This window comes from Emys orbicularis, chromosome 1, assembly GCF_028017835.1.
Source record: "Emys orbicularis isolate rEmyOrb1 chromosome 1, rEmyOrb1.hap1, whole genome shotgun sequence".
Classification (NCBI taxonomy): domain Eukaryota; kingdom Metazoa; phylum Chordata; order Testudines; family Emydidae; genus Emys; species Emys orbicularis.
In genome coordinates, this window is record NC_088683.1 from 38,997,334 (window position 1) to 39,221,746 (window position 224,413).

Sequence of the window (224,413 nt, forward strand, 5' to 3'; positions counted from 1 at the left end):
GGACAGGTCACGGTTTCCGTGAATTTTTCTTTTTTGTCCGTGACCTGTCCCTGACTTATCTTAGCCTTACCTATACACACAGCCCAGAAATCAGTTCCACAGCTTCAGCAGCAGCACCCTCAAATAAACAGAACTGTATTTCGAACACTTTCAGTCTAAGACTGCCATCTTGTGGACTCTAATTGCGGAAGGAATTGTGAAGATCCAGGCGCAATTCCTATGGTGAGTGCTTCAGAAAGAGTTTGTACTGCGTGTTTATTTTCCTTTGTGAGATTAAGAAAAAAAGACTAATGAATCTATAAGAGCAGTGTAAGGATGTCAGATACTCCTGAAACATTAGAGAAATCATTACAATTTAAAAAAAAATTAATAAAAGCTGTAATAAATATTTTATAGCTGCTATACTTCACAATTACAAGGAGCATTTTTATGTGCAAGAATGTGCAATTTAATTTAATTTAATGGTTTATAAATTCACGCATAAAAATTAAATTTAATATATTAGGGAGAGTGGCTTGGTAAAGAAATCTGTTCTCCCAATAGACATCAACCAGTAAAGCTACTTCAGTATGAGTAAGTAGTTCAGCTATCCAATCACAAGGGTGAATGTGATTAGCTTGAAGGTGTTAGTGACTATAAAATAATGTATTCACTCAGTATCTGAATCTAAAATATATTAATATCTTTATGTCTATGTTAAAAATACTTTACAATCTGGGCATATTTTAAAAGGCATTCAGTATGCAATGGAAATGCAGTTGTATAGGAAAAACACATCTAATCTGAATCAACCAGCATGTATCCAATATGTTAGTGCTGTGCATCATCTGATGCAGATTAAATTTAATTATATCCTTGCCACAACTTTTCTAAGTACCTGTTTTGTAAGCAGACTGTCTTCTTGTAGCCTGATTGCTGGGCTTGGAAATCTTCTCAGACAATCCAAGACTCACAACAGAAGGGCTCATCTGGAGAATGCAGGTTCATTATGCAGAACTATGAGCCATTCTTTCTGCTCTCTCATCCACTATCAAGAACACTATTTCATCCACAAGATAAAAGCTAAGACCATTGTTTCATGATTTCCAAACCGCTGCAGCATGTGCAGCTCCTTCTTTTTACCACTAATACTTACCTTATAGCTGATGAAAGTACCCCTTGATCAATATTGACAATATATTGGGGAGAGGGATTAAAGGGAAGGTGACATACTGAGATATTTTTAAGGTCTTCCATGAGCGCTTAAACAATTAGCACTGTATTTCAGAGCAGCAAGTGAAAAACAATAGTAAAAAGTTGAAAAGCTAACTAGATTTCTACCTAGTGGTGCTCAAAGATTTGTATCGGCCAGATATACAAATCATTTTAAACAATGAGGTTCGTTTTATTTAATGGAAACTTGCCTTCAGTAATTTACAGCATACTGCAGCCATTGGATACCTTTGCTTATATTTATACTATTAACCAGCAAACTGTAACCGAGCTCTGCTGGAATTTTTCCATCAAGTGTTATTAAATTATCACCTAAACTCTTCCAAGTGAACTTGATCTGCATTTTATTTACTCTGTTAGTTCACTGAATGCATAATACATTGAAGAGATGTCTAAGTTAACAGCCATGTTTTCTAGTTGCAGTGGTAAGAGGCTGAAGAGCAAGCTAGTGTGAACACTCAGCACTTGGGGTCTACAACTAAGATTAAATTTTCAGACATGACCACCAAATTCAAGTGCATCCAACTTGAGACACCTGGTTATCTGATTTTCAGAGGCACTGAACATCCATAAGTTCAAATGAAATGCATGAAAACTGCAAGTGCTCAGCACCTCTGAAAAAGAATCAGGAATAAGATGTCTCAAGTTGGGCACCAAAGATCAGTGACCACTTGAATATCACCATATGCCCTGGAGTTCTCAGTAGTGTGACAATATGGAAGTGTCAGTCTCTAAAACAAAAGGATGCTGGGAAGCTGGGACAAGTAGCATTAAAACTGTGATTATTATTGATGTATTTACTTTCTCTCTCCCAGACAGATCATGAGCAAAAGCCACATCAATAGAGAATCCTTCAGCCCTTCTCATTTGTTAAAAGCAAAAAACCACCATTAGAAAATTCAAAGATGTTTAAGGCCAGAAAGGCCCATTATGATCATCTAGTCTGACCTCCTGTATAACATACAGCCCATAGAATCTCACCCAATGATTCCTGCATCAAGCCTTTAACTTCTGCCAGAGCTAGAACCTGGCTTCCAGAAAGATATCCAATCTTAATTTAAAGACTTAACATAACAAAAAGGAGCCTGGTTTTGGGCTCACTGGGCAAGCCCAGCACGCCCTGCCTTACTATCATCTCTGGGTGGGCTCAAACCAACAGCCTTTTAGTAAAAGCTGGACATACTGACCAATTATGCCACAGAGATGCCTTATGATGGCTTATAAGATGCTTTGTCTCTTATTCCAAAGAGAAAGGTTGATGGTGTTTTCACAATTATTTTTCAGGAAATTACCTCTCTTTACAGTTTTTGTCTGATATGTTGTTTTCTGGTTCACAACCAATACTTAGGGACACTAGAATCGCTATAGCGGCTCAGCGGTACCGATGTAGCTGCGCCGCTGTAGTACTGCTAGTGCAGATAATCTATGCCAACTGTGACAAAGGGCCAGAAAAGGTTAAGCAACTTGCAGGCTAATTGACCCAGATTCAACCTTTAGAGACATATTAGTAGATAATGTTTGTGGGTTTTGTGTGTTTACATATATATTATTAGACGTTGACAATGTAACCAGTCAGTTCCTGTCTATTGCTGTGTTCTGTTAATTCAGAGATCAAAAGGAGATGTTAATATTTAAATGAACTGTGAATGTAGTGATATCACTGTCTCCACTTCTCTTTGAAGTATATAGTAAATTACCTGTAAATGGCGGGAGATAGGAAATTGCCTTATGTTAATCCGTGTAGCTAATTACCGGTGATGTTTAGGAAATAAGAGGTTACTTCAAAGACACTATTCTTCACCCAAGGAACACCTGCTGTCAAGAGGATGACAATAGCCTGCCAGGGGTCTATAAAAACTCTCGGGCCCTGATCCTTTCATCTCAGATCTGCTTAAGCTTCATCAGGGGAAATTTGAGTCACAAGACTGAGGTCTCCATCCCATCTGGATATTGGACTGCAACCTATGGACTAATTCTGAAAGAACTTTTTGCAGCTCTAAAGCTCACCATCGCTACTATGAAACTGACCTAAGAACTCTACTCATATCTATATGTATATGATCTTTTAACCAATACTCTCTCTCTTTTCTTTTTTAATAAATCTTAGTTTAGTTAATAAGAATCGGCTGTAAAAGTGTATATTGGGTAAGATCTGAAATATTCATTAACCTCATGGGTAATGTGTTCAATCCGTATTCAGTTCATGTAATTTGCTGTGACATTTTTCATGTTATCATAATTCCATTAGATCATAATTCTGAAGATAACATAAAATGTTATCAGAAGGAAAAGATATCATTGTATCTATAGAGCGTATATGAACACGGGTATTTCAGTGGGTTTGTGTCTTCAATTTTAAAGCTCTGGTTGATACCAAGACATGGAATCTAATTTTTTTTAAGGCAGTACTAATGGCAAAGATATGAGTATTTAACAGCTCCAGTGCCACTGATGCTGAGACAAAATGTTTCTTCCAAGGTGGAACATTAAGTTAAGCTAGTGAATTGGAGACAGTTATATGTGCAATCCTATAGTCTACTAAATTAAAAACGCTGTCATGAAGAAGTAAAATGGACTTCTGTAATGCGTTTAATAATGTGTAACCCAAACTTCCCAATTAACTTGCAGAGCACTTGTATTTTCCGTACTACCAACCCAAGAGTATGTTATTTGATTGTTGAGCAATAAAAAGAGTGTCATGACTATTTGTGGCTATTATAGTTGATTAAATTTAAGCACATTTTCAGATAGTCCAACTGCATGCTGCAGACAGAGGGTGAAAGCCTGATCCCATTGTCTTCAATGGAGCCAGGGTATCACCCATAGAATGTCTGCCCTCATTTCAGCAGTGCACCCCAATCTAGTTCCCACTAAAATCTTTGGAAAGATTCCCTTTGCTTTCAATGGGAGTTGGATCAACCCTTATTGCATAGGAGGACAGAAAGTACATAGTGGGTCAGACCAGTGTTTCATCTAGTTCAGTATCAATCAGATGCTCCAGAAAGAAAGAGTCAAAAAATAAAGTCAATTATAAGGGCAGCACGTGTCCGCAGTTGCAGCTTCCCAGTGCTAGCACTCTTTATTTCATGCAACTTGATACTTTTTTGGAGCAAATTAGACCCTCAGTGATCCCTGTGAGAAATTTCAGCATAGCATGTCAATGAGTACTTGGGGATTTTTATAGCCACAAATTAATCCCCTGCTGGTCCATGTATTCACTAAAGCCATGTACTGGAATTCATTTTGAAATTTCCTTGGAAAAAAGCACCCCCCAAAAAAAAAGACAAGTACATTGCCCAGAAATCTGCTTTTCTAAAAGGATTAACTTGGTCAGTTTTAAATTATTTCATTTTTCCTTTAATATCCACCAGGATATTAAAACATGTTAATACAAAAGCCAACAATTTAAAACTCCACTACAAAATTTTAACTTTCAGGACCTTTAAAAAGTGCCTGAAAACACTTTTTATATATTAATATACCAGAAGTTTTAAAAAACCCACAAAAAAATTGTATCTAAGTTCTGTATCTGTGAAAGCAGAAATTAATGATGGAAACCCTGATACAGTCTTAAGAAAGGTCACAAAAACCTCAAGTCCAATTCCTACTTCACTACTACCACTTACAATGATATGTGTCCTAATTTTTCTAATGTTGACAAGGGTTAGGGCCTCTCTCGGTTGCTGAAGAGCACTGTCTGAAGACAGAGGAGGATATAGTGGTGTGTGCCACCTTTCAGCATGTATCCTGGGATTGAGGACCCCGCTATATAAAGTAACTGACACAAGGCTGGGTGATTTCAGCTACAATGGAAACGTCATTGGTGTTTCCCTAAATTTACATCAGAGTCAGTGAAATTACTATCCACTCCACCGACCCTGCTCCTGAAGGAAGAGGACAGTTGCAGCATTTAGAATGTCAGCAGTTGCTGAGCTGATTTTCATGACATGACAATACAGGCGAGTCTCATCTTACACGGGGGTTCCATTCCGCAGTTAGCGCGTAAAGCGAAAACCACGTATAGTCAAAATTACATTGAGTTGAATGGCGGGCAAAATCGCCCACACTACAGGCACAGTATTAAAATTGTTATTTTTTCCCTTTTTTTGGGTTTATTTTTTGCCGACCGCGTAAAGCTGAAACCGTGCATGTTAAATGCGCATAAGATGCGACAGACCTGTAAAGACACTGCTGCTTATCACCAGTGCAACTTCACCATTGCCAGATGTTTCTATAATACAACTATTAATTATTCTATGGCAAAGTGTCTCAGTCCAGTTCATAATGGACAGACGTCCACATCACAAAAGTTACCAAAACTGTAGCATCCTGCAGGTGCACTCAACTGATAGACCAAGTATTGTTTCCTATAGAGACTGCTAGCTCAACAGTAGTCCCAAACCTCTCCAGAACAGGACAGAGGCACAGTGCAATGAAGATATGCTGCACCTGTCTGGATAACCAAAGGAGTTCTATCTCTGATAGTATGTACCCAGTTACTTCATAAAGACTAAATGGCTCACCTTAAACTGCGGGATGGTGGGTTTGCTTAGACCCAGAGAGTCCACGATTCCAATTTAAATGCATATACATATTTTGGACAAACATGTTCACAGATCTCTGTGATGAGCTGACCACCTGCCTGGAGTTCAGATGAAATTCCTCCATGTATTGTTTTTGGCCAGGAGGCTGAGTTAAGCACCTGTCTCAACATATGCCTCTATGGACACTTGGGACCAGATCAGTATGACCTTGCTGTTCTTTTAGATTTATTTTAACAGGCAGTTTGCTGTACCGAAAACAATACAAAACAAAAATATCCATGTGGCATTATCCATCAAAGAAAGTGATTACAGAATAAAGAACTGGCCTTCAAGGAAAAAACATAACAGGTCAGTGGTCTTTCAATTTCATCCCAATTTAGTCAATATTTTTGAGTTTCTGTTAAAATAATATTTAATGATACGTGTGTGTGTGTGTGTGCTCATGTACATACATAATGATGAGACAGTTACGGGGGCAGTAGCAGGCTTTACTTGGGGTCCAGCAAGACCAGTGGTCAGGGTGCAGCCAAACAGCATCTCTAAGTCTTGGGACGACTCTTCTGGGCTGTTTGCAGTGCCCGGCGGCCAAGTGGCAGTTCTTTGGGATCTCTCCAGCAGCCAGGGGAGGAGGGAAAGGTGGGAGAGACCTGGGCCCTCCCTCTCCACTGGGTCCCAGCAGAGAGAGGTGAGGGGTGGCTCTACCTTCTGACTACCACTCCAGATCAGCTGCCTGGGCCACTTCCTACCATCCCTGTTTTCCCCTTCAGTTTGGGGCATGGCCCCAGCCTTCTCCTTGCATAGTCTCAGAACCTTAGAGCCTCCGCTGGGGGGGATGGGGACTTCCCAGCTCATTCAGAGTCCAGCTGTTCCCCCTAGTATGGGAAAACGAGGGGGGGTCATAAAAGGATTAGTATAGGGTTTTAGTGCCAAATTAAATCAAGGCTAAAGTTTGTATTTAACAGACCTGGAATTTTGCAAGCTGTTGTCATAAAATTTCAAGATCAAAAAGAAGAAATCATTTGGTTGTGTGAAATTTTTGAAATCTTAAAGTCTAAATCTCATGAAAATAGACATTGCCTGATATTTTGGCTGGATCTAAACCAGATTTGGAAAAGATACCTGTGCCAATCAGGGTCAAGGAGAGAAAAGGGAGTTTGAATCCCAAAGAATAAGCAGCTGAATCAAATGATTGTATACAATGTGATTGTGCTGTAAAACATGTTGTGTACGGTATTTTATGAAAGCTTGTAATGTTCTTAACTTAATAATCATACTGAGATACATATACAGGCTATTGTTATGAATGTATGTGTATGGGGAACCGAGTTCATAAAACTTCAGTTCCACCTCACAGCAGGACAGTGAGCTATCAAACAAGGAGAGACATCTCCCAAGCCAGTTGTATACATGAAATCAGCTTCAAGTACCCATCCATGGTCCAGTCCAGCAAGAGACAATGGTGGACCACTAAAGTTAATGGAACGACACTAAGACAAGAAGGATTTCCCCCACTCTGAATAACCATGAGCCATATGCCAGAAGGTCAAAAGCCTTTTAAAAAGGAAGCTTGAATCTGAGGTTTTCATCTAGAACTTCTCAAACCGGGGGGAGGCTGCCTGTGAATGCTAGAACCCTATGGCTAAGAGGTATGGTGGGAAACTGTTCAAAGGCAACAGGTAATTTGTATTAGAAAAGGGATTTTATCTAATATAGAAAATAAAGCCTGAGGTTGGGTCTTTATGTTTATTTTCATCTAACTTGCACATGTTTTCTTCCCTTACTATTTGATCTCCGAATCTGTGATTCTTTGGTTAAATAAAACTTTTGTTTATTTTTACCTCAAGCAGGTATCTGTTGTGCAAACTGTGTGATGAGTGTGAGCCAAAGTGAACTGATAACTGGAGGGCTAGTTTCACACCTTTGAGGGTGACAAACCAGAGGGGAAAAGTTAGAGTGTCTGGTAGCTATGGACTCAGGAAGGATGGATTTGGGGAGACTCAGGCCTGGTCTACATTAAAAAGTTAGGCTGACCCAGCTACATCACTTAAGCAGTGCAGTTAAGCCAACCTAACCCACAGTGTAGACAGCACTAGGTTGACAGAACAATTCTTCTGTCCACCTCCCCGAGAGGTGGTAACTAGGTCAATTATCTACGCTGACAGGAGAACCCCTCCTGTTGGTGTAGGTAGTGTCTACATTTGAAGTGTTAGAGCTGCAGCATTTCAAGTGTAGACAAGCCCTCAGAACTGAAAGGGCTGTTGGTGCAAGGAGTAACTAGGCTGATGGAAGCAAAGATGAGACCTTGTGTTTGTGGGCAGGCTACCAGTGTCGACTCACCAAAGATTACAAGGCAGGCAGTGACAGAACCCCTAACCGGTCTGGGAGATCCCTAAAACATCACAATGCCCCTTCCAGTTTTCAATCAGATCAAGGATTAAAACCATAATTTCAAGACAGGATCTAAAGAGTCACATCATGACCTCCCATCGCAATCCACCCCTACCCCACACACATGCATACCTTCCCTGTTCAAAAGGGTTTTGATTAGAATGTGGATTATGGTCAACCTGTACTAATGATGAAATCATAGCTATCTATCAGATACATTACACAATGTCATAAGAAAACAAAGGTAGCTCTGAAGTTCGAACTGCCCCATTTATTTCAATGGATGCTAACTCATTTCAATGGGTGCCAATGATACTTGAACTGTTAACATTAACTATTTCACGGCTCAAAAGTATGCAGGAAAGGAGAGAAGGATCATATTATGAATATCCAGGGCCAGTGCAACCCATTAGGCGACCTAGGCGGTTGCCTAGGGCACTAACATTTGGGGGGCGGCGACCGGATCTTCGGCCGCCCCGGTCGGCGGCGGCATTTCGGGGGCGGGACCTTCCGCCGCCTCTGTCGGGGGCGGCATTTCGGGGGCGGGACCTTTCGCCGCCTCTGTCGGGGGCGGGACCTTCCACCACCTAGGGCAGCAAAAAAGCTGGCAGTGCTCCTGTGAATATCACCATCAGCATTTCTCAAAGTAGAGGCGGTGCAAAGGACTAGCGGAGAGGGGTTGAGCGTGCAGAAGAAGATGTACAAATTAATATGTGTAGGCCTTTAATACGTAGCATTGTTGCAGAAGCAGCACTACTGGCTTATTTTCCTGAAACAGGTTCAAGCTTTAAAAGTTTAGGAAATGTTGGGTAAGAAATTTTAAACTTGGTTACTCACTTAAGAATTATGATACAATTAGAGCTGTGAGAAATGTCTCATGCATGAAATAACACAATTTCACTGGGCTGGTTTCACTTTGAGAGTTTTATTTTTTGTAAATACAAAGGAAAAACACCCCTTCCCCAAAAACCATAAAATAACTCCACATTCAGGAAATTTTACCTGCTTCCTGTAACTGACATGAAATGTGTGTCATGAGTATAAGGGGAAGCTGAACGTGCTCTTGTGTATTTTCATGAGCTGCTGGAAATCTTACCAAAAAATGAAAAACACAAACCAAAAAAACCCCAACCAAACCAACAAACATTGCCAGAGTGGCTCAGCAATCTAGGAAACCTTAAAAAACAAAGATCGAAACATTTATTCCCAAGAGGAAAAACCACTGACATTCTTTTCCCTTTCGGGAGTTCAGCCAGAGTAGTAAACAGTATTGCCAAGTCTTGTGAATTTATCACAAGTCTCGCAATATTTGGGAGATTTTTAAAGAAAAATCCTGCGATTACATGAGAATCTCATTTTTCATTTTAAAAAAAGTTTCTAGCCCTTGTGGGTGTGGAGAAAAGATTGGAAACATGTCTCTGAAATGCTCAAAAATCAGAAGATAAATAAAAAGAACCCAAGATGAATTATTTCTTTTAAGTCTCATTTTTAGCCAAGTTCATGATCTTTGGTTCAGGCAATAGTGACTGTGTAACTCACACACCTCCTGGGTGTGGTGTTATGTCCCCTCTAGTGGCACAGGGGAGGGAGGGAGACAGACAGACAGACAGACACACACACACACACACACACACACACACACACACACACACACACTCTCTCTCTCTCTCTCACTGACTGACTGACTAAAAGTTGGCTTTTAGCTCCTGTGGTAGAGGCTCATGCACTAAGGTCCAGAAGTCCCAGGTTGGATCCCACCCACCAACAACCAGTAGTTATTTCCTTTCTCCTCATTTCCCTAGGGGAACTATATCTGGAAAATGCAGGTATAAAGATGCTATATGAATACACAGAATACATCTATCAGGCAGATCTGGAAATGTTCTTATTTTTTGACAGAAAGTGAAACCTACACTGAGGAGCTCATCCAGAGCAGAGCCAGCTTTACAACATGTCAAGCACGACTGTAAATACCAAGATAATGGGTCATGAGTTGCCTTCTCCTCTGTAGCTAGAATTAAGGAGTGGGAGAAGGAAGGAATTCAGCTGTGAGAGTTCCCTCCCCTTCCAATCCTGCTGTCAGAGGGAGAGGATGAGACTGTGAATTGATGATGCTGCACAAACTACCGGTACCTCTCCCAAAATATTTGCTTAGTGTAGTTCAGGGATCAGCAACCTTTGGCACGCGGCCCGCCAGGGTAAGCACACTGGCAGGCCAGGCAAGCACCCTGGCAGGCCGGGCCGGTTTGTTTACCTACCGCGTCCGCAGGTTCAGCCGATCACAGCTCCCACTGGCCGTGGTTCATCGCTCCAGGCCAATGGGGGCAGCAGGAAGCGGCAGCCAGCACATCCCTCAGCCCGCGCCGCTTCCAGCAGCCCCCATTGGCCTGGGACGACGAACCGCGGCCAGTGGGAGCCGCGATCGGCCAAACCTGCGGACACGGCAGGTAAACAAACCGGCCCGGCCTGCCAGGGTGCTTACCCTGGCAAGCTGCGCACCAAAGGTTGCCAATGCCTGGTGTAGTTGCTTTGAAAGTCTACCCTGCTCCAGCATCTGAACTGGCCACATTAAAGTATCACCGAGGTCACTGGAGTAAATTTGTTTGACCTTTAGTAAAAGACCTTTCCCTTTACTAGGCAACCAGTTGGGATGTTATTCAGAACAGGTGTTGCTGCATTTGCTGACTTAATTACTCAGAGGTAGGTCTATGTACGTAAAAATCTACAAATCTTTTAACTACATTAAGCATTTTAATTATATAGGGATTCATATTTTCTTCTGTAAGTCTTACCTCTAATGGGTCGAAATCCTGTAATCAGATCCAGACAGGGGTCTGGCCACGTAGATCGTATTGCAGGACCAAGGCTATGGTCATCACTCAGACTAGCAATGGTAAGAACTCGCAAAGACAGCAAGATGAGGTGTATACAGAAGGGTGACGGGGATGGATCACTTGATGATTACCTGTTCTGTTCATTCCCTCTGGAGCACCTGGAATTGGCCACTGTTGGAAGACAGGATACTGGGCTAGATGGGCCTTTGGTCTGACCCAGTATGGCCGTTCTTATGTTCAGAACTCCTCTACTACAGGATAAAAATGAGCAACGTTTGGTTATTTTTCAGCTGTAGGGCTATGCAAAATGTTCTGAAATACTCAGCCTGAGCAGTGTGATGCTAATTCACAGTGTGTTGTCCAGTTCCAGCCTGGTGCAGCAGTAGCTCTGCGAGCTCATTCAAAAGATCTCGTAAAAGGAATAGGAGACTCTCCAAATCATTACTTAAGATTTACATACACTTTGAGGCCCATTCAAAACCGCTAGAGAGTGGTCTAAAGGGCTCTTATTACGAATGAGAATCATGCCTGGGTCTTATAACACAACATTCCTTATTATTAATAAACAAATATTTTCTCCAGATATTAATCCCCGCTTCTTTCCAGACGTCCCTGAGCTGTTGTAAACCTCTAGTCCTAGCTCACATATCAGTAGTAAATGTAATTTAAATGCAAAAAATGATCTAGCACAGGATTAGGTTTTGTATAAATTCATAAGATGTCTGAAATTAATGTTTGTTCTGCACTCTTTGAAGTGGGAATCATTTGTGCAATACCTACTTCTGTAGCCTTGAGATGCCAATCAGATATTCAGATACACAAGAGAAGCTGTCCATATATGAGTCATTTAAGATGAAAGTCACTGTTCAGCCTTTGAGGCTTGACATCACTTTAAAACCTTCATTAACAATTAAAGAACAGCTTTCTCCAAATATCTGCTTTAGTATCAGGCCTTCATAATAATGTTGTATTGGTCACACTGCAAGCCAAAATGGGGTCTGAGCCAAAACCTATTGAAGTCAATGGAAAGTCTCATGTTGACTTCAATGGACTTTGAAAAAGTCCCTATTCTACGTATTTTATCTGTTGTATAAGGGGTGTTGTGGGAGCAGGTAGAGAAGAGGTGGTGGTGGTGGAATCAAGAATGGTAATGAGAGGGCAGTTAGATCAGCAATTATGGCTAAAGGAGGAAGACTGTCATTCTGGGAGTGGTCTCCTAAAAGCAGCTTGAGAATGATGAAAAAGCTACCAAGCAAAGACCACCAACTATGCTGATTCTGCAACAAAAATGGTGCATGAGCAGTCCACCATCACTGTAACCAGCAGCTGTGGGTGCTCAGCACCTCTGAACAGTTAGGGTACTTGTATATAGGCACCTCGTTATGGCTGAGGGAGGACAATTAACTTTAGGAACCCAGCCTGGAAAGTTTTGGCTCTTACGCTCTAGGAACCATATTTGGTAATTCCAGAAATAAGAGATTTCAGTTATTGACTTTAAAGAAAAATGTGCCTTTTTGTTCTTTTCGCCAGTAAATAGATATGAATGCTGAAAACACATTCTGTTTAGCACATGAGGCTAATGTAAAACAGAATGGGGAATTACTGATTTTTGCTAATGCATCTCTTGTATGAGGACTATTGTTTGAGCAGTGGCGGATTAGCCACTGGGCCCCTGCCCAGGGGCCCTGGCCAACTGGGCCCCCCAGCTTCTGCCACCCAGCGGGCAGGACAGGGGAAGCCCCCACACCTCCCAACCCCATCCCCGGCAGAAGTCACGGGATGGGGGAAGCCCCCCCAGCTCACACCCCCCAACCCCACCCCCATTCCCAGCAGAAGCTGCAGGACGGGGGAACCCCTGCAGAACACCCCCATCCCTGGGGAAGAGGTAGAGAGGGGTGGGGCTGTGGGCAGGGCCTCAGGTGGAAGGGGCAGAACAGGGGCCTGGGCCTCAGGCTGAAGGGGTAGGGAGAGGCCCCCCGCTTGCTCTGGCCCAGGGCCCCACAAAACCTTAATGCACCTCTGTGTTTGAGTGTGATTTTTCTTCAAATAACTTTTATACTCTTCTTTTCTGGAATTTTGCTTGATCTAATTCTGCCATTTTCCCTCCTTGCAGTTAGAACAGAACAAATATACTATGATGACATGCTGTTTTGTGAAACTAGACATTAATATTAATTGTATACATTTTAGGACAAGCTCCACCATATTTCTGATGCATGTTGCTCTCTTAGCTAAATTCAGTAGAATTTAGCTAATAATTCTTTACAAAATAACCTAACTTCTCTGTTACATGTCTCAATCGCGATATTATAAGACAGTATTGGTACTGCGGTAGCGCTTAGGAGCCCTAGTCATGGATCAGGGTCCCACTGTGCTTGGCTTACTATACAAATACAAGAGACACAGGTCGTCCCTGCCCCAAAAAGTTTACCATCTAGGTAAACTGAATATCTGAGTAGTAATATGGTACTACAAGTTCTGAACCTTGTTGTAATACATAGATACCTAGTACTGGTGGTTTGGAGGCAAACTGCCAACACGGTTATGTCTCCAACCCTAGCCCTTTAAAATTCCTTCTATCCTGAAGGAACTGAGCGTTCCAGTTTTACAAGAACTCTGCATTATTCAGGTCAATGAAATTCACCTACAGAATAGGAGAGATCCCCTGTAGTATAAGAAGAATTTTAAAGGATTCGGAGTATAGTCAATATGTTCAGGGCATATTTCCAAAGTGTCATTACAGTGAACAAAATGATTGGAGGCTTAGTGTCAAAGAGTGTATATACCCCATGCTGACCCAGCAAGAATGCAGGTACTGCTAGCAGACCAGTGCTGATTGGCAGCCTCATAGCAGCTGGGAGAATAAAAGAGGTGGGAAACAGAAGGGTGGGACTGCCAGAGGAGCAAGCAGGCAGGAGAACGGAACTTTTGCCTCCAAGCTGCTGAAAAACTGCTCAGAGACAGTACCCTGAGCACCTGGCCCAACAGGCTGAAAAGCCTACAGAACCCAGGGGCGGTAGGAAGGAGCTCAGGGCACTGATGGAATAGTTGAGTCCTGATTCTGCCTGGCTGGCTTAAGGGCCCTGAGCTGGAACCCAGAGGAGTGGGCTGGGCCTGGGTTCCCCTAACAACTCCCTGAGAGACTGAAGAACTGAGGGGGTTCCAGACTCACTGGGTACCAGGAACTGACTGACAGCCCTGCCAAAGTGCACTCAGGTGCAATGGTCCACATGGCCAGAGGGGGTGCTCTTGCATCAACCCACCAACCCACACTGGGGGAAAGGATGAGGCAGCCTCCAGATTGGTTTGGGAAGGTGTTCAACATATAACCCCTAGGATACTGGCAGCCAATGCAGAGATGAGAAGCACCATGGTACAGGGATGCCTCCTTGAGCCTTTCATAAACATTCAAGCCTGAGCTCAACTGTTGGAGAGTTGGCTAAGGACACTCAGACAGCTTTTGAGTAAAACAAAAGGACTTTCTACCATGTACGATGTTTCATCTTGCTTAACAAATATCCCTGTAATTCATTAAACTGCAACACACACATCACAGTGCTTAGTCTAGCTTATGTTCCATCAAACATTTATTTATCCTGAATAAGAATTTGATTGCTGGGGGCACAATTGCTGCTGGATCCGCCAGAGAGAAGAAATCGGACTTCAGAGGAAGCCAAGTGAACGGTGAAGGCTACAATCTGAGTCCTTGATCATAGGAAAGAGATTGTGTAATCCCCCCAAAAGGTGCTTCAAAAGAAGCTGGCTGAGTCAGTGTAGCCAGGGAGACAGCCTAAAGATTGGAGAGGTGCGAGAAGTGGTTACAACAAAATATTTTTAAAAGTGCACTGACATTTTTTTTTAAATTGTAATATTAGGCATCAATAAAAATCCATATGGCCCAGCAAATTTTGTTCTAATAATCCTACAGAATCAGAAATCAACCTATAGTTCATCACTTTAACTAGCATGAATGCAATACTCTTGGATTATTTCTGTACCTGCGCTGAGTAGTTCCCTCAAATTTCCTTCTTTCAGAACTATAAAGCCAAATTCCTGTTCTCACACTATAGTAACCCCTTTACTCTTGATTTACACCTGGGGCCTCTCACACCGAAATGGGTCATCTTATCTCAGAAGTTATGACTGCAGAGTCCTGTAACAGAGCAGTGTGTCATTTTTACCTTTCTCCTCTAATAATGGTTCTTTTTACCAATACCTTCTATTTATTAATAGTTATTTATATATACTAAGGCCCCAATCATGCATCAAACAGCACTGTACAAAATCGTAAAGAGACAGCCTCTTCTGTAAAGAGTTTACAATTTACATATCAGAAAACAGGAGGATATGACAAGGATACAGGGGAGCACAAGGAAATAATGAGACCTTACTGGTCAGCATGATGAGCAGAGGTCACAACATACCATAATTAGTTACCATTATTAATATTAACATGTGACATTTGGCAGAGAGCAAAATCTTAACATCTAATGCCCAGACATTAATCTATTTCCATACTTCCCTCGTACCAATTTACTTATTCCGCATTATACATCATAGGAGCATCTATCCCACACTCTCGGGGCCCAGTCCAATATTTCACACAGCACCGTAATCAACTATTACACTGCACTGCTCAAATCCATACGCTGTGCTTATTGATTTCATATAGCAGTATTTTTGTGAGGCAAAGGGGGCACGTGCAAAAGGGAAATTCAAAGCTTTTCTAAAATCTACATACATTTTTGAGTGCTGCTTTATCTTTACCCACCAGGTCACTAATGTGTTCTGTGAACTGCATCAGATTAATCAGATAGGCTCTTCCGCTCATCAAGTCATGCTAACTGGCCTTTCTGCAAGTGTACATTATCTAATGCTAGAGAATCTTATCCCTTATGAATGTTTCCATTATCTGTTCTATAGCACAGGTAAGGCTTACAAGTCTGTGGGCTCCTGGATCTTCCCATGATCTCTAACTAGCCACCTATCATAATTCATCCTTGCAAAGTTATCAACATTCTCTGCCAAAAGCCTATTGGCCTTGATTCTGTCTGTAAAACTTCAATCATAAGCAGCAAGTCAGCACTCGCTCCAAAGGAGACCTCAAACAATTTCTCTTTCCTGGACTATATGAATTAAACTGCCTTAGGCTGAAAAAGGTGATTATATGAAAGTCAAAGGCAACTGGTTACAATTTGAAACATACACCACACTTTTGATACCTAAATTAAAATCCAAAAGGAGTTCTTTACCAAAGTAAGTACAAAATTACTTTGTTCTGCTCCCTTAAAAACAGCAACGCATTATTTTTCCAGGATGTTTTTCCAAATTAAGAAAAACAGTAAAAGAACTAAAAAAGAGCCACCGTGGCTTAACAACCATGTAAAAGAAGCAGTGAGAGATAAAAAGACTTTCTTTAAAAAGTGGAAGTCAAATCCTAGTGAGGCAAATAGAAAGTAGCACAAACACTGCCAACTTAAGTGCAAGAGTGTAATAAGAAAAGCCAAAGAGGAGTTTGAAGAACGGCTAGCCAAAAACTCCAAAGGTAATAACAAAATGTTTTTTAAGTACATCAGAAGCAGGAAGCCTGCTAAACAACCAGTGGGGCCCCTTGACGATGAAAATACAAAAGGAGCGCTTCAAGATGATAAAGTCATTGCGGAGAAACTAAATGGATTCTTTGCTTCAGTCTTCACGGCTGAGGATGTTAGGGAGATTCCCAAACCTGACCTGGCTTTTGTAGGTGACAAATCTGAGGAACTGTCACAGATTGAAGTATCACTAGAGGAGGTTTTGGAATTAATTGATAAACTCAACATTAACAAGTCACCGGGACCAGATGGCATTCACCCAAGAGTTCTGAAAGAACTCAAATGTGAAGTTGCGGAACTATTAACTAAGGTTTGTAACCTGTCCTTTAAATCGGCTTCGGTACCCAATGACTGGAAGTTAGCTAATGTAACGCCAATATTTAAAAAGGGCTCTAGGGGTGATCCCGGCAATTACAGACCGGTAAGTCTAACGTCGGTACCGGGCAAATTAGTTGAAACAATAGTAAAGAACAAAATTGTCAGACACATAGAAAAACAAACTCTTGAGCAATAGTCAACATGGTTTCTGTAAAGGGAAATCGTGTCTTACTAATCTATTAGAGTTCTTTGAAGGGGTCAACAAACATGTGGACAAGGGGGATCCGGTGGACATAGTGTACTTAGATTTCCAGAAAGCCTTTGACAAGGTCCCTCACCAAAGGCTCTTATGTAAATTAAGCTGTCATGGGATAAAAGGGAAGGTCCTTTCATGGATTGAGAACTGGTTAAAGGACAGGGAACAAAGGGTAGGAATTAATGGTAAATTCTCAGAATGGAGAGGGGTAACTAGTGGTGTTCCCCAAGGGTCAGTCCTAGGACCAATCCTATTCAATTTATTCATAAATGATCTGGAGAAAGGGGTAAACAGTGAGGTGGCAAAGTTTGCAGATGATACTAAACTACTCAAGATAGTTAAGACCAAAGCAGATTGTGAAGAACTTCAAAAAGATCTCACAAAACTAAGTGATTGGGCAGCAAAATGGCACATGAAATGTAATGTGGATAAATGTAAAGTAATGCACATTGGAAAAAATAACCCCAACTATACATACAACATGATGGGGGCTAATTTAGCTACAACGAGTCAGGAAAAAGATCTTGGCGTCATCGTGGATAGTTCTCTAAAGATGTCCACGCAGTGTGCAGAGGCGGTCAAAAAAGCAAACAGGATGTTAGGAATCATTAAAAAGGGGATAGAGAATAAGACTGAGAATATATTATTGCCCTTATATAAATCCATGGTACGCCCACATCTCGAATACTGTGTACAGATGTGGTCTCCTCACCTCAAAAAAGATATTCTAGCACTAGAAAAGGTTCAGAAAAGAGCAACTAAAATGATTAAGGGTTTAGAGAGGGTCCCATATGAGGAAAGATTAAAGAGGCTAGGACTCTTCAGTTTGGAAAAGAGAAGACTAAGGGGGGACATGATAGAGGTATATAAAATCATGAGTGATGTTGAGAAAGTGGATAAGGAAAAGTTATTTACTTATTCCCATAATACAAGAACTAGGGGTCACCAAAAGAAATTAATAGGCAGCAGGTTTAAAACAAATAAAAGGAAGTTCTTCTTCACGCAGCGCACAGTCAACTTGTGGAACTCCTTACCTGAGGAGGTTGTGAAGGCTAGGACTATAACAATGTTTAAAAGGGGACTGGATAAATTCATGGTGGCTAAGTCCATAAATGGCTATTAGCCAGGATGGGTAAGAATGGTGTCCCTAGCCTCTGTTCGTCAGAGGATGGAGATGGATGGCAGGAGAGAGATCACTTGATCATTGCCTGTTAGGTTCACTCCCTCTGGGGCACCTGGCATTGGCCACTGTCGGTAGACAGATACTGGGCTAGATGGACCTTTGGTCTGACCCAGTACGGCCTTTCTTATGTTCTTATGTTCTTATGATACAGACATGTTTATTGAATGTAATAAATATTGTAAATTACTTTTACACTAATTATGTATATTTGAAGAATTTAAATTCTTCACATTGTAACACTGTTTTCAACTCAATTACACAGTGTCAGTTTTGTACTTACTTCAAACATTTCTCTCATTTTGAAAAAAAATGAAGCAAGAATTCCAACTAAACGGCCATTTTTAAACCTATTGTTCCAACTGAATTTTTATGCAGCTGTAATCTACTTAGAATATAGGTCTATTTCAGCTATGAGTTACAACCCACTGATTTCAGTGAGGTTGCATGGAGGAACAGATCAGAAGTTGGCCTAATGTCTTCTTCACATGCACCCTAATTTTCTTTGATCTCACATTCTATAATGATAAATGTTTGTTTAGATGGCAATACTCAGCCCTGTCCACACTTCTCTCCAATCTATCACTTCCTCCTCTTTCCCCTTCTCTCAAAATGTAGAAAGAGGCGGGGCATTTAGATGGAGGAAGGGGGGAAGAAAACTCAGGAAACCTGAAAAAGCTGAACTGAGGAAAGAGACAAAGCAAAACATGGAGAATTGTGGAAGAGGAAGAAATTAAAACTTGGGAGACGGGGCCAGATCCTCTGTGTAGCTAGTTCTATGCCTTTCCCTGCTAGTCCAATGGTATTAGAGGATTATTGGGAGTGGCAAGGGGGCAGCTGAAAGAGGGGGAACAAGTCCAGACCAGATCTAACGTAGGTCAGGAGATGAATTTATCTTCAGGAGTGGGGCAAGGGTAAAAGTGGCATAAAACTAGAGCAAACTTATGGTTGCTCTAATTTATATTAGCTGTTAGTCTACTAGCAGCTGAAATACAACCAGAGATCATTGGAGCACTGTGCATGGTGGTCATCCTCCTCCTTCACATTGCTCCTCCCATTTCCAGCATTCTCCCCATGCTGGGGAGACTTAAATAGGAGCTGCTAGCACCTTTTGGGGGGTGAAGGGGAGGAATCAACCAGATGCATACATTTAGACTTCCCCTTGTGACAACTATTCATGAATGTTGTTTCTATTTTATCCTAAAACCTAGCTTTGGTGTAATTCTGTATTTGAAAGATACATATATTATTTTATTACATTGGAGGAGAATCAGTTCTTAACTGGGGCTTTACCTGAGCAATAAAATTAGTTATAATTGTGAAAAGACATTTAAGCCATTTATAACTCTCCTATATAAAGGGCTCTAGCAGGGCACTTTGAAGTAAGTGTAGTGCAATTATTTTGAATAGGCCAGTGATTAGAGGCAGCTGAGTGAGAGGGGTTGAGTCACCCATTCCTGCTATGTGTGGGGGCCAGGCTTTAAAACGCATACAGGTTCCCAGTGGCTGGTGAGACACATGGCTGGTCAGAGGAAGACAGCTGGGAGACTGTGTTAGCCAGCTGAAGAAGGTAGGGAGGTAGGGAAAGAAACTACAAGGAAGAAACTGCAGTGGGAGTAAAATGGCACTTCACCAGCACTGCTGCTAGCTATTCCTCTTCCTGCATCTGTGGGGGGCTCAGCCAGACAGGCATCCTGACCCTGGAAGTTTCTACCCAGGTCCTGATCTTGACTTGGTGGGAATACTGCCTGCATGTCCCTGCCAATAAAAGTCAGGCAGGAGAAACCATCTGGTTTGAGAGGTGTCAGTTGATGAAGTCCCTCAGGAAGCAGGTAAGAGAGCTGCAGCAGCGGCTGGAGCCCCGTGCCCTTTAAATCGCCGCTGGAGCCCCAGGGTAGCAGCGGCACCCGGGAGCCCCGGGGCTCAGGCAGCAATTTAAAGGGCCCGGGGCTCTGCTGCAGTAGTAGTGGCGGGAGTCCCAGGCCCTTCAAATCGCCACCAGAGCCCCACTGCCGGAGTCCTGGGGTAGCAGCGGTGGCTGGGGCTCCCGCCGCCGCCATCACAGTGGAGCCCCTGGCCCTTTAAATCTCGATTTAAAGGGCCTGGGGATTTAAAGGCCAAGCCTGTTCTGGTTGAGGCCCCTCCCCCTGCTCAGGACTCCGGCGTACCGGTAAGTCCTTTAAGTTACTTTCACCCCTGCCACTACCCCATGCTGCTCAGACACATGGGCACTAATGAATCTGCCATGTATGGCCCGGAGCAAATCAGTAGTAACTACAGGGCTCTGGGAGCAAGGGGGAAGGAGTCAGGAGCACAGGTAGTGTTCTTGTCCATCATCTTGGTTGAGGGGAAGGGTCCAGGCAGAGACACGCACACCCTGGAGATGAAAGCATGGCTGCACAGATTGTGTCAATGGGAGGGCTTTGGCTTCCTCAGCCACGGGATGCTGTTCCAGGAAGGACAACTACTGGGAAAAGATGGGGTTTATCTGACCTAGAATAGGAAGAGCATCTTCATGCACCAACTCACCAACCTACTGAGAAGGGATTTAAACCAAGTTCAAAGGGGGCAAGTGACAAAAGTGTCAAGGTAGGTATAAAAAAGAGGACAGGATGTTGGGGGTCAGGAATGGAAAATTACAATAGGGACATAGTAGCAACAAGAGGGAAATTAGTGGAGAATCTACTAATCTACTAAATCTGCTCTACATCTTAGATATCTATATACAAGTGCAAGAGGTATGGGGGATAAACAAGGAGAATCAGAAGTATTAGTACATAAGCTAAATCATTACTTAGGCATCACAGAGACTTGGTGGGATAAATCTCATGACTGGAATATTGGTATGGATGGGTACAGCTTCAGGAAGGACAGGCAGGGGGGGAAAAGAGAGGAGGTGTTGAGACTGCATCAGAAATATATACAGATACAGAGATCTGAGATACAGAAGGAGGTGAGAGGCAGACCAGTTGAAAAACTCTAGAAGATGATAAAGGGGAAAAAAATAGGGTCAATTTCATGTTAAGTGTCTACTATAGGCCACCAAATCAGGAAGAGGAGTGGCATGAGGCATTTATAGAACAAAAAGATATATCCAAAACCACAAGACCTGGCAGTAACAAGGAACTTCAACTACCCAGACATCTGTTGGAAAAGTAATATGGCGAAACACAAAATATCCAGTAAGTTCCTGGAATGTCTTGGGGACAATTTGGTTCAAAAAGTGGAAGAAATAACCAGGAGCAGCCATATTAAACTTGATTCTGACTAACAGGGAGGACTTAGTTGCAAATCTGAAAGTTAAAGGCAATTTGGGTGAGTGATTGTGAAATGAGAGATTTCATGGTTCTAAGGAAAGGAAGGAGTGAGAGCAGCAAAGTAAGGGCAATGAACTTTGAAAACACAGACTTTAACAAACTCAGAGAACTGGCAGGTAAGGCTCTACTGGAGGAAAATCTAAGGGGAAAGGAACAATAGCACAAGCATGTAAGGACAAAATCAGAAAAGCTAAGGCACAAAGTGGGTTACACCTAGCAAGGGACATAAAAGACAGAGCAAGAGAAAGATGAAGGAAAGTTAGGTCCTCTACCTAGCATGGAAGGAGAGCTCATAACTAATGACACCAAAAAAACTGAGGTATTTAATGTCTATTTTGCTTAAATCTTCACTAAAAGGGTAAATTGTGACCAGATACTTAACAATTAATATAAACAACCAGGGGGAAGGAACACAAGGCAAAATAGGGAAAGAACAGGTTTAAAAATGTTTAGAGAAGTCAGATTATTCAAGTTGGCAAGGCCTGATGAATTCACCCTACAGTACTTAAGGAACTAGCTGAAGCAATCTTGGAAATGAGAGCAATTACCTTTGATAACTCATGGAGGACATGTGAAGTCCCAGAGGAGTGGAGAAGGGCAAACATAGGACCTATCTTTGAAAAGGGGAACAAAGAGGATTTATATTTAATGTTTTTATTAATTATTTGAATAATGAAGTAGAGAGTATGCTTATAAAAGATCCAGATGACCTCAAGCTCGGAGAGGTTGCAAGTACTTTGGAAGACAGGATTAGAATTCAAAATGACCTTGACAATTGGTCTGAAATCAACAAGTAAAGGCAAGTGCAAAGTACTTCACTTAGGAATCAAAAATCAAGTGCACAACTACAAAATGGGGAATAATCAGATAGGCAGAAGTACTGCTGAAAAGGATCTGGGTTTTCTTCTTCTGGTGTATGGCTTCTGATGGCACAAACCACGAATGAGATCTTGGGTAAGCGATGTAGCCACTATCACAGCAACAGCGTCTGGTGATATCAAACACATCCCTCTACCATCAAAGATGTTAAACAGGGCATTTCTTGAGTTCCACAATGGGGAGCCAAGGAAGCCCCAATGGTAAAGATGTGCTTTACAACAGTGACTACAACATATTCTATTGGGTTATAATGGATCATAAATTGAATGAGACAAAAATGGGATGCAATGGCAAAAAAAAGGCAAATGTCATTCTGTGGTGTATTAGCAAGAGTGTAGTATGTAAGACATGGGCAGTAATTATCCTGCTTGACTGGACATTGGTGAGGCCTCAGTTGGAGCATTGTGTCCAGTTCTGGGTGCCACACTTTAGTAGGGTGACCAGACAGCAAGTGTGAAAAATCGGGACAGGGGGTGGGGGAGTAATAGGAGCCTATATAATAAAAAGACCCAAAAATCGGGACATCTGGCCACCCTACACTTTAGGAAAGATGTGGAGAATCTTGCAAAGAATTTAGAGGAGAGCAACAAAAATTATATAGTTTAGAAAACCTGGCCTATGAGGAAAGGTTAAGAAAAAACTGGACATGTTTAGTTTTGAGAAAAGAAGACTGAAGGGGACCTGATAATAGTCTTCAAAATACATCAGAGGTTGTTATAAAGAGGACCATGATCAATTGTTCTCCATGTCCACCAAAGATAGGAGAAGTAGTAATGGGCTTAACCTGCAGCAATGTTGATTTAAGTTAGATATGAGCAAAAACTTTCTAACTATATGGGTAATTAAGCTCTGGAACAGGCTTCCAAGGGAGGTTGTGGAAGCCCCATTATTGGAGGTTTTTAAGAACAGATTGGAAAAAACACCTGTCCGGGATAATCTAGGTTTAGTTGGTCCTGCCTCAGCGCGGGGGGCTGGACTAGCTAACCTCTTGTGGTCCCTTCAAGCCCTACATTGCTCTTATTCTAGATTTCCACAACAAGCTGATGTTAATGAGGAAAGTTTCCACAAGAAAACTTAGTCTATCGAAATTCTCCATAGGATTTTGTATGTTTGTACTAAATGAGCAGCTCATCCATCAGAATGAAGTGCTCAAATCCCTTAAAGACCATTGTGCTAATTTAATGCTATCATTTGATTAATGCTCAGTGCTTCTACTTTTCAAAAACCCAGGGAAAGATAAAAAAACATTTTTTTCTTCTTTTACTATTTTAAACACACACTTAGGGAGCTAAATTTAATAGCATATCATTTTTTACAGCCTGCTTAGGACTCTCCAGTATAAAATGAATTTACACATTTTTTTTTATATATATATAAAATCAAGTAGGGGATAAAGAAATATAAAATATCATTCCTCTCCTTACCCACTCAACAGTAGTCTACTTTAACAACAACAGTAAAACCCCATCACTTTAATCACCATAAGGGCTGAATTTTAAGACCTTGAACTGTTGGCAGTAATTGTGTCTTTTGGTAGTGCCCCCAATGTGCTAGATCTCTGCAAAAATCACAAAGGAAGGAATGTGCAATGTAGTTTTTGTCTCCCTTTTGGGATATCTGAATTGAGTTGTGTTCGGGGAATAGCCAGAAAGACCCATCCATGCAGTATAAATGCCCACATTAGGTTAGGTTAGCATCGGTCTTTCAAGGGTTGTTGGGTTTGTGTTTTTTTTTAATACTGTGTTTCACAGCTGCAGTACAGGAAAAAAGATTAGATTAGAATCTGGTTTATGTGCAGATAAGAAGCTAAGATAATTAAGCACTGAGTATATCAGTACTTACAGGAAAGCGGTTTTTGTGATTAGGGCACAGCACTGGGACTCTGTAGATAAGTTCAAATCCTAATTCTGCCACAGACTTACTGTGTCACCTTGGGCATGTACTTCGTCTCTGCTTCAGTTCCTTATCTGTAAAAGAGATAATGATACTTCCTTTCTCCCACCCTTTTCTGGTCCTGTTTGTTTAGACTGCAAACTCTTCCAGTCAGGGGCTCTCTCTGAACGTGCATGTACAGGGTCAACTGGGGCCTTTAGGTGCTTTGGCAAATATTTTATTTGCCATTGTTAATGCCATACTGATTTAAAATGAGCAAAACCTGAGCTCTATGAGCTAAGTGCCATCTGTCTCCCATTCCTCTGGTCACTCTCCAGTCAATAGCAAGAGCAATCCAAACTCCATTATTGGTTACAATTAGAATTGATCAAAAACAGAGGAGGAAATCAAGGAAAAACTGAAGTATTTTCATTCTGCAGCTTTCAATAAGGAACAATTTTTCTTATACAAAAAATTTGCTCTCAACATTTCATTTTTTGTTGTTTTTGCTTCTGCTTTTTCCATCCCTTTTTTTTTTTTTGTCTTTACCCCCTTTCTTTTTTTTCCCATTGAAAAGGGGGTGAGGGGAAAACCCACACACACTGGGAAAAAAATCCAAATTTTCCATTTCCATTTCCCAATTTCATCAAAGAAAACAAATGAACATTTTTGAAACAATTTTTTCTCTGTGAATTTTAAATTTTTCTAAGAAAAAACACTTCCCAACAAAAACTTTTTCCATTCAAATTTTTGACCCATTCTAGTTACAATGCACACAACTGAAAGGGAGTCAGGCAATAAAGATTTAGATGGAGGAAGAGAGGAATAAGGTTAATTGCCAAAGCCCCAGGCCAATTCATTGTGTATTAGAATAGATCAAAGTGATTGTTAAACGTATAAGAGTGTCTTTGGTGTTTAAACTTCATGAAAACTAATGGGATGTTACTTGCATTGTTTTCACTTATCTGTATCCTGTTATAATGCAATAACAAACTTACATTATATATACACCCTTGTCACTATAACCCATCAGATGAGAAAGAAGCCTTGTAGAATGCAAATGAAGAATTCTAACAGAAAAGAGCTAATTTCAAAGCAAGTGGTCATTGTGTGTGATGATCGGAGGTCAAAGACTCAAAATGCATTCCTCACTCTGCCATCAAAGGAAAAGCCCAAGTGGGTAATGACCCTGTCAGACTGTTTTCTGTGAGACAAAGCTATAAGTATGGATTCAGGGAAAGATCCTTCATTTCTTGACTATTTGAACTCTTACAGGGAAGTGTACCAGATGCAAAGCAGAGATCCCCAGAGACAATCTGGGTATCCTGAAAAGACTTTTGGGAAACTGCCAGTTTATTACATCACTGCCACTATTTGGAATTACAAACTGACTCACCTTTGCATATATTTTACCTGCTTTAACCTCTCAATAACTCTCACTTCCTTTCCTTAGCTAATAAACCTTTAGTTTGTTTACTATAGAATTGGCCACCACTGTTGTCTTTGGTATAAGATCTAGAGCACCAACTGATCTGGGGTAAGTGACTGGGACTGGGAGCAACCTGATGTGGTGTGATTTTTTGTTTAAGTGACCTTTTATCACAAAAATGTAGTTTGTCTGGGTGGCAAAATAGACTGGAGAATTTGAGGGGACTGTCTGTGACTCCATGGTAACACTGGTATAGCAATGCAGGAGTTCTCATTTGTCTCTGGCTTGATGAAATCTAGAACATAAATACCACCAGTTTGGGTTGTCTGTCCTGTTTTCTGACAGTCTGCTCTCAAGTAGGCACTCAGTTGTGAGCCCACCAGACAGCATGACACCTGATGTAGTTGTGACAGAATTCACATGCCACAGGTCAATTGGGTTTATAGATCATAAGCCAATGCTATTAAAAGCTTAAATTTGATATTGAGAGTTTTAAGGGTTAAAGATCCGCCACAACGAGTGAACCACAGTCATATGTGGGTCTTGGGACAAGAGACCCTGAGCATTTGTGCTTGCAAAGGGGGTTATCCTTTAAGAGGAAAACCAGGAACTGAGAGCTTTGTTCATAAGCCACGACCAAGTGTCCAAGAACCCTGCAGCCCTGGATACTGCAAGGGAAGTGGGCCGACTGCAATACTCAAAAGCTGAGAAAGAATGCAAGCATGAAATAAGGATGGCGGAGCCCCAGAGCAAGGAGAAGAAAGAAACTGAGGAAAGAGCCTACCAATAAGATGCAAAGCCAATGCTGAAATTGAGAAGGAAGCCCACAAAGATGCATGGAGAAGCTAGCAGCTGAGGGGAGAACTTATGCACAAAGTCCTGGAGCAGCAAAAAGAGCAGCCTCAGACTGAATTCATCCCCTCTCAACTGCAGGGAGTAGAAGAAAGCCTGCCCAATTTATCAAGAGACTGACTGCATTGAGGAGCTCCTATCTACCTTTGAGAGTCTGTGTGGAATCTGTAAGATTCCAAAAGCTAAATGAATGCCCATCATCTTAACCAGATTGACTGGGAAAGCCAGACAAGTGTTTAATGATATGGAGGTGGGTGATGCCATGGTGTATAAGAAATTTGAAGAAAACGTATTGAAGAGGTTTAAGATCATCCCTGCGTCCTATCGATTGAAGTATAGAAATCTTAAAATGTTTGACAATGTCACACACGTGTAATTATATGAAAAATAGGTAGTTGGGGCAGGGGCTGAAGGTAGCTATGACAAGCTATTTGATTTGGTGGCACAAAAGCAATTATTGTGGACAGTCACTGATGGGGTAAAAGCAGCTATCTGTGACAAAAAAAAATCTTCCACAGTTTTGGAGGCAGCAGAAATTGTTGATGAATATATTGAGTCAAGGACTTGTGAGGAGCAAAAACCCCAGGGGAAGGGTAATCCTTCTGCTCCCCAGGTTCAGCGTGACAGCAGGGAAAACTGAGAAGCTGACAGAAAAAATGAAGCAGCAAAGGAAAAGGAAGAAAGGGAGCCTCAGGAGCTGTGACACCCTTGGCTGAGAGGGAGCAGCAAAGCTGCTGTGCAGAGACCAAGTAGATCTCAGGGCATCTTCTGATTTAGGGAACTAAACACTTTTCCGGTTGCGGGTGGACAAGACTCCAGCCCTTAAATGAACAATGAGAAGTAAACTGAATCTCTTCTTACACCCTCCCATCACCTTTGATGCTAAGGAAAGAAAATGACACATAGCAACTGCTTGGAAGGAGTGTTGTCCCTATCTGTATTCCACACATGGATATGCATGCGTGCCATGCGCCAAAGTCCGGAAATTCTCACAAGCAGTGTCCATTGGCCTGCACATGTGCAGTAGGTCTCATGCTCCTGACTGAGGAAATAAGAGCCAGTGCAAGTCAACAACTCTCCAGTTCCTTTTTGCACTGCAAATCTAATAGGAGCCAAAGCTCAGGTGATGGAGGGCAGGCAGTGGAATACAGATTGGGACCACACATCTCAAAGAACTTCCAGTTATAGGGAAGTAATCTCCATTTCTTCTGAGAACCTTCTTCTGAGAACCTTCATTTCTTCTGGTCCCTACATGTATTCCACACATGGTTGATTGACAAGCAGTGCTTAGAGTAGAGGTGGGTGTGAGGAAGCCGGCCAACAAAGATGACTGCAGTACTGCAGCTCCCACTGCTGCATCTGCCACAGAGGCGTGAACTAATGCATAGTGTGTAGTGAACTCCAGGTGGCTGCTTTGCAAGTGTCTTATATCAGGACCTCCTGCAGGGATACCATAGAGGCATGTTGTGCTCTCATGGAGTAAGCTGAGACACTCCCAGGTGCAGGGATGTGTGCTAACCTGCAGCACTCTAGGATGCATCCTAAAACCCACTTGAGATCCTTCAGGAGGATATAACTTGCCCATGTGATCTTTCTGCTATGGCAATAAAAAGTCTTGGTGACTTTGACTGGATTGGTTCTCTGCAGGTAGAACACCAGGGCATGCTGGACATCGAGTGAGTGAAGTCTCTTCTCTTTGGGAGAAGCATGGGGCTTTGGAAAAAGAGACTGGTAAGTGGATCGTTTGATGGATGTGGAATTCCATAAACAACTTTGGGGAGAAATTTTGGATACAAGCAAAGGGAAACCTTCTCCTTGAGGAAAAACTGTATAAGGAAGGTCTGCTATGATGGCTCCTAGCTCACTGACCCTTCTGCAAAATGATAGCCACCAGCAATGCAGCCTTCATGGACAGGTGGGACAGGTAGCATGTCGCTAAGGGTTCGAATGATGGTCTGGTGAGGGTTGACAGGACAAGATTAAGATCCCATTGAGGTGTGGGTTTGATCAGTGGTGGGAAGGACATTAGGCCCTTCATAAACCATACTGTAGCTGGATGTTTGAAAATAGGTCTGTCTACCGGAGGAAGAAAGGCTCTAGTCACTGTAAGGTGGATCTTCAATGAACTAATGGAGACACCTGAGGCATTCAGGAACAGGAGATAATCTAAGATGTTCAGAATACATACAGTAAATGGAGAATGTTGATTGTGGTGTGCCCTCATTTGGCCAGATATCAGGTTCTAGTCAAATCTTTACTACTTGGGGAGTAATAATAGTGTGAACAGGAGCAGAGCAGGAACATTCTATTTCCAACACCCATCCAAACACCAGGCTGCTGGGTGGAGAGTGTCCGAATTGGGCTGTCTGATTAAGGAGGTTCAGGAAGGTGCAGATCTTGGCTGGGGGTTGGGCAGACATTCTCAGGAGTGCCGTGAACCAAAACTGTCTGGGCCAGTTGGGTGCTAGGAGAATGACATTGGTTTTGTTGCAACTTACCCAGCTTCCACAGGTCATAAGAAACGAAGTTGGAGGAAAGGCATATCTGAGGTCGTTTGTCCAGGACAACAGAAGGGCATTACCCTGGGATCTATGGCTCTTCTGGAGCAATACTGGGGAAATTTTCTGTTTGGGATACAAAGAGGTCCCATTAAGGTGTACCACATTGTGGGAATATTTTGCTGAAGATGGAGTCATGGCTCTCCCACTCGTGGTCCGCTGAGAAGTACCTACTTAGGTAGTCTGCTAAGGAGTTCTTATGCACCAGTTCCAGAACCTAACTGCTTCCAGGCATAGGGCTCCACCCTGTGTGTTTATGTAAACCACGGTGGTGATATTGTTTGACATCAGTTAGATATGGAGTGAGCATATGAGTGGCAGAAAGGCCTTGCATGCAAAGCAGACTGCTCTCAGTTAAGATGCTGATGTGCAGTCTGACCTTCCATGAGGTCCGGGTACCCTGAGCAGTGTGGTTTTTCAGGTGGGAACCCCACCCTAAGAGGGATGAAACCACCACAATGGTAACATTGGGGGTGGAAGTATGGAAGGGAACGCCCAACCTCACCTTTTCTGAATTTGACCACCAGGAAAGGGAGAAGATGACTCTGGTGGGGACAGTCACTCTTGGGTTAAAGTGGTCCTAGTCCAGTAAGTAGACCAAATGGAGCCATCACAGATGAAGCCTGGGGAACAGTGTCACGTATGTGCACATGGCATGTGGCCTAAAACAAAAGGCACATCCACACGATAGTTTGTGGGTAATTCGTGCATTCAGGTTGTTCATTATCCAAAATCTGTCTGTGGAAGGAAAGATCTCCCAGAAACAGAGTCCAACGTTGCTCCAATAAAGTTTATCATCCTTGTGGTTGATAAGACAGCATTTTCTCTGGTTATGCAAACACCTAGGGTTGCAACAAGCTGTCTGAGAAACTGTTGGCAACCCGACCTCCTGGTGGGAGCAGCCTACCAAGAGCCAGTCATCCAGGTACTGGAAATCTGTATAGCCCTGGAACCTCATCTGGGCTGCCACCCTAGAGCAGGCTTTTGTGAACACTCTGGTCGCTAGTCCAAAGGGAAGAACTCAAAATTGGAAATGTTCCTGGCCCATCACAAAATGCAGGAATCTCCTGTGGGAGGCGGTAATGTCGATATGGAAGTACGAGTCCTTCATGTCAAGAGTAGTGAACCACACCTCTTCCTGAGGGAAAGGGATTGATGCAAACATAATCATCTGAAATTTCAGCTTTCGAATAAAGATGTTGAATTGTCGAAGATCCAGAATGGGTCTCCACCCTCCATCCTTTTAGGGGATAGGAAATATGGAGAGAATAACCATCCCCTATGATGCTGAGGCAGGACACATTCTATTGCCCCCTAGTGTAGGAGGAATTCCTCTTCCTATTGAAGAATCACCTTGTGATAGTGGTCCTGGAAGGGGCTTTGGGAACTCTATGGGAAAGAGAGGAACTCTATGGAGTATCTCAGATGGATAATCACCAGGGCCCAGCTATCTGTCAGTTGTGTGCAAATAGCATAAGCTGGCCCCCAAAAATGACAGGGGAAGAGGTGGATGGCATCAGTGGTAGTAGGCAGGTCTCAACCAGTGGTTTAAAAGTAGTCCTTAGCAGATGTCTTGGAATGAGTAGAGGCCAGTGCAGTACAGGGAGCAGAGAATTGAGGCCTCTGAACCATCTGACATTTTTGTAGAAGCTCAGCTGGGCACTGGTAATAAAATGCATGAGGATGGAGTGTCCATGGTCTATACAATTGTTGGACTCATCTGAATCGGAAAACTGCTCCTCTGGAAGTGGCAGAGTTGTCGTCAGTACTGACACACTTCTGCCAGAGGATTGGAGGTGAGATGGCTCCTGGGACACCAAAGTAGTAGCCTCTTCCAGTGTAGAAATATCCCTTAGAAGGGCTGAGCCAAAGAGGAGAGGCTGTGGATAAAGGAGAAATATATCCTCTGGTGTTGTGCAAGTCTCTGTATGTCCTAGTGTCTGGATGGTCTCAACTGACAAGTCCAATGGAACCAGTGACTTAGAAGCAGAGCAGTCCTTGGACGGGTGAGGCGGTACCGACAATGGGTCCAGACCTGTGCTCATAGACAGAGCCAGCAGATGTTGTTCCTTACACTTCAGTCCAGGGGTGACCAATGAATACTGGTGAATCTTTCTTTCTACATGCTTTACCCTCCAACCTGGGGGTTTTCAGCGAAGCCTGTTCCTTAGGCTCCTCATGAGAAGGCTTGCCTGACCTTGATGGGCTCGAAGAAGGTTCACATCTCTTAAAGACAGTCCTCAACTTCTACCCATGAAAGTGCTCTCTACTTTCCTGGGAAGCCTTGAGTGAAGAGACCTTGGGCTTAGGCACTGTTGTCTCCACTCCTAAGCATGTGTATGAAGTGGCACTGCTCGTCAGGTGAGGCTGATATACAAGGGGTTCTCCCAGGCCAAGATTGGAGAGGGTTCTCCATTAGGTATTTCCTCAGGTGAAGCTCACGAACTTCTTGAGTTCTATGTGGGAATGAATGGCAAATACCATTCTTCACAGAGATATGCGTCTCACCCAGACAGTAGAGGCAGCAGTGATGTTCATTGCTCATGGAGAAGAAGAAAAAGAACCATCAGAGCAAAAGGAACAAGTGATGATCAAAGGAAACTAAACTCATGGAATTAGATGGATTCATGACCATGAAAAGACTTGGGGCCTGATCCAAGGCCCATTGAAGTTAATGAGTCTTTCAACTGATTTTATTGAGCTTTGGTTCAGGGTCTTAAAGAGGAGGGTCCAATGGAATTCTTTCAGGATGAGGGTGAATTGATTATATTTGCTTGAGAGGACTAAAATCCATCAAGTCACTAGTCTATGCAAAGTTTGTGCACTCTGCTAAGAATAAAGCTAGGCTACTCATGCTCAACTTTGAGATTTTTGTCATGATTTTCTGATGCCAAGTTTCTTTAGTTGGTAACTATGCACATATGGCTAACATTAAAGAGAAAGTAAAATACACCAGTTAGTATGAGCTTCAGGCTGTCCCCAGAACTAATTTTAGAAAGACAGGTAATAAAACAGACTCATGTAATTCATTAACTACGCATAGCTCTCAGACTGATTGAATTCATCACTGTCAGCTTTAGTAACCTTGCCAGCAAAAGATAGTGTCACACAAACTAAGATTAATGAAAATACTCCAATACGTTAAACACAACACAAGGCCAGTGCTTTGAAAGACAGAATATTTTATTGCTGAGGTGTTAAAATGGTAAGAGTTTATTTTACTAAAAATAAACTTCTATGAAGCTGGCAAGATTTGATAGACACTTTGAACAATTGCAGTAATAAGAAATCAGCATGACTAGCATTTTTGACATACAGGGTTCTAAAGGAAGCATGTGACTGTGTGCTGCTGCTCTTGTCTCTGACCTTATTTATTTTCATTGTGTGTTTAAACCAAGAACCGTCTGTCCTCATTTTCTATGCAGACCCTGAATCCTTGCCTAGAAATTAGGTCTTTGTTTTACCGAGGAACGTCCTAAGTTTCTACTGTCCAGTTATCAAATTCAGGTTTATTTGGCTGGTTTTTATTTTGATTAATTCAGACTGACTGCACATAAATAATCTCAGATGGATGAAGTGATTTTGTGATGTTCCTAACTCCTAACAATTCTTACTTATTGTTCATTTTGTATTGAATTTCCCTCCCCCTATTTCTTAAGGTTTGTTTCTAGATTTCCTGCTAACCAAAATGAGTGGAATTAAGGTCTGGTTTCTCCATATTGGTTAGAATATCATTAATAGATTAGAGGGGGTGTTGTTGATGATATATATGCATCCTAGATGTAAATAAGGCTTGAAGAATATGTTGACTAGGCTATATTTCCCAAATGAAGACCATATTAAATGGACATATTCCTAGGGTAAAAGGAGAAAAAACAGGGGAAAGTTGTTCATCTGCCTCTGGAACCATTTATTTTAATTAGCACTGTGCTTGATTTAGGAAAATAAGTTAACTATAGCGCAGAATTGAAATACATTACATGACAGGGTTATTCAGAAAATTACAAACCCATCATAGTCATTGCTCAACCGGAAACGTCACATTGAGCTAGATATTTTGCCCAGGTAAATTCCATGAGCCCAGCTGCCTATAACCCTATTGCTTCAATGATCGAATGTCAAATCAGTTGTCAAAAGCTTTCACTTTCTTTGCCAGTGTGTTTATTTTGCTTCCCATATCTTTTTAAGGACAATGTTGCCACACACAGCAATTTGTGAAAGACAGATAGATTCAACTATACATGATCGTTTCTCTTTGCTTGCATTCTCAAATGTATCTATATAGGCAAGCCACCGTTCCAACGCAGGAGAAATGGCTGAGGAAGAGGAAATTCTGCTTATGTGGTCAAGAGCTAGAACTACCATATACCCCCTCAGGCACAAGGCTGTAAAGGGAAGAAAAACGAGAGGTGGCCACTTGGGCCAGTTTCTTACTATTTGTATTCATTTTACCATCTCATTAGTTTTAAGGCTTCTCAGGGGGCTATAAGTGGGTATAGTGAAGGACTAAAAGTTGAAAAAGGAGGAGAAATTTTTGGAGTTAATCTAAGTTGGAGCAGCCATTTTTTTTAGAAGAATGTCATTTATTTTTCTATTTCATCCCTGTATTTCAAATTGAACAAGAGAAGCAGTGTTATAAAAATGAAGCATAAGATGCGACACAAAAAACCACGTCATCCCCTCTCTCTCTCTCTCTCTCTCTCTGTGGCCTAGCAGATAAGCACCAGATGAGACACAGGAGACCTGGATGCTATTCCCAGCTCTGTCACTAGCCTGCTGAATGAACCTGGCAAGTCAGGTCACCTGTGCCTCAGTTTCCCTATCTGTAAAATGGGGGAGATGATACCTCATTTGTAAAAACACTGAGATCTACTGATAAAAGGCACTAGAGAAGAGCTAGGTACTATAATTATATACACAATATGGTGGTGATAACTGAGGTAAATTGCAGAGCCATGTGATAAATGACTTAATTATGCAACTTTGACCTCCTCATCTACTCTCTTCCCTCTAACATGTCTGGCAGAATTTATTCTATTACTTCAAAGACATTGAGCCACTTCACACCCTTGCCAATTTGCTTTTAAAATAAACTGCTGGAGTAATGTTTACTCCCTTCCTTGAACAATGACCCTGGCCAAGGGCCAAGATAGGAGATTGTCCAGTACTTAAGTTGCTAATAGATTTTCTATCCATAAAAATACATCAGCTTTAAAGGCAGGTGTCAAGGCTGAATCCCCACTCTGGCACTTCAGAGTACAGAAGGTGGGGGCCCACAAGGATTTTAAAAATTAAAACTTGATACTTCAGGCTTGTATTACACTCCCAAGGTTACAGCTTTTCTCTGACCCTGGCTTGGTAAATGCTGCCACCACCCAAATGCAAAAAAACCCTTGAACCCAGGAAGGAGCACTTGGGAATTCCTCCCTGTAGGGTACCCTCAAGCCCTTTCACCCCCTTTCAGGGAAGAGTTGAGAAAGAAAACAAAGGAATTAGCGGTTGCCACCAGCTAATTAAACAACATGTGCACAAACCTCTTAGGGACACAAAAATCCAATCCTGTTCTTAAAAAAGGTAAAAATTGATTAAAAACAAAAAAAAAAGGAATACATTTGGAACTTAGGCTTTTTGCTATATCTTAAAACAAACAATTACAAAAATTAAGCCTCAAGATAGCTCTCTTGAGGTTCAGCTTAAAGGTTACAAGCAAACCAAAAGCATCTGGGGTTAGCACAGAGGAGTCCATTAGCCATAAGAAATAAACAGAAATAACCCTAATCACGTCTTTCTAAACATTTCTGATCTACTTACACATTTGGAGTTTCAGATAAGTAAGGTTGATAAAAATGATTCGATGTTTTTTCATACCTGGTTTTAAAGCTGCTTTCAGCATTGCTGCTCTGTCTCCCCGCTCTTTCCCAGAGAAGCGCAACACACAGACGAAGGGAAGTTTTTTCCCCATTTTAAAAAGTTCTAGCCCTCCCATTGGCTCTTTTGGTCAGGTGCCCACTCCTTTTCCTTTACCTGGGGAATTTTGTTAACCCTTTACAGGTAAATCAAGCAGAGAACAGCCACCAAGAGGGACTTTATAGCTAACTGGCTGGCTGGGTGTCCATAAAAGGGAGCTACCACCCGTCCCTACACGCACAATTCATTTATCACAGCAGGTATCTCAGAATCCCACAGTTAGAGATGGGAGCATTATTCCAGCAGCAAGTGGAGATTCCCAGCTAACTGATATGCCCCATAATTCACTTCTAGCCCTGAATCATCCAGAAATATCAGACTTTAATTGTAACTTTAAGACACAAAAGAGTTATTTTATATCATTTTAAGAAGGTTTTTTGGCTCTGAGCTTTGTACAGTTGTGTTAAAAAAGGCACCTGGCTTTAAAGGAAGAGGTTAAAAAAAGGCCCAGTTTAAAAAACAAACAAGCAAACCTAAAACATGATTAAAATATAGTTTCTTTCTGTATGATATGACAAACAGAATACATAATGATGTTGTATAACAGTTTTATTGACATTTCTTTGGGCTGACTCATGGCTTTGCCATTTATGAGTAATTTGTAGGGCCCTAACAAATTCACAGTCCATTTTGGTCAATTTCATGGTCATAGGATTTTAAAAATCATAAATTTCATGATTTCAGCTATTTAAGTCTGAAACTTCATGGTGTTGTAATTGTAGGGATGCTGACCCAAAAAGAAGTTGTGGGAGGGTCGCAAGGTTATTGTAATGGGGGGGGGCATTACCTCTACCCTTACTTCTGTACTGTTGCTGACAGCAGTGCTGCTTTCAGAGCTGGGTAGCTGGAGAGCGGCGGCTGCTGGCCAGCAGCCCATCTCTGAAGGCAAAGCTGCTGCCAGCAGCAGTGCAGAAGTAAGGGTGGCGTGGTATGGTATTGCCACCCTTAAGTCTGCGCTGCTGCCTGCAGAGCTGGGCCCTCAGTCAGCAGCTGCCATTCTCTGGCCACCCAGCTCTGAAGGCAGCTTTGCAGAAGTAAGGGTGGCATGGTATGGTACTGCCAGCCTTACTTCTGCACTGCTGCTGGCGGGGCTCTGCCTTCAGTGCTGGGTGCCTGGCCAATAGCTGCTGCTCTTCAGCCACCCAGTTCTGAAGGCGGCGCAGAAGTAAAGGTGGCAATACCACATTCCCCCCTAAAATAATTTTGTGACACACACACACACACACACCCCGCAACTCCCTTTTTGGTCAGGACTCCCAAATTTAAGAAACACTGGTCTCCCCCATGCAATCTGTATAGTATAGGGTAAAAGCACACAAAAGACCAGATTTCACAGGGAGAGACCAGATTTCATGGTCCGTGACGCCTTTTTCATTGCTGTGAATTTGGCAAGGCCCTAGTAATTTGGTTGTCCCACATTACTGGAATTAAAAGCTGGTGGTAAGGTCTCAGCCACATTTTACTGACTCCTCAGCACATCTTACAAGAATATTTAAGGTTATGAAACATTTTAGAAAACCAGGGAGCATAGTTAAGGTTTAGTATCTCTCTATTATGTCCTCTCATTTGTCTCCTCTCCAAACTGAGGTGAACCAGTCTTTTCAATCCCTCCCTGTACAGAAGTTCCTCTGTGCTTCTAATTTTTGTCACCCATCTCTGAACCCCTTCTATTCTTGCTATATCTTTTTTTCCTTTGAGACACAATGGAGCAGATCACAACGCAGTATTCCATGTGAGGGCAATTGATTTATACATGGGCATTTCAGCATTTTCTAGGCCATTATTTATCCATCATACCATTTTTTTTAAAAACCACTTCTGCACTTGGAGCAGCAGCTTTCATTGATCTGTCCACATTGATGCCCAGGTCTCTCTGCTGAGTGATGACATTTAGTTTAGACTCAAACAATTTGTCTGACTAGTTCAAAATATTTCACTCACCTTGCACTGTCAGCATTGAATTTCACAGAAAGAAAAGGGGCAAACCCCCAAGAGTGCTAACTCTCCAACAACACGGGCACCAAGAACTCTGCTTTAGAGTGTTTTTAAACTGAATACCAAAAAAAGTGACCAAAAGGGGAGGAGGAGAAGAGGAGAGGCAAATCTCAAGGACACTGAGCTGTGCTCTGAGCTTGCTGCATTTTTGGGGATCTGAAAGGCAGCTAGTACTCATGCCCCAGAACCCAGAGCAAAATCAGAGGGTGAGTGGTCTCAATTGTTAGGTAAAAGATTTCAGTATTCACCTCCACAAGAGCAGGATTTTATATGGGTAATTTGCAAAGCAGAAGGTCTAGTGACAGCTTTGGTCTTATGTCATAGGTATCACTAAGTGTCTCAGGTATTTCTAAGGTTTCTGTCATCTTGGTATGTATGCACTGAATCCTAATCATCAAAATTTCTTCAATTAATTACAAAAACTTAATTATATTCAGTAGCTAGGAGTAATGTAACAAAGCTATGTACTGAAGACAGCATAAAAAAATATAAATCACACATGCAAAAGGAGCCAGGAATAGAATCCTAATTCTTCAGCTCCAAAAACACTGGCCTCGGACACAAGAGCTAAGTGAGATGTCCTATAGCTGCCAGTAGTAGTAGAATCTTTATCTCAGCGATCCAGCTACTAAAGGGTGACATCGCTCACTAAAATACAAAAAGCTAGTACATTATAGTGCATTATTCCATATTTTATCGTCTGAGGCCTAACATAGTAGATTCCAAAGTAACAGAGATTCTTGGGATCAGACTTTCACAAATGCTTTTGCAAAAGCAAAATGTGCATGTGTTTTTAGCATGAAATTAGTATAACTGTGTGGACAAATGGCTAATTATACATCTCATTGTCTGTTTGTATATGCATATACTACATCACAGTAACTGCATGCCAATTTCTCATAGCCCAGTGAACGTATGCATGTACTCTCCCCGATGCATTAGGAAAATATCCATGATGGACTGATTGTCCTTTCATACACTTGCTCAAAAAGGATCAAGATAAAGACTTCTCGTTGAAACTGGTTGCAAACAGGTCTATGACAGGTTGACCCCAAATGCAGAAAATCTATTGCATCACTGGGTCCTTTAACCACCATTAATACATCTGAGAAGTGTCCCTACTTAACCGATCCAACAATACATCGCTGTCTCCTGCTAAAAGTTATGCATACCAATCCCATAGACAAATTGCCTCTGTGCACAATGAGCTGAATGAGCACCTCCCTGTCTGTTGATATAATACATAGCTATTTTATTGTCTGTAGCTACCTGAACTACTCTCCACTTTATGTGAGGAAGAAATTACCTGCGAGCCAGGCAAACAAACTGCCCTCAATATTTATATGCAATTTATTTTCTTGGAAAACCCAGACACCCCACAACTGTCAGAGTCCAGATGAGCTCCCCATATGTTGTTTGATGCATCAGAGGTTATTGTGACTGATGGTGTGGGATGATTGATCAAAATCGGTTTCACAACATTGGACCACTGTCTCCACCATATCAAGGCATCATGTACTATGGCATGCAGACCAACTTGTGTAGATGGTCCAAATTTGGCCAGTAATCTTGAGCCAAACAACATTGCATCTGCCTCATTCTGAGATGTGCATAAGGAGTGGCATAAATTGTCAGTGCCCTGAGGACCATAAGCCCTAAAAACAAGACCGCCATCTGGATTACATGATGCTGAAGATCTGATATCGAGGCCCATCTTTAGAAATCTCTCCTCTGGGAGAAAAGCCACTCCTACTACCAAATCCTGAGTCAGACAAAGGTTTGATTTTTTTACATTTTTTACATTTTTTTTTACATTTTTTACATTTTTTACATTTTTACAGCAAAGAGGCCAAATGGGAGGACATTTTCAATACAAAGTCCCTGTCCTATCACAAAACAAAAGGTATTTCTGATGATTCAGTCAGAAGGAAATATGCATCCTTGAAATCAAGAGTTGCAAACCAATCCATGTTTGAGAATGAGGGAATGATGGATGCTAGAGTTAGCATTCCAAAATTTCTACATGAATTTGTTCAACTTTCTTAAATCCAAAATAGAAGAGAAACCAGACTCTTTTTTCTGCATTATGAAACATCTTGAATAAAACTCTTGTCTCCATAGATCTTTTGGAACTTCCTTTATAGCTTCCATCAGAGCGCAGAAATTGCTTTTCAACAGAAGAACAACTTTGAGAGACGAGAGGGTAGGGAGAATTGAAAGGAGATGTTGTTTTGAACTGTATTGCACACCTATTTTTCTATTATCTCTAGAATCCATTGATCTGATATCATAAGCCTCCAATTGCTGACAAAATGGACTAGCCTGTCTCCAAATAAAACAAAGGGTAGGAATTATGCCAACTGGTCTCTAACTTACAGTCCTTATGTCAAATCTGAGGTCTTGTATTCACTAATGACAAGGAAACAGTAGATAATTTTGATTTTGGCCTGGATCTAATTGTCTTCATCTTCTGTTGAGACTCACAAAAAGTAGGCTGCTGGTGTTGTTGCTGATGCCTTGAGGCTGAAAAATATGAGGAGGATGGTGGATAAATTTGTGTCAAATGACAAAAAAGCAAGAGTAGATGGTCTGTTTTACATACTAAGGTATAACTGAAGTGAGTGGGCAGTAAGTCTGGTCTCAGACAAATTTTTGGAAAAGTCTCATTACTAAGACTACCATCACCCTTGAAAGGGAGATCCTCAGACTTAAGCCTAGTATCACTGGCCAATGAAGATTATCTCAATGACACATGTCTTCTTACAGCAGTGGTCCCCAAACTTTTTTGTCCATGCCCCTCCTTACAAGGTCCACACCCACCCCACCCTTGGGAGCCATGGTCTGGAGCCAGGGCCAGGAGCTGGGCTGTGGTTGGAACTAGGGGCCAGGCCACAATCGGGAGGGGGGCCAGCACTACAACTGGGGTCTTGGTCAGGAGCGGACCCACAGTCAGGGATGGGAGTCAGGGCTGGGAGCAGGCCCGCAGTCGGGGCCAGGGGCTGTGGCCAGGAGCGGAGCTGTGGCTGTGGTTGGAGCCATGGTCCGGGATGGATCTGCAGCTGGGGCCATGGTCAGGGCCAGGAGCTGCAGGCAGATCCAGGCTGAGGGTCGGGGGAGCAAAGAGTCCATTGTAACTGGATCCGGTTACCAGCAGGAACTTCACTAATTCATTCATTATGTGGATTTTCAAAGAATGTTGTACACAAAGCCCAATGAAACCAGGGAGTTTGGGACTGCCAGTCTTTCCAATAGCTAGTGTTGGGAAACATACCCATAGGGTGAGCAGGTATGAAATGACCACAAGACTGTTACACCTAGGGCAGGTTTTCCACAAACCTAGAAGGCTCAGATCATCTGATCTTATCCTGAACCTCTTCCAATTCTGAATCCAACCTTGGATCCACAATAGAGCTAACCAGAGAAACCATGGCACCAGAAGATGGAGAGAGAAAAAAGTAAGAAAAATCTGCCTGAATCACATGGGAGCCTTAGGAAGAAGAGGTTGTCATGGGATTAAAGGGAAGGTCCTTTCATGGATTGAGAACTGGTTAAAAGACCGGGAACAAAGGGTAGGAATTAATGGTAAATTCTCAGAATGGAGAGGGGTAACTAGTGGTGTTCCCCAAGGGTCAGTCCTCGGACCAATGCTATTCAACAGGAGAAAGGGGTAAACAGTGAGGTGGCAAAGTTTGCAGATGATACTAAACTGCTCAAGGTAGTTAAGACCAAAGCAGACTGTGATGAACTTCAAAAAGATCTCACAAAACTAAGTGATTGAGCAACAAAATGGCAAATGAAATTTAATGTGGATAAATGTAAAGTAATGCACATTGGAAAAAATAACCCCAATTATACATACAATATGATGGGGGCTAATTTAGCTACAACAAGTCAGGAAAAAGATCTTGGAGTCATCGTGGATAGTTCTCTGAAGATGTCCGCGCAGTGTGCAGAGGCGGTCAAAAAAGCAAACAGGATGTTAGGGATCATTAAAAAGGGGATAGAGAATAAGACTGAGAATATATTATTGCCCTTATATAAATCGATGGTATGCCCACATCTCGAATACTGCGTACAGATGTGGTCTCCTCATCTAAAAAAAGATATACTGGCACTAGAAAAGGTTCAGAAAAGGGCAACTAAAATGATTAGGGGTTTGGAACGGGTCCCATATGAGGAGAGATTAAAGAGGCTAGGACTCTTCAGCTTGGAAAAGAGGAGACTAAGGGGGGATAAGAGGAGACTAAGGGGGGATATGATAGAGGTATATAAAATCATGAGTGATGTGGAGAAAGTGGATAAGGAAAAGTTTACTTATTCCCATAATACAAGAACCAGATGAAATTAATAGGCAGGAGGTTTAAAACAAATACAAGGAAGTTCTTCTTCACGCAGCGCACAGTCAACTTGTGGAATTCCTTACCTGAGGAGGTTGTGAAGGCTAGGACTATAACAGCGTTTAAAAGAGAACTGGATAAATTCATGGTGGTTAAATCCATTAATGGCTATTAGCCAGGATGGGTAAGGAATGGTGTCCCTAGCCTCTGTTTGTCAGAGGATGGAGATGGATGGTAGGAGAGAGATCACTTGATCATTGCCTGTTGGTCCACTCCCTCTGGGGCACCTGGCATTGGCCACTGTCGGTAGACAGGATACTGGGCTAGATGGACCTTTGGTCTGACCCGGTACGGCCGTTCTTATGTTCTTATGTCAGCCCCGAAATCTCCCCTCCCCTCTAGACTCTCCTCTCCCATTTCAGAGAGACACACTCCAGGGGGCCTTCCCAAATTACCCACCCACATAGTCTGGCCTGGTCCCCAGTGGCTGCTGGAGAATTTTCTCAGCAGCATGTTGCCCGGGACGGCAGTAGTGCAGAGGCATTACACACGCAGTGGGGGAGGAGGAGGTATCCACCACTGCTGCCAGGTGTAGTTGTGTCTGGGTGCTGGAGCGGGAGTTTCCGATAGCAACAAAGGACCACTTTACAAACTGGGGCCAGATGCAGGATGTCCTGCACAATGAGGGACACTTGAGAGGCATGAGCACTAAGATCCATCTTAGCCGTTCACTTTCCTCTCACAGTAATTGGATGGAACTGAAGCAGTAGAAAGCACAGCTTCCCTTCTTGATAGCCTTTCCCCCAGGATGAACCCTGAGAGGAGGGACAGAATGGGGTATGCGAGTGCTACAACAGGCACTTCTTAAAGAAGATTCCACCATTAGGCTACTTGCATCAGCATTTGCCCCATAGGTGGAAATCTGCAAGGCCACTCAAAGAATAAACCATGGAAACAAAGTTTTTGAGAATGAGCCCTTCCCCAATGCACATTAGCCACCCAAGTTAGATCGGAGAGTCTGTGCAATGAGGATGAGGTGGATGTCCTGGATGTATTGTTTTCCGATGTGTTCTCTGAGGTGTTAAATATATATTTCTTCTTTTCCTCAAATACTACAACCAACATTTTATGCGAAATCTGCTTCCAAGAGGCCACTCCTGTAAACCAGATATATTGTCAGCATTGTTCTAGTCTATGAAGAACAATAGAACTCAAATATTTCACTACCTATTGAGAGAAAGCAGAAAAAATGAGAAGTATAAAAAAAATAGATTTTTTATAGTAGCTGAATTTCACGTCTCCTCAGAGGAAAATAAAAGAAACTGTTAAATGTTTCTTTTAAGAGACTTAGCATTATAAATTAGGCCTACTTAATGGTTTTCCTGGTGGGGATGAAGGGAGAAAGAGTTCCACCTGATTTAAGAGTTTGGAGAGAACATAAGGTTATGCATACAGTTCTTCTCCCATCCTGAGAGTGTGCCACGATCTTTCTTCTGTGTCATTGAAATCCCCTTTCAAAGAGTGACATTTTCTTCAAAACTTAGGTTGTTCTTTAATGTAACTGATAACACATTCAAGTCCCATATTTGTCACCAAGGTACACCTGCTGACATGGTATCAGGCACTTTCAGAAGAAATGCCATCTGTAGAACGGCACACATAAGAATTCAGCTAATTAGATTGTCTCAGTCAAAACTATTTGATGAAACTGATCTGGGAAATTGATCTTCATGCTTCATTCATATCCTAACTGTGCCCTGTATGTTATCTCCATAAGCATTGTCTGAAGAAAGTGCGGCAAACTAACTGTTTAATTTCACTTTCATAGTAAAATATGTACATTAAGAACGATGCAGTTTCACAATTATCAACAGAGAAGTTATTGAAAAGGCATGAAATTTAGATTGCTAATTAAACTCATGTACTTGTCTAGAGTTTCACTCTTTTTCTGTTTAAATCCTCTTATTAGATTCATTTTCCTTTGGGCACAAATAGCTATTTTCCTGTCTCTCATTCAGGGAAAAAGCAAGTTTAATCAGAAACAAAGTAAAGAGAGGAGGCATGCTTTTCTATTGAGAAAAGTCTCAATTTTAAATGGTTACCCTTTATTTATTTATTTTTAAGAGGGACCCAGTTAAAACAATCTTTTAAAACACACTATTTTTTTTATCGCCTTTTTAGGTGATGAATAATTATTTTTCACTAATGGAGAGAGGCAGCTCTAGTTTCAACTGGGTTTCTATTCAACTTCCAGACCTTGCACTTACTTTTTGGCTCTCATGCCCCATGAAAGAGGCATCACTGAAGATGTTTGTATGATGACCCAACATCAGTGTGTCAGGCTGCCACCTCTCTTCAGACAAACTTCTTCCATGATGACCACATACTCTACTCCAGTATTACATTGGAAGAGACAGAAGATAGATCCAAAGAGGTGTTGGGGGACAGGGAAAATATTGTGGAGAAATGGGAAACTGATTTTTTTTTTTTTAAGGAAGAATGTGTGACTCAGTCCCCCCCACACATACACCCCCCCCCCCACACACACGCATGGTATGTCTACACTACACACTCCTCAGTGGCAATAGAGCATATACACTACACGCCATCCCACTTCACCCCCAGCATGGGTATAAATAGTAGCATAGACGGTGAGGCACAGCTTCGGCAATTAGCGTAAGGACATGCCTGAACTCTGTGGATATGTACTCAGGTATGTACTCTACTCACCCAAGCAGCGCCTCCCATCCCCGCACCCCCCATTTACTCTGCTATTTTTAGGAGTGTAGCGTCCCACTCTTCTGGACTCTTTCCTGTCACAGGGAAAGGCGCCAGCAGCAGGAAAAGGAGCCAGAAGCTCCCCCAACCAGAGCCTTTCATTCACACATGTAGCTACACACTACCGAAAAGACACAACCAGCTTTTCACTGAGGCATTAGACATACCCTACACACTGCCACCAGTGGTGTAATGGAATATTAAACTGTACTATACTGTCCAGCCAGTGTAGCTATAGCCCTGTTGGACTCAGGATATTAGAGAGAAACTGGTCCCCTTGTCTCTCCAATACCTTATCTGAGCATTCAGCAGATATATATGGCAGTGCATTAAAGCATCTCATGGAAGACATCTCTAGTCTTCCTCTCTCTCTCTTTCTCTAAAGAAAGATCTGTAGCCAGTCCATATTTGGTACAAGAATCTGACCTACTAATAAAAGCCCTATCACCTACTGTGCACAAGAAGTACATGACAGTGTAAATGGAGCCATGTTCATTGAGTATTCAGAGACTTTCATATCAGTAAGAGTTGTATGGGTCTTTCTGGCCCATTGGTCAGTTTCCTGTAGAATCTGGAATCCCTGGGGGTGTAATTAACATAAAATCCTAATGCCAGTTATGCAGATTGTGGGGAGTTACATCGAGTCTGCCTGGGATGTACCAGCAGAGACGCACACGGAAAACCCCAAAACCGCAAGCTTTCAGGTATTCACTGACAGAGACAGCCAAGTGCTCAACAACAATCCCTTATATGACAACAGTAGTCATGAGCGAGGGTAAACATAAACAGGGTCAGGGAATTTAGTCGGGAAATTAGAGGGCAATTATTGGGCCGAGTCTGAGACCCGAACTGCCCACTAGGGAGAGGGAGGGCTGATGATTACAATAAAAGGGGAAACGCAAAAGGATCTCAGTGCTCACTCCTCGGGATGTGAGGGAGTATGGTACAGCTATGCTTTTGCAGGGTGTAGCTGAGCTTCTGCTACAATAAATGTGACCCGTAACCAAAAATGCCAGTCTCCATGTGCTCCTGTGAGTGTGTTGGTCGTGCCTGAAATACACAAGGGACTCCCCAACACAAATACCCAGCCTGTGAAGCTTTTCCCCTTGGGGAAAGTGGGCATTGACTGGTTTTACCAGTTTCAGGAAGCATGGGAACAAAGACAAAAACTGTATGATGTGTCAGCCTCAGCTGATTCTGAGGCCTCTTCCTTGAGTAATGAACTGACACGAAGCTTCAACCAATGGGGCAAAACCCTGCTGGAAGGGTTTGAAAGACTGGAAACCAACTAGGCTTACAGCTGGTAAGCTTAGAATCATAGAATATCAGGGTTGGAAGGGACCTCAGGAGGTCATCTAGTCCAACCCCCTGTTCAAAGCAGGACCAATTCCCACAGATTTTTGCCCCAGATCCATAAATGGCCCCCTCAAGAGCTGAACTCACAACCTGGGATTTAGCAGGCCAATGCTCAAACCATTGAGCTATCCCTCCCCCCTTAGCATGCACATGAACTATTGTTTTATCAAGTGTTTTCTCTGGAATGCTTTCCTCCTAAGCATACTGTGTTTTGTGAAAACTGGTTGGTTGCTGGTAAATACTGTCATAGTTCTTGGAAAAGAGCGGAACTGCAGGCAGAGAACTAAAGTTAGACATGCTAGGACAAGCACAGTGAATTGCAAGGAAACTGCAACCCTAAAACACTAGGGGGAGAGGAATGAGGGATCTCACCCACAGAGAGGTGACAGCTAGAGGCCTCAAACCTCAAGGGATACCCAGAGACTGAGGGAGCAGAGGTTCAGTTAACCCCAGAACTGTGACAGATAACTTCCTGTCAGCCTCCCAGTGCTTCTTATGTTGTGTTTACATTACAGCATTGAACCGTTTATCAATGAGAGAATGGATTGTTTAAACACATTTTAAGCACAAATAGTTGAGTCACTATGGTCACGCTGAACTGGTTTAGGAACCCTGTTCTTTTGCCTCACATTCAAGCAAGTGCTGTCCGAGATCATTTAATCTGCAGTGCCCTCTGGGTACTTCAAATCTCCCAAAAGCAGTAAATTCTGATAGAGTTGGAAAGGCCACTACCATGCTGTGAGACAATAACTAGTGGACTGAACTGTTTCAGTCTGAACAGTTTAATGTCGTTCACACTGGCACTAAACCAGTGCCAGACTAAACTGATCTTAGTCTTCCAGAAAGCGAGTCTAATCCAGACATTGCTTAGAACTAGGGCTGACCAGAAAACAAGATTTCTGTTCCATGAAAATATTTGAGGTTTGAACATTTGTTTCTGTTCCGATGCAGAAGGAAAATGAGACCTTTCCAAATATTTTCAAGGGGTTGGGGGGAAGGAGACACACACACAGATGCCAGAACAACCAATAGGCTACTGGTTAGGGCCTAATAATGGGTTTCACTCACTGCTAGGTCTGGGGATCAGCTCTCAGTCAGTCTAGCCCCCCCTTTTGTCGCTCACTCACTGCATGGTCCCCCTTGCTTTCCAGGACTTGGGGTGCTCTCTCTTTGTGACTCAGCTCTCCAGCTAGGTCACTATATAGTCTTCCCATTTCAGAGCAGCCAAGTCCCACCAATCTGCCTGTACCATCTCAGGCAGTCATCTGTAATTCCCAAATTCTGCCACTTTCCCAGTGGCTGCTAGAGGAACTGGGCCCACCTGCTACTCCAGGTTCTAGCCCAAGGACCATATTATGAGCAGCCAAAGTTTACACAGTCTCAAACCCCACTGCTCTTTCTCTAGGCTTCTTCCTACTCCATCTTCCACAGGCTTTCTTCCCCACAACGCCTCTGGGTAAATCCTTCCCAGAGAACTAAGACCCCAGGGCTTTTGCTCCCTGGTGTGTTTACTCCTACCCATCTCTCTGTGGCCAGAGTGACTGCAGAATCTGTCTGTAACCCCTTTCTGCTCACAACTTCCTGGCTTTATACAAGCTTACCCTGCTCCTTCCCATCTTCAATTAGTGCTTATTAATTAGCCCCTTCTGAGCCACCTTAACCCCTTCAGGGCTGGTGTGGGGTGAACAACCCATCCCCGACATTGACCAGGGATGCGAGAGACTCTGATTCAAATTCTGCTCTTCATGATTTGGAGCAGGGATTTGAATCTAGGTCTCCCATATCCCCGGTGAGTGCCCTAGCCACCGACTACTGACTATTCCAGAGGAGTGGGTCTTTCTGTCTCTTTGGTCTTGACCAGAAATTTCATCCTGGACCTAAGAAACCTTCCTAATTAAACTTTTGTTGAGATCAGTACATTTCTATGAAAACTTTTGGTTTCAATGCATCAGCATTTTCTAAGGAAAAAATGTTAGTTGAAAAAATCCCAACCATCTATACTTGGAACACATGTAAGCCCATTACAGCACTTTTATGTGTGGATAGGAGGTATTTCATAGTCATTCTCAGGGACTAGAATGGCTATTAGACCAGTTCATTTCTCTAGCATAGACAAAGTTTATTAGCCAGAGTCACAGCAATTAAAATGCTTTAGTATAAGTGAGCAGCTTCAGGAAAATATCTGTCCTAGGTTCTGTCAAGGCTAATTCCCCACTCTGGCATTAGAGTGCAGAAGGTGGGGGCCCGCAAGGATTCTAAAGATTAATACTGGCCACTCCAGGCTTGTATTAAACTCCCAGGGTTACAGCTTTTCTCTGACCTTGGATTGGTAGATGCTGCCACCACCCAAGTGCAGAACCCCTTTGAGACCCCAGGAAGGCGCACCTGGGAATTCCTTTCTGTGGGGTATCCTCAAGCCCTTTCACCTTCTCCCCTCCCCCCACACGGGAAAAGCTGAGAAAGAAAAAAAAAAGGAAACCAGCTGTTGCTACCAGCTAATTAAACAACATGTGCACAAACCTCTTAAGACACAAAACTCCAATTCTGTTCTTTAAAAAAGGTCAATTTTATTAATTAAAAAAAAAAGAGAAAAAATACATCTGGGAACTCAGACTATTGCTAGATTTTAAAAGAGTAACTACAAGGATTAAGCACCAAGAATAGCTTTTTCTTGAGGTCCAGCTTAAAGGTTACAAACAAAACAAAAGCACCTTGGGTTAGCACAGAGGAGTCCACAAGCCATAAAGAAATAAAAAGAGATAAACCTAATCACGTCTTCCTAGACATTTCCTGATCTACTTACATATCTGGGGTTTCAAGTGAGTAGTTTCTAGGTATGATACTGAGGATTTTTCATACCTGGCCCCAAGCTTCTTACAGCATAGCTGCTGCCCTATCCACCTCTCCCCAGGAGAACAACAATAGCCAGACAAAAGGGGAGTCTTGTTTCAATTTTAAAAAGTTCTAGCCTTCCCATTGGCTCTTTTGGCCAGGTGCCCACTCACTTCCTTTTACCTATACATAGCAGTGAGACTTTTTAACCCTTTACAGGTAGAACAATTAGAGAACAGCTACTAAGAGGGATTTTATAGCTACTGGCTGGGTGGGTGTCCATAAAAGGAAGCTACCCCCTCCCCCTTCATTTATCACAGGGTCACACGTGGGACATTCAGAACTCGTGAAAAGTTCCATGGCCCCAGTTTAGATGGTTGTAAAAAAAGAGAATGTTACAGTCACTTTGTGTGGGTATAAGATCCAATATCCACACATTGGACAAGATCATAAGACTGCAGAAATTGACAAACATGTACTTGCAGGTAAATAACCCTAAGGCTCATCTTAAACCCCACCCAATGAATACCTAAGTACAGGTTGTAGAGAGTAGGAGAAAAATATCAATGCCCTTCTCTTTTCCCCAGTAAGACAAGATAGCCCAGTACGTGAGGTGTATAGTGGAAGAGAATTGTTTCCAACTCTGTGGCAGGCACTCAGCTGACTCCTGCTTAGATTCCAGACTTCTATAGAGCCTCTGCATAGGCAAATTGAATGAGGCATTGGGTTAGGAGACCTTGACTGAAAGGCTTCCACTGGTGGTGAATGATCAAAATGTAATGGTTGGATATCCCAGCCTTTGGCAAACATTCTGGAATACCTCAGGTAGACAATTACTCAGGCAGGAGCGGGAGTCCAGCTGTGTTATTTGCTATGACATTCTCCCTGTGATAGACAATTAGGACTCTGCCCAAGCAGAGGGAAAGGGCTTGTAACCTACATGGGGCAAGTATTTTCTGTAATTAATAAGATAATAATCATAGAAGGATGCTTTTAGTTTATCAGGAGTTACTCTAACAGACGATTTCTGTCACAACTTGGTTATAGATATCTTTTGTAATTGATAAAATAGTGGATGGTTGAACAAATATCTTTAGCTTATCAAATATGTAAACCATATATCATGAAAAGAAGTCCATGGTCAATAGTTCATTTTCTTTATCTCTTTGCTGTGAACACACAAAATATATAAAAATGTATGTTGTAATGGACAAAATGGTGTAATTGAGAAGGAAGGCTCATAAATGCTCCGTAATTGATAAAAATAGTAATTGTTCCTTATTCATTTTGTCATGTGGTATAGCAGGAGGGTTCTATGACCAATGTATTGGCAAAACATTAATGTATGGATTAATATCTAAGAATTAAGAGCTAATTGTGGTCACAGGTGGTCCTAGTTGTGATAAATTAAATTAATGCCATGAGATGTATGTACCCTATGCCAGCCCAGCAACCAAAGGGTTAACACAGGAACTGCTGGCCATGGCTGATTGGCAACATCAATGCTGCTGGGAGGATAAAAGGACTGGAAAGCAAAGGGGTAGGGCAGCTGCCAGAAGAATAAGCAGGGCTGGAGGAGGGAACACCAGCCAATGAGCTGCTCAGGGATACCACTTTGGAAGAAGACAGGCAGACCATCAGGCTGAAGAGCCTCCAAAAATCCGGGGGGGAGGTAAGAAAGAGCTCAGAGCACAGCCAAAGATGATGAACCCTGATCCGACTTACCTAGTTTGAGGTCCCTGAGTTGGAACTGAGTGGAATAGGCAGACCTAGGTTCCCCTACCAGCCCCCTGATGGATTTATGAGTGGAGAATGTCTTTAGACCCCTGGGCACCAACAACAGACTAACAGACCACCAGGCTGAGTGACAAGTATCAGAGGGGTAGCCGTGTTAGTCTGAATCTGTAAAAAGCAACAGAGGGTCCTGTGGCACCTTTAAGACTAACAGAAGTATTGGGAGCATAAGCTTTCGTGGGTAAGAACCTCACTTCTTCAGATGCAAGTAATGGAAATCTCCAGAGGCAGGTATAAATCAGTATGGAGATAACGAGGTTAGTTCAATCAGGGAGGGTGAGGTGCTCTGCTAGCAGTTGAGGTGTGAACACCAAGGGAGGAGAAACTGCTTCTGTAGTTGGATAGCCATTCACAGTCTTTGTTTAATCCTGATCTGATGGTATCAAATTTGCAAATGAACTGGAGCTCAGCAGTTTCTCTTTGGAGTCTGGTCCTGAAGTTTTTTTGCTGTAAGATGGCTACCTTTACATCTGCTATTGTGTGGCCAGGGAGGTTGAAGTGTTCTCCTACAGGTTTTTGTATATTGCCATTCCTGATATCTGACTTGTGTCCATTTATCCTCTTGCGTAGTGACTGTCCAGTTTGGCCAATGTACATAGCAGAGGGGCATTGCTGGCACATGATGGCATATATAACATTGGTGGACATGCAGGTGAATGAGCCGGTGATGTTGTAGTTGATCTGGTTAGGTCCTGTGATGGTGTTGCTGGTGTAGATATGTGGGCAGAGTTGGCATCGAGGTTTGTTGCATGGGTTGGTTCCTGAGTTAGAGTTGTTCTGGTGCGGTGCGTGGTTGCTGGTGAGAATATGCTTAAGGTTGGCGGGTTGTCTGTGGGCGAGGACTGGCCTGCCTCCCAAGGTCTGTGAAAGTGAGGGATCATTGTTCATGATGACAACAGCACCTCCTTTATCAGCCTCTTTGATGATAATGTCAGGGTGGTTTATGGCTGACCTGGAACAACGCTTCCTCATCTCTCGTCCACTCACGCCCCTTCTCTACCTACGCTACACTGATGACATCTTCATCATCTGGACCCATGGGAAGGAGACCCTGGAAGAATTCCACCATGATTTCATGACTTATTAAATCTGAGCATGCAATGCCTTTTTAATCTGCTGCATTGCATACAGACATATGCCATAAGTTGGGGGGATCAGAGGAGAACAGGGACAATGAACATTTTTCAGAGTGGAAACTGAGGCTGTCATAGTGGGAAAGGATCACATAGGTATATCCACACCACAGGGAAGGAGTCAAATTAATGCAAATCCACCTAGCCTCAACTTTTTGAAAAGCAGGATGATGAAGGGGAAAAGTCACTTTTTTTTATTTTTCCTTTTGGTTTAATAACTTTCCCATCCTCTCTCTATTCCCTTCCCCAAACAGGATGGGGGAAGAGTCCCACTTAAAAACTAACAAACCCCAGACTGGTATATCGAGGTCTCAGGTCTTCTAGCCCTAACGCTATCAAGATCCTACAGAGAAGACTCCAGTTCTGCAGGGGCAAAAAGACAAGCCCTGTGTCTCGACCCAGTGGTTCTCAAACTTTTTTTTTCCGCAGACCACTTGAAAATTGCTGCGGGTCTTGGCGGACCACTTAATGATCTTTCCAAAATGTTGTTTGTACTGTAAATCGATTTGGATAAAAGTGCTATATAAAAAAACTTTAACACTTTTTTGTTCTACAGATAAAAGCACACAACACATATTTTAATATCAGTAGTTTTACCTTTCTAATGTGATGGATGTGCCCTCTCTCCCCCGCTGCAGCAGCCCCTGAGCTGGGGCTGGGAAGGAAGGGGGTCTCTCCCTGGCAGCTGCAGCCTTGGATTTGGGGAAAGTTGCCTCTTTCTCTGGCCGCCGCAGCCCTGAATGTCCCAATTCCCCCCACCACCTCTACTCACCCCACTGCCCCCTCTCACCTACCCCCTATTTCCCCCAAGGCCAACACCTCACCTTACATGTGCGTCTTCTCAGGGGCCAGGCACCTAATTAGTGGAGCCACGCCTGCGCGGCTCCACTAATTAGGTGGGTGGCCCTTCATTCTCTTGTGTGCAGCCGCCCAGGCGCGCACCTTAGAGGGAACTATCCGCGGACCATCTGAATGGAGCTCGCAGACCACTGGTGGTCCATGGACCACAGTTTGAGAATCGTTGAAGCAGAGCACACAACACCTGAGAGAAGACTACACTGCACACTGGATTGTCAGTGCCAGAGCTCCTGGGAAGCAGAGAAGAGCTACCACTTGAACCCAGAATGCTGGTACCAGGAAATGGGGCAGACACACAGATGAGAACTCTCTCTACTATTGCCTTTTGGAGCTTATCCTGTCCCTATAGGCTCTGTATCCTTTCCCCCCATTCCCTTATTCTGTCTTCTCCCTTCTTTTATTACTAGAAGGAGGGAGGAAAGAAGAATGGACAAGGGTAAATGGGGCAGAAGGACTGAGAAAACTGCAGTGCTATATTTCTAGCATTTAGAAAGCAAATAAGGAGGAAAGGGGCTGGACTCAGGCTTAATGAATGCAGTTGATTGACAGAGCTTGCATCTTGCTCCCTAATTGGTAGGATCCTAATGCAATAGTAAAAGCTTTTTCTAGATGGGCGGGAGGAAGGACTTGCAATAAAGGCTGAATACAAATGACTAAAGATAAAAAAAATAATCAAATGTGAAGTTTATACAAAGTTGTAAAAGCTTCTTGCTTTTAGCAATTTGATTTTATTCCGAAACAGCATTTTTCAACTTCAAAACATTCATTCATTTGAATGCATTATTTTTCTACCTTGTCAGAGAGGCCTTAGGGGAAATAAATCTTTCACAGAAGTACTGATAAGTTATTCTAAGGAATTAATTTAGATGCAGGCTTATGGGGAACAGAAATGAAGACAAACTGGTTTTTCATAAGCAGAGACTGAACCTGCCCCCTAAAACATTTCCCATAATATTCCTCTTCAAATAGTAAAGAATCATACAAATGTAGGGATGGAAGGGACCTCAAGAGGTCAGCTAATCCATCTCCACATGCTGAGGCAGGATTAAGTAAACCTAGACCAGGGGTCGGCAACCTTCGGCACGTGGTCCATCAGGGAAATCTGCTGGCGGACCGCGAGACATTTTGTTTACATTGACCGTCCACAGACACAGCCCCCCGCACCTCCCAGTGGCTGCGGTTCGCTGTTCCCGGCCAATGGGAGCTGCAGGAAGTGGAGGGCTGCAGGGACATGCTGGCTGCAGCTTCCCGCAGCTCCCAGTGGCCGGGAATGGTGAACCGTGGCCACTGGGAGCTGCGGGGGCCCAGGCCTGTGGATGGTCAATGTAAACAAAATGTCTAGTGGTCCACCAGCGGATTACCCTGGTGGGCCGTGTGCCGAAGGTTGCCGACCCCTGACCTAGACCATTGCAGACAGGTGTTTGTTTAATCTGTTCTTAGAAACCTATAATGGTGGGGTTGGCTTTAAAATGTTCTACTGATTAGAATCATTTTACACCACTTTGCTTAGCCTCAAAATGCAGAAATAAAATATTTCATATAAAGTTATGCAGAGGTGCAGACACTCATTCATCATTTTTACATTTACAGTAACAGAGGATCTCAACTTTTTTCTGTAATGTGGGACACTTCCAGCCCCTGTATCTTGATTCCATTCTTTCTCTGTGGCAGCTTAATGATTGATTATATGAAACAGTAACATTAGGATAATATGCAGGAGATGAGTACAACGGGTACAGCTGCTCTTCCCTGTCCCCTTCTCACACTCTTCACACATTTGTATTTGTGCTATTTATATACTGGGTAATAAAACAAAATAATTTTTCACAAATAATCACCTAGCCCTTTAAATGATATCAGGTGTGTGGCACTAATTGTAACCCTCAAACTAAAATTTGTCTCAAACTTCCTTACTTTCCTCTGTGGTGATTTTTACCTGTCAAGCTGCAGGAAAGAATGACGTGGTAGGTAAACAAACCAGCCCGGCCGGCCAGGGTGCTTACCCTGGCGAGCCGTGTGCCAAACGTTGTTGATCCCTGTTGTAGAGACCATTCAAGGTGAAGTGGCTTGTGAAAACCTCCGCAGTCATAAGACAAAAAAGGGGGGTTAGTGGGTTACAGACTGTTGTAATAAGCCATAAATCGCTTATTACCTCACCCACCTAGTCTCTCTAATATCCTTGGACCAACATGGCTACAACACTGCAAACAGAGAATGATATATAATGTAATAGGAACATGCATGCTAAAGGAAATGAAAATTTTAAAGTCAGCTCTCCATGTGAGATGGAGAGCAGACAAAAGAACCTGGAATAGAGATCCATTCATTAATATGTCAGCAGAAAATTTAACCACAACCATTTCTCCAAAACTGATCACTGGCAGAAGAAATCACTTCAAGAGCTACTTTAAACAGATTACAAACATTTCAAGAGATGAAATAGTGCAGGTAAAAACAGAAACTGAATGTGTTCATAGCAGTGAAAGTTTAAAAAGAAAATATTCAAATATTTAATTTCTTAATCTGAAGATGACCTAAGTATATTGCTCCCTCTTGTGTAAAAACACAAAACTACAATCAACAAAAAGGAAAACTTCCACAAAACGGCAATTAAAGTGTTATACAATACAAACAGTAAAATGGACAAAAGATGGATTCTGGTAGTAAAAACAGAGACAGAGAATGGTGAATATATTGTGGGGGGAAAATAAAAACTGTACCTACCTGTAACTGTTTCTCTAAAGATATGTAGTTGCAATAAATTACAAATCTGTATTTGTTTTGCCTCAGACACAGGACAAATTTAATTTTGATTTAGCTCTAAGTCCCAAGCCATTACAACAAAGCAGAGAGTTATGAGTCATTCTGCCACTCTTAATTTCTTTTTAAACGAACAGGAGAAACACCAGTATGACAAACCAAGGTGGAACCCTCCCACCCCACAATACTTGCCCATATAAAGCTAACTCTGAGGAAACAATGAGGAGCAAATTATCTCTCTTCAGAGATTAAGGATTTTTTTCTTCTCCTGGGAAGTTATAGATTCCCATTCTATGAAAGTTCCAGTGTAAAAGACTAACAATGTCTCAAAAACAGGACTTCTGCTGCAATATGAGTTACAAACAATTAAATCATAGTAAAACACAGTGGAGCAGATTCCATTCTCAGATACATGCAATTAAATCAAAGGGCTTTGCTCACTATCTACCTACCTGGGTGCAGAATTTGGTTACTTTTAATATATGGTCAGAGATCATTTTAGAGGGACTAAGATTTCTTTCTGTGATGCTTAAGAATCCTTTAAATACATAAAACTCAAAATGTATAAATGTGAGTCTAGGAGATGGGAGACAACCCTGACAGGGCCTTCATCACCAATAGTTCAAACCTGGCTTGGCCTCACACAGGGGTGAAAGTGAGCTGGCATGGTCTGGTACGGCATACTGGTAAGAAGCCAGTACTGGCCCATACGCAGCCCACGTTAAAGCGCTGCCGTGGTCTCCTCCGTTGGCAGCCCTGCCGGTAGGGTCCATATGGGCAGGACCGCCTCCAACGGGGGGGGGGAGAGGCGGGAAAGGGGCAAAAGGGCAATGATGTTAAAGAACTGCTGCAGCGCTATAATGTCGTTGCCCCTTTTGGCCCCCCCAGGCTGCCGACGGGGGGGGGGGAGGGGCAAAAGGGCAGCTGCCCTGGGGACGGCGATTTTAAAGGGCCCCTGGGCTCCCGGGTGCCGCCGCTACCACAGCAGCGGCTGGAGTCCCAGGCCCTTTTAAATCGCTGCCGGAGCCCCAGGTGGTGCGGGCCAGGCAGCACCGATGGGCTGGGTGGGGGATGCTGACACCCCCAGCCCCACCCCTTCCGCCCAAGGCCCCGCCCCTTCTGGGGGCCAGAGCCGGCCCCCATACCGGTAAGAATTTATTATTACTTTCACCCCTGGCATCACAATACCTAGTCCTGGTTATGCTCTAAAATGCACCAGTAACTCTAGTTCCTCCATTTTGTTCCCCAGGCTCCTCGCATTGGTGTACAAACATCTTAATTTTTGCTGTTTGGCTTCGCTCACATTCTTTACTCAATTAGGCCCAGACATTCTATTGCCAGTGTCACCAGAAGAAAGGATCATCTCAACAGTCAACAGGACCTCAAAAGTAGAATTCCTTGATCTTAATATATTGAGGGTTGAGACAAGCTGGCATTTTTTATGATCATATACAGTTGACGGAAAAATATTTTATCACTTTCTGGTTAGACAGCATAGTAAGGGGAATAATTCATAGATTCCAGGACTGGAAGGGACCTCGAGAGGTCATCGAGTCCAGTCCCCTGCCCTCATGGCAGGACCAAATACTGTCTAGACCATCCCTGATAGACATTTATCTAACCTACTCTTAAATATCTCCAGAGATGGAGATTCCACAACCTCCCTAGGCAATTTATTCCAGTTTATTCCAATTTAACCACCCTGACAGTTAGGAACTTTTTCCTAATGTCCAACCTAAACCTCCCTTGCTGCAGTTTAAGCCCATTGCTTCTTGTTCTATCCTTAGAGGCTAAAGTGAACAAGTTTTCTCCCTCCTCCTTATGACACCCTTTTAGATACCTGAAAACTGATATGTCCCCTCTCAGTCTTCTCTTTTCCAAACTAAACAAACCCAATTCTTTCAGCCTTCCTTCATAGGTCATGTTCTCAAGACCTTTAATCATTCTTGTTACTCTTCTCTGGACCCTCTCCAATTTCTCCACATCTTTCTTGAAATGCGGTGCCCAGAACTGGACACAATACTCCAGTTGAGGCCTAACCAGCGCAGAGTAGAGTGGAAGAATGACTTCTCGTGTCTTGCTCACAACACACCTGTTAATGCATCCCAGAATCATGTTTGCTTTTTTTGCAACAGCATCACACTGTTGACTCATATTTAGCTTGTGGTCAACTATAACCCCTAGATCCCTTTCTGCCATACTCCTTCCTAGACAGTCTCTTCCCATTCTGTATGTGTGAAACTGATTGTTCCTTCCTAAGTGGAGCATTTTGCATTTGTCTTTGTTAAACTTCATCCTGTTTACCTCAGACCATTTCTCCAATTTGTCCAGATCATTTTGAATTATGACCCTGTCCTCCAAAGGAGTTGCAATCCCTCCCAGTTTGTTATCATCTGCAAACTTAATAAGCGTACTTTCTATGCCAATATCTAAGTCGTTAATGAAGATATTGAACAGAGCCGGTCCCAAAACAGACCCCTGCAGAACCCCACTTGTTATGCCTTTCCAGCAGGATTGGGAACCATTAATAACTACTCTCTGAGTACGGTTATCCAGCCAGTTATGCACGCATCTTATAGTAGCCCCATCTAAATTGTATTTGCCTAGTTTATCGATAAGAATATCATGCAAGACCGTATCAAATGCCTTACTAAAGTCTAGGTATACCACATCCACAGCTTCTCCCTTATCCACAAGACTCGTTATCCTATCGAAGAAAGCTATCAGATTGGTTTGACATGATTTGTTCTTTACAAATCCATGCTGGCTGTTCCCTATCACCTTACCACCTTCCAAGTGTTTGCAGATGATTTCCTTAATTACTTGCTCCATTATCTTCCCTGGCACAGAAGTTAAACTAACTGGTGTGTAGTTTCCTGGGTTGTTTTTATTTCCCTTTTTATAGATGGGCACTATATTTGCCCTTTTCCAGTCTTCTGGAATCTCTCCCGTCTCCCATGATTTTCCAAAGATAATAGCTAGAGGCTCAGATACCTCCTCTATTAGCTCCTTGAGTATTCTAGGATGCATTTCATCAGGCCCTGGTGACTTGCAGGCATCTAACTTTTCTAAGTGATTTTTAACTTGTTCTTTTTTTATTTTATCTGCTAAACCTACCCCCTTCCCATTAGCATTCACTAGGTTAGGCATTCCTTCAGACTTCTCGGTGAAGACCGAAACAAAGCAGTCATTAAGCATCTCTGCCATTTCCAAGTTTCCTGTTACTGTTTCTCTCCCTTCACTGAGCAATGGGCCTACCCTGTCTTTGGTCTTCCTCTTGCTTCTAATGTATTGATAAAAAGTCTTCTTGTTTCCCTTTATTCCCGTAGCTAATTTGAGCTCATTTTGTGCCTTTGCCTTTCTAATCTTGCCCCTGCATTCCTGTGTTGTTTGCCTATATTCATCCTTTGTAATCTGTCCTAGTTTCCATTTTTTATATGACTCCTTTTTATTTTTTAGATCATGCAAGATCTCGTGGTTAAGCCAAGGTGGTCTTTTGCCACATTTTCTATCTTTCCTAACCAGCGGAATAACTTGCTTTTGGGCTCTTAATAGTGTCCCTTTGAAAAACTGCCAACTCTCCTCAGTCGTTTTTCCCCTCAGTCTTGATTCCCATGGGACCTTACCTATCAGCTCTCTGAGCTTACCAAAATCCGCCTTCCTGAAATCCATTCTCTATTTTGCTGTACTCCCTTCTACCCTTCCTTAGAATTCCAAACTCTATGATTTCATGATCACTTTCACTCAAGCTGCCTTCTACTTTCAAATTCTTAATGAGTTCCTCCCTATTTGTTAAAATCAAGTCTAGAACAGCTTCCCGCCCTAGTAGCTTTTTCAACCTTCTGAAATAAAAAGTTGTCTGCAATGCAGTCCAAGAATTTGTTGGATAGTCTGTGCCCCGCTGTGTTATTTTCCCAACATATATTTGGATAGTTGAAGTCCCCCATCACTACCAAATCTTGGGCTTTGGATGATTTTGTTAGCTGTTTAAAAAAAGCCTCATCCACCTCTTCCACCTGGTTAGGTGGCCTGTAGTAGACTCCTAGCATGACATCACCCTTGTTTTTTACCCCTTTTAGCCTAACCCAGAGACTCTCAACACTTCCGTCTCCTATGTCCATCTCCACCTCAGTCCAAGTGTGTACATTTTTAATATATAAGGCAACACCTCCTCCCTTTTCCCCCGTCTATCCTTCCTGAGCAAGCTGTACCCATCCACACCAACATTCCAATCATGTGTATTATCCCACCAAGTTTCAGTGATGCCAACAATGTCATAGTTGTATTTATTTATTAGCACTTCCAGTTCTTCCTGCTTATTACCCATACTTCTCGCATTTGTATATAGGCATCTAAGATACTGGTTCGACCTTGCCTCCCAGTTTTGCCCTGACCCTCCTTTCTCTCTGCCATTATAGTCCACACTCCCTCTTGTTTCCGACCCATCTCCCAGGTCTCCATGTTCCCCACTTACCTGTGGGCTTTGCTCACCTGTCCCCGTCGAACCTAGTTTAAAGCCCTCCTCACTAGGTTAGCCAGTCTGTGTCCAAATAGGATCTTTCCCCTCCTCGAAAGGTGAACGCCATCTCTGCCTAGCAGTCCTTCCTCGAATAGCATCCCGTGGTCAAGGAAGCCAAAGCCCTCCTGGCGACACCATCTTTGCAGCCAGGCATTCACCTCCATGATGCCTTTGTCTCTGCCTGGGCCCCTACCTTTGACAGGAAGAATCGAAGAGACCACCTGCGCTCCAGACTCCTTCCCCCGTACTCCCAGAGCCCTGTAGTCACTCTTGATCCGCTCAGTGTCACACCTCGCAGTATCATTTGTGCCCACATGGATGAGTAGCATGGGGTAGTAGTCAGAGGGCTGGATAATCCTCGAGAATGCCTCCGTAACATTTCGGATACGGGCCCCCGGCAGGCAGCATACCTCCCGAGATGAAATGTCAGGGCGACAGATGGGCACCTCCGTCCCCCTCAGCAGAGTCTCCGACCACCACTACCCTACGTTTCCTATTCGCAGTGGTGGCAGCAGACCTCCCAGCCTTAGGGGTACGAGGCTTCTCCTCCTTTACGGTAGGGGGTGATTCCTTCTCTCCTGTATCAAGAAGAGCATAACGGTTACCTATTACCACGGCGGGAGGGTTCAGAGCAAGGGTGGAGCACTGCCTGCTGCCAGAAGTAACCAGCTGCCAGTGTCCACCCTGAGCCATCTCCTCCTCCACCAGTGGTGTATCAGCACTCCTGTGTACTGGGACAGCTACCTCAGCTGTCTCCACATGGACACTGTCCAGGAATTGCTCGTGGATTCGGATGCTCCTCAACCTAGCCACCTCCTCCTGTAGCTCTCCCACCTGCTGCCTGAGAGATTCCACCAGCAGGCACCTTTCACATTGGATGGTCCCCCCACTTCAGTAAGTGGAAATTGCAAGTTACAGTCTCTGCAAAACCACACCAGGATCTGGGTAGAAGCATCCATGCTCAGGCTCTCTGTCTGGCTACAGGCGCAGGTGGAGGAGACAGAAGCAGTGATGGCACAGGTGTTGCGGGTCTTCCTAACCATCGTAAGCCTCCCTCTGTCAAACTCCCCTGTCTGCAGCCCCCTGTCTGCTGAAAGGGTTGTTTAAGCAAGAAGTTTTGAATGTAGTTGGTTTTTTTATAGGTTCTAAGGAGAACAAAGGGAAAACAGATAGAACCGGCAAGGGACCCTCACTCCCTTCCCACTCCCTTCCCAAACTCCCTTGTGAAACTCCCTGTTAGCAGCCCCTGTTCGCAAAAGCGAAAATACATTGATGATGCAACATTAGTCATCTATAATTCATTTAGTACAAAAAATGGGTTATTGTAGTGAAAATAGTGTATCAAGCCTTGGTTCAGGAACCAATCCCCACTTCATAACATTGATTCCTATGGGGAAAACGGTTTTGACTTACAACGTTTTGACTTACAACGCAATTTTGAGGAACGAATTGTGTCACTAAGTCCGAAGACTCTGTCGAAGCCAGCATTCCCTAGGGACACCATTTAGGGAGGCATGATGGAGGGCATCAGAGTCAATATCTACAACATGGTCCAAGGTGCTCCCTCCTGCTCAGGCCATTGTGTCATGGACCTGCCCTAACTACCATTTTTCTATTTGAGTGTATATATATCATGCTCATCACTGTGAATACAGAACAATTGAAGGGGAAGGAAGATAAGACTTTCCTTAGTTGTCTCCAAGCAGGGCTCTGATGTATATGAAGCAGTCTGTAGGAATAAGCTATTATTCTGAATCCCAGGAAGTACAGCACTAAGATAGTGACCAACTGTCCATTTTAAGGTACACGTGGATATGAATTTTGGCTCCCATTTTCCATGATGGCCAAACTACATTCAGATGTAGTGGAGAATGGCAGCTGTAAGGAGTGAGCTGTGGCTCACTGATCCCCAATGGCCCAGCTGTGGCAGAAGTTAAACCAGTAGAGGAACAGAGATCTGCAGTGGACAATCAGGCACAGTGGAGCTCAGCTGAGAGAATGGGAGAGGAAGGTGCTAGCAGACAATGCTGCTAGACTTATGCCACCAGCTTTATACCCCCTACACAAGGGGAATTCCTGAAGAGAAATCTCCAGGTGGTTTAAGTTCCCTTTGTTCCACATGAGAAAAACAAAAAGAATCTAGTGAGACATTCTGTACCTTGGGGAAGAGCCCTGTAACCCCCATATTCCACATTTATAGATGATAGTGATCTTGCATATAAAGCATGCCATGTGAAGTATCAAGAGAAAGGTTATGATCTGCTGAAAGTCATTTCTCTATCCGTCTATGTGTATTGATGCATATGAAGTTATGAGAATTGTGTTGTATGGTGGTCACTAAAGCATGCTGTAAGTTGGGGAATCAGATACTAGCTCCCCAGAGACAACAGCAAGGGAAGAAGCCAATATCCAGGTGGGGTGTCAATCAACTCATCAACAACTATTGTCCAGCAAGGGAGCTACAATGCAATGACTCACCTGCATGAGGCCACAGCAGGGGAATTGCTTAACCTTGCCTGGAGACTCAGCAATGCACCCCTTGTGTTTTCCAAGCACATGGACTGAGGGTATAAAACACACACAGTGGCCCCATGCTGGGCCTTTCTCCTTCACCCACCTAGGCTGCAAGCAACAAGGACACTCTGAAGACTTGAACGGAGGAGACTGGCCCAGATTTCAAGGGTGAAATCTGCATATTAAGGACTGCAATATCCAGTGGGGCGAGAAAAACTGCTTAGTCTAGTGATTGTCCAGTCTAATAGGGTTGAGAGTTTAGACTGCGTGCTTATATTTTATTTTATTTTGCTAACACACACTGACTTTTGGCCTATCACTTAAAATCTATCTTTTGTAGTCAATACATTTGTTCTACTGTTTATCTTTACCAGTGAGTTTGTATGAAGTTGGCAAATCTGCTCAGGCTTTGCAAAGGCTGATGTATGTCCACTTTCTATTGATGAAGTGGTGAACCAATTAATAAATCTGCTGCTCATCTTGAGCAGTGCAAGACAGTATATTCCTGAGGTGCAAGGCTGGGATCTGGGGGGATCTGGCTGGTGCCTTTCTTTATGTGATTCATGAGTGGCTCTGGGAGCATTCATGCAATCTAGCTAGGTGTTGGGTCTCCACATGCGGTTGTGCTGAGTGATAATAGCACCTGGAGGGGTTTGCTGCTGGTCATTAGCAAGGCATTTTGAGAGACAGCCCAGGCTGGAGAGAGTTCAGGGGGCACAGTGGTCCCACAGTCCCAGAATGCACCCCGGGTATTCCGTCACATCTAGCCTTTTATGTAAATACACCACTTTGGCAACAAAGTGTCTTGTAAGTAAATAGGATGCCCAAAGGGCCAGACTTTGAATAAGTAGTAATGTTCTTCTGTGTCCTAAGACCAAGAATGCATAAATATATCTTCCTCTGGAAGATGTGGAATTGTTTCCCGACACACAATCTTCAGTTCTTAACCAAGTAGTTTATTTCTGAGATGATGATGGGTGGAAGCTTTTTTTTTTTTTTTTAGAATCAAGCAAACACATTGGTGTAAATGTTTTTTCAGTTATAGTAGTACAGGCTCAACGGAATTATTTGCAATGATGAGCTGTTTTTTCCCCACTTCATTTGTTCCTAGTACTAAGAACATACTTGATGTGGGAATCTGGAGTAGTTTTCAATAAGCCACATTTTGTAATCCCAACCACTTTTGTGAGGGTTTTGTGATTTATAACTATTTAGGAACCAGGAGATTGTGAGAGGGACACTAGGGGTCTCTTACTTAGATTCTCTGGGGATGCTTCAGAAAGCCTCAAAAAAACATTAGGTTTTGCTACTTACTGATATGAGTCTGAGAACTGTCACACCATTAGATATGCCATCTTTGAGGGTATTGGGAACATTTCAACTGGAATTTTCAGAAAAATTGATCCTTACTCTTAGTTTAGTATGAGACAGATATTTAAAGTTAAGTAGCAGACTCAAGGACTTAAGCGTGGCTTTAATTTTTCTTGTCTTTGTCAAACTGGGCTCCATTTTTTTTGCTCGTTCCCCAAGAGGTGAATATGGGCATACAACAGCTCCTCCAGCCCACTGGAAGAACCCTCAAGCAAACAATCAAGTTTACCTTTTGGGTTTCTACCTCAGATGCATTATCAGTATCATATCATAGACCTTTAAATATTATCCTAATTGGATGCATGGCCATCTCCATTCCTGCACAAAGTAAGATATCAATATTTTCTGCCATGACTAGGGAAGGCAGTCAGCAAATGCATGACCAATTTTTCAAAGCCCAAACTGCTTTTTAACCAGGGAATCCTTGAAAGTACTACAGTTCAGCATAGAAGACTGGTCTTGGATAATGCAGCCTCAAACACCAGTCTCTTCAGAAGAGGCTTGTTGGAATAGATAGCAGTGGCCCCCGCACAAGATGACACTTTCCCTCTTTATGAAACAGCCAGAAAGGGATTAAGTTAATGACATGGTAGCAGTTCCTTAACAATCCAATTTACCTCTGGGAGAATGGACACTAAACCAAGATTCCACAATGGCCAAATGCAGGACAAAATTATCAGTTGAGAAAGAAATTTTATTTCAAGTTTCTAAGGGGGTATTACAAACCATAGAGAATAAAAACATCAAAAAGTATTTAAAAAGTAATTTACTGTCCCTTTAAAATAAAGATTCAAGCAGGTTTAACAATGCAGAATGCTATTCAATGAATTAAAAAAAGATTTAAAAAGTATTGGTTTTGCTGTATTCGCTAATCCATTATAAAAAAAAGCTGGGCATAAATACTTTGTGCATTCATATGCATTATTTGGTGTTGCATATTATATAACTTGGTACAGTATTTAAGATATCACTGCAAAAGAGAGTTCAACACAGTGCATTTATAAATAATGGAGTCATTATAAATCACATTGCAAACATACCTTGCCATTTTCATTGTTACAAATTCAGTATTTCAGTGAACGTAGGAATAAAGTAGCTACAACAATCAATATCTTGACTTTATTTTTTTAATATAAAAAAATGCAGTTCTGGAAACCCACCCTTCTTTCTTTTCCCTCACCCATACATAATGCTTTACTTCTTAAAAATAAAAATAAAGTACTAATTCTATATACATCACATGTACCATACAAAAATGTATCCAAAGTTTCTATTGCTACCAAAGTGTTCTAAATTAAAAGTTACATAAATCCCCTCATTGGAAACAAAGGCATACAGGTTACAAAAAATCAAATTACACACAAGCCATCAAGTCATTTTATACAATTTCCAATACATTTTTCTCCCAAAGCAAGTTGTCTTCTCACGTGCCTGTATAAAAATGCGTATCAATATACTTTGTCAAATTTATTTTTCATTATAAAGCAAATTAATACATTTTCTACAATAAATAAAACAGGGAGGCACATATATGAAAAAAAATAAAATCTATGGGAGATAGATGGGATGGTTTCGAAAAAAATGTGCTCACTGGCTTTAAGCCAAGTTTGTTTAAAACAAAGAAAAAATGGGGGAAAAAATCTCTTTAAAAAGTTATTTTGGGCAATAATGGAGTGTTTTTGGTGATTTGCAAGTGATGTACATAGCATAATTTTACTCTTGATGCCTTTCTCACAAAGTACCCTCCAAAATAATGTAATTTTCTTTCTTAAAATACACATTTGTAATTGTAAATTTACATCAATCTTAAATATGTGGTACTTTGTGCAAAGAGCAATGATTTACACAAAATTAAACATTCACAAGTCTTTCAAAAGCTACAGATCCAGGAAAAATGATACAAGCAGCACCATATTGTATAATATATGATTTAGGCAAACATATCTTTGATGTTATTTTGATATTAGGCTTTAAGATTCACTAAGCACCTTAAGCTGGAAGATGGTGCTTACGTACTTTACTTTTTTTTTTTTTAATATGTAAAAAACATGGAAATGAAAACCTACTCTCTCCCCATCAAAATTAAAAAAGGGAATTAAAGAGCTACCTCTAAAATCAGAATAAGTTAAGTGTTGAATATACATATATGTACAATTTATGAACACTATGAACAAGACATTTTAACAGGTTTAGTGGAAAATCCTCCAAACTACAACACGATGATAAAATCATTAATCTATATGGCAATGGTGATTTAGAGAAACTGCTCAACTGTTTGAAGTTTGCAGAACTCAGCCACTGAATCAATGATTAAGGAGTTGTATTGTCAATACATTCTTTTAGACAATGAGGTTTATTAATAAAGTTCAAGTCTATGTGTGGTGTGTTCCTTGCCTTGGTAGCACCTTTGTTAGTCAATATCACTGAAGTCGCTAACTGGTTCTCCATGGACTCTACTTAGATGAGTCATAGCACGATCAAAAGCAATTCTCACAGCTTTACGAATGCTTGAGTTTCGACCTTCCATCATTTTTAACTTATCTATGGTCTCATCAATCCCCAGGGGAACCATTTTGGATTTTGGAAGCCACTGCCTATAAATAGGATAAAATAAATCTTAGGTTAAATAAAGCATAGATCAACAGGATTGTCCTTACACAGGACTAAACTAGCTCTTACGTAATGCTTCTCATGCAGTGTGTCAAAACAATTCATCTCTTTAAAAAAAAAATCCAATAGCAAAATTCTTACCAAAGATAGGACACCTGTGTTTTTAACGTGGGTTTTAAGACACAAGTAGCATCAGCCTCTTGAATAAACAAGACTTACAAATCCAACAGGCACCATAGGATTGTAATTGATGGCAAATACTGACTTTAATAGGAGTCAGTCTGAGGCAACATCATATCTAGGTATTAAAACAACTCAGGCTTAGATTAGATAGTAATGGATTGTTTTCAGTCACTACTAGATTCAGCTGTTTTTACCTGTAGAATTTTTTTAAAAATTATTCATTCTTCAATTTCCATCATTGCACAAAGATTTTTGCAAAAGTTTGGTTACACCACATTCTAACGTGTGTTAGTTTTGGTCTCCAATAGGGAGTTCCATAGTCAATGAACTTCTGCTCAGTCCCGCATTCTGCATTTACGCTACAACATTTTAATACCACCAATTCAGTGCATAGGGTAGAGATTGTGCAGCTCACTCTTTGATGTTAGGTAGTAATGAATAGAACCAGGTGTTTTTTAAAAGAGGCGTTGTCATAAACTCTATGGTGGAGCCGCGTCGAATACTTGTCTGTTGTTACAGCTCTCCAAGCTGGTAGAATGAATTTGAGATGATCCCCAAAAGGCATGGAGGATGGAAACATTGGTGTACGGAGTGGCTGATAGCTCTCCAGGCGCACTCAGAAATACTGTTTTCATGTTAACTGAGTGTGTTGTGCAGAGGTCTGTGCTGCCAGAACTTGCAGACGGGCTCTGTGAACTTAGGGCGCTTCTGAGGAGGTTTGTAGGCCCGTTGGTGGTAAAGTGAGGAGTTTAATAGCATTGGGCTCATGGTGGGCGATACAATTTTCTCTTTGGTGCTGGTGTATATATGCCCAAGGATCGTAAGGTGGCTCTAGAGCAGGGGTCAGCAACCTACGGCACGCAAGCCGATTTTGAGTGGCACACTGCCTGCCCGGTGAGAGGCGGCGGCGGAGGGGCAGGAAAGCACCACGCTGTGGGAAGAAACGGGGGAGGGGGGAAGCTTGGCTGCCGCAGGATCAAGCTTTTGCCTCCTGCCCCCGCAGGGGAAAGCGGTGGGGGGGAGGGGGTCCCGGCCCCCAGCCCCACTCAGCCCCCCTGCCCACCGCTCTCCCCTGCGGGGGCAGGAGGCAGAAGCTTGGTCCTGCGGCAGCCAAGCTTCCCCCCTCCCCCGTTTCTTCCCACAACGTGGTGCATTCCGGCCCCTCCTCCTCCCAGAGGAGCAGAGCCGAGCGCAGCATGCTCGCTGCTCCATAGAGAAGGCAGAGAGAAGTAGGGACGGGCCTGGGGGAAGGGGGTGGAACAGGGCATATCCCTCCCAGTCCCCTGCCATGAGCCGCTCAGGGCAGGGGGCTGGGAGCACCCCAGACTTCTGCCCTGCACCCCCCACCCCTCTGCCCTGCACCCCCGCACCCCAACACACACCCATCCCTCTGCCCTGCACCTCCACAGCCCCATCCCTCTGCCCTGAACCCCCCCACACCCAGCCTTGTGCCCTGCACGTCCACTCACCCCAGCCCTCTGCCCTGACCTCGAGTCCCCCCCCAACACCCAGTCCTCTGCCCTGAACCCCCCCACACACCCAGCCTTGTGCCCTGCACCTCCACACACCCCAGCCCTCTGCCCTGACCTCGAGTCCCCACCCAACACCCAGCCCTCTGCCCTGAACCCCCCCACACCCAGCCTTCTGCCCTGCACTCCCACACACCCCAGCCCTCTGCCCTGACCTCGAGTCCCCCCCCCCAACACCCAGCCCTCTGCCCTGAACCCCCCCCACCCCCCCACCCAGCGGGCTGAGCAGGCTGGCAGCGTAAGATCAGCATTTTAATTTAATTTTAAATTAAGCTTCTTAAACATTTTGAAAACCTTGTTTACTTTACATACAACAATAGTTTAGTTATATAATATAGACTTAGAGAGAGACACCTTCTAAAAAAACGTTAAAATGTATTACCGGCATGCGAAACCTTAAATTAAAGTGAATAAATGAAGACTCGGCACACCACTTCTGAAAGGTTGCCTACCCCTGCTCTAGAGTCTGTTAGTGAGTGTAAGGAACCACCTCTGGTTGAAGAGGTGTGATTTGTCAAAGCGAAGGTCGTCGATTGTGTTCTGCACCTCTCTAGGGAAACCTGAGGAGTGTAACCAGGATTCCCTTCTCATGACAATTCCAGTTGCCAATACACACGAGGATGTGTCCACTGAACCAACTGCTGCCTGAAGTATGGCCCTGGTGACCAACTTGACTTCCTGTAAAATTGTTTGGAATCGACTACTATCCTGCTGAGGTAGCTTATTTGCAAATTTCTCCATCTGGCCATAGTTTATAAAGTCATACTTGGCCATCAGTGCCAAGCAGGTAGAGATCCACAATTGTAATCCAGCCGAGGAGAAGAGGACCTTTTGACCCATGCAGTCCTGTCTCTTCCCCTCCCTGTCTGCCAGAGTGGACTGTGGGTGTTGCTGTTTCGTCCGCTACAACGCAGCCTGTATTACCAAGGAGTTAGGTGGAGGGTGTGAAAATAAAATTTCTGAACCTTTTGGGGGACATATCTTTTTTTCGGCCCCCTTGAGTCAGTGCACAAGTGGCTGGGGTATGCCACCCAGTGCATGCCAGCTGAAGAATGGCATCATTGTTCTGGTGCTGATGCGTGCAAAATGCCTAGTAGCAAGTGCTGACTGTCCTGCACCTCTTCCAATGGGATATCGAGAGCATTCTATTCTACATAGTAGTTCTTGAAAATGATGATAGTCATCTGATGGGCACGAAGATGTCGATGATACAGAAGGGAATCTCTCTGGATCTGCTGGTACCATCAGAGCCGGGCTGATTGGAGCATCATCTAACCCCATTTCCGAATGTCTACCGGATGAAGGATGGGTTGGTGAAACGGGAGTTCTCCCAAGCTGAGACTGCTTCAAATGCAAATACTGGGGCCATGAGCTCTAATATGACCAATCTGGTTGATACTGCTGTTGTTATACTTGTGCTCAAGGAGCCGGATATCAGCTTCTTGGGTAAGGCAAAGGAGGAAACTGTCACAGAGCCATTGGAACCCTCTGGCAGTCATGTTTCCGTGGAAGTGGTGGACTGTGCTGAACTTCCGGGTTCTTGGATTAAGATGAGTTGGACTTTTGCATGAATGGCGGTGCTGATGGAGCCACTAGAACGGAATGCGTTAGAGAGGCATGGCCAGCAAGAGGTAGATGTAACGCAGGAGATGGAGCCCTTTGCACAGGTGAGTGCACCTGAACATGCATAGACCTCGCTCTTTCCAGGGCGAGCAGTTTGTGAGGGCCCGGAGCGCTTCCGCTTCTCCCTGGAGTCAATGGTATCTGGTCTATTGATGGGATCGGAACGGGTAAAGGCATCTGTCTCTGGACCGACAAATCACAGGGTCGGTAGCACTGGTACCAGCGTATCTGGAAGGAGCCTCTGCAGTTGGGGGAGGGCTCTGCTGATGTAAGGGAGATTCCTCAGCCAGGATCCAACTTGGGGACCATGGCTACCTCCATGAGGTGCTTCTTGAGGAGGAGAGCTTGGCCTTCCCATGTATGGGCAAGGAAAGAGAGGCAGATACTTTATCTGGAGGCATTGTGGGCTTCCCCCAACCAGTACAAACAGCATTGGTGTTCACTACTGATGGAAAAGGAGTGAGGGCAGGAAGCACAGACTTGGAATCCTGGCATCTTTAGCATAATCCAGTACCCAGACACGGGGGTTGGGAATGTTTGGCAGGAAAAAGCATCCCAAGTCCTCAATTATAAAAACTGCTGGAAATTACCAAAGTACAACAAAAAACAATAAAATCCTAACTATGAACAAAAATAAGAACATTTTTTGTATAAAAAAATTGAAAATCTGTCACTAAGAATGACAGGTCAGCGGAAGCTACAACTTGGATCATGCAGCAGTGAGAAGGAACTGGAGACGTGGCCGGTCCACCCTGCCCTTTATCGCCTCAGGCAAAACTACGAGGGAATACAAGGGCGCCTGACTGGACCACCAACCAATACTACTTTGAAAAGCTCTGGCTCTGGGTGCATGCACGTAACCCTCAGTGGAAAACAGTAAGGACTATCACTCAAAGAAAGTCAGATATTTCAGATGAAGAGATAGATATACACAGAAATGTGGACTTTATCATCCTCTAAACAGGTTTTGCAATCAAAGGAAAAATTTTAATATGCCAATATCAAAACAATGATTGTTCTGATACCAAACCTGTACTAAGGAAGGATAATATCTAGTTTATAGTCATGTTGTTCTTCCAAATTGGCAGTAAATAAGTGTCTTTTAGCAAGATGTCTGGTTCCAACATCATATTCAGAAACGCTAAACGTTAAATACACATTACAGTTTATATATGGGGAGAGAATGGTGTTTCAACTTTCTTTTAAAACTAACATATGGCTTATTACTTTGGATTATAAAACAGTGCATTAAACTATATGTTTCTTACATTTGATTAAATAACTATACATACCAACTTCTTTTATTGTCAAAAAACAAAACTAAGAAAAGCCTCTCATCAGATTTGGTCTGCATTTGTTCTCCAATTTTCAATACATCTAGAGGTGGCACTGGTATTGTAACACCATTGTGATGACCGGCAACACGAGGCATCTTAGGGTCAATAATCTACAAAATGGAAAAAAAGAACAATTCCTAATTTTTTTAAATCTGTGTTCACTAATAGTTAAAGGTTTCTTTATTATGAATGTATTTAATGGGAAAATACTATACAAATCAAACAGACAATGTGTATAAACTTAGGCCTTGTCTACACAAACTTGTACTGATTTAATTAAACAATCTTATTTTGGTTTAGCTTAAATCTGTTCCTAAACAGTTTAAGTTAAACTGAAATAAACCTGGTTTAAAGCAAAATAAGAGAGTGTCCACAATGCATTTTAAACCTCGTTTAATTAAACCAGTTTAAAATCATATCTTAACTGGTGCCATGCTGCACGTAGAAAAGCCCTTAGAGATCACAAATTCAGAACACTAAAATACAATTGACAAATTCACAAATAAGTTTAGAAACATAGGCCAAGATTTTTAAAAGCAATTAGTGATATTTCATGTATCAAGTTTTGGTGTCCAACTGAGACACCTAAAAGGAGGTCTGATTTTCAGAATGTGGGTGATTTGACAATTTCTGAAAATTAGGCCACTTTAAAGATGTCTCAGATTGGGCACCCTAAAACTGAGACAAAGTTGGCTCAAAAATCAGTAGCTGCACTTGAAAACCTTGGCTATTGGTTTATGATGCCCGATCAGCCTATCTGTCTTCAAGTCTAGTACTCTGCCTTTATTTAATGATCAATGGTTGATGCTTCAGAGGAATGCAAAAATCCACCCAATATGCAACTAGTTAATTCTGCAATGCTGAACATGGAGGTTGAGGGAGAAATTCCTTCCTAGCCCCTGGAGGTGCTCAGCAAACACAAGGAATCAGGAGAGTTAGTTACCATTTTCTAGCATGTACCTACTATTAACAACCATAAGATTATCTACCCTACTTTAAAAGTCTAGCCACAGTATTTGAACAATTTCTCATAATACTGAACACCAGAGGCTGACTATTCATTGCAAGAAACAGTATTTTCTCTGTGTATTATCTATCTAAAGTTGTTAATTTAATGGAATTAACTGTTATTCTCAAAGCAATGTGAATGTGACTGAAAAGTTTCCCCTATCTGCTCCATAATTTTGCATGTTTCAATTGAGCCTATACCAGTTCTGGCAGATCCTGGGTTGTTTTTTTTTTTTTATAAGCCAAAAGAGCTACAGAACTAGAATGTTCTTACACTTGTTTTGCAGCAGACGACAGCATACAGTTCCTGTACTGATAAAAACTCAGCCTGATGTTTATTCTAATTTGCCTTCTTATATACAATGAAACATTCTCTTGTACAAAACACGCTGGTCTATTTTGCTTACAAGATAGGTATTCTGAATCCTATAGGATGCATTTATGGTGGCTCACTATCAGCCCACGATGTCATTGTCTGCTATTGTACAAACTCTGTATATTGAAGTTTCATGGAAAATACTATAAGTAAGGTAAAGTGAAAATTCACTTTTGCTCAACTCTGCATTAGATCTTATGGGTCCATTTATGTACAGAGTTTGGAAATAGTGAAATAAGTTTCAGTGTAATACTGGTGGTATGCTGTACACTCACCAGTGCTGGATAGGAGGGATATCCACTGCATTTGGCCCACACTACTTTTAGAGGCTCAAGAACAGATGTTGCAGAATCCGTTGAAATCCACATACTGCTATGTCCAACTTCTAAGAAAAATCACAATAAAACATTAGTAGTATAAAGATTCAGAGCTTGGGTTACCCCTCTGCAACTCTTCTCTATGGGCCATTTTATCAGCCCCTATAATTATTATTGCTAATACTCTGCACCCACACAGCATCTTTCATCCACGGATATCAAAGTACACTAAAATCATAAGACCCACAACATTTTGGTGAGGTATGCTAGTATTTTATAGATGGATTAACTAAAACGCAGAAGGATAAAGGCCAAGATTTTCAAGGGTGACTAGATTATAGGTGCCTCACTGTCTTAAAGGGCCATGTTTTCAGAAGGTGGGTGCTCAGCACGTTCTGATAATCAGACCTCTTTAGCTTGTTTTAAATTGGGCACCCAAAATCACTGGTTACTTCTCAAAATCTTGGCCATAATTACTTGCCCAATGTCACCCAGCAAGTTAGTGGCTATTGTGATTTACAACTTTGGATCTTCAAATCTCAGGTATGTACCAACAGGGGTGGATTTAATGAGAAGCATGGTTGGCAGTTGATGACTTATGACCACTGTTCTGCCATTTACATGGCATAGCAGCCTTTGATTAGCAACAGAGCAAACTCGGGAGTAGATCCTCTCTGCTGTTCTTCTCCTCAGCTCTTTTCATCATCCACTGATCCTTTCTGTCTCTATCTTGCCTTTCCCTGGGGCAGCTGTCAAAGCTCCTTTCTCTACCACCAAAGCCCAGAACAGGCTACAGGACAGTATAAAGTTGCTTCAGTGCTTATTTCTCCACAGCAGACAGCAAAGTAGGCATCTGAGGCTGAATAAAGCTACCTCCATCTGTTCTCTCAGTTCCCCTCCTCCTCCCTGGTAACCACCACTGAAAGGAAGGAAAAGACAAACTGACTGCAGGACATAAGGCAGTCGAGAAGATGTGGCCTATAAAGATCTACAGGGATGAAGGTGGGAACAGAGAATGAGGAGCGAGGGACAAAGATTCCTCTTATCTCTTATGTGGGAAAGTAGGATGGGGCTCAGAGAACTAGAAGGAAATTAAGAGGCTCAGAGCTCCAGGGATAGTTGAGACCCTGATTGTTGTAGCAGATGAAACTCTGGCAAGAGCACCAAAAAAACCTGTGAGAAATTACAGTCATTTTCAATTTTCAAGTAATAGGGCCATACTGAATAGAAGAATTTTTTGACATGTGAAGGAAAAATACATTCTTCAGATTTGAAATGGGTAATACTTCTAGTGAAAACGATAACAAGAACATGTTTCCCAGCCAGTGCAGATCAAGAAGGTTGTTGTAAAATTCCTAAGGATGGTGGTTTATTTTCTGAATACTAGAAGTACCCAGGAGATGCTGTAGAAAGTCAGAGAATAATATATACTTTTAGCATAGAAAAGTTGTAATAGTTTTCTTGGACAAAATTTTTTCTTGGACAAAATTTTCAAATGTGGGCATCTAAATCCATTGTACTTCATTTTCAGAGGTGTGGGCACTCAGTACTTCCAAAAAAAATAGGTCACTTATTTGGGTAACTAACTTTTGGCACTCAAATTTGTAAACACTGGCCCTACTGATAAAAATCTGCATGCCACCTACTCATCACCATGTCATGGCAAAGATGTCAGAAGTTTTAAAGCTCAAAGAGCACAACTGTGAAATATGTTCATACTGTAATAAATCATAAGCAGAACCCAAGACAGTTTTCCCAGCAGTTTTAAAGGCCTGATCCAAAGCCCACTGAAGTCAATGGGAGTCTCACCATTGACTTCAAGGGCTTTGGTTCAGGCCTTTCATTATAATTCAGGATTGCATTATACAGATTTATTCTTGATGACACAATTCTACTTTTTAAGACTAAACCATTCAGCCTTGGGGGAAAAGAAAAAAAATCTTCTCATTTATTTTCTTCACATGTAACTTTTGTAGATTTTTTTGAGAAACGAGAAAAAGTAGTATTAAGAAAATTTTATACAAACATAACACTTTATCAAAACCATACAATATTTTTCAATACATAAGTGACAAGAGAACAATAAGGATAGACATACGTCTTAGGGTTCTGGTGATATCATAAACTACCCTTTTAAGTGCTTGGTTAAGGAAAGAAAATATCCAAGAATATTATGGAAAGAGTTGTGCTAATTCCAAGCGAATAGTTTTGGCAAGATTTCAAATCTAACAAAATTGTCAACAGTCATTTCCAGCATGATCGACAGATAAACTGGTTTAGGTACATTCTCTATTGCTCCGTTCTCTTAATTCCATCTTGAGCTTCATTAGGATCCCAAATAATGCAGATACAGGAGCTAGATACATTTAAATATATACTTATACATAATGTATCTTTTAGACAAAATCTGGAAATATTTTATAGATCACTTAAAAGTTACACAGAACTACATCTATTAAACTTATGTGAAGAACAGTACAGGATCTTTATTTAGAATAAGCTAACACAAGGAAAACAGTAAAGAAACTTACATTTCTCTCAGCTGCAAAGTCAACATAAAAGAAAAGGAAATCATGATTTAAAGCTAAGAAGGTGTCTATGCTCTTGTTGCATGCATGTGGAATGTGGCAAGTTTCCCTCAAAGAGAATTCTCAGGACATGTGACCAACAGTGAAGTCTCATGGATAATACTTCCTTTAATAAGCACATACCTACTTTGGTGATTGGGATGCTATATAAAAATGCACAGTCAGTAATTTTCTCTTACCACAAGAGAAAATTCTGATTACCCCAGACTAGAAGAGAAACTGCATTTATTCCTGTTGTGCTAGTAGTCATGGCACCTTACACTGCTAGAAAATCTGAAATCTGTTATCAAAAGATTTAAATAAAAATACTCCTATGAAATGAAAAAAATATAGAGAGTTTGAAGGGTCCTACAGCTATGGTTGAAGTTATAAATCAAAGCTGGTATCTCAAACTTGGTATCTGCACAGTCCTAAATGAGGAATTCAAGTTTTGTAAAGTTTAAAAACCAACTCAATAATAATGAATTTGGAGGTTAATTTTAAAATATTATATACTACATATTCACAAACCATTTGCGTGTTCTAGGTAGGGCTGGTGGCACCACCTATTATTAAGGTTGCTCGACACTTCCCATTATAAGACCCTATTTTCAGTTCATTAGAACTTTGCCAAACTTAAGAACATAAGAACAACCATACTGGGTCAGACCAATTGTCCATCTAGCCCAGGATCCTGTCTTCCGACAGTGGCCAATGCCAGGTGCTTCAGAGGGAATGAACAGAACAGGTAATCATCAAGTGATCCCATCGCGCCGTCCACTCCCAGCTTCTGGCAAGAAGCTAGGGACACTCACACAGTGTTGCATCCCTAATCATCCTGGCTAAGAGACACTGATGGACCTATCCTCCATGAATTTATCTATTTCCTTTTTTAACCCTGTTATAGTTTTGGCCTTCACAACATCCCCTGGCAAAGAGTTCCACAGTTGACTGTGTTGTGTGAAGAAGTACTTCCTTTTGTTTTATACCTGCTGCCTATTAATTTCATTGGGTGCCCCCTAGTTCTTGTGTTACGTGAAGGAGTAAATAGCATTTCCTTAATCACTTTCTCTATAACAGTCAAGATTTTACAGACCTCTATCATATCCCTCCTTAGCTGTCTTTTTTCCAAGCTGAAAAGTCCCAGTCTTTTTAATCTCTCCTCACCCGGAAGCTGTTACATACCCCTAATCATTTTTGTTGCCCTTCTCTGTACCTTTTCCAATTCCAAAACATCTTTTTTGAGATGGGACTACCAGATCCGCAAGCAATATTCAACATGTGGACTTATATAGAGGTATTATTATATTTTCTGTCTTATTATCAATCCCTTTCCTAATGGTTCCTAACATTGTTAGGTTTGGGGTTTTTTGTTTTGTTTTTTGACTGCAGCTGCGCTTTAACCGACTGGGCTGAAATTCTACATGCTGCATATCTTCCTCAGGCTGAATTTTTTTGGAAAGTTTCAGCTAAAACAGTTTAGCCATTTCTGAGACAAAGGCTAGGGAAAAATGCATAGTTTTGCTAATGTTAAAAAATTCTTGGTGACCTTTTCTTTGAAAAGCTCTATTACTGTGGAGCAAGGACTTGAAATTTGACAGGAGGCGGCTTTGGTGTGCCTTTTGCCATCCCAGTGAAAATCCACCCACATTTAGCCAAGTTACAAACCTCTGGGAAAAAACCCACAGTTTGCACATGCTCAGTAGAGACTTTAATTTAAGCAGCTAAAATCTCCTTAGAGTCAGTACTCACTAAGCATGCTTGAACCTCTCTCAGCTCTTAGTGCAGACCTGACTCTCGCCCGTGCTCTCAGTGACTTCCCTGTGGCACCCAGGCAGCGCGGAGGAAACTGAATGATTCGAATGCAGAAGGGCCAAAAAGCTGAATTGGGAGGAATGGCTGGGGAGGGACTGGGACTAGGAATCTGAGGATGGGTGTTGGAAGGCAAGGACAAGGAGCCAATTGGGGAAGACTGAGACTGGATGAGAAACTTGGGGAGAGAGACGAGGACTGGAAGCCAGTGTGGTGATGGTGGTGATACAGAGAGAAGGGAGAGATAAATCAGATGAGGAGCCAGGAAGTGGGGGGATTAGACTGTCTGAGCAAGGAGATGGGGACAAGGAGTTGGGATAGGAGAGTGGGAACTGGGATTGGCTGGGCAAGGAGATTGGGACTGGGATGAAAAACTAGAGGAGTGGAAACTGGGACTGGGTAGGCAAAGAAAATGGGACTGGGAAAAGGAACTATGAGTAGGGAAGGGAGACAGGACTAGGACAGGGAGAGGCTGGAGGAGATGGAGTAGAAGGGGTCAAGTTTGTGAGAATGGGCTAAAGAGTGTGTTCACTAGAGCACACAGCCCTCCAGAGCCTGGAATGGAACCCAAGATTCCAGAGTCTCACCATTCCTCTGCTGTCACCAAGTAACTATGAAATCCACTGGCAAAGTATGTCCCATCCCCCTCTAGTGTGGGTCCACATAAAGGAAGACAACACACTGTTGCAATCAGTTACTCTGTTAGCTCAAGTGGCAGCGGTCTGGGTGATGGATCTTAAGATTCCAATCCTACTGATGAACAATGTGGATATCAATATGATGCCACAAGATGGAATTTCTCAGTTTGCTTTTTAAAAACCTAGGACATTACACACACATAATAATGCTCTCTTAACATTGTTTTAAGACTGCAAAGTCAGGCAAAAGCTTGGAAATCCAAGAATTAAGATTGCCTGTGCAACTTGAATTCAGCCCTTGTGTGTGCATGCATGGTATAGGCTTTAATTAACATGATCACAAACTATTTTTTCCACCTTATTCAGTGCACAGAATGGATCTGCTCTGGGTATGAATCAGGTCTGTGTAGCAAAGGAGGCTGTTGTATGTAGGACCTCTGCCTCACTTGTTGCAGAAGTTAGGTGGTGCATCTACTGTGGTTCCGGGAAAACAATGGGCCTAGGGATGAGAGTGAAAGTCACAGGGCAAAAATCAGGTAATGGAAGGGAACACTGGGCAGAGCACACCTGACAGCACCCAGTGCTCCTCAAAGGCATCTGAGGAGTCAGTGGACAACACCCAGAGGAACTCTGCTTGGAGGCGTGACAGAACAAGGGAAAGGAAATAGAATATTCCCCTGTCTAACTTCCTCCTCCTGGTATGGTGTCTTGGCCAGCAACAGGAGGAGTCTGATGAGGAGGTCCTGCAACTTTGTGGGGCCATGGACAGGTGTCCCAGGATCAGGAGGTGCAGGGAGAAGTGCAGCCAGAGCCTCAGTAAGAGGTTCTACACGACCTGGAAGAGGGGCTACAACTTGATGCACTCTATGCAGATGTGTGCCAGGGTCTCCCTCTTTCTGCAGATGGAAAGGCGTTTAGTGAATGAGGCAGAGGACTACAAAGAAGAGAAAGGATGGTTAAGACAGTCAAATGCTTCCCTAGAGAATGGGATTCCATCCTTGCCTCTGCAGTTCCTATGTGATGCTGCGCAAGTCACTTAAACCCAACTTTTCATTTTCTGGGTGCCTAACCTGATACCTTGGGGCCTGATTTGCAGAAGTAATGAGCACTCTCAGCTGCAACTGAAGTAAGAGCAGTGCTTTCAGCATATGAAGTGCTAAATAATGCTAAGTACTATGAAAAATCATACCTAATCATCTCAAATTGGGCACTCAAAATTAGTGGATACTTGCCCTTAATCTTTCTGTTCCTCAGCTTCCCATCTATAAAATGTGGATGACACCATCCTCTCACCTCAGAGGGGTCTGGTGAAAATATATTTATTCAATGCTTGTGAAGAACTCATAGTACTGTGATGAGTGACACAGAAAAGCCCTTGACGAAATGAGAAATTCTGTCTTCAGAGCAGGGTTTGAATATGCTGCAGTGAATAAGGCATGAGGCCACACACTGAATAATAAGGAAAAAATAGCTGCTCATTAATTGAGTGCTATCTGTCCTGTCCATTGAATGAGGCAGGAGTTCTGTGAAAAAAATAGTAAGTGAACATGTCATTAAAGACCGCAGACACAAGGGGTCAAATTAAGGTTGCACAAGTGGTCTTAATTCTGGAATTTCCTAACTTTACTTGGCAACTTAATAATGTTCTCTTAGCATAGTTTGTGCGTAATATATAAATAAATGTGTAAAACTCAACACAACCTTAACTACAGAGCCATGATTAGTGCCCTACATAATATATATACAGTGCACTCCTTTTATATGAATCACACCCATTGCAGATTATTTGATTCTTATAAGCCACTGATTCTTATAAGTGGAGTATAGGTTAGTATAGGATGATTTTGTCCCAGTGGTTTTGATCACTGTATGCAGTTGATTCTTACATCAGTGATTCTTATAAATAGAGTGCACTGGAATTCTACATTCAAGCAGAGGGTACACTTAAAGTTTATTTTGATTTTAGAAAGAGTAAAGGTTTCAAAGGTATTCCCTTTACTCAAGGTGAGGGATACTACTAGACTTGGTAAAATCTCTAGAATGAGAATGTACTTTAATTGGGTCCATTATCTACTTCCATCATGTGTGTGTGTGTTGTATGCGTACACAGAAATACATTACTTTTTATTACGATTAAACATATAGATCAATGTAAAAAGACATTCCACTAGAATTTCAGCATTTCAAAATACTGTACTGGGGGTTTTGAGGTAGCACTTGAGGTTCATTTTACTCCATGTACTACGTACTCTAGGCAGTTCTGAAGCTGTTAAAACAGCATAAGCTATTAAAAAAATAGAGTGAATGCACTTTGCCTCCATTAAGGTTTCTGTGGGAGCCAACATTTCTATTTTGTGCATTTAGGTCAGCATTTTCACAAGTGACACTGGATGCACAACTTGAGATGCCTTAAAGGTGTCCCATTTTCAGAAAAAGCTGAGCACAAACCTTCTGAAAAATCAGAACCAGGAAGGCATCACAGTTTTGGCCAAAAATTGAGACACCCCAAAATCGCTGGTCACTTTTGAAAACCTCGGTCTTAAATAATGAAAATTATGTTTTAACATGTTTTGTATTGAACTGTAGCATACAGTGGGTAGTCAAACCATGGCCTCAGAGTTAACTTTTGTTGTAGTTCATTGGATGGAAACAGGACATTTCACTACATCTCCCTCTCTATCTAGCTTCCATAAGGCACCAAAGACATTGATTGGTAAAGGATGCTGAAATCACCTCATGTCAGAGAAAATGCAGCAATAAACACCAATTCAGTATTTCCTCTGGCTCTATTAAACGGCATTTGCCTCAGAGTTATTTCAGCACAGCTCACCAGCACATTAGAACAGAGACAGGAGGAGGAGGAGGAGCAAGCAACACACAACTAAGAGCTGGGTGTGAAGGGAGGAGGGCAAGTGAAAAACAACTCAAAATGAAAAAACTAAATGTAAAACTGCCTGCTAGTAGCTGTTAAGTAAAGAAGCTATGGGGTTGAGGGAGGAAGAGATGGGAAGGAAAGGATAAGCCATGTAATAACATGAAAAATAAGGAAACTGATGAATAAAAAATTATCCATCCATTTTTCACAACCTATTATACCTGTTAGATGTTTATGTCATCACCAGACCTATTATTTCCTCAGACTACTGAGTTATTTTATTCTGCATGAATCTGTTGAATATATAAATCTGTAGAGCTCTAATACGTGTGAAATACCCTCTGCCATCAAGTATAGCAAATGCCATTAAGCCCTCCAATCAAATAATTAAAGTAATGGAACATTACTTAGAGCTTGTGTTACAATTCTGTCCTTTCACTTCCCTTATTTATGTGGTTTTCACCATAACACAAGTTTATATAAAAATAAGCACATCAAAGAGAGACAGATGAAGACATTAATTCTTTAATTATGCACTGAATATTTAATATGCCTGATGACGGAATACAATTGTAGATAAGATTTGGAACCAAATTCTGCTTGCATTACTTGAGTAGCCTTATTTACTTCAAAGAGACTACCTGCATGAATAAAGCAAGACCAAATTTGATCAGCTGTTACTCCTAGTTTCTTTTAAAAACACATTTAAAAGTTAAATATTCCAAAACACAATTAGTAAGTTTCTATGGGTCAGATTCTTACACCCTGACTTTAGGAACAGTGCCAGTGAAATCAGCAGGTTACTTGTTGAGTAAGATACTATATAATGCAAATAAGCATGTCAGAATCTGGCCCTAAGTAGCTTGGCAAAACACACACTTATAACAGTGTACTTTAAGAATACAATGATTATAGTTACCAGCTGCAATTCTTGCTGCTTTTGCGTAGTTTCCATTTTCAATGCATGATATCAACTCACTTCGGTCTTCCAAGGTATGTCTTCGTATAAGCGCTGGTTTGCCTTTACCACACTTCGGCAAGCTAAAACTGCAGAGGTATAAATATTAAATGTTACTGGAAAACTATAATGCTCACTCCCCTCCATCAAAATGTTTGGAATTTAAGATATAGTACTCATATGTCACTACAGTTACCTAAAGGTGAGTAGTAAATTCTACTGCATTTCACAGAATGACCGCACCCACCTTAAGTGGGGATGGTAAGTTCCCAGCAATGGGTTGGCTGGGGGACCTGGATGGAAGGGGGCTGGCAGAAGCCTTCGGGGTACATATTGAGTGATCATGGAGTTACCTGTACTGTATGCTTTTATCTGCCGGGTAGTCCTCAACATCTAATAATAAAGTTGCAGCCTGATTAAAACCACATCAAGTGTTTTCTTTCAGTATAGCCAGACAACACGTACAAATTGATTGATTCAACTTGTATTGATAAACGAAAGAAAATTTAACTAGATAATAAGAATTCCTTCTCCTTCATGCTCCCAAAAAGTGATGTTCAGAAACATCAGAACTATAGATGTTTTCCCATGGATAAATTTTGCACACTCCTGCATTTTTACTTTAAAGATTTTAGCAATTTGACCAGAAATTATTTTGAACTGCATTCACAATGTATCACTCATCCTCAAGGAATGCAATATGAAATTTCCTTATGCTATGCAAATCAAATTTTGGGGCATGAACATGTTAAAGCTATCCTCTTAAGCAGTCCAACATTGATGGCGAATGTAAGAGTACACAGCAGAAAAATGGTTACTTATTAAAGCAATTCTGGTTCTTCCAGATGACTGCCATAACAAGTCACATTCATGGGAGATATGCACCACTGGTGAGCAAGCTTGGAACTTTCAAGCAAGCTTTCAAGACTCAAGTGAAGCCCCACGTTCACGCACCCTTGTCTTGCTCTGGGACATAAATGCACAAATGCAGGTGCAGCCCAATTGCCCTTTCATTTCATTTCTCTAGTTCAGGAACCCTTAACAAAAGATTCCAAAAACGGAGGGAAGGTGAGAAATGAGAGTGGATGCATATGGACAACCATTTCAAGAAATGCAATTAAGAACTATGATCACTGCATGAATTACTCCCTGGTTCGATGGCCATGGAATTTGCTATGTAATTCACCCCCTGCTATAAAATTGGGCTTCAGAATTTACGCCTTCATTAATAGAAAAAAAAAAAAAAAAAGTTTCTAGCCCTAATAGTTGTGATGATAACCTACAAAACATGAACTTAGTGTAAACTGAGGCAGTGCTGGCTTTCTGATTTTGCAGAAAGCCTGAAATAATTATTTCAAAAGATGTGAACCTCAATGTTGTGTTAATTTTGAAACCTAAAAATGAGAATTTCAACTTTTTTTTTTTTTTTTTTTTTAAACCAGACATGTTTGTGTTGTTGCTCCAGTTTAGGGCATACTTTTTAGTCTGCTGGTGCATGATTATAGTTCTTTATTTAAACTAAAAAAAATTTTTAAAAGGGCAAAAAAAAAAAAAAAAAGTCACATTTTTACCTTGAATTACATAAAAGGCTGTTACTGGAGGATATGCTAGATTCGGATGCACAGCGGCGACGAGGTTCAACTTTTCTTCCTGGAGCATCATCTAACTCTCTCTCTTTACTTCCATTTCCAAAACCATTTGATAGGCCTATAATGTAAATGAGAGGTATACATTACACAGAATTTTAAATTGCATTTTGTTTTTATACAAGTCTAAATATATGTTTTTATATAATTTTTGGTCCGCATCTGTTAAGTGACTGTGATGTGATGTGAGTAAAAGAAAAAATGAAATGTTTCATTTTCAAAAATGAAAGATCAGGCAAAGTTTGTGTAGTCCAGATGTTAAGAAACAGGAAGTTAATTTCAGGTAACAGGAAAAAGATGAAGATTATATTACAAGATGTGCACAATGGCACATCTAAAAATATTCCCCAAATGTTATACTTCAATAAGTACTGCATTGGATAGTTAATCTTGAGTGCATGGGTAGAACCAAGGAACAAAAAGTGTTTAAAAAACAAACAAAAAACGTTTTGTAAGAGTCTGCAAATCAACAGAAAACTCTATATAAAACTTTAATGTACTTAAAAATCTGTAAATTGCAAGACAAGAAGTACTGAAAATAGCCCTTCAATGCTCAAAGTAACCAGTAGTGGTGATTAATTAAGGGTCCTATCCAATGTCCACTGAGTCAATGGGAGTCTTTCCACTATAATCAGGTCCTGAAAACCTATTTCAGAATAATGTATTTCAACGAGAATTCAGACTTAAGACTATTAAGAGAATATTTCGTCTACTTCCATATCAAAATTAATAATGTAAATTCAGTTGTTGTCTGCTATCTTTTCACCATAGTTTGTGTGTTTTGTTTCAGGGTTCTGATGAGGACAATGTAGTAGAAAACACATAGAATGCTCAAGCTACCAATCTGAGAATTTTATAACTGGGCCACCATAAATCTTGCATCTATTTGCTTATTCATCCAGTCTGTATTTCTTAAGACTCTTCATTTGTCTGTGTTTAAACAGCATTCTTTACTTAAATAAAGTGTGTATCTGTATAGGATCCTAAGAGAAAAACATTTTTAAAAACTCTATTTTAAACAGATGTGACTCAAAGCAGACTCAGGAAGAACTTCAACAGAAATGGAGCAAATTAAGCTAAAGCAGAGGTCCCAAACTGTGGGATGTGCCCACCTAGGGGAAGTTCAGGGAGGTGCAGCTGGGGCCGAGACCAGCCCCCATGGGGGGCAGGAAGGGAGGATCCCGGCTGATGCTCCCCTCCCGCCCCCAGCCCCAGGCTGAGGCTCTGCTCCCGCCCCTAGCTGTGGCCCCAGCCTCGGCTCCCTTACCCCCTGTCTGTGGGCTCCCTTCCCAGAGCTGTGCCCCCGCTCCTGTGCCCAGCTCTGGGGGGGTGGGTGTCATGGACAGGGGTAAGGGTGAGGGGGGGCGCATGATCTAAAAAGTTTGGGGACCAGTGAGCTAAGGGAACCAGTGTCCAGCTAGCTGCTATGGGCCTTGAGATCCTCTAGAATTATCTAATTTTATTCTTAAGTAGGACTTCTGAGAACACACTTATTTTCTTGACATACAAGATGATGTACATTCAATTTTTAATTTAAATCACATGTGCAAAGTTGTGACATTTTGCACTTTTAAATCAAAACTGTAAAAAACAGCCATTCTACATGCTATAAAGGATATCAGAACCCTCATTTCATAGGCAGAAGTTTCTCAAGTCCTCTGTCTTATTTAAATTTTCTAATTTGCATTAGGAGATTCTTCTGTATTTTGGAAAAGTGCAACAAAATTGACAGGAAAATTATAAAAAGTAGTAAGTAAAAAAAACAAAACCCTTATTATATACTGCACAGTAGTAAAGACAAAGGCTGATCACATGTAGAGTTAGTTGTAACTTTACCATATTCTAATTCATTTCACTATTAACTAGAAATGCCACTTCCCAAGCCTTCCCAAAGTCACTGACTAATCAGATCTTTTTGTATTAACGCCCTATTTTATTTGATACTATCCAACTCTATCCTATGGTGTTTTCACACAGAAGCTCTTCTCAGCATAATTCTTGAAACCTCTATGTATCAAAGTATTTAGATTTGTGTAGAAAATGTAAAAAAAAACACCAATCCAATGCTTTAAAAACAGACTTATAGCCTGCTACCTTTATATTTAAAAGATGAACAAATTAAAAATGACAAGAAGAGATTACTTTTTCATTTTTCACTTTTCTATCATTCTTCCCATTCAGAAACTTCTAGTGTCTTTTGCAATTCTCCACTGGATCTGTCCAAGTCATTAAATATACATTTTTTAAATGTTCCTCAGTACAAAACTATGTACATGCTATGAGGAGGAGGAAGAGGAGAATAAAGTAATTATTTTATCAGTGTCATTAAGCCCTAAATTGTAAATATTAATCAACCCTTTATCATGCTCATTTATCATGTTTATTCTCAGCCAGTCAGTGCAGGTAGTTCCCAGGAGATTAGCCTTAATGTTGCTGAAAATTCCTTCAAAGCAAGAGTGATTTAAGAGGATGCCTATATGAAATGTTTTAGACAAAGGATATGAAGCCTTACTGAGAATGACTAATAACAGGTTTCCGCAGGTTATCCTTTCATTGTAGGATATCTGTCAGCAGGTAGACAGACCTAGTCTTAAAAAAAGTTTTGCCAATTTGTTTGTTTTGCATTGTGGCCACAAACCAGAAATATAAATTACACGATGATTAAGCTACTAAAGAAGTTAACAGATGTTGGCTCACAGATCAATCCTAGGGCTGTGGGGTCAGGATGTAAATCAGAGCTGTTTCCACAACTTAATTTATCAGATATAGGGCTGAGTTCCTAGCCCTTTAATGAACAGGAAAGCAAGAGGAAATCTGTATAAGCACCCTTGCAAGGTTACATTATACATAACATGCTACTGTATAATGTGGCTTAAATAAGCCTGGCCTATATGGTATCTGTGCCACCTGTAGTTGGAACTGTACATTTTCATCTGCAGGGCCTTCCTAGGATAAAGAATTGGAGTGGGTTTCATTGTTGTTTACTTCACCAACACAATATTTTTAACATTACATCTAGCAAACTTCCAACTGGGTCCAGGGCGGGTCTTTAGCAACAAAAAGAAAACAAACCCAACACACATCACAATCGTTACTGTGTTAAGATCACTTCATGATTTTATGATTTATAATTTATGATTTTACATCCTGAGTCTTCAATTCCTGGCAGAAAGCGCCATAAAATAAGACTGGTCGCAAAGTTTAATTAGAGCTGCATTATGAGACAGTTAGAATCCCCCCCGGACAAGATTAAAAATCTACTTGGGGCTTAGTAGTACAATATGATCTAAGAGAGTCAAATAAAGGGAAACTCTAGAAAGTGCAATAGCACTAATCAGGAAACATTTAGCTATTTCTCTTTATCTTTTTGTGAAAAATTCAAATTTAACCTATTTAATCGTCAGAAGCTGTTCACAGTAATCCCACTAAATGAATACCAAATCCTAAATGCCAAATAACTCCACAACATCTACTTTTCAAAAGTTAAAAAAAGGCATTTTAAAAAGAGACTGTATCATTAAATCTTTGAAACTAAAATGGCAAGATTGTTCTGTTATCTAGTTGCAAATCTGTATTGTGATTTCATAACTGGATGATAAAATTTCATCCCCATAATTTTCTAAGTACTCCAAAGCATCTTTGACTTGTAAAAAAGAAATAAACATAGTAGTAATATCACATTTAAATTCTATTAACTGGAATTGCTTGGCTAGACACCCAATGGGGGGGGGGGGGGGGGGAATAGCTCAGTGGTTTGAGCATTGGCCTGCTAAACCCAGGGTTGTGAGTTCAATCCTTGAGGGGGCCACTTGGGGATCTGGGGCAAAATGAGTACTTGGTCCTGCTAGTGAAGGCAGGGGGCTGGACTTGATGACCTTTCAAGGTCCCTTCCAGTTCTAGGAGATGGGATATCTCCATTAATTATAATGAAGCTCCCTGTCCCACGAACAGGAGGAAATCCAGGGTATGTCTATACTGCAATAAAAAAATCTGTGGCACCGAATCTCGGAACTCAGCTTCTTTGAAGGGCTCAGGTTGTGAGGCTAAGAACTGCAGTGTAGACGTTCTGGCTCAGGCTGGAGCCTAGGCTCTGATATCCTGCGAGGGGATTGGGTCTCAGAGCCTGGGCTCCACCCTAAGCCCGAACATCTACACTGCAATTTTCACCCAACAGCCCAAGCCAGAGTTAGCTAGCCTGGGCCAGCCGCAGGAGTGTTGTGGATCTCCCGCAAATATTAGGCAGTTACAAGATACATCAGGACAAGGCTCCCTCCTATAAAACACGCAGGAATCTCCTCTCAAATCCATTTGCATCTTACAAGTTCAGTCCACTAAAGACAAGGCTTTGGAAGAATCTTAGTTTTGCCCTCCTTTGCGCTTTACAAGTCTGTAGAAAGTCTATTAAATCAGCTGTGTATGCTGTGCACTCAATTTTCAAAAGCCCATAACTTGGTCACATTAAAACTAGTTTTCTATGCAACAGGGAAAAGTCACACCTTGGTGGCAGCTATTTCCATCCACTACTTCAACTTTCAACCCCCAGTTATATCAGCTATAGAACTATTCAAAGCAGTCTATACAATTTCTTTGCATTCTGACTTTCACAAAACAGAAAACAAAAACTCCCCCCCCCCCAAACATTTTTAGGCAAAGACCTAGTGCAAAACTTTTCAGACTGATAAGTGAAATTTTCAGAAAGTTTTAAACAAGTGCAAACTGTTAGCAATTTTAAGTGTAAGCGGTCACTACTACTCCCACTCTTAATAAATAAGAGACCTTTCTAGAGACAGTACAATTTATAAGCAACATCAGTTTCCATGTGAATCACAGAGTAAACACCAATGACATGGGTACTTCAAAATACATTTAAAAAATTTACAAAACTATAGAACAGTTTTAAACTAGAAATAAATAAATGAATTCAAATTGAATCCACTAGTTACTTCTGGGTTTCTCCGACATTGATCATTTAGGGAAGTAAATTTTCAGCTATTATAATTATGAATACTGCAATTAAAAATAGAACACTGGCTTCAAGCCAGGTAGAATCCTGTGTACATCTAAACATATTCAATGAAGCATGAAGAGGTAAAATGCAGAGACGACAGAGCAGAGGCAGGGACAAGGAAAGGAAAAATACAAAAGTTTGGAGGGCAATATATGTTAAGAGTATACAAAATACTACCAAAAACATACAAGGTTGTGCATTTAAGGCTGCAATCTCATTCTGAGGTTCTGTTGACACTGAAAGAACAAGCAACCAGCAGAATTCACGTAACCAATTTCCTTCCAATGCAAGTCAAGCCTTATTATGCACAGCTTGATGGATATGTAAGCATTAGTCCAGGATAAGGTGTGTTGTTATACCTGGGTACATCTGTATGCCTCTTACAGTGCATCACTGTTTATATAAAAGTAGTTTCATACACTTTAGAAATGACTGGCTACCAAGTCCTGATCTGTGCACTTATACTGGAGAGTCAGAGCCTCTCTTAGCCAGATACTTCTTCTAATAAGTCATATTTTATAGAATTATATAAAATGTACCAAAAGTAGGTATGGGATTTTTTGGTATGCATTATTTCCAATCTCAAAGGAAGATTCGATTGGTGGGAGGGGAAGGTAGGAGGGCAAAGATGGAACATTCTTAACCAATCAGCCCTCAGAGAGCATGTTCTCTGAGTAAGAACTCTGGGGATTGGTAAAAAAAATACTGCGACCAATTTGTGTCACATATATTGTAACATGTACAACTTTATAACTTACGGAGATGGGGAAATATATTGAATGAAGAGCATAGGTTCATATATGTCAAAGACTTCCTCCAACAGTGTTCATGTTTTTTGTTTTTGTTTTAAGGATGGCTGGTGTCTCCAACATGATCCAAAATAATTACTTGAAATGTAATTGTCTTTCTGCGTTCCAAAATGATCATTTAATTGAATTCCATTCCGTGTTGAGGATAATAGAAAATAATTAGGCTCCAAAGAGATAAATACCCAGCATGATATTAGTTAATATGAGAACCTGGAAGACAGTGAAAAAGCCATTAAGTCTCACTGAAAGGAAACAAAGCTTTTAAATAAATAAGCTATCCTTGCAGCACAGTGTCCAGAGACAGTGAAAACTACACAAATGTTCCATGTACTAATACTTAACATAAGCTTCACAAGAGGCAAGACTAAAACAGAGGCTTCACTCGGATTCAGTTGCTCATTGTTGAAAAAGAAAATTACTTACATAAGAAATTGATAGCACAGAAAACAATCTTTGCAAGTGTGATACTCATCAAGAACATGGTTTTGATATTTTCTAAATTCCTTCCAATGAGAATAAGAAGACAGATGACCCTATTTTAAGAGGTTTTACACTGCCTATGCATATACCTATATACATAAAGGAATAGTCTAACCAAGTCTACAAATATCTGAATATCTCTAGTTACTGAAAACAATGGTGATAACTTTCAAACTGCATCAACAGCCTGGGAAGACATCCATAAAGTTCTCATCAAATTAGTCTCAGAGTGAGTTTCAGAAAAATATATTTGCATCGGTAAATCTTGGAGTGCACTGCAGACAGCTAAAATACACCCCTCAAGTTCAGAGCACACTGGTGAATCTCAGAGCATGTCAGAGTCCAGAGAACCTCAAACAGAGGTGGCAGACAAATCAGAACAAGTTACTGTAATCTTGAAGAGGGTACCCAAGAGCTGGGATGAAGAAACAATGCTTAAGAAATGAATTTTCAATTTTTGCCCATAATTTTGACAATGGTTCAAAGAAAGCAGAGAAAGCTCAGAATGAGCCCGTGATGTAGGGATATTGGTAGCCTACATACTGTACAACAGAATCCTTTCAGTTTCTAAATGGGAAATTTAGTCAATACACTCAACAAACATCAACTTGAATGATCATAAAAGTGCTTATTTTAGGTATATTTCTTAGAAAGAATGCTTAAAAATTCATCCTATATCCAATTATATCTACAGTAACTCTGAAATTGTAAGAAAAGTCCCTAGCTCACCAGGATTGTTCTGTAAAAACAGTATGTTTTGAGCTGCACACTTCTACATGAAAACTAATCAACTGCTCAGATTGCATCTTCCAAAGGACAGGATTATGCTCAGACAACAAACAAAATTAAAATGAATATATTATATATATATATAGAGAGAGAGAGTTAGGAGACAACACCTACGGAAAACTTTCAAAAACATTCCAGAAAAAAAGTGGTGGAAGAGAAACAGAAAATGTAGAATATGCAAGCAGAAGGGTCTTAAATACAGAATGTTTTAAAAGGGTTTTCCAGGAGGCTGCGCCAACAGGAAAGTAAGTACTTGTGATGTCAGGGACATACAGTATAAACCATGAAAAGCACACACAGCTCAGAGGAGTTTAAAAACTTTATAATTTGAGTTCATTTAAGTCAGCTCAAGTCTGCATGGCCTATGACAGGCAACAATAAATACAAATGTAACTTATCTATCTATATAGATTGCAGGCTTTTACTTTGTATTTTACATTGAGATGTGGCTCAGATAAAATAAAAGACTCACCTAAGGGGCTGTTAATATTTAGGATAATCTATGCCAGGATGCAGTGAAAGTAAACAGTGTACGAAGATTTAACACCAGAATGGGGGCCCGTATCTCTGAATTATGATAAAATACAAATATTAAGTACGGGTTTCTGCAAAAAGAACTAGAAAAAAACTAAGGTTGTACCCTTGGTAATTTCCATTCTAAATTTTCCACATTTTGATAAAAACAACATGTAAACTGTGTATTTATACATACCTGTATGTTTTTGCAGACTAGAACCAACATAATCTATTCCCATTTTGATGCACTGATGCAGAATACTCACATTTTAATGGGAGCCGTTAGCTGGAAAAATAGGACTTACCTGTTAATATCTTCTTATATCAAGTGCCCAGAATTCTTCATTAGATTAGGTGAGCCTAGCAGTCTCAGAGCTGTCCAACAGGACCTGCTTTGCCCACATCCTCAATTTTCCCTTATGAATGGTTCTTCTGGAATTGTCGTTTTAATTAATTTAAAAACATAACATTTCCAACTAGAACTCCAATATCTGTTTTCCACAAAGGAAAATAGAAGTTCATCATAAAAGGGAAAGTCTGATTGCTGGACATGGTACCTAGAGGAAAACTAACAGGCAAGTAAAATTTTACTCCCTTATGAAGACATGCCCAGCAATTCTGTATTACTGGTAAATAACTAAGAAAATCCAAGTTTCTGGGAGGAAAAAAAATACACAATATATAAAAACTATATACATTTTTAAAGCTTTTAATTTCTGCATCGTGGAGAACCTCACACTTTAAGCTAGTCACAATATGACAGCAAATCCAACGTCCAGTGTATGGCAAAGGTGGGAATGGTAATCCAGATAGCTGTAGTTTAGATTTCTTCAGATTAAAAGGTTGGAGTGGTTTAGTAAACTCCAGTTCCTTAAAATAGCTAGTTGTGTCTCGTATGGCTTGCAGATGAACCTAAGGTGTGCAACCAGCATAGTTTCTTCTTCAGGTAGCAATCTGAGCAAAAATTGAAGAGGACATTTCTCTGCAACTTTTGAAAGTGTACATATTTGAAACAGTTCATACAGCAAGCTTGTCTTAGTGAAAAGCACAGTACTGATTTTCTGTGAATAGTAACCCCAGATCCAATATTTTGCTGAAGATGACTGCAACTTGGGGAAAAAAAAAAAAAAAAAAAAAGTCCCATAGAAAATACTCCAAGAGGTTTTAAAGTTCACACAGTTAGTTAGTCACTGCATGGCAGGTTTTCAAATGAAACATTCCTTGATTGCCCAGGAATTAATCAGCACCTAGTGCATGAACGAATGGATAACTTTGTGTTAAAAATCAGACTGAACCGCAATGCTCAATGTTATCACTTGTACTTCTAATGAATTGACACTCAGACCTAATTAGAAGCTTTCCTATAAGAGCTGAAGAATCTGCAGGATGTTAATCTCCCTGGGCCCCAAATCCTTTTCTTTGCACAAGTACATGTATTTTATCCAATTTGGGGCATAGGCCTTTTCTTCATAACAGCAGGATGTTAACTCCTGCCTCTGTATTCTCTTTGAGGTTTATCCTTCCTAAAGCTAGTGTGATGGGAAGCTGTGCCTGATTGGCAGCTATACTGGTTCCAGCACTGAAAATTCTCCCAATTTGAGACAGCACAGCCTGCAAGACCAGTTTGGGACTACCGGACTGATCCATGACATTCTATTTTGTTCTCTGATAAAAGATCATTTTAAAATGAATGCTTCTGTCTGCAAATATTTTTCCTACTATTGTTACATGTAATATCTGAAGTGCCTATCACTGATCAATACATTTTTCCAACACATTTACTTTGTGCATTTGACGGCATCTTGTGTACTGTTTCCTCTGTGTAGTTAGTTTTGTCTTTTGTTCATGAAGATATTTCTCACAGTTACATAGGAGAGAAGAATCATTTTTTAATAAAACAAACATGACTGTGGCTGGGGGATTCATGGGCAGGTGTACTACCCGAAACTACTTTCAACTTATATTTTGAAAATAGATTTTAAGTTGATGGTGTCCTTTTAACACACTGTTTGAGAGCACAATCAACGGCAAGACAAAGAAGAACAGATCTGTGACAACTATTTTTGTTTCTCCTGGGTCTCAGTTCCCTTATCTATTCTCTTAGCTGTGGTCATGGGAGGTCTAAATTTTGGGGTAACCCATCTGTTCCAACTAAAAGGTTTCTTGATATAAATGCCATTTGTCCAATATGCAGCAAGTAAGCCAGTCTGCCTATGCTTCTGTTTAATATGCACTGCTTAAACTGAGACTACATATACCTCTGCCCACTGGAATTAAGTAGATGCAGATGCTTCCTGTAAGTTTTAAATAGAAGATGGTGACTGCTTAATGACAGCTTTGTAGTTGGCTCTGGAAAGCATGTGTGCTCCGCCTTATGTTCAAGAAAGTTTATGCTTTGTATTACTTTCTGCAGAATCCATGACTCCTGCCTGGATGTTCAGTATCTTCACTCTGTCCCAAATTTAAGGCTGTGATAATTTCCTTTGGATAATACAAAAGCAAACAACGCACTGTAGTTCATTTACCAAAGCTTAGAATTTTTTTACCATCCTTTACATACTGTCCTTCTAAAACAAAGTTTTACCCTGCAATTGTCTTTGATATGGCCACACATATAACCTTGTGCAAGGCACCACTTAAGCCTGCCGAGACGACTGAATGCAGAAACTGCAAGAAGGATGTGGCTTACATTTTCTTATTTTAACTCACACTATGAACCTTTTACGTGAACGTGGTATTGGACAGAACTGCTCAGCCTAAAAGCACACCCAGAATCACCATGAAGTGAGTAATTCTCTCAGATGGGAGAAGGATGACTTTCTTCTGGTTTATCACTGGCCTGGGGATTTCTCTCTCTTTGAGAAGTATGACTCCTTGCAACAGCCTTCCCGTGTGATCCAGCTGTGATGAGAATGTGACACAAAATACAGGTATACATGGAATTGCTTTGACATCAGGGAGACGACTACAACATACAATAATTTGTAAAGAGCCTGTGGGCTAATAAGTTGAAGGGAAGAGGACTGTATATTGATACCCTCTATATTGCAAGTCTAGGTAATTCCAGTGTTTACCATCGCATCCACATTCAACAGATGTCTCACAAACAAATCTACTGGTAATGTTGGTGGGGAAATGGAGAACCCCATGAAGTGCACTTTCATAAACTTTAATATTTTCATCTCTATCTAAACATGATTTTGGGTGCTGACCTTTCAGCACCGGATTTGAGCTCCAGTAACTTTTCCAGAGGCACAGAGAATCAATACTGGCACCAAAAACCAGAACCCAGGTCTCCAAATCTTATTTAGGTATTTTTAAAATGTCAACAAGTGCCCAAGATCCTCTGATCCATCTGGGGAACAAAACAAAAAGGCCCTGAAAAGTGCGTTTTTCTGTATTGGCATTTGTGGAAGAATGATTTAAGTCCTGCTTGGATACAGTTTCCCTTGTTCCTATTCCACAATTTTCACAAGCCATATGAGAAATCTTGTCTGGTGTTTCTGATTGTAAGATTGAAATTAATCCTTGTCCAAGGAGATGCTTGTGTAGTAACCTGGAAGTTTGGAGGATATGCTTTTCCTTTTCATCAACACGTTCTACAACAGACTTGAATGCTTCCTTCCCAGTAAGAGGATGAAAATCTTTTTGGACACAAGTCTCTATGGGGGAATGCAACATAAGGAAGGCTAATAGCTTGACAAAATCAGGGAGATGGACAGGTCAAAGAGAGCCCATGAAAATGACAGCTCTCGATCCCTCTCTCCAAAACCTCTCAAAAAAACAGTAAAGTTCCTTTCTTCCCCTTCTTTTCTAGAGCCCTAAAATAAAAGTCAAGCTAGTCCAAAAGATGTCCGGAGGGCTCATCTAGCCACTCTCTTGTTCTTTAGAGGAGTGTGTTGAAGTAGCTATATCACCTAATAAGGACATAGAAAGATATATCAATCTTAGAACTACAATTTGTGAGGATGGATGTGCTGTGGCAGGAGAATGGCTGCCACTCTTCTTTTGGCCACAATGAGCTGCTTCTAGCAAGAAAGGAAGCCAAAAATGTTCAAAATTTATTCCAAATAGGGATTAATAATCACCACTTATGAAAAAGCAGTAAACAAATAAAATGTTGAAAAGATGACAAAGCAAAAAAGAGAGCCCTATAGATTGCCTGATCCACAACTTCTGATGCAGTCTGAAAGTAGAAGATGGCTAGACCCCGTATATAATAGGAACATTTTCTAAAAGTGAATCATGTTTGCTAACAATGATTCAGACCGACCAATTATTGCCACAGACAACTTGCCACCAGAGTTTAATCGTGTTGATCATATCTGCTTTGAGCATGGTTAAAAACTACTAAAAACCCCAGCAGCATCTGGCAACAGGTCTATGCTGGGGCTCCCAATGTTGCTAACACTGGTACTAAGAAAATGTCTCTAGAGTTCACAGAGTTTTAGTTATGGCTTTGCAAGAGAACACACACTTCAATGAATTCTAGTTATTAAAATAAAACAAGTATTAAAAAAATTATACAGATCTTCTCTATAAAATTTGCAAGAAAAAAACCACACCATGAACAGAAAAATAGAAACTAGCGTATATCTGTCCATTTTACATTTACTTCAGTTTGTACTGATACCCAACTATTATACACCACACATCAAAAATGCATATATTTTAAGAATGTATTTGATCTCTGAGGTATGGGGTAATGTACAAAACACCTTCTGTGCTCCCAAAATTTAAATGGACATCTGAAGCAAGCCATGTACAGTATAAAAGCTGCATTTTATCAAATATTATGGAAATTTATGCTCTCAGCATATACAGATAAAGCACATGGGTTGACTTACCGAGTTTCAGTTAAATATTTCTAACACTTTATGATTAAAAAAAAAAAAACATTTTTGTTGGTGTATGCAATTGATAGTCCTTTTTGGTTATTCTAACTTCCCTTCTCAAAGCCAATTTCAAATATTCTTCACTTTTTCAAAAATACTTATCTTATAAATAACTAGAGTTTTAAAGTTATATTTTTCTGTTTTGGAATAACACTATATTCTTCTCTTTATTTCAATGTATTACTAATAAAAAGAAGCAGCACTTATCAAGGGCTCGATACCACTGATGTAACGAAAAGTACACTGACAGAAGTTTCCCTATTAATAAAAATAAAACAGCCTATTACAGAAAATAAAATCTAAACTCTACTCTGCCTACTCCCATAAACATCATATTGCCATCACTGATCCATCTCCCCAAAAGCCTGTGTAAAGAAAAAGGCCTTGCAGTGTACCCTGAAGATCAACTGATATGAGTTATTTTGGATCATACTGGGAAGTCAGTTCCAAAGCTGTGGCCCCCTCACAGACAGCATACTATTAGCACTGCCACACTCATACCAACAAGGCTCTAATTCAAGCACTAAAGATGATTGCAGCTGTGGTAGCATGGGAACTAAATTATTTTACTGCTTATTTATCAGAAAACTAACTCTCATCTGCAGTGTGTAATAGTGAGGTAGACAGGTTAAGGATGACCTGGAGAAGTTTTATTTAAAAAAAAAAAAAAAAAAAAAACCCTCAGCCATATTCTTTTTGTTTATATTATTGTAAATGAAGAGTGACACTTTAAAAATATTTTTTTCTTGTTTTTATATATTAGAAATAAGAATGGAAACTTTGGTCTTCCCTCATTATGCTGGAGAACTCCTTAGGGGTCTCAAGAGATGTTTATTGTAAACTATCGCACCTGAAAGAATGGGGGTTTTGCATCCTTAATATTCATTCTCTGAAATGTTCATCAGGTATAAAATATATAAGTGGGTTTTTTGTTTGTTAACAAACTGATTAAAAATCCCTTCCTTTTTGCTCAGCTGAAATGTATCTTGAAAGGGCTTTCAGTTCATCACCTAAATCACTCGCATCAATATCGCGCATGTCATCATGTGTCAACACTGTCTGTAGTGCACTGCATTGCTGGTGTAGGTCTTCTTCACGTATAGTGAGGAGTTTTGGAATACCATACAACATCCCAAATATACTGCTGTGTTCCTTGAGCTGCATGAAACGTTCTTCAACTGACTGTATTGCACAATCTAGCACCTGGTTAAAGAATTCAACTTTGAATTGTTGCTTGGGGTCTCTTATGGGATTATCCCATGCCTCGTAATCAAAATGTCGTCTTCTTCGGTGACTCTTATATTCTTGAATGGGTGGGAAAATACCTTCAGTGTGAAGTTCCTCTGCCAACTTCTGTGCTCTCTTCAGAACGTTTTGAAATCCCTCATCTGACCGGTAAGACTGTAGGTATGACTTTGCTTTGTCCAGTTGTTCCATTGCTCCAGATATATCAAGGTCAACACCTTGGAGTCTCTTGCTTACAACATTTATTTCAAACAGTATGTCATGCCACAATACTAAGCCACACAGAAATTTGAAGTTATGTATGTTTCTGGTGATTCAATTTCCCTCTGCCACTGTTCTCCCACGAATAGTTCCTGTCATAGCATTATCCTCCATAATGGCAACTATGGCATCATCTATCTTCCCAATTTGGTGTTCGATAGACTTTATCGCCTCCACTCGACTTTTCGTGTGGCACTCAGTGGTTTCAGTGTCAGAGAGGATTTTCCCAGATGTTGCTTCAAAATTTGCCATCAATGAGTTGATGCAGAGAAAAATACATAGGTACTTAGAATTACATTAAAAAACTCAGCAGCCTCACTAGAAGCTGATGCTGCATCACTGACCACCAAGTTCAATGAATGCAAACTGCATGGGACAAAAAAAGCTCGAGGGTTTAACTCTCGGATCCGTGTCTGCACTCCTCTGTTCTTTCCTCTCATGTTGGCACCATTATCGTAGCCCTGACCTCTCATGTCAGCTATCGCAATTCCCGTATCTTCTGGCTTTTTAAGAAGCACATTTGTCATACCAGCTCCTGTAGTATCATCAATGTCAATAAATTCTAGAAAATGCTCTCTGACAGTCACCATTGCAGGGACATTTTCACTAGGTTCTGTTGTTGTTACAAAATGCACCATTAAAGTCATTTGTTCCATATGGCTGATGTCAGGTGTGCAGTCCAGAATAACAGAGTAATATCTTGCTGACTTCAGATCTGCCACAATCTTCTGTTTGACTTGTGTTGCCAGTAAATGTATGATCTCATTTTTAATTGTTTTTCCAAGGTAGTGGTGTGTGTACATTTCTTGGGTGGTGACTCTTCTTAGATGCTCCTGGAGTACAGCTTCAAACTCAGCCATCAGCTCCACAATTTAAAGAAGTTTCCATTGTTTGGCATATATAGCTGACCTGAAGTGCCACGCAGTGCTAGGTTTTGGGTAGCAAGCATTCTCACAATGGCAATGAGCCTTTGCAGAACATTTTGCCAGTAAAGAGACTCTGATGCAATCTTCTCTTGATGCTGATCATCTATGGTGGCCTTTAAGCTTAGTCTTATCTCAAGCTCTTTCCACCTATGGAATGCTCTTTGGTGATTTGCTGCCTTCTCATGGCATGCCAGATTTCTAGCAAGATTTTTCCAGTCCTTTGTTCCTGTAGAACCCAATGTGGCTGGAACATTAGACTGGAAGAGTTTGCAACAAAAACAGTACGCAGCATTCTGGGTTTCTGAGTAAATAACCCATGGCCTCTCCACTTTGTCACCATTCGGGATTTCATGCCAGTAATGTGTTGGATGGAAACTTCTATTTTCATTGTCTTTGGGGAACATGAAGTTTTTCACTTGCTGTGGCCCATGCAGTACAAGGAAGTCTCTCAGGCTACTGCTCAAGTGGGTCCACAGTCCTGGATCATCTAGACTTAAGGAATTAAACTCAGCAGCAGCTGTTTCTTGCGCCTCTAACCACACTCTTCTCTGGTCTACACTTTTCTTCCGGAATGTGCATGGTTACATCCATTTGAGATGGAGATATGGATGCTGCCAGGTCACCTGCACTCTGACTAACTGGAAGATCAGGCATCTCCTCACCACTCACATCCTCACTGGGGCCGGAATGCTCACCGTGAACATTTGTGTCTATGTATCTCAGGAGAGCTCCTTCCTGCTTAGATAGAAAAGCTTCCTTTGCTTTCTTTCTTTTTCTGAATGCTGCCCCAAAGGGGCATTTTCTTCTTTCACTCATGACTGCTGTTCTGTGCCAGCTATAGTGGCTCTCAACACTCAATTGAAGGAGACAAATAAGCAGGCTGGTAGCAGGGCCTGAGTGAGGGAAGATATCAGCGTCTTAAGGGCCTAACTGGCTCCTACTACTTCAGTTGACTGCCTGTTCTCCTCAAGTGGGTTCAGGGAAGCAGCAGGAAACAGGAAACTCCCTGAGAAACTGGTGTTAATCAGTCCAGGCTCCCGGGGGTGCTAGAGAGGTACATAAGAGGCTCCTCCTCCTCTCTCCCCCTGCAGCTCCTGCTGCTTTCTGTTATCCCTTCTCACCTTTTCTCTTGCCTGCCTAGGTCTCTTGTCCCCTCCTTCCTCCAGCACAGCACTCCACCATCTCTGTGCATCTAGAGCAGAGAGAATACATATGCACCAGCAGCAGTCACAATTTTCTACACTCTGGGTCCTAGAGACCCCTCACAATCTGGCACCTGAGGCGGCCGCCTTAGTTCACCTCATGCTAAGGACAGCCCTGGGTCCTGAAAATGCAGTTATTTGGGATCAAGATGTGACAGCATACCCCCCATTTCAAGAGCATTATATTCACCTCCACAATTCACTGGCTTGTATACCTTCACAGGAACAGGGCAATTCTCAATTCACTCTTTATATTCCATTTGCACCACAAAATAATAAATAGCAATTAAATAGCACAGCTGAATTCACCTAGATGCCCACAGTATTTTACTACTTACCATAAAACTAAATTTAGCTAAAAAAAATGAAGACATAAGTGGGTATAAAGGGCAAAAAATTCCAGTAATGCTTGAAAATCTAAAGGATCACCACAACCTGTAGAATCAAGAAACATGAAATATTTCTTACCATTACAAAATTATTTAAGTTACAATGATTTAAGAAAATATAACTCAACTCTAGTAAGTTTTCAGAGGGTCAATAATTAACAAGTCTTGAAAAATAATCTACCTTCGAAAATATTTTCAAAAAGGTAAAGTTAAAAAACTATAATGAGAACAATTTTTGAAATGTTAGGCCGTATACTTATTTATGTATACACGTATTTCACAAGCCTTCAAACAAAATAGAAAACTATCTACACATTCGCGTATCGGTACACAGAATTCCCCTGATTTATGCTGCTTTAATCTTTTTACTTCAGTAATTTAAATCAAGAAACAAAAAAAAATGTAATTATTAATTAAAAGATAAAAATACTGCCTACTACTAAGAATCTTTAAAAATGAAATAAATACCACAGGAGCATAACTTAAATATAAATGCCATTGAACACATTGTTTGACATAAAGGTTAACATTTTTCTCCCATATTTACTAAGTACTATAAATTTTCACTGTTTTAACTAAATCAATTTTGATAAACAAGTTTTGATAAATTATTGGGTGTACTAGAATTCTTCATCTAAAACTTCAAAAAGGCATTAGAGGACAAAGCAAACATGAAATTATTGAGCGTATGTCTGTTATGTTTTTTTTTTGTTTTCTTGCAAATTGGTCTCTTTTTGCCCACGGGAACCAAGCCACTTTGAAAAAAACTGTAATAGAAACATTTTGGTTTTAGCCATAACTAACTTCGTTTTTAGCCAGTTGGGGATTGGTCCTGCTTTGAGCAGGGGGTTGAACTAGAACCCTGATATTCTATGATAACTAAACACCAGAGCTGGCTGGAAAATTTCAGAAGGAATGCTTTTCTGTTGGAAAATACAAATTCATAAAAATAAACATTTCTATTAGAAAAACTGCCTGCCTTCCTGCCAGCTTGCTTGCCTGGTTCCTCGGCAGACCAGTCTCCCAAGAGCTTCAGAGTACCAGGATCTCTAGCTCCCTGTCATCTCAGCAGGTGGGCTGGCCCAGAGCAGGGGCTCTCAGGGTTTCCAAGTTGCTTGGCTCCTAAGCTCCCCACCTCAGGGTCTGCTAGGACTATATTCAGCTCAGGGAGCCTTGGAAACGTTTAGAAAAAGTCAAAATTAAATGCCATTTCGACTGTTTTTAAAATGAAAAATTAGAATTCCCATTCTGCTGGAAATTTACTTTTTGTTTAGTTTTGAAATAATTTTTTTTTAATTTTAATTTAAGAGTTTCCTGTGGAACAGGAATTGTTGTTTCCAGCCAACTCCCCTAAGGATTTAAATGGCTGAATTTCATATCAGACTTTCTAAAAGAAGCTCTTTTATTTCACAACAATGGCCATCTTTAGAGAAAAGAAAAGAAATTAAATTTCAAAGAGTATTTGTTTTTAATTCAAGGTAAGAGAATCCAAGTGCGTCAGCAGTTTTAACAGTCAGTAATTTTACTGTTATCTGATAAACGTTTCCTTTCCAAATTTCGACACTGGGACACAATTACATGTTAAGCTATCTTGGAATGTTAAATCAATTGATTCCTCCAATTAGCTGCACATAACTTAGTGCTTCAAAATTTACCAAAAGGGAATCAACATATGACCTTATATATACACATGTGCAACTTCATTTCTTTAGCCAAGGCATAGGGAGCTTTATGCTGCATAGGTAAGATCAGCATTTGAACCAAAGTCTTTTGTGCTTGGAGGTGAACAAATATTCTTGCATTTTAAACCAGCCCCGAGTCAAACAAACACACCAACAAGACAAGACAACCTCCCTTTGCTTTAAAAAACAAAACAAAACAAAACAAAACTTTTAAAAAAAATGAAAAAATCCACAGATGAAGCTGAATAAAAATGAAGATGTCATTAGACTGAACAGGCTGCGGGTCAAATTTCAACAATATCAACACAGAGTATTAGCTTTAAAATTTGTTTTATATATGCATGTCTTTTTACCATGTTATGTGTTATAAATTTCATGGCCCAAGACTTAAGTGTTTGTTTACACCAATAAATAGGGCCCTACTAAATTCACGGTCCATTTCAGTCAATTTCACGGTCACAGAATTTTAAAAATCGCAAATTTCATGATTTCAGCTATTTAAATCTGAAATTTCACAGTGTTGTAATTGCAGGGGTCCTGACCAAAAAGGAGTTGGGCGGGAGGGGTCACAACGTTATTGTGGGGGGAGGGGGTTGCAGTACTGCTACACTTACTTCTGCACTGCTGCTGGCGGCGGCGCTGCCTTCAGAGCTGGGCAGTTGGAGAGCGGCAGCTCACAGCCAAGAGCCCAGCTCTGAAGGCAGAGCTGGCGCCAGCAGCAATGCAGAAGTAAGGATGGCATGGTATGGTATTGCCACCCTTACTTCTGCGCTGCTGCCTGCAGAGCTGGGCCCTCAGTCAGCAGCCGCCACTCTCCAGCCACCCAGCTCTGAAGGCAGCAGCGCAGAAGTAAGGGTGGCATGGTATGGTATTGCCACCCTTACTTTGGCACTGTTGCTGGTGGAGCACTCCCTTAAGAGCTGGGCACCTGGCGAACACCCGCCGCTCTCCAGCTGCCCAGCTCTGAAGGAAGCGCAGAAGTAAGGGTGGCAATACTGCGACCCCCCTAAAATAACTTTGTGACTCCCCTGCAACTCCCTTTTGGGTCAGGACTCCCAATTTGAGAAACACTGGTCTCCCCCGTGAGTATATATAGGGTATAGTATAGTACAGGGTAAAAGGACACAGAAGACCAGATTTCACGTCTGTGACGCGTTTTTCAAGTCCGTGAATTTGGTAGGGCCCGACCAATAAGTTATCACTCTATCTGAGACTCTCTCTAATGGGCAGCAATCTTTGTGAACAGGCTAAATGATACCCTTGGGACCAAGGACAGGTTAGGCCCACTGTTCAGTGAGGAAGGAGAAACAGTAACAGGAAACTTGGAAATGGCAGAGATGCTTAATGACTTCTTTGTTTCGGTCTTCACCGAGAAGTCTGAAGGAATGCCTAACCTAGTGAATGCTAATGGGAAGGGGGTAGGTTTAGCAGATAAAATAAAAAAAGAACAAGTTAAAAATCACTTAGAAAAGTTAGATGCCTGCAAGTCACCAGGGCCTGATGAAATGCATCCTAGAATACTCAAGGAGCTAACAGAGGAGGTATCTGAGCCTCTAGCTATTATCTTTGGAAAATCATGGGAGACGGGAGAGATTCCAGAAGACTGGAAAAGGGCAAATATAGTGCCCATCTATAAAAAGGGAAATAAAAACAACCCAGGAAACTACACACCAGTTAGTTTAACTTCTGTGCCAGGGAAGATAATGGAGCAAGTAATTAAGGAAATCATCTGCAAACACTTGGAAGGTGGTAAGGTGATAGGGAATAACCAGCATGGATTTGTAAAGAACAAATCATGTCAAACCAATCTGATAGCTTTCTTTGATAGGATAACGAGTCTTGTGGATAAGGGAGAAGCTGTGGATGTGGTATACCTAGACTTTAGTAAGGCATTTGATACGGTCTCGCATGATATTCTTATCGATAAACTAGGCAAATACAATTTAGATGGGGCTACTATAAGGTGGGTGCATAACTGGCTGGATAACCATACTCAGAGAGTTGTTATTAATGGTTCCCAATCCTGCTGGAAAGGCATAACAAGTGGGGTTCTGCAGGGGTCTGTTTTGGGACCGGCTCTGTTCAATATCTTCATCAACGACTTAGATATTGGCATAGAAAGTACGCTTATTAAGTTTGCGGATGATACCAAACTGGGAGGGATTGCAACTCCTTTGGAGGACAGGGTCATAATTCAAAATGATCTGGACAAATTGGAGAAATGGTCTTGAGTTAAACAGGATGAAGTTTAACAAAGACAAATGCAAAGTGCTCCACTTAGGAAGAAAAAATCAGTTTCACACATACAGAATGGGAAGAGACTATCTAGGAAGGAGTACGGCAGAAAGGGATCTAGGGGTTATAGTGGACCATAAGCTAAATATGAGTCAACAGTGTGATGCTGTTGCAAAAAAAGCAAACATGATTCTGGGATGTATTAACAGGTGTGTTGTGAGCAAGACACGAGAAGTCATTCTTCCACTCTACTCTGCGCTGGTTAGGCCTCAACTGGAGTATTGTGTCCAGTTCTGGGCACTGCATTTCAAGAAAGATGTGGAGAAATTGGAGAGGGTCCAGAGAAGAGTAACAAGAATGATTAAAGGTCTTGAGAACATGACCTATGAAGGAAGGCTGAAAGAATTGGGTTTGTTTAGTTTGGAAAAGAGAAGACTGAGAGGGGACATGATATCAGTTTTCAGGTATCTAAAAGGGTGTCATAAGGAGGAGGGAGAAAACTTGTTCACCTTAGCCTCTAAGGATAGAACAAGAAGCAATGGGCTTAAACTGCAGCAAGGGAGGTTTAGGTTGGACATTAGGAAAAAGTTCCTAACTGTCAGGGTGGTTAAATTGGAATAAACTGGAATAAATTGCCTAGGGAGGTTGTGGAATCTCCATCTCTGGAGATATTTAAGAGTAGGTTAGATAAATGTCTATCAGGGATGGTCTAGACAGTATCTGGTCCTGCCATGAGGGCAGGGGACTGGACTCGATGACCTCTCGAGGTCCCTTCCAGTCCTAGAATCTATGAATTATTCCCCTTACTATGCTGTCTAACCAGAAAGTGATAAAATATTTTTCCGTCAACTGTATATGATCATAAAAAATGCCAGCTTGTCTCAACCCTCAATATATTAAGATCAAGAAATTCTACTTTTGAGGTCCTGTTGACTGTTGAGATGATCCTTTCTTCTGGTGACACTGGCAATAGAATGTCTGGGCCTAATTGAGTAAAGAATGTGAGCGAAGCCAAACAGCAAAAATTAAGATGTTTGTACACCAATGCGAGGAGCCTAGGGAACAAAATGGAGGAACTAGAGTTACTGGTGCAGGAAGTGAAACCAGATATTATAGGGGTAACAGAAACATAGTGGAATAGTAGTCATGACTGGAGTACAGGTATTGAAGGGTATGTGCTGTTTAGGAAAGACAGAAAAAAGGCAAAGGTGGTGGAGTAGCATTGTATATCAATAATAAGGTAGACTGTAAAGAACTAAGAAGGGATGAAACGGATAAGACAGAGTCTGTCTGGGCAAAAATCACATTGGGGAAGAAAGCTAATAGAGCCTCCCCTGGGATAGTGCTTGGGGTGTGCTATAGACCACCAGGATCTGATTTGGATATGGCTAGAGACCTCTTTAATGTTTCTAATGAAGTAAATACTAATGGGAATTGTGTGATCATGGGAGACTAACTTCCCAGATATAGACTGGAGGACAAGTGCTAGTAGTAATAATAATAGGGCTCAGATTTTCCTGGATGCGATAGATGATGAATTCCTTCACCAAGTAGTTGCTGAACCAACAAGAGGGGATGCCATTTTAGATTTGGTTTTGGTGAGTAGTGAGGACCTCATAGAAGAAATGGTTGTAGGGGACAACCTTGGTTCGAGCGATCATGAGCTAATTCAGTTTAAACTAAATGGAAGGATAAACAAAAATAGATCTGTGACTAGGGTTTTTGATTTCAAAAGGGCTAACTTTAAAAAATTAAGGAAATTAGTTAGGGAAGTGGATTGGACTGAAGAGCTTGTGGATCTAAAGGCAGAGGAGGCCTGCAATTACTTCAAGTCAAAGTTGCAGAAACTATCAGAAGCCTGCATCCCAAGAAAGGGGGGGAAAAAATCATAGGCAGGAATTGTAGACCAAGCTGGATGAGCAAGCATTTAAGATGGGATTAAGAAAAATAAAATAAAAAGCAGAATGCCTACAAGGAGTGGAAGATGGGAGTGATCAGCAAGGAAAGCTACCTTATTGAGGTCAGAACATGTAGGGATAAAGTGAGAAAGGCCAAAAGCCATGTAGAGTTGGACCTTGAAAAGGGAATTAAAACCAATAGTAAAAGGTTCTATAGCCACATAAATAAGAAGAAAACAAAGAAAGAAGAAGTGGGACCACTAAACACTGAGGATGGAGTGGAGGTTAAGGATAATCTAGGCATGGCCCAATATCTAAACAAATACTTTGCCTCAGTCTTTAATGAGGCTAATAAGGAGCTTGGGGATAATGGTAGGATGACAAATGGGAATGAGGATATGGAGGTAGATATTACCACATCCGAGGTAGAAGCCAAACTCAATCAGCTTAATGGGACTAAATCAGGGAGCCCCGATAATCTTCATCCAAGAATATTAAAGGAACTGGCACATGAAATTGCAAGCCCATTAGCAAGAATTTTTAATGAATCTGTAAACACAGGGGTTGTACCGCATGACTGGAGAATTGCTATTTTTAAGAAAGGGTGGAGGGGGGAGAAGTGTCAAACTAACTATAGGCCTGTTAGTTTGACATCTGTAGTATTCAAGGTCTTGGGGAAAAAATTAAAGAAGAAAGTAGTAAAGGACATGGAGGTCAATGGTAATTGGGACAAAATACAACATGGTTTTACAAAAGGTAGATCATGCTAAACCAACCCGATCTCCTTCTTTGAGACTACAACAGGACATACTGAAAGGTGAACTGTCAGGCTGGAGGGAGGTTACTAGTGGAGTTCCTCAGGGATTGGTTTTCTGACCAATCTTATTTAATCTTTTTATTACTGACCTTGGCACAAAAAGTGGGAATGTGCTAATAAAGTTTGCAGATGACATAAAGCTGAGAGGTATTGCCAATACAGAGAAGGACTGGGATATCATACAGGAATATCTGGATGACCTTCTAAACTGGAGTAATAGTAATAGGATGAAATTTAATAGAGAAAAGTGCAAGGTCATGCATTTAGGGATTAATAACAAGAATTTCTGTTATAAACTGGGGATGCATCATTTGGAAGTAACAGAAGAGGAGAAGGATCTCGGAGTATTGGTTGATCACAGGATGACTATGAGCCGCCAATGTGATATGGCTGTAAAAAAAGCTAATGCGGTCTTGGGATGCATCAGGCGAGGTATTTCCAGTAGAGATAAGGAGGTGTCAGTACCGTTATACAAGGCACTGGTGAGACCACATCTGGAATACTGTGTGCAGTTCTGGTCTCCCATGTTTAAGAAGGATGAATTCAAACTGGAACAGGTACAGAGAAGGGCTATTAGGATGATCCGAGGAATGGAAAACCTGTCTTATAAAACGAGACTCAAAGAGCTTGGCTTGTTTAGCCTAACCAAAAGAAGGCTACGGGGAGATATGATTGCTCTCTATAAATATATCAGAGGGATAAACAACAGGGAGGGAGAGGAATTATTTAAGCTCAGTACCAATGTGGACACAAGAACAAATCGATATAAACTGGCCATCAGGAAGTTTAGACTTGAAATTAGACGAAGGTTTCTAACCATCAGAGGAGTGAAGTTCTGGAACAGCCTTCCAAGGGGAGCAGTGGGGGCAAAAGACCTATCTGGCTTCAAGACTAAGCTTGATAAGTTTATGGAGGGGATGGTATGATGGGATAGCCTAATTTTGGCAATTAATTGATCTTTGATTATTAGCGGTAAATATGCCCAATGGCTTGTGATGGGATGTTAGATGGGGTGGGATCTGAGTTACTACAGAGAATTCTTTCCTGGGTGTCTGGCTGGTGAGTCTTGCCCACATGCTCAGGGTTTAGCTGATCACCATATTTGGGGTCGGGAAGGAATTTTCTTCCAGGGCTGATTGGCAGAGGCCCTGGGTTTTTTTCCCCCCCTTCCTCTGCAGCATGGGGCACGGGTCACTTGCTGGAGGATTCTCTGCACCTTGCAGTCTTTAAACCACGATTTGAGGACTTCAATAGCTCAGACATAGGCTAGGGGTTTGATACAGGAGTGGGTGGGTGATATTCTGTGGCCTGAGTTGTGCAGGAAGTCAGACTAGACGATCATAATTGTCCCTTCTGACCTTAAAGTCTATGATTCTGGACTCTTATAATTTTAGAACAAACATACATTTAAGTATGGGTGAATAAAATTGCCTCAAGAGTTTCTGCTTGTTACAGGGCAGACTGATTGGGTGACATTAACAGAGAATTTCTTTCCTTTCAAATGTTTAAAATTAACATTTCAGAAATCCATAGATGAATGGCAAAGGAAAAAATAAGATGGGACTTATTCCCCCCCCCCTTTTTTTTTTTAAAGCATATAGAAGAGCTGAAACACTTCTGACAAAAATAGTTTTTTTGCTTCGTTTTTACATTAGTAACTGAGGCCCTATCTAAAAAGACAGACTCTGGGCTTATCTACACTCAAAATGCCATAGCGGTGCAGCGGCACCGATGCACCACTTTAGCGCTTCAGTGAAGATGCTATCTGTGGAAACAGGAAGGCTTCTCCCATTAGCGTAGATAATCCACCTCCCTGAGAATCAGTAGCTATGTCAACAGGATAAGTCCTCCCGTCAACACAGCGCTGTCTGTACCAGGAGTTAGGTCAGTATAACTGCACTGCTCAGCAACGCAGTTATAGCGAACACAAATTGCTAGTGTAGACCAAACCTAAAATGACTGGAAAACTAAGGGAATTATGACATCACAAGAGACTGAAAACAGCCACTAAGAGGGTTAAAGGATTTTTAGACAGTGATTAAAACCTTGTTTTTACTAATACTTCTTCCTAATGAACACCTGGGACAAATAACATCTTTGTTAAATATTCCACATCCTTGTCTCTCCAATTAATTAAGGTCTGACAGTTCACACCACACACCTCCTATACACCTACTCCCCAAGCACTTCTCCAGCAAAACCAGCTAAGGTTTAAAAAAAAAAAAAAAAACCCTTTTGTAACTTTTTTTTTTGAAATGTGTTGCTCATGTCCATTCCATTCTAGGTGTGTACACGCCCACATGTGCGGTCGTCGGAAATTTTTGCCTTAGCAGTATCCATAGGGCCGCCCGTGGTGCCCCCTTGAGTGCTGCGTCCATGCGCTGGCATATCAGGCGCCGTCGGCCCTACGCCCTCTCAATTCCTTCTTGCCGACAACTCAGACAGAGGGGTAGGAGGGCAGGCAATGGAATGGACATGAGCAACATATCTCGAAGAACAACAGTTACAAAAGGTAGGTAACGTTTTTTCTTCGTTGATTGCTTCCTCGTGTCAATTCCATTCTAGGTGACTCACAAGCAGTATCAACAGAGGTGGGCTCGGAGTTCAAAGTCTTGCATCTTGCAGCACAGCTTGGCCAAAGCCAGCATCGTCTTGAGCTTGCTGGGTCAGCATGAAATGTGATGCCGTGTGGATGGACAACCAGAGAGTGGCTCAACAGATCTCTTGGATCGCCATCAGGAGAACCTTTGCCAGTTTATAGCAGTAGCGGATGCAGGCTGTAATCCAGGATGAGATTCTCTGAACAGACACCAGACAACCTTTCATCCTGTTCGCAACCACAATGAACAACTGTGTTGACTTACGGAACGGCTTCGTTCTATCTATGTAGAATGCCAACGCCCTCCTGACGTCCAGGGTGTGAAGCCTGCGTTCCTCATCAGACGCATCAGACAGAAGACTGGTAAGTATATGTCCTGGCCAGTATGACACTGAGAAATGACCTTGGGCAGAAACACCAGATGTAGATGCAGCTGGTCCTTGTCCTTCTAGAAGACCATATAGGGTGGCTCTGAGGTGAGCGCCCTGATCTCAGACATCCATTACGGCAACCAGGAACGAAACCTTCCAGGAGAGAAGCAGGAGGGAGCAGGAAGTCAGAGGCTCAAAGGGAGGTCCCATGAGCCTTCACAGCACAAAATTCAGGTCCCGGGGAGGGGGGGAAGAGGGGTGGATCCCGGACATGTGGATAGAGGCGCTCCAGACCCATCAAAAACCGTGCCGTCATAGGATGAGCGAAGAGAGACTTGCCCTGGAACGGAGGATGCAACGCCAAAATGGCAGACAGGTGGACCTTGATCGAAGAGATGGACAACCCTTGGAGTTTGAGGTGCAGCAGATAATCCAATATGTCCTGCAGCGAAGCCTACTCAGCCCTAAGATGCGTCGCTCTGAGGCCCAGCACTCGAACCATTTCCATTTAGCCAGGTAGGTTGCCCTGGTGGAGGGTTTCCTGCTACCCAGCAAGACATGTTGGACACAGGTCGAGCATGCCCGCTCGTCTGCGCTTAGCCACGCAGTAGCCAAGCCGTCAAGTGCAGCGCTGCCAGGTTTGGATGCAGCAGAGTGCCGTGGTTCTGGGACAGCAGTTCTCGCCAAGGAGGCAGTGGAAGAGGCGTGGCTGCCGAATGGCTCAGCAACGTGCCAAACCAGTGCTGACGGGCCACGCGGGGGCTACCAGGATAACAGTTGCTCTGTCCTGCTTGACCTTCACAAGGACCCTCTGAATTAACAGCACTGGCAGGAAGGAATACATCAGTGCTCCCGACCATGGAATGGAGAAGGCGTCCAAAAGGGAACCTCTGTCCAGACACCGAATCAAACAGAACGCGTGACACTTTCTGTTCTGTCTGGATGCGAACAGATCCACCTGGGGAGTCCATCACCTCTGGAAGATTATGTTGACCACCTCTGGATGGAGTGACCATTCGTGGTGAGACGAGAAGGTCCTGCTGAGGTGATCTGCCAAGAGGTTCCTGGTGACCAGCGACCAGATGAATGGCATGCTGCACACAAAAGTCCCAAAGACTGAGCGTCTCTTGACAAAGGGCCGAGGACCTGGCAGTGCCCTGTCTGTTGATGTAATACATCGTGGTGATATTGTCCGTCAGTGTTTTTTTATATACCTTTCAGCTTCTCTCAATATGTCATAAAGCATCAAAAAAGGAACAAGCCAATTTTTAAAAATTTCTGTACAAGTTAAAACTAACTTATGATTTTCTATCTTTTTAAAAAGCTTTCCCTCTCACTCTCCTATACAAAAGAGTCCTACACAATTCTTGTAATTTTTTTCTGCCATCTTTTAATGTTCATTTGATAATACCAGCATTCTTGGCAAGGCTTCAACAACCAAGTCAATGGTTTCAACCTTAACACCATCTTAAAGGTTTTATTATGGAGAGTTATGTTATTTTATGAAGGGTGGGAGGGATTAAGATCTTTCTGGGAGATAAGAGATCAGAGAAGCAGAAGTAAAGAATGTTATCACTAAAACTGACTGGTTTTAGACCTCACAGAAGATAATATTTTGATGTTTGGTATATCACCATCTACTCCCAAAAACATTACTTATTTTACATTAATGTATTTCTATTTTATTAGAAAATCATAAAAACACAGAAACTGTCATATCAAACAGACCAGCAGTCCTGTCTCTTAACACTGACTAGTAAATACAATGACCTTGCTTCAAAGTGCTTATTGTAATGACCATAAATAAATAAATAAAAATACAGGAAGAACTCATCATCTGTCAAGTGGAAAAAAGGAAGGGAAGAGTACCTAAATATGGTTATGATTTTGCTATTGCTCAAGAAACTACATGAAAAGGTGAGATTTCAAGAAGGAGACTGCACAGTGTAAGGGGCACAGGGACAAAATATAAGGCATAGCGGATAGTGTGGGAAGAAGTGCCCAACATCTTATGTGGACAGATAACAAGTGAGAGACTTTGAAGAACAAGAGTTGGCAGTGCACAGACTTAAATAAGAGCGTAATGGAGGAGACTAGATATTGACAGTAATAAACCTGGGAACACCATTCAACCACTTCACTTTCCTTCCAGAGACTACCACAGCCTTGAACATTTGATATGTAGTACAGAAAATATAAAGCTTTTCTTAAATTGCTCATTATATTCCTATAATACAAAAAGATTACATTTAATCCTCATACTAATGAAACTGAAAAATTATTATATTGGTTTATCTTCCAATTACTATGAATGTTGATCTGTACTAGGAGAAACATGAGGAATGCAATCATAGAAGAACGCCTTTAAGCAGAACTTGTCTATGAATGCATGATACAGGTACATCTGAATAAAAAAAAAAAACAGTCTTTTGAACACAAACATTTTGACTATCAATATGAAATAATGATTTAGTAAAATATCCCTCTAAAAACAGAAATGTCATACTCTTGCATTTTCTGTATTTCTAATTTCATTTAATTTTGACTGAACACTAACATGCTACTCTGTAGAATGTTAAGACCTGAACCTGCAAAGGAAATCAATGTCCACTGGATTTGGATTTCGCAAAGACATAAGGAAGGGTCTGTGCAAGTGGACCTCTCTAAAGGATCATGGTCCACGGTTTCCCTGACAGGCTGCGTGCCAAAGGTTGCCGATCCCTGATCTATACTATAAACTTTTGTAAATGTAATTTAAATGTTCGGATTAATTTCGTAAATGGGCCTATAGATAATCTGTACATTCTGTATATAGAATATATAGCAATGTTATACTGTGTACATATTTTACATTATGCACTTGTATTAACAATTGGTGAAAGTAAACAAGTAGCGATAGCAGCTCTGTATATTTTCAATGCAGATTAATCCATTGTCCAAATTCAAAACATCAATCTAGTCTCACGGTATTTATGTAAAATACATTAATCTTTCTTATTATAACAAATCAGATGTTAGTGTTATTTCGAAGTATGTCTGAAAAAGCATTTGTACAGAAAAAAATCATTTAGAAATTGCACCAAATGTTACTTGTAATTTCCTCACCATATATTTTCTGGCAATGGAACCTCCTCCAACTGACTCAACGGTAAATAAAAACTTTTTAAAATTATGCTTTCACAGCATAAGTTTTTTGTGCAGATCCAATTTTGTTTAAGTGGAGTCAAAACTAACATCATGCATACACGTTTCAAACATAAAAATCTATATATCAACATGACAAATGGTACAGTATATGAAAAAAAAAAAGAATTTTAAAGAGCAACATAAGGAAAGTACATATTACTAGTTTCTTACTTTATCCTTCCCCCGCCTCCCCATACATTTGTTCTATTCAAAGTATCTACTACAAATATAACTGAGAAAAACACGATCAAGAAGAATAATTAACTTACACAACTGCATCTCACAAGACAGAATATGTTCCTCATAAAATTTCTGAAAGAACTAGTCCAGGTGACATCTAGCCATGGTAATCTTACAGTTCGATCCTTTAGCTCAAATATTTGACACCAACAATTTTCTTATGCGTGGCTTTACTTTTTAAAAATCTTGATTTAAAAATAGGAATTTTCTAAAGAAAAGCCAACAATGCCTTATGATTTTAACACTCCAGATATATATTCTGTATAGCTATCACTCACACATTCTAAACTTATAGTCATAACTGCTTCATAAAAGAAAAGGTGTTAGATGGAAAATTAATACAAAATAAAAAGGCATGTGAGAAATACAACATAAAAAGTCAGATAGAGTATACTGAGGGCTGCTGATGGGGGGGAGGGGGTTGCATGTTTATGTCCTATAAAGAAATTTAATGTAGATTCACCAGTGGTCTTTTCAGAGGAAGCGAGTTGTTTGTCTCCCCTAGTGGATGCAAGGGAAAGATAACAAGAAGCAAGCATAACTAAAAAAAATTTTTTTTAGAGAAAGAGAGAGGTCTGTACTGCAGCAATAAAAATTTGAGAAGCAATCTCAATAATAAAGGACTGTCAGCAACAAACCAATAACTTCCCTAAATCATAACTGCACTCGGTTCAACTGTGAGGAAAAAATGCTGAAGTGTTGAAATAATGTAAATAATTAAAGAATTATTTAAAGTAAATATACATTAAAATGTCTGTTGTATCATCTGCATTATCTTCCAATATTTCTGCCCGCCAATACGCAAGTTTTGTAATATTTACCTGTATCCAAGCGCTTTACAGGGGACTCATCATCAACCTCAGAATCTCCACATGCACTTCTTGATCTTTTCCTTGGCTGCAGAAGAGTCTCCAACCTTGGAAGGACTACAGACAAAAAGGTTTTGGTCCCTAGCTGTGGAGAAGTTGGCTGGGTTTCAGTGTTCTTTGCAGACTTTGGGGGGCTTATACTTTTTGATTTGCAGAAGAGAATGGATGTACGTCTGTTTACATCAGTTGATGACTCAGCTACAGCAGAAACAGTCGACTCATTGAGATTACTGTCAAGTAAGTGTTCTGGAGTGTGTCCATTTATTTCTTTCTGAATGGAAGTGCTATATAATTCATTATCAAATTTTACTCTTTTGTAAAGCTTACTCTGCTCTGGATTGAGTTCTACTGGTTTGAGGGTTGGTGGTTCTGAATTAGTCTCCAAGTTTGAAGGAAGAGGTAATGCATCTGATGGTTCAAGTTTAGGGGGAGATTTATCTCCTGAAAAAATTATAAATAGAGTGTGATTTTTGAAAACTGGTAGTTATAAAATCTATTATAACACTCACTATAAATGTGCAGCTCAACAAATAATTGTTGTTTGGAAACAAACCATAACATTTTAAATACATAAACGTTTGGCTAGCAACAACCTATCCTAGTTAGTAGTGCCTAGTTTTATACTGGGATTGTAACAAAATAGGTGTTTACATTTAGTGTTAAAAGTTTAAACCTGGGCAGGTATTTTTACCTTACATGCAATTATATTTAACATCTTAGGTACGAGAACTTTTTACAGAAAAGTAGAGTAGCAGATGATTTGTATCTGGTAATACAAGTATTTAACCATTAACATTAAAATTCTGAATAAAATACATTTTCCTAATTTAAATATTCATCTTACCTGTTTAAGTTAATTTAAATAAGAAAAGCATTTTTAAAGCAGATAAAAGCCATTTTTAAAAATTGCATTTATAGCTTAGCCTATCAGAATTAACTAAGAGTGGGCTATAAACCATTACCAAATTCACAAATTGGAAAGTTCTGCAAAGCTGCTTTACAGTTATGGCTACCAGTTTTAAATTTTAAAACGTATAGTTACTGACAAATGCTTGGCAAAGACATCTTTGCAGACATTACAGGAGAAATCAGAAAAACCACCCCTCTACCAATTTTTCTTTTCCCCCTATCCAACCCAACTGTCAATTCTGACTTTTGTTTTTCTTTTCTTTTCTTTCAATTTCATGGTGTAGAATGGCAAGACACACATTGTGGGTGTTTAGATAAAACCAGTGCTAGAAAATGCTCTTTAACACAAATGACAGGAGAAAAAAAAATCTGCTCTACAGAATTCAATAAAATGAGCAAAAATTACCCAACCCATAGTTTGCAACAGATAAGTGTAAAAATTGTTCATCTTTCCTATACCTCTAAAAAAAACCCATGTTGAGACATCTACCTCCTTTCTCTACAGGTATATTGCTACACTAACAAAATGAAAAGGCTATATCTTTACAGGTGAGCATTTATGCAATCAAATGTAACTTGTTGCACCACAAAAATAATAGTTGGTGTAGAACACAAAAGGATCAAACATATTTAACTAATCTCATGCAGATTTAAATTTACATATGTATAGTGCACATAAACCAGCCAGAAAGTCTGGAATTCTATTGACAAACGATAATTCATTAGTTTGTCATTGTTTATTTACAACAGTGCCCACTGTGTGGTAAATGCTTTCTATACATGCAAAAAGGACCACCTTTGTTTTGAGGAGTTCACAATCTATGAATTAGTATTGAAACACCTAAAATGTTAAAATCTCAGTTGCATTCAAATCATAACGAGGTGGAATCCGGTGCTTCTCTTGTGAACTTACTCAGGACAGGATCCCAAAATGAGAATCCTGTACAAATGGTATCTTTAAAAAACAAATGTAAACTTTCTTTTTAAGCACCGATTTGATAAGAATGTTTTATATTGTTCCTCTTTATAAAATCGAAATTATTTGCAAGAAAAATGTGATACACCTCTACCTCGATATAACGATGTCCTCGGGAGCCAAAAAATCTTACCGCGTTATAGGTGAAACTGTGTTATATCAAACTTGCTTTGATCCAGCGGAGTGCGCAGCCCCGCCCCCCTGGAGCACTGCTTTACCAAGTTATATCCGAATTCGTGTTATATCGGGGTAGAGGTATATATGAGAGACAGACACAATAAATAAATACCAATGGAAGCAACTAGCAAAAGGGAAGAATTACAAAGCTGTAATTTTACTGAGGTACTCTGCAAATATTATAACTCTCAAGAATATAGACCTTTTTTGTGTGGTCAGAAATCCAAAATGGAATTATAAACATACTGGATAATCCACAGAACTTTGAGAGACTAACAATGTAAAAATTCCTCTACCCTGGTCAATGCCTGTTGCGTTTATTTACTTACCGTATCTACTCGATCATAAGCCGGTTCGTTTATAAGCCGACCCCCACAAGATGGGTAAGTAAAAAAATGGAAAATGACCCGTTCATAAGCCGACCCTATAATTCAGGGGTCAGCAAACTTTGGCTCCCGGGCCATCAAGATAAGCCACTGGTGGGCCGAGATGGTTTGTTTACCTCGAGCGTCCACAGGCACGGAGGTAAAGCTAAGTAAACAAAGTGTCCCGGCACGCCAGCTGCTTACCCTGATGGGCCGGGACAGCAACTGGTGGGGAAATTTTTTTGAGGGGGAGAAGCTAGGAGTCAGGGGAGTAACCCCTGTGGATCACCCCCCCACATGACCCAACTCCTAGCCCCACACTCTCCCCATCCCATCCCTACCCACTTTATATGGGGAGAGTCAGGGGAGGCTGTCTCTGACCTGGCTGGAGCTGCTCTGGCAGGCTGGGCAGCGCGGCCGCAGCCTGCTCCGGCAGGCCAGACCTGGCGGCGCGGCCGCAGCATGTTCCAGCGGGCTGGGCCGCGTGGCCGCAGCGTGCTCCGGCACCCGGGCGGCACGGCCACAGCCTACTCTGGGGGGTGGGGCCGAGCGGCACGGCTGCCATCCCCGGAGCTGCAGCTGCTTTGGAGGCTGGGGGGGAGAGCAGCATGGCCAGAAGTGGAGAGACTCCAGCCCTGCCTCTTCCCTTCTGGCTGTGCTGCCTCTCCTTGCTCCCTCTGTTGGGGGAGGGGCTGTGTCCCACCTCTCCCTCTCTACACCCGTTCATAAGCCGACCCCCGTCTCTGGTGCTTCCCTATTTTACTAAAAAAATTCGGCTTATGAACGAGTATATATTTATTTTTAAAAATAACTACTAGGATCTACTTGCCTGCATTTCCCATGTCTGTTTTGCAATATGTTTCCAATTCTTTTCTAACTCATTTCTATTCCAGAGTTTAAATTTAAGCTATTTACAATCCTTAAAGGTATATGAATTTTTAACTGTATTTTCGACTTACTACATCAATTCTGAATAATTATGTTAACACGTTTTTAAAAAGTACATTTATTTCAGTTATATGTAATAAGTGCATGTCTAACCACTATGCATTTTATTTATATACGCATCTTTTGACTATTTTAAGATTCAAATGTATGTAAATCAACCTGATTTTTTTTATTGTTTTAATTATCTGTCAGTAAGAAAGTTCAGAAATAAATGTCTTCAGTTTTAACAAGACTAGAGAGATAATTTAAAAAATTTTCTTATAATTATTAAATAGTTATTCCAAGACAGGGGTTCTCAAACTGGGGTCAGGACCCCTCAGGGGGTCGCGAGGTTATTACATGGGGGGTTGTGAGCTGTCAGCCTCCACCCCAAACCCCACTTTGCCTCCAGCATTTATAATGGTGTTAAATGGATAAAAAAATGTTTTTAATTTATAAGAGGGGCTGCACTCAGAGGCTTGCTATGTGAAAGGGGTCACCAGTACAAAAGTTTGAGAACCACTGTTCTAAGAGTACTCAGAAATCATGGAACTAGTTGAGAAGGCCAACTGCAGTTGTAATTACATTTTTCTAACACTGTGCCTCCATATTGCAGCAGTTTATATATTTTGAAAAACATTTTTATCAAGCTAAGAGACTCAAACATGCAATTCCAAAGATGGATAAATGATGGGGCAGTTAAGGATATCTGATTTTTTTTTTTAAATACTAACTTTCAAATGACTTGCAAGCCTCAAGTTGTACCATAGCTAGTCTATGTAAATACATGATCTTATTCTGACTATCATAATCTTTCTTCTCCCCTCCACTAGGGTTGCAAACTTTCTTAATCGCACAAAAACGAACACCCTTGCCCCGCCCCCTGTATCACCCCTTCTCTGAGGACCGCCTCCTGCTAACTCCATCCCCCCTCTATCACTCGCTCTCCCCCACCCTCACTCACTTTCACCGGGCTGGGGCAGGGGGTTGGGGTGCGGGAAGAGGTGAGGGCTCCAGCTTGGGGTGTGGGCTCTGGGGTGGGGTCAGGGATGAGGAGTGTGGGAGGAGGCTCAGGGCTGCAAGCTGGGGTGGGGCCGGGGATGAGGGGCTTGGGGTGCAGGAGGGGGCTCAGGGCTGTAGCAGGCTGTTCGGGTGCAGGAAGGGGTGAGGGCTCTAGGAGGCAGTTAAGGTGCAGGAGGGGTTCCAACCTGGGGCAGGGGATTGGGGTGCGGGCTCTGGCCGGGCAGCGCTTACCTCAGGTGGCTCCCGGAAGCGGTCGGCATGTCCGACTCCTAGGTGGAAAGATCAGTGGGTTCTGCGTGCTGCCGGTGCCAATGATAGCTGCAGAGGCGGTGCTTGGGGCATGGGCAGCACGTGGAGCCCCTGTATCCGGCCCTGCGCCTAGGAGCCAGACATGCCAGCCACTTCTAGGAGCTGTGCAGAGCCAGGGCAGGCAGGGAGCCTGCCTGAGCCCCGCTGACCAGACTTTTAGCGGCCCGGTCAACAGTGCTGACTGGAGCCACCAGGGTTCCTTTTCGACTGGGCGTTCCGATCGAAAACCGGATGCCTGGCAACCCTACCCCACCCCCACCCTTCTTTCCTACTCTTTATTATATTCATATTCTGCATCCTTTTACTTCACTTCTGGCAAATTCCACCAACAGTAAACTAAACAAAAACCAGCCTACAGTGCATGGGTCAGAAGGATGAACTACAAAAGGATGTGTTTAGTGGCCAACATTTTCAGCACTGAATGCCTAAAGTTAGGGTCTTTAATCCATGTGCAGTCACTTAAGTATGAATAACACGACTTTCAAAAATACTGAGCCCCATAACTTTCAGTATAAAGTAGTAATTTTTAAAAAGTTTAATTTTGCTACCACTTGTTAGAAATTTGGGGTTTTTTTTGTTTTTGTTTTTTAAGGAAGAATCCCCTTGCTCCTGCGAGAAATGTAAATTAACCAGACAATAGATTTTACTCATACTAAAGGTAACAGTATAGTTCATTTGCAGTGTATTAAACTTGCCCTGAAATCATATCATAATAGAATATTACTTTCTACTGTGGTAATTTACATGACAAATTTAGGATATCTAATTGAAAGTGTTCAAAATAACACGGATGTAAACACCAACTAAAATCTTACCTTCTTCTTCACCTTCTTGTTCTAATGCTGCACTTTCCTCTTCAAAACTTCCAATACCTGATTCTATTTGCGGAGGCTGGCTGTGTTGTTGACTTAGTTTGTTGCGAATAATGCTGATTTCTTTCTTTAACAGCTTTGCTCGTTTGCTCCTTGACCCACTGGATTTCATTGCACAGGTGAGATCAAGTTTTTCTAACAACTCTCTCAGCTGTTCTTCCAAGGACATATGCACTCTGTTAGCTGGATTCAGTAACCTATCCACTGAAGTCAAAACATGTGTAATTTAAGATATCTGTTAATGAGAAATTTTTGTACAAAAACTATACAAGAAAAAATATTTGTTAAGTTTCATGTTTTGGAATTAAAAATATAAAAATTAAAATCGGACTTTGGCCACAAGTTGATGCAAGTTTTATAGTCTCACTATCACTAGTGAAAAGGTGCCAGTGTAAATTCCCGCTATGCCATTTGCTACAACTCTTGTTAGTTAGCATTTTTTGCTTCAGACATCCAGAACTGGAATAGCAGGGACTCTATAGGTCAGGACTGAGGTGCACTGATGAGGTTCAACAAGGACAAGTGCAGAGTCCTGCACTCAGGATGGAAGAATCCCATGCACTGCTACAGACTAGGGACCAAATGGCTAGGCAGCAGTTCTGCAGAAAAGGACCTAAGGGTTACAGTGGATGAGAAGCTGGATATGAGTTGAAAGTGTGCCCTTGTTGCCAAGAAGGCTAACGGCATTTTGGGCTGTATAAGTAGGGGCATTGCCAGCAGATCGAGGGACATGATCATTCCCCTTGGTGAGGCCTCATCTGGAGTACTGCGTCCAGTTTTGGGCCCCACACTACAAGAAGGATGTGGAAAAATTGGAAAGAGTCCAGCGGAGGGCAACAAAAATGATTAGGGGACTGGAGCACATGACTTATGAGGAGAGGCTGAGGGAACTGGGATTGTTTAGTCTGCAGAAGAGAAGAATGAGGGGGGATTTGATAGCTGCTTTTAACTATCTGAAAGGGGGTTCAAAAGAGGATGGATCTAGACTGTTCGCAGTGGTAGCAGATGAAAGAACAAGGAGTAATGGTCTCAAGTTGCAGTGGGGGAGGTTTAGGTTGGATATTAGGAAAAACTTTTTCACTAGGAGGGTGGTGAAGCACTGGAATGGGTTACCTAGGGAGGTGGTGGAATCTCCTTCCTTAGAGGTTTTTAAGGTCAGGGTTGATAAAGCCCTGGCTGGGATGATTTAATTGGGAATTGGTCTTGCTTTGAGCAGAGGGTTGGACTAGATGACCTCCCGAGGTCCCTTCCAACCCTGATATTCTATAATTCTTTGATTCTAAGGGATGTATAGTGACGCCTGACCCATAGTTCTACTCATTATTAATCCCTCCCCTGCTTTGAGGAATAAAATCACTATAATTATTTCTTCTCTTTTCACCGACTTACATTTACTATTTTCTCAGTGTATAAGTCAAAATAAGACTTTTTGGGATTGCTCGTATTACAAGCGCAACCTGAATATCGAGTTTGTTTGCATCCTGTTTCATCCAACACCACTACTACACAAAAATACCTCTGATTCAGCAAGGTACATAAACGTTTACTTACATTTAAGCATGTAAACAGTCCCACTGAACTACTCAAGTATGCACATACATAAGTAACTTGTATATTTCAATGAGAGGACTTATGCATTGAAGTTAAGCACATGCTTAAGAACCTTGTTAAATTTGGGCCTAAATGTTCTGGAATCAGAATTCAATTGAAAAGCTTTTTCTTGATTATGGATGGGGCAGAACAGAGAATACAGTTTAATCTTTCAAAGGTATGATGTATCTACAGTGCTACAAAATAGTAAAAAAAAATGTTTCTGTCAGTAAACTAAACAGGTATGACTTGAACATGTGTAAGAACTACATAGTCTGACTGCAGTAAAAAAAAGTGCTTTTTAAAAATTATTTTAAAAACTAAACGTTAAAAATGCAGCTAACACTTTGATTATATTTCTTGACAATTGATCACTACAGTAATTTAGAAAGTTTCCTACCTTCTTCCCAGGAGAAAGGCTGGGGTGATTCTAGTTTAGGCTGTTCAGGTAAATGCATTCCAGTTTCATTATTATAACCGATCCCCTCAGCATCTCGCCTAGCTTGTCTCAGAACAACACCTCCTTGATCTCTTAATCGCACGGCAGCTCTATAGAATATTGTATCCTTTGCATTGTATTTCATACAGTTATCTATAATAAGATTAAAATCTTCTTCAAACTCATTAAGGTTTTTATAGCCTTGGGAATCTAACCGTTTTCTCATAGTAGATAAATCCATGGGATGTTTTATATGATCCAAATAATCTGGAACCTACAAATAAATATTAAAACATAAGATGTGTAAAAGTGCAGCTGGTATAACAATAAAATAATTGTATTGTGATGAACTAATCTAGATTTTTGAAATTTTAAGTATATTTTGTGAAATAAAGAAAGCAGGGAATCCAGTTTCTAATCTGAGGCCCTGATCCAGTAAAGTTTTATACACATGCTTAACTTTTCACATTATGAGACTACACAAAGTAAAGATTAGCATGGGCATAAATCTATGTAGGATCATGGCCTTAGTACTCTTACTGCCACATGTTTATTTATATATTGGTAGCCTGTTCAGACCAGTTAGTGGACTTCTAAAAGTGACTGACAATGAAACTTAAGAAACACTATTAATGTATATAAAACAGTGTATTTTTGTGATTGTGGAGGGATTAAATATTTTTATTGTATGCAAGTATGGTATATGAACTTGGTTTTTCTTTGGGAAATTTTGAACTTCCATTTCCAGAATAATTTAAGATTTAGTTTTAGGATTATTTGAAAAACAGAAATAAAAATGAAGACATCTTTCCAACTTCCTTCACCAAGCACGACATGTTTACATCAATGTTTAAACAAATTAAACTTTAGACTGCAAAATGAGTTTTAAATGTCCTCCTATAATATGTGTCTATGTTTAAATACTACAGAATTATTTATTTTAAGAACAGGAAAACCAAGCTATAAATTCTCATTGCATATTGTAAAATAAATTTACTTCAAATTATTTCCAATCCTGCAGTACAACTGAATAAAAAAAAATTAAATTCAGCTATATCAACATGCTATGAACTATGATGAAAAGATTAATTGGAAAGGCACCTCCTTAAGGTTTACTGGCTGAGTAAATATTCGAGCAGAATCCTTTTCCTGCAGCTGGTCCAGAACTGATCGCAACAGTACAGTGAATGGAGTCAACTGGAGCTCCATGGCGACCTGCTCAACCTTGATCTGAATAATGAAATATAAAAAACACCAAATAGTAAGTTATTTTTAAGTAGAAGAAGTGAATACAAATTATTTTTCCTCTCTCTCTCTCTCTCTCTCTCTCTCTCAAAAGTGTCTAATTCAAGTGAAATTGCAGCTTCACTTCCAAGGAGGGATTTTCTTAGTTATCTGAATGCGCTTTCAATCAGAGAATGGTTATAATGCTAGTGTAGATTAAATTTAGTAATTTTTCAAGAACTATTTAACAGTTCTAAAGAAAACAGGCTACAAAAAAGACGGTTACTCACCGTTGTAACTGTTGTTCTTCGAGATGTGTTGCTCATATCCATTCCAGTCAGGTGTGCGCGCGCCGCGTGCACGATCGTCGGAAAACTTTTACCCTAGCAACACCCGGTGGGTCGGCTGTGGAGCCCCCTGGAGTGGCGCCCTCATGGCGCCGGATATATACCGCAGCCGACCCAGCGCCCCCTCAGTTCCTTCTTGCCGGCTACTCCGACAGTGGGGAAGGGGGGCGGGTTTGGAATGGATATGAGCAACACATCTCGAAGAACAACAGTTACAACGGTGAGTAACCGTCTTTTCTTCTTCGAGTGCTTGCTCATATCCATTCCAGTCAGGTGACTCCCAAGCCCCACCTAGGTGGCGGGGTCGGAGTGAGACATTGCTGTGTGCAGAACCGCTGACCCGAAAGCAGCATCGTCTCTGGATTGTTGCACCAGCGCATAGTGCGCTGCGAACGTGTGCACCGAAGACCACACTGCAGCTCTACAAATGTCCTGGATCGGGACTTGAGCCAGGAAGGCAGTCGAGGAGGCCTGGGCCCTCGTGGAGTGAGCGGTGAGGCGTGGCGTCGGGACACCGGCCAGGTCGTAGCAAGCACGAATGCAGGACGTGATCCAAGAGGACAGGCACTGTGAGGAGACCGGTGAGCCCTTCATCCGGTCGGCCACCGCAACGAAGAGTTGCGTCGTCTTTCTAAACGGCTTTGTACGGTCAATGTAGAAAGCCAGGGCCCTGCGTACGTCCAAAGAATGCAGACGCTGGTCTTGACGAGTAGCGTGTGGCTTTGGATGGAAGACCGGGAGAAAGATGTCCTGGTTTACGTGGAAAGGTGAAACCACCTTCGGAAGAAAGGCAGGGTGGGGGCGAAGCTGCACCTTGTCCTTGTGGAACACCGTGTATGGGGGCTCGGACGTCAGCGCTCTGAGTTCAGAAACACGCCGTGCTGAGGTAATAGCTACGAGGAAGGCCGTCTTCCAGGATAAGTACAGGAGCGAACAGGTCGCTAATGGTTCAAACGGGGGCCCTGTGAGCCTGGAGAGAACGAGGTTGAGGTCCCACGTTGGAACCGGCTGGCGTATTTGTGGGTACAGCCGGTCCAAGCCCTTGAGGAATCTAACGACCATCGGGTTAGAGAAGACCGATGACGAGAGTTCTCCTGGGTGGAATGCCGAAATGGCGGCGAGGTGAACCCTGATTGAAGATACCGCCAAGCCCTGCTGTCTTAGGGACAGGAGATAGTCCAGTATGAGAGGGATAGGTGCCTGCAAGGGGGACGTAGCCCGTTGCTGACACCAACAGGAGAACCGCTTCCACTTGGCTAAGTAAGTGGACCGTGTAGAGGGCTTCCTACTTCCCAGCAGGATCTGCTGGACGGACTGCGAACATTGTTGCTCCGTCTGACTCAGCCATGGAGCATCCACGCTGTGAGGTGGAGCGATTGTAGGTCGGGGTGACACAGACGGCCGTGGTCCTGGGAGATGAGATCCGGACTCAAGGGGAGCGTGATCGGCGCTTGAACCGACAGCTCTAGCAGTGTGGTGTACCAGTGCTGCCTCGGCCAAGCGGGAGCCACTAGAATTACTCGTGCCTGGTCGGTGCGGATCTTGAGCAGCACCCTGTGGACAAGCGGAAATGGGGGAAAGGCGTAGAACAGGTGGCCCTTCCACGTTAGAAGGAATGCGTCCGACAGAGAGCCTGGAGCTCGGCCGTAAAGGGAGCAGAATGCGTGGCACTTCCTGTTGGCCCGGGATGCGAATAGGTCGACCTGGGGAAATCCCCACCTCTGGAAGACGGAACAGATGACATCCGGGCGAATCGACCACTCGTGCGTCTGGAAGGACCTGCTGAGACGGTCCGCCAGCGTATTCTGGACTCCAGGCAGGAATGATGCGGTGAGATAGATCGAGTGGGCGATGCAGAAGTCCCACAAGCGAATGGCCTCTTGGCATAGGAGCGATGAGTGGGCTCCGCCTTGCTTGTTGATGTAAAACATGGCCGTGGTGTTGTCGGTGAGGACCAGCACGCAACGGCCCTGTAGGAAGTTGAGGAATGCCTGGCAGGCTAGGCGCACCGCCATCAGTTCCCGGACGTTGATGTGTAGGGCTAATTCGGAAGCGGACCACAGGCCCTGGGTATGACGCTCCCCGAGGTGAGCGCCCCATCCTAGAGATGAAGCGTCCGTGACTAGGTGGAGGGAAGGTTGTGGGGCGTGAAAAGGCACTCCTGCACAGACCACTGCGCGATCCAACCACCAGGTGAGGGAGGTCAAGACCGAGGGCGGGACCGTGACCAGCATGTTCAGGTCGTCCCGGTGAGGACGGTACACCGATGACACCCAAGCCTGCAGTGGGCGAAGCCGCAGTCTGGCGTGGCTGGTTACGTAGGTGCACGAGGCCATGTGACCCAACAGGGTAAGGCATGTTCTTATGATGGTGAACGGAGATGCCCGCAGTCCATGAATGACGCGTGCGATGGACTGAAAGCGACCTTCTGGCAGAATGGCTCGTGCGCTTCTGGAGTCCAGGATCGCTCCAATGAACTCTATTCTCTGTGTTGGCACCAGAGTGGACTTCTCCCTGTTGAGTAGAATGCCCAGTTCGTGGAAAGTCTGTGTCACCATGTGGACGTGAGCTTGAACTTGGTCCCTGGTGCGGCCGCGCACCAGCCAGTCGTCCAAATACGGGAACAGCTGTACCCCTTGTCGGCGAAGGTATGCCGCGACGACTGCCAGACATTTCGTGAACACTCTGGGAGCCGAGGACAAGCCGAAGGGAAGGACTGCGAATTGGTAGTGCACCTTGTTCACTACAAATCGCAGGAAGCGCCTGTGAGGCGGATAAATAGCTATATGGAAGTAAGCGTCCTTCATGTCGAGGGCGGCGAACCAGTCTCCAGGATCCAGCGAGGGAATAATGGTCCCCAGTGATACCATGCGGAACTTCAACTTTACTATGAATTTGTTGAGTCCGCGCAGGTCTAAGATGGGACGTAGACCCCCTTTCGATTTGGGGATCAGGAAGTAGCGAGAATAAAACCCCCTGCCCCTTAACTCCTGCGGAACCTCCTCTATGGCTCCCATAGAGAGGAGCCCAAAAACCTCCTGTGAAAGGAGTTGCTCGTGAGAAGGGTCCCTGAAGAGGGACGGGGAGGGGGAGTGGGAGGGGGGGGCGAGGAAAATTGGAGGGCGTATCCCTTCTCCACCGTGCGAAGGACCCAACGGTCTGATGTTATAAGGGACCAAGCACGGTGGAAACGGGAGAGGCGATCCCGGAAGGGGGGAGATGAATCCTGGGTGCTGGTTCTGGTGCCGTCCTCGACCGCACCTTCAAAAGGCTTGTCTAGGCCCTGAAGGTGGTCTCGGCTGGCCCTGGTTCTGACCGGGTTGAGGGCCGGTCGACCGTCGCCTACCGCCTCGACCCCGCCTCCTGGCAAAGTCCTGTCTCGGGCGAGGCGGGGGAGGGTAGAACCTCTGAGGCTGGGGCCTGAAGGGTCTGCGTTGTGGACCCGGGACATGCATCCCCAGAGAGCGCATCATTGTTCGAGAGTCCTTAAGGTTTTGGAGCCTCGAGTCTGTCTTTTCCGAAAACAGGCCCTGACCCTCAAAGGGCAAGTCCTGGAGGGTCTGCTGCAGTTCAGGTGGCAGGCCCGACACCTGGAGCCAGGAGGTTCGCCTCATAGCTATACCCGACGCTAGGGTCCTAGCGGCCGAGTCGGCTATATCCAGTGAGGTCTGTAGGGAGGTGCGTGCCACACGCTTACCCTCCTCTACCAAAGTTCCGAACTCTTCCCTAGATTCCTGGGGAACCAGTTCCTTGAACTTCTCCATGGAGGACCAGGTGTTAAAACTATATCGGCTTAGGAGCGCCTGCTGGTTGGCCGCCCTAAGCTGAAGCCCCCCCGCGGAATAGACCTTGCGCCCGAACAAATCGAAGCGCTTAGCGTCCTTCGATTTCGGCGCTGCCGCCTGCTGACCATGGCGCTCCCGTGCATTTACTGATGAGACCACCAGCGAGCACGGTTGAGGGTGAGTGTACAAGTACTCGTGGTCCTTGGAGGGTACAAAGTACTTCCTCTCCACGCCCCTGGCCGTGGGGGGGAATAGAGGCCGGGGTTTGCCAGATGGAGGTGGCATTGGTCTGAATGGAGCGAATCAGCGGTAACGCGACCCTGGATGGGGTGTCCGCTGAAAGGATGTTCACGATCGGGTCGTGAACCTCCACGATCTCCTCCATCTGAAGGTCCATATTGCGCGCCACCCGGCGCAACAGGTCCTGGTGGGCCCGGAGGTCTATGGGGGGCGGGCCCATGGCGGATGTCCCCGCTACCGCCTCATCAGGCGAGGAGGAGGAGGATACGCCCGGTGGCAAGGGGTCCAAAGGCAAGTCTTGCTCCAGGTGCTCCTGGAGCTGGGCCTCGCTCGTCCCAGTGTCTATGGCCTGCGCCGGCGTGGGGACTGGAGCCTCCATGCCCCCTGGCGGGGGGCGGGAGATGGTGGCCTCCGGGGCTCTGGGCTCAGAGCGTGCCGAGCGGGAGGCAGACGGTGGGGCCCCTTGGGCTTGGTGATAGGCCCATGGGGTCCAAAAGGACCAGTGAGCAGGTCCCTGCGTAGGGTCCTCTGCCATGTCCTGCGAGTGCCCGAAGTCCGCCGAAGCCGCCTGTCCCTGTGGAGGGTAGGCCGATCTAGAGGCCCCTTCAGAGGAGTGGGACGCGGATCTTGACGGCCATGGCGGTGCCGAACGCGATGCATCCGTCCCCGGCTGGTGCGGTGCCGGTCGGTGCCGGTCGTAGGGCGATCTGTCCCAGCGTGCCGGAGATTGGTGCCGGGATCGGGATCGGTGCCGGTAGCCCCGCCGGTGCCGCGATCCGGATCTGGAGCGGGACGACGATCGCGACGACACCCGGTGCCGGGAGCGGTCCCTCGATCGGCGCTCATACCGGTACCGGGAGGTGCGCCTCGAGTCCGATCGGTGCCGGCGGTCGCGACGGTGCCGAGATGTGGAGCGGCGCCGCGAAGAGGACCTTGACCGCGAGTACGACCGGCGCCGAGGTGATAGTCGGCGCCGGGACTCCGAGCGGCGTCGGGACCTGCTCCGAGACCTGGAGCGGTGCCGAGAGTCCACAGGTGGAGAAGGTGGGCGCACTAATGCAGGCTTGCCTCTCGACTGCACAATGCGCGGAGCCACCGGTGCCGGGAGCTGCGACGGTGCCGGCTCCGTGAGTGCGATCAGGTCCCTCGCGGTAGTAAATGTCTCCGGAGTCGAGGGAAGACAAGGTTCCACCACCAGCCTAGGTGGTGAAACAGTCCGTACCGGACTCAACGGCCTCGGTGCCGGAGTCGACGGTGTGGCCGCCTGCTTTTGGCGGTCCAAAGGCGGACGCGGCTCTACCCCCGGCACGGGGGGAGCAGGCGTCTTCAGGGCAGCAGTGTCCTGAGCCTTGCGGGCCTTCTTATGGCCTGGAGAGAGAGATCGGCGCCGAGTCCCCTGAGGTGGGCGCGGTGCCGAAGTCTGCCGGTGCCGGGAGGACTTGTCCGCGGCGCCGGTCGGAGCCGCTGGGGCGCTGCGCACCGACGCGCTCGGTGCCAGGGCCGGGCGCGCCGAGGGAGGATCCGGGCTGAGCGCCGCCTCCATGAGGAGCTGCCGAAGCCGAAAGTCCCGCTCCTTCCTCGTTCGAGGCTTGAAGGCCTTGCAGATTGGGCACTTATCTGCGTGATGGGCTTCCCCGAGGCACTTCAAGCAGGAGGCGTGCGGGTCACTTGTTGGCATCGGCTTCGCGCAGGACGCGCACGGCTTAAAGCCAGGAGCCTTGGGCATGAGCCCGGTATGCTCCGGGGGGGAAAAAGGGGGGAGAACAACCCCCTTAACCCCCGCTAACAATTTACAACAACTACCAGCTAAATAACAACTATCTAAAGACTCTAACTACTATACAACTATCTAAACTATCTACAGAAATAAGCTAGACGCTAGGGAGTGTGGAGACCAGCTAAGCTGTGCTCCGCAGTTCCAACGACCGTCAGGGGCGGTAAGAAGGAACTGAGGGGGCGCTGGGTCGGCTGCGGTATATATCCGGCGCCATGAGGGCGCCACTCCAGGGGGCTCCACAGCCGACCCACCGGGTGTTGCTAGGGTAAAAGTTTTCCGACGATCGTGCACGCAGCGCGCGCACACCTGACTGGAATGGATATGAGCAAGCACTCGAAGAAGAAAAAGCGGCTTTACAGGACAAGACCAAATATACAAAAAAATAATAGCAACCAATCAAAAGAAAAATACATTTTTTTAAACCAGTGCGAAACTCAAACATGGTGCCACATACAAGCTGTATCAAATGAGTTTATAGCACTGATATCCAAAAGTAAAAATATTACATAATTCTACACCTAAGGTCTGTTCTACTTAAACTTACGGAAAAAATAAAAGCTGTTTATAAAGGTCAAAATCACTAATTACTTCAAAGGTTTGAAGTATCAGAGGGTAGCCGTGTTAGTCTGGATCTGTAAAAAGCAACAGAGTCCTGTGGCACCTTTAAGACTAACAGATGTATTGGAGCATAAGCTTTCGTGGGTGAATACCCACATGCATCTGACGAAGTGGGTATTCACCCACGAAAGCTTATGCTCCAATACATCTGTTAGTCTTAAAGGTGTCACAGGACTCTCTGTTGCTTTTTTCTAAGGTTTGATCCTCCTATAGGGATAATCATATATTGTTTTAATAACTGTAAAGAAAGTTTAACATAATCCTCTATAAAAAGTGGTTTCAGGATATTTTAAGAACGTTTTTCTAGTATTCAACGTTGAATAATCTTGATTTCAGTATCAGTGATACTTTCGATATGAAAGATTTCCTTTTAGATATCAACTGACTGACAAGTGGATTTATAGGACTTTGTTATCTTTTAATATATTAAGGCATTAAACTTCAGTATGTAGTCAAGACTATATTAACTCATAATGTAAGTGCAATTACATTCTGAAAAGTAATTTTGGAAAAATGTCATCCTGGGGTTTCATGTTTAATACGAGAGTGATTCCAGCGCTCCTGTGCCCCATTTACAACTAAGTTGTGGTTTTTGTAAGTGCCAGCACTGCAAACTCAATTTTGGCTCTGAGAGACATGCTGGGTTCTTTCCTTCTCACCTACCACCACCAGTATGAAGATTCTGCTGCCCAAATTATGCACTCCTTTACACTAGAGCAAAGCCACTGCCTTCATTATGTTAATACAAGTGTGAACGACTGGCCCTCACTCCCACTGTGCTTCTTTCCCCTCTGTGTTGTCTCTACAGGATTAACAGGAATTAAAAATACCAGTTATTTTTGACACAAAAGTGAATAAATGCAACACACACACACACACACCCTACTTCAGATCTGATGCGTAGAAAGGTGCTATTTTTCTTTACTTAGTAATGGACTGCCTTTAAAACCCAAACATAATGGCCTGAATTCAATCTAAATACTTTATACTACGCATGGTTTTGTTGTTTATTTAAAATCAATGAGACAAAGACAGTAGAGTCTTTTTCCTGTAAAAAAAAAAAAATCCATCAGCAACTTTCCTTTTCCTTCAACAAAGTTTCACCAAATTGAAGTTATCCATTTACCTGTTCTCTTTTTAATTTTTCACGTTTACGTATAAGTTCAATCAACAAACGTGCTCTCTCAAGATCATGGCGCAGCCTTTGCCAGTACTTTAACTTCTCCTTTAGGGCTTGCATTTCTTCATCATCTTCTCTCTGTAAAAAAATAACCACAGTTTCTAAAGTTGAAACATAATAGGAAATGCCAATTATTTTTTACTTATTTCTAAAAACAGCAAAGCGTTCTCTATTTTTGGCAACTCAAATATTGCATTCAAAATAATTATGGTACAAAACCCCCGCTCCCTTACAAGTTAGTATACTTCCTTACTACTTCTAAATTCCTTACCTGGGAGTAAGGTTTGACTGCTTTCAATTTCACACTAATAATTATTTATTATTGTTATAAATGAATGTCAAGTATCAGAGGGGTAGCCGTGTTAGTCTGAATCTGTAAAAAGCAACAGAGGGTCCTGTGGCACCTTTAAGGCCTGGTCCACACTAACCCCCCACTTCGGACTAAGGTACGCAAATTCAGCTACGTTAATAACGTAGCTGAATTCGAAGTACCTTAGTCCGAACTTACCGCGGGTCCAGACGCGGCAGGCAGGCTCCCCCGTCGATGCCGCGTACTCCTCTCGCCGAGCTGGAGTACCGGCGTCGACGGCGAGCACTTCCGGGATCGATCCCAGAAGATTGATTGCCTGCCGCCGAACCAGGAAGTAAGTGTAGACGTACCCAAAGACTAACAGAAGTATCGGAGCATAAGCTTTCGTGGGTGAATGCCCACTTCATCAGACGCAAGTGGGCATTCACCCACGAAAGCTTATGCTCCAATACTTCTGTTAGTCTTAAAGGTGCCACAGGACCCTCTGTTGCTTTTTATAAATGAATGTTTACTATGATAGCGCTCAAGGACCAACTAAATACAGGGCCACACTGTGTAAACGAAGAGTAGTAGACAATCCCTGTCCTGAAGAGCTTATAATCTAAATAGACAAGGTAGAAAGGAGAGAAAAGGGGTAGAATACACAAGCAGAATGAACAATGTGCTGACAACAAACGTTTTAGTTCCATAATTGGGGGGTGGGGGGGTTGAGGAGTAGGTTGATTAGGAGGGGAGAAGCTCAACGGAAAGAAAAGGGAAGAAAAGGTGGGGTGAGAAAGACAGGAAATGGGAGAAGAAGAGGATAGGTATGGTGTGAAGCTGAGGTGAAGAGACTGAGGGGGAGGGTTGAAGAAAACAGCCAATCAGCACATGACAGAGAAAGTCCAGTCAAAACTGTAGAATGTCCAAAGGAACAAAGGACCCTGCTTTCGCTGCTTCTGCCCCTACCAGCAGGAGTCTCTGGCTGGCTCCTCTATGTAGTCCCCGTTCACCCCACCCCACCCCCCAGGCCACGTGGGAGGCAAGGAAGGCCCCACCTGAGTCCTAGTGTCCCCAGAGTCTCCCCTGCCCATTTGTGGGTCCAAAGGAGTGCTGGAGGGGAGGGTGGCCCCACCTGGGCTCATGTTACTTTTAAGACAAAAATGAATTTACTTTAGAAAACAAACGGTGGCTGGCACTATAATGAGATACCAAAAAGTATATGAAACTCCTGGACCAGCAGGATTTAGAAGCACTGCAAGAAGCAGTCCTGGTAAAAGAAGCAGTTCTTGTCACTCTCAACTGACCCCTTTTTGTAAGCTAAGGAGTAGTATTGACTGGGCATCAGGAATGCTGTGACTCTGAAGAATTGGAAACAAAAAGCAAACCTCCCACACCCTCTCCAGTAGTGGGTAGCAAGGGAGGGAAAACATTAGACTTGGAAGAGGGATAAAGTTAGAAAGCTATTCTGACTATAAATGCAATGGATTAGAACCCTGAAAGTTTCAACTGCAGGAGGCAAAAACAATTTCAACAGAAGATCAATGAACAAAATATATGATAAGGATGTGTAGAAAATAATCAGTTCAAATAGATAACAAGAACAATTAAACCAGATTAAACAAATTGATAGGCTTTACGAACACGTGAACATAGATCTCCTTTCTAAGTATCCATAGAAAGACTAATTGTGTAATATATGAAGTATTTATCTATATTTGAACAAATATTGATAAGGCTATATGAAAGAAACAGTAACAAAAGAAGAGGAGGAGATTATTCAGGGTATTCAAAAAGGAAAAGCAAGTCACCTGGAAAGCCCAGAAATTAGACCTTAATCAAGAAATAGAATGATCTACTTACAGAGTACAGAATATCAGATTTTACAACGATATTTTGGAGCTAATCCAAAATTTTGTCAACTTGTCTGGAACTGTCTTCTATTCTACGATTAGCAGTGCCTAACACAATGGGCTACAAACACGATTGGACACTTTAGGTGCTTCCAGAATAGAAATAATAAAAACAATAAAATCAGGAATTCATTTTATTTATATATAAAATGCTTGGGGGAACCATGAAAATAGCTCAACACAAAAGCTGTCACATGCACAAACTGAAATAATCTCTCATCTTTCAATTTTAGTAATATTACTATAGGTTCTTGGTAGCAAGGGTAGATGATTTTTTTCAAACTTTAGTGTCATTTTTAAGTTGATGTCACTTGAAGACAAAAAGGAGGTGGCAAGAGCCAATGGGTCTGCAATTTTAAAAAAATATTTAAAAAAAAAAAATCACATCTCTGCACAATAAGTTATTGTTTTACAGACATTATCGTAAAACAGGACAGCCATATAGTTTATTTATCCAAATGCTTACAATTACTATTTCAAGACATGTAAATCTCTCTGACTCTTCTGCTAAAGTTAAGAATTCTCATCTATCAACTGTTTTTTCTGTGTCTCATCAGGTCAATCTGGAAACAATGGTTTGTTCCTCTTTTCAAATTGCAAAGACAGGCAGAACAGAATCAGAGTCAGAAATTGTTAGTGTCCTTTTTCCTGCTGCTATACCTACAGTTAGTATTTTCCATTTCATTTAAAATATTAAATCTTGAAATATAAGCAGAAAGGAAAAATGACACCAACTTCGTAAATTTTAAACGTGAGAATTTTAAGCCAACCCTCTTTATTCCAGGTAGGAGACCACTAACAAGAAAGAATTTTTATTTCTAAATTTTTAAAAAGAGCATCTCTCTACTAGCGGGGTCTGCACTAGCACTAGTTCTTAGTGTTCCCAAAAGATCCATCATCTGAATCTCAAATGAATCTTGAGTGCTTGCAAAAGACACAGAAATGGATAACTGCCTTGTGTAATTGTTGTAGAGGCTCCCTTCTCTTGATGAATGGAGAAACCTTATCTTTAATACAAAGTGGCCTCATGGCAGCTAGACAGGAAGAAGCCTCAAACATGCATAGGCTTCTTAGGGCTTGTCTACACTGGCATGCTAAATCTATCTCAGCAGCGCCGATTTAGGGATGCAGTGGTGTTGATTTAGCGGGTCTTGTGAAGACATGATAAGTTGATGGCAGAGCCCTCTCCCATCAATGTCAGTAGTCCAACTCTCCGAGAGGTGGAAGCGTGTTCAGTTGATGTAAGCTGTGTCACTGAGGCGGGTTTCCTGAGCGACGTAAGTTACAGCAACTTAAGCGGCAGTGTAGACCAGGTCTTAGATATGTATTTACTTACACCGTCAGAGAAGACTAAGGTGATTTGAGATGCCTTTCAGGTCTCATTTTAGTGTCTTCTAACAAAAAAATTTTCTGATATGCATAATTTTTTTGTTCTGTCAACATCCTTAAATATGGATCTCCAGAGTTCCTTTTTCCCAAAAATCTCTTTCCTGTGGCAAAGAAATATGTCCTGCCTGACATGAAATGAAAGAGAAATTTAGGAAGAAAGGATGTGATACTCCTTTGAATCATCTTATTCTGACTGAAAACCAATTATTCCATTCTCTGCAAAAGCCTCTACTTCCCCAACCTGCTGGGTCAAAATAATTACCAATACAACATTTTTTTTTTAGAACAGGAAAATTTGATTAATATACTCATGGTCTTGAAAAGTGTTAAAAACCAAGGAGTATTTTTACTGTCCAGGAAGGGACTGTGAGCCTAACAGTGGATGACTGAGTTTGTACTGAGGAGATTGTGAAGACTAGGACTATAACAGCGTTTAAAAGAGAACTGGATAAATTCATGGAGGTTAAGTCCATTAATGGCTATTAGCCAGGATGGGTAAGGAATGGTGTCCCTAGCCTCTGTTTGTCAGAGGGTGGAGATAGATGGCAGGAGAGAGATCACTTGATCATTACCTGTTAGGTTCACTCCCTCTGGGGCACCTGGCATTGGCCACTGTCGGTAGACAGGATACTGGGCTAGATGGACCTTTGGTCTGACCCAGTATGGCCATTCTTATGTTCTTATGTCCTCAGGAAGTTCATCACTGGGATTTTAACCTTAATGAAGCCCATGGACCTTGTGGTTACAGTAAGTACAGCCAAGCACATGGTTGTAGCACTTTTGGAAGGAGTGGAGGAGACTTGGGGCTACAATAGAGTTGGGGACTGATTCTGGCCCCTGCTAAAGTCCATTTAGGTTGCTGAAGTGGCATAAGAGGGCCATAAAGGAAACTCCCTCACAGCAGGGCCAGCACAGCAGCCCTAGGCTGTCCCTAGTCTCAGGCCTTCTTGTAGTGGCATGCCAGGGATAGGAAAAATGAGCAATGTCACCATAAGTGAAAGCCTCCTTCAGGGCTGAACTAATTTACAGCAAGGGCCACACCAGCCCCCAATGCAGCCCAGGTTCTTGAAGAAACATAGGTAGCTTAAGGCAACATTTGCCCTCATGGAGTTAAACCTTCTCTATTGTGCTTCCTGTGAGACCTAACAGAATATGACCCCTGAGTTCTACTCCCAGCTCAGTCAGACATGACCTTGCGCAACTTCTCAGTTACGCCCCACATCCGTAAAATGGAGGAAGTGATACTTGTTGGTGTTAAGACAAGGTTAGGTTCTATAATAAAGTTTCATAGATTGCAAGGCCAGTAGTGACTACTGTGATCATCTAGTCTGACCTCCTGTATAACACAAGCCATAGAACTACCCCAAAATAATTACTAGAGAGTATCTTTTAGAAAAACATCCAATCTAGATTAAATTGCCTGTGATGGAGAATCTACCATGACACTTGGTAAATTATTCCAATGGCTAATTATGAACACTTAAAAATTCATACCTTATTTCCAGTCTGAATTTGTCTAGCTTCAATTTCTAGCCCTTAGATAATGTTATACCTTTCTCTGCTAAATGTGTGTTCCTCATGTAGGTACTTACACACTATAGTCAAGTCACACTTTAGCCTTCTCTTTATTCAGATAATCAGATTAAGCTCCTTTAGTCTATCACCATAAATCATGTTTTCTAATTCTTTAATCATTCTTGTGGCTCTTCTCTGAACCCTCTCCAATGTTAAACATTGTGGAGTGTACACAGTTAACACCAGTCAGTAGGAGAGCTGCGAACAGAATTCAGGGTTTTCTCCTTGTATCCAGCACACCTTCTTCCAATGGTTAAAATAGATACATCTCCTTCTTCAATCCAACAAACTCTGACAAACATGTGCAAATGGTGATTTTCAGAGGCTTACAACATGGCCAAATGTGGTGAGATTTTTCACTGGGACAGCAAAAGAGAGCTCTCTCTCACCCCAGGACCATCCCTTTGTGAAGTTCCAAGTCCAAACTTTGGAGGCACACAAATCCTTCAAAAAACAGTAGGAAACAAAATTTTAAACTAGAAAAGTTACCTATTTTTTTCTTAACTTCATTCTCAGAAACAACCACCATTTTTGCTGAGTTCTGGTCCACACACAGAACTTAGATCAGCATAACTCTATTTCTCTAGGAACCAGCATGTATTCACACACATATACACACTTATCTCCCATCAACAGATCACTGGACTTAAACAGATTTAATCAATCCAGTTCTAAAAAAAACCCTGAAGCAGAGAATGTGCGTGGAAGATTTAAGCTCTAACAACTGAAGTGTAGCAGGGCTATACGAAATTGAAAACAGGAGCTCATAATCAACAATGTCAGGGAATTGCAAATATAGGTGTCATTAACAGCTCCGCCTATAATATAAACATTAAAATAAATTTACCAGCGCAATTACTGGTAAATAATTGCCAGACTGCACGCTTGAATGTACTTCAACTGAGCAACAGTCTTAGGCATCAGCAACCTCTCCTGTGCTTTTCTTTTCCAAACTGATGTAATTGCATTTGTTTCAACACCAAAAGAGTCTGCACAATTCAGTTCTCCTAGAAAGCAAAAATTTTAAAATTTCTTAACTTTTGCAACTAAGTTCACAGCCATATCATTATGTTATGTACATTTTTTGCATTGAACTGAATTAAATTATATCACTTCTACTTTTGATTAGAAGTTTATAAATATTTTAAATTTTTGCTGATTTCCTGCTATTAATCTGGACTTTATATACTGTGTCCCACACTGCATTAAATTCTTCAGCAGGGTCCCCTGATTTCTACAGCATGTTGACATTTCTGTGGTATCTTCTGTGAATTCAAAAATGGAGTTTAAATGTATGGAGTGCAAAACTGAATAATACAGTCAGTACTCTATGTCTCAAATTATTGTATGTAATTTGAAATTAAAATCAAGCCTCCAATTTAATATTACTTTGCCATTTTACGCGGACATCAAATTTCTAACATGCCAAAGCAATTAGTTTTGCCAGCATATAAGTGCACTGCAAATTATGCTGGCAGAAAGCAGGAAATTCTGACAGCTAGATTTTAAGCATACTGGAAGGGTATGGGAGGCATTTTGGGGTTAATGCATTCGATAGTTGAGAATTTGGTGCTGGGAAGGAGATGTATCTCCTTTTCCTTGTGGCTAGGGTGGAGGTGGCTTCTGGAGTGCAGAGGGGCCTGAAATACTAGTTCAACTATCCAATGACTCCAGACAACAGTCAGCTGCCCAAGAGATCCAATAACCACCACTTACAAATCTCTAACTTTGCATCCAACAGCTAGGAATAAACTCATTAGCTGGATGTTTCTGCTAAAATGATCACCTATGAAATCATTAACGGTGATATTTAAGTTATCTAATTAGGTTTCAAAATTAATACCACAATGACATGAATCAGAATATTTCACACCTCTTAGTGATTGTTTCAGGCTGTTTGTAGACAGCGCAGTTTACATTTGAAAGGTTATCTTTGCAGGCACAAGCCCATAAATATGAGAAAGATTTTTAATGTGAAGGAAAATTAGAGACTAGCAATAGCAGCCAGATTCTCTTACAATAGGTAGATTCAGCAGCCAATTCCACAGAGGCAATATTTGTGGAAAACTGCTCTTCATATATTTCTATATTTTATTAGTAACAAAATGTTCCTAAAGACACTGATATAAACAGACTCCAAGAGAAGCATTAGGACACATCTACACTGCAAAAATAGATGCCTCAGAGACCATGTTACACCATGCCTGTATTTTTAAGTCTGCAATGGGGATGGGACCTAATACCATGTTGTAATTAAGTTGCATGACCAGACTAAAGTCTTTAACTCAGTCCCCACGCTCATGAAAACATAGAAATTGCCATACCAGGCCATAGCTCAATTATTCTATCTTACACAGAGGCTAATACCATCTATTGGAAAGCAAAGTACAATAAACCTGAGGTCCATTATGGAATAAGGGAAGGTTCTTATTAACTCACATCAGGCTTTTGCCCTGAAATGTGAGCTCTTGCTTTTCCTTAGGAAAAGATGCAAACATTTTTATTTCACCAAATGTAACTGTGAATGGTCTCATTATTTACATAAACATTAATCCTTTTCTGAATCCTGATAAACTCTTGACCTCAATATTTTTAGAAACAAATTTCCATGAGTTAATTATGTTGTGTAAAGACGTATTTTCTCCTTTTACTAGTTTTTAATTTGCTGCCTTTGAATGTTCCCTTGTTCCTGTACGATGAGAAAGATGACTATTTAGGGAGGGATGGGAAACTATAATGGCAGCTCTTTGCATATCACCAACTCTGCATAAGTAAACAGTCCTCATAAAGTAGGGAACAGGGATGCCTGCTTTTTGTGTATATATTTAAGACTGAATTTTGAACCTTAGATGATCGAATACAAATTAGGGATAAGCAATTTCCCCTAAAGATTAAAATATCAGGAGACCATAAAAAAAAACCTAGGCCTACAATGAGATGTAATTTTGTGCACGTTAAATCCCATGATTTTAAATCGATATGATTTTGTAATGCCTGAAGTTGGTATTACTGTATGAATGAATACTGCAGCAAATAACTACAACTAATTACTACTCACAGCTCTTTTAGATAGCTAAAAGACAAAATTAAAAACAGCAAAGAACTCCACTCCTGCCCATTTATTTACAGTGGTATTTACGTTTCTATGGGTCTCACTGTGTACATTACATGTAAGTGTAAGCTCTTAAGGCTGGGGTCCATCTTTACATTGTGTGTGTGCGGTGCCTAGCACAATGGGGCCCCAAACCATGATCAGGGCCTCTCTACACACTACCACAATCCAAATACTAAACAGCAAAATGGCAGTTTATTTTCATTGTGACTGCTACTATTCTGCACAGGTATCAAAATGCCTGATGGCAAATAAAGGGATAGCCCCCCGTGAATTTGTGTTAAAGCAGGACGCTCAGGACAGGATACTGGTAGTAATTTAGATATTGGTCTAAGTACTTTAGAAATTGGTCACAAAAAGCATAGATGAAAGGGTAAATGTTACAGAAGGGCAGGAGGGACTTGGACCATGAAGTTCTGCCAAAGCACCCTACCCCTATCTTTTATGAAGCAGAACCTAAAAACCTATTTACAATTTTCCAAAACTCAGAGAAGGGGAAAAGACAGGCGAACTAGCTATTTTAAAACTTTAAATTTAAAAAGTAATTTATCATGGTAATTAACTGCCTCAAAAAGTCACTGCCACATCAAAATGTGATGATGCTTCATGGATCACAAGAGAGACTTAAGGAATCATGAAATTTTCTGCTGATTGTTGGACATGGAATTGTCCAATTAAAAATAAATGACAGGAAGAAGAGGAGGGTGGGTAGTAGAGCACTTCAGGTGTCTCCCAAGCAGTACCCCCATTAAGGAGGTGGAAGGTTTGGACCAGAGTCCAATTCAGAAGATAAAACTGCACTATCTACAGCAGCAGCTGATCTTGCCACAGGTACCAAAACATAATGATTAAAATAAGTCTGAACAGATGACCACGTTGCCGCTCTACAGCTGTCTGCAACTGGTACATCCTTAAGTTAGGCTATAGATGTAGGTAGTGCTCTTGTAGTACGTGCTATCACTCTTGAAGGGGGCTGAACTTGAGTTCTGTCACAACAAATCTTAATATAATCAGAGATCCATTTTGATAACCTGTGTTTCGAAATTACTGAACTCGTGTTTCTGTCCAACAATGGACATAAATAGTTCGGTCCTATCTAGGTAGAAAGCTAATGCCCTCCTGATATCTACTGGAATATGGTTTCTTGAATAGTCCTGGCACAGTTTTGGAAAAAAAACCTGGGAGGTGAATGGTTTGATCAATATAAAATTCTGAGGACATCTTAGATAAACTTGGGATAGGCCTGCAGCAACACTTTCTCTCTGGTGAATACCCTAAATGGGGTCTGCCATTAAGGCCCCCCAATTCTCCCACCCTTGGGGCAGAAGAGATTGCTACCAGGAAGACTGTCTTCATTGATAAATCTAATAAAGAGCACATAGCTAGTGGCTTAAAAAGGTGTTTCATGAGACAATTAAGAACTAGGTTCAATTCCTCGCTTGGAATAGGATCTGTGATTTATGGGGAGATATTCAATAAATCTCTTAGGAATTTTGCAATAGTTAGGTGAGCTAAGAGTGAAAAAAACCCTTTAGGTGTGTGAAAAGTTGTTACTGCTAAGTGAACCCTACTGGAATTCACAGAAAGTCCTGATGCTTTCAGTTCCAGTAGGTAATCCAATACCCTGAGAAGAGGAGAGTGAGTCAGCTAACAGAATACACCAAATACACCAAAGATAATATTTCCTTTTCTGGAGATAAGTATTTCTTATAGATTCTTTTCTACTATTTAATAAAACATGTACCTCTGACAAACAGGATCTCTCTATTCCACAGAACCTTTGAGGAACCATGCTTGGACCCTCAGAATCTGCAGGCTGGGGTGAAATGCTCAGCCAGCATCCTGAGTCAGTAGGTGAGGACTGATCACAAGCCTCCTTGAAGGGAGGAAGTTTAGTCTGATCATATATGGATACCAGACCTGTCTTGGCCGTATTAGTGCAATCAGTGTCACTCTGGATTGACCTTGGTTTCTTGTTGAGAACCTTTAACAGTAACAGTGTAGGTAGATGCACACAGAGAAGTTCTTTCGTCCATGAGATGAGGAACGAGTCCACTGTGAAATGGGGCCCCCTCTCCCCCGAGCAATACCTGATGCATTTTGTGCTGGCTGCCATGGCAAACAGATCAAACCCCAGGCTAAGAACGCCTTGTGGAAGAATCTGGAGTTCAGTTCCCGTTCGTAATTTAGAGAAACATGTCTGCTGAAGTCATCTGCCATGGTGTTCTGAATATCTAGGAGGTGAGAAGGTGAGATGACTATGTGGCTGGCAATGCATCAATTTCAGGGTTTTATCGCTTTGGCACAGAGATGGGGATGGTTGATATAATACATGCATGCCACGTTATCTATCATTTATCTTTACTAACTTTGACTTGATTAGTGCTAAAGAAGTGTAGGCAAGCATTTTTGAGGGCTCTCAATTCCAAAGAGACTGATGTGGAGAAACTGCTCTTGTAGTGACCATTGTCCCTGTACCTCGTGAGGTCTCAGATGTGCCCCCACCCCAAAAGTGAATGATCTAATGTAGGGGAAATCCACAAGAATGGAACACCTGTGCAGTTCTGTTCCAGGCCTTCCACCGGTTGAGTGCTTGTAGAACACATTGCGGAACAGAGAGTAACCTGCCAAGACTGTGTGCTTGGTCTGCAAACTATTCAGTTATCCCTGTAGACCTTGGATGTGTAATCTGGCATGCTGCACTAAAATGACGCAATCGGACATGTGCTAGCAGTTGAAGACAATCTCTTACTATTACTTGAGGACTGCCCTGAATCTTTTAGATGAAATTCACTAAGGCGAGAAACGTGCTGGACAGTAGGTATGCTTTGCCTGTCACTGCATCCAGGGATGTGCCTATGAAATCTGGATGCTGTAGTGGAGTCAAAATGGACTTTTCAAGGTTGATTTGAAGGCCCAGGCTGTGAAATGGGGAACACATGATCTTTACTGACATCAACGCTTCCTGATACAACCTGCCCCTGAGGAACCAATCCTTTAGGTACAGGAAAACCATTATACCCAAACGAGGTAGGTTAGCAACTACTACTGCCAGAATCTTTGAAAATACACTCAGTACTGAAGATAGATCAAATGGGAACACCATGCATTGGTAATGTTCTCCGTTTATTAGAAAATGAAGAAGCTTCTTGTATGAAGGTGAATAGCAACATGAAAATGTGTGTCTTGTAGGTCGAGAATCACAACCCAGTCTCCTACTTCTAATAAAGGAATCGTTGCTGAAAGGATCACCGCCCTGAATTTTTGTTGCTTTATATATTTGTTTAAGATCTAAGGTCTAAAATTGGCCTCCACTCTCCATTCTTTTTGGGAACCAGGAAGTACTTTGAATAGAATCCCCTTACCCTGTGTTGCACAGGAACTGGTTCCACTGTTCCCATATGTACAAGAGATGTCACTTCTTGTTCTAGCAAATGATCATGAGGGGATCCCTGAAGAGGGACAGGCAGGGAGAATGGGTAGGAGATTTGAAATGGATAGTGTAACCAAATGTTATAGTTTCCAAAACCCATTTGTCTGATGATATACGCTCCCATGCATCCTGAAAATGGGAGAGACAACATCCAAAAGGAGGGAGGGGGATAAGATGTTGCAGCTGTAAGACCTTGTTGGTTGGATGGTTGAGATTCTCGACCAAGTCATCAAAACTATCGTGTGGGGGACATGGATGGCTGAGAAGATGCATCTGTAGCTGAAGAAGGTTTCTTTGAGTATCTTTGTTTCTTGACCGGGGGATTCAGAAGGATATATGTTGGAATACAGGGCAGAGCATGCTCTTTGTGGCATCTGAGACCTACCAAATCTCCTTTTATTGACAGGAGTGTAAATCCCTAGGGATTGCAATATGGCTCTCAAGTCCTTTAAAGTGTGGAGAGATGTATCTGTCAAGTTCACAAGGTTGTGACTGCCAAAGGGGATATCTTCGACAGTACTCTGAACCTATCTTGGAAAGCCCAACAGATGTAGCCAAGATGCTCTTCTCATGATCACTGCAGTGGAGATAAACCATGCTGCAGTATCTGCTGCATCCAAGGAGGCCTGGAGCAATGTCTTAGTCAGGAGCTGACCTTCTTGTAGAATGGACTTAAACTGGTCCTGATGTTCTTCCAGCAGATGCTCAATAAAAGAATTGAATTTATCATCATTTAAATAGTCGTATTTGGCCATGAACGCCTGATGTTTTGCTATCCTGCACTGAAGTGTGGCTGAAGCATAGGATTTATGACCAAAAAGATTGAGTCTCTTGTGGTTCTTACTGTATAGGGTGGACTTTGAGTTATATTGTCTGCCTCATTCATTAATGGTCTGCATGGCAATGGAATTCTGAGTTGGGTGAGAAACAGAAACTCCAATTCCCTAGCTGGAACATCATACTTTGCAGGTAGGCGGTGCGGTAGCAGAGATTTACCAAACCATCTTAATGGGCTCCACAAGAGCTTCATTGACTGTAATGGCAATCTTCATAGACTTCGAAGTGTGTAAAATATCTAGGAGTTTATGGTGGGACTCCTAAACCTCCTCTAAGGGAATCTGCAGCATGTCAGCAATCTACTTCATCAGTTCAAGAAAATGCCTGAACTCATCTGCCATAGAAGATAGTGGAGTTATAGAGTTTCATCAGGAGATGAGGAAGAAATATTAGTAAGAGGTACAACCTCCTTATTGGCCCTTGCTTCTTGCTTCTCACAGGTCTGTTCCTCTGGGATAGGTGGTGGTAAAGGGGGTTGAGGAGAATGGGCTCGTCTCTGTTCCCTACGACGTTGCAAGGACCTCGATGTAAACTGTTGGTGACACAATGCCCACAGACCCCAACAAGGGCACTCCGGGGCCCAAAAGGCATAGGTGGAGGCAGCCACCTGTGTTCCTGCCAAATACATCAGTATAGAAGGGAAAGCGATCTGTTTTAGAATAGGATGGTGAACCTGTACCGAAATTTGAGTGTGTGATGAGTCCTTTCCCACATACTCTGGGGTGGGGTGTGGGGGGCTGAGTTGTTTGGCTTGAAGAATAGATGAGGGGGAGTGTGGTACCCTAGGTAATAAAGGAGTCAGTGACCAAGAGAGTCTTGATACTGACAAACCACAAGCACTTGTTAACAGAGGAGGGGACTGGCTCAGAAGACATGATTAGACCCTTGGGTACCTAAATTCTAATATAAAGTTCTGTGTGGTGGGTTGCTGGGTTTTTTGAGGAGGGGATTAGAAAAAACAAGGGTAACAATTGTTTCAACAACTATAACACTAAGGTAAGTAACTATAAGAGATCTGAGAAAAAGCTAAATATTAGAGAACAAGCCCATAGCAGACTCTGTCTTGGGCCAAAGGTAGATGAGAAGGGACAGAGTAGTTTGCCTGTGCAGACCCATATAGTCTCAGCACAGTGCCCAGAAAGGTGTGGGATATATGAGCAGGCCATACAGGTACTGGTACCAAAATTCTCTGAACAAAGGCACAGGCACACCTGAAGTTGAGCATCCACAGGGACACTATTTGAAAAAGAACCTTATATTCAGGTTTCTATTATTAGTCCTCTTCTAGACTAGGTACTTTCAATCTAGGAAAACCATTTTAAACAACTTTAAAATGTTTGTAATTTCTCCTCCAACCTTACAGGTGCAGAAATAAAACTGACACTATTGAAAATATTATAACCCTCTTTTGAGAGAGTTACTTTTGAATCTGAAGAAATAAGGAACAAATAAAACACCAATCTTTCTATTTCATTTCAAAACAATTAGAGGCTCATCATCTACCAAATATATTTCACAATCTGTTTGTACGGGATAGCTACTCCCCAAGGTGAAATGAAAAGAAAGTACACCTCTACCCCAATATAACGCTGTCCTCGGGAGCCAAAAAATCTTACCGCGTTATAGGTGAAACCACGTTATATCGAACTTGCTTTGATCCGCCGGAGTGCACAGCCTCCCCCCCCCCAGCACTGCTTTACTGCGTTATATCCGAATTCATGTTATATCGGGTCGCGTTGTATCAGGGTAGAGGTGTATAACAAAGTTCTCATTCTCATTTGTTGAGCATTAACTAAAATGGACCAATGGCCTCTTCAGTTGAAACAGCTTACATACAACCAATCTCAGTTTCTAATTAGGGTTCTTGTTTGTGGAATTTATTTTCAGATTAAATCTTAAGAATTTCAGTATAGGATTTTTTATTACACTGAGATTTTATCTTTGTTGGTTTCAGAGTAGTTGGTTAATCCTAAACTATGGAGGAAACGCTAAACCTATTTACAATTTTTTTTATACCAAATGATTATAAAGAGCAATATATATTGACATTTAGATGCTTAAAAGGGTACATACATTGTGGTACCTTGAAGATGCTTGTTAAATACTTAAAGTACAACCTGAACAACTTAAAAGTAAAAAAGCAGCTGTAGCAAAATGTGTTTAATACCGCCAGACAGGCAAGCTAAAGGGTCCCTGTTCAAGGGTTACAAATCAAGTTTTAAAAACTTATGTTTAATATACATCTTTATCTCAGTTAAATCTCCCCTTTAGGCTGTAGCAATCTGTTGATTGCCCTAATATTTGAGCACATTTTAAAAGAGAGAAGTGGCTCATTAAGATTAATCCATTATATTAAAATCACACCAATATTTTCTAATATTTGACTTTAAAATTTTGAACATAAGCATCCAGATTTCAGTGTTACATTTTTAATCAAGCTGTTCCAACACATCCGTGTTTTTTAAGTGGATATGTTCCCCCTATCCCCCTCCCCCTCAGTTCTTAGTCAAGAATGTCTGAACCATGTTTTCATTAAGCTCAAAAAACAAAACATAAACCAACCAACTACACACTCACCTTTGGAGAGAGGCACAGAATTTTGTAGTTCTGCGGAATTTCAGTTTAGCAAGCAAAAGTTTTTGAAAGTGAGTCAGAAGAGGGGTTTAAAATGAAAACACTTCAACAATCTAAACTATAGATGCTTTCATTCTGCCAGTTATAATTCCATCATGTTACTCCTGGGGGAATTCTGTGACAAAAGTTTAAAAAGTCTGTGCATAATATTTTAAAATTTTGCAAAGTTCTGCATATTTTATTTGTCAAAATAACACAATATAATCACACCAGTTTCAATTATTTTGGTAAATTATTTCAAAATGCCTGTCAGCAAGTATGTCTGTAACAATACAGACAACAAAAGAGATTCCCCGAGGAGTAGAGTTAAAGAAACCCTTATGACAACCCAGTTCCTGTTTCTCTGTTATGCTTTTGTTGGGCATCTCAGTACGGGTGTGTCACACTTGCCAGCTGGCACATCTTGGGGCAAAACTCTGCCACTCCAGCCTCAGACACACACACACACACACCCTCCCCCAGAGCCTTCTGCGGGGCACCCCGCAGCCCAGACACCCACATCCCTCCCCCCCAGAGCCCAGCTGTGGGGTGCCCCCGTCCCAGCCCAGCCACCCACACCCCCTACTGCCCAGAGCCCAGGGATCCAGAGAGAGAAACAGCCTGATGCTGGGTGCCAAGGTTGTACAGAGTTTCCTGCACACCACATCCTTCCTTCAGGACATGCTGGGAACTGCAGCTGCCTGGACACCTCTCCCTCTCCCCAGCAGTGTCCTGTATTTGTGAGCTGGAGAGTCAGACTCTGATGGGTCCAGCGGCCCCTAGTGATGGCCAGCAGCTCTGCAGCACCAATTCTGCCAGGAAAAATGAAATTCTGCGCAGAACATTAATTCTGCACAAATTCTGCACTGCTCAATGGTGCAGAATTCCCCCAGGAGTACTATGCAGTACTTGCCAATTAATTTAAATTATTCACTGTTAAATTATGAAGTTTTAAAATGTGTGAATCGAGATGTCATCCCAAAAGCAGAATTATTTTGTATTTTCTTTCCCATCCACCAACTAATGGGGCCAACTTTTTCAGAAACAGAAGCCTAAAAAGCCTAAAGTCTATACTTAGGCACTTGCCCTGATTTTTAGACATGCTGGGCACACAAATAGCTCCCACTGAAGTCATTTTACAATTACTTGGGGATTTTTTTAGTTGCAAATATTTATGAATAACTAAGATTATACACAAATGACTTTATTCATGTGTAACATTAGGTCTTCTGAGCTGGAATTTCTAGTATTTAAAACTAGAAGATTACACAAGACTTTTATAGTTGTACAGTTTATCTGTTTTATAGTGCAATGAGCTATTAAATTTCTGACCCAATTTAGATTAGTGAGACATTATTCAAATAGCCTTCTATAGGAGCTTGATCCTTCACCCATTGACTTAAGTGGTGCAGGATCAGTACCTAGTTGTGTAGGTCAAAAATTCGAAATCTAAGATATTTAAAAAACTAAAATTACACATTTAAAAAATTCTACACAAGCAGAACAGGGACGAAAGGAGAGAAGAGAAAGAAATAACTGGCTGATTTACATTCAATGTCAATTCTATCAGAGAACTTGTCAGTCTTATCAACCAGCTCTGTTACCTCTATAAATAACTACTTTGGATGTCACAATCCACAACAATGGGGTTTTCATAAAAGAAAAAGAGAAGAAACATGGGAGGGAGAGAAAGGGACAAAGAAGAACTAAGGAAGTGACAAAGCAACAATGATCATGATCTCACACACACACACACCCCCCCCAGGACAGGCTACCAGCGAGTGATATATTAGCAAATAATAGCACAGTATAAACACAGTGTTCTTGATGCACTGAGGGAAACTTTGAATTTAATTGTTATTTTATATAATCATAATTTAAATTTAAATGACAATATAAAATTATACTAAACTCTTCTGATCAGGAGTTCTTCATGAAAAGAGGACAACTTTAAAACTGAAGACTGCTTTATACCTATTATGGGGCTCACTTTTAAAAAAAAAAGAGGACAAACTGAAAGAAACAGTCACATATATTCTCAGCTCTTTTAAAAAAAGAGTGACTAAAAAACTCCTGCATTTTGATCCCTGCTGGCTGAAATCTGCACTACGTGAACCCTACTGAATCAGAGTGGGGCAAGGCTCTGCCATCATAATTCACATTGCAGGATGGGGCCTTAACTCATTTATAGAATCTACTAATGACTTAAAATTAGACACATTTTTAAGCACGTAAAGACTCAAGGTCAGGGTTATGTGTTATTCGCACAAGAGATGACAACCTCACAAACCCCTGAAACAAAGTACATGTTGCTTCCTACTCCTGATTAGGACCCTGAAATTGGATGGCAAAGGGTAATATTTTTTTCTTTTGTTTTTCACGAACTTCATTTTCTAAATATATTTATAATTTTAAGTCAACCTAAATGTGGTGTTGCTAAGGTGCAATTGTGCAGAAAGCCAGTACAATTGTATAATTTTAGTCCCACTTAAGGAATCATAAAATGGTTTCAGAACAGTGCTTCTATATCGTGATGCCAACTTTTCCCAACCTAGCACTAAAAATTTCCCAAATCTGGTGAAAAATCCCCAGATAGAGTTTTTTACAGTGCTTCTATATCCTGGGAAATTTCCCAAAACCTGGGAATTTGTGAGTAAAATGTTTCAACTTGGGAAATTGGGAATTTTCATTCAAAACATTTTACTCAAAAATTCCCAGATTTTGGGAAATTTCCCAGGATACAGAAGCACTGTTTCAGAAGGATTGAATGGTACACAGATCTCTGTTGGGTTCTCTATATTGGGGGGAATTTCACCCTGGACAATTTATGGTTTAATTCTGCTGCCACCAAACACCAGGAGCAGGAGAAAACCTTTGGAATTTAAAAAAGTTTCAGGCCGTTTATAATACCTTGATTTTACATAGCACTTTTCATCCCCATAGATCTCAAATCACTTTACAGAGAACATCAGTATCATTATCCCCATTTACGAATCAGGAACTGAGATACAATGCGGGGAAGTGATTTGCCCAAGGTCACCGAGCAATGCAGTAGCAGAGCTGGAGAATGAACCTGAATTGTCTCCTGAATGCCAGTCCAGTGCTCTAATCACTAGGCTACCCTGCCTTCCCCCGTCTGTAAAATATACCCCCAAAAGCTTTCCTTATTCTCTTTTCCAGTTGGCAACCACTGAATTTGCTTCATGTGTTTCCAATGGATATTAAAATAAAAATGCATTTTTGGGTCTTATTGGTGTACCATAGGTGTAAAACACTCAGACCCCGGTAATGAGTGAGATATAATAACCTGAGTATTATTATAGATGATGTTCTAAGAGTTGGTGAACAGTATTTCCCTGCTACAACATGCCCAAGATAAATACAAAAAATACTTTTGTACATCTAATGAGGCCTAAAAAAATATTTGTCAAGACTCAATTATCTTAAATTAGAATTCAGAGGATATTATTCATCAGGTGATAATTGAAAGGAAAATCAAATTTTATTCAAAGCTAGTTTCCTAGAATTTTTTTTTTTTGGTGTTTTCTTTACAAAATGAAATTAAAAGACTTGAAATCTGTGTTTTGAGTAAAAAGTGTGCTACGTACCTGTTGTATGTTTCTTTGTGACTGTAAACTGGATTGCAGCCTTCTCAACAGAGGAACACCATTCCTAGACAGTCTTTTAAGTAACCAGTAACTGTGTACTCTTTCAACAAACTGCTTCTTCCGTTGAATGGCCACCTGATTCATAATTTTATTTAATCTAAAATGTGGAAAAACTGAAAGTTTAATTTTTGCAGCAAAGCATCAAACAAGTTTTTGGTTATGGAAATTAAATATCAGAATTTTCATTTCTATCAAGATATTTTGTATACTACAACAATATGGCACTAACATTTATTATAAAATCTCTTTGGACTATATTGCTCTTGGTGCAATTTTGTCTGATTGCTAAAATAAATAAAACCTTTAACAGCAGCTACTCAACATTTTAGTTTCTATCAAATTACACATTGTGATACTAATATATGAAGATGTGTAAATTTTTATGAGTTACTAACCCAGGCATAAAAAAATGCTCTCAGATTAAATTTGACAGTAAAATCTCAGCAGTAGAATTTTTTTTTAAGGTTGATATTTAATCCTAAACCCCTGTAATTAATTTTTAGGGCCCTAAAGCCCTATACAAATTTTCAGATGAATGTTTTGTGTATTCATTACTTACTATTTTATGTGTTTAGTTAATTTTTTTTTAAAGTAGTATTTTTAGCTTTTTCTAAAAATTTAAAATGCACCTTAGATATTAAAATGTCAACAACAACAAAAACCCTCCTCTAGATTTGTTTTTTCTTAAGTGCCTAGAAGAGAGACTTTTCTGAAGAAAAAAGCAATTTGAAAATTAAAATATCAGAACACTGATGCCATAGTAGTGCGCACACAGCCTCAATGGAACGTATGTAAACATAGGAGCTCCAAGACTGGGTCATCAAATAGCAATTATGGGACACTTTCTAAAGGTAAAAAACCCAAACATTTTAAAGGATTCTTAAAAGAGAACATAATGTATTTCGTTCATAGACTCATAGACTTTAAGGTCAGAAGGGACCAATATGGTCATCTAGTCTGACCTCCCGCATGATGCAGGCCACAAAAGCTGACCCACCCACAACAGAATCTTCCAGCCTGCGACCCCTGCCCTATGCTGCGGAGGAAGGCGAAAAACCTCCAGGGCCTCTGCCAATCTACCCTGGAGGAAAATTCCTTCCCGACCCCAAATATGGCGATCAGCAGAACCCCGAGCATACAGGCAAGATTCTACAGCCGGACCCTCATTTTACCCGCGATGGCACGTTAATGCCTAATTGACTAAAATCACGTTATCCCATCGAACCATTCCCTCCATAAACTTATCAAGCCTAATCTTGAAGCCAGAGAGGTCTTTCGCCCCCACCGTTTCCCTCGGAAGGCTGTTCCAAAATTTCAGTTCAGTTCAATAGTCTTAAACTAAAAAAGAATTAGGCATTTCTTAGTGGATAATCCGTGTAACGTATTTACAAAGAAGTTAATAAATATAAAAGAACAGTTTACTCACCTTCTGCTCCACTTCAGGTATGCATGTGCCGCTTGAGCCCTTGATCGGAGATTTTCCATTAGCAGCATCCGTTCGGCCTGCACGTGCACTCTAGACAACCCTGTGCCACGAGGGTACATAGGGCTGTGTGGGCAAACTGCCCTCAGTTCCTTCTCTAGCCAAACATCCAGCAAGGACAGTCCAAAGCAGAGGGGACGGAGGGTGAGTAGCGGAGCACCCACAGGGACACACACCTCAAAGAACCACAGTTACTGCACAAGGTGGGAAACCTTTTCTTTTCTATGAAGTGTCCCGATGGGTGCTCCTCTTCAGGTGCCTCCCCAACAGTATCCTCACATGGAGGAAGACGCTTCAGAATCAAGTCCAGGACTGAAGATAATACAACAGAACCAAGTTCCGCACCAGATCTGATGGAGTGAACCAAGGCACAGAGTTTAGAAAACGTATGCACTGAAGCCCATGTAGCAGCTCTGCATATCTCAGAAACTGGAACGTTTCTGAGTAACGCTGTGGAAGTTGCTTGTGCTCTGGTAGTGTCCTATTATCCTTTGGGAAGGCAAAACACCAGCTGCATTGTAGCAAGCAGTAATACATCCAGAGATCCATCTCAACTGTCCTTTGAAGAGATTGTGGACCTCTTTGAACTTTCTGCACTGGAGACAGAGTCTAGGTAATTTCCAAAATTGCTTGGTACTATCCAGATAAAAGGCCGATGCCCATTGTACATCTAACATATGAAGAAAAGTCCCCTGCTGACATTTATGTGGTTTAGGGGGGAAAAATACAGGTAGATGGATAGAATAGGGTGCTCCCAACATAACAGTGATGTGTTCATTGTCACAGTTATTGCTGGAACTGGGCAGATGAAAAGGATACCTGCACAAACTTTGTGCTGATCTTTCCACCAATCCAGGGAGTTCCTCACCTGGCAGGAAACTGTGACCTGTTTGTCCAACTTAACTCTGGGTGAGGAATAGGACTTCATGAACCAGCCTTGAAAGTAGCCAAGGCATAATCCTGCATGCTTGGTCACAAAGGTGCAAGCTACCACACGACCCAGGAGCTGCAAGCCATTCCTTACTATAATACTAGGGCTTCCCTGAATTGTCCAAACCAGATTCAACAAAGTTATCAATCTGTCTGCGGGAAGGAAGTCCCTAGCTGCCAACAAATCCAAATATGCCCCATGGAATTGTATTCTCTGTACCGGGGCTAACTTGGACTTCTTTACGTTTAGTTGGAGACCCAACTCCTGGAAGAGGGAGAGACCTGTCTGGGTGTAAGTTAGTATGGCTTCATAAAATTGGCCCTTATGTAACCAGTTGTCGAGATATGGGAAAACTAAAATTGCTTCTTACAAAGGTAAGCAGCCAATCCTGCTAACCCCTTCGTGAACACCCTTGGGGCTAAAGAGAGATCTAGACAGAACCAAACAATTTCGGAAATCACCTAGACACACTGTCACCAACGTAGGAAGATCAAAGCGGTCCACAATCTCTTCAAGGGACTGCTGAGATGGACCTCTGGTGTGTTACTGCTTGCTACGATGAAGCTGGTGTTTTGCCTCCCCAAAGGATAATAGCACGCTATACCAGATCACGAGTATTCAGTAATGAAAATGATCCTGGCCCATGGTGAAGCACAGGTATCTGCTGTGTGCCAGAATCACTATCTGGAACTTTTCAGACTTTACAAATTTGTTCAGTCGTCTTAGCTCCAAGATCGGTCTCCAATTTCCAGCCTTCTTTGGCATGAGAAAATGGAGTAAAACCCTTTCCCTTGAGGGGATGGGACTGGTTCTATTGCTCCTAAACAAAGGAGGGAGTGTACTTCTTGACTTAATATAGTCTTGTGAGAAGGGTCCCTGAAGAAGGATGGAGAAGGGGGATGGATGTGGAGGGATGTGAAATGGATGGTGTAGCCCAATGTTATAACATCCATGACCTGTTGTAATACACTGCCAGGCCTATTGGAAATGAAGTCTCCTGAAGTGGGGAAGGAGGCAAAAGGTTGCAGCTTGCAAACTAGAAGTGAGGAAGAAGTCGAGCCCTCAACCAATCTGTCAAAATTATTGTTTTGATAATGACTGGGTACTAGGTGAAGGAGGGTAGGAAGTTCTTTTCCTCTGGAATCTGTCTTTTTCTAGCAGGTTCAGTGGCTCTGTGAAACCAGAGTACTGAGTTGAGTGCAATCTCTGGGCAGTCTGAGACCTGCTAAATCTCCTCGTTTGTAGGAGTGTATATATCCAGAGACCTCAATGTGGCCCTGGAGTCCTTCAGTGTGTGCATGGACCCAACCATAGCTCCCAAGAAAAGCTATGGGAGGTCCTCAACCACATTCTGAGACTCTCTCAGAAATCTCGCTAACTGGAGCCATGACACCCTGCACATGAGTGCAAGACAAGAAGTAATTCTTCCACTCTACTCAGCACTGATAAGGCTTCAACTTGAGTACTATGTCCAGTTCTGGGCATCACATTTCAGGTAAGATCTAGATAAACCGGAGAAAGTCCAGAGGAGAGCAACAAAAATGAGTGCAAAACATGACCTATGAGGAAAGACAAAACAAAATTGATTTATTCAGTCTGGAGAAGACTGAATGGGGACTTCAAGTATGTAAATGGCTGTTATAAAGGACGATAAATTGTTCTCCTTAATCACCAAGGAAAGAAGTAATAATGGGCTTAAACTGCAGCAAGGGAGATTTAGGTTAGCTATTAGGAAAACTTCCTAACTGTAAGAGTAGCTAAGCACTGCAACAAATTATCTAGGGAGGTTGTAGAATCTCTGCCATTGGAGGTTTTAAGAACAGGTTAGACAAACACCTGTCAGGGATGGTCTAGAATAGATAATACTCAGTCCTGCCTCAATGCAGGAGACAGGACTAGATGACCTATCAAGGTCCCTTCCAGTTCTACATTTCTATGATTCTATGACAACTGCTATGGAGATGAATCTAGCAGCAGTGTCCATGGCACCCAAGGATGCTTGGAGAGAGGTTTTGGCTAAAGACTCTACTTAATGATGACCTGGAATTGTTCTCTATGCTCCTGTGGAAGATGTACATAAAGGATGCAAATTTGTTGTAGTCATGTAGTCATACTTGGCCATTGTTGCCTGATAGTTTGCCATCTGAAACTCAAAGGTCCTGAGGCCGCCTTCCGTCCATGAAGGTTTCACCTTTTCTGGTCCTTGGCATAAGGAGCAGACCTGGAGTAATGCTGTCTACCCTGCCTGTTTGCAGCATCCACCACCAGGGAATTAGTTTGGGTGTGGAAAAACAAAAATTCTAAGTCCCTACGGGGAGAAATAATATTTCTTATATGCCAGTTTACAAGTTGGTGGTATGGTGGCAGGAGTCTGCCACACAGTCTTGGCTGGATCCAGGAGCACTTCATTAATAGGTAACACAACCTGGATAGGTGTCACTGACTGCAAAATGTCCAGGAGCTTGTGGTGTGAGTCTTTAACCTCCTCCACTGGTATCTGGATGGTGTCTGGTAACCCTCTTTGCAAGGTCCTGGAATTGACGAGAATCGTCGGCCATCGATGGTGGCAGAAGCGTGACTGTCTTGTCCAGCGATGAAGACAAAATCGGAAGGGGTAGGATCTTTGTCCGCCCTAGCCTCCTGTTCCACAAAGGTCTCCTTGTGTTGGGGGTTTGCTGGAGAAGATTGTTTGACCCTAGTTTCCTGGTGCAGTGAAGCCAGATGTCTGGCAAACTGCTGCTGATATGCAGCGCAAGGAACTCACTTGGAAATTGGGAAGGCCCATAGAGGAGAGGAGATGGTACCCAGGACTGATCCCACCATCCCTGATGTGGGCAAGGATCTTCCCCTTCTCAGTTGAGACCTTAGCTGAAGTTGGAGGGTCACTGAACCTCTTCGGAGACAGACGTACATGGGGGTATCCTGACCTGACCTGGAACGGTCAAAGGGAATGCTCCATCAGCAGCAGCTTCAGTTTGGTCTCCCAAGCTCTAGATTTTAGAGCCAGGACAAAGTTACACTTTTGGGAGATATGGAACTCCTCCAAGCAACTGGTACACTCAGAGTGGCCGTTGTTGATCAGGAGAGCCTCCCAACAAGAGAGGCAGCATTTGAAACCTGGCAAGCCAGGCCTACTCTCCCAAGCCAAATAATCTTGAAACCTCTCATCTATCTAATTAATTCTATACTAACAAACAAACAACTACAAAACATGCTGAGACATGCACAAGTTGGATCCCTTAGAGCTCTGTCTCAGGCCAAGGTGGTAGAGAAGGAACAAAGGGCAGTTCACCTATGCAGCCCTTTGCACTCTTGGACTGCAGCAGAAGGCTGGATAGAGCACATGTGTGGGTCAGACAGACACTGCTAACAGAAAAATCTCCAATCAAGGGCTTGAGAGGGGCATATGTACCTAAAGTGGAGCACCCATAGTGACACTACTCAAAGAAGAAGTTGTAGTTTCACCCACTGCCAGTGGTAACCAGTTTAGCAAGTGAGTTAATTTCTCAGTGTCAGACCTCTATCCAAGTCTAGCTCACTTTTGACGCGCTGAAAGATTATTAATTTATCTGTAACCACTGTTCTCTGAAAATAATCAAAAGAGATCCCCAACTTTTAGGCCTACTATTGCATGCAAATGAGATGGGAACACACAAAATTCTAAAGCTGTTCATGCAAAAAGGTGCTGTTTTATTTGAGTCCCTGCAACGGAACTCAAAAGCTTTACAAAGCTCTAACCACAGTTCCCTTCTGAGTGGGAGGTAAAATAATAAAGGGTTACAGAAACCTCATCTCTGTGGGAAGGAGTGTAAGAGTGAATGGAAACATGTTAACTTTCTCTTCAGTAAGATATTATAACAAATGTCCAGCCATCGAGAGTAAAACACTCTAAGGATGTTTGAATAAAACAAAATATTGCAACAAGCAGTAGCAACTGCAGAAAAGGTGTTGGTTTGATTTTGTACATGAGTATTAAAAATTACTTTTTTTAGTAGAGGTATAAGATACCTGCATATATTTTGTTTTTGTTTTTCTGTTAATGTAAAGAATGAGACAGTTCTTTAACAACAAAAAACATCAAAAACAAAAGAAAGGAAATGCCAAAACTAAAAACTAAAGTTACAAAAGCTTGGGCCTGGAAAGAGGTCCTGTATCTCTGACAGACAAGCCAAATTATCTGGAAGCTATGGGTAAAATTTTCAGAAGTGCTAAAGCAATTTAGGCTCCTAAGTCCCAGTGACATTTAATGACTAATTATATGCAACTTAAATGCTCTTGAAAATTTTACTTTAAATGAAAGCAATACTGCTAAGCAAGCATGTAGAAAGGTGGCTGCTTTGCAAATCTCCTGGATATGGGGGGGGGGCGGGGGAGGGGAAAGGGATGACCCTGAGGGAAAATCAGAGGCTGGCTGCCATAACAGACTTTTCTGATATGGAATAGGCTTTAAGACCATACTAAGCTGATAAGCAACACAGTAAAAGATACAATTAAATAACTGCTTTGACATGGTTCTCATGCAGACAGAAAAACCTATTCAACTGAGTCAAAAATCTAGGTCAAAACTACAACTTGAAGACACCCAAGCAACCACAGCTTGAGCTGCTTGTGTGATCAGATGTGGTGAGACTAAACCACAAAATCCTTATCAGGTTTAAGGGGACTACTGGATTCTTGGAGCATTTGTGTCTCCCAAGCTTAGCCAGGACATTTGCTATCAAAGGTAACAGAAAGCAGTATACAACAGCTTCCCTTCACAGTGAGTAAAAAGGAGAAATTTGCCAGTGCAAGATCTTCTCAATGGCTTATGCAAACAAATCACAGGCCATTCAGATGTTTCAACAATTTATTTCCATCACGTTCCTGCTCAGAACAGATATGGACCACTAACCCTCAGTTTGTGTTTCCATTACCAGTAAAGCATAGCCCAGAGGTCGGCAACCTCTGGCACGCGGCTCGCCAGGGTAAGCACCCTGGCGGGCTGGACCAGTTGGTTTACCTGCCGCCTCCGCAGGTTCGGCCGATCGCAGCTCCCACTGGCCGCGGTTTGCCGCTCCGGGCCAATGGGGGCGGCGGGAAGCAGCGCCAGCCGAGGGATGTGCTGGCCGCGGCTTCCCGCCGCCCCCATTGGCCCGGGGCAGCGAACCGCGGCCAGTGGGAGCCACGATCGGCCGAACCTGCGGAGGCGGCAGGTAAACAAACTGGTTGCTGACCCCTGGCATAGCCTGTCTTTGACGGGGAGAAGAGGAGAAAAAAAAAAACCCAGAGAGAGAGAGAGAGAGAGAGAGAACCTGATTAGCTATGTGACCATTTGGAACACCTTGTGGAACTCTTCTCAATCCTAAACTCTCAGGACTTCCACCATGGTAATTGTGATCCAAATCTTCTTTACTTGGTCGCAGAAAACATAGTGGACCAACCGTCCATTTGAATCAGGCCCTCCTTTTAGAATAGCAGGTTTATGAAAGTCCTTTGTGCATTAAGGAATAGCTGCAGCCACAAGATATTTAGTTCCTGAAGAGACTAAGGACCAAATTTCCAGCAGTGCCGGATATCTGGAACAGTTATAATAGCTAATGGGAGCTGCAGATAAACATTTTCCTAGGCAGAATGTTCTTGATCATGTTCAAGGTAATAAGTTGAGATGTGTGTGTACTACAGTTGTCTTTGGGGGAACAAACCAAGACTTATCTTTAACTCTAGTGGCTCCAGAACCCCAACGGTAGTATAGAATGGTTGGAACCCTTCCAAGATATTGTCCTTGACCTGCATATTAGAATACAGTTACAAGACGAATTCAGTTTTATCCTGTGGATGTCACTAGTGCATAAGTGTGACAAATTACAGCCACATGATAAACTGCATACAGACCATGATTCAAGAAAGCACTTAACTATGTGCAGTCCTATTCAGCAAAGCAGTTATGCACATATGTATGCCCCACTAATTTCAGTGGACAAAAACAAACACATACTTAAGTGCCATTCTTGGACAGGAAAATTTCTGCCACTGATCCATCTCAGCTAGGACTACTGCTAACATTTCAAACCTCTTGCAGCTTCTAAACTGCCATTTTTCATAAACAACCTGCTCAAATAAGTTTCATGGATTCGCCGCCCCCACCCCCAACATATTCCAGAAGCAAACAGTGTATACAGCATCGGAAAGCTGGGAGTTTGCTATACCAGTACTCCTAGTGTAAATGCAGCTTATACCAGCAAAAGAGTGCTTTTATTGATATAGCCTTGCATCAGTTCCCAGCTATATCAGCAAAAGCACTTTTTTGCCAGTATAACTGTGTACACACTAGGACTTTTACTGATATAAAAATTAGAGCGGTCAAGTGATTAAAAATTAATCGTGATTAATCACGCTGTTAAACAATAATAGAATACTATTTGTTTAATTATTTTTTGATGTTTTCTAGATTTTTGAATATAGTGATTTCAATTACAACACAGAATACAAAGTGTACAGTGCTCACTTTATATTTATTTTTATTACAAATATTTGCACTGTAAAAAACAAAAGAAATACTATTTTCAATTCACCTAATATAAGTGCTGTAGTGCAATTTCTTTATCATAAAAGCTGAACTTACAAATGTCAAATTATGTACAAAAAATAACTGCATTCAAAAATAAAACAATGTAAAACTTTAGAGCCTACAAGTCCACTCAGCCCTGCTTCAGCCAATTGCTCGAACAAGTTTGGTTACATTTGTAGGAGATAATGCTGCCCGCTTCTTGTTTACAATGTCACCTGAAAGTGAGAACAGGCGTTCGCATGGCACTGTTGTAACCAGCATTGCAAGATATTTACGTGCCAGATGCGCTAAAGATTCATGTGTCCCTTCATGCTTTAACCACCATTCCAGAGGACATGCATCTGATGACGGGTTCTGTTCGAGAACGATCCACAACAGAGCAGACCGATGCATGTTCATTTTCATCATCTGAGTCAGATGCCACCAGCAGAAGGTTAATTTTCTTTTTTGATGGTTTGGGTTCTGTAGTTTCGGCATCTGAATCTTGCTCTTTTAAGACTTCTGAAAGCACACCTCGCCCCTCTCAGATTTTGAATGGCACTTCAGATTCTTAAACCTTGGGTCGAGTGCTGTAGCTATTTTTAGAAATCTCACATTGATACCTTCTCTGCATTTTGTCAAATCTGCAGTGAAAGTGTTCTTAAAATGAACAATATGTGCTGGGTCATCATCCAAAACTGCTATAACATAAAATATGTGGCAGAATGCGGGTAAAACAGAGCAGGTGACATACAATTCTCCCCCAAGGAGTTCAGTCACAAATTTAATTAACACACTTTTTTTTAAATGAACATCAGCAGCATTGAAGCATGTCCTCCGGAATGGTGGCTGAAGCATGAAGGGACACACAAATGTTTAGCATATCTGGCACTTAAATACCTTGCAACGCTGGCTACAAAAGTGCCATTTGAACACCTGTACTCACTTTCAGGTGACATTGTAAATAAGAAGCAGGCAGCAGTATCTCTTGTAAATCTAAACAAACTTGTTTGTCTTAGTGATTGGCTGAACAAGAAGTAGGACTGAGTGGACTTGTAGGGTCTAAAGTTTTACATTGTTTTGTTTTTCAGTGCAGTTAGATAAAAAAAATCTACATTTCTAAGTTACACTTTCACGATAGAGATTGTACTACGGTACTTATATGAGGTGAATTGAAAAATACTATTTCTTTCGTTTATCATTTTTACAGTGCAAATATTTGTAATAAAAAAATATAAAGTGATCACTGTACTCTTTGTACTCTGTGTGGTAATTGAAATCAATATATTTGAAAACGTAGGAAAACATCCAAAAATATTTAATAAATTTCAATTGGTATTCTATTGTTTAACAGTGTGATTAATTGCGATTAATTTTGTTAAATCACAGTTAATATTTTTGAGTTAATCGCACGAGTGAACTACGATTAATCAACAGCCCTAATAAAAATGTGCGGGGGGGGGGGTGGGGTTGGGGTACACGACACCATAGCCCTAACCAACATTACTATACTAACAGAAGTTTCAAGTGTAGACAAGGCCTCACAGAAATGTAGGGGTAGGAGATTAATGGAAAGAGTGCTCATGCAGGCATTAAAAGTGCATGATAAAATGTAAATTTTTCCTCTGATCTGGAAGAATCTCTGCAGGAAAGGCAAGTCAATCTCCACATTTGTGCAAATCTTGACCTCTGTTCTGAGACTGCTGACAAGGGTGCCAAATATGTTAACGTTACTATGGGGCATCCTATCCCTGAGGAACCGAACGTGTATATTATAGATAAAAACAAACTTCAACATTCAGTATCCTAAAGCCTTTCTGTATTGTTTACCTCTTAGAGAGTTGTAAAAGGAAAGTAGTTCTGTTCCATTAGTTTCAGTAGCCCTCCATATATAATAGGACCAGATTTTGAGGTTCCGAGTTGTTGTTCTAGATAGAAACCAATAGCATAAATGCATGTGCTACCATCTTCACACTGGCCATTTTCTAAAGCAGGGGTTCTCAAACTGGGGGTTGGGACCCCTCGGGGCGGTTATTACATGGAGGGTCACGAGCCATCAACCTCCACACCAAACCCCGCATGGCATCCAGCATTTATAATGGTGTTAAATATATAAAGAAGTGTTTTTAATTTATAAGGGGGGTCGCACTCAAAGGCTTGCTATGTGAAAGGGGTCACCAGTACAAAAGTTTGAGAACCACTGTTCTAAAGCTATTTTGTTTGACTGCTACCTTTTAATTTCTTGAGTTTCCCTTGGCAGGCCCCCTGCTAGTTTCCCCTTTCCTGGGCTCCACTCCAAAACCACAAAGTTGTTTAAACATTTTCACAACTGTTATACTTGTTTCACAGCCTTACAGTTCTGCTTGCAGTCCAAGTATTGTGACGTTACTATAACTGTGGAACCGGGATATACTGAAGTCCTACTCATAATTTTTCATTTGGGGATTTACCTAATGGTTGTCAATGGGAGCTGCACATATATTGCATCTGCATGACAGAGCCCAAACAGGGAAGTTAAGCTGTAAGTGAATTTTGGCTTGAAAACAATTGCATCCAGAAAAGGATTTTGGTTTTGTTTGATTTTTTTGAAGTGTTTGAAACACTGTAACTTAGGTAGATGCAGCTAAAGGACAGGTTTCTTTCTAATGAGGATAATTTCTTTATTCAATTATGTTTTCATGGACTGCTTGGCCTCCCAATGGCAATCTCACAGAACACCTCCCCCATTCATAATTATGTCGACCAGTTCCTCTCTCGGTTTCAATTACATACCACCACTATGGCAGCTAGTTATTAGTTACATGAAAAAGTAACGTATTTTTAGTTGCCCTTTAGATGTTATGCAGCAGCTTGAAATAAGGAAAGCCAGAACTATAAGACCAACCAGTTCTCTTCTACTGCAGCAACTGCTCCAAAGACCACAGTTTGAGAACCACTAACCTAAAGGAACCAGATAAATATTAAAATATGTAGGCCCAATCCTGTGACATACTGTGCACCCAAAACATCTATTGGCTTCAATGGCACTTGCCCATTTTGGCAATTTGTATAAGTAAATCCACAATGAACACTAGTTTTATGAAGTCCTCAAGCAGAAACAAAACAAATGGAAAATATTTGCATAACAGTGCATATGACACAAATAAGCAAGAAAGAGAATGATGTATTACAGCCTCCACTTCCTCAGAAAGACTGCTCCATCTTCATAACTTTTTATATACCAAAGGAAAATAAACACACACAAGCATTTTATAAAAGGAGGCTGATGCATAGGATCTATTATTCAAGCTATTAGAGTAGTTTCTTTGTTGCTCCGCAGAATTGTTTTATTTATTTTAACAGAATCAAATATAACCTGTTAAGACTTTTCTGCAGTCTCCCAGGGTGGGAGGGAAATCTTTAAAACTTCTGATAAATGTTACTGAATATAACCAGAGAATGTTTCTTGTAGGGACATCAGAAGTAAAGAGGGTGTCTAAATAATGGGAGTTTGGGGTATAAAAACAAACCTTCCCTCTTAAGTGATCACTGGAGGAAATATGTGGAAATCAAAATTCACATTAGGCAGTGGTAAAGGAAATATGCTACCTGTGCAAATTAATGTGGATCTTTTAAACACAATGCCACACAATTCACTTTAATTGGTAGCTTACTGACCGTTTCTGATTAAGAGACTAATACCAAATAGCAGGAGTACGGCAGTTCAGGATTAAGGACTTAGTTATAAGAACTATGCAAGAAAGTTTCTGTAGCACCTGCCTACACTACACATTTACTAGGCTTTCAAAATGCACAGACTAACTAAAATGAGATTATTCCCACAAAAATGCAAACGTGTATTTTTCCAGTATAATTATATTAACTGAACTTATGTGGTGGTCACTTCCTCTTCTTGTATATAGATATCATAAAGGATCAAATGCCCAGACAACAAGTTGTATGATTGAAAAGGACAACTTGAAATCAAATCAGTTTTGAACTATGAACTAACACTAAAATTTCAGGTACTATTCCTATCCCTGAGTTTCCTTCATTCCTGCCTATTTTTATGACTTTACAATCTTACTTGTTCTTCCCTCCCTTGCTGTTATGTTAAGAGATCCACAAAAAACAACAAGCAAAACTAAACGCCTAAATGACATATAGTAGCTAACTAAAACAATACATTGCTGACTTTCTACTGACTCATCACTGATGCTAGTGTACACACACAGAAAAGGAGTCAAATTTGTGTCCATTCCATTCCAACTTCCGTATTTCCCAAACAGTAAAGGTTTCTATATAGAGAGGAAGAAATTTTATTTTAATATGCTTCTTACATAATGGAAAGAAAGGATATGGAAATATGACATTTTCAATAATTTTCACTATTAAAGGTTAAAAATATAACTATAAGAAGTGAAATTAAATCACAGTGAAGTTTAATTACATTTGAATTTCTGATTATCTAGTGTTTGAGATCATCAATTATTTTAGTATTTTAAAAGGAAATAAGGTGCTCTTCAAAAAGAATCCCAAGAGATTCTTGGTGCTTTTAAAACTACACTTAACAGAATACACAGCAACTCACAGAAAGAAATAAGGCCTTGATCCTACAAAGAAACATGCACGTTCTTAACTTTATACACTTCTATAGATTGTTTATAGATTCTAGGACTGGAAGGGACCTCGAGAGGTCATCGAGTCCAGTCCCCTGCCCTCATGGCAGGACCAAATACTGTCTAGACCATCCCGATAGACATTTATCTAACCTACTCTTAAATATCTCCAGAGATGGAGATTCCACAACCTCCTTAGGCAGTTTATTCCAGTGTTTGACCACCCTGACAGTTAGGAACTTTTTCCTAATGTCCAACCTAAACCTCCCTTGCTGTAGTTTAAGCCCATTGCTTCTTGTCCTATCCTCAGAGGCTAAGGTGAACAAGTTTTCTCCCTCTAGTAGCCCCAATGACGTTAACAGAAGTAGAGCTTGCTGGAAAATGGAATTTCTGCCCCACAGAAAATTGTGTCCCAATTCAGAATGAACAGTAAGCATCTCAACAGTTTTTTTTGCAGGACAAATTCAGAAAAATTCTGTTTTGTGAGAACTGAAACAATTTTTCTGGTGGCCAGTTACTCACCTGGAAGGCTCTGGTCAATTTCACTTTCTCCTTACAGGCAGAAAGTTAAATTGACGAGAACCCTCAAAGTAGACTCAACTGGACGCTGAGTTCTCCCCACTCCCCAACTGCCTAAGAGTTGGGAAGCACAGCCTCCTCATGTCCCGTCAGCCTAGCTGAATCTGCTCCTCTGCTGTCTGCCTGGATGGCTCTTGACAATTTCACTTTTGCTCTGACCACAGCGTTCAAATCAACCAGGGGTTCAGTCATTTATATTTTCCAGAAAAATTTAAATTTTTCCACAGAAAATTTTGATTTTAAGAAAAGGAGATTGAAGAAAATTCCTGACCAGGAAATATTCAAAATATAAAGTTAAATATATGCATAACTTTTTGCAGGATTGGGGTCTAAGTAAGATCCAGTTTTCCTTGAAAGGAAATGGGGGCCTCATCCAGCACCAACTGAAGTCCCATTAACTTCAATAGGCATTGGATCAGGCCCTAGAGGATTTATAGCTTTTTTTAAGGCCAGAAAGGACCATTAGATAATCCTGCTGGACTTCATATATAACAAGCCATAACATATCATAGAATCATAGAATATCAAGGTTGGACGGGACCTCAGGAGGTCTTCTAGTCCAACCCCCTGCTCAAAGCAGGACCAATCCCCATGATTAAATCATATTTCACAGAAAGGCACCAGTCTTCATATGAACACTTCAAGAGATGGAGAAGCCACCCATTCTGATGGTAGTTTGTTCCAATGGTTAATCATCCTCACTGTTAAAAATTATGCCCTCTCTCTCCTTTGAGTTCATCTTGCTTTAATTTGCAGCCATTGGTTCTTGTTACAACTTTCTCCGCAAGATCAGAGAGCCCTTTAATACCGGTTTTTTTCTTCCCATTAAGGTTCTTCATGAAGCTCACACATCCTTCCCTAGGCTCTCATTATTATAAAATGCAATAAAACTAAAGTTTTAATTTTACATTTTATATTAGTACTTAAATGACAATTACTTCACTTAGCTTTTGGTAAAGCCAATATAAAGCCCTTTACCGTCACTTCTCACTCACACTATGGAATATAAACCAGGCCTACATTTTCTAGAGTTCTTGCAAAAACTCTACCTGTAAAGTCACCCATTTGAGTAAATTTTTTTTTTATGGGGCAAGTAAAATATAAAAGTTTAATAATGTAAAAGGTGAGCAGGGTTTTTTTTTTGTTTTCGGAGGTGGGGGGGTTTCAGTGCCTTGGCTGGTTAGTTTTATAAGGTTAATATAACTACTCCCCTATAGTGATATAGGATGTGATCTTCAACGGAGTCAGGCATCCAAATCCTTTTGAAATCCAATGGTATTTGGGAACCAAACTCCTTTAGGTTCCTTTGAAAATCCCAAGCAGGAATTGTTTTGTTTCCAGCGTCTTTAAATACTACCTTATAAGGTAGCTGTTTAAAATCACACTGAAAATATTTTTTTAAGAGGTATTTACTCTTTAAAGAGCTTATAAGTTTTAAGAGTTTTCTTCCATGTCCATCACCATAGCACTTACCTCAAAGGACTACATATGGCAATGAGGAATGAAATACTGCTCAAAAATTATACATTTAAAAATAAAAAGCAGAAATATAAGATCATGTGTGTTAACTCTTCCTACCTTCCTATTTCCTAAGCCTTCCTGTGGATTATCTTAATTATAATTCATGGAGTCATATAATGTTTAGAACGTGCAAACTTAATTTATGAATTTATTTCCTACTTCCTACTATTTTCCAACTTTGCTTTTAACCCATTCTACAGAAAATCTGACATCCTACTTCTATACCTCAAGGTTTTTTTGTTTTTTGTTTTTTTCCCCAAAGAACTGCGTGCCTCTTTTCCCTCTAGAAGAGCACTGAACAGTTGTCTTTCCCTGCTTTTTGCAGTTCTGTAACCTTCTTGTGAATCAAATAAAATTACCTTAAACAGTACTTTTGGCAATGTACATTAAAATCAAATTTCTTCTATAATTAAAAAGGAAGAACCAACCACTTCTCATTGCCTTTTTATCTGTCAGCAGGAAAATTTTAGCTAATATATGCAATTGGTGGATAAGTGAATCTCAAAATATTTTAAGGCAAAACTAAAGCTCTGTTTTAGTTACCCTGTTGGTTCAGACCAAGAACTTTGGACTTATCTATGTTAACTGAAAAAGAACAGCCGCCACATCCATGTATGCAATTATCAGGGATTGAATCTCTTTGGAGGATGCATTAGAGACTGCCTGCAAAAATACTAACATTTGTCTCCACACAGGTTATAGAAATATCAACTATTCTCCAGTTAGCCTCCATTTCAAGTTGGCTTGCTCTGTACATATGAAACAAACAGAAAGCAACTCAGGAAAAGAAAAGGTAGAACATACCTATGGCATGTCTCTATACACAATTTATAATTAACCGATGAAGTCAGACTTTTTTCCCCAGTTGAGTCTTAGATTTTTATACACACAGTTAAGATAAACCAATTAATAATTTGGGACATGTGAATTACGTGTAAGGAGGTTTTCAATAACAACATAGCACGTAAGTAAGCACCCCCCACAACTTTATCAAAAACCTTTTTTACAGTAACAGAGAAGCTATTATGGGAAAACAAGGAGGGGAAGGGTTGCTTGTTAAAATACAATAGTGTTTATTAAACCTAATTTAAAATCCATCTACACACCCAGGTTCATCAGCTTGGAAAGAGAGGTTTGAAGCTTCTTCGCCAAAGTTTGTCCAAACTATCAATGAGAAGTGTGAACTGTCACAATTCAGTGGCTCTTTTCCTGGTTCAAGTAAAATGATTTCTTCAATTTTTATTCAAGGAAGGGGACAGTGACTTCAACAAATAACCTCTCTGGTGGATAGGTAAGACTATCAACTTAATAAAACTTACAGGACAATCAGTCTTCCCTAGTGACCAAATTCCTACTTCCTTCAGAGCCTCTAAACTTTTCAGTAATGTGATCATCCAATTAATTATTATTTTTCATCCAGACATGACAGTGTTGTACAGCTATTTGGTAGCTATGGCATTTTGTGAGGCTGCTGTTTTTTCCTCCCCATGTTAATTATGTGGATGTATTTTTTCATTGTCGGGAGGTGCAAACAGGATGAAATACACACCTCTTACTCTTTTATAAAGCCAAATAAAACAAAACAATATTGTACATTAGCCACTTATCCTCTGATTCATATTTATACAATTATTCACTAAAGCACTCAAATATTTATCTTCAGATTTTTTGTGGTACCATCACCAGGAGTGATGATAAAAACAAACATTCTGATGTTGCCACTTTCCTGATATCTCAACTGCGTAATATCTATCACTATTATGCCAAAAGAAAAGCTCAAGGTTTGAATAAACTATTCTACATGTGTTGAGGATGCCTGTAGGAGACATCATTTTGAAGGGACCCTTTTAAAATGTACCCTCTTTAAACAATTCTATACTTCAGCAAGTTCATATTCCAAGCATCTTGTGTTAAAATATTTTCTAATCCATGCTCTATGACATCCCAAGTCACAAGTGTGGTCAAAGTTTTTTACCACATCCATATATTCAGTCAAGCATTTCATTATTTGGATATAAATACTTGTTCAGGAAAGGTGACCCCATTATTTATTTAAGAGAAATGGAGTGGCAGGCATATTGTGCACTGAAGCATACAGTGGCAGAACTCTAATTTCTACTATGTGTCGAAATAAGCCATTATCACCAAAACAAAGATAAATGTGGAAGAAAAAAATCTATGTAATATAGAGAAAGTTTATCCTCCAAGATATCAGATAGATATAATTATTTAAGAGTCTTAGGAGCTTTACTGTTCCTTCTCCAGTGGTTGCATCCTGCAGCCCAATTTCTCATAATAATTACATTAAATATCTTTTCAAGGTAATAGCATAAGATAGCATAGCATAAGATAGCAGTGGGCTAGTTCCTGAACACAATTTGACACACAAAAAAGCTAGATAATTACTGTCTATTACATTGTTATTTGCAAGTATTGTTCTTATTCCCTTCAGCTTCCCGTCACCAAAACAAGCTTGCATTTCAGATGTTATTTTCTCAGCTTCCAAGACTGCATACGTACTCTTCAGTATCTGGAGTGGAGCTGGACAAAATATTTTTTTTAATTGCCCATGAACAAAAAAAAAAATCTGTTTCATTTCAACAACAAAAAAGATTATGTTTAGACTGACCATTTTTAAGCATTTGGGGGGCTATAATAAAATTTAAAAAAAAATTGAAACAAAAAGTCATTTCAAACCAAAAAAAAAAAAAAGTTTTCTTTCAAAAATGTCTAAATGACAAGTTTGATTTTGTTTGTTTTTTTATTTTTTATTTCTTTAACTGAAGCAAACATATCTGGTGAAACTGAAAAACTTTTGCTGCTATCTACAATTCCAGCTTAGAACTGGGTAAAAGTTAGTCTTAATTCATCTGCCTCAATCAAGGGTTAAGGACAATTCTTGAATGAATGCTACGGTAACCTAGTGGGTTAACACCATGTCACAGTGCATCTCCACAATACTGAAGAATTTTAAATCTTTCTACAGTATTTTTGATCCCCTTAACATTATGTAAAAATATTTCCGAGCCACACTCCTTACAGTTGGTATCAAACTTCAGTCACAGTTCTCACACAAGATCTTTTTTCCCCCCAAAGGATATAAATTGTAATATCTGCTTCATTTTATATAGTGATCAAACTTGACATACCGGTACTTCTTTTGGCTCAAACATATAAACCAAGTCTGTATCATGTCTATACGTATAAAAAGAAAACACCAAACGAATGTTATTTAGGTTGCAAAGTCAAGAACTAGAAAATTAGGAAATGCTAGATTTAGGTTGCACAGGCAGCCCTAATTCTGCTCTCTTGCGCATCTATCATGTGCACTGAATGAGGCAGGGATCATGCAGGGAAAATAAAAAGTATGTGAAAAATTAAACACTGTATCAATGCATACACATGAAGGGAAGAATGAAGGTTGCACCAACAACTGTAAATTTGCCATTTCCTAAATTTTGAGTGCTTTACTTTGTAATCTTTTTGTATGTAATTTCCTAGAATTATTGTTTTAAAGGAAAAAGGTAAAAACAAAGTCCATTATGTACAACTGTAACAGCTTAGATATCATGCATCATCAGTAGAGTTTGAACCATTTACCTTGGCACTAAAACACAGACTGCTACCATGTGAGCTACAGAGCCTACAGTAGCAGAAGGATGTTATTCCAGAGGGCAGGATGGACCACTCGGGCAATGTGCTATATCTGGGGGGTTGCTGAGAGGAGCCCAGCCCTCCACCCCTTCTTCGCCCCACATACCCCTCTTGTCGTAGATGGTGTCAACTGGGGCCACATGCCGAGTACCAGTGGGGGATGCCCCGACTACAGATGCTCTGACATCTTTCAAGTGTTCCCACTATAGCGTGTGCAGCAACATTGTCAGCGCTGCCTCAGATCATATTTAGTTATTTTAGAATACTGCCAAAGTTTTGCTGAGGAATGCAAGCAACAGAAGGTAAATGATGATTTTCAGTTTATATCTCAGCCAAAGCTGAATGGAATTTCATGGAAGAAAGACAAGACACTTCTGTAGCCTAAGAGATATCCCCCTGTTCCATATCAAAAGCAAACAATGCAGGTGTGAAAACTTCTCAAAGAAGATGTCATAATCTTTTATAATCAAAAGTTTAGGGGATGCTCCCTTATAATAAACAAAGGCAAAAGTTAATGCAACATTAAAGTTACAAAAAAATTTTTTAAAAAGCACAAAAGGAAGTAACAAGAGTCCTGTTGTAAGTAATTAACTAATATATATTTTCAGTGTGTGAGAAGTAGCCGACTAAATAAATAATTGAACACATACAGCATGTGCAGTGTGGGTGACAATGTTAGAGAAGACTGAAGGGGGGAGAGTTCCTACCCATTCCCACTGACATCAACAGGAGTAGAAATGGGCTCATTTTGCTGGAGTTTTCTCAAGGAGTAGTTTAATAGGGCAGTAATGTTAATTTAAACTGGGAAAGATGTATTTTTCCCAAGCAGGAAAGAAAAAGGATCACATTTTTGAAAAATGCCAAAAGGACATAGAAGCCTACGGATTGATCTACATGGGACAGCAACACTGGTATAACTTGAATCTGCTTTTAAACCAATCTAGTTAAACTGGTGCAAAAAACTGTATGAAAATCTGACCTTAACTTCCTTAAATGATTCTGAAAGCTTTACCTGGGAATTTTTCTTAGACAAGCTTAATGTAAGAAAACTATGGAATACAAAATAATTGCACAGATATCCTGAAAAGACAGGGACTGCAGATTTCACACCTACTATTTTCATTATTGTTATGGCAGGGGCTTTTGGGGATAATTTTACTGTGGGTGTATGTCAATATCACACACACATATTGTTCAGGTGTAGCTTCTCTCATTGAGGCACTCCAGATTAAGGAGATGGTGCAGTTATCATTCATACCTAAATGAATGTCATGGAAGCAGGGGCTCGTTAGGTTTTGATAAAGTTTCAGAGATGCTCGCTGAACATGTTCAGAAGATGTTTTTCCACTCACTTTACTTTTAATGTTTTTTTTTGCCTAAGGTTGACTAAGAAACACTCTCATGAAGGTCTAGCTACATGCCAAATAGAGAGTTTCTTTATTCAGCCAATTCTGAGATATTACTCAGCAGATTTTAAAAATATATACATTAAATGGCCTGATTTTCAGAGGTGCTGAGCACATGTAGCGCCCATCAACTTTTACATCGCTGTTCAACAGCTCTAAATATCAAGCCAATTAATTATTTTTTAAAATTGAGTTTATGCTTTCCTTCTTTTATAACTTAAATGACTTAAATTTTCCTCACTCCGTAGAAAAGGCATGGCAAATTTCATCCCCAAGAGCGATACAGCTTAAAAATAGTATTAGAAAAGGGGTTAGTTTCCATGAAGACTGCAAGTAGCATTAACCATAGCATTCACTATCATTTTGTGGAACTGTACTTAAAAACTGCTCACATATTAATTCTCATAGTGTTTATCCTTCAGGAAAGGGAGATTAGTCCATGAAAATTTTGGGCTACAGTAAAATCAGTTTTCTCTTCAGTAAAGCCAAAAATCGAACAAATCAAACAAAAAAGTTTGTTTTTGATTCACAGATTAGTTTAGGAAAATATACACCTTTCAACTTTGGACTCTGAAGCAATATCCAAAGCCAAACAATTTATATTAAGAACTTGCCTTTGAACCATTTTTTTAAATTGTTATTTTTTTAACTACACTTTTAAACCCTGGACCAATGCCAAAAATATAATTTCTCGTCCGAGGAACCAGTGAACATTACATGTCCAACTGCTTCAGCGCAAGGCTGGAAACAAATGCTGGAATACCTGTGGAATCTGGGAATGAAAGTTTTCCCAACAATGTAGAGCACTTATTTCTATCCCTGATTTTTCTTAAGATATCAAATATTAAAATTGGGTGATTCCAATCATAATGCTCCCCTCCTTACCCTCCTCTTCCATACTTATGTGATGGCCTCATTTTAGTGAGAAGTAAAAGTAAAAAAAAAGCTAGAACTGGTTCAACACTGTTTGAGCATTTAAATTCTGAACTGCTATTTAATTCAACCTGCTGTTTAATTCCTGTCCCCCTGTTATTTGTGAACATTCAAGCAAACAGAATTGCTTGCAAACGTTTTTGGAGCTAGACTGAATGTATGAATACCTATTTTTCATGTGAACAAGAGTATTTGTTACTTGCTATTACCCGGTTTTAAAATATTAATTATCTCATCAAGAAGCAGAAATAATTTCATTTCACCAATCACAAACCATGAACAATGAACAGAGTACAATCTAACTGAAGTCTACCACCAACCCAGAGAGGTTGAAAGCTGTTCGTCCAAGCTATTCAACATACATATTAACAGAAATCAGAACAGAAGGGGGCTACATTCTCAACACCCATTATTTGTAAAGAATAATTTGACCAGCTCTAATCGTACACTATATGTATATTATACATCAAATGGTATAATTTATTTGTAGTATTATAGTAGCACTCAAAGGCCAATCAGGATCAGGGCCCTGTTGTGGTAAACATTATGAACACAAACATATGGTGCCTGCCACAAGTATCTTACAAAGCATTCATCTCGCTTAATCCTAAAACGAGAATACTGGTGCTATAAAACAATGCTGGAATTTAAATCAGTATGGAGAGACAGGCACATCAGAAAAATCTCTTTTCCTAAATTATGTGCCATATTTACTTCCTGTCCCCTAATATACGTTGTGTTTTTGAGTATCAACTGGTAAAGCCAACTGTTCAGCAAAACTGAAGTCAGTGTGCCTCTCTGACACAGCCTTCTGTCCCAGGTCTCTGACATCATAAGAAGTAGGTTTCCACATTCAAGAGGTATTAAAACTCAGTTAATGTAAGTGAATGAAAACTGAAAAAAAAAAAGTTTCAGTGCTCTCTTCATTTAATTAAGTTGTTTTAAGGCCTCCTAAATTTGAAAATAGATAAATAAAGCCAAGTCTTACAACTTGGCTCTCCTCCCCCCACATAAAGGAAATCTCTGTGTTAGCTTTTTGGAAATTACCAGTCTCTCATTAACTCACATAAGTTCTAAATTAGACTGCCAGTACACCAACAATCCTTGTTTAAAATATTGGTAACACAGACATATAATTTTAACAGGTGACAATTGCTTTGATACTAGTTTTGGTCCATTTTAGTTTGTATTTACACTTCTGCATATAACAAACTCCTGCAGGCACTAAAACCACTACACTATACTATTTTCAGTGTATCTACGTATATTTTATACATAGATACAAAAAACTGCACAAGACAAAGGTTTAAGTTGCTGCAGGAACTTACAATATACCAAAGTTTAAAATAAAAAGAGCAAGATTAGGATCACAGAAATTTTACCCTATCCATGATTTTTTTTTTTTTTTTTATAATGGAAACATTTTTACAAGAACTATTCAATTTTAACTATACAATTGTACTTCAAGACACAGCAAAAAAATTAAAGTACATCAAAAGAAGGAAGCCTGCCAAATAATCAGTGGGGCCTTGGGAAGATCCAGATGCTAAAGGAGCACTCCAGAAAGACAAGGCTACTGCAGAAAAGCTAAATGAATTCTTTGCATCTATCTTCCCTGCAAAGGATGTGAGGGAGATACCTTAGTCATTATTTTTAGGTGACAAATCTGAGAAACTGTCCCAGATTGAGATGTCAATAGAGGAAAAATTAATAAATTAAATAAATTGTCACCAGAACCAGATGATATTAATCCAAGAGTTTTGAAGGAACTCAAATATGAAATTGCAGAACTGCTCCCTGTGGTATGTAACATAGCACTTAAATCAGTCTTGATACCAGATGACTGGCAGAAAACTAATGTGATGCCAATTTTGAAAATAGGCTTCAGAGGCACTCCTGGCAATTACAGGCCAATAGGCCTAACTTCAGTACCAGGCAAATTGATTGAAACTGTAACAAAGAACAGAATTGTCATACACATAGATGAAAACAATAGGTTGTGGAGAATCAACGGATTTTGTAAAGGGAAATCATGTTTCACTAATCTATTAGACTTCTTTGAGGGTGTCAAACATAGATAAGGATTATCTAGTGGATATAGTGTACTTAGACTTTCAGAAAGCTTTTGACTAGGTCCCTCCCCAAAGGCTCTTAAGAAACTAAGCAGGCATGGTATAAAAGGGAAGGGCCTCTCTTGGATCAGAACTGGTTTCAAGACAGAAAACAAAAGGTAGGAATAAATGGTCAGTTTTCAGAATGGCGAGAGGAAAATAGTGGAGTCCCCCAAGAATCTGTACTGGGACCAGTGTCATTCAACAGATTCATAAATGATTTGGAAAGCAGACTGTGAAGAGATACAAAGGCATCTCACAAAACTGAGTGACTGGGAAAGAAAGTGGCAGATGAAATTCAATGTTGATAAATGCAAAGTACTGCACATTGGAAAAAACAATCCCAACTATACATTCAAAATGATGGGGTCTAAATTAGCTGTTGCCACTCAAGAAAGAGATCTTGGGAGTCATTGCAGATAGTTCTCTGAAAACATTCCCTCAATGTGCAATGGCAGTCAAAAAAGCTAACTATGTTAGGAACCATTTGGAAAGGGATAGATAGTAAATCAGAAAATATAATGCCACTATATAAATCCATGGCACATCCACATCTGGAATATTATACGCAGTTCTGGTCACCCTATCTCAAAAAAAGATATATTAGAACTGAAAAAAGTACAGAGAAGGGCAACAAAAACTATTAGGGGTGTGGAACCGCTTCCATATGAGGAGAGATTTAAAATATTGGGATGGTTCAGTTTAGAAAAGAGACGACTGAGGAGAGATATGATAGAGGTCTAGAAAATCATGAATGGTGTGGAGAAAGTGAATAAGGCAGTGTTATTTACTCCTTCACATAACACAAGAATCAGGGGTCATCCAATGAAAGTTAACTGAAGGACAAAACTATTGCTGGGTTCAAAAAATAATTAGATAAGTTCATGGAGGATAGGTCCATCAGTGCTCTAGGTGTCCTTAAATCTCTCACTGTTAGAAGCTGGATCACTTGATAAATTTCCCTGTTCTGTTCCCCCCCACTGAAGCATTTGGCACCAGCCACTGTTGAAAGACTGGTTACTGAGCTAGATGGACCATTGGTCTGACCCAGTATGGCTATTTTTATTTTCTCATGTATATGTATTAGTGTCAGTGTGTTGATGGCACAGAGCTTTTGATCCCATGCCTAATAATTCATTTCAGATGCATTATTAAACTGTAGAGCACTGCTTTAATGACTTACTGGTTAATTTCAAGAAGAAATCTGCACAGCAGCAAACTGTAATTCTTGCCAGCCTTCAAGAACATAGCTGCACTGTGTAATATCAAACAGAAGATTTAGGAACAGCTGAATGAGAATCTAACCTAGTGGTGGGCAACCTGCAGGTCGCATGCGGCCCATCAGGGTAATCTGACTGCGGGTCACGAGACATTTTGCTGACGTTGACTGTCTGCAGGCACGGCCCCCCGCAACTCCCAGTGGCCATGGTTCGCTGTTCCCGGCCAATGGGAGCTGCGGGAAAGCAGCGGGCCTGTGGACGGTCGTCAGCAAAATGTCACACCACCTGCAGTCAGGTTACCCTGGCGAGCTGCAGGTTGCCCACCACTGATCTAACCCGTTCAGCCAAAGAACTGCCTCAGAGTGCTACCTATACTACTTGGAAAACATTCTACAGCATACTAAAATTGAGTGAGCACAGGAAGTCCAACTCAACAGAAGCCACTAGTATTGGTGGTCTAAGATGAGATTTTAAGGGAAACTCTCAACTTGAATGTTTATTCAATTTACTAATGTCAAAAAAATTCCAAATTCTGATATTCTTTAATCAGCATGTAGAGAGTATTTTGATTAATTCCTGTATTAAAATGTTTTATGTTGCCTTTTTTATTCCCTGTTCCCCTGCTGATATTAAGGGTCTTTCCAGCATGGAACAGCAGTTGGACCACAAAACATGCTTAGGCTTACCCTCCTCCTCTGCATCGTCCTCTTTTCACTGAGGGTTTAGGGAAGAACATACCTGCAAGCTCTGCTCAAAGTAGAGCATAGAATGATATGGTGCTAAATGCACAGGACAGTAAGACCAATGAAGTTGACTGGATACAAATGCTGTCATATGCAAAAGCGATTTTCATGTTGATGTCCCTTTAAAAAGCCCAGCTGAGAATGGAAAATCAGGCACACTCAGGAAAGCACTTAAGTCCGTGCTTAACCTTAAAGATGTGTTTAAGAGCTTTCCTGAAATGAGGTGCAGTTAAGCATGTGCTATTTTTACTATTCTGAATTGGGGCCTAAGTGAGTAAACTAAAAGGGCATACACAGAATTTACAGATTGGAAGAAAAATTATTGCTGGATCTAATAATGAAATTAGGATGGAGGAAGAACTATCCTCCAATTTCTATGTGAAAGCATTTTTGTGTGCTTTTTAACTACAAGTGGCAAAAGTTATACAACATGCACAATTTACGTGTTAGGGACACCTATTTTTTCCATTTTTTTCCTTTGTTGTGTAAGTACCTTATGCAGTTTTTCAAATTTTCATTAATTCTTTATCTGTAGAACCTATGACAAATGTATATTCAAAAGGATATAGAGCAAAATTTAGACAGAAATTTCTGTATGATTGTTTGCTTACCTCTGAGGGGGAATATAAGGAGCAGATACTGTTGGCATAGCTGTACAGAGTTCAACCACTGATTTCTTGGCCTTTTTTGCCTTTTTTCTGACTTTTGATGTAGACCTTGCAGTTCTGACTGAGCCCTCTTTTCTACACACACCATTTTTCACGTCAGCTTCTCCATAAATATTTAGAGGTCGCCGTATACAACCTGGTGGAGTATGTACATCACAATAGGCAGTCTTTTTTACAGAGAATGTTGTCCCACTGCCAGTTAATTCTTTCACAGGTTCCATTTTCATATACAAACCAGCCTTTTGAGCACATGTCACATGGAATGCTGTGTAACAGTTTGCTTTGTGGCACTGGATGCAGGCACCAACGCCTTTCTGTTTACAGAGGTAGCATGTTAACTTCCATCTGGCTGGGGGAATGTTTCTGACACCATCAATTGGCTCAATAAAAACTGTATTGGCAAATCCAACTTCTGGAATCCACAAAGCACACACAACATGTCCCCAGCGGTCATCATCAGTCTTTTTAAAGGCACCTCCCTTGTTTGGGCACAGCACACAGTCTACAGGCCGGGAATGGGACTGCAGACAGCGTCTGCAGAGCCACTGACCCTCAGGTATATATGGCACCCCATAGCACTCCTGATGCACTGCTAAATTACACATATCACAAAATAGGATTACATTGCTGTTCTGACATTCACCATCCATGCATATACAACATACTGCATCTTCATCAATTAAAGACTGATGGTCACCCTGTTTTTGGTTCTCACAATAAGACTCTTTTTCAAACCTGTCCATAAGGAATTCAAACATATTTTGTGACACAACTGATACTCCATCACTTTTTCGCTTTTCATTTATTATTTCTAACCATGCATAATCTTCTTCATCCATGTCATACTCCACTTCGTTGTCAAGTTCTTCTGCTGACTTTTCAATGAATTTATAATAAATTGGAGGTCTCCGAGGGGCAGAAGGTGGACTGTACTCAACAATACGTACTTTTGGTTCTGGAAGAGGACTTGTTGTAGCAGGTGTACCATGCGCACTTGGAAGAGCTTCATTTTTCTTTTTCACTTTGTTATTTTTATGCCGCTTGGCTCTCAGACAAACTGGTGGTCTCTCGCTATTTTCTTTATTGCTGTTGCATTCACTCATTTCTTGCGCTGTGAGATCATCTTCTAATATAATCTCTAATGGATCAAAAATACTGATCCTGTGCAGGCGACCTTCAATTTCTATTTCAACCATCCTTTGAGCTTGAGCATATGTCAAAGTTTCTCGTGTAGGGGAGTGTTTAATACTGCATGGGGAAGAAGAATGCCTTGCTGCAGATACTCGATGACATCTTCCTTTCCTCCTCATTTGGTAATGATTACCTAAAATTATAATCAGAGTTATTATGTTACATTTTAAATATTTATCTCTCTTGCTAAAGTAAAAAAATTAATACAGTAAAAAACAGGAGCTAGTTTAAGCTCTGTACTATCCATGGACATGGAAGTCTTAAATTTATGCGATGTTTGTACTTGAAACAAACTTAAATCTGACCACCCCTAACTTCCAAAGGCACACCAGTGAGTAACACATTTAGCATTACTCCAAATACAAATGTGTTGATAGATTGCTGGAATGAATTGCGCTCATTTCCTACATTTAAAAAGTCGTTCAGAGACAAATTAGTAAGAGCATATAAGTTCTGTAAATCTACAGGAAGCCAAACTATAGAAATTCAACACTGGCACAGAGAAACTGTTGCCAAGGCCCACCCACCAAAGGATTAAACTTGTGCCATAAGGTAACAGAAGTAGTCCTTGTAATAGAAAATTATCATTGTTTTGTAGAACTAAAGGCCTGTATGCAAAGTCCTGGTTTCATTGTTAAAAGCTTATTCAGCAGCAGTCTGAAGAAGATATTCCAGAAATATTTTTGCACAGAAAGCAATTATGATCAGAAAAGTGACTATGTAAAAACGATATTTGCTTTAACAAATCTGACCTCTATATGAATTCAGAATTATATCTGCTTACAGTCAGTATGTTTACACTTACCTAAAGTGAACCTCAAAGATGCATGGTTTATGTTATTTCCTCATGTGTCTCACTATTTATATTGTAAACTTTTTGATATAGGGAATTGTCTTCTACGTATTTTCATAGGTGTACTATCAGATAATCAACATAATCTTTGTCACTAAAATTACTATTACCACCATACGTTTTATTCAGCCCTGCATAGCCCATATTGCTGTGGAAGAGCATATTCCATTACTGCCCACATATCATCGAGACAACTATGAATTAAGGTTTAATACCAATACTTTTACCACTAGTGGAGAGGCAAATTGAGAACTACTTTAATTTTAGCTCCCAGACTGGGTTTTTGGGGCTGCCAATTAAAAAAAAAAAATCACTTTTAAAATGAACATCTGACCTGAAAGAAACTTCCAATGCTATATTCAGAGATTGATTCTCAAGAGTAAATCAGCATTTTCTGACTTGTAGTAGGGTTGCTAAAATTCCATTAACTTTAAAATTATACACAGCCAGCTTGGGCTGGATTTGACCCAGTGACCTAGGAAAAGAAACACTCATTTTTAGCTTCAAGGTCTACTGGAATAAAGTATTGCATCTGTATCATAAAGGAAGCTGTGATAAGAAGATTGTAAAAATGGAAAACTAAGCATCCTGACCAGACTGGTCCATACACAGTTGGTAATCTGAAAGATTACTAAAAATAAAACTGTTGGCTTCCATGTTTGTATCTTTTTCAGCACAGGTCTGATCAGCTGACCAAATGAAAGACAATTTTCTCCCTGTCAGCTCTGCAAACTCAACTTGGCATCTGAAAGTCATGGTAATTCTTTTATATTAATTTATCTTTAGAGCACTTTGAAAACCAGCTGTTAGACAGTAAGCAAGTCTCAACCCTACCAACAGCAAAGCTCTTGCTCCCCCTATAATTGATTTCTTAAGCTCCCATGGCCATCAATCTGACCTGTTAGCTAGACCATACCAGCACCGATCAAGTTAGGAATTACACACGATGGAGTGAGTACAGTTTGCAGAATAAATATTTCAGTCAGTGATAGTATGCCTACCAAAACATTGGGGCAAACATACATCAATTCTCTGCCCACCAGCTCCACGATACTTCTATTTTCTTCATAAAAAGTTGAAACAAAATTTACTACAACCTATAAATTCAAAGGCAAACCTAAAATAAAATGCTTTGCTCATCTTCAGAAGTTATATGCAAAAAAATCACATACCTAATGATTTGCAGCACAAAGGCAAGATGGAATGTATCAAGCGGGCAATACCAGATCACATCCCTTCCAATATCTTCACCCTCCCCCCCCAAAAAGTCCTCATTTAACAACAACAACCAAAAAAGGATCAGCCCGAATTAGTTTTCTTGGTTTTGTAGATGTAATATTGTGTTATTTAACAAACTTTGTGTTAAAGTCAAACACAATTGTATTAAAAATATGTTTCTAACACAAATCCAAAAAAGCAACATCCAGTGCACAGTCACTACAGGGAACATCTGATTTCCACTGTGCTTAGGTAATGAACAAAAAAAATACACAGATTTTTCTCCTTTAGTGAATTTCCATGAAACTTTTAATAGAGGTGCTTGTGAGGATAAATATATTAAAAGACTGTGAAGTGCTCTGAGATCTACTGATGAAAAGCACTATATTAAAGTTAGGTATTGGTATTATTAGTTTGTAAAGCAACATTTCATTGAACGTGTCAGTTTCCAACCACAGAACAGATGAATACACTAATATTTGCTATAGTAGGTCTAATAACTAGATATAAAGAGAGTGACAATTTAATTTAACTCTAAATTTAGTTCCAATTATCTCACAAATTCTGGGACAGGGAATATAAAATGGTCCCTCTACATTTCAATAAAAATGTATATTTCTTTGTTCCCTTATAATGCTGTAAAGCCATTTATCAATTTGTTAGTGCAAGAGAACCTGACATTGAAATTTATCAATTTAGTTTCATTTTGTAAGATAATGATAAATAGCACAATAGGTAAAGAGTAAACAGATTTTTTTTTTCATTCAATTTTAATAATCCAACGTATGACTATTTGGAGCATTTTTATATAAACCTATGTTTATATACACCATAACCAGAGCTTCAAACACCAATGACATTGATCATGGAGGTAACTGCCTATTACCTCAGTCTGGAAAAGAGGGATGGGCAGTGGCTATTATGACTGACTATACAACATGAGTTCTCAAACTTTTTTTTTCTGAGCCCCCCCACCCCTCCATGTGCTATAAAAATTTCCCAGCCCACCTGTGCCACAACTGTTTTTCTCCATATTGAGTAGATTAAAAGCCAGGGCTGGCATTAGGGGGTAGGCAAGCAGGGCAATGGCTCAGGGCCCAACTCCACAGGCAGCTCTGCAAAGCTAAGTTGCTCAGGCTTTAGCTTCAATCCCGTGCCCCAGCAAGTTGGCCCTGCTCTCTGGTTTATTTTGGTGGACCCCCTGAAACCTGCTCGTGGCTCCCTAGAGAGCCCCGGATCCCTGGTTGAGAACCACTGCTCTAGAAGACACTGCCATTTGTCCACATCCTAGTCATTGTTCTATATATTCTAATATTGGGAAAAACACAATAATGTGTATTCATTTTCAGGCCAAAAAGCAATTTCTCAAACACGGTGGTAACCAGTTGATGGAACAAGAGTATCTTGTTGATGGAACAAGAGTCTTGCTTCCCAGACTTAGTGCAAATGTCATAAATGCTAAATAAGAGAAGAGGTCTACCACAAAGTGATGAAAAAAGGCACCTCCCAATAATGAGATTAGGACAATTATCATTTACGTGCTTAAGCACCTTCGCTTACATTTAGATTAGTTTGGGCCCAATCTGAAAATGGATGGCAATTTAACATTTTACACTTTAAAGGGAAAACAGTAAAAATGTGTGGGAGGGAGCACACTACATGTGGAAGTAGTATTGAAATTATCGTTCCTAATTTTGCATATGCCTAGTTTGGGTGAGTAAAAAATGCCTTGGATCCAAAAGCATAATAATAAGGGTTGCTAACCTTACCATAAAACAGGAAGAATTCCTAATGTGTTACACAACTCAGGTTTGGGGCACTTTCCTCCTTTTAAAGCAGGACAAGGCCTGCAGAAGATGAAGAAATGCTCTCCACAGAGCTATTGTTTTCTTAGAATGAATTTGCTGAGACAGTTTCCATTGTCTTGAAAAAAATGTGAAGATGTGGTTGTTTTTGTGCAATGAAAGTTATGGGGCTGAAGCACTGTTTGCTAAGAGAATAGGTGAGAGAAGAGCAGATTAAACCTATGGTGCAGCACTTGTCCAGACCTTTGTAAAGGCTACCAATTGTTTTTGCAAACCTGCAGTGAACCCTGCACTCACTTCTCTTCTTCTCCCTCATTTCTTTGTATTTGGTCCTTGGCTCTCTTGCTTCGTGGAAGAGAGATCCCCCTATTCCATTCGTGGTTCTCAACAAGCATCCTTCTGTGGACCACCGCAAAGAGATGGACACAAAGAAACTACCAAGGATGCTACAAACAGTCCATTAGTACCAGACCATAAGAGAGAGCAAGCAGAAACATTTCCAGCGTGGAGAGAGGATACTAGCAGCCTCAGCCTTCAGAGTAAGATCACCCTCTCAAGTCTAGCCATATTGATGCACAGAAAATACAGTGACTGAACCCTGAAGAATTAATTTGATCCCATCAATGAAAATACCCACTTTAGGCCTGGGCTCTAGCCCACCTGATATCACCAAGCCTAACATTTCCTGGGTCTCCCGGAACCCAGCAAGGAGGAAACCGGCATCTCTCACCACTCTAGCTCCTTCTCCACCCTGCCGCCCTCCCAAAGGGCGCACTCACCTAGGCTCTTCCAGAATGGTTTCCTCCCCAAGATCCCTCCCCTCTCCCCCCATGCACACGCAATGGATGGTTCCTGCCCAGGCCCCTTATCCCTCCCACACCCTGTTCCAGCACGAACACTTCCTGCCCACGCCCATCACCACTCTAGCCACACACCCCCCCGCGCGCGAATGGTTCCTGCCCGCGCCCATCACCCCCGCGCGAATGGTTCCTGCCCAGGCCCGTCAGCTCCAGCCCTTCCCGAGCCTCGCCCCACCCCCCACCCCGACAATACTCGGCCCACAAACATGGCGTCCAACAAAACAGCTTGCGCTGCGCCCTCCCCCGCCCGCTGTGCCGGGCCGCCTCCCCCTGCTCCCCCCACCAAGCCCTGCTCGCTAGGCCCGGCTCTGCCCGCGAGCCGCCGGCCCCGCTCTCCCGCCCGGCCGCACTCACGCTGTGGGAGCCGCCGGAGCGCGGCTGACAGACCCTCCTGCTCCTCGTCTCCGGGTCGGCGCTGCGGCCGGTCTAATGGCGGGGGCGGCTCCACCGATGCCGCTCCCAGCAGCCCCGGGCGGCCAAGCGGGCGCTGGCGGTGCCGTGCTGCCTTCGGGCTGCCGGCGGCGGGTGTGGGGCTCCTGCTCGGGCCGCGCGCGGCGCATTCGGGAGGCGCAGAGCTGGTCGCAGTCCGGCTGCGGGCTCGGCGCTCCGTCCTAGGGCTGAGAACCTCCCCTCCCCCCTCAGCACAAACAATGCGGCTTCACCACAGCGCTGCGCCGGCGGGGGGAGCGGGGGACGGGACGTGAGAGCGCCAGTCCCAGGCACCGCCCCGCCGCCGTGGGGGAGGGGCCCGCCCAGTCCTGTGTTGCAAGGGGGAGGGGGCCCGCCCCATGCTGCAGCGCCGCGCCGCGCCGCCGGGAAGCGGCTCTCCCTGACACGGACAGGCACGCGGCGCTGCCAACCTCAGAGCCAAAGTCATGCGTCGGCGCCCCAAAAGCACGATTGGCCTAAAATAGAATGTGGGGGGGGGTCACCCTTTTCCACTCCCTTTTGTGGCTGTAGGTGTGAGAAATTTTCAGATAGAAGTCAACCTTTAATCCACACAAAATGCACACCTCTTCCTGGCTGCTCAGGGGGAGCCTCAACTTCCCCTCTGGCTCCTAGATATAAGGCCTTACTATCCATTTCCTATTACTGCCTTGACCCCACAGCTAGGCTTCTCTATCTCCCGCTGGGCTAGGACTCCTGTACCTGGGTTCCCGCAGCAGCAGTTTGTGACTCCCCTCCACTGCTGCCTCCTATCCCAGTATCCTCTCTCAGCTCTAGAGCCATATACATGTCAAGGCAGGTCTGTGGCCATAGTCCCAAGGCTTTTGCACAAAGCTCTGCCCACATGCCCAGCCCTGAAAGTTGTGGGATGGGAGATTTACTGAGAAGCGTCTCTTGTGTCATCAGAACAGCTTCTCGTGCAGGCACCAAAATCCTGTGACTCATGGATCAGTATCAGTTCATGGGAGTTGGCACCACTTCTTCCCCTGGCTGCTTGGAGTTGACTCCCCCTCCACTGACCCCCAGGCTGGGGGAGCTGCTATTCTGTCCCCTCCATCTCCCACTCCAATCACTGTCTTCTGCTGCCCCCCCCCCCCAGCTCCCCTCCTACCCCTCACAACATCCTGCAGCCCTGATAATCCTAAATTGCCTCCTGCTCCCCCTTATTCTCCCCATCTACTTTTCAGTGTCCCTGCTGCTCCTCAGAGTCCGTGTGTCCTGTCTAGCCATTGGGACCATAGAGTGGCAGCTTTTTTGCCTGTAGGCCTGGCTTCAGTCTTATTGAAAACAATGTGAGTTGGCAACCAACTTTATTAAGGGCAGCCTCACTTCCACATGCAGATGGACTGGAGGGAAATATAGGGGATGGTGGCAATTTTGAATAAGGGAAAATTTGTGAGTTGGCACCTTTCATCATGTTTTCATGAGACAGATAAAATAACATCCCAGAATTACTAGAGTTGTAATAAAAAAACCGCGAAAGTTGGCAACACTGGCACAGCCACCATGCAAGAGAGACACACAGCTTTGCCTGAGTGAGGTATCACTGCACAGAACTGTAGCCCTGGCCCTCTCTAGCTCTAGGGTGAGAAGGGGAACCACAGGCTTTTCTCAACCACAAAGTTATTCCTTGGGAAACAGAGGCATTAAGTACCTGAGTATCACATTAAAAAGTATGTGTGTAGAAAAGAGAAATTATGCAGAAAAGCTGGTAAAATATACACTTAGGCCTAGTCTATAACTGCTGGTTGGTCTCATAGCACCACTGCAACACACCTCACATCCACACATAAAAGTGCTCCAATGGTTCACAAATGTTACAACCACTCACTGAATTAGGTTATCTTTGTTCAAAGAAAGTCTGTTTAGCTAGGTTCTTATATGGCACTTATCACCGTCATATCTGAATGCCTCACAAACAATGGATTTGTCCCCACATAAGAACATAAGAATGGCCTTACTGGGTCAGACGAAAGGTCCATCTAGCCCAGTATCCTGTCCTCCAACAGTGGCCAGTGCCAGGTGCCCCAGAGGGAATGAACAGAACAGTTAATCATCAAGTGATCCATCCCCTGTCGCTCATTCCCAGCTTCTGGCAAACAGAGGCTAGGGACATCATTCCTGCCCATCCTGCCTAATAGCCATTGATGGACCCATCCTCCATGAATTTATCTAGTTCTTTTTTGAACCCTGTTATGGTCTTGGCCTTCACAACATCCTCCAGCAAGGAGTTCCACAGGTTCACTGTGCGTTGTGTGAAGAAATACTTCCTTTTATTTGTTTTAAACCTGCTGCCTATTAATTTCATTTGGTGACCTCTAATTCTTGTGTTATGAGAAGTAGTAAACAACACTTCCCTATCTACTTTCTCTACACCAGTCATGATTTTATAGACCTCAACCATATCTCCCCTTATCCGTCTCTTTTCCAAGCTGAAAAGTCCCAGTCTTATTAATCTCTCCTCATATGGAAGCTGTTCCACAGTAAAACTATCCCTGTGAAATATGTGTTACTATACTTAATTTACGGACAGGGAACTGAGGCACAGACAGTTTGTAACTTGGAAATCTGTGGCAGTGCTAAAAACTGAATCCAGATCCCAAGTCCCAGGCAAGTGCCTTAGCCACAAGACCATCTGTCATGTTGTCTTCTACCATGCCAGTATCCACTGGTAACGTGCTAGAATGGACAGATACCACTGGCGAAATAATCCCAACATTATAAACAGTCCTTCTACTACTGTCCCACAGTGCACCAATCACTGCTGAGATGGCCTTTCTGATCTGATTTCTGCACTCCATTCTGTCAGGGTCAAGTTGCCTAGAAGCCCTTTACTTCCATAAAAAGTACTGCACATGCTATAGAGTTCTTGTATGCACTATTTTTCACAATGAAAATCCATTTCCCATTTCTGTTACCCAAATGTGATCGTATTGTCAACTAGTCCCAAAGGAATCATCTTACAAGCCTGCTGCCAGCTGGCTTGAGGTTGCCGTGGAGATGTTGGTATCCATCTGGAGAGAAGAAGAGATCCAGGAACAGCTGAACTCAAATGATACACATTACCTGACTAGGTATCCAAAAAACTGGCTGAAATGGGCATTGTTATAAGTGCCAAGCAATGTCAAGAGACAGTAAAGAGACTGAAGTTCCTATATCATGAGGCCTGGCATAATAAAAGGCCAATTTGGGGCAGACAACAAGCCATTTTACAAAGAACTAGGGCACACACTGGATGGGTTAAAACTGGCTCAATGGCAAATCTCAAAATGTAGTTGTTAATGTTAATGTTAATCAACTATCAGTTCTTGGTCCAACACTATTTGATGTTTTTATCAACAACCTATATGATAATATAAAATTTTTGCTGGTAAAGTTTGCAGATGACACAAAGGTTGGTGAAGTAGTAAATAATGATAACAGGTTACTGTTACAGAGTGATCTGAATCTCCTGATTAAATGGTCACAGTCCAACAAAATACATGTTAAAGTACATTTTAAAGTGCAAGATAATACATCTAGGAACCAAGAATGCATGTTATATCTACAGGATGGGAGATTCTGTCTTGCAAAGCCGTGACCCAGAGAAGAATTTAGGGGACATCATAAATAATCACTTCAACATGAACTCTCAGTGCAATGTTGTGGCAAAAAAAGGACTAATGCAATCCTTCGATGTATAAAAAGGGGGATATCAAGTAGAAGTAGGGAAGCAATCTCGCCTCTGTACTGAGCACTGGTAAGACTGTGATTACTGTGTCCAGTTCTGGTGTCCAAACTTCAAGAAGGATGTGGAAATACTGAAGAGACTTCAATGGGAGATCACAAAAATGATCCAGGGCCAGGAAAACAAGTCTTACAATGTGAGGCTTAAGGAGCTCAATTTCTTCAGAAAGAAGGTTGAAAGGTGATTTGATCACTGTGTGTAGGTACTTACACATAGAAAAGAGATCTGATAGTGGGGGACTTCTCAAGCTTGCTGACAAAGGCATAACAAGATCCAACGGCTGGAAGTTAAAGTCAGCCACATTCAACCTTGAGATAAGACACAATTTCCTAACTGTGAGGGTAATTAAACATTGCAACAGTTTACAAGGAGAGGTGACGGATTCACAATTCTTTGGCGTCTTTAAAGTGAGATTAGGTATTTTTTTAAAGATATGCTTTAATCCAGCTTCTGAGAGAAATTCTATGGCCTGTATATGCAGGGGGTCAGGCTACATAGTCGTTGTGTTCCTTTCTGCCGTTGGAATCTGTGCCTGAGTATCCCTGTTCATCCCTTTCCTTCATGGGCCGTGGGGAAACAGGATTGCTGCATTGCCCTTAACATACTCATAAAACTTGCAACTCTGCACTAGGATAATGATTATGATCACATCTAAGGCTTCAAAACTTCAGTTGGTCATCAACTGCAGGAATCAGGAAGGAATGTTTTCCCCAATGCACAATTGCCTAGATGTATTCTATTTTGTTTACCTTTCTCTGAAGTATCAGTTTGGCCACAAATGGAGAAAAGACACCAGACAGGGTGGGCCAGTGTCCTGAGGTGGTATGTCTGTGGCTGGTGTGTCTTGATCATATGCTCAGAGTCAAAATGACTGCCAGATTTGGGGTCAGGAAGGAATATTTCCCCATGTCAGATTAGAAGTAGGGTGACCATATGTCTCATTTTAGCCGGGACAGCCCCTTTTTTAAAAGTGGGCATTTGTCTTGTTTGCTCTTGCTGACTTTATCAGTTGGCGAGAACAAACAGGACAAATGCCCACTTTTATCAAAAAAGGTGGGGTGAGGTGCGAAAAAACGTGTGGGAGATGAGTGGAGATGCCAGCCCCACATAGAGGAGGAGACAGGGCTGGGGAGGGGGAGACAGTGTTCCATCATGTGGGGGGCCAGCAGAGTTCCAGCAACTAGGCAACAGCCTAGCGCCAGGGGATGAGGGGGAGGCTTGGGTGAGCGGCTGGGGGTGTCCCATTTTCACTTTGGGAAATATGGTCACCCTAATTAGAAGGGACCTTGTTTTAGTGTTTTTTTGCCTTTCTCAGCAGCATTGGATGTGGCTGGCCTGCTGGGATCATCTGGGCATATCTCACCTAATCAGTTCCCTGCCCTTGCAGAGGCCCCAGGCATTGGTGGCACTGTGATCTGTCCTGTTATCTGCCTATGGCACACAGTTTAGTCTCATGAGGACTCAAATGCATTGGTCTATCTAACGTCTTTGGACTCATTATAGGGGTGTCTGGGTGAAATTCATACATCAGACTAGATGATTTAATGGTCCCTTCTAGCCTTAAATTCTATGAAACTATGTAATCCTTAGAGCTTGCCTCTCCACCCAACTCAAGTGCTTCTGTACAGTAAAAAGGAACCATATTTAGTGAGGAGTGTATGTAGGAGAATGCTGGCTTTGTGAAACTTGACCAGCTGGATAAGGAGCCAGGTCAGGAGATGGCAAACACATTTCTGGAATCCCAGGATCTATTATGGGGCAAGAAGCCACAGGATCTGGAGGTGGTAGCTAAACAGTTCAGGAGAAAAAATATGTGACGCAAGGGACCCCCTACAGCAGATATGCATTTTTATTGTTGTAAAATATAGCAATGTGGGCTAATTTAGCAGGCTTCAGGCCTTGGAGAAGAGTACTCTGTGTTCTTAATAATGCCACTATTAGTGTGTATTAAAAGGCAGATATAGCCTTACATAAAGGTGGAAGTGTCCGCTTCTCCTGCTCCAAAATGCCCAACTTCAGATATGCAGAATCTGAGTTTTCAGAGTACTCGACATTATATAGCACTTCATGTGTTCAGTACACAGCTCCCACTGACATCAGTTACTGTTGTGAGTGCTCAGCACTTCTGCAAATCAGGTCCAAGGTGTCTCAAGTTGAGCATCCAGAAAATGGGGAACGCTATTAGTCGTCACTTCCCCAGCACTACATAAGAACTTTGTAGCAGAGACAGGGATAAAATAAAATTATCCAGGATGGCATTCAACTGTCTTAAATATAAGAGCATCCTTTCTCTTCTTGCAGTCCCCTGTCTCATTCACTACACATCTACCAAATTCTGCAACAAAGGAGGCCAGAGTTCTACAGACAACAGTCAAATTCATCACATACCACTGGTTTATTCCCTGATCATTATCTATCTTGTACACTGAACATGCTTGGGGTCCTGTGGACACATTAATGTGTAATCATGTAATTAAATATTGAATCATATTGTTTTCAATCACTGAAGTAAGCTTTCATGGGCAATCTTAGTTCTGATATTTCCTGATCTTGCTAATTTAATGTTCCTTTAACATATAATGTTCCTTTAATGTAATTTCCTGAGATTTTAAGTAAGCAACCTGAAAAATAGAAATTCCTTCATGAGGAATCTTATTCACCCCCTGTTATGGGGCATATATACCCCATGCTGGTCCAGCAACCACACAGTTAATGCAGGTACTGCAGGCCAATGCTGATTGGCAGCCTCACAGCAGCTGGGAGAATAAAAGACCCTGGGAAACAGCTGGGTAGGGTGGCTGCTAGAGGAGCATGCTGATTGGAGAAAGGAACTCCTTCCAGCTAGCTGCTCAGAGACCGCACCCTAAGAAGGGATGACTGGACTGACATGCTGAAGAGCCTAAAGAAACCAGGGGAGATAGGAAGGAGCTCAGGGAATTGTCAAGCCCTGATTTTGTTTTATGGGTGGGGTGCTCTGTGACTGTTGGGTGTATTTCTGTTCCTTTGTTCAGTTACATCTCTGAGCAGAGTTCCTCTAGGTGGTATCCATTGACTCCTTAGATGTTTTTGAGGAACAGTGGGTGCTGTCAGGGGTTCTCTGCTCAGTGTCCCCTTCCAGTTATCTGAGTCTTTACTTCTGACCTTCCCTCCCCCTGCCCCGCCCTGTTCCTATTTTGAGAAAAAAAATTGAAATTTGGGCATTAGATTTCACTCTGCATAAGGATAAAGCCAAGGCCTTTTGAAACTTCGCTTCTCTTCTCTTCCCCCCCCCCCCCCAAAAAAACCCACAATCTAGTCTACAATAGCCAGGTGACTAGGACACTCATGTGTGATGTGGGAGACTTAGGTTTAAGTCCCTGCTTTGCCTGGACCCAAGAAACCATTTAGGGAAGAAAAAGGAAAAAAAAGCTTAGTCATGGAATTATAGTGTTTAGGGCCAGAAGGAATCCCCAAATTAGTCTAACCTTGAGTATATCACAGATTGCTGCCCCCATACAAACCCCAACAACCAAAATTAGACCAGAGCACTACAGCCTCATGAGATTGAATGATTGTGTGCCACAGACAGAGACTAGAAGAAACTGAGGTGCACTGATTCCTGAGGCCTATGCAATGACAGGACTTGAATATACCTAGATGATCCTGGCAAGTGACCACTTCCCCACGCTGCAGAGGAAACCCCCAAGGTCACTGACACTCTGACCTGAGGAAAAATTCCTTCCCAACCTCAAATATCACAATTAGTTAGCCCCTGAACATGAAAGCAGAAACCAGACAGCCAAGCACCTGAGAGAATCCTCACAGCATAGATACAGAGCATCAGCCCAGCCCATCCACCATACCATCTCCTGCTGTGCCATCCCTGATGTTTCAGAGGACGTAGACAAAAATCAAACAAACAAACCACCCAGAATATGGGGGTGGGGGGAAGATTCCTTTCCTGGTCCCTATAGGTGACAGGCTGAAGCCCTGAACCATGATCTTTTAGGAACATAAGACTTAATAAATCAGAAGGGACTCCCAAGATGGCCAAGCCCTGCCCCCTACCTTCACAACCCCATTATGCAATCCAACTCATACATTTGTCAAGCTTTCTCTTAAAACTAATTAAGGTGTTAGTTTCCCAACAGGAGTTGCGGGAGTAGTTCCAGAACCTCACTCTTCTGGTTAGATACCTTCTAATTGCCAGCCTAAATTTGTTCATGGTCAGTTTATACATATTTGTTCTTGTCCCAGCATTGTCCTTTAGCTTAAATAGCTCTTCACCCTCCCTGGTGTTTATCTTCTGGATGTATTTATATCCTCTCTTACAAGACAGACTCTCTATTCCCTTGATCAGTCTCGTAGACTTTCTTTGCACCTATTGTAGTTTAAATTCAACATTTTTGAATATGGGTCAAAAAATTCCCAGCTAGCTCAACAGAATGCTTGTCCCTGTCCACCTCTGCTTCTATTCCTCCAGTTTGTCATTGTCCTGTCCCTGTTACCCTATGCTTCTCTCTCCCATGGCCTGTCGGTATCTTCATCCCTGACTCTGCTCCTCACCTCCATGTATTCAATCCAGCATGCTTCCTTCTCCTCTAGGCTGCCTGGGTACCACCAGGGGCAGCATTGAGAGCAGAAGAGTCTCCTTGTCAGGAATGGGCACTCAAACAACCCAGCAGCCCCAGCACTCAGGGGGAGCAATTGCAGGAACAGCCACTGCACACTGGGAGCATGTTCAGTGCAGATGGACTATTTGACGAATGTACATGCCCAAACTCTAACAAACCTCCACAAAGCATGTTCAAATGGCAATTTTTGGAGGCTTAAATTCTGCCACATTTGGGTTAAGTTTCACAGGGACAGCAAAAGGTACCTATGATGACACCCCTCTGTGATGGGTTGGACCCCCCTTCTGGGGTGCCACCTCATGTACTGGGATTTCACTGAGCCTCTCTTGCTCAACCAGCCTGGGTTCCCACTCCATGCTCTGCTGAATTAGGCTCTCCGGCCTCTTGCCGCACACACAGGTCGGGCCACACCCTGCTGCAGACACAGATTGAAGTCGGCTCTGTGTGAGAGGACTCCCCAAGCACTCCCATGCACACCCCTTTTGGGAGATAAACCCAAAATAATACTGCCTTGCACTGTATAGTAAACCCTGCGCAGCACAAGCTCAAAAATCCACCCTCTTCCTCAATGTGAAGAGATGTGCACGACTTCTTCCTTCTTCTCTCCCCCCCGCCCTTTGGAAATTACATAAACTGAGTTTAATGATGAACAAAATAAGTTTAACGACAAAAAGTAGGTTTTAAGTGGTTAAAGGGATAGCAAACAGAACAAAGCAGATTACCTTAGTAAATAAACCAAAGCCGCAAATTGAACTTAACACACTAGATAGGTACGATACAAATTAGCAAATTCTCACCCTGAGTGATATTTTTTTTTTTTAAAGGCATAAGTTGCCTTGGCTTTCCCAGGCTTTCTTACACGGGCTAAAAATCCTTCCAGCCTGGGACCATCACTTCCCACAGTTCAGTCTTTGTTCCTCGGGTGATTTCAGGTGTGTTGTTGTAGGGAGAGTGAGGTCCCCTCATGTTGTCATTGTCCCTCTTTTATGTCTTCTCCCCACTTGCTGGAAAGCTTTTTTGCTGTGACCTGGGTCAAACAGTTCCCATTGTGTAGAGCTATCTCTGAGAGGTTTCTATTGTACACAGTTCCTGAGGTAATCCTTGTGCTTGTATGTATTTCCTCAATAAGCCACTAACAGTGTTTGGCCTCCAACATGGCACATTTGAAATACAGAGACATGGTCAATATTCCCAGATACAGATACAAAAATGCATACAAATTGGATAAATACATTCAGTAAATCATAATCTTTCCAATTATACCTTACATGAGCCATCTTGCATAAAGTATACCTTAGTTATACCATATTCATATCATAACCATATTTCCATGAAGAATATGGCGTGTATCATCACACCTTCCACCCATCAAATTTCAGATGCATGCCCCAGAACATTGGGATGCTAGAGATTTTTCAATGAAATAATTAAAGAATTTTTTTAAAGATAGGAACCATTTATACTTAATATCCAGAAAATTACATCTAAAGCAGACACACAGCTTGAAAAATTTCAATTGAAGCAGGTAAATTATGACAAAGATATAAGCAACTAAAAATAGTCTTACAATAAAAAGTGTTAGGCAACCTTAACTATAGGCATTGCTGCAAGCTCTGCCTGCATTAATCATTGGGTGTGTGAATTCTAACAAGATGTCACTACCATCTCTGGTCTAATAAGAAAATGACCTACAAGAAAGTGACAAAATAAAAAACAGAACAAAAATTAAGTTCATTATTGCATTCCCTAGCATTACAAGAGATTGATGGACTACTGATAGGGTTATTGACTTTTTTCTCTTTCTCCCCCCCATCCCTCTTCTTTCAGGGACCATAATTGTGCCACAGATGTCCCACAGTAGGGCTGTTTCACAGGCTGGGTTGGCAGCAGTGGAAAGGCTCTCAAGCGGCTGGTCCAAGAAAAGAAACAGAGAAGACCTATTCCTGGTCATGCCAAATGACATGAGGTGTACATACCCCATGTTGGCCAAGAAACCCAGGGGTTTATGAACATACTGCTAGCCAGTGCTGATTGGCAGCCTCACAGTGGCTGCGAAGATAAAAGGACTGGGAAGAAGAGGCATGGAATGGCTGCCAGAGGAGCAAGCAGGCTGGAGAAAACTCCTGCTGAGAAGCTGTTCAGAGATAGCACCCTGACAAGGGAGGACCAGCCCAAAAGGCTGAAAAGCCTACAGAAACCAGAGGAAATAGGAAGGAGCTCAGGGCACAGCTGCAGTCATTGAGCCCTGATTCTGCCTGTCTTGCTTAAGGACCCTGAACTGGAACCTAATGGAGTGGGTGGGCCTGGGTTCCCTAAGAAGCCCATAAGAAACTTAAGAACTGAGGGGATTCATGGTTTTAAGGAATGGTAGGAGAGAGAACAGCAAAATAAAGACCATGGATTTCAAGAAGGCAGACTTTAGCAAACTCAGTGAGTGGGTAGGTAAGATCCCATGGGAAGCAAGTCTAAGGGGAAAAATAATTGAAGACAGTTGGCAGTTTTTCAAAGATAAATTATTAAGGGCCCAAGAGCAAACCATCCCACTGCATAGGAAAGATAGGAAGTAGGGCAAGAGGCCACCCTGGCTTAATCAGGAGATCTTCAATGATCTGAAACTCAAGACTCCTACAAAAAGTGGAAACTGTATCAAATTACGAAGGATGAATATAAACAAATAACACATGTAGGTAGGAACAAAATTAGAAAGGCCCAGGCACAAAATGAGATCAAACTAGCTAGAGACATAAAGGGTAACAAGAAAACATTCTACAAATACATTAGAAGCAAGAGGAAGACCAAAGACAGGGTAGGCCCGTTACTCAATGCGGCGGCGGGAGGAGGTGGGGAATAATTGAAAAGGTGGAAATGGCAGAGGTGCTTAATTACTTCTGTTTCAGTTTTCACCAAGAAGGTTGGTGGTGATTGGACATCTAACATAGTGAATGTCAGTAAAAATGAGGTAGGATCAGAAGAGGCTAAAATAGGGAAAGACCCTAAGTAATTTTTAACTTATGTCTACACTATGAAATTAAGTCGATTTTATAGAAGTCGATTTTTTTTTAGAATTTGATTTTATACAGTCTATTGCGTATGTCCACACTAAGTGCATAGGTTGGCGGAGTACGTCCTCACTACCACGGCTAGCATCGACTTACAGAGCGGTGCACTGTGGGTAGCTATCCCATAGTTCCCGCAGTCTCCACTGCCCATTGGAATTCTGGATTAAGCTCCCAATGCCTGATGGGGCAAAAACTTTGTCGCGGGTGCATGTCGTCAGGCCCCCCTCTCTCCCTCCTTCCATGAAAGCAACAGCAGACAATCTTTTCATGCCTTTTTTTCGGGGTCCCATCCACCAGACCCGCTCAGCCTGCTGCCTGCCTGGATGATCGGAACCCCAGGCAGGCAGCGGGCTGAGCAGGGCTGATGGACAGAGCCCTAGACCGGCAGCGGGCTGAGCCCGCTGCTGGTCTGGGGCTCCGTCCACTGGCTCCTGCCAGCCGGGGTCCCGCTCAGCTGGCAGATCTCGGTGAGGTTGATCAGGGGTGCCTGGACGGACATAGCTATCCTCCTCTTAGAGCACTGAATGGGAGTGACTCCAGGTCATTCTCTTTAATTTAGTCTCATGGAGATTCAGTCCTGCCTGGAATAACATGTGAGCTGGAGGCTTCTGCCTCAGGCTGCTCTCCCAGCTGGCATTACCGTGTGGTCGCACCTACCCCAGCCTGCCACTTGCTCCCATGGCTCATGAAGCCTGGACAGTAGTAAGGAGCAGTTCAACTTGTGGAATGACAAATCCAGAATGAAGGATTGCACTCTATGGGCCACATTAAGATTATTTCAAAGTCCTAGATAGTATTTAGTCCCTATAAAAGGCTTCATGAAAATTTCCTCCCGTCCCTAACAAAAATGTTAATTTATCAGAGCAGCTGAAAGGGTAAGGAACCAGAGACTATAACTTAGAGAGAGCTTCCATATTATTTAACTCATAATTGATATAATTCAAAGTAAAATTTCACAGTGCGGTTTATTCTAAGACTAAAAATGCAGGAGGGGAGTCAGAAAAATGAATAGTGACCTGTTTCCACCCAGGTTCGAACCGGGGACATTTCGCATGTTAGGTGAACATAATCACTACACTACAGGGCTTCTCTTTTTTTGCCACAGACTTTGCCGAAGGCATAGGAATGTTTTCTCTAGCTACAGAAGCTACCTAATGCTATGTCTATATCTATGGTCTTCCTACTCACAAAGCGGTCATGCCCCCGCCCAAAGCCGACACAGCACGGAGTGCATGTAGCACAGCGACCTGGCTCGGGCAGGATCGCTAGCGAGGCATGATACTTTTGCCGTTAAGCAAACACAGCAATTCTTTCCTGGCCTCTGCCTCTGAATGCCTCCATGCATTATGCTGTGCCCTATCAGTGCGGGAGGACTGCATGAGCTCGGAAAACATATCGCAAGTGCGTTTTTTCGCCTTCTAATCTGCAATAACCTCAGGTACGGAGATGATAGGGGGAGTGTAGAAACATTCTGGGGGGGACTGCATGGTCACCTGTGCTGCTGAGTTTGCCACGCTGGCCAAACAGAAAATGAAATTCAAAAGTTCCCAGGGCTTTTCCTGTGTACCTGGCTAGTGCATCTGAGTTCAAAGTGCTGTCCAGAGCAGTCACAATGGAGCACTCTGGGATAGCTCCTGGAGGCCAATACCATCGAATTGCATCCACACTACCCCAAATTCGACCCGGCGATGTCCCTTTCAGCACTAATCCCCTCGTCAGGGAGGAGTACAGAAATCGATTTTAAGAGCCCTTTAAGTCGACAAAAATGGCTTCGTCGTGTGGATGGGTGCAGGGTTAAATCGATCTAACACTGCTAAATTCGACCTAAACTCGTAGTGTAGACCAGGGCTTAGACAAGTTAGATGTCTTCAAGTCACTAGGGCCAGATGAAATGCATCCTAGAATACTCAAGAAGCTGACTGAGGAGATATCTGAGCCATTAGTGATTATCTTTGAAAAGTCCTGGAAGATGGGAGAGATTCCAGAAGACTGGCACTATATTAGCCCTTTTCCAATTTATAAAAAGGGAAATAATGACAAGCGGGGAATTACAGACCAATCAGCTTAACTTCTGTACCCGGAAATATAATGGAGCAAATAATAAAGCAATCCATTTGCAAACATCTAGAATAAGGTGATCAGTAACAGTAAGCATGGATTTGTGAAGAACAAATCGTGTCAAACCAACCTGATAGCTTTTGTTGACAGCATAACAAGCCTTGTGGATAGGGGGAAGTGGTAGATGTGGTATATTTTGACTTTAGTAAAGCTTTTGATACCGTCTGACATGACCTTCTCATAAACAAACTAGGGAAATACAACCTGGATGGAGCTACTATAAGGTGCATAACTGGTTGGAAAACCATTCCCAGAGATCAGTTATCAATGGTTCACAGTCATGCTGGAAAGACATAATGAGTGGGGTCCCAGAGGGATCAGTTCTGGGCTGGTTCTGTTCAATATCTTCATCGATTTAGATAATGGCATAGAGAGTACACTTTTATAAAGTTTGGGGATGATACCAAGCTGGGAGGGGTTGCAAGTGCTTTGGAGGACAGGATTATAATTCAAAATGATCTGGACAAACTGGAGAAATGGTCTGAAGTAAATAGGATTAAATTCAATAAGTACCATATATACTTGATCATAAACTGGTTCGTTTATAAGCTGACACCCCCCCCCCCCCAATGGATAAGTAAAAATGGAAAACTTTTATAACCCATTCATAAGCTGCCCCTATAATTCAGGGGTCAGTAAACTTTGGCTCCCGGGCCATCAGGATAAGCCGCTGATGGGCCGAGATGGTTTGTTTACCTCGAGCGTCCGCAGGCACGGAGGTAAACCTAAGTAAACAAAGTGTCCCGGCGCACCAGCTGCTTACCCTGATGGGCCGGGACAGCAACTGGTGGGGAAATTTTTTGGGGGGGAGAAGCTGAGAGTCAGGGGAGTAACCCCTGTGACCACCCCACATGACCCCCCCCTTAGCCCAGGACCCCCACACTCTCTCCATCCCATCCCTTCCCACCTTATCTGCGGAGGGTCAGGGGAGGATGTCTCTGGCCTGGCTGGAGCTGCTCCAGCAGGCTGAGCAGCGTGGCCACAGCCTGCTCTGGCAGGCCAGACTGGGCGGCGCGGCTGTAGCATGTTCCAGCAGGCTGGGCCGGGCAGCACGGCTGCAACCTGCCAGCCCTGGAGCTGCAGCTGCTTCGGAGGCTGGGGGGAGAGCAGCGTGGCCAGAAGCGGAGAGACTCTGGCCCCGCCTCTTCCCTTCTGGCTCTGCTGGCTGTGCTGCCTCTCCTTAGGCCCTCTTTTGTGGGGAGGGGCTGTGTCCCACCTCTCCCTCTCTAGACCCATTCATAAGCCAACCCCCTTCTGGGGTGCTTCCCTTTTTTACTAAAAAAATTCGGCTTATGAACGAGTATATACGGTACTCTAAATGACAAAGGCAAAGTACTCCACTTAGGAAGGAACAAACAGTGGCACACATACAAAATGGGAAATGACTGCCTAGGAAGGAGTACTGCGGAAAGGGATCTGGGGGTCATAGTGGACCACAAGCTAAATGAGTCAACAGTGTAACATTGTTGCAAAAAAAGCAAACATCATTCTGGGATGTGGAGTGTTGTAAGCAAGATACGAGAAGTAATTCTTCCACTCTACTCTGCGCTGATCAGGCCTCAGCTGGAGTATTGTGTCCAGTTCTGGGCGCTACATTTCAGGAAAGATGTGGACAAACTGGAGAAAGTCCAGAGAAGAGCAATAAAAATTATTAAAGGTTTAGAAAACATGACCTAGGAGGGAAAATTGAAAAAATTGGGTTTGTTTAGTCTGGAAAAGAGAAGACTGAGGAGGGACATGATAACAGTTTTCAAGTACATTAAAGGTTGTTACAAGGAGGAGGGAGAAAAATTGTTGTTCTTAACCTCTGAGATAGGACAAGAAGCAATGGGCTTAAATTGCAACAAGGGAGGGTTAGGTTGGACATTAGGAAAAACTTCCTAACTGTCAGGGTTCTTAAGCACTGGAATAAATTGTCTAGGGAGGTTGTGGAATCTCCATCATTGGAGATTTTTAAGAGCAGATTACACAAACACCTGTCAGGGATGGTCTAGATCAGTGTTTCCCAAACTTGGGACGCTGCTTGTGTAGGGAAAGCCCCTGGTGGGCCAGGCCAGTTTGTTTACCTGCCGCGTCCGCAGGTCCGGCCAATCGCGGCTCCCACTGGCCGTGGTTCGCTGCTCCAGGCCAATGGGAGCTGCTGGAAGTGGCGGCGCCGGTAAACAAACCGGCCCGGCCCGCCAGGGGCTTTCCCTAAACAAGCGGTGTCCCAAGTTTGGGAAACACTGGTCTAGATAATACTTAGGCCTTCTCTACACTGGCAAGTTTCTGCCCAGTAAAGCAGCTTTCTGCGTTGTAATTCCTGAGGTGTACACACTGCCAAGCCACTTAGTCCACAGAAACTGAACAGTTGTAAAAAACCACCCTGACGAGAGGCATACAGCTTTCTGCACTGGGGCTACAGCGCCGCGGAACCAGTATAGACACCCTGGTGGATTACAGTGCTGCAACTGACCTCTGGGAGGTGTCCCACAGTGCCTGTTCTACAAAGAGCCAGACACGATACTTGGCAGCGACAGCACCTCCACTGCGAAGGCCACTGTGGATACTTCGGTGGCTCGTGTGCCAGTCGAGAGTGGACCAAGCCAGGAGGAGGAAATCTTGGATGAGGCTGTGGAGGTGGAGGGCGACCCAGAGGACGACTCGGAGGTCAGAGATGCATGCAGCCAGGAGCTCTTCTCTACCCCAGAGGAGGCTAGCCCATAGGCGTTGACTTCTGCTCCCGCCGGTGGCTGCTCAACCCCCCTCTGGCCCCGGCCATGCCCCGACTCCACTCCTTCCATGAGGCCCTGCCCTACCCCCATTCCAACCCCTTCCCCAAAGTCCCCGCCCCAACTCTGCCCCCTCCATGCCCCTATTCCAACTCCTTCCCCAAATCCCCGCCCTGGCCCCAGCTCTTCCCCGCCTCCTCCCCAGAGCACGCCACATTCCTACGCCTTCTCTTCTCTCCCCCGCCACCCGTAGCGGCCAAACAGCTGTTTGTGGTGGCCGGGCGGGAAGCGCAGGGAGGTAGGCGGAGGAGCAGTGACGTGGTGCACTCAGGGGAGGAGGAGGAGGTAGGGTGGGGGGAGGGGAGCTTGGCTGCCGGTGGGTGTTAATTTTTCCCTGTTGGTACTCCAGCCCCAGAGCACCTACGGAGTCAGCGCCTATGGGCTAGCCAGTCACAGCTGTCTGAGCTTGGCGAAGCACAAACAGGAGAGGAGGCCCCTGGTAAGTGGCTCTGATTTTGGGGAATCGCTGAAGCAAGTTATTGGGGGCAGGAGGGTTGCAGAAAGCAGGTTTGTGTCTGTATGATGCGCGTACCACCACATGCCTAGTTTAAGCAGCAGAACAGGGTGTTGATTGACTCCCTCACTTCACGGGAATCTGCCTCAGAGATCTCCACAAAACTCTCATGGAGATATTGGGCAATCCACTGCCGCGGGTTCTTTGGCAGAGCTGCTTTATTTCCTGCCCCATTAAGAATAACTTGCTGCACACAGGTGAGCCACATAACGGCCAGGGCAGAAGCTGCAGTCTTGGAGAAGACCCTCCCTTGATTCCCTGCTCACCCTCCGCAGCGAGATATCTTCCATAATGAATGGAGCCTGTGGAATATGTGGGGACAGTAATGATTATAAGGCCACCTCAAGACCCACATGCTGGCTCTCCCCAAAAGCCACGTGCCCAGTGTACAGTATGGTCCCGGAACATTGATTTCCCCTGCCCTGCAGTTACTCACCATTTTGGGGATCTTGTGGCTTATGTGTGCTTGCCTGCAGTCAGTCAGTTAGTGACAGGTATGTGAAAATAAGAACATAAGAACGGCCATACTGGGTCAGACCAAAGGTCCATCTAGCCCAGTATCCAGTCTTCTGACAGTGGCCAATGCAAGGTGCCCCAAAGGGAGTGAACCTAACAGGTAATGATCAAGTGATCTCTTTCCTGCCATCCATCTCCACCCTCTGACAAACAGAGGCTAGGGACACCATTCTTACCCATCCTGGCTAATAGCCATTAATGGACTTAACCTCCATGAATTTATCCAGTTCTCTTTTAAACACTGTTATAGTCCTAGCCTTCACAACCTCCTCAGGCAAGGAGTTCCACAAATTGACTGTGCGCTGTGTGAAGAAGAACTTCCTTGTATTTGTGTTAAACCTGCTGCCCATTAATTTCATTTGATGGCCCCTAGTTCTTGTATTATGGGAATAAGTAAATAACTTTTCCTTATTCACTTTCTCCACACCACTCATGATTTTATATACCTCTATCATATCCCCCCTTAGTCTCCTCTTTTCCAAGCTAAAAAGTCCTAGCCTCTTTAATCTCTCCTCATATGGGACCCATTCCAAACCCCTAATCATTTTAGTTGCCCTTCTCTGAACCTTTTCTAGTGCCAGAATATCTTTTTTGAGATGAGGGGACCACATCTGTAGACAGTATTCAAGATGTGGGCGTACCATCGATTTATATAAGGGCAATAAGATATTCTCCGTCTTATTCTCTATCCCCTTTTTAATGCTTCCTAACATCCTGTTTGCTTTTTTGACCGCCTCTGCACATTGCGTGGACATCTTCAGAGAACTATCCACGATGACTCCAAGAGCTTTTTCCTGATTTGTTGTAGCTAAATTAGCCCCCATCATATTGTATGTGTAGTTGGGGTTATTTTTTCCAACGTGCATTACTTTACATTTATCCACATTACATTTCATTTGCCATTTTGTTGCCCAATCACTTAGTTTTGTGGATCTTTTTGAAGTTCTTCACAGTCTGCTTTGGTCCTAACTATCTTGAGCAGTTTAGTATCGTCTGCAAACTTTGCCACCTCACCTTTTACCCCTTTCTCCAGATCATTTATGAATAAGTTGAATAGGATTGGTCCTAGGACAGACCCTTGGGGAACACCAAGTTGCCCCTCTCCATTCTGAGAATTTACCATTTATTCCTACCCTTTGTTCCCTGTCTTTTAACCAGTTCTCAATCCATGAAAGGACCTTCCCTTTTATCCCATGACAACTTAATTTACGTAAGAGCCTTTGGTGAGGGACCTTGTCAAAGACTTTCTAGAAATCTAAGTACCCTATGTCCACTGGATCCCCCTTGTCCACATGTTTGTTGACCCCTTCAAAGAACTCTAATAGATTAGTAAGACACGATTTCCCTTTACAGAAACCATGTTGACTTTTGCCCAACAATTTATGTTCTTTTAGGTGTCTGACAATTTTATTCTTTACTATTGTTTCAACTAATTTGCCCGGTACTGACGTTAGACTTACCGGTCTGTAATTGCCGGGATCACCTCTAGAGTCCTTTTTAAATATTGGCGTTACATTAGCTATCTTCCAGTCATTGGGTACAGAAGCCGATTTAAAGGACAGGTTACAAACCTTATTTAATAGTTCCGCAACTTCACATTTGAGTTCTTTCAGAACTCTTGGGTGAATGCCATCTGGTCCCAGTGACTTGTTACTGTTAAGTTTATCCATTAATTCCAAAACCTCCTCTAATGACACTTCAATCTGTGACAGTTCCTCAGATTTGTCACCTACAAAAGCCGGCTCAGGTTTGGGAATCTCCCTAACATCCTCAGCCATGAAGACTGAAGCAAATAATTCGTTTAGTTTCTCCACAATGATTTTATCGTCTTTAAGCGCTCCTTTTGTATCTCGATCATCAAGGGGCCCCACTGGTTGTTTAGCAGGCTTCCTGCTTCTGATGTACTTAAAAAACATTTCGGTTTTACCTTTTGAGTTTTTTGGCTAGCTGTTCTTCAAACTCCTCTTTGGCTTTTCTTATTACATTTTTTACACTTAATTTGGCAGTGTTTATGCTCCTTTCTATTTACCTCACTAGGATTTGACTTCCACTTTTTAAAAGATGCCTTTTTATCTCCAACTGCTTCTTTTACATGGTTGTTAAGCCACGGTGGCTCTTTTTTAGTTCTTTTACTGTGTTTCTTAATTTGGGGTATACATTTAAGTTGGGCCTCTATTATGGTGTCTTTAAAAAGCGTCCATGCAGCTTGCAGGGATTTCACTTTAGTCACTGTAGCTTTTAATTTCTGTTTAACAAACCCCCTCATTTTTGCATCGTTCCCCCTTTTTAAATTAAATGCCACAGTGTTGGGCTGTTGAGATGTTCTTCCCAACACAGGGATGTTAAATGTTATTATATTATGGTCACTATTTCCAAGCGGTCCTGTTATAGTTACCTCTTGGACCAGCTCCTGCGCTCTACTCAGGACTAAATCGAGAGTTGCCTCTCCCCTTGTGGGTTCCCGTACCAGCTGCTCCAAGAAGCAGTCATTTCAAGTATCGAGAAATTTTGTCTCTGCATTTCGTGCTGAGGTGACATATTCCCAGTCAATATGGGGATAATTGAAATCCCCCACTATTATTGAGTTCTTAATTTCGATAGCCTCTCTAATTTCCCTTAGCATTTCATCATCACTATCACTATCCTGGTCAGGTGGTCAATAATAGATCCCTAATGTTATATTCTTATTAGAGCATGAAATTACTATCCATAGAGATTCTATGGAACATGTGGATTCACTTAAGATTTTTACTTCATTTGATTCTACATTTTCTTTCACATATACTGCCACTCCCCCCCCCCCCCCGCACGACCTGTTCTGTCCTTCCGATATATTTTGTACCCCGGAATGATTGTGTCCCATTGATTGTCCTCAGTCCACCAGGTTTCTGTGATGCCTATTATATCAATATCCTCCTTTATCACGAGGCACTCTAGTTCACCCATCTTATTATTTAGACTTCTAGCATTTGTGTACAAGCACTTTAAAAACTTGTCACTGTTTATTTGTCTGCCCTTTTCTGATGTGTCCGATTCTTTATGTGAATGTTTCTCATCTGATCTGGCCCCTACTTTATCCTCTTCCATCCTCTGCTCCTGACTAGAACCTAGAGAATCTCTATCAATAGACTCTCCCCTAAGAGAAGTTTCTGTCCGATCCACATGCTCCTCTGCAGCAGTCAGCTTTCCCCCAGCTCCTAGTTTAAAAACTGCTCTGCAACCTTTTTAATGTTAAGTGCTAGCAGTCTGGTTCCACTTTGGTTTAGGTGGAGCCCATCTCTCCCGTATAGGCTCCCCCTATCCCAAAAGTTTCCCCAGTTCCTAATGAATCTAAACCCCTCCTCTCTACACCATCGTCTCATCCACGCATTGAGACTCTGAAGCTCTGCCTGCCTACCTGCCTCTGCGCGTGGAACTGGGAGCATTTCTGAGAATGCCACCATAGAGGTCCTGGATTTCAGTCTCTTCCCTAGCAGCATAAATTTGGCCTCCAGGATGTCTCTCCTACCCTTCCCTATGTCATTGGTACCTACATGTACCACAACCACCGGCTCCTCCCCAGCACTACACATAAGTCTATCCAGATGCCTCGAGAGATCCGCCATCTTCGCACCAGGCAGGTAAGTCACCATACGGTTCTCCCAGTCATCACAAACCCAGCTATGTATGGTTCTAATGATCGAATCTCCCATTACTAACACCTGCCTTTTCCTAGTCACTGGAGTTCCCTCCCCCGGAGAGGTAACCTCAGTGAGAGAGGATACCCTAACATCATCTGGAAGGAGGGTCCCAACTATGGGAAGGTTTCCCTCTGCTCCCGTTGACTGCTCTGCTTCTGTAGCGGGATGGACACCCACTCCTGCCCTGGAGGGCTTGAAACCAGCCCTGAAAGAGGGCTGCAGGGGTTAAAAGCAGCCCTGCAGAGGGCTGCAGCTCTAAAAGCTGGGCTGATTGGGGAAGCGGCTGCAGCTGGGCCACGCCCCAATCAGGCCACAGCTGGCCTGTATATAAATGCTGGGAGCCAGGAGCTCAGAATCTCTCTCTGTGTTCAGAGAGAGAAGGGCCTGGCTGCAGGGAGCTTTACCAGACACCTAGATTGGGAGCAGGGCTGGGGAAGGGCCAGAGGATCTGGGAGCTCTGGCCTAGGAAAGCCCTAGGCTGCAGGCCTAGCAAGGCCTAGTAGGTGTAGGGTTGCAGGGGACAGCCCACGGGTAGGCGGAGGCAGCAGGTCCGAACCCCTTTGCCTGTGATGAGTGGCTGATACTGCAGTCTGCCCTCGTGAATGGGGCTAGATGGAGACTGGGCAGTAGCCAAGACTGAGGCAAAGTGGGGGTAGTGGGTGGGGGTTCCCCAGGGAGGGGAGACCCTAAGACTGAGGGGTTACTGCCAGGGGGCAGCACCCCAGGTACAAGGGCACCGGGGTCCTTGGAGTGACATGGGGCCACAGGTAAGGCGGATCACCAGCCTGCAGGGGGTGCTCCGGACGCTGGAAGAGCTAATTCCCGGAAGTAACCAGCAGGAGGTGCCGCAGGGGTGAGTCCGCTCCTCTACAGCTTTCCTGGGCCTTTCATCCTCCTCCACAGCGCAGGGGCTGTCTGACCGGAGATGGGACAATTCTACAGTGTCCCGGAAAGCCTCATCAACATACCTCTCTGCCTCTCTTAGCTCCTCCAGTTCCGCCACCCTGGCCTCCAAAGCCCGTACGCAGTCTCTGAGGGCCAGGAGCTCCTTACACCCAATGTACACGTACGACACCCGCCCACAGGGCAGGTAGTCATACATGCTGCACTCAGCGCAATAAACTGGATAGCCCCCACTCTGCTGCTGGGCTTCTGCCTGCATTGTCTCCTGCAGCTACCTAGTTAATGAAAGGGTTTTGTTTAAATCAAGAAGTTTTGACTGTAGTTTAGTTTACAGGTTTTAAAGGACAGCAAGTGAACCTTGCCCAACTTCCCACTCCCCTTCCAAACTCCCTTGCGAAACTCCCTGTTCGCAAAGCTCCCTGGTCACTTGTGCACTGCTTTATAAAGCTCTGGCCTTCTTGATAGCCCCGCCCACTGACTAAGGCTCAGCCAATTAACAGAGGCTTCTAGCTTTCAAACCTTACTTTGAAGTTCACAGCTTCCAACTGCCAGCCACAGCACATGGTCCTTCAAACAACCAACCAAACAGACAGACAAACACAAGCTCAGCACACAGCAAGTAACCCACAAACTCACACTACAGACAGCCACTTACCCCAAGGGTGCTGTATTTGCTCCTCCTTCACCTGGAGAACTCCCTTGCAAAACTCCCTGTTAGTAGCCCCTGTTCGCAAAGCTCCCTGGTCGCTTGCGCACTGCTTTATAATAGTGAATAGTGGCTGTGTTTTAAACCACTGAATCTGTGGTCTCTGTGTTGCAAATAATACTGCTTTTGTAATATGTTGCATTTTGGCTTCACAGATATGAGACCTTGGGAGCCCAGCCTCCCTCTTTGCTATCGCCAGCTTAACGGCTGTGCAGAATTAGAAAGTGGCCACGAAGAACTAAGGAGGACTTTCTGCATGATGTCATGATACACTCCGCAGCCGAAAAACAAGAATTGGAGGAGTGGCAGGATAGCAAGAAGAGGGACCAAACGGAGAATGCGGTGTGCCAGAACAAAGCCACGGAGTGGCTCTTAAACGTTATGGAGAGCCAAGCTGACACGCTCCGGGCCCTACTAGCACTGCAAACCGAGCAGCTCCACACCCGCCCTCCCCTGCGGCTGCTGTCGCAAAACTCTTTCCCATGCGTCCCCTAGAAACCGCCAATACACTCTTATCAACCCCTTGGCTCCAGTGGCTAGGTGGTCTGGTGGCAGAATTGGAATATGGAATTGGAATATGCGTGCCATCTATTGTCCCTCTGCAGTTAGGGAAGCCCATTTGTGCAAAGCCATCCACAGTGTCACGCACGTTGCCCAGAGTCACGGTCTTTCGGAGCAGGATGCGATTAATGGCCCTGCACACTTCCATCAACCCAAGTCTAGCAGTTGACTTTCCCACTCCGAACTCATTAGCGACCAATCGGTAGCAGTCTGGAGTAGCCAGCTTCCATAGTGCAATCGCCATGCTCTTCTCCAATGCCAGGGCAGCTCTCATTTTTGTGTCCTTGTGCCTCAGGGCTGGAGCGAGCTCATCACAGAGTCCCATGAATGTGGCTTTCCTCATCCGAAAGTTCTGCAGCCACTGCTCATCATCCCAGACGTGCATCACGATGTGATCCCACCACTCAGTGCTTGTTTCCCGAGCCCAGAAGTGGTGCTCCACTGTGGTCAACACCTCTGTGAATGCCACAAGCAATCTTGTGGTGTAGCTACTATGCGTGGTGAGATCAATGTCGAACTGCTCTTGCCTTTGTAGTTTAAGGAATAACTCCACTGCCACTTGTGACGTGTTAGTGAGAGCGAGCAGCATATTGGTCAACAGTGCAGGATCCATTCCTGCAGACCAAAGAGGCAGAGCAGAGTGCACACAGTACACAAACCATTGAAAGATGGTTTCAAATGCGGACGGAAGCACAGAGATGGCTGGGATGCGAAGCAATGTATCACGGGATATTGGGACAGGACCCAGGATGCCCTGCAACTCTTCTGCCTTCCCACAACTCTTAGCGGCTGAAGAGGAAGAGATGCTCTGTGAGCTAGCTGCCCAGAGTGCACCACTTTGAATACCGCTGCAAGTGTGAACATGCTATTGCGCAGGCAGCTGATAATGTGAAGACACAACAGCGGTTTCCCTTCAGCACTTTCTTAGGGGCGCTGTAACTGCCGGCGCTGTAACTCTGCCAGCGTAGACATATTTCTAGTTCTGCCATGAGTGCAGGGGACTGGACTAGATGACCTGTTGAGGTCCCTTCCAGTCCTATAATTCTGTGATTCCAAACCCCCTGGGCACCAGGACCAGCTGACCCCACCAGGAATAAGGAGGAAATCCACACACCCCAGTGGGTCTCAGCCAAGAGGAGCTGACTGACCTCCCCGCCAGAGTGAACTCTGGTGCAATACTCTGCCAGACCAGAGGTGGCACTGATGCATCAACACATCAGCCCACACATGAGAAGGGACCTGGAATGCATTCAAGGTGAAAAAATATGAGATACAGGACAAATTCAGGCAGGATGACAGAGAAATTATGCAGGGCATTTTCTTGAATGAGAGAATGCAAAAGGTGGGCAGACAGTTTCAAACGGAAATAAGTAATGAATACCTAAGGACAAAATGACAGCTGTATTGACACAACAGGCCTCTGTACCTATACCTGTCCATCCTACTGAATAACACAAATTAAATGTGGACAGTACTACCTATTGGACTGTCCTTGCACTCCAGCTGCCTCATAGCCATTCCTAAGGTATTCCACTGCTTTTCATGATTATGATAAGGAGATTTGGCATCCAAATCACAGCTATATTATGAACCCTTAAGATTCTAGCCATATTTTGAAAAATATAATTTTTCTGATTTTCAGAAGTGCTTAGCACCTAGCAGCTCATGATTTTGCTAGACACTCAAAATCATGGATTCATAGCTTATTACAACAATCTGTAACCCACTAACCCTCCTCCTGGTATACTATGACTACAGGGGTGTTAATAGGGCACTTCACCTTGAATGGTCCCTTAGTTTATGTGCTAACTAGTTATGCTAAACTATCTTGTTTGATCTCCTATTTAGCTGTGACACTCTGGGCAAGTCTAAAAATTTTATTAAGATGATGTTTAAAAAAAGTGAATGGTATAGAATTTAAGCGTAGAAGTTTCTGGTTATCAGGAAATAACGTACAGATTATCAAGGGGTGCGAAGTTCGGTTTAAGATTGGATGGTGTAAGGAATATATATCTGCAATATCCCCAATTGGGGGTAAAAGGTTAATGGGTCAAAGTACAGACATTGAGATATGAGGGTACGTTGTTCATATAATGGCTATGTTCAGGTGTGGAGTATAATGAGTGGATACAATGATGAGGATGGATTAAAATAAATAATATAATGTATGAAGATATACCTATCTCATAGAACTGGAAGGGACCTTGAAAGGTCATTGAGTCCAGCCCTCTGCCTTCACTAGCAGGACCAAGTACCAATTTTGTCCCAGATCCCTAAATGGCCCTCTCAAGGACTGAACTCACAACCCTGGGTTTAGCAGGCCAATGTTCAAACCACTGAGCTATCCCTCCCCCTCGTTTGGTGAGATTCAATGTTCAGTTCATTTATGGTTCCAGTTCATATGGTCTAACAGACAAAGTCTGTTGGTCCCTTTCTCGTAGTCGATGCACGATGTCGCTCCGGCTCATGCCTCCTGGTACTGTCGGTGATGTGTTCGGTGTAGATGGCCCTGGACCATTGGATGGTGTCTGAGACCATGAGGCGCCGCATGAGCTGTGCGTAGCGTTGACCAATCCCGCAGGTCCACAGCACACGCTTGTTGCAGGGGTCCCAAGTGCCCAGGGCTCCGACGATCAGGGCGTCCATCTGCACCTCGTAGCCCTTCACTCTCAGGCAGTAGCGTAGCTGGGGGGGAGCAGGGGGAGCAGCCGCTCTCCTGAGCACTCACTTGGTGCTTCCCAGCATGTCCGGGTCTTCGGCGGCACTCACTTCGGGCTCCGCTGCGTGCATCTTGCGGTGGCGGCTCCTGCTCCCCCCGCCCTCGCTTTGTGGCGACCGGGTGACGCTCCTCCCTGTGACCGCTGGGGGGCTCCTGCTACCTTGCGACTCCAGCGCGGGTTTCCCACAGGCAGCTCCGGGTCTTCGGCGGCAATTCGGCGGTGGGTAATTCGGTGTGGCAGGTTCTTCGGCAAGACTTGGGTTTTTCTTTTTTTTTCTTCGCTGCTTCGCAGTGGGTGGCGCCTTTTTTTCTGTGTTCGCTCCCCCTGCTCTTAGAACCTGGCTACGCCACTGCTCTTAGGGTGTCGGCCAGGGTAGCGTACTTTTCCAGCTTACAAGCTCGGGCTTCACGAAAGGCCGGGGTCCTGTTTTCAAAGGAGACCATGACGTCAATGAGGATGATCTTTTTCTGGGCCTCGTCGGTGATGACGATGTCAGGTCGCAGCTGGCTGTCGGTACCGGGGATGGTGCAGTTCACGGAGACCTCCTGCAGGCGCGGTGTGATGGCTTTCACCTTGCACTTCTGGATGGCGTTGTGATGCAGCTGCCAGGCTCTGGAGTGGGGCTTGCAGCTGCACAGGACATGGGGCAGGGTCTTGTTGGAGTAGCCGCACTTCCTGCAATGCTTGTCTCGTTTCCCGTGGCAGATGGCTCGGTTGATGCATCTGAAGAAGTGAGGTTTTTTACCCACAAAAGCTTATGACCAATTAAATCTGTTCATCTCTAAGGTGCCACCAGACTCCTTGTTATCTTCTGCCACAGTGCCAGCAGGGAGTTGTCGATCTTGGCGGCATCCTGCGAGATCTCCTGGATGGCGTCCTCGGGTGCCTACCGGACACGGAAACCTGTCGGCGTGCCGAGGTGCTGGTACGCCTACCCCTCTGCCAGGGGGATCATGGGCTCACCCTGGATCTGGAACCCCGTTGCCTGCACTGAGCCGCTTTTGCTGCCGTCAGTGTGGAGAGTTGCGCACTTCTTTGCATTGAAGCGGAGTCCCATCCAGTTGGCAGCTCGACTGGTGGTGTCTAGCATACCTTGGAGGCTCTTTGGGTCGTTCGTGGTCAGGACCAGGTCGTCCATGTAAGCCAGGACGCTCACCCTCTAACCATGGAGGTTGAAGCCATCTGTGCCATTGGAGATCGCTTGCAGCAATGGCTCCATGGCAAGGTTAAAGATGATGGGGTTGAGGGGACAGCCCTGCTTTACTCCACTCGGGATCGGGATCTTGGCGGTCTCCCCTTCAACCGAGCTGATGGTGGTGCTGCATCCCTCGTACAGCTCTTGGATCACACGAAGGAAGTTCTCTGGCATCCCGACCTCCTGGAGCGTGGCAAAGATGTGGTGGTGGGCATGGACCCACAGGCATTACCCAGGTTGAGCCACGCTACCGCGCACTGCCTCCGCGCCCTTCTGGCCATTTGGATGGTGGTTTGGAGGATGAAGTTGAATTGTAGCAGCCTTCGCAGGACATGAAGCCTTTCTGGACGGAGCTGAGGGCTCCCCCGCTCACCGACCACTCCGTGATCCTCTACGCCAGGCAGCTGGCATACAGCTTGTAAATCGTGGAGCAGAGGGAGATGGGCCTCCAGTTGCTAGGGTCATCCCGCTCACCCTTCTTGTACATCAGCACCGTCATGGCCTTCTTCCAGGAGCTGGGAGACCGGTAGAACCGCTTGCACTGGTTGAAGAATGTGGCGAGGACCAGGCAGCTGGGGTCTCACTTTTTCAGGAGGCTGTAGGGGATGCCATCTTTCCCAGGAGCTGTCTTTTTTTGTTTTTGAGAGTCTGGCCATCACTTCCTTGGGCGTAAAGTCAGTCTCCAGGACACCTGCATCGTCGACATGGGGCAGGGGGTGGAGGAACTCTGGGTGCTGCACGTCGTTCCAGGCTATGCAGTCGAATACGTCATTGAAGTAGCTGTAGAGATGCTCAGACGGGATCGTGCAGTAGGACGAGGGCCCGTCTAGGATCTCCCTCATGGCCTTGAAGCGGTTCGCCCAGTACAGCTTTTGGATCCTGGAAGCTGCTGCTGGATCGTAACGGCGGCTGGCGTTTCTACTTCTGGCTCCCCTGGTGGTGGTGGTGGTGTGGTTCGGAGCAGGTGTTCTGTGGGCAGGCGGGGCGTTCTCCTGGTTCGAACTCCTCCTGGAAGCCATTTCCGCAGACAGCTCTTGGGTGAGCCTGTCTACAAGAAGGTTGAAGTAGTCAAAGGAAGCTGCCGTTTGTACCTCCTCAGTCCAGACGGTCTGCCACGGTGTTGCAGCCCTCACCATCAGCTGCTGGTCCGCAGGGTCCTCGACCTCATCCGGTGCAGGCTTTGAGCCTGCTGCGTGGTCGGCCTGCTGTCTCTCTTGTGGGTCAGGATTCCCTTCGGTTGGGTGCTGGGGCGGAATCTCTGGTGGGATGGTGGTGTTGCTGGTGGTCGGAGAGACGCAGTCCAGCTCGGGGGTTGCTGGGACACTGCTGGTCCTTCTATGAGTGGCTGCTGCCTGGGCGGTTGCTGCTGGAGCGTGAGATCTCCCCCGTAGGCAGTGTCCCACAGGATGGACTTGGGGGCCATGCTGGTCCGTCTGGCAATGAAGGCCTGGTACTTTGGTGTGGCGGTGGGGCTGGTTCCTCCAGTGATGGCTGGAGTTTGTCGGGCGGTCTGGGGCATGGCGCTGGCTCCTCTGATGGCTAGAGTTTGCAGGGCAGTCTGAGGCGTTGCGCTGGCTCCTCCGGCGGTTGGAGTTCGCAGGGTGATCCAAGGGGTGGCACTGGCCCTTCCAGCTGCAGGATCTCGAGCAGCTATACGTGGTGGGGCGCTGATCCTTATAGAGATGGGGACATGCTGGATAGGTGGCGAGGCAGCACTGAGTCGTCTCAGCATGGAGATCTTCTTGGGGATATGCGAGGGTGAGATGGGCCTCCTGCTGGCAAGGACCTGGGTGATGTTCCCCGATGCAGCAGGTACCTTCCCGATTGCATCAACCCATTCTGCTGGCCTGGCGATGGGGGCAGGCTTCTTGACGGCAGCTTGTGAGGTCGTCTTTCTTTGTTGAGGCTTAGGAGCAGCGGGCAGGCGCGCAGCAGGAGGGTTGGGAGCCGGGGCAGGAGATGTGTTGTTCCCTTGAGGCGTTTCTTGCAGGAGACTTGGTGCGTCTTGCAATGCTTCTGTGTCTCGAAGGGCAGGCTGCAGAGGGCACAGCTGAAAGCGACCCGCTTGCTGTGGCATCTCTTCAGATACCTGGTGATGCCACCAAGGAGACAGAAGCTTCGGGGTGGGGAGCAGATGGGGCAGATGAGCACGTCCGCAGTGAGGGGATACTGCAGGTAGATGGTGTCCTCATTACCTTGCAGTGGGGGGTTTCCAGCAGCATCGGCAGTATCGCTGGCTGGTTCTCCCTGGTGTGGGCAGGTGGGGTCAAGAGGTCCAGCTGGGCGGGCATCCGGCAAGGTCCTGGGGTCCCTCTGGGTGGTTTCTGAGGCTGGGCAGGCATCCGGTGAGGTGCTGGTAACACTCTGGGTGGTCTCTGGAGAGATGCTGGTCCCATCTTGAGATTCCTCCCTGGATGGTGTGTAGAGCAGCAAAAGCACCACCAGCGTCAGGGTCCTCGGCAGCTGGGAGGGTGGAAGGCGGTCACCTCGGAGCATCTTGCAGCTGGAGAGTGGGGGGGCTGTCCGTTGGCAGCTGGTGCTGCTGGAGAGCGGGGGAGCTTTTCCCCGGCGGCTGCTGGAGAGCGGGAGGGGGGGGGGGATTTCCCTCGGCGGCTGGTGCTGCTGGGGAACAGGGGGATGTTCCTTCTGGTTGTGATGTTCTGACAGGCCGGCCTCAGGATGCAGGATCTTTCTGAAGCAGCATCTCGAGGTGGGGGGTGTCCTTCGAGAAGACACCGTTCTTCCCCTTTGTGCTGCTGGTCTGCAATGTCCTGGAGGTGCTGAGGATCTTCTTCATAGTCATTGTCCGAGAGACCTTCAGTGGAGCAGCAGCAGTAGCAGACTTGGACTCTTTCGAGGAGAGGTGGGCGCTGTCCAGGGTTCTCTGCTCAGTGTCCCCTTCTGGAACCGTGATTGTAAACCTATGAGCCTCACTCCATTCTTGTTTTTTCATTTCTTGTCCCCTGGAATTTGTTGATCCCTGTGCTTTTTCTGGTCCTTCCCCTCTGAAGGAGACCCTCTTTTGAGCCAGTTAGTTGGGGGGCAATACTGAGATTGGACAAGGATCTGTGGGAGAGGGGAAGTCTGGGACTGGCTGGACAAGGAGACTGAGATTAGGAACAGGGGAGAACTGAGACTGATTGGGCAAAGAGACTGGGAATAGATCAGAAAGTGGAGAGACTGGGTTAAGGAGCTGGGGAAAGATTGAAATTGGATGAGGAACCTAGGGAGGGAATCTTCAACAGGAATCCAATTTGGGGTGGAGTGGGGTGAGGGAAGACAGACCAAATGAGGAACTGGGAGCAGGGGAACTGGGGCTAGTTGGGCAAGGGGACTGAGACTGGCTGGGAAAGGAGAGCTGCGCCTGGGTGTAAGGATAGGGAAAGACTGGAAGTGGAGGGGGGGGGTGATTGGATAGCAAGCCTAGAGAGGAAGACTAGGACTGGCTGAGCAAGGAGACTGAGACTAGGGTGAGAGGCCTGAGGAGTAGAGACTGGGACTGGGTGGGCAAGGAGAATGCGACTGGGACAAGAATCTGGGGTGGGGAAGAGAGCAGTGAAACAAGGACAAGTTGGAGGAGATGGCACAGAAGGAGTCAAGTTTGTGAGGAAATGGGCAGAAGAGTCTGTGCCCACTCCTTTCCAGTGCCTGGAATGCAACCCAAGATTCCTGACTCTCGCCATTTCTCGTCTGCTGCCAGCAAATATCTATAAAACCATGGGCAAAGTGTGTCTCTAGTGTTGATTCACATAGAGGATGACCACCTACTACTTCTATCAGTTTCTCAGTTAGCTCAAGTAGCAGAGGTCTGTGCTGTGGATTTAAAGAGTCCAGCTCTGCTAATCAACCATACGGATGTCAATATGATGCCACATGATGGAATTTCTTAGTTTGCTTTTTTTTAAATGTAGGAAATTACACACACCACTATGTTAAGAGAACGTTATTAACAGAGCAAAGTCAGAGACTCAAAAGTTAAGAAATGCCAGAATAAAGGCAGCCTGTGTAACTTTAATTTGGGCCCCTTACATATATGCATTATTATTTGGGCTGCAGGTTTGACACAGCAGGAAAAATGTCACTGATAGTGAAAGTCAGGGAAGCATCTCTAGCTTATGCTTTTGGTATAAGGATTGCTCAGGGACTTTGCAGCAGCAGAGCATCAGGCATAGTGGATCTCCACTTCACCCTGCCTGCTCTCCTGCCTCCATGCTGAGGATGGAGGGGCAGTTGGCACAGGAGACTGCAGAGCTCCCTCCCCCAGCAGAATGTTCCTCTGCACACAGGGAATTCTCCATTGGCCATCTCCAGCCACTCTAAGTCCACTTTGCATTGCTAAAACATCACAAGGTGAGCTTAGGAGACCAGAGAATCTAGCATCTAGGTCCAACTTTTAGACCTCTGACAGCGAGATGAATAAAAATCTCCTTACACATACAGGATGTGTTATATAGGCAGCTTAACCAAACATAGGATCCAGTCTTACAGCCCTTACTTACATGCATAATCCATTTGAAGTCATATGCATATGGCTATAAAGAATCAAAGTGTCATGAGGGTTTGCTATGTAAATGTCTGTGCAAGTCATGAGTGTGCAGTCTCTAACATTAAAAATAAGGTAGACTGAGAGGGTTTTTTAATGTTTGGAGTCACTGAAGATATACTTACAGGATCATATTGCCTAAGTTTCTGGTTGTTTTCAGGTGATTATAGAGAAGCAAAGTTAAGGCTGTTTAGATTCTTAGTTGTACATTTCTGGTTTTTGTTTTTGTTTAAAAAAATAAACAAGAATAGACCAGCCTTTAACAGAGGCTTTTTGCATGAGAATTTCCTTAGGGGTTAAATTGTTATAATTCAGTGTTTTATGACACATGCTTAGAGATGTTGGGAGGCAGAAAGTAGGATACCTTGCAGAGCTCCTAAATTCTACAGCGCACCAAAAGCCAGGCACCAGATGCATAGCCCAATCAAGCCCTGTGAGTCAGTTCTATCTGTTTTTCCCCCTCTCACCTCCAGCTTTGCCTCCCTGAATTCCATATGACCCACTGAGGATATTAACAGATTTGCAGGACATATAAGCCAATAAGAATCTATAAAGTCTACATCAAGACCATAGTTCCTGAGAACCTAGTGTAACAGGTCCTACAGATTTTATGAAGTGTACAGAGAGGTAAATCCAGGATAGGAATCTGGAAATAAGCTATGGAAACTGGGAGCAGAAGGAGGATGGAGAATAATGGAAGATGACTCAGGAATGCCACCTGAGGAGTCAAGGAGCTCTGGAGACACTCAGAAGAGATCAATGTGGTTCAAAATCTTGTCTCTCTCACCAACAGAAGTCCAATAAAAGATCTCATATACCTTGTATCCCGAGGAGAAACAGGACAGTTCTGCAACATATAAGTGTTCTGCAGAAGCTGTCTCAGGTGAAGAATCACTTTTAAGAAATTTGGTCCGCAGGAAACTAATAGGCCCATTTAAAGTTCATGAAATCATCTAACCTCCAGCACAGCTTACTTCAGTAGGATCATTCTGATCATCCTAAACTCACCACTGAATAACTTCTCAGATATGATTGTAAGATGGTAGGCCTGCCTCTTTGAGAGTCTGGGGCTGGCCAATCCTGTTCAATCAGCACACCTGTGCCATAATGAACTGTATCTAAGACAGAGGGGGCAGGACTAACTGATGTCAGGTGGGCCTCATAAAAGGACTGAGAAGATGCAGTTTACTGGAGGGGGGTAGTGGGTAGAGCTGGTAGACAAAGTGGCAAAAAGTTCTGTCAAACACAAGCAAGTTGATTCAGAGAACCTTTTAAGTAAACTGGAGTTTAGAAATCTAATTAAAAATGAGTTCAGAGAGGAATGGCAGGAAATATGGGCAAAAGAAAGAGAGGGAAAAAGATTCCATGATATATGCCCAAGAGTTGAAAATGCTGATACATTGCAAGGCCCTGAGACAGTGAAGTGGCTATTTAGAATTTTAACTGTATGTTGTGGTTTAAATAGTCATTTGTTGCTAATAAACAAACAAACAGATGGATTATGTGGGATGTGTGAGGCGAAGGAAACAGTTGAGCATCTGCTGTGGGAGTGCAAAGAGTATACCATTGAAAGGAGGAATTTATATGAAAAACATAGAGGCCTTAAAGTATCAAAATTTTCACTGCAACACCTAGTTAGAGCACCAGGGAAATGGGCCCCTATCAAAAAGCAGTAGAGTGCTTCTTTAGGAACACTGGGAAAGGTGAAAGACTTTAATTCTTGAATTGTCTATTTGGTGTCCAATGCTTGGCAGCCATAGACTTAGCAAATGCGTCTGCTTTACCATAAAACACATGAAGAAGAAGAAGTTTACAAGAGGAACTAAAAGATGCAATTTGGGCTCCTGTGGAAAGTCCTCAAGTATCCGCTGGAAGAGGGGCTGAGATGGTGATGGGATTCTGGAACAGGCACCTGTGAGTCAGGGTTCTATCTAAGAGCCAGAGAGAGACTTAAACATAGCTCAGAAGGGACAGGATTATAGAAGAGCCCACGAGGGGTAAAAGAACATTTTGTTTGTGTGAACTTGTGTTTGCACTTGACTTACCCTGGAAGTGCATCTGGACTAGATGTGATTTGGCTGAATGCCAAATTGTGGAGAGAAACAGGCTATTGCAGGGCCAAAGAGGTGTTCATAGAGGCAAAAACCTGTGCAATACCATGCCCTCATGCCAGAGGTGGTGAGTGGAACTGCTCAGAATGATTAACAGAATTTTAAAGCCGGGAGAGACCATTATGATCATCTCAAATGACCCTCTAACGAACAGGAGCGGCTAGTTTTGCGAGGGAGTTCTCCAGGTGAAGAAGGAGCGATTATGTGACCCTTGGGGTAATTTTGTTGTCCATAGTGTGTGTGTTTGTGGTGTGCTTGATTGAAATATACCATGTGGTCTGTTTGTTTGGGGGACAGTGTGCTGACTGTGTGAGTGCTGAGCCTAATGGCCTGCTAGGCAAGGCTGAGAGCTTCTTAACGAGGCTTTGATCCCTAAGTCCTTTAGCAACCATCAACCCTTAACCCAGGGGGCGGAGCTACTCAGGAAGACCAGGGCTTTAAAAAGCGCACTCCTAAGCGACCAGAGGAGCTAGTGAACAGGAGTGGCTAACAGGAGTTTTGCGAGGGAGTTTACAGAGGAGGGCTAGATACATTCTTTAAATTTAAAGCCCCCCCCAAAAAACAAAAAACCCTGATAAAAACCAAATCTCAACAAAGGAACTAACTTCAGGAGTAAAAAGATAATGCAGGCAGAAGTCCAGCAACAGAGTGGGGGTTACCCAATTTATTGCACCCAATGCAGCATGCATGATTACCTGCCCTATGGGCAGGTGGTGTATGTGTACATTCGGTACAAGGAGCTCCTGGCCCTCAGAGACCATGTACAGACTTTGGAGAACAGGGTGGCTGAACTGGAGGAGCTAAGGGAGACAGAGAGGTACATAGATGAGACTTTCCAGGACACAGTAGACGGTCCCACTCCTGGTCTGACAGCCTCTGTGATGTTGAGGAGGAGGAAAGTCTCAGGGAAGGGGAACATCCAACTGGAGTACACGGAAACAATCTCATAGTTGGGACCCTCCTTCCAGATGATGTTGCGGTATCCTCTTGCATGGAGGATACCTCTCCGGGGGACGGAACTCCAGTTATTAGGAAGAGACAGGTATTAGTAATGAGTGATTCGATCATTAGAAACATAGATAGCTTGCTTTGCGATGACCTGGGAGAGCCACATGGTGATTTGCCCGCTTGGTGCGAAGGTTGCAGATCTTTCAAGACATCTATATAGACATCTATGTAGTGCTGGGGAGGAGCCGATGGTCGTGGTGCATGTAGGTACCAATGACATAGGGAAAGAGAGAGGTCCTGGAGGCCAAATTTAGGTTGCTAGGAAAGAGATTGAAGTCCAGGACCTCCATGGTAGTATTCTCTGAAATGCTTCCAGTTTCACACGCAGGGCCAGGTAGACAGGCAGAACTGCAAGGCAACAATGCATGGATGAGATGATGCTTTAGGGGGGAGGGGTTTAGATTTATTAGGAACTGGGGGAACTTTTGGGAAAGGGGGAGCCTATACAGGAAGGATGGTGAAAGGAAACTTAGTTTGATAGCATCCTGTTTGGCAAGAACTTACTTATTAATAGCTGGGATGTGAAATCCTTATTTCTGTATTGTTCTATCACTGTAGTCTTCACTTCCCTATTGTTTGTCTGTATAATCTTTGTCTGGTTCTGTGATTGTTTCTGTCTGCTGTATAATTAATTTTGTTGGGTGTAAACCAATTAAGGTGGTGGGATATAATTGGTTAAATAACCATGTTACAATGTGTTAGGATTGGTTAGTTAAATTTCAGTAAAATGATTGGTTAAGGTATAGCTAAGCAGAACTCAAGTTTTACTATATAGTCTGCAGTCAATGAGGCAGTAAAGGGGGAATGGGAACAGTGACTGGGGGAATTGGGATCATGTTTTGTTAAGGGGGGAACAGGAACAGGGACACAGGCAAGGCTCTGTGGTGTCAGAGCTGGGAAGGGGGACACTAAGGAAGGAAACTGGAATCATGCTTGCTGGAAGTTCACCCCAATAAACATTGAATTGTTTGCACCTTTGGACTTTGGGTATTGTTGCTCTCTGTTTATGCGAGAAGGACCAGGGAAGTGAGAGGGTGAAGGAATAAGCCCCCTAACATCTTGGTGCCGTGACTCGGATGCATCACATCGGATAGGTGAGTGGCAGCCTGTAAGTCCCCCTCCCCAACAGTCCGCGCAGCTGCTTGGAGGGGGTATAGTGAACTCTCGTGATGGTAGTTGTGGGTTCTGGCAAGTCAGGGTAAAGGATTTTTTGGATAAATGGATAAGGAAGAACCAGGGCCCATGCCAGGTGCAGGGGTCAGCCTGGGATGAGATTAAAAAGGAAATGGAGGAAGTGTTAGGGGACTCAGAGGAATGGGGGGTGGCTGAGGAGCCCACCCTCCTTTGGTATATGGGTAGTGGAAGAAGGTCCCTGCCCATTGGAACTAAATGCCTTCCAGGGAAAGGAGGCACTTCTGTCCACTTGTGAGAGGTTTGAAGTAAGGGCAGCATTATGGGAAGCTGCCAGTAATCTTTCAAGTTTGGTGCTGTTTCAGCAAGGGCTGCTGAAGGGTTGTAAATTAGTTAGGGGTGGTTAAAGATTATTTGGCACAACAGGGTTTAGAATCAGAAGCAGAGTTAACAGACCATTTAAAGACAGGAGCTGGGACTTGGTCCTGGGGGAGTGAAAGAAAAAAGAAAAGGTTTCAATGTGAAAAATGACAGGGTTTGCAGGAGCAGGTAACAACTCCCACTCTTCTCCTAGAGCCAGGATGAGAACATGGGGGTAAGGCTTCCCAACTGTTTCAACCCGGGGAGCCTACTCTTGGTTCAGAGCTAACTATATCCTTTTCTTCTTTTCCTTCTCCTTTCTCTCAGTTTACTTAATTTGCTGCTGGTAGCCTGTACTTTAAACTGACCTAACAGGCTTAATTGGTTTCTTTCCACCTCTTCCCCTTCCTCTCCCCCTGCCTTTCCACACTTCTGTTTTTCTGAAGTTTTAATGGAAGGTACTTTGGATACTTATGTGAAATGTTTTGTTTTGTTTGGGACAAGGTATTATGGAGGTCTGCTATATTCCACTGGAATTTTTGGAGTAAAAGATCCATGGGCAACCATGGAGACAAATGTTTTACTGCCTTTTGGACAGTCTCAAGGTTTTGCTTACTTCTTTAAATCACTTTACTCCTACATTCATTGGACTTATGATGTGGACAAAAGCATGCAAAACCTGCAGAGGCAGCTTGTTGCAACTGCCAGCAACTGGACACATTAAGATTTTAACCCTGTCGAAGGAGGAGAGGTAGTGTTTTGGTGGTGGCTTGGATGTTGGACCATACTGCAGTGGTCAGGACTCGGTGTTGCTGTAAATTGTGGATTGTTAACTGTACCTGTGTTAGGGGCACAACCCCCTAGAAAACAGCCACTAATTATAACCTATAAGTATTATAGTAAGCCCTCCCCACCCTGCAGTGTACTAGACAACCCGGACCCAACCTTCTTGGGCCCACTATAATGGGAAGTCTGGAACACTAATTGCAATAGGTGTGGTATGCCCGTACGAGAGAAGGTGCAGGGTACTGTACTACACAAGGGGCAGTGGGACAAATGGAATATCGACACCTTCCACCTTGATGCCTGGCCCTATCAGGAAATGTGTCGCCATATGTCCTATGCTTTTCCAGGGATACCTGGGCAGGAGGATCCCAAAAGAAAAAGAAAAAGAAAAAAAAAAAGGGGTGGAGTGTTAGGATATAGATATTCAAACCTGTCTGCAAAGGCCTATACTTTAAGAATTTAGGTGTATTCTTATCACTTAGCTAGTTATAGAGGTATAAAAGAAACACATACAGAGAGTGATTTTGATTCTAAGGGCCTTCTCTCACTGTGACAGTCTGAGGCCCTGTTTAGTCATATTGAAATAAGGCAATCTGGGGCTGTTAGGAAGGTGATCTGATCTATCACCTCCAGAGAAAGGGAAGAGCCTAGAAGATGTGAAAGGAAACTTAGTTTGATAGCATCCTGTCTGGTAAGAACTCACTTATCAATAGCTGGGATGTGAAATCCTCATTTCTGTATTGTTCTGTCACTGCAGTCTCCACTTCCCTATTGTTTGTCTGTATAATCTCTGTCTGGTTCTGTGATTGTTTCTGTCTGCTGTATAATTAATTTTGTTGGGTGTAAACCAATTAAGGTGGTGGGATATAATTGGTTAAATAACCATGTTACAATGTGTTAGGATTGGTTAGTTAAATTTCAGTAAAATGATTGGTTAAGGTATAGCTAAGCAGAACTCACGTTTTACTATATAGTCTGCAGTCAATCAGGAAGTAAGGGGGGAATGGGAACAGGGACGGGGGGTGGGGGAATTGGGATCATGTTTTGCTAAGGGGGGATGGAAACAGGGAATGGGAACAGGAACAGGGACACAGGCAAGGCTCTGTGGTGTCAGAGCTGGGAAAGGGGACACTAAGGAAGGAAACTGGAATCGTGCTCGCTGGAAGTTCACCCCAATAAACATCAAATTGTTTGCACCTTCGGACTTCGGGTATTGTTGCTCTCTGTTCATGCGAGAAGGACCAGGGAAGTGAGAGGGTGAAGGAATAAGCCCCCTAACAAGCAGGTTTAAAACAAACAAAAGGAAGTATGTCTTCACACAACACACAGTCAACCTGTGGAACTCTTTGCCAGAGAATGTTGTGAAGGCCAAGACTATAACAGGGCTCAAAAAAGAACTAGATAAATTCATGGAGGATAGGTCCATCAATGGTTATTAGTCAGGATGGGCAGGGATGGTGTCCCTAGCCTCTGTATGCCAGAAGCTGGGAATGAGTGACAGGGGATGGATCACTTGATGATTAACTGTTCTGTTCATTCCCTCTGGGGCACCTGGCATTGGCCACTGTCGGAAGACAGGATACTTGGCTAGATGGAGCTTTGGTCTGACCCAGTATGGCTGTTCTTATGTTCATAACACAGGCCATACAACTTAATCCAATAGCAACAGACTTTTTCAATATAAGAATGAGTTCTGTGCACTAAATCTTGGCAATAAGTTTGAATAAACCCCATTTGAAGCAAAGCATTGTTAAGATAAGAGGCAAAAAACAAAACAAAAAACTCTTTAGAATTTTCAAAACATCTTTTTTTCCAAGTCCCACATCTTAAAATAGCTTGTCTAACTGCTGCTTGGAAGTGCAAATGGTTTCCCAAAGATCTGTGTTAAGTTTTTCTCAGCCTTTGCCATAATTAAGGCCCTGTGATACTCCACTGAAATCAGAGGTATGATTCAAAGGGACTCAGGGAGTGGAGTACGCCTACTATTAACCTGCAAAGTGAAATTCGGTCTGGCATAAACCCTGGCTTGAGTAGCTGAAGTCTGGGTGGTATCTGGGAGCTGACATCCAGCTACCACATGACAGACGCCCTATTGCTGGAGGCAGGGGGTAACAAGGTGACTGTTAGGCCTGGTCTACATTAGGAATTAGGTCGGTAGAAGAATGTTGCTCAGGGATGTGAAAAATCCCTGAGTAACGCAGTTAAACCAAACTAACCACTAGGGAACACAGTGCTGTTGGCGTAGGCAGTGTCTTCACTAAAGGGCTGCAGCCCCGGAGCACCCATGGAATCGGCACCTATGCAAACTGAGGAAGATAGGCATTCAACCACCTGAAGTTGTGTGCAGGGCCCAATTTGGTAGGTGTGCTCAAGAGGCTGCCAACCAGATTATGTCCATCAAGTGAGTTCACACAATAGCTGGGGAAGGGAGGAGGAGGAGAACCACCACCTCCCCCACAACTTTTAGCACAGTAGTCAGGGTACTCACCCAGGATGTTGGAAGACCACTGGTTCAAGTCCCCTGTGCTTGATGAGAAGGGATTTGAACAGGAATCTGCTACCATTCTGCAGTGTGTCCTAACCACTAGGCTATAGGATTTTTTGATGTGGGGCTCCCTTAATCTTTCCTATTGAGTTTTTTTTTTTAATAACGTAATCTAGATCATAGAAAGTTAGAATGATGCCTTATCCTAGTGGTTAGAGCTCTCAATTAAGACATAGCAAAACTTTTCTAGTGTAGAGGGGGTGATTTGAACTAGGGTCTCCCAAATCCCAGGTGTGTATGCTAACCAGTAGGTTATTAGGGGCCTCCATCTCACACCTCCTTGCCCTCAGCTGTTTTGTGTGAACTCACCTGAGAGCCCTGATCTGGTAGGATGCCTACTGAGCTGGCCTACTGGATGAGGCCCTGCAAATGCTTAGATAGCTGAATTGCTCATCTTCTCTCTCTCCCACCAAACCCGTTGTGAATCACAAGCAGACAGACACCTCTCTGCAGCCTAGACTTAGGTGCCAAATTCTGAGAGAAAGATGGTGCTTAGCACACGCCCCTCTGGTCAGCATATCTCACTGGCTAGTTTAGGTAGTGGCTCCTCACCTAGGATGTTTGCTGGGTGGATTCCATTCTAAGGTACCTATGTCTTCCCATTGTATAGGAGCCTACCCAACTTACTCAGGCTTTGTGGATCACAGTGTTGTTCCTGTGATTTTCTAAGTGCCTAAGTCCCTTTGTAGATCTGGGCCTTTGTCTCTTGTACTCACTTGTTTCACTGGAGCTTTTGCAGTGAAATAGGTTTTTACATGACTATTGCTAAGTCTTGGGTGCAGTTACAAGTGTTGTTGTTCCTTGTAAAGAATCACCTTTCTTGATCTGCATCACTAAAACCTTGCCACCTGGAGCCTTTTCTCCACCTTGTAGTTAACTCTTTTGTCTTCCACTACCATGCCAACAAATCGCTGTTTCTTTTTTTTTTTTTTTTTTTTTTTGCTTTGTTTTATGAAATTTTTGTGTTGATTTGTGTGTGAGATGACTTTTTTTTTCTCCTCCAGTTGAGCATTGGCCTGCTAAACCCAGGATTGTGAGTTCAATCCTTGAAGGGACCATTTAGGGATTTGGTGCAAAAATCTATCTGGGGATTGGTCCTGCTTTGAGCAGGGGGTTGGACTAGATGACCTCCTGAGGTCCCTTCCAACCCTGATATTCTATGAATACTAGTCCTGCTCAAGCTTTAGCTCCCAGCTTTCCTCTCAGTCTTTTTATATAGTCCCACTAGTCAGGAAAAAAGTTCTAGCCATTTCACCCATTGAGAGATGCAGCTATATGCTTATTCTCTCTCCCGACAAGTAGCAGATAATTTAAAGTGATATCCCGTTTCATTGATCTTTAGAAGGATTTCCGCAGTTTGGGTAGGGACAGTAAACAAACAGTACAGAGGTGAGCACAGAGGTGCACAGGACAGCAGGCATGCATTTCCAGTCTTACTATAGTGCCAGCTCTGCTATAGCTAAGTTTGAGAACAGCTTTCTGTTTAAAGGTTGACTTTTCTAAGTACTCTAAAATCCACATGGTTACTTGGATTGCCTTGAAATTGGGTAGTTCATCATGGGGGTTCCAGACAGTGGCGTAGCCAGGTGGAGGGAACAGGGGGAGCGATCAAAAAAAAAAAAAAGGCAACACCTGCTGTGGCGCTTTTACTCACCTGGCGGCGCTTTTACTCACCCGGCGGCGCTCCAGGTCTTCGGCGGCGGGCCCTTCACTTGCTCCGGGTGTCTTCGGCAGCACTGAAGGACCCGCCACTGAAATGCTGCCAAAGACCCGCGGAGCAAGTGAAGGTCCCACCACCGAAGTGCCGCCGAAGACCCGGAGTGTCACCGGGTGAGTAAAAGCAGGATTATCCTATGCTGGGCATCTGGATATAGCAAAGCAGTTGCTGATTAATTTCATACAGTATTACAGCAGAGCACCAATTCTGCTACAGTTGAGGCCCTGTCTACACTGGCAAGTTTCTGTGCAGTAAAGCAGCTTTCTGCTCTGTAACTGCTGAGGTGTACACACTGCCAAGCCGCTTAGTGCGCAGAAACTGCGCAGTTGTAGCACTGTAAAAAAACCACCCCAATGAGAGGCAGACAGCTTTCTGTGCCAGGGCTATGGTGCTGTGGTGCCAGTGTAGACAATGTCGTCAATTACAGCACTGTGATTGGCCTCAGGGAGGTGTCCCATCATGCCTGTTCCCGTCTCTCTGGTCATCGGTTTCAACTCTACTGCCCTGCCCTCAGGTGACCAACTGTCATCCCCACCCTGTAAATTCCTTTGGAATTTTGAAAGTCCCCTTCCTGTTTGCTCGGTGACACGTGCAGTGGTCTCAGTGCATCTTTCCAGGTGGCCATGCCTGCTCCACGCACCAGACGATCCCCCGCTTGGAGCAATGCCGAGTTGCTGGACCTCATCAGCATTTGGGGAGAGGCGGCTGTCCAGTCCCAGCTGTGCTCCAGCCGTAGGAATTATGATTCCTATGGACAGATTTCATGATGCATGACAGAAAGGGGCCATAACCAGGACACATTGCTGTGCAGGGTCAAAGTGAAGGAGCTGCGGAATGCCTACCACAAGGCGCGGAAGGAAAACCGCTGCTCTGGTGCTGCACCCGCAAGCTGTCGGTTCTACAAAGAGCCGGACACGATACTCAGCGGTGATCCCACCTCCATTGTGAAGGCCACTGTGGATACTTCAGTGACTTGCATGCCAACCGAAAGTGGACGGAGCCTGGAGGAGCAAATCTTGGACGAGGATGGGGAGGGGGACCCAGAGGCAGAGGATGACTCGGAAGTCAGAGATGCATGCAGCCAGGAGCTCTTTACTACCCCAGAGGAGGCTAGCCAGTCACAGCTGTCTGATGTTGATGAAGTGCAAACAGGAAAGGAGGTCCCTGGTAAGAGGATCTGATTTTGGGAATTGCTGAAGCGAGTTGTTGGGGGAAGGAGGGTTGCAGGAAGCAGGCTTTTCTCCCACCGCATGTCTAGATTGAGCGGCGGAACAGGGTGTTGATTGACTCCCTCACTTCATGGGAATCTCCTTCAGAGATCTCCAGAAAACTCTCGTGGAGATAGTGGGCAATCCGCTGCCGCAGGTTCTTCGGCAGAGCTGCTTTGTTTCTTGCCCCATTAACGGTAACTTTCCTGCATCATTGTGCCGTTGCAGGGGGGTGAGGACCATTGCT

At 42.6% G+C, this 224,413-nt stretch overlaps 1 protein-coding gene across 1 annotated transcript; it reads right to left on the reverse strand.

Annotated features, from left to right (window-relative positions):
• Positions 1–64,549: 64,549 nt before the first annotated feature.
• BRD1 (bromodomain containing 1) lies at positions 64,550–181,636 on the reverse strand. The gene is made up of 13 exons (XM_065423195.1): positions 181,582–181,636; positions 175,244–176,624; positions 148,868–149,024; positions 130,045–130,176; positions 122,029–122,157; positions 120,889–121,201; positions 118,842–119,102; positions 113,293–113,781; positions 82,849–82,984; positions 81,239–81,366; positions 72,386–72,495; positions 70,682–70,836; positions 64,550–66,038 (listed from the first exon to the last, which is right to left on the reverse strand). Exons 2-13 carry the CDS (start codon positions 176,608–176,610, stop codon positions 65,855–65,857), a joined length of 3,561 nt encoding a protein of 1,186 aa, XP_065279267.1. The 5' UTR covers positions 176,611–176,624; positions 181,582–181,636; the 3' UTR covers positions 64,550–65,854.
• Positions 181,637–224,413: the final 42,777 nt, after the last annotated feature.

What these genes read in the sequence shown, in the direction of transcription:
- BRD1 (XM_065423195.1), bottom strand. Translation starts at nt 176,610, where the DNA reads ATGAGGAGGAAAGGAAGATGTCATCGAGTATCTGCAGCAAGGCATTCT. An exon ending in ACAAGAAGGTGAAGAAGAAG is followed by an intron (nt 113,782 to 118,841) that starts GTAAGATTTTAG and finishes TAATTTTTTCAG; the next exon opens with GAGATAAATCTCCCCCTAAA. An exon ending in ATCCCTCCTATCCAGCACTG is followed by an intron (nt 70,837 to 72,385) that starts GTGAGTGTACAG and finishes TCCATTTTGTAG; the next exon opens with ATTATTGACCCTAAGATGCC.